This window comes from Colias croceus, chromosome 5 (assembly GCF_905220415.1).
Source record: "Colias croceus chromosome 5, ilColCroc2.1".
Taxonomy (NCBI): domain Eukaryota; kingdom Metazoa; phylum Arthropoda; class Insecta; order Lepidoptera; family Pieridae; genus Colias; species Colias croceus.
Genome location: NC_059541.1, coordinates 10,862,782 through 11,146,607, shown reverse-complemented (window position 1 = coordinate 11,146,607; position 283,826 = coordinate 10,862,782). Strand labels below are relative to the sequence as shown.

At 32.1% G+C, this 283,826-nt stretch overlaps 7 protein-coding genes across 10 annotated transcripts; 2 read left to right on the top strand and 5 right to left on the bottom strand.

Annotated features, from left to right (window-relative positions):
- Positions 1-9,254: 9,254 nt before the first annotated feature.
- Positions 9,255-50,018, bottom strand: LOC123691717 (glycine receptor subunit alpha-1). Of its 3 annotated transcripts, none has more exons than XM_045636246.1 (12): positions 49,894-50,018; positions 36,036-36,135; positions 23,793-23,869; positions 23,001-23,100; positions 21,854-22,008; positions 20,688-20,720; positions 17,586-17,741; positions 11,873-12,013; positions 11,351-11,580; positions 10,873-11,013; positions 10,374-10,553; positions 9,255-9,686 (listed from the first exon to the last, which is right to left on the bottom strand). In XM_045636246.1, the coding sequence occupies exons 2-12, from the start codon at positions 36,077-36,079 to the stop codon at positions 9,534-9,536; spliced, it is 1,410 nt and encodes a 469-aa protein (XP_045492202.1). In that variant the 5' UTR covers positions 36,080-36,135; positions 49,894-50,018; the 3' UTR covers positions 9,255-9,533. The 3 variants fall into 3 exon arrangements, with proteins under 3 accessions (XP_045492202.1, XP_045492204.1, XP_045492205.1); XM_045636248.1 differs by lacking the exon at positions 49,894-50,018 and adding an exon at positions 36,460-36,613; XM_045636249.1 differs by lacking the exon at positions 20,688-20,720.
- Positions 45,797-46,492, bottom strand: LOC123691934. Its single transcript, XM_045636529.1, has one exon. The coding sequence runs from the start codon at positions 46,490-46,492 to the stop codon at positions 45,797-45,799; it is 696 nt and encodes a 231-aa protein (XP_045492485.1).
- A 12,565-nt stretch (positions 50,019-62,583) lies between the features above and the next one.
- On the top strand, positions 62,584-73,339 carry LOC123691728 (MORN repeat-containing protein 4 homolog). The gene is made up of 4 exons (XM_045636267.1): positions 62,584-62,634; positions 63,920-64,115; positions 67,807-67,916; positions 72,712-73,339. Exons 1-4 carry the CDS (start codon positions 62,625-62,627, stop codon positions 72,864-72,866), a joined length of 471 nt encoding a protein of 156 aa, XP_045492223.1. The 5' UTR covers positions 62,584-62,624; the 3' UTR covers positions 72,867-73,339.
- Positions 73,340-73,944: 605 nt separating this feature from the next.
- Positions 73,945-92,201, bottom strand: LOC123691950 (elongation of very long chain fatty acids protein 4-like). Of its 2 annotated transcripts, XM_045636546.1 has the most exons (7): positions 92,103-92,201; positions 84,184-84,280; positions 81,345-81,613; positions 79,252-79,423; positions 77,761-77,888; positions 75,619-75,768; positions 73,945-74,213 (listed from the first exon to the last, which is right to left on the bottom strand). In XM_045636546.1, the coding sequence occupies exons 2-7, from the start codon at positions 84,260-84,262 to the stop codon at positions 74,130-74,132; spliced, it is 882 nt and encodes a 293-aa protein (XP_045492502.1). In that variant the 5' UTR covers positions 84,263-84,280; positions 92,103-92,201; the 3' UTR covers positions 73,945-74,129. The 2 variants fall into 2 exon arrangements, with proteins under 2 accessions (XP_045492502.1, XP_045492500.1); XM_045636544.1 differs by lacking the exon at positions 92,103-92,201 and having other exon boundaries at positions 84,184-84,316.
- Positions 92,202-109,140: 16,939 nt separating this feature from the next.
- Positions 109,141-131,432, bottom strand: LOC123691760 (proton-coupled amino acid transporter-like protein CG1139). The gene is made up of 10 exons (XM_045636307.1): positions 131,325-131,432; positions 119,535-119,597; positions 114,921-115,037; positions 113,922-114,072; positions 113,505-113,626; positions 112,536-112,620; positions 111,978-112,222; positions 111,247-111,459; positions 110,218-110,387; positions 109,141-109,823 (listed from the first exon to the last, which is right to left on the bottom strand). Exons 2-10 carry the CDS (start codon positions 119,576-119,578, stop codon positions 109,528-109,530), a joined length of 1,443 nt encoding a protein of 480 aa, XP_045492263.1. The 5' UTR covers positions 119,579-119,597; positions 131,325-131,432; the 3' UTR covers positions 109,141-109,527.
- Positions 131,433-140,391: 8,959 nt separating this feature from the next.
- On the bottom strand, positions 140,392-141,995 carry LOC123691759 (raffinose invertase-like). The gene has a single exon (XM_045636306.1). The coding sequence runs from the start codon at positions 141,967-141,969 to the stop codon at positions 140,503-140,505; it is 1,467 nt and encodes a 488-aa protein (XP_045492262.1). The 5' UTR covers positions 141,970-141,995; the 3' UTR covers positions 140,392-140,502.
- Positions 141,996-149,336: 7,341 nt separating this feature from the next.
- Positions 149,337-273,425, top strand: LOC123691758 (cholecystokinin receptor-like). Its single transcript, XM_045636305.1, has 12 exons — positions 149,337-149,351; positions 173,338-173,589; positions 185,339-185,453; positions 198,059-198,259; positions 218,235-218,417; positions 226,130-226,242; positions 234,129-234,248; positions 236,290-236,361; positions 254,380-254,552; positions 254,974-255,077; positions 268,180-268,293; positions 273,302-273,425. The coding sequence occupies exons 2-11, from the start codon at positions 173,344-173,346 to the stop codon at positions 268,212-268,214; spliced, it is 1,362 nt and encodes a 453-aa protein (XP_045492261.1). The 5' UTR covers positions 149,337-149,351; positions 173,338-173,343; the 3' UTR covers positions 268,215-268,293; positions 273,302-273,425.
- The last annotated feature ends 10,401 nt before the right edge of the window (positions 273,426-283,826 follow it).

The following is a 283,826-nucleotide window of genomic DNA, read 5'->3' as shown; positions in this document are numbered from 1 at the left end:
ATTTAATTAAAATTAATTTTGCTAGTCACCTTGACTTTGTAATGACCTTTTAATAGATATATCAAATTTCATATTTTCTTTTTATTTACAATCAATTACTTGAAATTGATCAATCGTAACAATATGTTATAAGTATATGAATAGCGGGAGCGCACTTTTCAAAGAAAGACGTCCTTTGAAAATTTGAAAAGCAACTTGCTTCACTTTTTTACTTTTAGGAAGATTAATAAATAAATAATGTAATATAATAAATAATGTATATTATTAATTTTGGCAGACAATTTGGTGTCTTCAAGAGACGAAAATCACTTCCTTAATATATGTTATTTGGCAATTACGCCTTAATCATTTCAATTACCATAATCCTATTACCTCCTATTACGAAATTTGATTAAGTTAATGTGACGTAAGGGAATTCAAGAATTACGTACCTATTAATAAAATTACATTTAATTATAATCATTATTAATATTATATTGATTAAAAAAAGCTTTGCAATTAAGTTAGTATGTTAACGTATTGAATAATAATAAATAATCTGATATCTTATATATCTCTGATATATTAATTAACCCAATTAATTTGTTCTATATAAATAGACAAAAGAAGCGAGAAATGGTAGAGACACAAAATCCGGTGTGAAGACTAAGGGTGCTTTTCCATAAATAATGTGCGAGAATGTGTAGCGAGGAATGTGTTTTTAAATAACCAATAGTATCGCTTCAAACGCTTCACGCTGAAACAGATTCCTCGCATATTATTGGTGGAACACCATAATGCTCCAAGTATTTTTCCTTATTCCTGTCATTAATGAGACCATCACCACGTGATGGTGTATCGGCTCGTTTATCAAGTCACTAGCTGTCCCGCGCGGATTCACCTGCCATCTGCCGCTCCTTTTGGTCTTAGCGTAATAATGATAATATATAGCCTATACTACTCGTGGATAATGTAGCTTTCGAATGGTGAAAGAATATTTAAAATCGGTCTAGTAGTTTATGAGCCTATTCATTACAATCAAACAAACAAAGTTTTCCTCTTTATAATATTAGTGTAGATATTGAAAATTCGATATTAACTCCTTGGGCATCCCCAAATCAATCCATTTAAAGCTTTATTCTTTTGGTTGTCAGTGTTATTACTCATAAAGAATTTAAAGAACAATATATTTTCCCGCTTACTCAAATTCGCGTGAGGTTTAGTTTAATGCAGACCTTTCCTCAGCACTCAGCAGGTATTCCCCTTGAAGGTGATTGTACCATTCAATCGACTTGTGCTGACGCATCGAAGACCTGCTATGCACGGTTCTACGACATAATTTTGATAATAATTTATGTTATTTAAATGAAGTTTAATCTACTTCAGCCTTTTTTAAAATATTAATTATTTTAATATTAATTACCTAAAGGACCCTCTACACAGTAAGAGTAGAGGCAAACACGATAGTGTAGAGGGCCTAAATTGCAATTATTATCGGTCGTCATTGTAGATGTATTTTCATAATCGCCGGAATGGTGGCAAACATTGACGATCATAATAATATTATGTTGGGCCAATGCTGACCATTGTGATAGGGCCCATAATTATTTTATGAAGAGCAATGATGTATGTTTGCTTATTAACTGTTGTTGGGAGGATCGTAGTAGGGAGGATGGCTGCGGGGAGGATGGGAGTGGGGAGGATGGGAGTGGAGAGGATGGGAGTGGGGAGGATGGGAGTGGGGATTGTCTGTGCCAAATTTCATTAAAATCAGTTGAGAGGTTTAAACGGGAAAGCGTAACAGACAGACAGGCAGAGTAACTTTCGCATTTATAATATTATTACTAGTAGGGATGATAAATATGTAATTATAAAATATATAATAAAACATGTGCAATTCAAGTTTTTTAATGTCTTTTTGCCAATAAAACTTTTTTAAAACACTAAAATTTACATTACCCTTTACATGGTAAGCCTTTTTCTCAATAAATAAATACCCTCCCCAAAATTAAAGTCGTAACTTAAAACTTTTCAATTTCAATACAAGATACACTGTACACGAAAATAGCGATACCTACAAAGAAGTCTAGTATAAATATTTTACAAGCACATAGAGTAATGTTGTTAAATTGTCTCGCAATAGTAGATTCGCTTTCAACAATCACAAATAGACAACAACGTAAATAAAGCAGTAAAATTGTGGTTTACCTTCAGTGCATACAGACCGTTTACATCACGATATTACGACATTTGCATTTTGTGCAGTCGTGTCGTAACGGTCTTTGAGATCAATGTAAACAGTAATTAGATAATGTATCATAAAATCCTTTATGTACAAATTGTGCTTTTAGAGCTAGATTTATTCGAACGAAGTAATCTCTGAGTCAAATGATATCTAATATAGATAATGTATTTAATTTTTAATTTGATGATTTTTTTAATATACCACTGTGAAAGTTTTCGAAATAGTCATTTTTTCATAATATGCCCTTTGGTTGCGCGGACAAAATAAATCATGTCAATTATGATCACTTTACTGAGAAGCTTTTCATTCATTAATATCTCAATATTATTTTAATATCGTATCAATATCGTTTAAAGTGAATACGATGAAAATGTCAATACAGCTACAGAACAAATAAAAGTGAAAACGATTCGTATAGAAGTGCGACATGGACTTTCTTTTCACAATGCGAACTAATAAATATGTAATATTGTGTATAAACTTAATACTTATTCTTTTTACATAAGAATTTTAATAATATTACGAATCTCAATTTTGTTTTGACGTGTTAACGGTGTAAACTCTGAATAGGTACATTACTGGAAACTAAAAACTTGAAGTTGCTAATAATTTCTTTTTATTTATTTTTTTAAGACTGCTATTTAAACATACGTATTATTTAGCGTTTAACACAATTTATATCACTACATCCATGTCCCTATGTATGCTGAATCTTGAAAACTACGCAACGGATTTTGATGCGCTTTTTTTAGTAGATAGAGGAGGAGGAATTTAAAATATTATTTATTAGGTATTACTAGTTAATAAATAAATAAAAATCATTTTGTAGACATTGCCTTGAACTCTTAAACTTTTCGTATAGTGGGTGTATTTAACCATCGAGCATACTCATCAAAAAAGCTAAAACCTGATTTTGATAACAAAGACAATCACATATTTACATGCTTGATGTTGCATATCTTCGAAGGTTACACCTTGACATACATATTACTATACCCGGCGCGGCCTAAGATGATCCCTATGACAGTTCGTTTTAGTGATTGCTCGTATGAAGGATCGTGTCGATACTTTACTATTTTATAGGCAAAGGCGTGGTTTGCATTCAGCCACGTCGGTAAACATGTTTTTACAAATATTATAAAATGAATTTTTAACGTCTATTAAGTATCTAAACGAAACGGTAAGTAAAACGAAAGTTTTCCAAAACATAAAAATGCACCTCGTAATTTTTAACCCGTTTAACACAGTGTATATTATTTTATCATGAAAATGGAATCCCCCATTTAATTTTTCTAAAAAACTTATATTATCATAGGTTAGTAAATTAACGCGAACGGTAATTAATTAATTAATTATGCTGCGATCTTCTGTTCCATTCAATAGTGAATGAATTATAGCTTAAGCATGGAAAAAATGTGAACTCGTTTCAATTATCGAAATTTGTTTATCGATACTTCCGCACTAGTCGATAAATGCCAACAATGTAAGTTTTGAAGGACGTAAACGTAAAGTCAGATTGATATAATTTCTCGTAAATGTTAAGAATTGTTATAATTCCAACGGAATATCACTGTAATGGCATAAAGCTACGTAAAAATTAATAAATGCCATTTTTAGACGCCTCCAATACGTTTCTAATTTAATGGTGACGCCATTACAAGTTTGTCTCTTGAGAATAACTGTCAGTGTCATAGGGATCATCTTAGGCCGCGCCGGGTATAATACTACTCATTTTGCGTTAAAAACGGACCAACCCACACGCCTTAATTTGTACTACGATACTATATTAGATAAAAAATACTACAGCTTATTGTTTAAACTATAGTTATGTAAATTAACTCCATCCTCCTATCCTTCTAATATTATAAATGCGAAAGTTTGTGAGGATGTGTGTGTGTGTGTTTGTTACTCTTTCACGCAAATACTACAGAACCGATTACAATGAAATTAAGCACACATATAGAGGGTAACTTGGATTAACACATAGGATAGGTTTTATCTCGGAAATCCCACGGGCACGGGAACTATGCGGGTTTTCCTTTGAAAGCGCGGGCGAAGCCGCGGGCGGAAATGTAGTAGTTTAAGTATTGTTTTCAGTTGCATTGGTACATCTATAGTTTCACCAAATAATTTACTTTTATAAATGACTGTCTTAGTTTATTTCCTAATATTTTTAACCTATATCTAGTTTCTATAAAATATATTGTCTATAGTCTGTACTATATGTACCTACTACACTAGGATCTGGGTATTTCCTGTATACCTTTTTTTTTTTTATAGTGGGGAAATCTTCCAAAGATACCCACGGCCCCCGGGGAAGGAGCCGTGGGTTATGTCGGATTCTTACCGACTAAAACCCCACTGTGTTCCGTCGAGCCGCTTTAATGATGGGGCCGCGGGTATTGATTAGAATTCTTCCGCGACCCCCTCGGCGGCAGCCCATCTCCAGGCCAGGCGCAAGCTAAGAACAAGAAAAGTTGGTTTGCCTGCTCTTCCCTCCCGTTGGCGGCATGAGCGAAACACGACTCAAGCCGCCTCACCGCACCGGACGATGGATTACATTCCCCGTTCCACCGCCCGGCGCCCTTCGTCAAGGAGGCACGTTGCGACCGTGTGAAGCGGCCGCAACACGGCGACGACGCCCAATAAGACGTCTGCGCCGGATCGGGTCCGCGTGAGGATCCCTCTCACGCACCCGCTCTGCCTCCTCTTTCTGCGAGATCACGTTCTCCGAGAATGCGATCACCGCACGCCAGGATCTGTCGCCATCCACCATTGCACGAACAACGGTGGGTAGAGAGAGATCCGGCCCGATTATCGCGACTAAGCGAGCACGGGGCTCGGCCCACGCGGGGCACACGGCAAGAGTGTGATCTGCCGTGTCCTCCGGGCAGGCACACCAGTGGCAGACCATGCTGGGCTCCCTCCTCGCGACTTTACACAGGTACCGCCCGAAGCAGCCGTGCCCGGACAGTATCTGCGTAAGGCGGAAGGTACGGAATTTCTCAGAAGAAGCGCGATGTTTCATATTATTATACTGAACTTGTGACAGCTAGTCTAGTATTAAAAAAAATATACTAAAAATAAATATTTTGAATCAAGACACATTTCAACAATAACAGTGTGTAGTGTCACAAAACTTCGTTATAAAAAATTCTCCTAGACAATAATGATTTTATTTATCATAAACTGAAATCAATTTTGAAGTGCTTATTGACTTTATATTAAGTATTTCGGTTATATTCTCAGATAATATAAACAACGACAGCAGCCAAATATAGAAATGTATAAAAAGCTGGTTCATCAAATAAGGCTTGAAATCGGCTTATGAGGACTTATTGCAAAATTGGAAGGTTAACATTGTATTTACAGATGTTCAAGACAGATTTTGACCTAAATATTTTTAGAGACAATCATCTTACAATAAGATACCTAGTGAATTTTAAAATAAAATGCGTAGTTTTGTAAAACAATTTAATAACACGTATTGTCAAAAGCACCGCAGTCTAGAACAACTATCACATTTTTTTCTGGTGAAGACACAAGGGATAAAAGCCCTAATCTACATTTTGTAAGCATAACCTAAAAGAAGATACACATAATAATAGTCACTCAATAAAGAACCATAAATAATCGATACATAAAACAAATAAAGTTGTACTTAGTTTAATGATAATTTAAGATTTTTAATATGATAGTTTATTTTCTTAGCATAAGGAATAAAATGTACCACTGGAAGATACTTGCTCCCACGACACAGGGAATCCTAGTGTGGGAGCAAGGGTTTTTAATTTCTATGCATCTTATATTTTGGAAATAAAGTTTATTGTTTATTGTTATTGTTTAAGATTTGGAACTTGTGATGCTCGTGCCGAGGATTTGAGGAGGATTTGCCGAGGAATTGTTTAAAATGGAAAGCACGAGTACTGTATTTAAAATAATAGAACGGGATCACCTGAAGTATATTGGATGGATATCGTTGTACGAATAATTGAAACAGGATTGGATTTTATCATGTTTGAGTAACAGTTTATCTATAGATTCGAAAATTGAAGAGAGATAAGAGAAAAAGATTTACAAATTACTATGCCTATACCTTAGGCCTATACATACATAGGCCCCGGCTTCGCCCGTGGTATCTACATGTTTAAACTATCCTATCTCTCAAGTTGGATCGAAAGGTGTGCGAATTTTATTATAATCGGTTAAGTGGTTTCGGAGTCCATTGAGGAAAAACATTGTGACACGAGATTTATATACATTAGATTAAATCTATATAATATATAAAAATGAAACCCGTTTTCCTTAGTCACGGCATCACGCGTGAAAGGGTGGGACCGATTTCGATAATTCTTTTTTTATAATATTCCTTAGGGTCCTGGGTTCGATTCCCGGTGGAGACGAAGAAAAAATGTCTGGGTCTGGCAGAACACGGAAGGCTAATCTACTACTTGTCCCTAAAGAAAAATCGATCAGTGAAACAGCAATATAAATTGCTATTTTCATAAAGTAGGCGTTTAAATTTTACGTAAATAATAAACAGAAGCCAGAGTCTATTTTTGTAGGAGATGAACTCAAATCTCAAACCTACATATTAAATGTTTTTCTCGTTAATACAACGTGTAAGCTTTAATTAATTTATTAAATTAATATAATAACAAATATTATGCCTAATATTTTAAAGCCGAAAAGTTTGTCTGTTTGCTACGCGCTAACTCAGGAACTGACCTGGTGTGATTTGAAAAATCTTCAAGTGTTTGAGATAACTGTAGCTCATTCATCGAGGAAGACTACTTATATAGTATTATCATCACGCATCAAGACATCGTTAACACCAAAAGGAGCGGAGCAATGCAAGTAAAACCACAGGGCACAGCTATTATAAAATAAAACAAAATATAACAACATTTTGTATAACTTTATTTAACTTCAGGATCTTATCTAATAAAATTAAAATGTACTTACTGCATAATTATTATGATTGATTTAAAAAAACTCGAGGACTTGCACTATGCATAATAAATCTAAGTTTTTTAGTTATTGTAATTAATTTATAGAATCATTATAACACAGAAAAAGTTAACAAACATGGATTAACATTTTTTTAATCTCTTTGGCTTTCAATTTAATTTTCTATGCACAGTACAAGTCCTTAATTTTAACTCTCATCACTATAAATTATTTCTGTAATAACAATAATAATTTCTTTACTTGTGCTTCAAAAAACTAATATTATAATTAAAATGGACATTTTCGAAATACAGTGATAAGCATAATATATTAATTTATATTATAATAATAAATATATAAATTTTATAAATAACACAGCACCAGTTACGCATTCACTATTACTCCTTCATTAACCCGCCAATTTTAATCAAATTATCCTTTTTACAATTTATCTTTAATTTTCATTAAAAAATCCTAAGTAAATTAAAAAAAGAGCGTATGTGCCGAGCAAACGTATCCGAAGTGAAACAGAAGCAACATTCACATATACTAAAATCGTCACCTTACTCCATGACGTGACGGTATCGCCATTACGCGACCATGAATTTTTACTCTCAACGCGCCTGAAGAAGTTTCACTTCAACAAGGTACTATCTTTTAGGGCATTTTTTTGCGTAGTTCATAGAAATATACAAGTGGTATATTTAAAACATATTTTGATTAGCTTTATAGTCTTCGCAATTTCACCAAACCACATCACTCTGTTTATCTTATCATTGCCTTCTTTTCTAAATGGCACCACATTTTCAATTATCTATTAAATTTTCCTTGCGAAAAGCTAACGCAAATACATTATAATCCGACTGCTAAAAGCGGCACTTAATTCTAAAGCTTATTTCCAATTGTATAACTTCTGCAATTGGCGGGTTAATTCTATAAATACACTAATCACGATATAAATTAAATTATCACAATGATTTAAAGCTGAGTGATACGTTGATGTTCTATTTAGGACCGATTTTACAATCCCTGGTTAAAACTTACCCGTCCAATAAAGAATTACACGATAATGTTAAAATGTCAACTGTCAATTGCATGCAATAAGAATACATTTTAAAACGGTAGTTTAATATTCGACAAATAAGTTTTAACCGAGGTTTGAAAAATCAGCCCTTAAATTTATAAGCACTTAACTTTAGCTTTAATTATACTCAAATGTTTGAAAGGAATAACTTTGAATTTCTAGCGGTACGTATTTCGTGAACATTATTTTCTGAAAGTTTCAAATGTAGGATTGAATTTAATACGTGTTTGTAGATTTTGATTTATTAATTGCATTCCGATGCTATTTCGTTATGGAAACATTTTATGTTGGATTTCGTATACTTACAAATTAAGCTTTAGCAAATATTACAAAAAACCAAAATGTTTGTTTTTGAAAACTTTCGTTAAAATAAGAAGCATTTTTAATCGTTCCATTATTTTCATATAATCACGCATATACTAAAGCTATTAATGTTACATAATACATACAATTTTAATAAATATAATATATCTTGACTATGTAATGCGTAATTATTTTACTTACAGTAACAGTACTTACAGTAATTATAAGTGCATTATATGTGAATATTTATCACAGATTTTTTTGAAAAATGTGCGGGTGTAGAACTAATACTATTAAATTAATAATCAAAACAATAAATATTTAAAAAAAATGTAACAGCATGTCCATAATACCTACTTACTTATAGGTAATTATGAGAAAAAAACAACATGACTTTCCAAATCTAAATTCAATAATTAAAAGTATAACAGCTAATTGTGTACTATTTAGATAAAAAATGTTTTTATATTAAACAATTTCAAATTATTCAATTAATGGTCATTATGTCGTCCTCATAATATGAGCAAAACTCATAATAAATAAAACGTATATTATAAAATCTGTAAAATCAACAAAATAATGTAAATATTGAATGTAATCTCTGTTAAAATGAATCTACTTTTTTGTTTTTTACTTGTGCTCACGTCCCCAGCGAAGTATTCCTTTGTAAGAAATAAAATCTAAATGATTCTTAATTCTAGTTTATCCATTCAATTTGGACGAATTTTGATTTTAATCAATTTTTATTAATATAAGTTAAAATTAAAGTCGTCTATTCATTTTCTTAAATCTGTAATAAAACATTCGAGTAACAAATTATCATCAAATTCATATTACATACTATCTATCATTTGGAATGTCCACAGCATTAATTTATTTATTTTGTGAAATACGCCTAAGTCTACCATTCTATAAAAATGTTGACAAATGGCAATATAAATTCAATCAAAGCCAGATTTGAACTTTATAAATTCAGTACGAAGAGCTTTTAGTTTTCAGTAGAAGTACTGGCCAGTACATGGTGACGAACAGAAGAAATAAGGCGGGAAACACCACTCGTGACAGCTTGTCTATTTCGCGCCATAGCACCCTTTCTTGACCAGTGTCTGCATCTAACCAAGCGACCTGAGAAAAAAGATATCATTTTAATCTAAGTATATTCTATACTAATATTATAAAGATGAAGATTTTGTTTGTTTTTTTAAACGCGCTAATCTCATGAACTACTGGTCTGATTTGAAAAATTCTTTCGGTGTTAGATAGCCCATGTATCGAAGAAGGCTATAGGCTATCATCACGCTAAGACCAACAGGAGCGGAGCAATGCGGATGAAACCGCGGAGCACAGCTAGTATATTATATAACAAAGAACCACGACATAAAGTCGAGTGATAATGCCTCATACTCTAAAGTCTAACACTTGATGTACTCATATACCTTTTTGGTCATTTTAAATAACAGTTAATCATATCCAGAAATTGTCTGAAAATATACAATGGACCGTCTACTCGTATTTTATACAGTGCCCAAGGCTCGCGTTGATAGGTACATGGTTAGAATTATTTGCCAATCCAATGGAAGTTTAATTTTATTTTCATGTATATGTTTCATGCATATGTTTCATAGAAAGATTTAGTCAAACATACTTAAAAGTCTTAACAAGTTTACTAGAAACATTACTTATAATTTATAAATAATGATCCTCAAAGTTTTTAACATATTCAATTGCCAATCTATCATCTATTTATATCTTATATTCCGTATACAACCAATACGAAATCAATGAAAATAATAATATTTTCAGTTCACATACTTGTAATATACTCTGCCGTCGTTCCACTCCAACTAGATGAGTGGGCGCAGCGGGCGAGTGGACGGTGGGGGTTGCGCCTTGCGGAGAGGCGGGGGACGTCAAGTCAACCTTTCGACACCTAACGCCTGAACCCTCCCAAGCTGCTACGGTTCCACATGAACCTTTCTCACCGTTGATGCGCTGGAATTTTGTGATATTATTGATGTAGTATGGGGAATATCAGTGCATCACAATTATATTATTATGTTTGTTTACAGAGTTTTATATGTGTAGCTAAATTATTTCGTTATTAACCTAATTATTCTGAAATTACCGGCTATTTAGCTAATTCCTATTAATATTGTCCCTTGTTGTTTAATTTATTTTTTATTAGCTTCTAATACTACGTTGAAACATTTTTATTCCATCTATAACATAGACAACCTAATAAATTTAATAAAACAACTTTTATTTGAAATTTGCATGCATTTGAAATGGTCTAAAATTTAAATGGTCTTACCACAGGTATGATTCTGGGCATGTTTTCTTGTGCTTTTGATTTATTCATCTGGTACTGCTTATCTAGAACTTTGACCACCACAAACTCTCCGAGCGCGGAGAATACGAACATCATACACCCAGCCATCCAGAGGTCAAGTGCCTGTAAAATGTTGCAATTAAAAACTCTTTGGTCTTGTATTCAAGTCCTAATTTCCTGTAAATTTATAACATTCAGAAAAATGCTTTTTGAAAAATGGAATCTGGAATTATTCTAATTCTTTATCTTTTTTTATGTAACAGTGGGTAACGCAGGTTAGCGATTACCTCCGTTGACGGACATTAGCATAGGTGTTTCTTCAAAGTCGTTAAAAGCTTTTGAAGTAGTTTTATAACACGAAAAAAGGTCTAGAAGAGTGAATAGGATATGGGCCTACTTTACATAGCTTTACGAATACATTTACAAACTAATAAGTAATAACATACGAAATAAAAAGTACCTTAACATACGCGACTGGTGGTATATCCGCTCTCAACCCCGTGAACATGGTGACGAGCGTCAACATACAAGTAACCAGCAAGGTCACTCGACCTGGCACAGCATCTAGATCCAGCCAAAAGCTGAACCAAGAGAGCATGACGACAAGAGACGAAGGCGCGAAGGTCTGGATGAGATGGTGACCGATTTGCCGCTCGAACCTGAAGTACACTACTAGTCTTGAGAAATTTCCTGAAAATGTTATGTCGTTAATATATTATGATGCTTTCTTTCGGATTTATTTTCTCACACCTTTACCTTTTCATCAAGTTTTGAGAAATAAAACAACAAATTTACATCTACTTCACGAAATCGATGCTGTAAACATACAGAACCAATTTGTTTACAGAAGACAAAAGTTAGAAAAGTATTTCAAAAAGTGCTATGAAATCGAATTCTTCTAATGTCTGAAATAAGGTTTTTATAGAATCATCTCATCACTAAGACACTATTACTTTCTACGGAAGTTACTTCAAATTCCTACCCTCTTTATCAATCATCAATCCATTAGTCTCTTCAAGCCTCAGCGGTTCCCCGATGTGGTACTGCAGCAGTTTGAGTTCCGGGTTAATAGTGACCCCTGCTTCGCTCCATTTGAATCGCACCTTTTGATTGCTATATGAAACTGTAGAAAAAGTAATTTGATAAAAAAAAAATCGTTCTGGAATTTACTTACAGATACAACTAAATAATTAATACCATAAAATATTTGCACTGCGATGCAGATTAATACATTTGCATATCCCTTTCAACGAGAAAAGTTTATTTTAAAATGAAAACAAAGATGAGGATGAGGATGAGGATGAGGATGAAAATTAAAATGAAAAAAATATTTATTCTAGCAAATACACAATAACAATAAAAAATTATCAATATAAGAATGTTCTGTAGTTTATTACACACTAGCTGCCGCCCGAACTGGGAAGACGTTTCTTACCAAATTAATATTAGACCCGTAATATGTGACCGTGTGTTCGCGGTTCTGCAGAAAACCGTCTACGGTGGTTTTTTTCTACGTATTTTCCCAGGATAAAAAGTATCCTATTTTATGCCCAGCATAATAAGGTATAATTATACCAAGTTTCATCGAAATCGAACCGTCAGTTTTCCCGTGATGCCTTCACATACAGACAGACAGACAGACAAAATTTTTTTAAATCACATATTTGGGTTTGGTATCGATCCAGTAACACCCCCTGCTATTTATTTTTTCAATATTTTCAATGTACCTACAGAATTGACCCTTCTACAGATTTATTATATGTATAGATTATAGATATTATTTAGTTTTCATTTCAGTTTAACAATGCAATTTGATAGCAACAGTCTTAAAAAATTTTGGAAAATCCAAAAGTGCACGCCTCATAATCTCATCCTTTACAATAAAATTGATTATTTATAAAGGTGTATATAATATAAGTATGTAGATACACTTGTTCTCATGTGCCAATGCTCTTGTACTGTCTCAAAACAGTTGGAAAAGTAAAGAAAGCGGTACCGTAATAATTGAGGTATTTTTCTTGTGGCCCCACCTAGATGTGAAACTGCGCAGGTTTAAGGGACTGACTACCAACTTATTTTTTTTAAACCTTGGCTTATAGTATAAAGAATCGAGTTTATAATGGTGAATTTTGAGTACACTATAAATATATAAAAAAAGTCGATATTTTTTTTGTTTATTTAATAACAATTAAACCACATCGAATTCAAAGAAGGTTAACAAAACAAATATGTTGGATTATGTTGCTAGAGGAAGATCTTCGTCACTAACCATTCCAACAACGTCAAAAAACTGTTAAATGACATCGGCAACCGGAAACAAAAACAAATAAACGAAACTTCTTTAAATATCAAAACAACCAAACAATACACCCCAAGACGGCTGGTCACCGCGGGGAAAAGCGACCACTACCCTCCAATCAATTCCACATCCGCGCCAATCGTTTCAGGACGTAGTAAACGAAATTCGAAACAAATTTTTCATATAGCAACATTTAATACGCTATCATTGAGGTTAGATGAGAGTTTACAAGAATTAATTTTAGCCATCCAACATATTAGGTGGGACATAATAGGCCTTAGTGAAGTACGACGAATGGGTGAGGCTATTGAAGAACACAGCGAATTTCTTTTGTACTACAAAGGAGAAACACCTGGAAGACACGGAGTAGGCTTTTTAATAAAAAAAGAACTTAAAAGTTTTATCAAGGAATTTGTTGGCGTTTCGGAAAGAATTGCGATATTAAACATAAGACTTCCGCCAAAGAAAGAAATTTGGTCTATTATTCAGATTTATTCCCCGACTGAGCAATCGTCTAATTCTGAAATTGACTCCTTCTACTTATCTCTAAACAATACCATCAATGAATACACATACAAAAATTGCATAGTCATGGGAGATTTCAATGCTCAAGTTGGAGTTTCAAGAACAGGAGAAGACATCATCCTAGGTCCTCACAGCAAAGGTAAAAGATCAAGAAACGGGCAAAAGTTATTGGAGTTTGCTTTTGAAAATAACCTGAAAATACTGAATAGTCTATACAAGAAAAGAATATCAAAGAGATGGACGTGGGTATCGCCGGATGGACGTTATAAGAACGAAATCGATTATATTCTTTCAAACAAAACGAAATCCTTCGAAGACTGTAGTACTATCGCAAATCTTAATTTCAATAGCAACCACAGAATGATACGGGCACGTCTAAATACATCGTCAGGTTCAGACAACAGTCGCCCTTTTAAAGTCAAAACTCGAACGCCAATTAACGCAACATCAACGGCTACGATTAGTGATAAACTAAATTCTTTGAAAGGAGCGCTTACTCAAGACCTAACTACTCAACAAAAATATGATATGCTCTATGAAATATTAATGACAAAATCTGGATACAGAAAAAAAATTAAAACGAAATCGACTATATCTGAAAAAACTTACGAACTTTTGGAAAAACGGTTAAATCTAATAAAAATACCTAATAAATCTAGAAGCATAAGAATGGAAATAGGTAAATTAAGTAAAGACATCAGAACACAAATGAAAAAAGATCGTAAGAGTTATAGACTAAAAATCTTTGAGAAACATATTGTCAAGACAGGGGGAATAAAAAAAGCTGTTAAGTTTATGACAGATAAAACAAACTGGATACCAAAGATGAAAGACCGAACGGACACGACGAAGACCAAAAGATACGATATATTAAACATCGCTACCAAATTCTACGAAGACCTGTATTCCAAAAAAATTAAAACCGACGAAACTGACTTACAGAGCAACGAAACTGTTCCACCAATATTAAAAGGAGAAATAATCAAAGCCATAGAAACACAAAAAATTGACACAGCTCCCGGACCAGACTCTATCAGTAATGCACTATTAATGGAGTGTAAAAGCGTTCTTGCACCAATACTGCAATATATCTTTAATGACATACTAGACACAGAAACCATACCAACCCAGTGGACAAACTCGTCAATAACCCTTCTCCACAAAAAGGGAGATAAGAATGAAATCAACAACTATAGGCCCATTAGCCTGATGTCTAATATAAATAAAGTATTCGCAAAGATCATCCTCCGTCGAATAACCAGGAATCTAGACGAGAATCAGCCAAGAGAACAGGCTGGATTCAGGGCAGGATATTCGACGCTGGACCACATACACGCAGTGAGACAGATCTTTGAAAAGAATAAAGAATACAATATACCGTTCTACTGTTGTTTTATTGATTTCAACAAGGCATTTGACTCAATCGACCATGAATGCATCTGGCGAAGTTTAAAAAATCAAGGAGTTCAGTTAAAATACATCAGAATCCTAAAAAATATTTACACAATTAGTACAGCGAAAATAAAATTAGAAAAACTCGGAAAAGAAATAAAAATAAACAGAGGCGTACGACAGGGAGATCCTATTTCCCCTAAATTATTTACCACGGTCTTAGAAGAGATCTTTCGAAAACTCGATTGGGATCAATATGACTTAAATATACATGGACAACACCTAAACAACCTGCGCTTCGCCGATGATATTGTTATATTCGCGGAATCAAGTACTCATCTCCAAAGCATGCTAGAGGACCTAGAGAGGGAAAGTCGTAAAGTCGGCCTCACAATGAATATAACAAAAACTAAAATTATAAATTATAAATAATATTTTCGGCCTTCGAAAATACGATCACGTTTCTATTTACAGAAAAAAGCTCAAGTGGCTCCCCATCCGTTTTCGCCGGAATCTCCATTTGTTGCAATTACTGTTCCGTATCCTTTTTGATCCTTCTGCTCCTATTTATCTTAAAAACAATTTTTCCTTCCTGCACAATGAAAACTATTCTCTTCGCTCGGCTGATAGACTCACCTTGAGTGTTCCTGTTCGACGTACTCACTTCCTCGCTAAATCGTTTGTTGCCACTGCTGTCAATCTTTGGAATTCTTTACCACTGCCTATTAGACAAGCTAAAAATATATCTTCATTTAAAAACCTTTTGCGACGACATTTTCTCACCTGCTTTCAACTCGGCACATTAACTATGTATTTTCATATTATTATCTATACACAGATATGTATATGTATGTATTTATAGTATTTTATACTTGTTTTATGTAGTATGTGTGTATTTAATTATATGTATCATGTATATAAATTATAGTTATTTATGTATATGCGTAAATTGTATATAATATTATTATTAAAAATATAATTGTGTATATTCGAGTGTAGTATATTTATTTATATGTATCAATAATTATATAATATCTACCTGTATATCTATTTTAATTATTATTATTTATTTATTTATCTTGTTCTTTTTGTTCCTTGACTTTTTTCTTCTTCCTACCATCGAAATTTCAGTAGCTTGTTACCTTTTGCCCAGGTTGCCTGGAAGAGATCACTTCTAAGTGATAAGGCCGCCTAATAAACTGTACTGTTCTTTGTTTTGTATAAATTAGTAATAAGTTTCCCATGTTTGGTGTATAGTTTTATTAAAGAGTAATAAATAAATAAAATAAAAATAAAATCATGACGAACGCTACGGAATCTCCTATTATATTAAACAGTAAACCCATTGAATATGTAAAAGAGTACACTCATTTAGGCCAACAGATATCCATAAATAATGTTATGTCGAAAGAAATAGATACGAGAATTGGTCTTGCTTGGAAAAGTTATTGGAGACTGAAAGAAATAATGAAAAATGAGGAAACAAATGTATACATTAAGAAGAAGCTTTTTAACACATGTGTATTACCAGTTCTTACTTATGGTTGCCAAACATGGTCACTTACCAAAGCGCAAACCTCAAAAATAAGGACATGCCAGACGTCTATGGAAAGGAGCATGTTAAATATTAGGAAAAAAGACAGAGTAAGAAATAAAACAATCAGAAAGCGTACGAAAGTAGAAGATGTAATATGTAAAACACGGAAGCTTAAATGGGAATGGACTGGCCATATATTAAGAGGATGTGAAAAATGGAATAGAACATTGATTTTTTGGTATCCCAAAAATGGAAAAAGGAAACGGGGGAGACAGATTAGAAGGTGGGAAGACGAAATCGTAGCAACAGCGGGAAAAACATGGACGAGGACAGCACTGAACAGAAAAGAGTGGAAGGGAATGGAGGAGGCCTTTGCCAAATTAGGGCAAACAGACCAATCTGCCGATGTCGACTCATCAGAGTCTTTAAGTTTTTAAATGCACATATTGTTTACTATTGTTGTGTCTGATTAAGGCTAATAAATAAATAAATAAATAAAAACCACATCGAATCAGACCCTGAAAAATGAAAGGTATATTCCTGAAAGACTCGATTAGTAAAGTATTTCGGTCGCTATCGTGTTAACAAGAAAATCCTCCGCACATACAGACACACGGACGTCCAAGACAGAACTTTTTTAAACTGTTTTTTAACTAGTTTAAATAACAAAAATGACATCAAAAATATCATGAATGTTAAAAATAGTGTTTTTTCTTAATATGTGTGTGTATGTATTATCTTACAAGTGCAATGTATGATACATAAAGACATTTTAAGTTTGAAAAATCAGATGTTTTGCGCGAAGTGACAGTAGTACCCACCTCAACGCTTCGCTTATGAGGCGTGCAATAACTATTATTACTGATTATTAGCTTAAACTCTTTTAAGATTATTATTAACATACAAGTAAATCTGGATAAAACGTTAAACAAAGGTACTCACAGCTTTCTATATAAATAGGACATGACTGTATGTCCATGGGGTAGAGTTGAAATTCCATCTGGCAAGCGATGATAGCGTGCATTCGAGCTGCGTATCGCACCGTTTGGTTCCTGTAGAGAGTCACTGATGAAAACTTGTGGGTCAGCTCTGCAATCTCTGAAAGGATAAGACGGAAATTCAGAATTAATATCGATAATTATTAGTTGTGTACGCTGGTATATAAATATTAATATTGTTTAAAACATACTCTAAATTACCCACACAGAGATAACTTCTTATTACCTTTGTACGTAATTTTTTTAATTGAAATTGGAATCATCGTCAATAATTTTGAACATGTTACTGTTCACAAAATTAATTGGCATAGGGAATCAGGTAAATATAAAAAATGTAAATGTAACAATAAATTAGAAAAAGCTTTCGATACAAAGCTTAGAAATTAAAGTTTCTAGATGGTGCACTTATTAATAGAAAAACAATGAAGATATTGTGTGTGTACATATTCGATTGTGATTAATATGTGTATAACAGTCATTTCAGTTCTTTTAAAGAGAAAAATTGCGAAAAACTATAAGAAAATACTATATATAGCAATCCCATATAATAAATCAGTTTCCGCAAGATCTTAAGAACTTCAACGTAACTTCATCGGGAAAGTCCAACTCAGCGAACGTAAAACGAATCGTATTATAAAATTTAAAAAGTAAATAGTATCTGAATGTGAAAATAGCTTTTCTTTATATTTTAATTTCAAGTGAAATAAATTAACAATTCCTGGATGCAGATTGAAAAAGTAATTGTTCTTTTTATAATAAAATTATGCAATAAATTTTCCAACAATGTTGATTAATTATGTTTGTATAATAACATTTACACGATGTTTTTCAATTATTTTATTGAAACTTCTGCAAAGCAATCAAATCATTGATAATAACTGAAGCGAGTAATAGGTTAAACCAATCGTAGAGCATTTAACAGAAGCTTTTAATCGGATATCGATAATATTATGACAATGTAAGCGAATTTCAAAGTGGTACTTCGTGTGATATTATTATCTCTTTCTATACATAATATTATAAAGGTGAAGAGTTTGTTTGTTTGTTTGAACGGGCTAATCTCGGGAACTACTGGTCCGATTTGAAAAATTATTTTTGTGTTAGATAGCACATATATCGAGGAAGGCTATGGGCTATATTTTATCATCACGCTAAGACCAACAGGAGCGGAGCCACAGCCACATGGCACAGCTAGTCAATTATATAGGTACATTGCGTGTTTATACGTAAAATTCATACAAAAACTAGCATAGTTTTACAAGGTCACCGTTGTTTCTTAGGCGACAAGAAATATGCGCAAAATATCTTATTCTAATATTATTTTGTTGTAGACAAATTTAATAATTCGTCATTTTATAAGCCTCTCATTCGGTGTCCAAAGCTTTCTATTAAATATGTATCTATAGAATAGATTGAGCCTATTTGGTTTTCATGTTCCTACATAAACCCAATTTAATTAAATTGCTGAATTATCTTGAGTTTTCATTATAATTATATTCTAAAGCTATTGAGTTGCGTAATAGTGAAATTACTTTAATAGCCTTTGCAGATAATATCTAGAATAATATTGATGGAAAGATTGGATTTTTTGTTAACTGAGAAAATAGCGATTTTAATAATAATTCACTTACAATGAAATCTTTTACTTAACTTACTATATTTAGCTTTTACTTTTTTATGTCGACTCGTAAGGACTTAATTATTTAATATCAAGCCGGGTAAATTCAGGACAAGCGGCATATAATAATTTATATTAACCAAAATCTAAAAATATTATGAGTGTTAGTGTTAGAGTGATACTACGAAATTATCGTCATATTATATTCATACTCTGTGTCCTAACAGACTTTTATCTAGATTAGAAAAAGCAGAAAAAATAAAGCGTAGGCAGAAAAATGGCCGCGTTAGCTAGTGCTATATATTTGTTATTTGTAGTCTTTCTGTATTAACAAAAGAAATCAGCAAAATTATCTAATAAATTTTGTATGTTATTAGACTGAAATTCTTGGTATCTTTCGCAAAATGACGGATTGTATGATATTCCTGCCACACATTAATCCATTATCTTTGAATCTATTCACGCGGAAGTGACTGTAAAAGACAGTAAATTTAAATTAATTGTTATAATATATTATCATGTATGAACATCTGGAAGTGATTTAGTATTTTGAAGCGTGAAAATTAATTATGTCTAAGACACAACTGAATGAGACAAACGTCTCATGTACACTAGTTACCTAGTTCTTATGAATACATTAATCATTTTATCTATATTTCAATTAGCTGTATATAAAATTGGCGTGTAATAGCTGCTTGTAACCAAACTCCTCCGAAACGGCTTGACTGGTTTTTATCAAACTTTGGTGCTATTATCCTACTTATATTATAAATGCGAAAGTGTGATGTGTGTGTGTGTGTGTGTGTGTGTGTGTGTGTGTGTGTGTGTGTGTGTGTGAGAGTGTGTTGGTTACTCTTTCACGCATTTCGCTTTCGTTTTCACCATTTATAACTTGTGGATACAACCTTATTCATGACACAAGATTAACGACTATCAAAGATCATGCATGTTGCACTCTTTATATTACAAATTAATATGTTTGTCTTGTTCTGTTAGTGTACGTAATATTCTCTCGCTATTTTATTAGTAATCTACTAGTACTATATATAATATTATAAGGCTGAAGAGTTTGTTTGTTTGTTTGAAAGCGCTAATCTCAGCATCTACTAGTCCGATTTGAAAAATTATTGCGGTGTTAGATAGCCCATTTATCGAGGAAGGCTATAATTGCTATGACCGACAGAAACAGAGCCACGCGGGTGAAATCGCGGGGCGCAGCTAGTATTATATAGACTTTATAATAAATACGAAAGTGTGTAGCCATCTTTTAATCCGTGAAAACTTGTAGCAGTGAAATAAACACACAACATAAAAATAGATACATAGAAAAATAAATTAAAGTAAAATGAAAAAACCAATGCCCCCTAGACAGTCCCTAGTTAAAAAGCTGAAAGTGCTGGTGTTAGGTGCAAAGAAGAAAATGCATACCAGCTGACTGATGACAAAAGTGACAGTCCCCTCCTAGAATTAAAACTTTAATTAGTTTTTTTTATATATTACAACGTTGTACTGAGGAGCTGTTATATTATAATAAGAGCTCTATAGAGAATATTTGTTATATTTTGATTTCGATGATAAAAAAAGTATTTTTTTTATTTGATTAGCGAATTAATTAAGAAATTTAAATTGCAGATTTAAAGCTTGTATTGATTGACATAGAAAAAATCAAGCTCTACATAGCAGTAGGTACCTAAGTATTATTTTTTTAGACCACTATCAACACTTAAAATTATTATCGTCTCCATGGTCGCCTTATAAAATATAAGGATTATATAAAATAGTGAATTTAACCCGTTTTTTTAATATATTGCAAGTTCTTGTTTATCGACATAATCACTAAATATTAGTATATCATGAAGAAATAGTAAAGAGAAGAGTTAGGGAATACATGATTGTATAAAAGTGAGAGAAAAAAATAAAAACATAATATTTGAAAAGCTAGGTTATTAAAGGTAGGTACTCTTCGTGCTGGTTTTTATCAGATGATTCACCCACTTTCGTATTTATTCAGATTTTTGCAGAGAAATATTATAGCCAATACCTATTGTTAAATAAAGGGCGTAGGTAGATATAAATTTATCCACTTGTTAAAGATATATAACATACTAGCTTACCGCCCGCGGCTTCGCCCGTTTTCTCTTGAGATTTAAACTATCCTATCTCTCAAGTTGGATCGAACTGCACATGGTGTGCGAATTTTATTATAATCGGTTAAGTGGTTTAGGAGTCCATTGAGGACAAATATTGTGACACGTGATTTATATATATTAAGATTAATAAAATAATTTTGAATTGTTGACTAGTTACTCTTTATTAAAATTTCCTAGCATCATAGAAAATGGTACATAAACCTTTTGATCTTAATGAAATAATTGCGTTCCTTCTATATAAAAAAATATGCTATTACAATATAAATTACATTTTATGTGACTGAAATTAGAAGAATCTACTTCAAATTAGTTAATGTTTTCCCTGTTTATAAAACACATTAATTTTGAGAACGGACCTGCAAAAATCATATTCTATGATTAATGACCTTTCCATTTTAAAAAGGTCTATCCCCATTACGAAAGAAATTGTAAAATTTAAATTACCTGTCACTTTGGAGTTAAGGAAGTAAGGGTCTGGGTGCCACAGATTGTCGAAGAACTCGGGCGGTAACGTCACGTGGTCGTCACCCTCCTCGAAGATGTCATCAGGGAGCTGCAGTCTGCTCTCTAACCAAGTCTGTCTGATAAACATGTCCACTCTGAAATCATTGTTTAAGAAAATTTACGATAAGTTTTATAGCATTCAAATGCTTTATTAATGAGAAGTTTGAGTGAGTGATTCGAAGCCGCGTCTTTCGCCTAGCCGAAAATTTACGTTTTCGGGTGGGATTGTTTAAGATAATATTTTTATTAGAAGGAGTTAGGTATTGATATATTTGAGACATATATGTATTTGTAATGTTTGTTTATGAAAAATATAACCTGAGCTTTACAAAAATCTGTTGTATTAACAATGTTTGCGGCCAATAAATTCTGAAAGTTATTAAGCGAGCTAATTAAATTTTGTTTATTGTTTGTAATATGATCTGGGTATCAATTTGTTCTAATTCTAATTAGTTGACTATAGGTAAGTTTAAATGGATATTTAAAACAATCTTTCGAGGTTAGCTTAATAAATTTTCTTTTTTGAAAGTGAAATATGTTTATACAATAAATTCAAAATTGTATTACAATAAAAATACAAAATCTAAGGGTTTTTCATGCAGACTGTACAGTGTACACTGTACATGGCTATGCAACTCAGACCAACAATTACATCAACATCTCCTAGGCTACTTTTTGTTAGACTTGGAAAATATCTGCAAATAATTCTTATGAATCCTGATAGATTAGGGTTATGGCTTGCCAACAAAGTGATGCATTAGCTCGTTAACCGTACACTCTAGCGTGTATTTAATTAGATTCTGTAAACTTACAAAATACCTTAAAACTGCTTTCTTTTCTTTCTTTAAGTGTAGCTTCGTAAAATTCGTGTAACTGTTAAATTAAATAAATCGGTCGGTAGGTATAATTATATATAACATTTTACCTATATTTAACGAAAAGTGCTGTTATTTAAAGTTCGTAAGAAAAAGCTTTCGCAAATCTTGTGTTGAAATGTGTTGTAAAATAATGTCATGAAAAAGTCTGACATTACATCGATTTTGCGACGAATTCTTGATCTTTTTAAGTTAAATAATGCTCCATTTACCTAAAATCCATATCTTCCACATTAATGGAATTAACATCAACCACATATATACTGAACTCCACCGTCACTGGTGTGCCTTTTCGAGATGGAGGCCTCATTTCTGTAAAAAAATACACAAATACATTAAATAAATAAATATTTCAGGACATTATTCACACACGGCATGATCTGATCTAATACTAAGCTTTTCCTTGTGTTGTGGAAATCAAATGGCTGACAAACATACAACACAACAACACGCAAACACCCATGGTCATCACACAAATATTTTCCCTGGGTGGGAATTGAACCCATGCTTTTAAGGCAGGGTAGCTACTAACTTAGCCAACCGGTCAGTCACTTTAATCTTTATTAATTCCCAGAAAATACATAATAATTTAAAATCAATTCACTGTAAATTATAATAAAAATTCAAAGAAATATAAAAAACCTAATCTTTAATAAATCAATGTCATGATGTTCTGGGAAACAGGAATTTTCATGTTTATTTTGAAAAAAATCTCTATAATGTTATTTTTTGTAATTAAAGCATTCATTGTTGTGTTATTTTCATGCTCTTTTATGATAAAGGGATAGGATTTTCAATATTGAAGTAGTTGCGTTAGAATATTTTTTGCACATCGAAACGTAAATATATATTATTATTCTGGTTAGGTACAGTAGCGAGTCGTAGAGAGAGTAATTACAAGCCTTGCTTTAAATAATAACACTTAAAAGTTTTCGTAGCTTAATAAAGAGTTACTCATAAATAGATAAAATACTATTGGGTAAAGGAATTAATCAGAAAATTACCTTTAACATAAGTCTCTGGTAACACCACTCGTGGTTTCAGTGTATGGTTCCTTTTGGATGCCACGTCATTGCACAGCCTGAAAATAAGAATTGACAAATATTTTTTTTATGTAATAAACGTATTAAACTATATTTGGGATGTTATTCCTGTGCATTAAATTTAAAATCTCTTAAATTTCTAAAGAATAACAATCCAGAAAATCCAGAAAAAATATTTTCAAGTGACTTTTGCACTTTTTTAAGAAACTTTTAAAATAGGAGGAAGAAATGTTGTTTTAATTCGAGTTTGAAGTTTCCCTATAGATCAGTAAATTCCAAAATTCATGTGAAAAATATGACTGTTCTATACTTTATCAGTAAAATGGCTAAATCCAACCTTTTTGTTATAATAACAAGATTAAGACTCTGAATGAGAATGAATTTTTGTTGAATGAATTCCTTAAATTCGACCTATAATTAGATTTAGTACCGAAATTTCGCCAAATTACATTTCTGGCGTCAAATAAAAGCTTCCGAGAATTTTATGGTAAACGTTAATAGTCTCAAAGATACATGAATTGAATATTTATCAAAATATACTTTCATTTTGGAACTTATAGATATTTTATAGGTACCTAGCGTTGCAATTGCTATGGGCGGCGGTGAACACCTTACATCAAGTGTACCACCCGCTTCTTTGCCGGTTGTAATAATAAAAAAAATGTAGTAATTAAATAAGGAAATGTACTGAACACAATATAATATTGCTTTCATTTCAGTTTGTTTTTCCTAAATAACAGTTCAGAAAGAAGGAAAGTAGGTATAGTAGGTATGTCGGATCCATATACAAAATATTATATTCCAATATATTCCCTAAAGAATCGCATAATATTGTGTTTCTGGAATTTTGTATGTGGGTTACGATTTTCTTTCTTTTGTGTCTTCATCATTTCAAGTAAATTTTGCAGCTGTGTATAATTGATCAGATATTTATTAGATTTTAGGTCGCTCGCTATAAAGTGATCGAAACGTCGGGTTATATAATATAACAATATAATATAACGGGTTTCAAACCCGTTAAAAAGTATTAAAGTTGATAGGTAATCGCGTAAAATCGTACACAGGAAGATATTGTCCTATTGTTCATCGGTTCGGATTTCAAAACAAATGACTTAGTTCCGAAATTTTGCCAAAAAACTTGATCCAAAGGGGTAAAACAAAGGAAAATATTTCCATGATTATAAAATTATAGTCCATAAATAGTAACAAGGTAATGTGAATAGTCGCGAATAGGTAGTTAAAGTATTCTATGACGTCAATTAAAATGGTATTTTTGCGTGCGCTTATTTGCGGCGACCATAATATTGTTAATGTGGGATTCCAATTGATTGAGCTATTTAATTATTATTATTTTTCTTTTGACAATAAAAACAATACTTCTGATTCACCATACAAGAGGCATGTATGATAGGTAGAATATGACTATATTAGGTGTACGTATAATATTATTTCCTACACACATATTAATTCATCACGCGACGTCCAGAGGCCTTGCTCATCAAGTATTTGAGGGAAGCCCTCCCTCCAGTCGTATAGAAATCCATAAGTAATTGTAAAATATGTAAATAATTGCAAATCTCGTAATTATCTCGTCTCGTTATGTATACCTATAGATCACAATTAAATAGTTTTTTCAGTGCGGTTATGTAAACATGATTTGAAATATAAGTAAGTAATATAGAGTTCATTCTATGATTGCTAAATCTCAAATGGATTGGGATTTGGGATAGGTCACTAACGAATCACAACCGCAGAATATGACGTTATTCACTAACGTTTAACTTTGGTAACTGCTAACAATCGTTGATTTTGAGTTTCCATAGTAACGCTTCAAAGTTCAACTGATTACTTCATCCCACCTACGCTGATTGTGAAATCGGCCATTGGTTGCAAATGATTTTCCTAATAAAATATTATGACTTAAATAATATTCTTATTACATTAACAAATGGTCACAGTACATTGAACCATGATAGCGTGTAGACAATTTACTAGATCAGACTGTCTGTTTGTCATTGTATACTTTAAAATGTTCTTTGAATTAATGTGCTGATGAACTTTGTCACGGAATATTGTTTTAATAAACTCTATGTGTCTGTTTAATGTACATAGATTAAATTTATTTGCGGCCAATCTCGATTGAGACTAGCACAACTTCGTGTGTGTGAAGTCCCATGTTCCCTAGTAAGGGGAAGATGCATTACACATCTGTTTCACTGATCGATTTTCTTTAGGGACAAGTAGGTGATCAGCCTTCTGTGTCCTAACAGACCGAGACATTTTTTTTCTTCGTCTCCACCGGAAATCGAACCCAGGACCCCTCGGTTCTACGCTCACGCTTCAACCACTGTACCAAGGTCACTGCCCAACTTCGTAACGGATGGATTTTTTCGTATGTGTATGCTCACAAACACAAACAAATTCTTTTACTTCATTACCATTTACCACCTATGTATTTCACTTAAGTTTCACTGATTGATATATTAATAAGTAATTAAACTTTTGAGCCATGTCAAGTCACCCTTTTTATTAATTTTCAACGGGGATCGCATGCAATTACTTACCTATATTATTATGGTAAAATTCTGGACGAACGTGAACAATAAAATTCCAAGTAGGTTTTCAATTACTTTTGTATACGTTTAACACTATTAATACTTTTCGGCCTAGCCATTGTATCATACTAATTATTTTAATGGAATATGAATAACCCTCGTGCCCAACAAAAACAAATAATTTTTAAAATCGCGCTTAAATGACACCCTACATAAATTTCTTTATTTGTATTTCGGCGGAATACCATTGCATATAAACAAATAAGCAGGCCAAGGCAACTCTATCGATTGTATTGTACACGCCACGTCTATTTTTAGATTAGGATAAATTATTTACTGTCCTTCCATACATTTTTCTATGAATGAAAACCAAAGTAATAATTCGTTGTAAGGTATATAATTATAGATATACTGAGGCGATAAAAAATGCTCTGTCTAGACACCCTTAGCACATAGAAATATAAAAAAATTCTTACGACGAAGTAATTAAAAATAAAACCTTATTTGTAAAATTTCGGAGGAGTTTTGTTACATTACATACACTGTGATACGGGATTTTCATTTTAAGTCAAAAAATTAACTTATCAGCTTTGAAGATTAGCATTAACGACGTATTATTATTTCTTTCAGAAACTTGAATTACAAAAACACGTAACGACGAGGAAAAGCGACGGAAAATATATTTTCTTAGTTTTGTTTAACTCTGAATATACGAAAAATATTATGCCAAATAAAAACTACCGAAGCAAAATATGTTATGTTTTGTTGGATTTCGATTATAGAGAAGATAATTATAATATGTTTAAGTTAAATAATGGATAGTTCAGTATAATATTTTATTTACATATTAATCAAACAAACACGACGATAATATGCTGCTTTTATTTACTATGAAAGTCTTTAAAAGTTTATTCATCTAAGAAAGTTATAGAAAATCTTTGTTTGCTCTACAATCGAAAGGCTTAATAGAAATAGGTAATGCAATTTCAAAAATTAATAGTGATGATGACGAACTACGAAAAGGAAGTTATAAGTTATAAGATGACAAACTAAATATTATTTACTGAAAGCAATAGAGCCCAAATAAAACATTGCTATCAAATTATTACTAAACAGGACCTCATCATACCCTTCAAAACCTTAAATCGTGCTAGAAAGGAATTCTACTTTTTTGTCTCTGTATTTCTTTCAATAACAACTGCATTGACACTTGCATCGTGCATTGCACCAATAAATGCCTGTGGAGTGGACTACCGTTCGAGACGTTATCAATGCTATCGCGGTGATTCATTACATTGCTGCTGTAGTGTGTGACCTTAACCTTAGGCTTCGTACTGGTGATGTAATAGAACTTCGAAGTGTAAATTTGTTACATGTCTCGCTGTTTGTTTAAGTGCTTTGATGATGTGATGAATGATTTATGATTTTTACAACAGGTTATCTTGGTGCTATTGCTATTGCTTATTGTTTTTGTTTTATGTATTTTTGCAGAGGACTTGAGCAATTTTCGGCACGGATTGGGCCAGCTCACAGCGGTAATATACAACTCCCCCACAGAAGATGTCAAATCCTTACCAATATTAAAAATGCGCAAGTAAAAAAAGTTTAAGAGCCACGAAAGGAAATTACCACGACATGGAATTGCTACGAAAGAACGAAATATTTACTGGAAAAACCCCAATTTTGTATTTCTTTTCTTTCCTTCTACTAAGAGAGCAAAGCCGCAGGCGGCCTGTTAAAGCACATGAAATCGACTGTGTTTCGGTGATTGATGCGAAGACCTCCTTATCATCACCCTTCCTCCTTCCTTAGTCCTTTTTATATGGACCCCTCATCAATCCTTTCCTTTTCCTTTTAATCTGGCAATCGATTTACCCGCTCTCATATAAAACAAGGCTTTTTAACGGATATTACAAGCTCGAGCAGTCTGTTTTTACTGTAGTATTACAAACACCAGGATAATAAACACAAATTAATTATATACCTAATAATTCGAGTACAGTGAAACAATTATATTGATTATGTATCATATGAATTCAACAATTGTTTGACTGTACAAACATTTTTCTTTTTGTGATTGCGTACTAAGACCCCTGTAGAACCTCCATCCTGTTGCAAATGACCCGAAATTTTGTGTCAGTAACTCCTGGCCTAATACTTTCAAAAAAGTAATTTCAGAAGAATAGATACATTTTCAGTCGTTTCTTGTATCTTGTATTCTTGTATATTAATATTCTTCGAGTGAACCAAAGCTAAATTCCTATTAAAATTATAATTTAAATTCCTTTTAATCGTTATTCTAGTATATTGGATCTCATCAAAAGCGTTTAAGGTAATACGTTGTTAATAACATGCTGAAAGCTATTTCTCTCCAAGGACCGTCATTAAGATGGCGGTGAGATACCACTGTCCACTTATTTACCTTACACTTGATAGAAGATATTACCTACGGGGCGAAATGTGTTTATCGTTTAATTCAAGGTTGTGGTGAAGTTTAGTGTAATTTAGTATTAAAATATGATACAGGAGAAAAAGTAAGGAATTCTTAGAGAAATACTTTTACGTATTGACATGTCGGACTTTGATGAGCACAAATTTATTGTTTACTACCGGTCCGCCCCGGCTTTGCCCGTGGTACATATTTCGCAATAAAAGTTAGCCTATGTTCTTTCTCAGGGTCTAAAGATTGCCTGTGCCAAATTTCATCACAATCGGTTGAGAGGTTTAAGCGAGAAAGCGTAACAGACAGACAGACAGAGTTACTTTCGCATTTGTAATATTAGTAGGGATGTAGTGTAGACTCCTTAGGTTACTTCAATGTTTATACTATGTACCATATCCCTGAAAACGATGTTTGTACAAAGTTTATGTATGCAATATTTAATACGCCAGGTATAAAATATTAAACCGTTAGTATTATAAAAATATTGCCTTTATTCATTTAATTTATTTTCTTACATACAAATATATCATTTTATATGCTAAACAAGAAAAACTAAATTTATATTTAAAAAAACCACAAGAAAGTACATGGCCCCTAAATTAATAGATATGTGATGAAGGTAGATTAAATTTTTTGAAATATTTTTGCTTGCAATATTTAAAACTTGGTATAATAAAATGCTTCTATTCTCATTTTTAAAATGTCACCACCGTCGTTGCTCTTTAGTTCTGTTGAACTTGTAAAAAACAGTGAAAAATCCTCTGCAAGCGTGATTTATAATCAGGCTAACGAATCGTATGAACCATACTTGGCTCTGTTCATATTTCTCAAACAACGTAATAATTTCAGGGTTGTCATGTACATTTGCACTTTTTTGTAAGTATTTTTTATTATGGAACAGATACAAATTTTCTTATACTTTTCACATTTGAAGAAATTGTATTATTTACATACTTAGCATCTCTACATACCTACTCTATTATTGTTATATTGTATTTTTTAGTGTTTGATTTTACGCGAGTATTTAGAAATTAAAGATTTTTAACGGATTTTGAATAAATCGCGTTTAAAATCCGTTAAAAATCTTAAATTTCTAAATACTCTATCTTACACATACATCTTTATATAGAGCCACAATAGAGCATTGTAGTTATTTTTCGTATACATGATTTGTTGGTCTTTGAATGTTTTATTCCAAACATCGACAATTTTTGGTCAAAAAGTACAGAAAACGGTGAAAACAAACATAACACAATTACTAAAGTAAGCAAGTTTCTTCCAATAATTACTAGGAATATGAGCAGCTGTTTCATTATACATGACCTCACGCAATCAAGGTCTACACGAATACTAATAATAAATATATTACTTTCTCCTAAGGCTTAGAAATTACATGTTTAAGACATTAATTTTCATGAATTCTGTCTTATGAAATTTTATATACATTGATATTTGATCTGGTACGTTCTTAGCTTTTCGTTTTCTTATTCGTAAATATTGTTTATTTTCAATAATAATTATCCATATACCAGTTTTCAGAATCAACGTAATTACTTGATGTTTTACACCGTCTTTAGTAACCACTATTACAATAATTTAAAACTATCTCTGTCCTAAGATTTAAATCACCACTAGCTAGCCACTTGTTTTATATTAAAAAAATTATATATCTCGACATCTAAATTCAATCTATTATTTCTTTTGATACTACGTGAACGTTGACAATAAAAGATACTCAATTCCAATCCATTCTTAACGTAAATTAAAAGAAAAATCTAGTTTCAGGCTGATTAATAGATTCCTGTTAAAATTGCAAGAAAATATTTATCACTACATAGTATAAAACAAAGTCGCTTTCTCTGTCCCTATGGCCCTTTGTATGCTTAAATTTTTAAAACTACGCAACGGATTTCCATGCGTTTTTTTAATAGATATAGTGATTCAAGAGGAAGGTTTTACTATATAATTTATTAGGTTTTAGGCAAAGCGGACGAAGCCGCGGGCGGTAAGCTGGTTTCATTATAAATACTCATTCCGCTTGCAGGTAAGGTAAGTTAATGTTTATGGGTAATACTGTTTTGAATTGATAGGGCATTGAACCTTAATAGAATAGAATGGTTATTCCAGAAACGTCTATTAACATTTACCCGAAACTTTGGATATCTAAATCGGCCCTATGATGGTATCTCAGCACCATAGTGTTGATAAACCTATACTAAAACCTGAAGTAACGTTATGTATATAAGTTAAATTACTTCTTATCTATCCCTTGCTTTCAACAATATATAAAGGAATTAGCATTTAGCGCAATCTATTTAGATAAAGTACGGTTTTTGAACCAGACTGAAATATGCGTTATCTTAACCGAAAATGTAATATGAAAAAGCCAGTTTTAGAGTGAAAATTCAATATAAAATTTGAAAGGCTTTTATATCAAAAATAAAGAATTTATGTATCAGACTAGAGTGGTTATGATACTATATAAATTCTTTTAGATATTTTTCGCTAAAATTTTTCTTTAAATGTTATTTATGTGTGGTTTTAGATTTACACAAAGTGCAAAAATGGTTTGGTGTATTAGTTTAAAATTTATTAGCTAGAAATTCGATGGGCTTGGTTCAACTTTAACTTATTTTAAAATTGTATTCCTAATATAATTTTATTCAGCAAATAATAAAAATTGGAAGGTTTCTTAATGTTATATTGACATCGAAGTGACCAAACAGTTTTCAAGAAAGCGCCTCTATGATATTTAACATCTTTTGTATATTAACGCAAAAAATACATTGATAATAATACTTATATTGATTTTCAACCAACGTCAAGGTCTTGAACCTTAATTATGAATGATTGTGATCTATCATCCCTTGAATCAATAAAACGATCAGACAGACACACATACATAATTAATTATATCCATAGTATATTTTGATACGAAGTTTTTGATCAAAACACAGATTAATATCTCTTTATATCTCTAAGTAATCGTCGTTAGTGCTTCAAGATCCGATAATACCAGTGACTTATAAGATTACTTCATTAGCAGAATCGTTTACAATAAACTTTGAACTCCATTTATTAGAGCAATGACTGTAATAAAATTCAAATTGAATTGCTGAGACGATTCCTTGGATTTTGCAAATAATTGCTTGTTGTTGTGGTTGAGAAGAAGAGAGATAAAGCCAGGGGTTAAAACCCAATCTCCAACTGAAAATCACACATTCACACATCCATACCAAACATTCTATAATGGGTACGTTTTCCTCTTTTTTATATCATGTCCAAAAAAATGATTTCTTTTTTCCACTTTATCGTTGTTATAATTACTTAATGTAAAACTACTCTGTCACATTAATTGTCTTATTTTTTTGTATTCCTTTTGGCGTATTGCTTTGTTAAAGTTAATTATATATATTAGTACACCCTATCCCGAAAAAAGGCGATCGCTCGGATCCGTCCAACTATCGACCCATAGCCATCACTTCCTTGCTCTCCAAGATAATGGAAACCATTATCAATCGCCAGGTGCTAAAATATCTGGAAGAGCGCCAGCTGATTAGTGACCGACAGTACGGTTTCCGTCGTGGCCGGTCAGCTGGCGATCTTCTTGTTTATTTGACTCATCGCTGGGCGTCAGCGATTGAGAGCAAGGGGGAAGGCTTAGCTGTCAGCTTGGACATAGCGAAAGCTTTCGATCGGGTATGGCACAAAGCGCTTCTTGCGAAGCTTCCTTCCTATGGGCTTCCTGAGAAATTTTGCCAGTGGGTCGCCAGTTTTCTCACAGAGCGTAGCATGAGTGTCGTAGTCGACGGTTCATGCTCTGATCCTAAGCCTGTGAATGCTGGTGTCCCACAAGGCTGCGTTCTGTCTCCCACTCTGTTTCTTCTGCATATCAATGATATGCTGCTAGACGGTAGCATTCATTGCTATGCAGACGACAGTACTGGTGATGCAATATACACCGGCCACAGCAATATTTCTCAGGACCGCGTCATTGAGTGCCGGAACAACCTCGTGTCTTCAATAGAAACCTCCTTAGAAGAGGTGTCTAACTGGGGCCGACGTAACTTAGTCCAATTCAACCCCAAGAAGACACAGGTCTGCGCGTTCACCGCAAAAAAGCTTCCCTTTGTCGTAACTCCTCGTTTTCAGGGCATTCCTCTCTCTGCCACAGCTAGCATCGGTATTCTTGGTCTCGAAATCTCGAGTAGCGTACAGTTCTCCTGTCATCTGGAAGGAAAAGCCAAATTGGCTTCACAGAAACTTGGTGTCCTCTGTCGAGCGGGGCAGTATTTCACGTCGCACCACCGCCTTATGCTTTATAAGGCGCAAGTTAGGCCGCACATGGAATACTGCTCCCACATCTGGGCCGGGGCACCCCAACAACACCTCCTTCCATTTGACCGTATTCAAAGGAGAGCAGTACGACTCGTTAACGAGCCAAGTCTTACCGATCGGCTTGATACTTTGGCGCTGCGAAGAGACGTCGCTTCACTGTGTGTTTTCTATCGCATCTACAATGGGGAGTGCTCTGAGGAGCTGTTTGGAACAATACCTGCCGCTGAGTTCCATCATCGTACCGCACGCCACAAACTAAAATATCACCCACACCACCTTGACTCCTGGCGATCGACGACTGCGCGCTTCAAAAGAAGCTTCTTTCCGCGCACAACGAGTTTATGGAACGAACTTCCTCATGCGGTGTTTCCAAACGGTTACGACTTAGGGACCTTCAAGAAAAGAGCGTACTCCTACCTTAAAGGCCGGCAACGCACTAATAATGTCCCTGGCATTGCTGGTGCCTATGGGCGACGCAGTGCACTTAACATCGGGTGACGCGTCTGCTCTGTTGCCTCCTCTTGTATAAAAAAAAAAAAAAAAAAATATATATTGTAATACAAATAGCTGTAAGGATATTATGTAAAAATAAAATAATAATAAAAAAATTGGTTGAAAAATATTGGTCGATATTTCAGCCTGGCTCTTTCTCTATTTTCACAAAACCACGTGGCTCCACTCCTATTGGTCTTAGCATGATGATATACCTATAGCCTTCCTCGATAAATGGGTTATCCAATACCGAATGAATCTTTCAAATCGGACCAGTAGATCTTGAGATTAGCGCGTTCAAACAAACAAACTCTTCAGCTTTATAATATTAAGTATAGATTTTAGGGATGTATATTTTATTCTTATACATATTCTGATGTAAGACTTGCGAGGTCTCGCAGACGGTCTAAGTACTACGTGGAATATTTTTTAGTGTCTATCTTTACGCTTAATAAATTGCTGAGGAATTTTATTTACCAAAACCCATTCAGATAACTTCATATAAAATTCACTGGTATAAAAGCTAAATATAAAATGTTCTTTGGCATATTATGATAATATATATTATGTAGTTAGATGTAAGTAACAAGTATGTAAAATTATATTGTATATGGACATGACTTTAAAAGAGCAACTATGGAGTTTCTTGCGGGTTCTTCTCCATAGATACTGCTTTCCGAATCGGTGGTAAATTTAAAAATTATTTGGAAAATCCAAAAGTGCATGACTCATAATGCTCATTTAATTATGAAATATAAAAATATATATATATATATATATAGATATACAGTCTTGTAGTTTTCGTTTTTTATTAATTGCAATTAAACGACACTGAATTAATTAATCATTCGCATTCAGTGACCTACAATCGTCGATTAGAATATTAAAAAAAAAAATTTAACTCAAATGATGCATTTTTTCACAAGTTATAGTGTTTTCAGGTTTCACACATGACGGACAGGAAAATTTTTTGACCTATTTCGGTGTTTTTTTCCAATTCTATTGAAGTAAATCAATTTTTAAAAAGTATGGGATTAATCTCCATTGAATTATCTCGACAATAGTATGCAAAATATCTTGATTTCGTGAACTAACAAGGCTATAATAATAAGAATAGCTGCAAAAATGAGGCAAAAAAAATTTTTCGATCACTCTCTGATGCTTCGCATCGTTGTGCAATACAATGACGATTCAAAAGTGCTTCTGGAAGAAGTCTAATTGAATAAATAAATGTTTGAGTTTGTTTGTTTGAAAGTTTGGATTATTGTGTGTACTAGAATATTAATCCAGAATAGAATATGTTTACGTGGGCTCTTTTAATATATTATGCTGACTTATAAGTGCTTATAAGTAGTACGGCTTTATGTGTTTTAATTAATTATTTTCATTAATTATTTTGCGTATATAATTTAGATTAATTAATCTTATTTATACAGTCTCTCGTTTATTGATCTCGATTGCTAAAAATGATATTATTTTCTTTAAATTGTTATATTAAATGATATTTTACGGCAGCTTTTCTGATACTGTCTTGATTTATTTATTTATTTATTTATTTATTTATTTATTAGGGTACATCGACAGATCACGCATACATCATTCCTTAATAATAAATACAAAGTAAGAATATTCTAATGCTTGACCCTATTATAGATGTACACAGCATTACAAGAAAAACTAAAGATAAATGTAGTCAATGAGGATGTTTTATACAACTAAAGTAAGTATATTAATTCAATATTGCTTAATTCTAAAACTTGATAATTAACCCAAAGGGTTCAGAAATAAGCATACTTCTCAAGTTTTATTAAACAACTACAAGATATATTCTACCTCTTTACCTCTACCTTTTACCTCTTTTGTATTCCTAACCACGAACAAATAAAATAACTTTTGAAACTGAAACTTGTGAACTTTCACAAGTGTTTGTAATTAATTGTCTATTATTAGCACCTTATCAGGAATTCAATTTAAAATATAATTTATTCTTTTCGTCATTTCTATGTTTACGACATAAAATATATGTGAGACTAGATTTCCGCCCGCGGCTTCGCCCGCGTTTGCAAAGGAAAACCCGCATAGTTCCCGTTTCCGTGGGATTTCCGGGATAAAAACTATCATATGTGTTAATCCAAGTTACCCTCTATATGTGTGCTAAATTTCATTGTAATCGGTTTAGTAGTTTTTACGTGAAAGAGTAACAAACATCCATACATCCATACAAACTTTCGCATTTATAATATTATAGTAGGATAATTTAATGAATAAACCGTTCAAGTTAATGTTTTATGAGTTTTTCAGTTTATTGTGAAAAAACCGATTTAGAGAAAACCATTTACTTATTCTTTTATCACTAGCCAGTTAAAATAAACTCACCATATTAAAAAGAATAATGTAGTCTTCCAAATGCATTTAAACATCTTCTGTGGGGAATGCGGCGGGCTCGGTTGCGGACATTACAATGCCGCTCAGATATCTGAAAGAAAAATTAACTTTAAAACACTAAAAATAGAACTTAGTTTTCTTTGTAAGAGATGCAAAAATTTTGGTAACAAAATTAAGATATTATGAGAGATTATTTCTTCATGATGTATCTTATATTATTCCAAGGATTTAAATTTTGCCGTCTAATATTCGGGCATATTATTGAGAATCCATTTAAGATTAATTTTACAAAACGTATTATAATCATTTATTATGAAAGCTTATTAAATTAAATTCTTCAAAGTACATTACTTTTTGGTAATAAGGTTACAATTCTATAATTAGTTTAAATTACGGCCAATATAATCAATTTTACCTGACTAGTCACGACTCACGTATTGATTAAATATTTGTAATTTTAAATAAAAAAAATATTCAAAGGTTATTAGCTGAACTAAATACTTGTATCTTATAATAGCGTTTATAACTAAAGTTTTCATTTAAACTATAAAATTTGTATAATTAGCAATAAGTAGAAACTTCGAAATGTAACAAACTTGCGAACTTCACTCGGCTAAAATAATGACACAGCGTGACTTGATTATTGTCTTTAAACAATTTACGTAACTGGAACAAATAAGTTAGGTACCTAACTGGTACACTCGACTGATTTAATATGAATGAAATCGATAGCAGTACCACTTATTTGCGGCTTTTCCAAGGCGCTATTTCTTGGTATAACTATGGTGAGAATTATAAAGTGGTGGTTTTAATTTTCCTTTGTTATAACATTGGCTTTTAACTCTAAAGATTAGATACACCTGGGGGGCTATCATGATGTCTTAAAGCTTGTTTCGAGGGGTTATGACGCTAGACGACCAGTATAATAAATCTTTTTCCACCGAAAGTATACGTCGGGAATACTTTATTATTGCATTAGTATTTGTAATCCCTACTAATAATATTGTAAATGCGAAAGTAACTTTGTCTGTCTGTTACGTTTTGGCACAGACAATCTTTAGACCCTGAGAAAGAACATAGGCTACTTTATTTGCGAAATATGTAGCACAGGCGGAGCCGGGGTGGACCGCTAGTAATAACTAAAATTTCCTAACGGTTTCATGACATTATGCTAAACTTTATTCCAATATCAAACTTGATTCATTTTCACTTCTATAGTTACTAATAAATTATAGTCATGCTTTGTCCTAGAAATCAGCCATGCAATATTACCATGGGTTAGGTTTCCTAAGAAGTATCCCAAGGTCTATTTTGAAGTTTAATCGGGTCACGAATCAAGGTTCTTACTAATTAATTCTCTCAAAGAGCGTTTTGAACAAAGGGTTACCGTTTTAAAACAAAACTTCTTTGTCACCAAGTTTTTTTGTAGTACTAAAAAGCAATTAATTAAGCTAATTTTATTTTCAGCATTCCTTGGAGGAAACCAGATTAGCAAGGCCTCTTTGTTGTATTATTGGAATTACGTAATCAAGATCAAAATAATCTGGTTTTAACTCTGTGGTTTATACCTACTTGGGTGGATTGAGATTGAATGATCGCAACATTGCTTAAAAGAAGAGAGGAATCACCGTGTATATATTGATGTCAATAAATCATAATATATATCCATAAATTTGCTATTTTCCAGCGAGTTAACAATACAGTATATAATATTAGTACAGTATAAACAAACATTATGAAAATGTTATGAACACATAATATTTAGAATAATCCTGCAAAAAATGCGTTTTGAATTTTTCACAGAGGTTTTTCTTTTGTATAATATTGAAAACTTCTGCTCAATTTTAGCTTTTCTTTATATGACAATACTACTAATAGGTATTTCGAATAGTAACAGGTTTCCATTGGCTGACTTTTGTACTCTCAAAATAACTTTATGAGTTATTTGAAACCTAGACATTTGAATGCTCGAAGCTATAAATCAATTAAGCTTGTTGGATTATGCATTCAAAGTATAAAGTGATGCCAGTTGTATAATGTATATGGCTGAATGTGGATCCTTACATAAAATATTATATCTAAATGTGAATGTAACTTCGTCTGTCCGTCTAAGTGTATCTTCACGCTGACCACTGAACCGATTTGAATGAAATTTGGTAGAGATACGAGAGAGATATTAAATGATACCTAAAATCATTGAGTTACTATGTACTACGTTTTTTTGTAACACGAGTTAGAGTCAATCGTTTTTTTTTTGTTACATTGATTGTTTTTTTTTACAAATTGTATGACTCACTAGCCGCCCCGCGCCGCCGCGCTTGTCGCACAAATTTTGTTCGTGGTGTCCTCTCTATAATAATACCTCAATGCCTAAAATACGATAGCTATTTCTGGAAATGACACGGGATAATTTTTAATTACATAACAATAAGACCGTTTACCTACCTCTAAAGAATTATGATAAAAAACGCCTGGGTTGCAAATTTTATACGTTCTAACTTCTTACTACAATCCTTACTTTTCACTCTTTCATTTGATATACGATATAATGCTCCTTTTTAAGATGAATGGATTAAGTCCACAATGTCCTCTTATCGTAAGGGCCAGCCGGCAACGTGGGTAATGCGAGCAAAAGTTGACAATTGCTTATTTTATGTCCTTTTCTGGCTTTGCGGTAAATCTACACTCTACAGACTTGACCCCTTAATTACGGTTTTAAAGTAAAAAGGTTACAGGTAGGTAGTTAAAAAAAAATAGATATTTATTAGTTTACCTTGTAAATGTTAGATATATTTTTAAGGAAGGCTTAAAGTTATAAAAAAAACAAATTGCTGCCCGTGTTCTACTATAATTAGAGGATCATGTTTAGCTTTAATTATTTTTTCCTTGAGTTTGAGCTTTATTATCAAATTATTTTATAAAAGCGTGTAAATATTACATATATAGAATTACTTTCCAATTTATGATATTAGTATTTTCTATATAATTAGATGCAACTTACGAAACAACGTAGTCACTTAAAAAATTCCTCAATACGTCATTCGTAAGCGTATATGTGCAATACGTACCATTGTGCAATATTTACTGAAATGTTCAAAGCAATAAAATACAAAATAAAAGCTTTTGGCTTTGGTTGGTTCCAATTTATTTTTCCCACAACATATAAAATTGGCGGCTTTATCTTAGTACCGATTTCCTTTGAGCAACCCATATAGAAAAATATATTTATATTATGAAAAATCAAATCAAATACATATAATTCTTAAAACACTACCTAATGTATTAGCAAGTACCATATTCCTTCATTGGTAAATAGATGACGACAAGACAATGCGACATGACTTCCTACTTAGCACATGATATTAACAACGATAGGCACGTCATAGGTGGTCTAGGTGATAAATTGAATTAATCATACTTGAAGTGCTATGAGATCTATATTAATATTAAATTTTTGATCCTCGCGTATTAAAATTTACTTGGCAAAGTGATTGACTCTTGAGCTAGAGAGAGACTTATTTCTCGAGAATTCTTCATTTTCTGAATAACACTAAAGATGATTCAGGATATTTTTTTTTATGTCAGAGCAAGCAAAGGAGCAGGTGGGCCACCTGATGTTAAGTGGTCACCACCGCCTATAAACACTGTAACACTAGGAGTGTTACAGGTGCTTTGCCGGCCTTTTATGGACAAATAAGTTCTTTTCTTGAAGGCCCCGATGTCGTAGTTGGTAAATCAAGAGATTACTTTAAGAGGTAAGGAGGAATAGAGTCTTCTTCTTTATATCTATACTAATATCACAAAACATCAGATTTGTTTGAATAATGAACTAATCTCAGGAAACTAACAGATATAAATAGATACCTAGTAATCATTTTCGAATATTTATAACAAATACTTACATTTGAAAAATAAATTTTTTGATACTCTATTTATGGAGATAAGCGGTTCATGAAAAATGTTGCAAAAATATTTTTTTTTTTTTTTTTTTTTTTACGTGGCAGTTTTTTAAATATAAACGAAGGTGTCACCGATTAATTAAAATGGCAGATATATTTATTTTACACAACCTTAAAGTATTTATGAGTAAAGTATAACTCCATAATTATTTACCGTATGTTCCGTTATTAAATTTGAAAGAACAAAAATAATACTTCCTTGAAACTTGATAGGTTCTTTTATGTTGAAACATAATATTAACGTGTGTAAATTTATCTCGATTATAAACGCGTAAGAATCAAAATTATAGAGTATTACCTCAAATAATTTCTTAAGCACTTTTATCACGGTTAACACTCAGAACAATCGATAGAACTGAACTATATCCTTCAACTGCCGATAGTAAATATTATGATACAATATATTATAATATTAGTACTAGCTCTTATTATATTTCTAGGATTCCGCATTGAATTTATGTTTTTTCAATAACTATTTTTTTAGATATTGAATATTTTAATGACAATTTAACATTTTGGAACACCAAAACTACCAAAAGTCTATAATGATGTAATGATGATACTAATCTGTAATTATATTATTTTAAGCTATTACAGCTCATGCATCCACCTTAGTTCATAATAATGTTTCTTTGACGTCACAATCCCTCCAATCCAACACAAATAACAAGCTACACCAAAAGTTTACACTAATCGATACAGTATTTTCCACACATATTCTAACCAAGCGGAAACCTCGCTAACTTTTCATATAATATTAACACTGGATGAACTTGGTAAAGCCGCGAGCAATACGGGAACGGTTGAAAACCAGTGTAGAATGAACCAGGCTTAATAAAAGGGCTGGTGCACACTAGCATGGAAGCGATTTAGAAAATACTCGATTTTTAGGACTATGCAAAATGGAGCAGCGACGAAGCGACTCACTTGATAGTACCTAGTGATGGTCGCCGCCCATGATGATTCACAGTATTAGGGACTATGCGAACGTAATGCCGGCTTTAAAGAAACCAAATTATGCGGTATTATAATATAAAACTCGCTGCCCCTCTTGCTCTATTACCTCTTTAACGTATTTTATTTTCATAAGAACAATCATTTTACATACTTTTTATATTTTGTGAGGTTCTAAAAACTAGCCTCATCAAATTATGTGGTTCAATAGATCATTAGTTGTTTGCTTTGTGAAAATAATTATATTATTCAAATTAAAAAAGTTATATTTTGGAATAAACATTGCTCTCTAAGGGAAAATAAAACAATTGAGTTTTCAGTCAACCTCAGAACTTAATACATCTTTGTAAATAAATTTCTGGACTGTCTGCAGAACTTGGCACACATTTAGATCTCATTTCTTTTTTTGGCAGATTAAGTCAACGATTGAACTCGGCTCCAATTTTTACATTTATGTATTTGGCGGGATATTGTTTTACTTTATTAATATGTTGTGTTGTTTTATCATTAGTATGATCCTTGGGCGGAGTGGCGTGACTTACGTGTACTTTTTTACCTAATAATATGTCATTTGATTAGTTAATAGCCTTCTTATCTCTTCATAGCATTGGTCGCATCGCGTGTCAGTGTGTTCTGACCTTTAGCCTGTAATTTACGTTCATACGGGAACCAGATTGGCATCTCATCCAGTTATATGGTGTTTATGTTCCGAAATTATGTTATTTTAGCCGAAACTTTATGTAAGCCTCTTGGCTAAAATGACGTGAGGAGATTGTATGAAAACTCTTCAGATGTTGAAGATTTAAAGCTTGATGAGAAATTTTGTGATAATTTATTTAGTTGCATGAAATGGGATTACGAAAAGCGATAAAGGTAAAAAAATAGTATACTATATGTATTTATAGTTAGTAGACGTTGAATGTTTGTCCTAATCAATTAATCATGTATCTACTCTTTATAGTTAAATCTAATATCAGAGATAAGGAAATGTCACTACCAGAAATGTTTAAACGAACTAACTATACGTCTACTAAAATATTTGAATAATAACTATATCTCGTATATTAATATACTAATATATTAATATACGAGAAACTTTTATTAAGATTTATAAGGAACCAATCTTAATATCGATATTAAAATATTATGTAAATATTTTCCGTAAAGAAATCATTTCTCGTAACAACACGTGATTTAGTTAACATTTCCCTCTGTTTCTTGGGAATATAAATAATAAATTATGTTTATTTGTTTTACACTTCATTCTTAGTATTGATTTTGTTACATTTCCTCTGCTATACTTCTATAGTTTTAAAAAGGAAATTTTGAACAAATTGATATAATTCGATGTTCTTTAGTAATAAATTGTTCGTTGAATGAATTTTCGGCATGTTTATTGTCGGTTTTTTGAACGTTGTGCTTGTGCTCATATTCTCATCTGTTATGAGAATACACAACTGAAATATGTCATTTTACTTGCAATTCCACGAATACTAGTAAGTATACAGATTATCTGCGTAGTTGGCTAGATAGAGTTAGAATTATTATTGTATGAATTGCAATGGTTTTTCAAAAAATAGCAGGAATCGAAGGAACTATTTATTTAAAATAATATTGATATTAGATACCAGTGGTTCAATTAGCGTGAAGTATTCCCCAAAGTTTTCAACGCGTCGGATCGTGTAACGTAACGTGCAGGGGTCGAAACCTTTGGTTGGTGGTTTTTTATTTATTTTTATTTTTTATCTAGTTTTTAGTAAAGAGTTTCTTATCCATTTGATCTATTAATGTCTTTCAAATAACCAATTCAAAAGGTACTCACAGACAATATATTAGGAAGCATAAATTCATAACAAAAAAAAAACAGATACAGAAATTGTTTCAAAAACTGTATTTTTTTTTTTATTCAGCCTTAAAAGCTGGACAAGAGACAGTCTTCTATAGTTTTATTATGTACATACATGTAAGTAGTAGTAGAAAAGCATCAATGAAAAACGTTTTTATTTAATATTTATAGAAGAAGTTCTAACAACTTGCAATATTTTATTTTTATTTTATTTTATTTTTTATTTTTCTTTATTAGGGATAATAAACAGCAGAACAGTGGTTAATTGTACAATAAAACTTAGTCTAAATACAGGTATAACTGTCCAACCAACAACATTATCCACAGTTTGGATACATACATTTTTATACGTGCAACAAATGCGAATAAGAAAAAATAAATATAAATGTGCACTTAGCCATGGCAATAAAAATAAAATAAATCAAAAATTAGAGATAAAGGTAGAGAGACGCAAAATAAGATACCTAGGTTATTGCATGTTTAGGAGCAGATCAACTAAACTTCTTCGAAACTTAAATTTTGAATTCGAAAAGATGTCAAGGTCAGAGAAATTTTTATTAAAATTGTCAACAACATGACGTAAAGGGGAGCGCAAGCCAGCATTCGAACGACATGCCTCAGTAGCGAATAGATGATAAGTGCGTAGCTTTCGCCGGTATGCAGTTCGTGGCACGGTGTAAAATAATTTAGTCACAAGATACTGATTGCAATATGAAAATTATACGTGGAAGTTATAAAGCTAAGGTTCGCAACCACAACAAAATAAATGTTGAACTCCTATACCGGCTTATTTAAAGTTATTAATTTAATTGTTTTTGCTTTTTAATCTAATTTCGTAATGTGATTCATAAGGGAATATTGGTGATTAATGATTTTTATTATTATTGTTATGAAGGACAATATTTCCTAGCATATTGTCCTGTACACTTTTTTGAAAATCTTGGGCATGACGAAAAATAATAATACGTAAAACATCTGTAAACTTTCTCCTGATGTTTATTATTTCGATGCTATATGCGATATATTATAAGTACCTAGGATTATGTGCCTAAATAAATAATTATAATTGTTATTTCTTTGGACGTTAAAATATTTTGAGACGAACGTAGACATGCCACGACTAAAGGTGTTGTTTGTCTTGACAATTTAGAAGATTTAATCCGTAAATATAGAAAATCTTTTAAACTCTTATTTAGAGCGGTTCGTAATATCCATAACTATTGACTTCTTACTTTACTATTTAGCGATGCCTTTCCCTTTATCTTTCCTTTTAAGTGGATAAAGGAAATTCCCATACACATACATAGAAATTATTAACCGGAAAGAGTTGTGTAAAACATTTTAAGTGGACGATCTACAACGGTAATACCTCATAACATCTTCCTGACATTTCGTCTCAATTGGCCATAGCCATTTATAATGGTTAACCTTCACGCGATAGGAACAACGTCTTTAATCGACTCACAAAAGATCTCGAGATGTGCAGTTTTTAACCGACTGCCACGAGAATCAATTTGTGGATTTAAGTGTATGAAACAAATGTGATAGGCAATTTAGATCCCCAAAAATGTACATATAGCAGTTAAAAAATTTATATGATTGGTTATGTTACCAATGAGCATATAAAATATATTGCTTTTGGTTTTTTAAAATCTCGGAAATGTATATCAAAATGATCGAGAAATGCTAATATATATTTTATTTAAAAGTGAAAATAGAGCTATTTGTAGCCGGAAATTTCATAAACAACTTTCTGAGATCAAAATTTGTTTGCGGTTGAATTCCTAAAAATGAGATTCGTAAATTTTTAAACTTTGTACATTTCAATTTCGACACCGGTTAATTCCTGGTTGTAATGAAGTGTTTATTTTATATAAATAAAAATTCTAATCCATTATGTTTCAAACTTATCAAATCTCGTAACAAGCACACATTATATATTTTAATGGATGAAAAATTGTATACAATCTCATCATATTTGTCACGTTTAGATATTATTCATTCTTTGTTTTATAAACGATCGTTAATATCAAATATTTCATTTCATTAATGAACTTTCTGCACAAACTATTAAATAATTGGCACAAAGAATTGTAAAGCAAATGAATTTAGAGCCAATCCTACTAATATTATAAATGCGAAAGTTTGTAAAGATGGATGGTTGTTTGTTACTCTTTCACGTAAATACTACTGAACCGATTACAATTATTTTTGGTATGTAGGTAGCTGAAGACCTAGGCTACTTATTATCCCGGAAATCCCACAAGAACGGGATCTATGCGGGTTATTCTTTCAAATCGCGGATGGAAATCTAGTAAGTGCTATACCTAGTCTGGTCATAAGTTCTGTCACATATGTTTTACTAGCTTTCCGCCCGCGGCTTCGCCCGCGTTTTCAAAGAAAAACCTGTTCCCGTAGGATTTCCGGGATAAAACCTATCCTATGTCCTTTCTCGGGTATCAAAATATCTCTATACCAAATTTCATGCAAATTGGTTCAGTAGTTAAGGCGTGATTGAGTAACAGACAGACAGACAGACAGAGTTACTTTCGCATTTATAATATTAGTATGGATTAAACAAACAAAAAGTTACTTTTGTATATTTATTGTTTTATATGTGGCAATAAAGCTTACATATAATTTAATAATTTCGTATAAAAATTATTCAAAATGGCATCCATGTTTTGCGAGAGCAACTATGGAGTTTCTTGCCGATTCTTCTCCATAGATACTGCTTTCCGAATCGGTGGTAAATGTTAAAAATACTTATGTAATGACGATTCGAAAGTGCTACTAAATAGTAGTCTAATTGAATAAATGAATGTTTGAGTTTGAGTTTGATACAAGCTTTCAACCTCCGCGGCCAGTCGTCTAACGCAGCACGCACCGTGTCCATGTTTATTTCAGCAGCTACTTTAATAATGGATGCTTTGAGTAACTCCAAATTTGGGTGGGATTTAGCGCAGGTTCTCTCCTCTAAATATTACCAGATTTTATAACCCAGGATTCAGGTCCGGGTTAGAAGATGACCAATCTTCATGACGAATGATGTCAATCTGATGGGCGGCCAGCCAACTTTGGATACTCTTGGCTTTGTGGGCAGGTGCTGAGTCCTGCTGGAATACCCAGTGCTGATTTTTTAACATGTTCCGAGAAGGAGGTTTGGCGAGGTTTGTCAGGAGCATATTTTGATAAACATTGACACTTGTTTTCACAGCCTTTTCACAGAAAAACACCTCTGTTAGGCTAAAATAAGACACTTCCAGGAAAACCATTACTGATAAGGGGTGATGGCCGCGTTGGACTCGAGATACACGTTGACAAGCTTCTTCACTACTGTGGGTATACACTTTGATATTCTGTTTGTTGCAGCACTCCTCCACGGTAAAAAATTTTTCATCTGAAAACAGGATATCACGATGCATTTTTCTCGCGTATCGTTTAAGTAAAGCGCGACATTTATCCAGTCTTAATTTCTTTAAGCGTGTGTTAAGAAGATGCGATGTTTTTCTACAATAAGCCCGTAGTCCTAGGTCCTCGTTCAACACCTTTTTAACTGTGGTACTGCTAAGGCCCATCTGCAGTGCTAACTGTTTTCGATTTCGGACCGGATTTTTCCTTATTCGCACCTGTACTGCATTTATCACTGCTGTCGTCCAAATCGTACGACAAAGACCACTTCCATTCATATCTTCTACTCTTGAATCTTACTTAAATCGTTTTATAGTGCAATAAAAAAATCTCTGTGTTATTTGTAAATTTTAAAGGAAACTGAAAATTTCTCTCGGCGCGTAATCGCTACGATGCAGAGCAAGAACAACGACTCTGTCTTCTTTTTGCGTCCACTACATTGTAACAAATACGTTACCTTTTCTAATTAGTCCATTGAAATGTTACATTTTTTTGGCCTAACCTTGCATTTTTTAGAGGACGCAATTTTATTTTTTGGATGTGTAGGGGGGTTCAATGTGAAGCTAAAACCAAGTTTGTGGGGTCGCCACCAAGAGTACTGAAAAATAGTACTTATTTCGGAGCGCTTTAAAACCTTGGCTATTGACTTTATGAAAAAATGTTGTATGTAAAAGTTGTTCCTCGAAAAAAAATCTACAAAAATGGTCTGATATCATTTCTTCGTAAAATGATAAAAAAAAAAGTTTTATTGAAAAATATAAATATCTCTATTATCTGAACATTTTCGCTTATAACTTTTTCATTTATAGTTCTACGACAAAAAGTTACTGGACCAAAATTGTAGAGAATTTAATTTGCAACAAATAATGTTAACAAATTTTTTTTATCAGATAAACATTTTAAGAGATATATCGTATAAACCATATCTTCCGCTATTTTCAAGATGGCGGCCGTGGGACAAGGGTGGCGACCCCACAAACTTGGTGATAGCTTCACACTAACCCCCTCTACACATCAAAAAAATAAAATTGCGTCCTCTAAGAAATGCAACCCCAATTGTAACTTTTCAATGAACTAAATAAAATGTGTCGTTTTTTAACGCGTAAAATAATCAAAAATCGAACGTGAAAAAGAAATTTGCGGTAAATATTAAAAATTTGAAAATCTAACATAATGACAGAACTTATGACCAGACTAGTTATATTATTATAGTTGGTATGACGTTTTTGTGCAAAATAATATTATAATATCTAAAAGATATAAAATATAATCAAAACAATTTGCTCTAATGGTCCTTTCTTCTTTATTTCAATAAGCCCTTCATTAGATGTTTTACAGTAACCTTAACTTTTTGTCCATAAAATATTAAATTAAAATGACGTCACATGCATGACTGTTGTTGTTTAATTAGCATATAATACTAGTGTAATTAATTTGTAACACGCAGATACTTCTAATGAAGGTTTCAGTAATGTATTTCGTTCCGTATTTTCTTTGTATAACAAAATGTGATGATGAAGGAATTGCTTGGTATCCCGAATAGTGAGTTAAAATCCAGTGCTAATAGGAAGTATATTTCGTTAAAAATATTGTGTTTTTAAGCTATAGCATAGCTTCAATCGCGGGGCTTGAGCGCGGGGACCGAATCGAGAAATTCCGTAACGAAAAAACCTCACGCTCCGAACTCCGACGGGCTCGGAGGTGTGGCTTGAAGGCATGCTATGTAATAGCTTTACCGCGGCAGTCCCCGAGTGCCACACGTCTTTTTTTTAATATTGGAATAATAAGAATAATTATTACGGTAGCTACTATGGTAAAAACATCAACTTTGTTTATTGATTCGAATCAGTTCCTTAAATTTCAGTTAGAATTCACGAAGTTGTTTACTTATTATAAAATTAAAGTAAACAGAGTTATTGCCAAACACGCGAAATAAAATATTGAGAGCAATGTTCTTTTTTAACAATAACTATAAATTAGTTACGTCTTCAATAGAAATTGAAACTAATAAATGTTGATGGATTTTCTTTGTTTAAATAATTATATTATTAAAACTCAATAAATATTATGTGATGAATACAACTTTTTCCAGCTTTATCAATATTATTAATGTAATAATTGTATGTTTGGTAAAACAGCGTTTTTCAAACTTTTCATTACTTTCATTTTGATTTACTTCTATACAATTACACATAATATATAAAAAATGTAATAAAATTAATGGTAAGGAAAAGCTTTGTTTAGTTTTAGCCCTAATTTTATGAAATCCTTTGATATCTACACTAATATTATAAAGAAAGGTTAGATTGTTTGTTGGTTGGAATTACATAAGCTCCGTAACTACTGATTGAAAAAAATCCATTAGAATCCTACATTATCCCTGATGAACATAGGTTATATTTTATGGTGTTTTATCCCGGGTCAATCAGGACTACATAGTATAAAACAAAAGTCACTGTCTCTGTCCCTATATCCCTATGTATGTTTTAATCTTTAAAACTACGCAAAAGATTTTGATGAGGTTTTATTTAAAAGATAAAGTGATTCTGAAGGAAGATTTTTGTACATAATTTATTAGGTTTTAGGGCGACGCAAGGGGCGAAAAGCTAGTACGAAATAAAAACTTGAATAACTTGTAATTGTGCTTGCTGAATAATTATTGTTCACATATAGTATGCATAGGATTCACTCAGCGAATGCATGATCAATAATTATTCATTAGTTTCTATTGCGACTGAGGAGTGAGGGTTATGAAGGGGTCTTAATCTTTCCGCATTCATCGTAATAACATGCATCTCGTCTCCACGTGGGAACTTGGCATGGACCATTCTAGAGCATCTCTTACTTGTTGAATTTAGGGAAAGCTATCATCAATATACGTTAAAATTGTTTTTGGAAAATGTTAAATTTAAGAGCATGTGTGCATACGTTTCAGAAGTGAAACATCTTTGGTAAGATTCAAAGAAACTAAAATCGTCGCCTTACTCCATGAGTGGTGGTATTGCCACGACGAGACCTTGAAATGTTTCTCTCAACGACGGAACCGATGTTAGTTAATTTTAGCGCTGAAATTCATTTGTCATGACACAGAAGAAAGGTTACTTTTTGTCACGAAAACAAAGATTGAAGAGGGTAAAATAAGGTGTGGATTTTAATCTAGGAAACTCGATAAGTTTTGTCTGTAATAGCGTTTAGTCGACGCATGCGATGCTGCGGGTATTGTGAAAAATATAGGTAAGTATTATTACATTTGGTTTGTTGTTAAGATTAAAGCTATATCGCTAAATAGCTGTTGTTGCAGTGGAACTACTAATTTCTTTTTTTTTGTATAAACGGCCATTAAGCCAATAATAACTCCGGAAGCTATTCAAACTGGGCTGGTTGGTATTGATTTGATTTATTTTTGGAAAAAGCATTAACGAAAAAAGAAGATGCTGATTGGATCGCGGTATATTACAAAATAACTTAAATAATAATAACGTTAATCCAATGAAATAACTTTTTTATTAAAACGTATTTCTATTAAAAAAAAAAAGATTTTACGTAAACCACAGTTCACATTTATTTACACCACTACATAACTACAGGCAACTATTCGTGCGGACATACATTGTTTATTAACTTTGTATCACAAACATATTATACAACAATATTATAAATTTCTTTTCAAAAACCTTACCATTCGACCATGTTTACAAAATCCAAAACACAGCACATCCACTTTATTATTATTATTATATAATTTTATAAGCGGCGGCTAGGGGCGATGAATGCGGGCCCCGCGTTTTAACTGAGCCACTGCAAATGGCTTGCGTGTTTGGTCGTAGACATCTAGCAAGAGGTGGTAAACCTTTTTGGTGGTAATGTTCCAAAGAAAAAAAAAAGTTTTTTTTGTAATGTCACAGTGATGTGGGTTCCGCGTTTAAACTGAGCCACTGCAAATGGCTTGCATGTTTGTTCGTAGACATCTAGCAAGCGGTGGTAAACCTTTTTGGTGGTAATGTGTCAAAAAAGCAAGAATTTTTATTTTTAAATATCACAGTAGATGTAACAAAGATGTTAATAAAATTGTGATTGTTTATTACGAAGTGTTGGTAGTTGAAAATAGTATTCTTAAACACCTGAAAAAGTATTAGAAAGTTATTAAGTTTAAAGGTACCAATTGTTTATAGTCTTTCTATTCGTATTATATTAGGTATACGATAATATTGGCATAGCGATTGCATAAAAAGAAGAAATTAATAACACTATTCAACTCTTTCCATTATAGAGACCGATTTTATATTATGCATGTATTCGTTATCTTAACAAATATTGTACCTAAAAGTATTTACGAAGTAAAATTTTCATTTCATCTGAATTTCAATTAATACAAATAGAGCGGAAAATTTATAGAAATATTCAAGAAAGTTCAGCAAATCAGTATTTAGATGGAGGATGCTTAAGTGTGTTGAAGTGTTACTCTCTTACCAATAATTGAATACCTATCGTTTAGATGAAACTAACATTCCTACGAAATTTAACTCTTAAAAAAAAACTTTACTTAGTAATTTTTTAATCTAAACTTTAATTTAAAGCTATCTGTTTTGAGATAGGTATAGACTTCTGCAACAATGATAAATAGGAAAGAACACGGTTTTTAACCTTTTTTTGGTTAATGGAAAAATAAATGAGGTTTTTTAAATTAGCTATGCTCTGTGATTTCACAGTGACAACAACTACATCAATTCTGTAGGGTTTATTTTTTAACAAGTCCATGCATAGTTTTGACCATGGCGCCAATACTTTCATTACAAATAGTATTTTCTAGTGTTTGATTTTACGCAAGTATTATACATTAAGAAATTAAAGATTTCAACGAATTTTAAACGCGATTTATTCATAATATTATTTTTCCGACGTTTCGCGCACTTTGCAGCGAGCGTGGTCTCTCCAAATTTAAATTTCCCGCCAAAATGTTAAACAGCCCTATAATAAGCCTCGCCGCGAATATGTCATTTGAATGTAGTATTGCAGTACCGTTCGGACGGCATTGACCACGCTTGGCCGTGAAAAGGTACCATTATATAACTGGCTGTACATTGTTTTATAACAAAAAAAAAAATATTAAAAATACAAAAAAAAAACACACTTTAAGTATAGGTAGGTGACCATGCAATATCTACAAATTATTATATCTGAATCAGTATTTGAAGTATTTAGTGTGGGAAAGGCATTAAAAAAGGAGTTAATAACATAAAATTTTAAAGTACTTTTGTTGTTTGGAATATATAATAATACTGGGTGTCTCGATTTTCCGAGATTTGCACCTAATTTGGCCTAAAATGACAGCTCTACAAAGATATTAATAAAAATGCAATGATAATTTTGCCAATAACTGGTAAATAATTAAATAAAACATAATAACACTCCATGAATTGAGATGAAAATAAAAATTTCCTTTCATTTTAATTTGCCTTCAGATTTAGTAGTTAATTTTTCTCACTTTAAGCACTCAATTAGCACCTTGATTGGATTTATTCCGCCAACCTGACGTTTTAAATTTAGCATTATAAACTATAAAGTAATATTTTAACGTACTTTTCAAAGTATTGCAGCAGAAATTTAAATTGTTGAATTTTAGTACCTATCATGGGTTAAAATCTAAAACGTCTATGTTCTTTATTCATCAATGAATGTAATTTATTGTTGCTTTAAATAATACAATATTTCTATAATATTATACTCCTACCTAAGAACTTAACGATCATATAAGCATATCATTAAAACGATACATAGTGTGAGGTCTTAAGTCCCCTAATGAGGTAAGAGACAAGTCTATTTTCATAATCGATTTTCTTTACAGCTAGTTATGACTAGAAGCAATTCCAAAACGTCTCCTTAATACAAGCCTCCGTAATACAAGCACTTAATATGTATCAAATTCATTAGTGTAACAAACTTATACATCATTAAAATTATTATTGGAAACATAGCCCACGCATAAATATTTTAAATATTCAACCTAGCATTCCCTGAATTCAACAAGGTTCAATTACCCCACAAATATAATAGAATATTGAATCAAAACTGTATTACAATTAAACTAATACAAGAAAACCAATCAACGGTAATTACTCAGAAAAGGGTCATATTTACAAATGTTCATAATCTTTTGTTCAGTTTGAAGCAGAAATTTTAACCGTCAATCAATTATACTTACCGTGGTTTCAAGGTCACGGGTAAATAGAGCTAAGCCAGAATAGACGCGGCGTGAAAAGATATTTCATTGCTGATAAAGTCACATTGACGATGACAAATTATATAATGATGCATTCGTTTCGTATTTGTGTATTAATGGGTTTTAGATTTTTAAATTAACAATGTTGGTATCTGAAGAAAAAAGCATTAATTCACTATAATATAGACCCTTTATTTATCAAAATTAAAATTATATATTCCTTTATTCGTAAAATAAATACAGAAGAGGCGTGTAACAATTTATTCACCTAAAGGAGAAGGATAAATCTGCGTTTCACTAAACTTGCTCTTGTATCTTTTAGAAAATTTGCGACTAACAGATAGCGCTCGTGTCCATATACATAATTATTAAAATAAGAAATAATTGTAATTAGGTACATTTCAGTTACCATTACTTCAGAAACATTTATTTTTTATTAATCCATTCTTATATTTACTCTCCTGTTGCAATTCCCACTCCACAGTAAAAGTTACAATCCAAAAGTATTGAAGTAAATGAATAGAATAAGAAAAATAGAATGGTGCAATATACGCATGAGGACATAAACAATTAAAATAATTATACAAAAACAAAAAAAAACATTTCATAGAAAAAACGAATAAAAATACCTTTTCGTTTTTTCATTAGTTTATAAAGTAGGGCAAACATAAATTCTGCACATTTACGAAGATAAACAATTAATTAACTTTACAATACATGGGACTTTAATTAATTTAAAAACGAATTTAAAACCCTCATTAAGTTCCGTTTGATAAATAAAATCTTGTTTTTGTAAACTGTAGGTATCTCATTAATTCGGGCCTCAGGACTTCATTTACATGAAAAAATATATTTATCCAAATGCTTTAAATTTTCAATGCTACTTGTTCGTTTAGAAAATATTTGGAAACATGGTCATAAAATGAAAACCATTTTTGTAAAATTTATTGGCATTAGAAATATTATGTCTTGTTAACTACAATATTGAAAATACTACATTTTGAAAAAAAGTGTACCTACTCAAAAATAATATCAATGATATTATCCAACATTCTGGCACTAGTACTATTGAAAACTTTAATATTTACATGTCCAACTACCTTTTTTAAACTTTTGACTATGCGGGCGAAACCGCGGGCGGAAAGCATACTATACGTATATAATTATTATTTTATACCGTTAAATACTATCAGAATGAATCTATGAGCACTGAGCAGCCAGCAGTAAAGACTTAGTATAAATTGAGAATAAAAGCTCAGATGTGCATTCAAAGCATATTTTCATTAACCGCCATCATTTGATAAGTGAAAACTGCGTATTTGAGCGTCAATTGCCTAACTTTAAACTTTAATTCCAGTAATTCCTATTTTAAATTGTTATTTTTATAAAAGTATAGATCACGTGTGTAAAAAGTGTTGAGTACAATTTTATAATCATGTGGAAAATACGTTTATCTAATACACAAGCCCAAGGTTTCTAGGGAAAGCCTCTGCCCAAAAAACAGAAGACGGTAGCAGGTAAACTAAATTCAGTGGAATTTATATTTAGGTAGAACACAGCTTTCCTTGCACCGTTTATATACATAGAGAAAATACAACTTTTTAATGGCGCTAAAGACTATAAAAGACTAAATTTTTATTCACATTTGGCATGTCTCCACATTTCAAGCCCCATGACTGCGGCGTGACCTTGGATCGATAGCGTGGCATGCTATCTTGACGGTTACCAACCTTGTTTATATAACATTTAATTTCATTGGCCCCTCAATCCCTTGTCTACGCTAGTATTAGATAGGGAGGCGAAGAGGGGAATTTTCTGCAATACTCGAGCGTGGCAGTTTAAGATATGAGAAATACCTTAGACCTAATAGAACAAACTTTTTCACTATTTAGCTCTATATGTAGTGACGCGCGCCTAGGATAGACGATCAGATTAGTAAAAAAAAATCGATAGTCTGAAATACTCGAGCGCGTCAGATTAAGATATTGGGGGTTGATTTTAGTGTTTTAAGACTAAATTTAACTAATCTGACCATAAGTCCTTGACGCCGCCGAGTTATAGGGTAGCGAACTTGTAAAAAAAAAAACGTTAATCCGGCATTCTCGAGCGCGATTGTTTTTATTTTTATTTTGAAGAATATAATCTAAAACTTACTAAAAATACAAAATCTGCCGGTTTCCGCATGACCGGAAGTCTGGAGGAGCCATTTCGTCTTCCGGAAAACGCGTTGCAGCATATATGTCGCGAACTTTACTTTTCCCAAAAAATAAACAAAAAAGGTAATTTTATTTTACAAAAAAAGGGCTCTTTTCATTTTTTTCCAAATTTAAACCTTTTTTTACTTGAAGCATCATAAAAACTCAAACTCCCGGTTTTTTGAGTATATCTCGAAAACTGAGGGTGTTAAGAAAAATTGATATGAAATAACGGTGATAAAAAAAAAGAAACCCACAAACCGTTTTCGGTCAGATAAAGAGAACCCACCAACATTTTTGTCAGATTAAGAAAATATGCTTTCAGGATACCGAGATAAACCTCCCCTATGAAAATCTGACGCGCTCGAGTATTTCAAAAGGACTTTTTTTTTCTGCATTTTCAAAAATTCATCGTAACTTATCGTCATGCTGTAATCGTCAGTTTTTTTAAGGGGAGCTTCCTTGGGGCCTACTTAACACCCCTTCCGAAAATCTGACGCGCTCGAGTAAATTTTTTTTTGTGCATTTTTGACGAATTTATATGCCTAGCCCCACCACGCAAACCGGCAGATTAGTATACCATTGTTATCAGAGGCACTTGGGGCATACGTAGTATGAATATCTGACGCGCTCGAGAATGCCCAAGTAACTGTTTTTTTTTACATTTTTGAAAATCCGTACACGCCAAACCCACCGCTAAAATGGTTTTTACCATAGAAGCTTTTCTTTTCGAAATTATTTTCTCTTTCGATTTTGATAAGTCTCGACGACGCCGTTGAATTACGCCATTTAGCTACCTCGCCTCCCTATCTATATGGAATTGCGGCAAATTATTGATTCAAAATATTTAATATGTGGTATAACTGTGTATACTTATGTTTATTTTCAAAATAAATTTTCCAGCAAACAAACAGCCAGAATATAATATTTATTGTATGTAACGCTAAGTAGCCTTGTGTGCCGGTTTCACGGGCGTGGACGAACCCGCGGGCATAATCACTTGATTACGCCCGCGGGTTCGTTCGTAATTCGTGAGCTATGGAAATAAGTATTTCCGTTATAAATTATATTATTTTATTATTACGTACAATCCGTATATTACTATAAAGTTTCATCTAAATACGTCGAGTACCTACTTCTATCCTAAAAGAGTGAAAAACAAACATTATTTCCTCACAAACTTTCGCATTTAAAATATGAAATAAGTATTTCCGTTATAAATTATATTTTATTATTACGTACAATCCGTACTTATCTTACTATAAAGTTTCATCTAAATTCGTCTAGTACTTCTATCCTAAAAGAGTGAAATCAAACATTATTTCCTCACAAACTTTCGCATTTAAAATATGAAATAGGACATATTTTTTTTTATGTATTATGAATAAAAAATATGTCTTATTTCATATTTTAACAAAATTATAGTATTCTCTAAAAACAGTTGTAAAGAAACAGTTTGTTTACAAATCTTTGTCCCACAATGCATCGTCCTTGCACTAGACGGGAAGTGTTAGATTGCTCTGCTACGTCTTGATACTTGAATAGATTGCAAGTATCGTGCACTTATAGTCGTTGTATGGCATTAGTTCTTAGTTGGAGACTGTACTGTAATACTGTGACTGTATAGTAAATGAACGTTTATTGTGATATGAGAATTTAATGAATTCTGTTTATGTGAGCCGGTTGTATTAACAGCTAGAGTGATTGTTGGCTAGTTTTAACATAAGGATAGATTTACATTTTTTACCTTAAAGTCACATTGAGTAGTTAAATACTACTTTAATTACACTTCAAAAATATTTTTCCAGCGTATCATTATTTCGGCATTTTCAAATTCAAATTCAAATGAAAGTTAATACGATTATTTTAATTTGTGTTGTAAGTCTGTGTTAATTAGGAATGAACATTAGTTTTTCAAGCTTAAAAATAAATGAACCATTTCCCCGAGAAAATAGTTCAGATGAACTATTTTTATTGACTCTAAATGAAAAATGTCCACCGTTACTAAGTCTTTTGTTGAGAGCTTAAATTTTTTGCAGCGAAGATTAATTAAACAACTTCTACAGTCGTTAATCCATACTAATATCATAAATGCGAAAGTAACTCTGTCTGTCTGTCTATTACTCAATCACGCCTAAACTACTGAACCAATTTTCATGAAATTTGGTATGGAGATATTTTGATACCCGAGAAAGGACATAGGCTACCTTTTATTGCGAAATATGTACCACGGGCGAAGCCGGGGCGGACCTCTAGTATAATATATACGAAATACAATTGTGCAATGTTTATTTTCAAGTAGTGTTTTATAATAAAATAGTAAATTACTCGATAACTAGTGGAAAATATTAAACAAGATTTAAGTTTATAACTTTTCGCCCGCGGTTTAGCTCGCGTTTTTCAAAGAAAAATAGGTTCTCATCAAAGAATCATTTATTCTCATTTAAAGACTTAAAGCTAATTACATGAGAATAACATAACAAAGTAAATAAATAATAAAACAGTCGACCGGGCACAGCTATTCCAAAGGTAAGTTGTTTTATTCCAGAAGTGATTGGTCATTAATTATGTGATCAGCTAGGCGCTTTTTAAATGCATACATCGATTTAGCTGTTTTTATATCACTGGTGAGTTTATTAAAAAATTGGGCACCTTCAAATGTAATGCATTTTTGTCCATAGCCAGTCCTGACCTTCGGTATGTATAGATCCCTTGTATAAAATCCGCACAGTTCCCGTCCCTATGGGATTTCTGTGATAAAAAGAAGCCTATGTCTTATCCTCAGCCTAATTCTTGGTCTTCAGCTACCAACATACTTAATTTCACTGTAATTGGTTCAGTAGTATTTGCGTGAAAGAGTTACAAACATCTCCCGTCCATCCTCACAAACTTTCGCATTTATAATATTAGTAGGAAGGATTAGTAAGTAGGATTTCAGTTAGAAATACCTAATTTATCGTAGTTGCAATTGATTTTAGGAAAGAGGAAAGGCAAGGCAAGGTTTTAACCGGCTGCACAAGAATCCAGAAATCCTCCATTCTGGTAATATATTATGTATGTTATATCATCACAGATTATAATTTGGCTCGCTTTGTGAGGTAATTTGCTTGATGGATTTAGCCTTGAAATGTGTCGTTAGATTCATCTTAATTGTAACAGCTGCACTAGTTTTCAAAATTATAAAATACAAATACTCAGTTCGTTCTATTACTTAAACAAAAATATGGAATTGATAAGTCTATTGTCCAAGACCTAATAATCAACAAACAGTAGACGCGCGTTACACCGGCCCCTGGCCTATCCGTCGCCCCCTGTAATCCAACATGTTTTTTAATTATAACATGAATTATTTTAAAATTAGTTTTGTGTAAGTTACTAATACCCCTCCGAAACGGCTGACCCGATTCTCATGAAATTTTGTGTGCAAATTGGTAGAATCGGCAAACATCTATTTTTCATATTCGTGATAAAAGTAAGGCAGAACAACGTTTGCCGGGACAACTAGTATAATATGGATATCTATTTGTAAATCCATACTATAATATTATAAATGCGAAAGTAACTCTGTCTGTCTGTCTGTTACTCAATCACGCCTAAATTTGGTATGGAGATATTTTGATACCCGAGATTTTTATCCCGGGAAAATGACGCAATCCCGGAAATCCCACGGAAACGGGAACTATGCGGATTTTTCTTTGACTGCGCGGGCGAAGCCTAGTGGAAACCTAGTAAATAATAAAGAAGGAAAATTATTAAGCTATAATGAATGAAGATACTAAAGAAGATGCAGTTCTATCAAGATACAATACATACAGGAGCTAGCTAGAGCGTAGCGTCAGGAAAAACGTTCGAGCTAATGAGGATGTGTCGTCGAACTTTTATTGCCTACAATTACAAAGATTAATCGATTGGCGTGCGTCACTTGATATTGGGAGATGGACATTATAATATTTTCTATAATAAATAGTACCTATAACATATATTTATAATACTAGTTTACCGCCCGCGGCTTCGCCCGCTTTGTCTAAAACCTAATAAATTATTTACTAAAACCTTCCTCTTGAATCACTCTCTCTATTAAAAAAAACCGCATCAAAATCCGTTTTTTTTAAATAGATATAGTGATTCAAGAGGAAGGTTTTAATTTATAACTTATTAGGTATTAGATAAAGCGGGCGAAGCCGCGGACGGAAAGCTAGTTAGGGAATAAAGCGAATCAGAGAATCTAAAGAGACTTTGTTATTGTTTGTCACGCAAATATCCTAAACTAAAATACTCGTTCTAGTATAGCTTTTTACCCAAATTCTACGAATCAAAGCCAGGAGCAGTAGATGGTAATCCAATAATTACCTAGATATCAAAGCACATTATACTATACAATAATACAATATACATGCGAGTAAATACTCTAATTACTATGTATATTCACTGCATATTAGCGTGATATTAGTCCAAACACGATATTGAATATATCGTATTGCACTCGATTCGATTCAGTTGAATGTGAATTAGATTATGGGTTTATGGATTTCGATTATATAAATAATGATAAATATTTCAGGACAAATTTTCACAAACGGCACGATCTGATCCCATACTAAGCTTTCGCGTGTGTTTTGGAAACCAGATGGCTGACAAACTTACTTATATAATTTTAAATAAATTCTTTTATATAAATAAATTCTTATATAGATAATTAACACCCAGACACAGAGCAAACATTTATCACACAAATATTTGCCCCTGCTGGGAATCGAACCCACGACTTCTAGCTTCGAAGGCACTACCAACTAAGCCGATCGGTCAGTCAAATAATTAAATAGTTTGGAAAATCCAAAAGTGCACGCCTCATAATCTCATCCTTTACAATAAAATTGATTATTTATAAAGAGTACACTATAAATATAAAAAAGAAATAAAATAAAACAGTTGGAAAAGTAAAGAAAGCGGTACCGTAATAATTGAGCTATTTTTCTTGTGGCCCCACCTAGATGTGAAACTGCGCAGGTTTAAGGGACTGACTACCAACTTATTTTTTTAAACCTTGGCTTATAGGCTTATAGTATAAAGAATCGAGTTTATAATGGTGAATTTTGAGTACACTATAAATATAAAAAAAATAAAATAAAATAAAGAATATTATATATAGATATACTAAGGAGAACAGTCGATATTTTTTTTTTGTTTATTTAATAACAATTAAACCACATCGAATCAGACCCTGAAAAATGAAAGGGTTCTATTCCTGAGCATACTCAAGCGTAAGAGAAAAAAAAAGACTCGATTAGTAAAGTATTTCGGTCGCTATCGTGTTAACAAGAAAATCCTCCGCACATACAGACACACGGACGTCCAAGACAGAACTTTTTTAAACTGTTTTTTAACTAGTTTAAATAACAAAAATGACATCAAAAATATAATGAATGTTAAAAATAGTGTTTTTTCTTAATATGTGTGTATGTATTATCTTACAAGTGCAATGTATGATACCTAGAGACATTTTAAGTTTGAAAAATCAGATGTTTTGCGCGAAGTGAAAGTAGTACCCACCTCAACGCTTCGCTTATGAGGCGTGCAATATATTCCCTATCAGATGACAATTAAATAAATATACCTACAGTAATAACATCATTACACCTACTTTCCTTACCTAAATTAAATATAGCTGTTATCCGTGGCTTCGACTGGTAAATGCAAATTTCCAAGAGCATAATGCTTTCAGTTGTCATAGTTCAGGATACATCGCCCATTTTTGCAAGTGACTACTATCAAGCTAATTTTCCGTTTGTAGCTTTATTTTGATGAGACGCCCAATAATTTCGTGCACGAAAGTCTCGATTGTGGTAGCTAACAGAGATAACAAGGATAACAATAAAATCTTGAAATTGAATAAAATTTTTTGTTCAATCTCAAGATAATTACCTAAATTATTCGAAAAAATATTTGTCCTACAAAATCTATGGTTGGTTCAAAGAGTCCCCCTTTCCAAAGTGATAACGAGGTCATCATAAATGATTACTAACAAGCTAATTTTTTTGTTTTCACTTAGTTAATGTTTATATAATTCAACAGACATATTGTCCTACAAATTGCGTAATAAATATTTGAGAACCATCAAATCAAAAAATTTTATCCTTGTTATCTCTGTTAGCTACCACAATCGAGAGTTTCGTACACGAAATTATTCGGTGTCTCATCAAAATAAAGCTACAAACGGAAAATCAGCTTGATAGTAGTCACTTGCAAAAATGGGCGATGTATCCTGAACTATCACTATGCTAAAGATAATAATTTATTATGTTCAAAAACAGGAACATAATATTCGTCGTCGTTTATAATCTTATTATTTTTTATAACTACTTTTTATGTTCTACCACAATATACAAAAATTCATTCAATCAATCTACCACAATATTTTTGGAATAGGTCTGAAGTCTATTTCTTAAAATAATTCTTTTATGTACCAATATATTTCTATTACCTACTTGCATATGCAATTATGTACTGTATATTATTTATATGCCACTTTAGACTGGAATTAGTTGAGTAATGCTATATTATTAAACAATACCGGCGCAAGATTCTCCCCAGGGCATTTGAAGGAGAGTTTGGTCTTCAAGATTAATCTAGAGCTATTAGTTCAAGGTGCGGTCTGGCCTAGAATTTCTGAAATAGTTTTAATTAAACACAACTTGGTAAACAAAAGTACTGTTTCCTTGGAAATTGATTGCGTGCACTCAACCATTTCATTAAGATTGCATAATATAAATGTGTGTGTGAAGTCCCGTGTCCCGAAATGGGGCATAATGCATACATCTGTTTCACTGATCGATTTTCTTTAGGGACAAGTAGGTCAGATAAGTATTGTTAAGGTTAGTAAGATCAGTTTTCTGTGTCTTACCATACAGACATATTTTTTATATAAGCGTACAATATCGTTCTTTTGATAAACATAATACAATATGCAACTAGAAATATTTGTCGTCATTAAGTTGTATAACTATTGGGAAATAAAAGCATAGCAATTTTTACGCAGAAGAGTTGTAATAATTCTGCGACAAAAATTGTATAATTTTTTCTTCTTCTGTAGTCGATAGTAAATTATATTACTATCTGCTTTAATTTTAATCCATCCTAATAGTTTCCAATAATTTCGATAGCACTATGCTATCGAGACAAAATACGTAGAATTTCACACAAAGCAGACTAGCGTGGAAACGCTTTTCCTACGAATAAAGAAATTAAAATTTAATGCCCTTCCATGAAATCTTGTTCAATTACTCAATAATCTATGTATTATAGTTTATACTCTCAGAAAGTTAGATAGTCTCGAGAGATGAATCGGATTTGATTAATAGGTACTTCGACCATCGGAACATCTTGAAGGTGAAAGGAACTGTTTTATGAAGGACTAGTTACCCGTTTTATCTACTCTCAAAAAGAGCTTGTGTGCCGTGCACACGTGACAGAAGTGAAACTTCCTTGACAAGATTCAAAGATACCAAAATCGTCGCCTCGTGACGGTATTGCCATGACGTGACTTTGAAATTTTACTCTCAACGTGCTTAAAGAAGTTTCACTTTTCTGTTCATGCGTATAGCAGCGGTATTTATTGTTCGTAGTGTGTCGTTATGTTAGCCTAGAACCTTCCTCAATAAATGGACTATCCAATTCATTCATAATTTTTAATCCGAACTAATAGGACAAGAGAATAAGCTCTTTCTAACAAACAATGTATCAAATTCTATACCGCACATTTTTATTTTCAATGTGTACCACATTTCACCCAAATTTTACACCGATCAATGTGTCACCTTCATAAATCGCAAAACAAAGAAATTAGAGAAGCCCTTAACGTTTGACAATGCTATATAATTCACTAAATACAGACATTATCACGTGTAAGCAGATCACGCGAAGTCTAAATTAGATTAAGCATTGACCAAGGAATCCCTTCAGTTTGCTAGTGGCCTATGTTGAGTGAACATACCAACGATGATTGATGGTAAGGCTTCTGATACTTCCTTGTTATATTGTTAGGTATATTTAGAATGCGTTTAAAATAAGTCACAATTTTAATTACTAATTGGATTATCGATAACATGTGTAAAATATGAGGTAGTTATATTTTTGTGATTCTATTCCATAGGTCCTATTTTACTGAAAATTTCAAAGACAAAATATTATGTCCTAATAATTCTCAATTCGCTGTTACCATAATAACTGATTATGAAGGAATTCCCAAAATTTTAACCGCACTAAAACCTTGGAACGCCGTTCGGAAATGGGCTCTAATGAAAATATTACCAGTTATTATCAGCCTTCAGTCAAATTAATGGAAGTTTATTGATGTCACTTGTCTTTAATCCCAAAGGGAAGAATCCGTGAACCCTTTGTAATTTTATTTCACTGTGTCAGAATTTAAAATTTGTTCAAAAAAAAAAAAAATATCTCAATCCTTATTAAAAGACATTGAACTTCAGATTAACCAATATTATACTTAGTTTACATTTATTTATTTTTTATATTTTAATGGTTTTTAAAATTCAAAAACCTTTAAAATAACTCTTAGAAACAAGAGGTGTTATACTGATGCTCTTGAATATAATATAGCCTTATTAAGATAATGTACAGTATGAAGAAAGGCCAAACTAAACGTTAGACTAAGGTTGTTTGAAATATGAACCATAATATCTAATTAGTACTGTGCTAGTTTGAATTTACGGTAACAGTATAAATTTAGTATTTAATATAACTTACGAACATCTTCTATTAGTAAATGGTCCGTTTACACTACAAGTACGGAAGTAGTATTTTTCAGGAGCCTGTGTCTTCTTTTTATATAAGTCTACATAAAGATTTAATAGTAACAGTGCATTCTCATTAAAGAGATAAGGACGAAGATATAATTTTTGTGATTGACATACGCGTGAATTAAAAATGCTATGTAAACATTAAAACCTGAAAATATGATAGTTTGTCAATAGAGGATTAGTAGAGTTGTTAATAATTACAAGTAAACTAAAATACATTACAATTAGGTTTTCCCATACTTTATTTCTTTTAATTATATTTAAAACTAGCGGTCCGCCCGGCTTCGCCCGTGGATGTACCACGTTTTTTACGTTTTCTCTCCATAAGAACCATCCTCGTACTTCAAGAAATGTAATAAAAAAAGAATTAACGAAATCGGTTCAGTTGTTCTCGAGTTATGCGCTTACCAACACATTTTGCGATTCATTTTTATATTATAGATGACGTTGCATTAAATATATTTTCCATACTTCCAGCATCAGAACCCGGCGCAGCGAAGACCGGCGCGTACAAATACGAAGATGGTACAAAATATGTGGGTGACTGGAACTCTAAGGGCCAGAAGCATGGAATGGGCCACCTCATCCTGCCTGATGGGACGAGGTATGACGGGTCGTTGATGAGCGGCCTCTGCTCTGGACTCGGAGTTATGACGTTCCCTGATGGTGCCAAGTAAGTTATTTTTTAGACCGAAAATCGTTGAGAAACATAGGCATATTTTGTTTTATTTTTAATGCACGTCTTTAATCATCATTGTCTTTTTAAATATCCTATGTTATATTGTTTCCATATAAAAAAATACTATACCTACTCACCAAATCAGTTTTAAAAATACACCCTCTGTATGTATTGTTACAAATAATATGTTTTATCAAATAATAGAATCTTGACAAAAATATTATTTGTCTACTAACCGAGATGACGTGAAGAATACAATGCAGCGAGAAAGTTATCTTTTAAATTGTACGACTGTACACTACATACAAGAGAACTTTCCCGGCTCTACCCAGAGCTAGGATAGTAGAAATAAAAGATTACGTCAACGAAGAAAAATGCTTTTAGCTTTTTCTATTGATGTGAGTTATCAAATACTATTTCCTTGTGTTTGATTTTATTATACATTTAGAAATAAGACTTATAAACGGATTTTAAACGCGATTTATTCATTGTTTTAATTAACCAAACGTTTCGAACATTTTACTGCGAAATATCTATCAGTGAAGTTGTTCAGTTAAATCATTCAAGACATAAGAAATATGGTAGTGAGAGTTGATTGTTATTAAAAAATAATTTACAACATCCTACTGTAATAATATTAAATGCGAAAGTTTGTGAGGATGTGTGTGTTTGTTTGTTACTCTTTCACGCAAATTCTACCGAACCGATTACAGTGAAATTTAGCACACATATACAGGGTAGCTTCGATTAACACATAGGATAGATTTATACCGGAAATCTCACGGGAACGGGAACTATGCAGGTTCTCCTTTGAAAACGCGGGCGAAGCCGCGGACGGAAATCTAGTATTACATAATCTCACAATTACTGTGTAGTCTAGACATAGACTAGTTTTCTCTGAATAATGTTATGTTATTCATGCAAGGCTCTTCAGATGGGACGAAGATACGACTGACCTGATTAAATAGCTTTTGGCCTAGACAGTGTCCAAACTACATAACTTGTTTGTGGATATTTGTTTTTATACTAAATTCTAGACCTGATAAATATAAATGTCTATTTTGTTTTGTATTTCGTTTTCATTATGAAATAATATACGTAAATTGGACGTGAGACCTTTTCTTTCGCAACTTTATACAGAGGTAGGTAGGTAGTTGTAGAAATTGTGAATAGAATAGAAATAAGAAGTTCTTATTTGAACCTTTTTATCCTTTATTTTATCCTTTTCAAAGAGACAATTTGTACGCTGTTATGTTATGTTAACCTGATTAAGATGCTCTAACATAGTCTTTTTAGCATAAACACTTATGTAAAATAGTAGGTTAGATTATTGCATCACTAAAACAAGAGGGGTGAGTTTACATTAAGCACCAAATAAAATTCGATTCTTTAATCTTGCATCTTTAAAGCTTAAAATTATCTGTAATTATAGAGCAAGCAAGATTAACAGATTTTAAATAATTAGAAACATGGCCATTATACACTTTGGAACATTAATTACAAAATACCTGGAATAATTAAATCAGATATTTAGCTTTAGACTCTTAGCGACAATTTACAGCAAATTGCTACCTATGGGATAAGCGTGGAAAATTTTAGAACATAAATTTATTTAATATAATAAGTGTAAATTATGCATTAGGATATCCATAATTACGTAATTATTTCAAATATAGATTAAGAATAAGCGATTAATATTATTATAATTGTTTAATTATGGAAGATTTGTTTTAAAATATTTATCATAAAATATTTTTTTAACTTGTTGTTTTTTAACCAATTTCAGATGAAGCAATCAATCATAATTAATTGTATGCTAAAAAATATTTTTTTTAATTAATTATGAATCTGGTTTTTGGTTGGAGCTTGCAGTACCTAATAACACACATATTAGGTACTGCAAGCTATCGTATCTATCGTATGTATTGTATGCAGTTTGTGGTGTGCGTTAGCGAAGTTATAGCTTTTTCCGTAGTCAGTATAATATTATAGCAGCTATAAATTCATGATATATAATATATTTTAATAAGCATATTAAAATGGCTGTTCATAATATTTGCAAGGTGTTTAATAAAGTATCAGCAAAGCACATTAAAGGGTAATAAATTATATTCGGGTCGTCAAGCACGGCCGACTTTTGATTTGAGTAAACGTCGCAATAATTCACGGCTCATTGGTGATTTTTACGTTAAAATGCCACCTTGATAATCTTTTAGTAGTATAGTTGATAGTATTTCCGTTTTATTTTTTATGTAAATACTGCTTGGATAGAAGCATCTATACTATAAAACAATTAATCGTTTGTTAGTTTATTTATTTGCTGGAACGCGCTAATCTAAGGAACTACGGGTCCAACTTGAAAAATTAATTCAGCGTTAGATAGTCCATTTATCGAGGAAAACTATAAGCTATATAACATTACACTAAGACCAACAGGAGCGGAGCAATGTGTAAAGCCGTGGGGCACAACTAGTGTTTTATTCTATTTATCTATAAAAAAAATGTTTAATGTCAAATAACATAAGCCTCCATGTAACTATGAAGTACTTATTAATATTATTTTTTAACAGAAATGTGGTTATTGCCTATCTTTACATTTGAATTGTTTTTATAGTTATAGTTATATATATTTATTCTTTATTGCACACAATTTTTAATTTTACAATACCAGAAGAATAATTTTTATCAGAAGCAATTGGCGGCTTTATTTATACAAAAATATAATATAATGTTAGGTGTAAATTTAGGATAAAGCATGGCAAAAATATTTCATTTGTAACGAGTTTTTAAATCTTTCCATTGCTTTTAAAGTACTTAGCGCTAAAAATACATTATTCAGTCGTTTCCCTGTTTCACATTGATAAATAACTTCCAGACGGTTGAATTTCGAAGAAAAACTCCAATATCACACAGCATTTTATGAAATTCACTCCAACTTATCTGTAGCAATATTGGCGGGAAGTATGAGTAATATTATGCTTAAATATAAATATTTTTCTCACTCAATTTAGCTTAGCAAAATTGTGTTTCCAATTTTGTGCTAATAAATTTGATCAGGCGCAGATAATTTATGTTGAATATTGCTACCTACAGGCTTTATTTATTATGGCAATACGATTTATTTTCTTCGAAAGTTTAATTCAATATAATCAGAATTAAAATACATAGTTAGTTGCAAAGGCATCCCTGTAAACATTTTCATAAAAACATAAAATAACACCTAAAGATTGATTATAAAGTGAGGAACACTTATATACTGCATTTTCTGAAAACCATTTGTCTCCATTAATGAAAGTTTACATCATGTCACGTCATTTAACTTTAGGCTTCATGTTAATGCTAAGTAGAGATGACTCGTTAACATAGATGAATTTAAGTCTTATTTATTCTATACCTACTCGTTTTCTAAATCATTGAGCTTTTGCATTCAATTAATAATAACTCATACTCAAACATAAATCACGTTTAAAATATATTTATAACTCTTTGATATCTCAAAAGTATGATCATAGTAAGTATTACATGAATTGCAGTATAAACAAGACGAATAAATAGCATTAATTGTATACTTACATAATATTATTATATGCAAATAATACTTCGAGAAACTATATCAATAGATCTCGTGCTCAGTACAAATAGCACTTTATTCCAAGGTTCAAATAAATGCAAGGATCTTTTCTAGGTATGAAGGAGAATTCATGCAAGGCTGGTTCCACGGCCACGGAGTGTTCTGGAGAGCTGATGGTATGAAGTTCGAGGGGGAATTTCGTGGTGGACGTGTATGGGGACTTGGTAATTATGATTTTAATTTAATAGAGAAATGATTGTATTTTAGAGGTGTTGATTAATTATAAGCCAAAGACAATATTTATTTATTTAGGAAAGTCAACTATTATGTGTGTTATTGTGTGTTATGTTTGTAAATAAATGTGTGTCTATGTCTATGTCTATGTTATAAACAGACAAACACAAATTAACATAGGCTAACACCAATTGCCTATAAAACGTTCCTTTCCTTCCTTTGGTAACAAAATAAAAATTCAGTCAAAGGAAATCAAACAGCTGCAGTTTTTATAAAAAAGAGCTTATGAATTCCACGCTTATACGTAAATTATGTTATGACTTCATGCATGAATATTATATCCAAAGATATTGTGACTACTTTACTTCAAATCTTCAACTTATGAAAGTATCACCAAATCTATACTAATATTATAAAGTTGAAGAGTTTGTTTGTTTGATTTTAAAAAATCTTTCGGTGTTAGATAGCCCATTCGTCGCGGAAGACTATATGTTATATAATATATCATCACGCTAAGATCAACAGTAGCGGAGCCAGGTGGGTGAAACCACGGAGCGCAACTAGTAAAAAATATACCCTATACCTAAAAATAAATAAGAAGAGATTTGGCATCATTTGCGACGATCGTAATGCGTATACCTAACCATTAACTTAAATATAATATGTGATCAACTTAACGTTCATGCTTTTAAGCTACCAAATAACAATAACTCAAAATACATGTACTGGATAATATTACCGGGATATCTAACCCTGGAATTCCAGTGGGCTTGTAAATTTTTATCTCGAGTGAAACTACAATATTGTTTAAAATGTTGAGAACTCCAATAGTGACTAGTTTGGTAAGGAATTCTAGGTCAATATTAAATATGCATAAAATGTATGTAGGTAAGTTCGGTTTTGACGCCAAAACAGATGTAAACAATTTGATCAACTTTTTTGTAGATATAGATTTTGGCGAAGTTTAAAAATAAATACTCGATTTATTTCGGGATAAGACATTTTAAATTGATGATGTTTTATATATATACAGAAAAAGTAGTACCTACATAGTAGATATTTATAACATTTTATATGTAAAAATATATTACAACTAAAGAGTACATTGTTTGAATTTCTAAATAACAGCCACATTAAAAAACTCTTTAAGCTTTTTTAACCTGAAACTTGAAGAAGATTAATTAATTTTATAACATTCCGCACGACCCGTAAAAACTGAAAACGAAAACAAAATTAGAAACAACGTATGAAGTATGCGGCTTTGAATAGAAGTGAAATAAAACTTCCTGGAACCCGCGGCTTTACTCGCGGGCTATCCTAGAAGAGAGTATCCTTTTTAGTATTCCAGTCTACCCATCTTTTATCAAATGTCATAGGCGAAGGATTTTAGATCTTTGTCACAAAAGAGGGAAAAATTCATCTTTACTTATAATCAAGTGTATTTTATCAGTCGGATAGGATTATAATATAGTAATAAACTAAAACTCTACATATTATTACAACTTTGATATAATATTATTACCTATTTAATATCTACGAGTTAGCTACTGATAGTTTCTATTCCAAAATACATACAGTAAAAGCTCCTTATTCGCGCTTCCTTCATTCGCGGTTTCACTATTCGCGGATGAAAAAAATGCGACATAATTCCTATATTCGCGGCATTTATTCATTATTCGCGGATCGAATCGCTGCATCGGTACATACATACATATATACATATGTATTTACCTAAATAAAAACATTCGTTATCCTTAGTAAACGCCTGCGTCTACGAATACGAACAACTAACAACTACGAATTTATAATGTCGACTAAAAAAAAAACAAGTAAAAAGTGCCAAGCCATTGCCTAATTAAATGGTAATTAATAAATATGTATAAAAAACTTCAATTAAACTGATTTCTTTGTTTTTACTTATTTATTTCGTCGCCTAGGAACGTATCCCCTATAACCCCATACAAATCACCATTCTTTATTCACGGTTTCTCTATTCGCGGCATATTTACGGAACCTATTACCCGCGAATAAAGAACTTTTACTGTATTTAACTATTTCCAACATCCGAATTGATATAACTTTCCCTTGCAACTTTGAGTGGGTTCATTCAACGAAACTAGAGGTTTATGTAAATACTAGCTTTCCGCTCGCAGCTTTGCTTGCGTAGTAAAAGAAAAACCCGCAAAAAACATATCATCCACGGTATCTTTCGTGAGATTTCCGGGATAAAACCTCTAATGTTAAATCTTATCAGATCATCACTATCATTGTACATTGTACAAAGTTTCATCTAAATTTTTTCAGTGCTTTAGGCGTGAAGAAAAGACAGACAGACGGCCAAAGTTACATTCGCATTTATAATGTTAGTTTAGTTCGCTTTTAAACTATCTCTACCTCTAATACTAAGTCTAACATCAACTATAATTCGGTTCGTAATTAGAGTTAATACGACGAATAACTACTTCATTGATGAAGTATGTCGAGAATAAAATATTATATCTACAATAAATAACTTAGCAACTGGTATCGAGAAATATCAAATTTTACAAACAATAATTATGCGAAATAAAAATTTCTTTAAGAAACGTGAACCGGGACAATCCCACTTTCTTGAAAAACATTTCCGTAAAAATTAAATCTTAAGAGAGACGAATAATTAGTTAAATTATTGAACCGCCTAACAAAAAGAGAAAAAGAGATTTACTTATTTTCTAATTAGTTCAGAAACTATTTGACCGATTTTAAAAATGACCTATTACATAGCGTTTTATATTATGTTTAATAAGTTACAAATGGCATATTTTTTATTATAAGAGCCTTGTTTCGTTGATATTTAGGTTGTATCTCAAGGCCCAAGGGAAGTATGAGCCGTAATAGTTTGCTTATACATAATATAAGAAAAAAGATTCAAGTTTTGTGTATTTGCATATGTTAATAATAGAAAAAACTCAACATCTTAACCGAATTTTAAAGTTTCACCAGAAGAAAGTTCTTCTTGAGTGTCATGTACATTTCATCGTTTTTTCTTTGTTCATCACTGGGCCGTGGCAAGAAACTAGTGAAATAATAAACAATAGATTTTAAAGTTTATCAAAATGAAGATATTTTTTTGAGATAAATACCTACTTTTATAGTAAATTACTTAAGGCGTGTGTTAATTTTATTTGTCCCATTATATAATTTTACTACCTGCTCCGCGCGGTTTCACCCCCGTGGCTCCGCTCCTGTTGGTCGTAGCGTGATAATATATAGCCTATAGCCTTCCTCGATAAATGAGCTATCTAACACCGAAAGAATTTTTCAAATCGGACCAGTAGTTTCCGAAATTAGCGCGTTCAAACAAACAAACAAACTATTCAACTTTATAATATTAGTATAGATGAGGTATTTCGTAATTTGTCAAATTCAATATTTCCTCCTAATTTCAGACCAGTATTTCGTGTATTTTTATTGGTCTTAAGTTCTATAAAGTTTTTCGAAAAGCTAAGTTTAGACAAGGAATATACATATCAAATAGATTTAGTTCAAACACAAATTTGTCTAGTGAATCTTGTATTGACATAAAATAGACACCAGAATCAATCTAGACTATTGATATTTAGGTTATCAATAGACTTGTTGTTAGTATAGGGCTTCTCAGGTCACTGAAGGTTTAATGGGATTACACGTAGTAATAACATTCACCCTGTATAACCTTGATAGAATATTCTTTGAGTAAATAGTATTGGTTTCTATCAATTTCTGTGAAAACACAAAAAGGTGAAAACATATAATACTAGCTGTTCCCCGCAGTTTCACCCGCATTGCTCCGCTCCTGTTGGTCTTAGCGTGATTATAATTTATAGCATTTCTCGATAAATGGGCTATCTAACACCGAAAGAATTTTTCAAATCGGACTAGTAGTTCCTGAGATTAGCGCAGAGACAAACGCGCAAACAAACAAACTCTTCAGCTTTATAATATTATTAGTATAGGTTAGTATATTTTCATACCGCGAATTTCGTGTTATGGCTCTACTAAAAACACTCTAGACGCGTTGTGGCAATAAAGAAAGACCATGATGCATTCTGAACATTAATTTATTTCCAACTAGCTTTCCGCCCGCGGCTTCGCATGCGTAGACAAATAAAATCTCGCATAGTTCCCATTCTCGTAGTATTTCCGGGATAAAACCTATGCTATGTCCTATTTCAGGTCTCCAGCTGTCTGTCTCTGTACCAAATTTCATCGAAATCGGTCAGTGATTGAGGCGTGAAAAATATACAGACAGACCATAGAGATAATAATATGTACTACGTAGTACATATTATCTCTATGAGACAGACAGAGTTATTTTCTCGTTTATAATTTAAATAATTAAGTTGTGATAACATGATAGAAATAATGATGTTACCATGGTTACATCTCCTGTAGTTAGTACTCATTAAATAAAATGAGTTAATATGACATGATTATAGCTTCTTAAACAAACATAATTGATCTACACTTACTATGGGCAATAATTACGTTGAAATCGAGTTGCGTATTGAAATAATTGGTTTATGGACTTTCTAACAACAGCATTATGCAATAATAAACTTAATAAAACAAAAAAGTGCGCTCTAATTTTTTTGTGTTAGTGCTTAGGTTCTCCGAAAGAAAGATAACAAATATGCCTATGATCGTATATTGAACTAGACATTATACAATAGTTCAACAAGTACATTTACTTGGCAAATGCGAATGATGAGATGTGAAATCTTCGGCATAACTAATTGTTTTAATTATTAGTTATATTTTTTCTAGGTCTCGTCACATTCTGCGACGGCAGCAATGGTTTCCCAAGAAACGAGGGCTTCTTCCAGGACTGCAAGATGATCAGACGCAAGCGATGTCCAGAAGTTGTACAGCGGGCGCAAAAAGTTGCTTACATGGCCCGAGCCCAGTGCCAGCAAGTTTAATACCTTATGTTATTGGAGTAGAGCTTATTTTTAAAAAACACTCTATTATTTCTAAGATCTGAACTTGTATTAGATGATCATGCGCATGCAGCGTTGTACAGTTGGCGCAAATAGTTACTTCTATTGCCTGAGCCCAGTGCCAGCAAGTTGAATACCATAAGTTATTGGAATGGAGATTATTTTTAAATGTCACTGTGTTATTTCTAAGATCTAAACTTGTCTGAAAGATGTTCAGGCGCAAGAGATGCCCGAGCTAGTGCCAGCAAGTTTAATACCTTATATTATTGGAATAGAGATTATTTTTATATCACTGTATTATTTCTAAGATCTGAGGTTGTCTTGAGGGCAATGGAGGAAGATAAATACAATTGGATTTTCCTTTAAAAGCAAAACAATGGGTAAATCTTTTACTGAAGAAATGTATGTTCAAGGTTAGCTTATTAGTTATTCAAATCTGTGATTCCAAATGTTATATTTCATATAAAAACATGCAGATCTACCTATTATCTTTATACTAAAATAAAAAAAAAGATTACATAAAAACTGCGCCAATTCTTCAGAGAATAAGTTAAGATAATTAATTGTAATTAAAGTTTAATTAAAAAACGATTAAATGGTTTTTGTCGTAAATATTTGTTACACCCTTTTTATAATATCTATAAGACGCACGTGGAAATTAAACCCGCATGCTCCGGCACAATAGAAATTACTTTTTTTACGGACAAAGAAGTTGTAAATAGCATGCTTATTTCTTATTTTACTTTCAGCGAATTTATATTTTAAACTTAACTACCTGACCCGGAAAACTTTGTTCTGCCTTACTCTTAATATTTATTCGTATTGTAATTTGTATGAAAAATAGATGTCGGTCGATCCTCAGACCAATCCGATAAGCACACAAAATTTCATCAAAATCGGTCCTGCCATTTCGAAAGAGCTTGGTAACAAATACCGCAACATGGCACACTTTTGTACCAGATATAGATATGTCCTTACATCATTCACAGTCCACTTTGAAATTTACAATAGGGTATTTTTATTTGAAGCTCACTGTAATATTTAATAGTAATTTCTAAAACTAATATGTGTAATAATTTCTCAATACATAACCTAAATGAAAAGCAGCAATTCACACACTAATATAATAAAACCAATATTAAACTCAACAACTATTTATTACATACATTACAATGGTATGAGAGAGCTCTTACAACTACATTATCGACTATTTGAATAAATTACGTATATAAATATAATTAAACGTTAGTTATTCTTTAATTTCCTTGCTGCGATTGTTTCTTCGTCGTCGAGGCACTGTCCGTATCTGACTTCCATGCATTTGCTTCCCTGGAAAAGAGAGAGGATAAAGTTTATTTATTTTGAACCACACAGAGAAATTATTAGTATAACAGATAAGAATTTTTTTTCAATCACAGACTATCCTATCCTATCCTACTCCTACTAATATTAAATGCGAAAGTTTGTGAGTGTGCGTGTGTTTGTTACTCTTTCCCGCAAATACTACTGAACCGATTACAATGAAATGTAGCACACATAGAGAGGGTAACTTGGATTAACACAAAGGATATGTTTTATCCCGGATATCCCACGGGGACGGGAACTATGCGGATTTTCCTTTGAAAATGCGGGTGAAGCCGGAAATCTAGTAGATAATAATATAGATCCTACCTAATGTTACCACATTTTTTTAATCTACTAAATATATAATAGGCTTATGCGGATTTAAAGTATACGTCTTTGTGTTAATAGTGTATGCCTATTTACCCAATAGTTGGTAAAAAACGTCCGATATGCTAACAATTGATGAATTAATTTACACAATCTTCAAATAGATAAAAAGAGAAATTACATATTTCAAATCTTTTAAAACGCTGTTTTAAACTGCATGCAACTAATAATTATAAGATTTTTCTTTGGACAATATGAGATTCAATAAATTATTTATTTAACCCAACTTGACACTCACAACATTGCGTTATCTATTACTTTTAAGCCACTGCCCAAAAAGCACATACATTCCTAACGCACCCGCCTAAAAACCGTCATTTTAAAACAGTTTTCAAAACGATTTGAAAGTACCAAAGCTATCTAACACGTACCATTTAACAATCAAACGCTTACATAAAACTTGCGTAAGAGTGAAAGTGAAGCGTTGCATCATAGTTTCACACTGTTCATCTGTAGAGATTTCTTCTGACATTCATTTTCAATACTTTTTTTTCGGTTATTTATTCGGCATACTTTTAAAGGTTAAGTGGGTAAGTTTTTGTTTTTGGTGACCGCTTTTACTTGGTTGTGAAATTATTTTATGTTTACTTAAGTTATCGCTTGTTTAGTACTTGGATAAGTAACTAAATAAAGAATGTCTCAACAAAATTTTGTCAATTGATTACTGTGAGGTGACGATGAATTAAACGTAATTTTTGTATTGATTGTTTTTTAGATTGATCTAATCTTTAAATTTTAATAGGCGGGTGGCTTTATTATGTGATAGGCATTATTAATATTATTTATTATTATAAATATTGTTGTAGAACGAAACAATTATTTTGACGATGAACAACGGCTAGTGAACTTAGTTAAGTAAAAATGTATTAAAGACACAATGCGGAGAATTTAAAAACTACGTACTTAAATATAAATGATATTATTTCTAAAACAATTGCAAATGCAATCTACTTTTTACATACACTATATTTCAACACACGATTTTATAGTATAACTAACATACCTTAGCCATATACGCCTTCATGTAGAAGTTTCCAAAGAGTACAATGAAAGAGATCATGTAGATGATGAGGACGTAGTGCATCCAGAGGGGGAACTCGCAGCCGGTCCTGATGCCGTTTATGCCCAGGATCAGGGCACAGGTGAACTGGATCTGAAAGGTAACAAAGAATAAGAGTCGATGGCGAAATCTTTAGTGACTGCTTAGTACGTTTAGTCGGTAAAGCAATGCTTTAGACTTCGTAGAGTTTGGTTGATTTAAGATTTTAAACATTATTTTTAAAAAAATATTTTACCACCTTCAAATTATTAGGACTTGACCAAATTTAAAAATCACCACCAGCAGGGTGGAGGTTTTGTAATATAAAGGCTTTGTAATACTTATAAAAGTTTTCTCAAATGAAAGCCAGTCTGAAGTTAAATAAATATACAGTCGAATGGAAAACCTTCTCCTTTTTGCGGTTAAAAAAAGTATTTTTATCCTATATCTAAATCTACCTAAGCATTGTTGATACTGCACATGCCCATGTACATGAAATATTGCTTATATTTCATGTGCATTGGCACAAGTGCATTCCGTATTCCATAACTCATAAACCAATGGAACACTTCCATTAAAACCTGAGAGCTAGATACCATACTAAATGAAGACAGCTTAATGTTCTCAGCGAAGTATATAGGACATAGGTGTAATTCAAAAATCCTCTAAAGTCTTCTGATTTCACGTCAGTCCCCATTGAATTGTTTAAAATATCTAATAACATTTTTTTTTACGTTTTTAATTTGAGGCATGTATGGGGACATATTCGTCTATACAGGGTGTAATCGTTAAGTGTGCAAGGCGATTATTCCGTAACTATTACAGATATCAAGAAGCTTTAAACTGATATCGAAAGTACTTTAATGTCATTTTATTCATTAGGTTATGTACTTTTGATATCAGTAAATTTTTTTTTTGATATCTGTAACTCTTACAGAATAATCGCCTGCGAACACTTAACAATTACACCCGGTATAGTTACATGGATTTATTCTAAATTAACTCTTATTATTGTTTCTATTAGATCTTCAAAATAATAAATAAATTAAGCGTAGTGCCACTACTACAGCAGGCTATCCTAGGGGAAGTAATAAAAATATGTAATATGTTTATGATAATATAATGCATAAGTATAAGTTCCATTATCCGTAAAAGTACAGTCTTTTATGCACTCAGGAATTATTTAATATCAAGAGAGCTTTACTGACTCTCAAAGGAGATTTTCTGGAGATTTTATTATTGAGAATTTATGGTAATATGACTCGTAACTAATGTAAGTGAGAATAAATATTTTTTGATAAAAATGCATGACTTGAAAAAGAAACATTATAAGCATCTGTTATAAAATATCGTCTAAAATTACTTTTTCTCATATCAAAACTCATCAAAATCGATTCATTAGTTAAGACGTTAGGTATCAGTACAATGAAACAAACAAAACTTTCATAGAAGCTGTAACTTCACAATAAAAGTATGGATTTATCGCAGGAACAGTCCAAACCTACCAAACGTTAAAAATGCATGCCTTTATAATCAGAATTGCATACAAAATGAATCGGAAAGCTTCTCTTTCCCCTTTGCGATATTTTACTAATTGGAATCGATTCAACTGTACATTCTGGCTGACTTAATTACCATTGTCCGTTACTGCTAATTTTATTCTGTTACTTGAGGAGTTTATAATGCAACAATTAAAATGAATCTCATGAATTATTATGTATACCTACATACATTAAACATAAGAACATCATATTTTAACCAACTAAAGCATTCAAATCAATTGCGTATTCTCTATTTGTTATTTAGATAAATAAATATTTTCATAAGTCACAATTATAATATATTTACTATTCATATATATCATTATTGTAGATTTAAAATGAAAGAGATCTTATTTGGTAATTTTAAACTTATTATTTTATCCTTTTAGGTATCCTTTTATCTCGCCCCTATAGGTAAGTTTAATAATAAAACCTAACTAAGGGGCTCTAATGCGGCTCTAGAAAGAGTCGTACATCCGTATACAAACACTATAGGTAATATAATTAATAATGACAATTCCATTGATATTTTGTTATAAGTACTTAAAAAAATAAATATACTCACCAATTGTAAGATAGTCAAGTACTTCTTCCACCACAAGTACTGGCTGACTGTCGGGCCGAAGACGGATAGTCCGTAGTAAGTATACATGAGAACGTGGATACCGCTGTTTACCATCGCTGGTAGGAATGCTGTAATAAATAAATTTTTAAGTAAAATAGTCATGTTTCTAGAACGAAAAATATATTTTTGTTTTGAGTCTTTTAAAAATGTAATTTAAGTTAAGTTAAATTTGGATATTCACTCGACTTCATGAGACTAAGTTTATTAAAGTATATTACTTTAAAAACATATCTGTTTAAACAACTATGACACCGTAAATACAAAAATTAAGTTATGTATCGCAACCTAGCAACGTTTGTCGTAATTATTTATACGTACCTAGTATTCATTATTATGAAAGAAATTATTTAAAAGCCATCAGAACAAGAAAGCGAATATTATTGATGAATTTCTATCTTTATTTGTATTTCACGATATTTTTTAATCAATCTTGCATATAAAAAAATGGAATAAACATTATTTGATATATCCAATAAAAGCACACGAGAATGTGCATGACATTGCAAAGCTAAACAGAATAACCCAGCACTTTGTTGATCAAAAGCCAAGACGCGGAGGTAAATACTAAATGGGTATACGTCTCAGATCAAACATTATAAAGGCTACAAGGATTATATGTTAGTGAATTTACTTAGCGTTTGTACCACGGCGACATACGTATATATAAGGTTTCCCGCGTCCCCGGTGGGGTATGGGCCAGATGCATTTCACGTTTGTTACACTGATCGATTTTCTTTAGATTCGTAAGTTTAGAAGAATTCTGTGAGAGACATCTTGAATTTTTAGATATTATATTCGGTTAGAAACAAGGAGGTCAAAAATAATAAAACAATTCCAATGCCATAAGTTTTTGGTGCAACCGAAAAAAATTGCCTTAGATTGAAAAAAATTGCCTTTGATTCTGATATAAACTTTTGCTTATAAGCTTAAAAGCTTCTGTTGAATAGAATGGTCACAGAAAATAAAGCCCACGTACTCGTAAAGAATATCATTCAATGCTATGAGTGTAATATGCAACTGTGATGCAACTGTCACTGACAAAGCGAATTTCAAGCGGATTTCATAGCAACGACGATAAAGTGGTCGCAGAAAAAATTGTAAAAACCAGAAAGGGAATTTAATAATTGTATAATTAATGTTATTATTAGAAATTATGATTAATTTTTTTGTATGTTATGTAATACGTAAACTTTTTTAGCTTTACATAAAAAGCAATTAAAAGCATTGTGAGAATCTAATTGAAATGAAGGTATACGTGTAACGTGTGTATAATATTATGTATAGTGTGTACGCATGCGTAAAAAACGATGAAATAAACATTTTTAATTAATATAAATTATTTTATATGTCAATAGTCCTTAATGAATTAAAATGAATACAATTACTTATGAAGGTTAAATAAATCATTTTTTTTTTTCATAGTATACTTACTTGATCCACTAGGCACCCATTTGATTCCGATCCACCAGAAGGAAAACATAGTGGAGTGATGATATACGTGCAAGAAGGTCAGCTGCTCATCTTTCTTCCGTAGAATAAAGAAGAATGTGTCGCAGAATTCTAGAAGCTTCGAGAAGTAATACCACCACACTGCGTCCGCTATCTGTAAAGAGATTGGAGCTATAGTATTTTGCTTCTAGGTATATTTTTTGTTAGTAAAATATATTTTTTTAACGAGGAGGATTTCAGTTTGATACATTGTAATACAGTGTTTGAAGTTAAACTTTTCCGAAGCGGCTAGAGCGATTCCTATGAAATTTTGTGTCAGTTTTGTAACATATTCCTAAGTGATAAGAGTCAAGCAAAACAACGTTTGCCGGGAGAGCTCGTTTTAATAATATATGAATTTAAATATATATCTATACTGAAATATAATATTTAGACAGAGACATACCTAGACAAACATTTATTCTCATATATTATAATATTTAATTTCATTAATGATTTGTTATATGATTAGACGCCAAGATTTCAAGTAATACTTAGTTTATAATGCATACGTAATTAACTTTGTCTACATCAATAGATGATTTTTTTTATCTAGTATGTAGTAGGAAATTTATAAGAAACGAATTAAAAATACAATCTCAATAATTAAGAAGTTTAAGTAATTACGTACCTTGACGTATAAATGGAAAAGTTTAATTAAACAAAATGGTTAACAAGCTAACAATGTCTTAACAATAGTTTAACAAAACTAAATTAAGTTAATAATTAAAAGTTTCACGTCTAGTAAATGCAATTAGGGTATTCTTTATACGGTTGCTATGTTATTAGTTCTTAACTCAATTAATGTATTGTAATTAGTTTATTATAATTATTATCTAGTCTGTAACTTTTTTTAGTTAATTGTTATACGCTAGCTCGAGTAACTTGTTTCGTAATTTGAGCTGTTTTTCGGACTAATTTCGTTCTTGTACCAAAATAAAAGTAGTTTATATCTCAGCTCAGTGAAAGTAACTTCAAAAACAAATCAGCCGTTCCAGAGTTCAGTTTTACCGGACAGACTAATTTTAACAACAAGCATATATTATATTACTTCTTGTGTTTCATACCTACACGTATGAAACAATATTTGGATATTACATAAACACACTGAAAATTTATTTGTTTCTGTGTTGTTTTATGTAAACGAAACTTTGATGTTAGTTGCCTAGGCAGCCTTAAACATTCCTTAGCTCTTCATTGCTTCAGATTTTAGGTTAACATATTGCCTAACATTTTCCAAATTGATTATTAAGTTTCCCAAATCTATAATACTCACGTAAAATGAAATACAAGAAAATACTCAAATTATTACTTACAATAAACGAAAAACGACAAAAAATAGAAGCAAAATTGGCTACTTGTATTTTGGAAATTAAAATATTAGATCGGTTTTTCATACAACATTGTCATATTATAACACGACCAAAGTCTGTAGTCAGAGTTCAGACTCTCGCGTAATAATACCAGTGTAGGAAATGAGATTCAACTATGGATTCAACACTGCATTGGTAGCATGCTCACAATTTGCAGTTCCATTCATGATAATGTTTCTGAACTATATTTATGGATCCGCTAGAATTGTCGTGTACATAAATTAGAGAGTTTCAGTAAGATTTCGATATAGTGATTGAAAAAATAACGTAATATTATGTAAAACATTACGGTGAATTTACATCAAACGAGCGAATGCTCATTTTAACCCCACTATAACAAATTATTAGTGCGTTCGAAAAGACTCTATGCAACAACATTTGCTCTAGCTTGCTCTATGTTCGTTTTATGGAAATGCTCCGTTACATGATTGCAGTTTGTATTTACTGTACAACTGTATATGATTATATTTGTATCGATTTTATCACAATTATTAATGTTGGAAGTGACCTGAATTATTTAATTGGGGTCCAAATACAACGTATAACAAAAATCGGAATACTGTTGATCTATGCACTGTCCTATTGTAAATGGCTAGTTTCTCAACTGCTCCAGTAGATTTTACACGTTTATTAAAATCTCAAAATATAAACCAGCAAACTTACTTGCAACTCATCCGGGTCATACTTCTGCCTACACGGTTCGCATATGTAGCTATACCGCAACCGAAACGACGCCGTTAACAACCGTACAGCTATATACGCGTTCAGTGCAGCCATTGCCAAGTTATACGGCACTAACAGCCAGGTTAGTTTGAACGGCCGTCTGTTCTTCATGAGCTTAGGCCCGATCCACACTATGAAGAGGTAGAGGAGGGTGTACACGAATGTGGGGAGCGGCGAGTCGACTAGAGGCCAGCCTTCTGTACGTTTGTCTGGAACAAGGAATTTATTAATTTTTATTTTTTTATGAGTTTCCAAACAGCTTATACAACAATATAACAAACAAATTATTCAAGTACAATTAATAACGTTCTATGTATAAACCTATTCAATGGATACACAAATATTTAGTGTTTTGCACGTTATTATAAACAGATAAAGACAAAAAAAAATAATAACATTAAATTATAAATTGCACGATTAGAATAAAGGTAGGAGTGAAAACGTGCTATATAATTTAAATTTAGGACAATATAATTTGATGATTTAAAAAGAAATCTTGTAATATTTTTTTTTTCAAAATGCTTTTGTTATTATCCGAATAATATTATAAATACCAAAGTTTGTTAAGGCGGATGGATGGTTGGATGGATGGACAAAAATGGAAAAATATGCATTTCACCCGAATAAAAAATAGACTCTATATTTAAAAAAACTAATATATTTCACTGTCAAATTTCATTATCATTCAATAAACTAATTTTACGTAAAACAGCCCTTGATAATAATCTCGATAAATAATCGCATTTATGTAGTAGGATTAAAAAAAAGCTCTTAAACTAAGTAAATTGTAATTTAGCACTAAATAAAAGCGTGTTAAAGTGATAATATGCACTAATGAATGGATACAAGCATTTTCTTATATAAAGTTTATCTAACTACAAATGTTAAATGAAAACTTTCGTTTTTTAAACTGGCTTTTTATAGGATAAGTGCGAAGGAATACATTAGACTACACGTTATTATCAATAACTAGCGGTCCGCCCCGGCTTCGCCCGTGGTACATGTTTACGTTTTCTCTACATAAGAACCATCCTCGTACTTCAAGGAATATAATAAAAAAAGAATTATCGAAATCGGTTCAGCCGTTCTCGAGTTATGGAATTACAACGAAAAGTGGCATTGATTTTTATATATTAGAGAAGATGAATAAAAATGCAGTTATTTAAATTAAATGAATCTAAATAGTAATAGTAATAGATGCAGGTATTATGCGATCATTTATTTAAATTACACAAATTATACTTTATTTATAATGAAATTTAAGAAAAAGCTCGTTAGCTCTGTTTATATACTTAGTTTGCTAGAGTGAATTTAGAAAGAAATTCTAGCAGCAATCCATACATTCATTTAAGTTTCAGCAATTCTTATTGTGGAAAACTAAACACCCTATTTGTGAAAGAAACTTCACTATTTCCTTACGAGATCCATCACGATAAAAAACTACAAATATTAGGTTACAATGAAATTGATTACTTATAATAACTAATTATGTAGGTACATACCTATTACGACTATTACGTAATATAAATTAATAGAAGCTTCCATAATTTGTTCTGTAATTGAATTTAGAACTTATTTTGAATCTGTACATATAAGTTTAATCTATATCGAACTTACTAGTTCAACAATTTCAGTATGTTTATTTGCAAATAAATAAGTGCAGGTAACTAATTGTGCATCGAGTTATATTTATCGCCACACGTGTTCACGTGGATTCTGCTACGTAATCTATAAAAGTTTAATATTATTGGATAACTTCTAATGTCCCATACGTAATGCTAATGCAAATCGTTTGGTTTGCAATTGGAAGTTGAACGTGGTTTATATGATACGTACGTTTGATAAAGTTTCTCCATAACTAGAAGAGAAGAAAAAAGTTAAAAGAATGAATGATGAATATTTTGGGAACAAAAATGTACCGAAATAGCGCGTTTATTTGAAATTACATAATTTTGAGACATAGAGACATGATTAATAAATGAATGGGAGCCAAACTAAATCCTTCCTACTAATTACCAAAGTTTGTGAGGATAGATGTATGTGTAGGTTTGTATGTTTGTTTCTCTTTAACGCAAATACTACTGGACCGATTACAATGAAATTTAGCACATATATATGTGCTAAATTCTCTATATAGAGGGTAACTTGGATTAACACATAGGATAAAATCACACGGGAACGTTAACTATGCGAGTTTTTCTTTGAAAACGCGGGCGAAGCCGCGGGCAGCTGCACCTATTATACTAACAACCATTTTAACATTTCAAACTTCAACTATTACTGAGTTTTTGTCACTCAGTAGAAAATGTAGAACTGTGAAAACTCTTCGTCACAAAAACTTTTTCAAACATTTGCTCTGCCCGTATGCGACGTATTTACGAAATAGCTTCGAGAAATACTTTCCTGAATTCCTTGTTCACTTCGCAATTGTATTACCTACATTCTAAGCCTTTATATTTTTATATATGATACATACAAGACAATATATTATTGAACTTTTATTTCTTTTGTGAACTATTTGACCTAAAGATGAACAACATTCAGGGAGGATATAGGCAGACCTGATTATGAACTTTGTTCATAAAATTATCACTTACCTACAGATTATTGTACTCTATATTTTAGTCAATAGATGTCTAGTTTTTATCTAATTTAACAATTATTTTACATAGATAGAAAATTTTTCAAGGGAAGTTCAAGAGAAAAATAAAATACCTACCTACTTTAAATTTATAAGTCATAACTTTTAACATAATATAAATTTAAAAAGTAATCTTACCTGATAATGATAAAGTCCATAAATAATAGTCGTATGTGTCTTTAAAAACACTCTGCGTTGAATTAACTAACGTCGCCATTTCTAGCTTTTACGATACCTGGAAAATACAAAAATAATTACATGAAATAAGCACATATACATGGGAAAAGGGTAAGAAATAACACGAGATTTCATATAGATTCGTTCATTTATATCTTTATGAAATTTAGTGACAAGTAATTGACAGATGGCTGTCAAACTATTTTTTTGATACATTTTCTATATACATAGGATACAATAATTTTAGACAAAAATACCATCTTCACGGTAAAACGGCTTATAATACTAAATCTTGGAACATTTTTTGTAATTTTAATGCATGATGTTGGTTAACTGATAACTTCATTAATTCATTTAATACCAAATATTATATTATCCAACCATATTAGCCCAATCGTTTGCCGGGACAGCTAGTCTATACTAATATTATAAAGCTGAAGAGTTTGTTTGTGTGAACGCGCTAATCTCACGAACTACTAATAAACCCTTATCTGAAGACAGCCTCTTTTACAACAAATTTAATATTTGAATTTACATTAAAAACTGATTAAAGTGACGCATTAACTTTAACTTTTTTATCGTAACCTTTGAATGATACTTTTACTTTCTTTTGAACGTAAAATTAATACCATACATCTTGTAATCTTATAATGTGTATGTACCTCAGGGTATAGCGTAAGAGCCGCACCTACTTTTATATTTACAGATATATTTATTTCAAAGTGCGTTTAGTTAAAATGTTGATCTTATGTACATATGAAATGTGAATGTAATATTGTACATTTAAATTTTTATGATTAATTTTCAATTTCAAATGACTCTCTATAGGTCTAAAATAATACTATAATTATTGTTTAGCTATTTATGAATATCGCATATAAATTATATTTCATTAGGTACTTATTATTTCATACACACAAAACATATCAACAATAGCATACTCTTAAATGACAGTAATCTTATATTATCTCTTTCAATATACAAAAGGTTTATTCAAAGAGCACCAAAATACAATAAAATTACTGTATAAAAATCACTAAAGGATAAATTATTACTTTTCCTTATACACAATGCAAATAAAAAGTTCCCCAGCTCTTTGACTACGCATCTTACCGGATATGCAAAGGTTACGGTACTTTGTCGGTCAATGGGTTACAACTTATAACTTGAACTTGCATAACCAACTTTCCTTGAATATTTTGACAATCATTACTTGAAATTATGTGAAATGTTTGCTTAACATGAATACCGGTACCTATATTTAAGCATAATTATTGAGACTATCTTGACAATTTTTTAGAAAAGCGATGTGGTGAATGATGTGGTGGTGAGGTGTGAATGATAATGCTGTTTAGATAAGTGCGAAAATTCTTTCCAATCTCAAATATTATCGTCAATACAAATATTATAAGGAACCGTAATTTTGGAAGAAGGTACGTTTAAATTATAATATTATTACATATTATTCATCTAGGATTAGATTAATTATCGCTCTCTAAATTCTTGCGAATTTCAATTGAATATTTATTTATATATTATTAATAAACATAAAAATTCGATATAAATTCTAGTTCTTTGTTGGCTAAAGTGGGTACTATTTTCTACTATATTACTAAATTACTAAATCGGGTTTTCCTTACTGACGCTGTAACTCCAGAACGCACGAACCGATTTCCACGGATTTGCATTCGTTGGAAAGGTCTCTGGCTCAGTGAGGTTTGTAGCAAAGAAAATTCAGGAAACATTTCAACAGAAAAGCGGGAAAACGGGAAAATCATTTTTCACATACAGCGCCTTATATAACATTTTGTTTGGTGTTTAAACTATGAATGTGGTATTTAAACATGTGGCGAAACGGAGTTCGCCAGGTTTGCTAGTACTATATTAATAAATATTACAATATTATGTTAATGTAAATTCTAAACTCGAGCTTACAATTATTAAGTTGAAACATTTTTTGTTAAATAAGACATTTTTTAAACATAACTCATAGCATTTTTATCGTAATTATAAATATTGATTTTTAATTAATCAATTATTTCTGTGGTTATTTCTTACCAATTAAAACAATTTGTCATATAAATTTGTAAGTCGTATTTTACTGTCTTGCACTATGCATTTATATGCATAGTGTGTTTATATACAACTCAGCATTACAAACTAAAATGACATTAAGGGTTCAGTTAAGGGCCTCTTAAATGAGTAGAAAGTGTACCAAATGTAACATAGACCAGAGATTTCTCCTTGTTACAAAGTTCTTGTAAGTGATTGCTTCGTCATCTTAGAAATTGACATTCAGACGATTGCATTTCTCTCTAGCTTTGTGAAGCCCTTTGTTTGCGGAGTAAATATGACATGGTATTCAGGAAATGTAGCAAATGAAAGGATATTTCAAATTACTGTAGATATGGTAGATTGGTAGTGTTAGAAAGGGAGTATGTGAGTAGTGAAATTGTATAGTTTTGAGTCGTTTTTATTTATAATTTATTTATTTCATTTATTTCAGATAAATTTAATATCCATATAGTTGTTAGTAAAATGGCCTTAAAAACTATGTTAGTATTATAATTCTATTTAACATTAAAAAAAACAATCTTATTCCCATTTACAACCTGCTTGAGACATGGATTTTAGTCCAATGTCTCAAGACATTGCTGTCCCATCTGTCCACGAAGACAGCTAGGATGCTGCTGGACGATTGCCGGACACGGCGCATCATGGATGACGCTCGTTTTGTTTTGTGGTAATTATTGTTGTATTTATTAGGTTTACGTCGTAAAATACGGATTGAAGGAACTGTATTTGCTATTTAAATGTTTTTTTGTAATGAATGTTACACAGAATACGACAGAGAACGCTATTGACTTGAAATGTTCATTTTTCAGTTATAAATTTAAGAAATAATTAATAACTACACTTGCCGTTCATTACAATTACATATTATGATTGTAATTAATGTACCTGTTGACCAAGTGAAGTAAATAGTTAACTTTATAAGTAAAAACGAGTTTCTAGCATGGAATTAGAAGTCGTTGTTCTATTACTTAGTAATACAGCTATTGAACACAACAAATCTATTCATGTTTAGAATGTACCTATATTAGATTTAATTATCTCTTACACTAAACTTTCTAGATCGCTCTAGGGTACAATTATTAAATTCTTGTTAGCTTGTAATTATTAGATAGGAGGTTCTTGTTAAGTATAACACGTGTAAGTCCTATTAATATAATAAATACGAAAGTTTGTGAGGATGTGTATGTGTTTGTTTGTTACTCTTGTACGCAAATACTACTGAATCGATTTCAATGAAATTTAGCACACATATAGAAGGTAACTTGGATTAACACATAGGATAGGTTTTATCCGGAATTCCCACGGGAACGGGAACTATGCGGGCTTTTTTTTTTAAAAAGCGGGCGAAGCCGCGGGCGGAAAGCTAGTATTTTATATAATTGTATTTCATAACCCAATTTTCTGAAGAAAGATAAAGGATTCTAGTATTTGAGGCCTATGTCGTGCCGTTGAAAGCTAAGTAATGCTTTGCCTCGTAAGCACTTGACCATCAACGACACCTTAAAATATATTAATAAATTAACCATGAAAAATGTTACTTGTTTTAATCATGAATTTGTAACCATAGTAATTAGGTATATATCGCTACAAATATATTAAAGATTCGAGGACAATAATATTATAATGTATTTCATATTCCTTTAATTCATTTTTCCATTGATTCGACCTAAATAAGATATGAAAAATCCGCCGAAAGTGTATCGTTGACTTTGTAAAATCTGTTTGTTTCGCAAGAGAGTCACGTACAATTTTTTCCAATTAATCCCAAATGTAAATAAGTACAAAAATAATTTTCAAGATTCTAAATAAAAATGTAGAGTTTTTTGTGAGGAATGAGAATGAAGAAAGATAAACATATTAACATAAAATATACCTTATTTCATGTTTTTGCAGAACTACAAGTACCTATATAATTACTAGGTTTCCGACCGCGGCTTCGCCCGCGCAGTCAAAGAAAAACCCGCATAGTTCTCGTTCCCGTGGGATTTTATCCTATGTGTTAATCCAAGTTACCCTCTATAAAAATAGCCTATGTCCTTTCTCGGGTATCAAAATATCTCCATACCCAATTTCATGAAAATTGGTTCAGTAGTTTAGGCGTGATTGAGTAACAGACAGACAGACAGAGTTACTTTCGCATATTTATAATATTAGTATGGATTATCGAATATAATATATTTGTATGTTTCTGTAAAAAATACAAGTAAATTGTATAAAGTACAGAGTAATAATTTAAAGACTTCTTAGTCCGAAATCAAATGAATGAAATGAAAAAAAATTGCCCACTAAATACAGGATTAGAAACTATACAAGTAATAACATGCACAGAGGGCCCGGGCGGTCTTATCGCTGTAAGCGATTTCTGCCAGACAACCCGAAAATTTAGGAGGATTACATTAATATGGTGGTGGTGCATTACAGACTTAAAATTTTATTTGAACTAAATCAAAACATAATAAACAGAAACTATCGTTTTATTCTTGCATTTATCTATACTTCAAGTAGAGGTCCGCGCCACGCCGGCGTGCCGCCGCCGAGAGACCCCGGCGCGCCGCCGCCGCCGCCGGGTCACAGAAAAATTGGCGCCGAGTTCAAATTTTGCGCGCGAATACAGCACGCCTTGTTGTCTACAACACGGCAACGATAATAGACAATGTCTACTATATCGATGCCAGATGTTTTACTCCAAAAGCTAGCCAAAAACACTCCAATAGATTTATTGATGGGGATGACGACGTCGCTCAAGAGTGTTGGAGATATTTGGCTACGGCTAACCCTTAAGATTTAGGAGATGTAAAGGGCAACATTCTTAAGTTCTGGGAACAAAAAAAAATTAGTTTTTCCTGGGCTTGCCGAATTAGCGCGATCGCTTCTATCTATCCCAGCTTCAAGCACGCCAAGTAAAAGGGTTTTTTCTGTAGCTGGGCTAGTCTTAACTGCGAAGAGATCGCGTCTAAATCCTGCAAAAGTTAACAAAATTATTTTTATCCATGATAATTATAAACATGATTTGTTACAAATCAGTAACATTCATTGCTATGCAGACGACAGTAGGGGGGATGCTTTTTATCCCGGCCGTGCAAACACCTCAAAGGAAAGCCTCAATGAGAGTCGAAACAAACTTGTGCCTGAAGTCGAGTCTTCTCTCCAAGAAGTCTCGGATTGGGGCGAACTGAATCGTTCAATCCCCTAAAGACACAGGTTTGCGCGTTCACCGCTAAAAATACCCCATTTGTCGTTGAACCTCGGTTTAAGAGTACTCCCCTTAGTATATCGCCGAAAATCGGAATCCTCGGAGTTGAAATCTCGAGTGACGTTCAATTCCGCAGTCATTTGGAAGCGAAGGCTAAATTAGCCTCGAAAAAACTTGGTGTGCTCAGTAGATCGAGATAGTACTTCAAGCCGGCCCGACTTCAGCTGTACAAGGCTCAGGTGCGACCGCATATGGGGTACTGTTCTCATCTCTGGGCCGGAGCCCCACAGTATCAACTCCTTCCTCTTGACCGCATCCAACGTCGAGCAGCTCGAATTGTCGATGACCGTAGGCTTTCCGATAGGCTCGATCCACTGTCAGTGCGGAGAGACGTTGCGTCTCTCTGTATACTGTACAGAATCTACTATGGGGAGTGCTCTGAGGAATTGTTCCACCTTTTACCAGCCGCACAGTTCCACCACCGGACCTCACGCCGTAAAAACCAGTTCCATCCGCACCATCTGGATGGTTGGCGCTCCACCACTGTCCGCTTCACCCGCAACTTCCTTCCGCGTACGGTGAAACTATGGAACGATTTGCCACCTGCGGTGTTCCCGAACAACTACGACATTGGGGCCTTCAAGAAAAGAGCTTATTTGTCCATAAAAGGCCGGCAAAGCACCTGTAACACTAATAGTGTTACAAGTGTTTATGGACGGTGGTGACCACTTAACATCAGGTGGCCCACCTGCTCCTTTGCTTGCTCTGACATAAAAAAAAAAAACATTGCCAATAAAATTATTGGCAATGTTTATAATTATCATGTTCATCACTAAATAGTTAAGCTACTTGATAAAAATAAAAATAAATTTTTTATTAAACTTAAAGAGAGATTTTTCTACTGCCCGCCCACCCCCTAATAACTTTAAAAATAACTAGCCCACGCCGGCGACGCCGCGCCGCGCCGGGTGCCGCACCCGGCGCGCCGCATCTGGGCTTTTGGACTGCGGCGCGGACCTCTAACTTCAAGTGAAAGTATCGAGAGTTATCTGTAGATAACCGTCGGTGTAAAGTTACTTCCTACTTAATGGTTACGGTCACTAAACTATGCCGTAATAGTAATTGGTTCCGTTGCATTTTTAATTGTTATAATTAAGTCTTAAGCAGGTAAACTGTCGTTGAATGAAAGTAAAAGTCATTATCTAAATAATACATTAAGAAATTTTTATTAAACACTGACTGCTCTTTAGGTATCCTTTGCAAAGGAAAAATAAATCCGATGCTGTGAAAATCGTTAGTTAAAAAATTTAAGATGCTTTTATATATTTATAATACGTAGACAGTCGTGAGAATAGTATCGACACATTCTTTTTTATATTTAGGAAGTTATTTTTGGTGGATTAAGGTAGGCAACCGATATAACCTTTAACTGGTATGAAAAAGTGAAAATCATTATAATTATTATGGTTTATCTGCTCATTTTAAAGTGATTGAATTATAAAAGAAAGTACCTTCTTTCTATTATATTCACTTCTCAACTAAATTTATAGCTACCAAAATTTCCCGGACGGTGATTATCACTATCACTACATAGTATAAAACGAAGTCGCTTTCTCTGCCCTATGTCCCTTTGTTCGTTTAAATCTATAAAAACTACACAACGGATTTTGATGCGGTTTTTTTCAATAGATAGAGTGGGTTTTAGTTTATAATTTATTAGGTTTTAGACAAAGCAGGCGAAGCCGCGGGCGGAAAGCTAGTAAATGGATAATTCTTTAACTAACAACATGATAGCTATTATCATAAATATCTTCTAAATTGCATTTTATCTGTTATTGAACAAGTGATAACTGCGTTAAAAACAACCGACTTCAAACTTGCACTTGCAAAATTTACAAATACCTACAGACAAAAATGCTCATAAAATAAAAACTACTGGGCCTATCCGAATAAAATTTTTATGGGACCAATTCGACACCATCCCGCATCGAACAAAAAAAGAATCACGTAAATCGGTTCAGAAACCTCGGAGATATCGGTGTACATACCTCCTCCTTTTTTTTGAAGTCGGTTAAAAAGTTTCTGGAGCCTGCTATTAAACTTTGATTTTATCTATATTGGACTTGAACTTTGGGGTTGTCTCGTATTGGGAAGTTTAGGGGTTAAGTTTTGTAAATGGGGAAAAGCTATTTAGTCGTTTTCGTTCTTTACAGTTTAAAAGTAGGTATACATATAAATAAAAGCAATAAGCCAATAAATATACCTAGTTATTTGTGTTTAATATTTTAATACAGTCTTTTGATCTTGTATAGTTTCCATACAATATTTATGTAAAAAGGGGAGATTCAAAATAATTAATATCAAGTGATGAGCTTTAATTAACATATTGATTTAATGTATTTTGTAATTCAACGTCTTAAGTTTCATATTTGCATTAAGTATAATTACAAATATTCCTAGTTCAATGTGCAGTTCCTGTACTTTTTACCCTTAGTTACATAAAATATTTTTATAACACAATTTACACCTTTAAATTTTTCCATCCACAAAAATAATTTAACAATTAACCACAAACATAAAATTAAATTTAATAATAATAATAATTACTTACCTAAAATAAATAATAAATAAAGCACAACACACACAAAACACTCGCGATCTATGTCGACCCGCGGTCTCAAGGTATAGCGGTCAACTGCGCAAGCGCACCTTACAAACTAACGTCAAGACGAGCTTTAGGGGAGCCACGGGGTAATGTTATGTAAGCCTTATGTAAGGCTGTAGGTCGAATATAATGTTGTATACATATGTATGAAGTTAGAAGTTCCTAGATGACAATTTATTGGATACTAGCGGTCCGCCCCGGCTTTGCCCGTTGTAGAATGTACATATTTCGCAATAAATGTGAATTTCGCAATGATGTAGCCTATGTTCTTTCTCAGGGTCTAAAAATTGCCTGTGCCAAATTTCATCAAAATCAGTTAAGAGGTTTAAGCGGGAAAACAGGCAGACAGAGTTACTTTCGCATTTATAATATTAGTAGGGATTTTTTTGCATAGAGAGTGATTTAGGAAAGACAGGCTAAACTAGTAAGTATTGTGTTGGTATGAAATGTATGTTTATGCTTATGTTTTACGGTTGCCTGGATTTGCTAGAGGCTTCGATCATAGATATAACGTTAGAGGGTAACTTTATCGGTTTGAAACAAATTGTAAATTTGTTTTTATCACTGTCTAAAGATAATAAAAAAATCTGAAGCCGTGAGCGAAAATCTAGGAACATCACGTAAGGACATGACATAATATTGTGGTAATCTATACTTACTATAATATTATAAAGCTGAAGAGTTTGTTTGTTTGTTTGAACGCGCTAATCTCGGGAATTACTGGTTCGATTTGAATAATTCTTTCGGTGTTAGATAGCTCATTTATCGAGGAAGGCTTATAGGCTATATATCATCACGCTACGACCAATAGGAGAGGAGCCACGGGGGTGAAACCAAGCGGAGCAGCTAGTATAATATACAAAGACCTTAGAAAGGGACAGTATTCAGCGGAAATGTATTTTAATGCATTTAGGTATGGCAATTTATGGTATCTCGAGATGCGCGTTATTCACAAAAGGTTTATTCAGTGTGCACTAGTATTTTATAGTTCATACTATAAAAGCGAACATTTGTGTAGAAATGTAAAGATGTTATTTTCTGTAATACAAAACCGATTTTACCCTGGCATAATGATGTGTGATCATAATTATTTTGTTATAAAGATTCATCATATTATAACACACCATTTCTTAAATCTGCTGAAAATTTTGTTCGAATAACGTAAAAGTGATCTGAATATAAAAGGAATGCTAATGATATGCATCAAACCAAAAATTAGTCATAATTTTATTTTTAGCCTAGTTATAGTTTAAATATTCATATGATCTGTGTTAAGGCTATAAAATTTAAATAATATCAAACTAAAAAAAAAAGTTATTTGCATTTTATTGGTTTAGTAGTTCAAGGTTTGTTTTTATTTTTGAGGGTCGAGAGTTCGATGTCTTTTCTGATTTAATAGATCAAATTATTTGTGAACATTTATAATATTTAGAACAGAAGCGATATAATATTATAATGTTCTAGTATTCTGAACGCTTTCATGTTTTTTCATGTCTGGATAAAATCTTCTAAAGCACCACGTTTATAGTTCACCATTTCAGATACATTATGTAAATAACCCAGTAATTTTGACGAAATTTCAGTAATATTAAGTTATATGCCATACGTTATACTTCAAAATGATCTCCGCGCTATTGTAGAGTATTAATTTGGAGAAAAAAATTGAACTTCGTTCTCAATTTCATCCTTTTTGAATCAAAAATTTAATTTTACTTTGTGTCTATAATATTATGCGAAAATAGTAATGGTGGTAGTAAGATTATGTGTGTTCTAATATATAATATAATATATGTATAATATAAAAAAGAGTGTGTGTACTTATGTACACGCGTTAGAAGTTATACTTCTTTGGCGTATAGAAAAAAATACTAGAATGTACAACTTGAACATAGTTACATACCACCTAGAACTAACTTCATGCTGTTAAATTTAGGTGTCGGTGTGCGCGCGCATCGTAAAAATTCACTCTCATCATTTTTCTCCATCGCGCCAAAAGAAGTATAACTTCAATTAGGTATATAGAATACTAGAGGTCCGCCCCGGCTTCGCCCGTGGTACATATTTCGCAATAAAATGTAGCCTATGTCCTTTCTCGGGTATCAAAATATCTCCATACCAAATTTCATGGAAATTGGTTCAGTAGTTTAGGCGTGATTGAGTAACAGACAGACAGACAGAGTTACTTTCGCATTTATAATATTAGTATGGATTTATAAAAAATAAATTATTTTAAAGATATTCTATATTGCTTAAACGACAGTAATGTATTTTCTTCAAAAAATTATACATCCATTTTCATTATTTAATCTGTGTTGTTAAGTTGACACTTAACGTCAAGTATCTACTTAGACACTTGAAAGTTTACACCATGTTTAAATATTTAAAGATATTTTACAAGCTAGCTTAGATTTTCTAAAGAATAATTTAAATGTTAACCTCAAGTCATCCAATCTTACATTGTTATTCCAAAAAATTATATATTTTTTTAATAATTGTATAAATTTATTATTTTTACACATTAAATATCACAGATTTATCACAGCTATTTAAAAAAAATCCTACTACATTCCTACAATTGTTTTTAGATTTCTAAATATAACAAATTAGACTTTTTATTCGCAAAAAAATACAACTAATCCATACTTATATACTTATTACTTATAATAATATTATAAATGCGAAAGTAACTCTGTCTATCTGCCCGTTACTCAATCACGTACTGAACCAATTTGCATGAAATTTGGTACGGAGATATTATGGTACCCCAGAAAGGACATAGGCTACTTTTTACTCCGGGACATAGGATAGGTTTTATTCCGGAAATTCCACGGGATCGGGAACTATTCGGGTTTTTCTTTGACTGCGCGGGCGAAGCCGCGGGTGGAAAGCTAGTATTCCATAATTTCTTTTATTATATCTTTGCATTCAAATTATCACATTAAATATTTCAATTTACTAAAAAAGGGATAATTACGGAATCCACAAAAAGTACAGCATCCGTAAACCGAACATTCTTCAATTACGTCTCAGATTTTGTAACTACACAATATTTGAAAGATGAAAGCAAGCCTTTCACCAGTGCAAATAATAGATCCAAAAGCTTTAATCGAAAATAGACTTAAAGCTTAAGTGCCAAAGTTGAATATTGCATAACGGGTTAAGTGTTGTGTTTAATTTGTACATTTACTTAGGGACGTTCTAAGAAAGGTCATAATTGCTGAAGTTGTTGTTATTATGTATTTAGGTTCGCGGTTTTTAGGGATAAAGTGTTTTTAATGACTTAATAACATTTTTACGGTTAATTAAGATTAATTTAGATACCTTTTGGTTAAGCAGGAATAATAGAAGTGAGAAAATACTTGCATCAGAGCTTTATAATTGTATGAAATGCTGAATTTGCGTTGACAGGGGCCTTCTATATTATATTCTTAGAAATTATAAGTAAATAATACCGACATTAATAATTTATTTACACTACAACAAGAATATGTTTTGTCAAAAATTAAAAAAACACGAATCAAAGAAAAAAATCAATTTAATAATACATGCGAAATTCATAACCCGCTCTCTCAAAACTCTCTCTATTTGACAGTATTTTTAAAAGTAATATTCGACCGCAAAAGTTGTTCTCAAAGCTCACGTAATAAATCATTTAGCTCCATGAGGATACTAAATAGCGATTTTATTTGCTTAGTGACTATAAAGACGCTTAAAAACCTATTAAGGTACCTATTATCTCATTTAAAAATATTTATCTTTGTAATATTAATTAATTTTTGCAACTATTAATGTCAAGCTTTCTACCCGCGACATCGCGCGCGCAGTCAAAGAAAATTCCGCATAGTTCCCGTTCTCGTGGGATTTCCGGGTTAAAACCTATCCTATGTCCTTTCTCGGGTATCAAAATATCTCTATACCAAATTTCATGCATATTGGTTCAGTAGTTAAGGCGTGATTGAGTAACAGACGGACAGACAGAGTTACTTTCGCATTTATAATATTACTATGGATTATAATTGTTCAAGTTCATTATAATTTATATTTCATGTTATTTGAACAAAACTCTGTGTTACTAATAAGTTTTTTGTACTAATAAATAAATATACAAAATAATATCTTAATATTTAAAAGTATCTTACATACTGTTTATTATATTCTAATTAATTAACAAAGAAATTTACATTTCCCCAATACATAAATTTGCAGATTCTTCAACTTTTATTCGACTTCAATAGGACAGTAAATAGAGGAAGGTCCTTTGTGAGTACAGTTCATTTTTGGATAGGACGAAGGCGTAGGCGTTATTTTGAATGTATTCTTCATCTTCATCTACACACGTGAACACAATATGTTTTCTTATTTCCTTTCGGACAGTGACGTCATAAACTGCTGGTATTGTTTTAAAAACGCTGTCAACATTTGTCTAGCAAATATCCGTGGAACAATATTTGTCACATAAATTTCCTGGAATCAAAGTAGGGTAGAGACAAATGGGTCAATATATTATGTTACACCTAAGATCTAAAATCTGTGTTTTTTTGGGTTTTCTCTCATATTCTTTATGTTATTAAATGCCAAATGAGCGGTCATATATTCTGCAGTTAGATGACATAACTTGAGGAATTACTACGCTTAGCTTATGCTTTATAGTTCGCAGGCAACTTTATTTATCTAGCTTCTCATATTATGTGGTATAAGAAAAGCCACGGACTAAAGCTAGTACTACCTATGTGTACAATTAGTTCTATTACTAACAACCAAGTTCTACTAGATTGTTTTTGTAGATATATACGTAACTAGCTTCCGCCCACGACTTTGTACGTGCATTCCCGTTTTTCCCCGTTCCCGTAAGAATTTCAGGAAATAATTTCTTAGGGGACGCCTACGTTATGACATCTACCTGCATGCCAAATTTCAGCTAGATACGTCCAGTGGTTTGGGCTGTGCGTTGATAGATCACTATATCAGTCACCTTTGAGTTTTATATATATAGATATACGAATTGGATACAAAAATAACCTTACCACCCACAATCCACATACATAAGTAACACAGTTTACAAGACATACACAACGAGTAGGATGTTTAATAATAATTAGCAAGGGGATTGCGAAATTATCCGCAGAGGATACATGGTCAGAGTAAATACAGAAAGATATATGTTCCAACTTCGTTGCCATTTACTCCGTTTTTCCTGTACAAAGCGAGTCAAGTTAAATATTGACTTCCCTACAATTTCTGTTAACTAATGGGACACTATTGGCGACTTGCTTCTAGGCTATATTTGAACCTCAGAACTGTATTCTAAAGGTTAACATTGGAGAATGGATAGGAACTTGACAGTGTTGTTCTTATAAATGAAATTAAGTACAATTTTGAATAAAACATATTGATATTTATTTATTACGCTACATACAGTAATGCAAAGAAAACTAGAAGCAGTAGCAAATATTAAATTATATAACTTTAGAAGAATAAACGCTCAATCTTATTTTGTACATACATACATTTCATTATATTTTAATATACAATTTTATTACACAACTATCGAGTCACCTGAAACATTAAAATGAACAACGTCATACAAATAACAACAACAACAATTATTACATCACAACGGCTCGTATAACGGCATCAAACGTATTTAATGCATTACCTTATCACTAATAGGACATAATTTAGGTCTCAATACGATGACACAAGATCACTTTACACATAAATACCAATAGCTTTCGAGGTAAAATTGTTTTCGAGAAATCTTAATTCGCATTGTTTCTGAAGTCGAAGCTTTCTCTCAACTGGCCTCAATCGCCTGTCCTTTTAATTTGGCAGGCCTATAATTTAGCACAGAATTATTTATAGCATTATTCTGACGATTAATTAAGATTTTTAACACGTTTTTTCTAAATAGCCAATCAGAAATGATGTACAAAGTTCGATGAGGTATTTAACTTGCGCTATCTCGTCGAGGTTCTAATTATTTTTATATCTTGTTATAATAGAGTTTCAAAGTTCTCTTGGAACTAAATATACTTTAATGATAGAAGATTTAAAATTGTTGTATGTAGGTTGTGTAATAATACTAATATTTAGTGAAGTAAAATAGTGAAACAATATTTTTGTCTGATTCAAATAAAAGTGTTGCTCTTGGTTTCCAAAGACAAGATGACTGCGACATTAACACATAACATGTATGTAAGCCTTACTCTTGGATGACTATTGCTTAGGAAATAAGATGATAGGTAACATAGGTAATCATATAATATAGAGACGGACAGAGCGAAGCGATTTTATTAAACTAAGATATATAATATATGACGCGCGGCGCCACGCGCTGCTTTTATATCGGTTTGCCGTTCGTTATTTTTTAAAACTTTGATGACATAAATATATTTTTTTTATTTATTAACCGATTTCTTTAGAATCCATTAATTTGATCCACTTTAAACGGACATATTTAGTTCAGACTTTGTACCTACACTGTACATATCAAGGATCGGTGACAATGCAATGATTTCATGTTTTCATGTTCAAGCGTGTTTTTAGCCTTTCGTCGTTTTGTTTTAACAATATTCGTCTTATATTATGTAATGATAACGGAAGCCTCATTACCTCCATGCGACATAACGCAGACAGTGGGTCACTCAAACGCATTAACTTTTTGTCTCCATTCAATTTTCCAGTGAACTAGCTGGCCAGTCACGCCCTCCACAAAGCGGTCGGATAGTTTCGTAACATTAAATTAGAAATCATACGATAATTCATCTCAAACGTCACTTTTATGCCTTTCACTGTTTAAGTGTTTAGTCAACGCTGCACTTGCGTCCAACTATTATTAATTATGATAGTGACAAAAATACGACACTTTTATTGGTTTTATAAGAGGATATAGTTAATAATATTTATTTATGTGCAGACGTAATCATCTTCATATTATGCTATAGTTTGTTTTTTAAGAAGACGAATTAAAACAGAGTGATCTATTTCATATCGATATAGGTCTACCAGAATCTGATGGCATATTTATAATTAAGAAATAAAAGATTTTCATATGGCAATGTTATTTGACAACTATCAAATTGGTTGTCAAATTATTTGTCTTCTTTGGAATTGATGAATAATTTTTAGGATTTCGTCTAAAAAATCTTCGTAAATGTGGAAAAAGCCGCTGCGGTCACAAGCAAGAGGTGTTGTTTATAATGTGTATGGAAAAACATTCGATGAAGAAGGGTCAAACACATCACAATTTTCAATTTTGAATATTTTATTGGTAAATTGGACTTACCCGTTTTGATACTTAAAATTAAAATTATTATAAGTAGGTAACTATAATATTGTTTGTTGATTACAATATAATTTTATGAAAACTTATTACAAGAGTTTCCAATACGGCTATTTGTCAAGTCCAAGCTGTCCAAGTCAATTTGATATTGTGTGTATCTGTTAATACTTACGAAAATAAACATAGTTTTTATTTATTTTATAAAAAAAATTATTAGCATTATCTAGTTTTGATCTGCATTATCATTACATCCATATTTTTACATGGCATAATGATAATGAATATACAAATATAGGTATGTGTAAATAATAATACTTATGTATTACATAGATAAAAGTAATATGTACATTATACATGTAAGTATGTAGGTGTACATAATATTAAGTGGATATCTCATTATTAAGTACAGTATTGTTCACTTATGTAATGTGACTAATGATGTTGAGGACAAAATAAAAAATAAGCAGTATCAAGATCGTTCAGTCCATTTTCCCTAGGGTTGCACACTCAAAATTTTGATTTCCCTAACTGCCATCAGATTCTGGTTTACCTATAACGACTTTCTTTAATTGATTCTTTACGGTTCAAGACTAGGAATTCGTTGTGCCAATTTTTTTTTTGTTTATTTATTTCAATCAGCTTGATGAAGTAGTAAGTGTCGTTCGTCATAAGTTATAACTCATCTTTATTAAATTTCAGGAAATTGGTTTTAGGCCAAATTTCAATCTTATACTGGACAAAAACCTAGAAGAAAGGTTGCTATTGCGACTAATAATATATATATTTTTAAGAGAGTTTTACACATTCCAAAGAAAGAGACGTTATTGTGGGATATAAATTTTGTTTTTTCTTTAAAAAGCAACATCAATTATTCAAGGAAAACAAAGAAAGTTATATGAATAAATCTTATATGAATAAATACTATGTTTGAATCTTGTATTTATTAATCACAAAGCAGAACAAGGGCCCTAAACCTTTGTTCTAAGCCCTAAATCAATGTTATATCCTATTTCTACAGGTCACGAGTCTATATACTTTTTTTCAGTTTGTTCTAGAACATAAAAGGCTTCGTTAATGTGTTTACAGTTTTTATTATCATTGTATGCCGTTACGTGAGGAGTCAATCAACTTACATAAGGTCTTGAGATGAGTAAATTTTTTAATGGAAGAAAGTTTTGATTTTGGGGTACCGTAGTGCAAGATTTATATTATCGGACTAATAAAGTTTGTATGTTCGTTTATTTGTTTGTTGCTGCATCACGCAAAAATTGCTGAACCTTATTTCTTGCAATTTGGCATACACATAGAGGGTAATTTGCATCTTTATTATTTCATCCCATCGAAACTAAGCGGGTTTTCCTTTGAATACACGGGCGAAACTGCGCGCGAAAAGCTAGTTCTTTATAAATCCATTTTTAATACATATATAATTTATTTATTTATTTATTTATTAGACACACCAATAATGACTCAATTAATACAATTTACAGAAGTACATTAATCATTATTTCCTAAACTGAATTGGCCATAAAGCAGGCGTGTACAACAATTATAAAAAAACAGGTCTTACAATTTTTCAGTTTTAAGTCTAAAAATACATAGTTAATCAAATTTATCATCCATCGAGAAAAAAAATAAGTACATAGTTATAAAAACATAAAATTCATTACACAATTAAAAATTTATCAAGAATACATAAAATGAATACTACAATAATAACATGAATAAAATTTTTGAAATTTTATACATCCATGAAATAAAAAAAAATAAATATGTAAAATTCAATTAAAACATGGCTAAAACACATAAATTATAAAATAAAAACACATAAAAGAAAATATGTCAATTGCATCAAAAATCCATCAAAAATCCAAAAATCCAAAACAGTCACTGAATAACCTTTACTATTTTATTTTTAAAACTATAAAAATTATCGTGAAAGATGTCAATGCCAACGTTATTACTATGTTGTAAGCTATTTCTTTTATTGGTAACACTATTGTACGTTTTCATTATAATAAAAAATTATAATGAAAACGTACAATAGTGTTATTAATAGTACATTATAATAAAAAATATAACGTAAGAAGTGAACAACTCAGATGAAATAATAAAGTTTAAGTGTTTGCGATGTCTTAACATCTCATTAAACAATGAGGGAACTAAGTAGAGAGTAAAGATTTTTCTATAATAAAAAAGAAGAGTTTTCTTTGTTCAAATATGATTCCCGCATAGTTACAAATTGAAAATATATGAATGTTACTTATGTGATTTTTTTACAAAAACAGACATGAAAATATCATTATCTATACTAATATTATAAAGCTGGAGAGTTAGTTTGTTTGTTTGAACGCGCCAATCTCGGGAACCACGGGTCCGATTTGAAAAATTATTTCGGTTTTATATAGCTCATTTATCGAGGAAGGCTTATAGGCTATTACCACAGTATTACAATATATATGGTAATACTGTGCTATTACATTATCACGCTACGGCCAACAGGAGTGAAGCCACGGGAGTGTAACCGTGCGGAGCAGCTAGTTCATTATAAATCATAATCATATTATTTACTATTTAAAACTGCGGAACCTTAAATTTGCATCACAGTATCATCAATGCAAATTACCTGAATGTCAAACACGTTAAAATATCGCAAAAAATCCTCTTTTATATGACTAAAATTTTTTATATAAGATTTTATCTTGCAATGTTATCTTGAAAATATGGTAATGAAACATAATAATAAAGTGTTAATTGCAATCTCCTTAATGCAACATTAATTTGATTAATAGGTAGAGAGATTTAAAGATGTGTATTTTTGTACAGAAATTAATTTTGTATGTTTAAAAATTTGCAAGTAATTTTATTTTTATTACTTTATTATACAATTTCTGAAGATATTTACAAGGTGATATTTTATATGTAAATTTCGTATATTTTTTGGATTTAAAAATTATTTTTGTCTAATTTTGGTACATTGTCACTGAGATTCAAAACAAAATCCCGTATCCCGTTAGGCTTAATGAAATATGGGGCAGAAATATGGGGCAGAGAAGAAATTTGATTAATCTATTAATCAATTTTCTTCACAGACAAATTTAAGCCTTCTACAATCTGTCGAATCCAAGACTTATTTTTGTTATACAATTCCAGGAACTGAAATCAGAACCCTTCAGTTCTATATCAGGTTACAAAGTTATTATTTACGTAAGTTTTACACTTACCCATGAACTACTTCTTGCCAAGAAAGCGGACAGGTAAGATTATCTAAATGTCTTTCATTTGCAGATTGTTTATGAACTTTAGGCTGGTTGCAGAGCTTGACCGACCGTCAGTGCGTACCGTCGGTCCTGACGATACGCATCAACAATTGTATGACTATGACACTAATGCGCATGACAATAGGTACGCGTGCGTACGGTCTAGCTATATGAACGGTTTTATGAATTTCCATACATATGACAAGCGCGACTGACGTACGCACTGATGGTCGGTCAAGCTCTGCAACCAGCCTTAGGTTTATTTTGTATAAATACTAAATAGCATTAAGAGATATAACCATCTAAAAACAACCTTATTAAATTGCGATGAAAAGCTTAAAGTAAGACAAAGAGAAGTTTTAATAGTCTTGAATGGCGAATGAATTAAAATATGGGTTGGATGTAATGTTTTTATCAACTTTCAACTAATTTTAATCCTTAACATTAATTTAATTTATTTAAAAGGAAAATTAAAAATAACAAGGGCGCTTTACATTTTCATATTACTTACTACTTTAGTTTTAAAGAATAAAGAGACTATGTAAGCTGAAGGAAAATAATAAGTCACGGTTGATTCCTGGAAGAAAACATTTGCTTTATCAAGTACAAGTTACAGGCTTATGTATTTCCAGGAAACTACTGAGAATAAATAACAATCTACCTTTGTATTGTACTAATGCGTTGTAAAAACTATATTCTAAATCTATATATATAAAACTCAAAGGTGACTGATATAGTGATCTATCAACGCACAGCCCAAACCACTGGACGTATCGGGCTGAAATTTGGCATGCAGGTAGATGTTAGGACGTAGGCATCCGCTAAGAAAGGATTTCCCGAATTTCTTGCGGGAACGGGAAAAACGGGGATGCACGTACAAAGTCGTGGGCGGAAACTAGTAATTAATAATAATGATACAAAAATGTTATTATTGTGTTAGAGACTATATTATTAATGATAAATCACTCAACATTTAATCTTCTGATGTATAATAACGATTGACTTATAATTGTTAAATAATTATTGACTTATTAATGTATACTTATTTTATAAATGTATTTGACTTAAATTTAAAATAATTTTGGACCTTCAGGATAAAATTATTATTTGTTTAGCTATAGTAGTAATAACCTATTTTTCATTTCATATGCCTAACAGGCAGGATATGGCGGGACTTATGTTTGTCTAAGGGCACTTACGCACTAGCGGTTAACCGCGGAGGCGGCTAACCGCGCGGTTAGCCGCTTTCTCATTTTAATATGCTACCGCTTTTATGATTAGTGCGTACAATTATAAGCGGTTGCATATTTAAAATGGGAAAGCGGCTAACCGCGCGGTTAGCCGCCCCCGCGGTTAACCGCTAGTGCGTAAGGGCACTAAGATCTGAATTGTACCCATGAATAAAAATATTTGAATTTGAATTTGATGTTTCATTGAAATGAACAAGATTCGTTTTATACGATTGGTATTAAAATATTATGAGCCCGTGACAACGTTTGCTATAAAGTATAGGTATGTAATATAGAGTCAAATCTGAATAAATCACATTTAAGAAATTCGTTTGTACAATAGAACAAACTATTTTCACAAAAGTTAAAATAATTATAGGTAGTATTTTTCTGAATCAATTATTTATTTAAATTATTAATAGTTTATTTAGTAGTTTGGATTCAGGACAACTATACATAGTAAATAACGGTACTATTCGTCTACTTTTTAATGTAGGTACATAACATTATTATTATCTGTATCCAAGATGCATCACATAATACCTCCAGATGAGCACATCAATTATTATAACATCAAACGCATACAAAACGCGACATCACCGAAAACCTCAAAAGTGAAACGCAGTCCACATTATAATGTATTGCATAATCTAATATAATTCTGTAACAGAGTTTTCACTTATAATAACTACCGGCATGTATTAGAAAGGTAGCTTTGAGATGGGAGATACCGCGGTATGTTATTAGTTACGGAAAGGAAATGTAATTAGATCTTATTAACGCATGTGGACACTTGAATGAAGTACATTGAGGATGAATATTGTAGTAATATTTGAAGACACTTGAATGAAGTACATTGAGGATGAATATTGTAGTAATATTCATCCTCAATGTACTTCATTCAAGTGTCAATATTGTAGTAACTAGATTTCCGCTCGCGGCTTCGCCCGCGTTTGTTAAGGAAAACCCGCATAGTTCCCGTTCCCGTGGGATTTCCGGGATAAAAACTATCCTATGTGTTAATCCAAGTTACCCTCTATATGTGTGCTAAATTTCATTGTAATCGGTTCAATAGTTTTTACGTGAAAGAGTAACAAACATCCATCCATACATCGTTACAAATACGTTTTCAATTTCTATGCATCTTATATTTTTTGGAAATAAAGTTTATTATTATTGATATTTGTGACCATTTCAAAGATTTTTCCTTAGAAATTGTTTTAGAAATAATTTTCATCGACACGACAATGATGAGTTTTGAATAATATTACGGCGCTATTTTATTTTGAGTCTATTTCTACTAAACTAAAATTGTACATCTTTTAAAACTAATGAATAAAAAGACCAATATAATACCTACATTGATAAGTTTGATTGCCCAACAGGGGCGTAGCTACCGCCGTATCTGCCGTATCAATTATACGGGGCCCCCGCGCCAAGCGGGCCCCCCAACGTGCGCTTTTGTGAGAAATCTTTACCCTTCCTAAGGGCCCCCAAACAAAATTTTTATACGGGGCCCCGCAAAGGCACGCTACGCTTCTGTTGCCCAATAACTTTGTACCTATTTATCATGATAATATTATACCTAAGTCAGAATAAGTACGGAACGAACTCTCGACGTCAGAAGAGGAATTTATAAGTTTGACGACGAAGTCAGCTGTTACTTGCGCTTGTTTGGTATCGTAGTTCTCAAACGGATGGACCGATTTTGAAGCGGTTTTTTCATTTGTTAGCCTTTACTTGGTACTTAGCTGTGTTCGATCCAGCAATATTAAGAACTGAAGTCATGAAAATACCATTAAATTACATAGCGGTATTTCAATTCAACGTGAATAAAAAATTTCCCCACAAAAGAACATTAACCCTTAGCTGGTATCGCCTTTTTTGGCAACACTACCGGTATCGTGGGTCAAATTCTACCCATACCAAACAATCTGTTGTCGAACGTAGATTTTTTATTAGATATTTGTATAAAATATGGTTAGATAAGAAATAAAAAAATATTTTTTTACAAAATAACCTTATTTAATTTTAGAATATAAAAAAAAATATCATGTTTTACACACATTTGTAAATAACCTTATTTTTTGGCACTTTTTGGTTAATGTGAACTTAAAACATAAAAAAATAGAAATGTTAGAAAAACTTTAACTAAAATATATTTATGGCACTTCTCATATCTTTATTATAACAAAAAAAACAAATTGCTTCTGAAATCAGCATAAAATAAAAAAAATGACAACCAAAACCAAAATGACTTCTACCATCAACTATCATCCTCATCTGCTTCACTCTCATCTCTCGTATTTTCGTTTCTCGTATATTTTCTATTATTCTCGTATCTCCTCTTCGTTTTCATCGTCGTCAGAACTTACTCCAAATACACTGTCTTCTAAGCAACTAACATATTAGGGATTGTCTCGATCGCTGATGATTTCGTCGTCACAAAGTTGGTTTACATTTGGTATTCTTTCATTTTTCAATTCCAAATCATCACTTAAGTCGTTCATCAACTCCTCGATTTGTCTGTCGACCAAAAAAGTAAGTAATTACACTCAGTGAAAAAAGTTACTTATTTGGTGTCGTGGGTCGAACGTGACCCAGAAAGCTACTTACCTCCGCTCCTAAGATAGTCACAGTTCTGCACATCCACCCCCCGCTGCAGCTAGCGACGCACTGAGAATACTTAGAAGCGCACAGTCGTTGCATAAATATTTAAAGAATTATAACCGAAAATGTTCGCTTCTGGGTCAAATTTGACCCACGATACCTGCTAAGGGTTAAATTGTTTTAAGTTATTGCATATCTTCTATCGCGGGCCTTGAGCGCGGGGAACGAATCGAGAAATTCCGTTACGAAAAAACCTCACGCTCCCCACTCCGTCGGGCTCGGAGGTGTGGCTTGAAGGCATAGCATGCAATAGCTTTACCGCGGCAGTACCCGAGTGCCACACGTCGCTTTTTTTAAATAATTATATTAAGTACCTAATAGGTACATGGAACATTTTTATAAACAATTCCAAAGCAGAAAACGTAAATAAAAAATCCATCTGTTTAAAATGTTTTAAATTAAAATCTGAAAATGGAAGAAATAAAACACTTTGTTTCAGTAATTTATTTAATTTATTATATTTACAACCATTCTAATATAATAAACATCTTAAATACATAATTACACAACTAAATTGTAATTACTTCTACTTTGTACGATTTATTATTACAACATACAAAAAATGTATTTAAAACTAGTGGTCCGCCCCGGATTCGCCCGTGGTACATATTTCTCAATAAAAGGAATGTTGTTCATTCTCAGGGTCTAAAGACTGTCTGTGCTAAATTTCTTCAAAATCGGTTGAGAGGTTTAAGTGGGAAAGCGTAACAGACAGACAGACAGACTTATAATGTAATGTAGAGATATAAACGTTTAGCGGTTTTAATTATTATATTAATTTGGAGTTCTTTGTTTCAGTCTATAATCTAATTATCTTGATCTTATTTACATGAGAAACTGAAAGAGAATATAAATGGCAAAATTAATTAAATAAAAGGTTTTCCTAGAATCTATATACCTAATAAATTGGTTTTTAGTTTCATCTTCTTAATCTTATCATAATAATATTAATTATTATAAAGAGGAAAAATTTGTTTGTTTGTTTGTATGATTGTAATGAATAGGCTCATAAACTACTGGACCGATTTTAAAAATTCTTTCACCATTCGAAAGCTACATTATTCACAAGTAACATAGGCTAGGTTTTATCCCGGAAATCCCACGGGAACAGGAACTATGCAGGTTTTTCTTTGAAATAGCGGGCGAAGCCGCGGGCGGAAAGCTAGTATTATATAAATTTCGTGTCACAATGTTTGTCCTCAATTGACTCCTAAACCTAGCCGATTATGATAAAATTCGCACACCATGTGCAGTTCGATCCCACTTGAGAGATATGATAGTTTTTATGAAAAAAAAAAACGAAAACAGGTACCACGGGCGAAGCCGTGGCGAACCGCTAGTAGGTATGTAAATTTTAATGTTTTACTAGAAATAAAAAGTATATTTTTCTCAATTATCTATATTCTTTGTCAAATAAATAATAATCTATATATTATATTTCCTTGGTCACGGCATCACGCGTGAACGGGTGGACCGATTTCGATAATTCTTTTTTCATTATACATATTATATTCCTTGTAGTACGAGGATGGTTCTTATGTAGAGAAAATGCAAATATATACCACGGGCGAAGCCGGGGCGGACCGCTAGTGAATTGATAAAAATAAAAATAATATAGACAGTAAGACCTCTATCTTTTACAATTTGTTCGCATGTAGTATACAATATTATATTACTATAGTTTTGGCCGCGGTTTTAGTTGCGTGTTCTATACATAGAAGTACCTAACAATTTTCATGCATACGTCATAGTAGAATGGAATATAGTTTAGGTTATCTGTTGGTCACTTATATGCGGCAAGAATACAAAATTAACACTTATAAAAGTAAAACTTATATATTAAATAACTCGTATACAACTATATTATATAATTCACCTAAAATTTGAAAAAAATATTATACTCTATATTATTTCCTTGACGTCATTTAAATAATATTACATAAAATATAATTAATAATAATGTCAGTTATTCTTATACAAGTCACTGGTTTATATTATACGCGTGTTTCATAACTTTTGTAAAACATTGTCAGTAAATACAAATAAAAGCAAAAATATCATAATATAGATAGTTCAGGATACATCGCCCATTTTTGCAAGTGACTACTATCAAGCTGATTTTCCGTTTGTAGCTTTATTTTGATGAGACACCGAATAATTTCGTGTACGAAACTCTCGATTGTGGTAGCTAACAGAGATAACAAGGATAACATTTTTTGATTTGATGGTTCTCAAATATTTATTACGCAATTTGTAGGACAATATGTCTGTTGAATTATATAAACATTAACTAAGTGAAAACAAAAAAATCAGCTTGTTAGTAATCATTTATGATGACCTCGTTATCGATACACTTTGGAAAGGGGGACTCTTTGAACCAACCATAGATTTTGTAGGACAAATATTTTTTCGAATAATTTAGGTAATTATCTTGAGATTGAACAAAAAAAATCAGTTAAGTAGTAATAAATATTGGAGAACCATCAAATCAAAATTTTTTATCCTTGTTATCTCTGTTAGCTACCACAATCGAGACTTTCGTACACGAAATTATTGGGCGTCTCATCAAAATAAAGCTACAAACGGAAAATTAGCTTGATAGTAGGTAGTCACTTGCAAAAATGGGCGATGTATCCTGAACTAAGAGACTTGCATCTCCAAATAATTGAATGACGCAGGTACAGGTAGTTTATGTTAATGTTAAGCTACAGTTTTTATAAAATTGTGCTAATAATTATTAAGAAAAAGTCATTGTTCTCTAGGTTACTCTAAACTAAAAAGTATTATTATTTCGTTCTATAAAATATTTATAAATACAACATTATTACAATAGTTTAATTAAATATATCTGCTTTACTATTCGAGCTATTAAAGTCGTTATCACATCTAAGAATATCTAGTATCAACATTCGCATTTGTACTTTATAAATTTAATACATCAATGTACTATCGGTACTATTATGATCCTCCAGTTCAATTTCACTATGAGAGAAATCTTCAATCATGCCAAGTATGGACACATAAGCTCCGGATATCAAAGCAATGATAGATATCAAACAGATAATAATGTTCTTGTATAGACGATATTTGAATATTCCAAAGCCCTTTTCCCAGTGGTAAACTGTATCGATGGTGGCCGGGATCAGGAGACCAAGAGTGGAAAAGAAAATGGCGCCGACGAAACTGATCACCAATTCGAGGTTGGGGAACGCTGCGGCGATAGCAACTGGAAGGAAACATTAGTTTTTTCTGTTAAGGTACTGATGTCTAAGCGGATATAAGGTGATATAAAATGCTATTAAAATTTGTTGGACATTATTTGCACTACCTACTGCTTCAAATTGTGAAGAAAAAAGACACCAAACAACCAACCCCAGTTCAATGATTTCTGACATACGATCCATGACAAACGATCTCTATTAAAACCATAATATTATAACAAAGTAAACAACATAAACATTTACATTATCATCGTTAACTTTATGAATATGTGAAAAAAATATGTCACAACATTAGCTCTTTCTATCATACATGTGCATAATATTCTGGAGTTTTAAATTTTACAAATAAATAGACTTAGTGGATATTTAAAGGATCAACAGACGTTTTCGAAAACTTACCCGTGCCAGTAACAATAGTAGTCCTGATACCAACTTGAATAACATTTTCATAGCTGTTCGACTGTCTCCTCTGAAGCAATCTGCCAATAAACTCCATGGGTACGTAGAATTGTAGCGCGTATGAGAAGAATATTACGACTGCCATGATGACTTTAGTGGCTTGTGCGATCCTGTAAAAAACAAAATTATAATAAAGCAGGAATATGAAACGACACCTATACTTCTAGAAGGACGTATTCAACAATATTTTTTTCCATTATAACCGTTACGAAACTAAAATTGTTTTAATTTTCCATAAAGGTATACCAAATAAGTAAAACTCAAACTCAAACTCAAACATTCAAACTCAAACATTCATTTATTCAATTAGACTAATATTTAGTAGCACTTTCGAATCGTCATTACATAAGTATTTTTAACATTTACCATTAAAAGCTTAAACTCTATTAAAATACCAAAGAACAACTAATATACTTTTATTTGCAATTATAATTACTCCCGAAATAATATTATACAAGGATAAAAAATTATGATTCTAGCCTTTAGCTAATAAATTATTATTTTATGAAAATCTTAAAAGGCTCAATTTAACTCAATTTAACCTTCTTAAAATGTTGAAGCAAATATTTTTGTACACAAGATCGTATAAACTTTGCGTAGGAATACTTTATTTATAATTTATATATTATAAATGATAGGTAGTTGTTAAAGGCCCATCTCTAATTATACAGAAAATATCCCTAGCAATACATAAAATAATTAGCTGAATATAACATAATGACCTGTTTCAAGAGGTGTATTACACAGAATACTAATCATAATATAATATGCTCAATGCTCATAATATTGTTGTTGGACTGTTATGTTGGGCATAACAGTTCCCCTAATCGTATTATATTTCACTAGCTGTTTCTCACCTTAATCTAGTTAGATAATCCACTCATTCTTATTGGCTGATAACTCTACTTCGGATAATAAAAAATCTTAACTTCATACATTATAAAGGCCAAATTACTCGATTAAACTTACATGTCACCTTCAGGCAAATTCAGAGTCACGCTGCCCTTAGCCAAATCTCCGAATTGCAGGTATCCAAAGAAGCCGACAATCCCAAAGAGAGTGATGACGATCACCATGGAAACGTTCCACACCCCTGGACAGCCAAGGAACCGCTGTGGATTCTTCATTTCGTTCTCTACTGGCATCACCACTCCGATGCCTTCCATTGCGAATATTACGGTACTGAAAGGTTAATATAACTTTAGTCTTATATTATTATAGGTACTAGGTTTCCGCCCGCGGTTTCGCCCGCGCAGTCTAAGAAAAACCCGCATAGTTCCCGTTCCCGTGGGATTTCCGGGATTGCGTCATTTTCCCGGCATAAAAAGCCTATGTCATATACCAAATGTCACAGCCTATGTCAAAATGTATCAAATTTCATTAAAATTGGTTCAGTAGTTTAGGCGTGATTGATTAACAGACAGACAGACCGAGTTACTTTCGCATTTATAATATTAGTATGGATTAATAATTATGAATAATTGTTATGTGAATAAATAGAGTATCAAACAGGAAAGTGGGTACAAAAAAGTTACTATATTATAGTCCTTGAAAGGGAGGGTGGTGAAAAAAGTAGACCGAATATTATAACGTCTATTAAAATACGAACTTAATGCCGTCACATTGCCTTAATTATAATAAATAATCAATATTACAAAAAAGTACATGTAGATATCTAAGCTCATTCAACTCATAATTACCTCATAAACAAGGGCCACTGATTCACGTTAGCAACCATTTCACGCTCAGAAATCGGTGGTAAGTCAACGAATACATAATACAATGTGATTCCGAATACCACAACTAATAGTGCATTAGCCAATGCAGAAAAAGGCACTAAATACTTCAAATTTCGTATTTGACAGAGCAGTGCCAAGGGAACCAGGGTGAGAACACAGTATGTCTGGATTGAAAGGATATATCCTGGATAATAGTAATCTAATACCTGTAAAAAGACATTGGGAAATGAATATTTAAGGTTTTAAAATATGGCAATTTTTTTAGTTTACAGATTAAATAAGAACCACAGCTGCATTTAATTTTAATAAAATTACAGTATAAATAATAATATCGAAACAAACTACGATAATTTCCCAAAGATTTTTTTTAAACAAAATTACAATATTCAAATGTAGTCCCATTATTATTATCTCCCACTATCCATTTAAACAGTTCGTAGAAAATGTACAGCAGCTCTTAATTACTTTTTAATTATCCACATATTTCACTTCATTAAGTCAACAGTAACGTTCATTTACCTCTTTACAGGAAGATCCGATGAAAACAACGTAGACACACAAAACGCTGAGGTACGTCACGGCCATAGAGTAATCTATCAACGTTCTGAAAACGAGAAAAGTTAGATCATCAAAATTCTGAAGCATCCTTGCGTTCTATGAAACTTTTGATACATGGATTTGTATCGTTGTTTAAATTTTAGTGAGCTTTTAAAAGTAATTTATTCGAAATGGGAAATCATCAATCTGCCTCTTTTGTTTATGTCCATTTTTCTATTAGCACTGCTGATTAAATCGTGTTAAAAACCGTTAATACATGAAAATACTACGGCTGTTTGATCCCACAAGTCAATAAAATTAAAGAATAAACGCAGGTTTCTTATTTATAAAATCAATTTGTTTGTTACGCTCCTTCAAGCGCTCCTTTTAATAATTTTTTTGATAATAGATTTTGCGTGAATATCTAAAACAAGTTATTTTTTTAGGATTTTTCAAAGAAAGCTATTCGAGTAAAGATTATTGGATGATTTGTTTAAGGAGAAAGGCTGAATGTTGAAAGCTTAACATAGCATCGTATCTATTAGAAGGTATTAGATGCTCGATCAACCAAAAATAAACTCAATGTTCTCTGTACACATTTTTGCTATTAAAAAAGGGAAGGCGTTACAAATTCTGGGTAAATCGATGTAAAAGAAAATGAAATTAGGAGAGTAAACGAAATATAAATTGAATTTATATTATATTGTACTACATGGTACCATTCAGATATTATATGAAGGATATAACAAAAATAAATTATTATTAGCTATAGATATAATTAACAGCTATAATACGCTTTATAACATCTACTTGTTCTAGTAGGTACTTACTTAAAATATTATATTCTTATAATTTTCATAAATCAGTATTTATATACAAATTATTGATCAAAGATCCTTTCTCGCTACACTATTAGAGGTATTATTAGTATAAAATAATATCTAAAATTACTTCACAAAATTGCCCCAAGGCCGCAATCTCTTTGGTCCATATTCAAATGAAGCTCCACAAGTCTCTGCAAAACTCATAGAAGGCTTTTTAGCTTCTACGCAGACTTGTTGTGATATTGTTACCTGAAAATTTTACATTATACATATATACAGTCGCTCCCTTCTGTCTGTCTTTCCGAATGTGTGCAACAGTGGTTCAAGTGGAAGTGTATTTGTTTAGTTTAGCACTACGGGATCGAAGCAGCGGGTGAAAAGCTCGTAATATAACATAACAAAAGTTTAATTTATAATTTATATAAAAATCTATCGATAAGTTAAAAATTAATCTGGGTTATGTAATTCCTGATCATCAGAAATATCTTTCAAAATTATTAATTGTAATGATAGATATCTAAATATATATTTATCCTTTACTTACCACCATCTGAACTGTATGAGTGCATACAAAACCGGCGAACACCGTTCCTATGACACCGGCGAGTAATCCAGCGTTCTTGAAGGCAGCTGGCATGGCCAGCACTCCCGTACCGATGCATGCTTTGAGTATGTGAGCGATTGCGCCTACAGTCCTGTAGAATGAGAAATATGCGTTTTTTTTTGAGAAAGAAATAAACATTAGCAAAAAGAGAAATAAAAGCACAACGGCTCCGTTGGCTCGGTCATGTAGAAAGAATGGGTGAGGAACGAGGACTGAAGAGGGCATACTTGGGGCGACCCCTGGGCCGACGGCCGGTTGGACGACCTAAGTATCGCTGGCGCGATCGAGTAGAGGTGGACCTGCGCGTGCTACGAGCCAACAATAATTGGCAAGAGACCGCTCAGGACCGGGGAAGATGGAGAGTTCTCGTCTCAGAGGCCAAGACCCACTTTGGGGTTTCAGCGCCAGAGGAGTAAGTAAGAGTAAGTAAGTAAGTAACAATAGCATTAGCTTTTCAGGATATTAAATATGGTGTTGTTAATAAGGCGGTCCACACAGATCGAGCTGCTTAGCCAGCAATTACTTTGCGTGGCTTCTCTCTCGTGTGGATTCGCCTATAAGAAGACTAATAATTATTATTTATAAATTACTCCTAGTGCAATGTTTCTTTTCAGCGAAGAGCAAGAACTCTCGTACCAAAAAATAAAAAATTGGAGTAATAGTTATAGTGATATGAACGGTCAACGCTCCAAATAATATTTTGTCGTGAATAATTCAGAAATGTAATATGCACGAATATAGGTTAAAATCATACTCTCCCTTTGATTGCGGTACAAAGGAAGTAATTAGCAATTCTATACACCTTTGTAATCCTGTGAATAAGTGACAAGTGACCTGGTTATTGTAAGGGGTAATAATAGGTCACCTAATATTGATGTATCAATAAGCCATTTATAAGTAACTGATACTTTAATATACTCCTGATCTTTTAGTACTTACGTTGTAGGATGTTCCACTTGTCTATGTTCGAAGGGATTGTAGGCTTTCTCGTTGATAACATCCTTAGAAGCAATACTGAGTGACGATTGGAAGCCTGGATTACTCGTTAATTCCGCTCTGAAATAATAATAATGTTTTCGTGTACCAACAATGTAAATATCAGAGACGCCCACGATTTCGCTTGTAAACACTACGGAACGTGACAATGTACCTAAATTCTCTCATATTTTAACACTGATTTTCACTCCTAAAACTGGTTACTATAGCAGAAATTATTCTATAGATTTTTAGCAGAAGTTGCACCAAATCTAGACTAAGTAATCATGAAATTTTTAGTTCGAAATCGTATTGTGTTTATAAGAATGGTTTATAGCAATTTAAACAAGTTCATTTTATTCTAACGCTTTAAACATCCGCTGAGGCAGAAGATTCAATACGACAGATAAGAGATTAATTCTACGTGTTTCTCAAAGCACGGGGATATTTTAAAGCCTGCCTCTTGGATGTTGTGACTAACTGCTATTACAATTGAAAATTTTAAAAAATCCACACACCACGCAGCTTGCATTTTTCCCGGCTAGTCGTGCTGTGGGGATTCGCATAAAATTATATTTTTTTTTGACTCTACGTGAAATTTTTGCTTAAGTCTTCTCTTAGCTTAAGATGGTTAAAACGAATAGGTAATAATATTGCGTTATTGTTTATAAAATATTGGTAAATCGAGCGCAATCAGACCCAGTATTAATAAACATCTCATAGCATTTCAACAGCGTGTTTTTACAATTATTACAAACTGTATACCTAAAATAATGGACAATACAAATTGGCAATTTGTTTGTTGAACCGTGAATTGGAATATTTGTTGATTGACAAAAACATTTTACGGGTGATTGCTTCGTAACCCATGGATGAGCAATGGTTGAAATATGAAGGTCACAGTGCCGTAGGTTATAACAATACAAGGTCATTGTGTTATCAATGATACATTATATTTATTTATCTCATAAAGGCCGATGGAGAATACTTAAATGTTCGTCCTGGCTCTGCTTGTTACGGGATAAAAATGAATTAAAAAATAGCCAATGTGATTCATGAAATATGATGCTCGTGAAAATTCGTATTTGGAAATCAGTTAACTAAAGAGAGCTGTTTTTTTTTTGTTTTTAAAATTAGTATGCTACAAACATAATATTATAGTTATACCAAAAACTCAATTATTAGATTAGAGGATAGTAGGTATACTTGTATAGTCACAAGAATAGTCTAATTTGCTGCGAAACACTCAACACTAACACTATTATTTCCACGGCAACTTTATATGAAATTATCACACCAAAATTACCTCAAAGGAAGCCTTGGAGAAGGATACAGTATTCTCGTCACGAAAACAAAACTTCAAAAGGATGGAACAAGGGTTGCATATTTGTATGAACGCTTGGTAATAACTTGGAGAACAGGAAGGAAACAAATGTTAAAATTATATAGGTACAACTACATATTAATTGGTTAACATATTAATTTATTTTAAAGTATTGTTATATCTTTATTTGCAAAATAAAAATTATCTAAGTAATTAACAATAAGGGACAAGTGTCTAATGAATGTGTTAGTGAATTTTAATATTTCAATTTCCCTTTTTTTATTACTCGAAATGTAAATATTAGGCATTTCCCTGATAACAGAGTGAGCAATTCGTTTACCATTTTTACCGCTCGCAGTGTTCAATTTACTGTGAATTAAATGATCACTTTCGACAGATTAACGGAGGTATATAGGTACAAAGCGGTTTTTAAACAGACATCTCCTCCAGGCAAACTTAAGAAAAAATCTACGTAGCGCATAAAGTATATACAATAAAAGAGTAGGAAGAGATAATCAAATGCATTTAGTCCAATGTTCGTATTAGTATAAATGACGTAGCATTCGCCTTTGATAAGCTAATTATTGACCAATGCATTTATAATTGAGATTGCTTTTCGACGACACACACGTGATGCCATATACACGTTTCTTTATTATAAAAGACTCATAACATACACACATACCTACATCATCTTTAGTTAGTCCGCTATCACAATAGAATTACACAGCGTATACATTGCATAGCATTGTTTGATATTATCAAGAATTAGTAACGCAATTTCAAACCGCTGAGATTACTGCCTGTTTGTTTGTAAAAATCTTCATTCTTCTATTGTAACTTTGATTTATTTACTATACTATATGTATTACTATTTAATGCCCGATTCCTCGCTTGCGTTTTTTGATATAACGAGATATTACGGAAAGAGAATCATAATTACTTCCCTAGTTAAGATGTTATAGTATCGAGAAAAAACTACATAATATAATGGACTCATTTCATCAGCATAAAATAATGGCTCCAGTGTTTAGGAACCAACTTATGAATGACTAGCTGCGGTTTCACCCGCGTGGCTCCGCTTCTGTTGATCTTAGCCTGACGATATATTATAGCCTATAGCCTTCCTCGAAAAATGGGCTATCCAACACTGAAATAATTTTTCAAATCGAACCAGTAGTTTCTTAGATTAGCGCCATCAAACAAATAAACTCTCGGCTTTATAATATTAGTATAGATATGCCTGTAAATTCCATTCAAAGATACAAGTGCTCTAATACTTCCCCGATTATATTGAATTATATTTTTGTATACTTTTATTATATGATTCACTTACGCACGAATCTTATCATTTTCAAATTTCACCGTCATTCGCAATTTTCACGGCTTATTCAGTAAACATATCACTACCATAATATTATCACAAATAAATTGATTGTATGACGATTTTCCTCGAATTTTAGAGGAAAGTATCATTTCCTTGTCGCGTGATGAGGAAATTAGGTATCTCATGGACTTCCTTGAGGATAATAATATATACCTTTGGACATAGGGAAGTAAATTGCCTATAAATATTAAATTGTATTAATTTTTGTTAGATATAGAATTTCACTAGTATGAGTTATCGTTAAGTGTCTATATTATCTGTGATATTATATATACAAACAATATACAAACTAGAGGTCTAAGTATAGCAGGATTGAATTGGCAGTTGAAATAAAGTATTTTGAATTTTCTAAAGCCAATATTACTGTGAATACCAATTTGACTTAGGGCCGATTTTTCAATGCTTGGATAAAACTTATCCATCCAATAAAGTATTACACGATAGTATTAAAATGTCACGTAAACTGTCAAATACGGGCAATTAGAATACATTTTTAAAATGATAGTTTTATACATTATTCGACGAATAAGTTTTATCCAAGCATTGAAAAATCGGCTCTAAGATAGCCTACTAAAATCTATAAGAACATAATCTAATATAGATAAACAGATAGTAAATCATATTAGTTATAACAAGTTTTATCTGATATTGAAATGTTACTTTTTCATTCTATAAAATAGGGAAACAGTTTTCCTATGGAACTATGGAATAAATGTTGTTAATTCAAGTAGAATTGAGATATTTAACAAAGATTCTGTAATCTATTATACTAATATAATTATAAAGCTGAAGAGTTTGTTTGTTTGTTTGACCGCGCTAATCTCAGTAACTACTGGTCCGATTTGAAAAATTCTTTCGGTGTTAGATAGCTCATTAAACGAAGAAGGCTATAAGGCTATAATATATCATCACGCTACGACCAACAGGAGTGGAGCCACGGGGGTGAAACCGCGCAGAGCAGCTAGTATTAAATAAACAATGATCATATTTTAAAAATTATGTCTTAAATATTTATTTCGGACTATTTGCGAAATAAATGAAGCTATAAATAAACTTCAACAATTAATAATATTTTCCAAGTTAACCACTACCGACTATATCGTTTTGATTAAAAAATTCGAATTTACAAGCATTTTAGAAATCCATTCAACATTGTAAAGTTACGTTGGAATGCTATAAAAATGCAAAAATGCAAAAATGTCTCATATTGTAAGATAGAGCATGTAGTTAAGTATGTCTCAAGAAAATTAATTGTAAATTTTGCCAAGGCATGTCGTAATATATTTCCATGTACCTACATTTTAAATAAAGTGTACAAATACATCGACTTTTCAGAGTTTGTGTACAAACTTGTGTTCAAGTGCGAATTTTTAGAAGCCACATACTTATTATCATATTTAAACTATTACTACCCAAAACACGTCAATAAGCGTGTCCACACAGAGCGAGCAGCCTCGCGAGGCAATTGCTGGGCGAAGCAACGCGGTCAGTGAAGACGTTTTCTCTACCAATTAAAGCGGAATTAAGACGCGATTTCCTCGACCGAGCTGCTTCGCGAGGCTTCTTGCTCTGTGTGAACCCGCATTTTGACGTATTCAAAATATAATATGACTTCTACAAACGCGCACTTTACGACAAGTTTGTACAACAGACTTTCAAGAGTCGGTTTTCACTTAGGACGTTTTAAAGAATATCCCTAATTTTTGGGATCGTTGTAGAGCATTTTTATTATTTTTTTGTGACATTGGTTCAGTTGGGCACAACAAAGCCACATTTTATTTTATTTTACAAAGTTATTTATCACCGCGATTGTGAAGATTTCTTTTAGAAAAACTGCCGACCCAGAAGTTATATATAAATCACTTACGTGGAGTTAAAATTGTCGATGGCGGGCTTTTCTTTTTGCGACATCGTGGCAGTTCAATGAAATCTGAAATTATACAAAGACGTGTATAAATTTGCGTGTATAACAATCTATATAGAAACTATAATCTATGGATGATAGATGTTAAATCAAATTTTGCTTAAAATAAAATCCGATTATTTTAAGCAAAATTTGTTTATTACATCAAATATTACACAATTATTTTACAATATCCTCAAATGATTACCACAAGTGATAACTGCGTTAAAAACAACCGGCTTCAAACTTGCACTTGCAAAAATGCCCATAACATAAAAACTACTGGGCATATCTGAATAAAATTTTTATGGGACCAATTCGACACCATCCCGCATCGAACAAAAAAAGAATCACGTAAATCGCATCAGAAACCTCGGAGTAATTGGTGTACATACATAAAAAAAAACATACCGGCCGAATTGATAACCTCCTCCTTTTTTTGAAGTCGGTTAAAAAGAAAGACAAATTTCTGTATAAAAAATATTTGCACTATTTGAACGTGTACTCAATGCGAACTATGTGATTAGGATAATGTATTATAATGTATTATTCTAGTGACCTACAATTTGGCATTTGACTAACATGTTAAATATATTTTCTTATATTGGGCGGAAAATATCTGAAATATATTATGCTACAGTTAGTGCCAAGTTAGTTTGCGAATAAACTTTATTGAATACAGAGATTTCGGAAGTTTGGGGACATAATATATTACTTATTCGCTACTAAGAACTAGCTTACTGCCCGCGGCTTTGTCTAAAACCTAATAAATTATATATTAAAACCTTCCTCTTGAATCACTCTATCTAATAAAAAAAAAACCGCATCAAAATCCGTTGCGTAGCTTTAAAGATTTAAGTATACATAGGGACAGAGAAAACGTCTTTGTTTTATACTATGTAGTGATTTGTAATAATCAGAACAGTCAGAACAGGCTAGCTTTCTAATAATAAAAAAAGTATCATCAAAGTTGGTCCAATCGAAAGTTCTGACATACACAAAAAAATAGAGTCGACTTGAGAAAATACCTCCATTTTCAATTTGATTAAATAACAATTCACTGGTGATAGTGACATTTTTGCTAAAACGCGGTATTACGAAATTAAATGGCACATGAACTGTATATTGCATATAATAATATCTATCAGGAGTTAGTTTTTTTTTAATCTTAGGGTTTGATCAGACATGATCATGCCACCCTCATTGGCAGTACAAAAAAACAACTATCTACGCTTAACACCTTTTTTTTTTTTTTTTTTTCAAGTGGGGAAATCTTGCCTAAGATACCCACGGCTCCCGGGGAAGGAGCCGTGGGTTATGTCGGATTCCTACCGACTAAAACCCCACCGTGTACCAACGCGCTGCTTTAGACGGGATGCGGGTACACATTCGCAATCTTCCGCATGTCCCGCCCAGCAGTTGCCCGTTTCCAGGCCCTCCGCCACTTGCCCGTTTCCAGGCCCTCCACCAAATGCCCACCCCGGGGCGGCGCAAGCTGTACACGAGCTCACGCCACCCGCTCGCTGATGATGGATTATTCCCCGTTCCATCATCGGCGTTCCCCAAACCCTCGACCCCAGCATCGACCGGCCGAAGGGCGCGCGCCGAAAGGCCCTCTGAAACGTGATTTACGCGTCGAAGGACCCTCCGGCGCACTTTTATAGAGGTTTCCCTCGCAGCCCCCACCTCATCTACGCTTAACACCTAAATTAACAATTTTATAAATAAATCTAGCTTCCTTAAGTGAAGTCCCATATCCCCGTAGTGGGGTAAGGGGCAGATGCATTATGCATACATCTGTTTCACTGATCGATTTTTCTTTAGGGACAAGTAGGTGATCAGCCTTCTGTGTCCTACCAGACCAAGACATTTTTTTTTCTTCGTCTCCACCGGGAATCGAACCCAGGACCCCTCGGTTCTAAGCTCACACGTCAACCACTGTACCAAGGAGGCGGTCAAGCTTAGTTTCCTTAAGGAGTTGGTTAAATGGCTGTATTCGTCTAACACGTGGTATTTCGAAAATGATAATATAGATAAATATGATATGGTACTTGAACTGTATATTGCATACTCTATCAGAAGTTATCAGAATTTGTATCTAAAAACTGGTAGCTCTCTTGCCAAATATAACTTATCTTATTATTTTAAGTGTAACCTTCAGTTACTTAAATCGTTTTACGTGACCATTATTGAATTTATTTTTTATATTATAAAATAGTCAATTGGTCACGTATTTTAATAATTACTGATGTATTGAAATGATGATATTTTACCACATGAGACGACTCACCAAAATCTCGCTAAAAAGGTTAATTTTATAATTAAACTAGCTTACCGCCCGCGGCTTCGCACGCTTTGTCTAAAATTTAATAAATTATATACTAAAACCTTCCTCTTTAATCACTCTATCTATTAAAAAAAACCGCATCAAAATCCGTTGCGTAAGATTTATGCATACAAAGTGATATAGGGATATAGGGACATTGTTTTATACTATGTAGTGATGATATCAAAGTGTGCTTAAACACAAGTGTAATAATAAACTGCAATAAAATGGAGTATGGAGATGCGTTTCAAAGATCGATTTTCTTTTCAGGCGAATGCCGTCTGTGCTCTCCCAGCCTCTAAGTATATCTTCTTACCAAGAACTCTAGGAATACAGAGTTCGTAAGAAGACCCTAGGTTATAATTTGAGTTATCTACTACACTGAGTACTCATAGTCAAATATTTTTAAAATTGCGCCTTATTTTACAAATAATATTGACTGATATGAATGCAGTTTTTACCTGGAAACCAATTTGTAATATTGAATTATAATAATCTGTTCTATCACTTGGATGATAATTGGTTTGACCTTATGTAGACTTTAATATTTTAAATATTGATTTTAAAAGTTTGAAATGGATGTAAATATGTATTTGAGGTATTACTGAAACTTCGGATCTGTTTTGAAAAACTCGTTGTTTGTATTCATAATAACGAACTAGTACTTTACACTTTACATAGATTATAGAATAAATATTTTTGTAAAGCAAATAAATAATATTGACAAAATAAATATGGAAGGAACCGCTATCAAGGAAAACATTGTCAATCTGTCGAGTGTCCAAGGAATGTTGGAAATTACTATCAGCTGATGAAAAATTTCCACTCTACTATGTGTTTTTTTTATTTTATTACATAATAAGTTAATCATAACTAAAATTAACTTCTTTATTATATATACAAAAATTAAAGGCTCTAATCCCAAAAAGAAATCTATATTCGTAAGATACACTGACAATCGTTCTAATATTATTAGCTCTTAATTTCATAGGGTAGGTTTCAATAATTGCAAAAAAAGGTTTAAAATCATTCTAATATACCTACATAATTAGTATATTCAACGATAGGAAACCTTTATTATGAATATATAAGTTAATTTAATCAGAGAAAATACTAATATAAATAAACACTTTTATCTTTAAGTTAAAACAGAGAATCTATTGATTGCGTATTGAGAGTATTTACTAAATATCGAATTCCATAAATTAAGTATTTTACCTACAAGTGTGATAACAACAATTACCTGTAGAAATAGCTAAAAGATCTAAGGCTAAAAGTAACACAATGTACCATTTTCCAGCATTTAAATGTAATTATAATAGTCCACGAGGAAGATAACGTGGTGATTAACTCATAGTTTGTGATAATTTTGTATATTTAAATGTTTCAGATATTGTTGAAACTTAGCATTTAAAAATGCAAGTAAAAATAAGAAAATACATATTTTAGATAATATACCACTATAGAATGCATAAATTATGTACTATCGTGTTATAATATTATATTTCTTATGTATCTACGCAATGACGCGTTTGTCGATACATATAAAGTTAGCAAAATATTATGATATACCTAGTTCTCTTAACTTGTAGGTATTGCTTGTATATTACAATAAACTACGGCTCCTTATATAGTAACAAAATGTTTTTCAGAATCCTGTGTATTATATTTACTACTAGATTTCCGCCCGCGGCTTCGCCCGCGTTTGCAAGGAAAACCCGCATAGTTCCCGTTCCCGTGGGATTTCCGGGATTGCGTCATTTTCCCGGCATAAAAAGCAGCCTATGTCAAAATGTATCAAACTTCATTAGAATTGGTTCAGTAGTTTAGGCGTGATTGAGTAACTGACAGACAGACCGAGTTACTTTCGCATTTATAATATTAGTATGGATTAATTATGAATAATTGTTATGTGAATATTATCCTATGTTTTAATCCAAGTTACCCTCTATATGTGTGCTAAATTTCATTGTAATCGGTTCAGTAGTTTTTACGTGAAAGAGTAACAAACATCCATACATCCATACAAACTTTAGCCTTTTTAATATAAATATTTACTATGAGTACATTTAAATATCATTAGCATCCAGATAAAAACATCTCGAATTTCAATCATAAATAATTTTGGAGCTTTATACCAAACTTTATAAAACTAGAGATCAAAATCATGAAAACGCAAAGACATCTATGTATATATTATTTAAAAATGAAACCCGTTTTCCTTGGTCACGGCATCACGCGTGAACGGGTGGACCGATTTCGATAATTCTTTTTTATTATATTCCTGGAAGTACGAGGATGGTTCTTATGTAGAGAAAACGTAAATATGTACCACGGGCGAAGCCGGGTCGGACCGCTAGTTCTATAATAACTTATCGTAGCTGGTTGATGAGTTTCAACAATTAATTAAGAGTTAAAATACAATTAATCTTCCAAAATAATTCTAGGAATGAGTAGTAAATGTGTGTAAATTCGCAAAAGCTTTTGTTTGAGTATGACAAATAATATAAATGGCGTGTGTGGATAATGACTGGTTAAGAAATGGTTTCGCACCAGCTTGTATTTAAGCTCGTAGATCGTAATGCTTGAATTTAGTCATTAGATCTAGTTAAATCTACGTAATCTAGATAAAAGCCATTTTGATTGTACTTAACGCATATACAAAGTTACTTGTAAAACACCAGCAACCTCGTAGGACAAGATAGCTAAAATCATAAGTAACAACATTTGTAATACGACTTTTGATAATTTGTTAGATTTTATTTTCATACAAAAATAAATATTCATTTAATTTTCCGTTTGAATATTATAAACTCTACGCGAATCCCAAAAATTACGTAAACAAGAAGCGAACGAGAGGAGGAAGAAGCGTGCGCGGGCGTCGCTTCGTCCTTTCGATAATGATTAGAACATAGACACAAATGTTAGGAGAGTACAATAAAAGCTTTAAAAATAATTTATTGCGTTATGCCAATTATAGTCGTAGAACAAATGTTGTTACTTATGATGTTAGCTATCTTGTTCTGCGAGGTTGCTGGTGTTTTACAAATAACCCTATAAGTAGATTACGAATTTTGAAATAATACGATGTAGGCAGTTGAAATATCTGATTTAAAATTCTCAATAACCTTTAACTACATTATCGAAAGTATAATATTTATTTATTTATTTATTTAACGCTTTATTAGTTATACAAACAGAAACCTTAGAATTACTTACAGCTAAAAACAGAGTACAACTAACTTGGCGGCCTTATCACTAAGTAGTGATCTCTACCAGGCAACCACGGTAAAAGGTAAAATAATATTATGTAAACGCATGTAAATATTAACAAATATTTAATCAAATTTTTTATGTATGGTAATATTATGTTTGTAGCCAACAAACAACGCTTTGATATTTCTTAACAAGATTCAGAGGAACTTTCTATGGGGAGATACGGACGTCAACAAGTATTTTACATAGTATTTGATAGGGAATAAGGACTCAATCAAAATAACATAATATCTTGATTATTCTTGTATATATACATTTTCAAAATTACATTATCTTTCCTTTGTTCGGAGCCATAAGTATATGTAGATACATAATATTTTGAAAAAAAACACTAAACTACACGCTCAATTAAAACAACCCAAAAATTGCTTAATTTAGAAAAATGACAATGAACTTCCTTGTAAAAATGTATCTCTTATTATTGTAATGTGCCTGAGATATTCTTTTGTTTTCATATTTAACCACCGTAATTATCATACTTTTAACAATAATTTAACAATAACACTCAAAAATATTATTATATTTCATAATTTTTGCCGCTGGTTGTAACTTGTATGCTAACAAGTTACAACCGTACTTTGACTTTTTTCGTAAAAAAGTTGCTAATAAATAATTAACTCTTATATTATATGTACATATTATTATATCCTCGTTTATGTAAACGTTTGCGCTTACAATCGAAGAAGGTTACATTTTATAAAAAACTAGCTTTCCGCCCGCGGCTTCGCCCGCGTTTTCAAAGAAAAACCCACATAGTTCCCGTTCCGTTAGGGATTTCTGGGATAAAACCTATCCTATCTCTCAAGTTGGATCGAACTGCACATGGTGTGCGAATTTTATTATAATCGGTTAAGTGGTTTAGGAGTCCATTGAGGAATAACATTGTGACACGAGATTTATATATATTAAGTTAATACACGCTCTAGTGATATGATTCTAGATTGAAGTCTCCTGTCTGAGCTGATAATGATGTATCGGCGATAGAGCATTAGATAATACTATAAAAAAAAGTATTTTTTAGTCAATATTTATAAAGTATAGAAAAAATTTTTCCTTAGGTAACTCAAATAATTAATTTCTCCTAGTATGTACTAAACAAATAATAAAAAATCTTAAAAGTTTTAAACAATAATTATATTGAAATTACGTAACATATTATTCGATTATTATAAATGCTTATTCATTTACAATCAAGACAAGATAAATTAACGATTAATTAAAATCACACTTAATAAATACAATTATATCTCTATGAGAAGTGTGGTTTTAATTGAGTTAGTGAGTTATTAGTTTAGTAGTTATTTAAGTAGTATTAGTTATTCAATCAATAGATTGGTTTGTTCATGCATCTTTAAAACACAAAATACTAGCTGCTTATCCGGATTCGCCCGGGATAAAAAGAGCCTTTGCAACTCAGGATTTATTTTAATGGTTTCGCCTGGTAAGAGAATTTTCCAAAATGGGTATCTATTCCTGAATAAACGCATTCAAAGTTCAAACCAACCTTTTACCATTAATTGAAGTGAAACTTTTTTATCGGGGTTGGAAAAAAATTTAGTGTAACATTTTTTCGTTACGCGCCATCCTTTTCTTATCCCTACCACGCGTGAAACGTGACGTATTTCTGTAAAGTTGCATAATATTATAGTAAATTATTTTTTGAAAAATAAGGTCATAAAGATGTTTCACTTCTTTAACGTGTGTACTAGTGTACACTAGTACACACTCACATTTTTTTATTTATATAATTACGTAGATTACTACGTTTGATGAAATTTTTATATACAGTTATTTAAATCTGTCAATTATAAAAAAAATACGATATTATATTACGATAGTACTGAATAATTAGACCTACATCAATTATGAGCATTTTAAATACCTGAAATAGATATTCAAGTATGCTAAACATAAATCAATGTAGTTCACTAATTAGATAACTACAAGTTGAATTGTTACAAGGTCCACTCACACCTGAGGTCAAGATATTCGAGACAACATTTTAAGTGTGTCATAATTAGCGACAATGAACATTAATGTGATTTTAATTGGTTATTTTCCTTTAGTTCAAATAATATTGGACAGTGGCTTTGAATTTAACAAATTATGTAAAACCTTCCTAAAAAACTACACTACTTATTAGAAGCCGCATCAAATCCTTTTCGTTTTTTAGTTCTTAGAATGAATAGGGACAAAGTATATACAGACAGAGCTAAGTGACTTTGTTTTATATATAAGTATTACCTACTAGCCGCTCCGCGCGGTCTAAGAAAAAAAAAAATAATACGAAATTAGTTATATCATTCTGCCTCAATTCGCGGTATAAAAATAAAAGTTCAGGTGTTGAAAGATGCGAGTCGCTGGATGCAATAGCATTTTTTACTGTAAATTTTATAATGACTAATAACTTTGTTTTACAAAAGCCTTATATTATTAAATACTAGCTTTCCGCCCGCGGCTTCGCCCGCATTTTGAAAGAAAAACCCGCATAGTTCCAATTCCCGTGGGATTTCCGGGATGAAACCTATCCTATGTGTTAATCCAAGTTACCCTCTATATGTGTGCTAAGTTTCATTGTAATCGGTTCAGTAGTATTTGCGTGAAAGAGTAACAAACACACACACATCCTCACAAACTTTCGCATTTATAATACATATTAGTAGGATGACAACTAAAAGTAGAGCCCTCTGTTGTATCACATCGCTTACGTAATAGGGATTAAGTTATAATGTTCCTTCCGCAATCCGCATATCATATCTTTTCAACCGACTTCAAAAAAAGGAGGAGGTTATCAATTCGGCCGGTATGTTTTTTTTTATGTATGTACACCAAGTACTCCGAGGTTTCTGAACCGATTTACGTGATTCTTTTTTTGTTCGATGCGGGATGGTGTCGAATTGGTCCCATAAAAATTTTATTCGGATAGGCCCAGTAGTTTTTATTTTATGGGCATTTTTGCAAGTGCAAGTTTGAAGTCGCTTGTTTTTAACGCAGTTATCACTTGTTAGTCAAAGTAAATCCCATTGTTGTTTCAAATAAATAACTTCTTTGACTAAAACATACGTACAAAATTATTATAGTCATAACAATAATAATTTTATGTTTATTGTTTGTCTTCACTTGGGCAGAATTTTTAAGCATTTGAATTATTATAAAATATAAAGTTTCCATAAGATTCATTCATGATCTTAATTATATTAAGGCGATTGTCTCTGTAGCAGAGATAATTGATAAATAATTATTTTATAAGGAAATATTTGCAATATAAATATTTATAGGTACGTATCTGTTAATTACAATGTAAAAAAGTGTTGATTATGATAAAACTGTCCAACATATTTTAACGCCTGTGGTGTTAATTAATTTTCCTTTATTACATTAACATTGAAAAATTAATAAGAAAATAGTCTTATATTTTTTTTTGTAATTTACCTCACTTTAAACTATATTTAATTTTGATCCAAGGTATTCTGTAGTGAGTAGTGACTCGGAAGCGATCGCAGTTTGCCTTTCAATGTATTTTCTTTATTCTCTTGTCATTTTTCTGAAGTAAGACGGTGATAAAATCTATGAATGTATGAGGTTTGTGAAATTTTTATAAATTCTGTGTACGAGCTGTGACCTATATTAGTCTACACACTTAAAGACAGTCAAAGGCTATAAGAAATAATTATTAAGGGTTAACCTATAGGTACAATACAACGTAAACATTATAGGTAATTTTTATAGTACAAATATTTTTTTTTATTTCAATGAACAAATAATTAATAATAATTATTGAACGAAAGTCATTATCTTAAATCAACTCGAATTTTATTCATTATACATCTCGACAAAGTTGTTCACTTCTTTAGGACGCAATAACGTTTTTCATTTAGACAATAATATTATCACGAATTTAATTACCATTTATTTCTGAAATACAATTTATTCTAAAATCTATATCTATGAAAGCAATTTATCGTTATTGCTCGTCAATTTTTCCAGAATCTGTGTAACATTTGTATAGGCATATAATATTATGTAAGAATGTATTGATATCAGTTAATCAGCTTCTGAAGATAGTTGAGAGATGATAGTTAAGATAATATAAGAAATTCGTTTTATCGATTTGTGATATTGTATTTATTGAGATTTGCGTGTTTCATTTAACTCTTTAAATTAAATTATTTTTTTTATATAAAAGTGAAAGAAACAGCAACATAGACAACAACAGCAACATGAAAAACTAATCTGTATACTGTTTGTAACATAATATCTATATACGTATCATACAAAAATTTGTTTTTCATGTCTCTATAATATTAATGTTTCGTAAATTTTAGAAGATCAATGAAGGTTATTTAAAGTTTTTAGATATTCTAAGAAATAATGATACTACACTGATTTATAAATATGCTGTGTGTTATTGTTATGATTCTCTGAAAAGTTTTGATAAATAAAATTACATAACTTAAAATAAACTTCATTTAAATCAGGTCATTTAGAATTTTTTAATTTGGAAAATAATTCGAAGTAATTGAGTTTATTAATAGACTCCATCCTAAGTAACCATAGTTATTAAGATCGATCATGTTTCATTGGTGCAATCCTTATTTTTTATCTGAAAAAGTAAGTGCTTCATTTTAATTTTTAACTGAGGTTTCCTACACGTCGGAAGGTTCACAATCCTCAGCATATTATTATGTTATTTTTTTGTAATTGAACTTAGACTTTTCTCTTAGGGTGTATGTGTATGTGTCTATACACACATACACTAACTTGAAAGGAGTAAGTTTACTCGCACACTGACCTACATCAATATCAGTGAAATATAGGAAAGTGGAATCTTCGGCAGAATTGAATTCTAAATAAATAACTTTGATTTATTAGAAAGTTATATCATCTGCCTGAACTTTGTTCTGAGGATTTCAAAATATTTATTATTAAGTGCCAAAGCAATCGGTAACCTTTCTTGTTAAGTTGTATTCGACTTGGAGTCACATTCCTTGAATTTAGAAATATGAAAGCGTTCTGAAAAGGGATTTCCGAGAAATGATAACTCGCTTTATCGAATAAATTCTGATGATTTCATGGAGACAGCGATATAGATAAGGCTTTGTTTTTTGGCAGTTTCCGAACTTATTGTTTCATTTCTTTTAAATAGTAGATTAGAAGAATCAATTCTTTGAAATTGATATAAACTCATTGTACTTGGAGGACTAGTTTTATTAATATTTTGATAGATTTGATGTTATTCATTCAAATGTTCCTAAATTAATTAATTTCAAAATTAAATGAGCAATTTATAGTATTTCAAAGTTTAATATACCCAAACAATATTATATTCGTCTTTGCTGAGTAGGTACTTATGTATACAGTAAGTCCGGGTAATTGTGAACAGGGGTGATTGGAATCAACTAGTAAGTTTTTTTTTTTCAAATAGATGAATTTCGAAACGTTTGAAAAACCGAAATGGGATCAATTTATTTATTTATTTATTTATTTATTAAATTTATTTATTTAATTAATTTATTTATTTAATTTATTTATTTATAACATTTATTTCAAGTAACAGACAATAAATTGTACAGACCCATAGAATAAATACCTTACAGACTTAACACACATATAATATTTTACTAAATAAAATGAAATCAAATAAAATGAAATATTATTTACAAAATTTGTTAAATAAAAGTTATTTAGAATAGGTGTTAAAAATGTAAGTGGAGTTGTTTCCAATGACCCCTGTTCACAATTACCCAGATAGACCATAATATATTGTGATCTTAAGGGCTGATAGCATTTCCCGTTCACCTAGACTTTTGAAAGGCACAAGGCAAGTTTATAGGTATGTACCTATATAACTGCCTAATAATTTTTTTCTTTTAAATTGAATTGAACTATGTAAAATTTATTTATTTTCATATGATTTCTTATTTGTTGCTATCGCATATTTTGAATGCATCTTTTAAATATATAAAGAATAAAATGCCAACGAATTATTTTTTTTGTTAAATAATACAAAATAACACAAATATGCATGATTGTTTTAAAGGTTTGAGTTTGAATTCTAATTAATTAAAATTAACGACTACTTTATTATTAAATTACTAGCTACCGAGTACCGAAACACACAATTATTATATTTTTAAATAATTAGAACTTACCGTTAAATAAAGTCACGTAAATAATCACGATTTCATGAACATCATAAAAAATCACTCTCAGTGTGACAACAACGACATTTGCGAACCGACTGGCTAAGAACGTGCGCCGGAGTTTGTCGAATGACCGTTCATTGCGTAATATCAATTTCAACCTTAACTCAAAGCGATAAAATTGATATTGCATTATACAGCTCGTCAAGGCTTTATGCACCCTTCATGAGATAGATTTGATGTAATCTATATATTTTCAAGATCGGTTGTTATGTGGATTTCACAAAATATTTGATCAAAATCAAAATTACCAAAAACATGAACATCTCGTGGATAAAGTCTTAAACCTCTTCTCTACCAAGAGAACAATAATATGTGCTGATGGTAATCATTAATAAGCAATAAATTTTATTTCAATTTGTTGTATTGAAATTTTATTCACGTAACTGTCCCTTCTCTGCTCTTAATAATACATTTATGTACAACTATAGCTGCGCTCCGCGGTTTCACCCGCGTTGTTCCGCTTGAGTTTGTCTTAGCGTGATGATAATATTTAATATAGATGAGCCTTCCTCGATAAATGGGCTATCCAATTCCGAAAGAACGTTTCAAATCGGACTAGTAGTTCTTGAGATTAGCGCGTTCAAACAAACAAACAAACTCTACAGATTTATAATATTTCATAAGTATCAGGTGTAGAACAACATAGAGTCTAGAGATATACATATTATGTATAAAAATAAAGTACGAGAGACTCATCCAATGACGTTTTGAAAGAGAAGATAGCAGAGACGACAATAGAGAAGATATTATATCTGTCTCTGACACACTTAACTATTAAATCGTCCCGCTTTTCTCCTTTTCCCATAATGCATTGTCAGTATAAGTATGTAGAGAGAGTAAACATTTGTTACTTTAGTGTTAGTCTAGTCATTTCCGCTATAAATCAACAAAATTTCATTTTTAATGTTGCGAATAGATGAGTTTAAGAAATTCAGAATTAACATAATGCAAATTAATTATTATTAGAAGAAAATTAAGATTAGATTAGTAATTGCTGTAAATCTATACTAAAGCTAGGTAGCGAAATGTTTACACTAAAATAAACTGACATTTAATTTTGCAAATCGCATCGACATAATGATAAATTCAGTGGTTACTACTTTCCTTTACAAGAAAGTTGGCTACCCCTTCTTAATATAACATCTTAATGAAGGTATGATATTTTATTATTTAATGTTTAAATAGATTCAAAGCACTGTTAACACGTTAATTTCTAAAAACCCTATCATACAAAATTGAAACTAAACCCTACATAATCTATACTAATAAGCTAATACTATAAAGCTTAAGATTGTTTGTTTGTTTAGTTGAACGCGCTAATCTCAGGAACTTAAATAATAATAGAGCTCTATCCCAACCTACCATTCCATCGAACACGCCCTTTCCATAGCCCAGAATTTTTATTCCCACATTTTGCAATAGACCTAAATCGGCCGTGGGCTGTATCTCTATGGTGCAGTCATGGGCAGGCTGCGGCTGGTGTCCCACAACACATTAAAATTCTCTAAAGGGGCCTCTGCATGTTGGGCCTGTGTCCTCACGTGTAAGCCTTCCAAAGGACCGGGTATCTTCCTTATAGCGGTACCCGTGTATTATGGAGAGAGCTCTATAATTTATAGGTTTATTATTATATAAGTATTTTAAGCCAAGACGAAAATGTAGCCATTCGAATGTGTGCAACGTCTCTTTGATTATTAATGCGTTTCGAATCAGTCCAAATGTAAACGCGTAAAACAGAATGAAAAAACGCATAATTTTTATAAAACATTTTAAAAAGAAATCTCATAAGTCATAATATAATATATTGTAATACCATTAAATAATCATTTAAATTAATCAATTTAAACCACTGAAAAAGGCGATGCTGTTAAATAATAACGGTAATATGATCGAGAGAAACATCTTAGATACAAAATAATCTACGGAAAGTTCTTGTCATCAGTATCTAATATATATTGAAATCTAAATGTTTTTAACTCATTTCCCAATATATTTGTTTATCGCCTTATCGAATCTTGCTAAACAATTTCTACTTGACATTGTCGTAGAACTAATCTGATAATGAAGCAAGAGGTAAGATGAAAAATAAAGAAAATAAGCGCGGTTTAGCAATTTAAAGAGACTTCGATTTAATATTTTTTTGGTTTTATTTAAGTTACTAGTTTGTTGTAAGTTTGTATCGAGGTTAAATATTGAAGCAAATTTTCTATTTACCGATAAATTGATATTTCTCAATTTATTTTTAAAAATTTATTACGGCCATTTTACTCATTAGGTTAAGTACTTTCGATTTCAGTTTGAAGTTTTTTGATATCTGTAATAGTTATGGAAAAAACCTGTATATATGGCTCAAAAAACAATAGATACAAGGGCCAGGAATCTAACTCTGTTGGATTAAATTTATTTGCAACGACTATTATTTTAAATTCCCACTATAAAACTATTTTGAACAGGAAAGTCTTGAAGGAAATATACAGTGAAATTTTCATTATTTGGATAATATTTCACTACATAAAGAGTCTTTAAATTCAACTCAGGTCTTACGTGCGAGCAATGTAAAGCTGTATCATAATAAATATGTTACAAATCCTTCTTTAGCCGTTTATTCAAATAATAAAGCAGAACCATTTATTACAAAATACTTTCTTAATAATATTAAGAAAGTTTTATTACATACATTTTGTTAGCTTAGCAATTTTACTGGGAATCAATTATTACTTACTACCCTCCCGCCGCGCCGCATCGCTTCGCCCGCGTTTTCTAAGAAAAAACTGCATAGTTCACGTTTCCGTAGGATTTTTGGGATAAAACCTATCCTACGGGTTAATTTAAGTTACCCTCTATATGCGTGCCGTCGGAGTGGGGAGCGTGAGGTTTTTTAGTCACCGAATTTCTGGATTCAGTCCCCGCGCTCAAGGACCGCGATAGAAGCTATGAAATAGCTTAAAAACATATCTATAACAACATACAGGAAAATGCACAACGCATTTTGGAAATCGGAGATATAATACATAGCTGTTGTGTGGTATCGATTTTTGTCATGGCTGTCATGAGCATGTACATGAGCCAAAACGCTCTGACCTACGAAATCTCTTAATATATAATAAATCTCGTGTCACAATGTTTGTCTTCAATGGACTCCTAAACCACATAACCGATTATAATAAAATTCGCACACCATGTGCAGTTCGATCCAACTTGAGAGATAGGATAGTTTAAATTTCAAATAGTTTTAGAGAAAGCGGGCGAAGCCGCGGGCGGTAAGCTAGTATTTACATAAAAATTCGTCAAAATCTGTAGCATAGCTGGAAGGAATTTAGTAGTACTGTGACTACACTTTTTCATAGCTCAAATACCAGAACTTAATATGTTGGTATGAAGACGTGGGTATATTGCTGTAAATGATCTAAGAGCTCTATCTACTAAAACTCTAATATAAAAACATTTTTATTACCGCTCTATAACAAATAGCTAAGTGAATTATAACACAGGTATATAAAATGTACATTACATTAAGCTTTTTATGTTATATGTGACCTATTTAATCTTCAATTATTAAAGTCATGGGCTCAACGAGAACGTGAAAAAATAAATTTAATTTTAAATTTTTGTCCTTAGCATTCTCTAGAACATATTGAGCTAAAAATGTAAAGTGACCAAAGTATTATATAATACCAAGCAGACGACGACGCGCGCTAAAGCTAGTTTTAACGAACTTTGTTTCGAAACCATGATAGTGAGCGTGCTAATAAATATCTGATTTAATAATGTATTTAGCAAATTAATTTTTTAAATCTGTTTATTTTATATCCTTAAAATCCTGACCTAATTAACATATAAATACATATAGTTATTTTAAATATTATGTAAATAATCATGTAAAGTTGAAATTAAAACAGACTACTCACACATTGAAAAATAAACCTAAGTAATACATTGATTACTTAGGTTTATTTTTCAATGTATTCAGTAAAATATAAATGTTTCAAACCTACTAATGAGTAGGTTTGGAAAACATTTATATTTTACTGAAGAATATAAACAACTGCAGTGATGTACTGCTATAAAACGTTTTCTTTTAGAATAATTTATTGAGCTCCATTTAAACGATTCTTCCGATATCTCGTATATTAAAAGATTATCGAGTAATTCCATAAGCAAAATTAATGAAATGTTTTTAATAAAGTCTTATTTATAAGAATAATACACTTTTGTAGTTTTTATTTTTACCTACATAATATATAGTATATTGTTGCTTTATTAAATTAATAAAAAAGCGTACCTATATGCGTATCAGAAGTGAAACTTCTTTGGCAAGATTCAAAGATATCAAAATTGTCGCCTTACTGCATGACGTGACTGTATTACCCTGACGTGACTTTGAAATTTTACTCTAAACGCGCCTAAAGAAGTTTCACTTCAATTATCACTACATAGTATAAAACAAAGTCGCTTTCGCTGTCCCTATGTCCTTTTGTATGCTTAAATCTTTAAAACTACCTACCTGACGGATTTTGATGCGGTATTTTTAATAGATATAGTGATTCAAGAGGAAGGTTTTAGTATATTATGATTTATTAGGTTTTAGACAAAGCGGGCGGGCGAAGCCGCGGGCGGAAAGCTAGGTGATTTTTATATAGTATTCCGCATGAAATGTTCATAACATGTACACTGTACAGGTATGTTAATCCTCTCCATTACAAATATTTTCGATTATTAATATCAAGTTTATGTTCAATTACTATCATTACAATGACAAACATAATAATATTACCCTTCTATAAATAGAGTCCTTGACTTAGCAAGGAAAAGGTCCTTGAGGTATTTCAGGTTAAACTCACACTTTGATAAGATCTAACCTTTCCATGATCACGAAATAGTGACACAGCAGTCTGTAGTGTATCGGATATTAAAATCTCCGCTAAGTGTTTCAGTAACACTTGAGATAATTATACTGTGTGAAGATAAATCTAAAAAATAGCTACTTTTGCACAGTTGTTTAGGATTATTTTTATATAATATTTTAGAATAATAAAATGTATCTTTATTATATTTTAAATTTACTTTATTTTATTATAAAGAATTGAAAAAAATCGATCACGAGGCGGGACTCGAACCCGAAATCCGCACCCTTTTGCGCCAAACCGAGGCGGATGCCTGACCAACTCAGCCACTCGTGACCCGCCAAAGCCTTATCTATTATTTCAGTTCTATGTGTCTTAACTCATATGGGACACACCGCGCGCCATCTATTGAGATGATTAACAACCACCTCAACCAATATGAAACACGTTTTATTGGATACAATATTGTAACTATGAAACACGACCTTTTTTATTGAATAAATATTTTTGGTTTAATTGCATTCAAATGCTTTTCTAATGAAGGTGATCGAATTTTTTCTATTCCTTAAAAATTTATAATTAATTTATATTTATAAAGCATTTGAATGCCATTAAACAAAAAATATCAAATTCAATATCCTTACTATAGTTTTACATTTTCTGCTTCGACGAAATTTGTTCAGTATAAAATTATACTTTTATACATAATTAAGAATTGAGATAATTGTTTACAAAACCTGCTCGAGGCCAAGGAAACAATTTCTCAAAGTTTTATGATTAAATCACGTTTTACTCATTACAATTTTGTTAATGTTAAAAAATAAAACAAGATAATATACATAATTCATGGAAACTTTCATTATTAACACTTTTTCATTTTACGAGGCAAAAGCCTTTTATAACTTTTTTAATAAAAGTGGAAAAGGTATATATACCGCTGGCACATTTTCCAAAAATGATAAAACAGGTTGTTTGTTATTGCTAGTTCAGAAAAATCATAAATGAAATAATTGAATGTACTAACTATTCCAACATTTTAGATCGTAGGTCGTTTATTTTTGCTTGTCCTGAAAAATTATAAAATATATAATAGGTAATTAATTATAGTTATTCCAACATTTTAGTTAAATTTATGAACAAATTCATTAATATAGTATAAAGTATATATTGTAAGAATATCGTATAAAAAACATCTATTGAAATAATTGTGGCGTGTCTAATCTCGGATATGGCAAGATCCGAAGGCAGATAGCTGTTGTTAGATGGATTAACTTTGGATAGGTACTTTCATATTACAAATTAGCTAAGAGCGTCTCTTTTTGACGAATCCATTTTGCATATTCGTTGATTTACGAAGGTTATCAGTAAGCATAATTTTAACATTTCTGATTCAGACAAAATACATTTAACTGTAAGTATGCTTATTAAAATAGTATCTAATAGCATGGTAATTATTAATAATTATTATTTATTCTAACAGTGAATTTTTATCTTTTTTAACTTTTAAAGCCTATTTTTTGTTATATCTGAGTATTTAAACATCTAAGTAAGACGTTATAAAAAAGAAATACTGTGCAAATAGAGCTATAAAATATTTTAGAGCGCCTGTCCATTTTTATTGGCAATCTTCTAGCGTTCCGTAATTGCTTTTTATCTTTCGATACAGCAACTTTACTGAAATAACACTTTTAATTTAATGTGTTCTATAGAGTATGTAATAAAGTATGTGACTTATTGAACTAGTGTAGAAGAAATACTTTCTATGCATTATGAAGTATGAAAAAAGTAATATTAGGTATTGTTAGTTGTTACATATTTTAAAGACTTGGATAAATGCAGGTAGGTGGGTTGAAGTAAGTATAATGATTTAATATAAAAATATATTATATTTCCATTCATAGTTCCCTTCAAATAAATCACCGGATTACTCATATAAATACTAGGAAGCTGTTAGTTGAATATTTTTAAATCAGTAGGTACCTATAGTTATTGCTCATTGTTTTCCTCCTCGTTGTGAGGATATTTTTTTTCTATTTGCAATTAGTGTCAAATCGATGTTATCTTATATTATTGCTGTCCTTAAAATGTGTGTTTGTAGAATATACTTACGATTTAATAAATTGACAATTCATGTTCATTCATTCATTAATAAAGAAAATAATATTCAAATCACAAATTACTACTTCACTAGTCAAGTCAAATTATAAATGAACGTCGGAAGATTTTATCCATAAGGTAAATCGGTATTGTGCGAAAAACCCTTGAAACACCCCCTTTTCCTGACAGGAATATAAAATTTCAAGACTCTACGTAAGTAATATAAGCACATTTATAATATTACAAGGCACTAGAATCTAGATGCTTGCCTGAATTTTCCCGGGTTGACCGAATATTATATACAGATTGAATGATTATAATTATTATAACTATAGGATTTTATCATCTTGAGATAAAAAAGTTAAACTATGTAAAATTATTACTCCATATTTTGAATATTACATTACCACCGATTACAATCTCTTTGACCTTTATAAGTCGACCGCTGAGACGACGTCCAGACGTCGTATGGGTGGGATTAATCTATAATTATCAAACAAAGGTAACTTTATAACAACCTTTACAAGCAAGCTCAGTTTTAGATATAAATAGAGTTGAGAAAAACCAAAATAATGGGTTTGACGTTTTATTTGGGAGAAAAAACAGAATCTTTATTTATAGTGCGTACGTTTATCCATTTGATTAGGTACATGCAATTTTTTAATATTAATTTAGACCACTACAATGCAGATCACGAGTGGTGGTAGAGTCAAGTTCTTTTATATATTATCTAATGGCATACTTATTTGGAAAACAACGCTACTTTTATAAAATAAAAAATATGGTTAAGCACGAGTTAGATTAATGATAGTAAGGGTTCCGTGCTAAAGAGCAAAAAAAAAATAGTCACCTTTTCGATTTATGATCGTGTGAACCGTTGCTTTACCTCGGTTTCTTATTTTAGGCGTAACAGAGATATACGATTATAATTATCAGCGCTGAAAATTTCAAATGTTTAAATATCACGGTTCATGAGATACAGACAGACACTGTCCAGCAATACAGTCTCGTTTTATCCTTTCGGTATGGATCCCTTATAAAGTACTAGATTTCCGCCCGCGGCTTCGCCCGCGTTTGCAAAGGAAAACCCGCATAGTTCCCGTTCCCGTGGGATTTCCGGGATAAAAACTATCCTATGTGTTAATCCAAGTTACCCTCTATATGTGTGCTAAATTTCATTGTAATCGGTTCAGTAGTTTTTACGTGAAAGAGTAACAAACATCCATACATCCATACATCCATACATCCATACATCCATACATCCATACTTACAAACTTTCGCCTTTATTTGTACGGTGATTTGGTGGTGATCGTGTTACTAAGGGAAACTATCTAACGATGTAACTACGTAACCCATGTATTATTTTTCCTCAGTGTTTTTAAAACACATTGTGTTAAATAATTTTAGTTTGAACTGCTGAGAATTTACTAGTTATTATAGATTTAATAAGCTTAATATTTATTTATCTGGTTCAACCATTATGGTCATTAATTCATTGATTATCATAAGATATTGCATAGTGCAAAATATATTTTTAGTACCTATATCAACGACTCCATTTTTCCAGTTCCAACCAGTTATATCAGGAACCAAGCACTGAGTTGGTATGTGAAGAAGATAGCCTTCTAGCAAGCGACCTTTATCTTTATATAACAATTAAGCTTTTTAATGCAATGCATTATATTATAAAAGTACAGATCAAGAATATTTTATGTCTTTGTAGATTTAGCATATTATAATATTTCAAATTCTATGATTATATTCTTATTTTTTTAAAATCATAGAATTAATGTACTACCTACAATTTTTATATTTTTAAGCTATTGCATAGCTTCTATCGAGGGCCTTGAGCGCGGGGACCGAATCGAGAAATTCCGTAACGAAAAAACCTCACGCTCCCCACTCCGACGGGTGGAGGTGTGGCTTGAAGGCATACCATGCAATAGCTTTACCGCGGCAGTCCCCGAATGCCACACGTCTTTTTTCCGATCAGTTTACTTAAATTAGTTATACCTAATAACCTACATATTTTCATAGTCAATGGGATATGTGTAGTAAATAAAAATAACGATAAAATTTCAATATTTATTATGGCATGAAGAAAACTATTTATCTATCACTGTACGATGATACATAATAATATAATAATGATAAGTAAAGATCTTTGGTTTCTTAAAGTGGATTAGTTAGGAACATCATCCGTTGGAACATCTTCGGGTTTTATATCAACTGTGCGTTTCATGCTACTAACTCTCATATTGTCAGCTTCGCTTCTCCTTCCCAAACGTACGCTAACTGGCCCTGTGGGGAAGAATCTGCTTGAAAAGACAACCTCACCCTCACCACAGAATAGTTCAATAGAACTGCCGTCGATGTAGATCTTCCAAATCAATTTGCCTTTAGGTTTCCAGTTAGTACGACGCACTCCATCATTACCGCCTCGGTCAAGTGTGATAAGACCCCTTGCCTGGTTGTAACTTATTTTCACCACATTTGAGTTTGATTCTATCAGTAATTCTAGGTCCCGCATTCTAGTCGTTTCAATTATTATCTCACCAGTATTATCATCTAAAGCAATCACTTTGTCACCTCGTGTTTTACCAGAGTGAATCGTACGGCCTCTTGCTTCTGATATGTATTTGACAGGTTTCTGAAGAATCCTTCCGTCTTTTGTAAGTCGGATTACTCTCGGGATGGTCATGTGTCCAGTAAAACCTTCATTCATTTCTGGGTAGTTTTGATCCCACATATCCATCCAGCAAACAACTACTCTGTTTCCATCCTCATCCAAAGTGGTTTGTGTAGCGTACAAATCATGACCATGGTCAAATTCCTTGAATGAATAAATTGGAGTAAAAACGTTAGTATCATAGTCAAATTTTCCAATTACGTAACCTGTTTGGTACAAATTTCTATATTTATCTCCTTCAGGTTTTATGCCTTGCGGTGAGAACAGTAAAACATGATAGCCGTCTAGTTCAAAGAAATCAGGACATTCAAACATGTATCCTAGTTTACCATCCGATTCCAACAGTACAGATGCCATTTCCCAGTTTATTTTGTCAGTTGATACCCAGAGGAGAGCTCGTCCAAGTTTTTCATTATTGCTGCCTATGAATGAATTGCCTAATACCATGTAATATTTATCACCATGTTTCCATACTTTAGGATCTCGGAGGTCTGGTTGATATTCACTACCATTAATTACAGGATTCATTTCAAATTTCGTTACAGTGACTCCATCCGTACTTGTTGCCAGTGCCTGGTATTGATTATGATCTGGTGTTTCACCTTTATGATTAACATTTCCTGTATAGTACAGGTTCATTGTATTGTCGTCCACAATACAACTTCCAGAAAATACTCCTCCTACGTCGTACCATTGATCGGGGTACATTGCGATCGGGAGATGTTGCCAATGAAACAGGTCTACACTTTTGGCGTGTCCCCAGTGGGCTATTCCAGGTTCGTAGCTGCTTTCAGGGTTATACTGGTAGAAGAGATGATATTCGCCATTGAAGAAGCAAAAGCCATTAGGGTCGTTCATCCAACCCTTTGGTGGAGCGAGATGGTACCTTGGGTAGAAGTTGCTCGATGCATTGATTCTGGAACAAAGAAAAATGAATGCTATGAATAATTGAGCTATCATTTTGTCGCTTCGCAGTAGCGACCTGTTGATAGAGAATAATTTATTTCCTCTCATTGTCAAGGTTTATATAGCTCGTCTGTCGTGTCATTTAGGAACACAATTTACCGTGTCGCATATTACGTGGATTGTATTAAGTCGAATAGATTTGAAACGGTTGATGGTTTTAAATGTAATGATGGCTTACTTAAGCCATCTGTCCAGATGTCGATAAATATTTTTCTAGGTGAATATTGTAATACGATAATATGTTAATAACAATAATATCTACAAGTCACGAAGATAGTGAATGCTTGATTGAAATGAATTGATGCGAAAAGAAACCAAATTATTAGGGTATAAACGATAAAATGTAATAAAAATTTAAAACGAAATTTTTTTTTACTTTTTATCGTATTCCCGAAGAATTTGGCTTTCAAAAAAAGTTAAAATATTGCTGAAACCAATATCTTTTGACTAAGCAACTTACTCCAAAATGACCTATACTTTAACCCTTTTAAAACTACATTTATAACAATATTTCATACAAGCTGTGCTTCGCGGTTTTACCCGCATGGGTCCGATCCTGTTGGTCTTAGTGTGATGATATATGGCCTATACCCTTCCTCTATAAATGGGCTATCTAAAACCGAAATAATTTTTCAAATCGGACCAGTAGTTCCTGAGATTAGCGCGTTCAAACAAACAAACAAACTCTTCAGCTTTATAATATTAATATAGATTAATAATGTTCCACCCGATAATTGTTATAGAAAGAACGGTTGTCTAAGTAATTGTGATGTTAATTTAATACATTTTCTACATTGAGATAATATTAATATGGAGCAGACACCACGAACAAAATCTGTGCGCCAAGCGCGGCGACGCGGGGCGCGCGAATGACGGCTAGACAGTCATAGATTATGCGATGTCACTGACTCACCGCTATAGAGGCGACACTTTGTTTCATTCTGTGTATTTTATTGGGTGCCACTCCTTACATGCACGTTGACTTGAAATTTTCTTTGTACTTACTTAATATTTATTTTAGGTATAAACTGACTTTACTACGCGGGGCTAACAATATCTGGCATATAATATAGGATGATGTAAATAGTGACGTCATATGGAATAATTTAATTTTTTTCGTGTTTTAGGTTCAGTCAGGGCTATGGGAAGTTTTATTCCTTACAAATTGAGCCTTTTTTAGAAAAAAAATAATTTTACCTTTCTTCACGGCCCAGACATGGAAACCTTGAATAGAAAAAATATTAATTACTTATCTCTGAACTAGCGGTCGGCCCCGGCTTCGCCCGTGGCACATATTTCGCAATAAAAAGTAGCCTATGTTCTTTCTCAGGGTCTTAAGATTGTCTGTGCCAAACATCAAAATCGGTCCAGTAGTTTATGAGCCTATTAATTACAATCAAACAAACAAACAAAGTTTTCCTCTTTATAATATTAGTGCAGATAAATAAATATTAATTCAATTATACGTTCAAGTCAGTAGCTTAAACAATATCAATTAAAAACTTGATTAAAATCAATTAACAAAAAAAAATTGGTGATTGAGTAATTGATTTTCATATTTCATGATTTTACCTTTTTTCAATTAACAACCAGTCTATGCTTTTCTAAATATGTAAAATTATTATTTTATACTATAAAAATATACGCCAGCAAATATTACTAACAACACTTATTACATGCCCAATGTCATATCTTAAATCTTTAATCTATGACAAAATGTCGCCCGCCAAAAATTTTGCTCTAACTAAGTTTTAAAAATTATTATCTAGTTACTTACTGATGAAAAGTTATTCCTTTGCACTTTTCCGTATTCTTTGTATTATTTGTGCAATATATCGTAACACACACGTAGGCATATTTGATGCGTTTCACTTTAAAACAAATAAAAAATGAGCGTGACGTTCGCGCCAATGAGCGAGCAAGCGACTGAGTGCAGTTACGCCACATGACGTATGTTGAGTGGAACATAAGTGATGTAGGCGGTATCGTCTCCATATTAATATTATCTCAATGATTTTCTATTCATTACACAACAATGATTTATACTCTATTTAAACAAGCAACTAATAATGAATATAAGTGTTCCTTTATTGATTTATCAGGTACTAGCTTTCCACCCGCGGCATCGCCCGCGCAGTCAAAGAAAAACCCGCATAGTTCCCGTTCCCGTGGGATTTGCGGGATAAAACCTATCCTATGTCCTTTCTCGGGTATCAAAATATCTCTATACCAAATTTTTAGCAAATTGGTTCAGTAGTTAAGGCGTGATTGAGTAACAGACAGACAGAAAGACAGAGTTACTTTCGCATTTATAATATTAAAGTATGGATTGTTCAATAACATAAGTTCGTAAGTAATTTTCTATATTATGTATATTTAGAAGAGAAGTTATGATAGGGCATAAAATAGGCCCTTAACATAATAATATTTACTAGTATTCCTTTCATATCTGAAAAATATGAATATACATAATATCAGCTATGACATAAAGTAGGTAACTATAAAATATAATACTTAATACAATAACACAAAACTAAACAACACATTCAATTAAATTATTGAAACTATCTTATACAAATTAAAAGATTTTTATTCTAAATTGAATAATTCATAGTAAAGCAATTTATTTATATTTTTTAAAAAATATATCCTTCAGTTCCTTCTGATATCAAAAACATTGATAACATTAGCAAAATATTATGAATCTATGTTACGCCGATAATTTTGATGCGCCATACATAAATTACATTAATCGCGAAAAGAAAAAAAACATTGTTCCCCAAGCACAGAAAAACAAACAAACAATGGGATATTGGAAATTTATGAAATACATATATCGTCTAACATAAATGACAGAGCCCTTTGATCCTGTATCAAAATATATCTCGAAAGACGAGGGTCTCTATAAAATTCTTAGTGTGGTAAAATGATATGGTGACATTTCTAACGGCTTAATATGACACTTGAATCAATAATATAGTTTATAACTAAGGTTTATAAGTACATAGGTACCATGCAAGTAAATATGAATTTTGGACAAGCTCTACTTCTCTTCGTATTCTCGTTTTACTAAAATAAAAATTAAAAATAAAATAAAGTTATCACTATAAAACTTTCAATCAATTTAATTTAGTATAAGGTATTTAAAAACTTATATTTTTTGCGTTACATTCCTATTTTTTTAAGATATTCCCTGTTCCCTATGTAAAAATATAAAAAAAATTCAATAAAAAAAACATTCAACGGTTCAAAGGATGTGACAGACGGATGGAAAGAGAAAACTTAGTATAACATCTTTATCTTTTGTTCCTGTTTACGGAAATCCACAGAAAATGATTAATTTCATAATCAGATTGTTTGTACATAACTTTTCGAGAAATGTATTCTAAAAGCGTTGTATTTATAGGAATAGTCCCAATTCCTGGAGGATGGAACAATATTTTTCTGTACAAAAATCAAAATATTATGTTATTTTTAATATATTAATAAGTGACGTTAAAAATTGTTTACATTTTTTTTTATTTTGCACGCTCTACGTGCAAGTTGCAGGCTGTGTAAAATACACATAATATAAGGGACCTACTACATTCAAGCAAACTATGTTAAATCATTAGCTTTTTAACCATAAGACAAAAGCCGTGGGCAAAAACGAATCAAACACTAAAAATATAAACTGAATTTCCCCAACATTCCTTACGTTGGCTTTTAGTACACTTACTGTAAAAGTTTATAACACTACAAAAGTGACGTAACTTTTTTTTACGACGGTCGTAATCGAAAAGATTACATAGGTTTCATTGGATGCTTTACGTCATTAAGTTAGCTATTAATCTGAGTATTGGTTCATAATGTTTGGATATTAATGGCGTTTTTATTAATGTGTACATACGTGTGAATATTAGTATTTAAAGTTAGTATTTTAATATTTATGTCTAGACTTCAGGACTAAACGAACATGTATAATTGATAATGTTATGTTAATAACAATTGATAAAAAAAGTTTATATACAGGATTGATTGATGATCTAGCATTACTTTATTTTCATCGTCAATTATTGTTTCATTATCCATTAAAACAGGCAAGGCATTTAGTTTTGTTAATTTTCAAGGCATGGTAGTGATCGCTTAGCATAAGGCAAAACTAGCAGCTCGGTTGCTAACTCTAGTATTTAGGTTTTCGCTATAGATAAACTTTGAAACAATTATTTTAATACGTCAATTATTTGCTGCATTTCAAAGGAAATTTTTTATATAAAATATAAAAAAAAAACAGTGAGAATAAATAAAAAATCATAATCATTCATATTATCCCAACAATCTTTAAAGATCAATAGTCTACAGTACAATAATTACGATCAATAGTCTACAGTACAGTATGATATCGATTTTGTTAATAACTAAAGTAATTGTATTGTATCGATTAAGTATTGTATTGTATCGATTAAGTATCTATTGTATGATTAAGTATTGTATCGATTCATCAAAAGTATTGCGTAGTTTGGTAAAACTCTTCTGATTCATGGATTAAAAAAGCTATACAGGAAATTCTTTTCCATTAACATTTTTTGTAGTAAGAACTTGTGATATTCGTGACAGGATTAACTCAGTAATATGAAACTGTTATTTTAATTTATGTAATAATATCTATGTATAATCTTATAGAGAAAATAAAACTATCGTGATCCCCTTTATAGAAAAATATAGCTTTAAATCTAACAATATTATCTACCTAAATAAAAATAGTAGAAATAGGTAATTATTTTTTCATAATAAATTGCACTGCAAAAGCACATCACGGACTAATCAAGCGATGTCGTTTATAATAAAAATAAATAAGATCTGTTAACTTAAAATAATGTACAACAGAGATCTTCATTACATTATCTTTTGAATAACTTATGTATGTCACCGTAAAATTGTAAACACAAAACTCGTGGGATAGCTCGATAGCTTAAAATCTGGTGGTTTTTACAATGTCACGGTGGCATATATCTCATTTCGCACTTTCATTTGCTTTCATTACCTTATTGACATAGCTCCAGTGACCTTTAAACCCTTTTAGAGTTAATGTTTTAGATTAGTAATTTCACATGGACAACTCTTTGACAAACTAAAAGAGAATTTGAATCCAAATGGGTCATACACGTGTAAATCTTAAAAAATTGAGCCAGAAACACACAGGTGCCAAGAATAAGTTAGTTCAGAATATGTGTGTCTCATCCAAATAATATGTTTAAGGTTATAGATACGTTGTGTTCAGAATGGCAATAAGAGAGTCAGGTAATTGCCCGACTCCTGTTATTTGTTTTAAGCGTGAGAGTGAAAGAGAAGATTAAGCGGGGCTTATTAATGGCCTTTGTCGTTTTAAAATAAAATATTTTTTATTTATAATCTATAATATAATATTATTATTATTCTATTGATACGTCATTGGTATCGCCCATAGTATCGCCCCTTTTTTTAAATCTCAGGGAATAAACATTTAACTAACACTATTTTTATGTCTCTAATAAAGTTTTCCTCATAAAACCATTCTATTCTATTTCAGTCAAAATTGATTTACATTTAAGAAGATTAACTCAGAATGTAAATCTGATGGCATATTTTCAAATAAAGTGCTCTTATTAAAGTATCATCAAAATAAATAACCTTCTCTTATTTACTTTTAACATCAAATTTTAAATTTTAAGAGATTTGTTTTAAAAGGCTCAGAACCTCATTTATTCAAAATCACTGAACGATACTATTTGTTTTAGAAATTACTTTGATTAATCTATAACTTACCTTACATATATTCCATATACTATAGAATTTTATTTAATGTGCTACATGGTGAGTCCTGTTTAATTCATAAGTAGATAGAGATATAAAGGAATTGCATCGAACCGTTAATTAAAAAAAAAAACAACACTGCTATCAGAAAACAATAGAATGTTCGGCGGCATGTTCTTTAACTAACTATGAAATGGAAGAATGTGTATGTGATTGACTAAAACCGTGCCAAACTGTGATCGACTCTCAGGGTTGTGGCTCAGATAAAATTAGCACTCGTTTTAGAAACATCCTATATTACCTTACTGAATAAAATTTTAACATATTTAATTATAATATTTACACAACTATTACAATGTAATCAATTACATATTACGAAAAATGTTATCTGTATGTGTGTCTTTTTGTTCATGTAGATGTTCGAAACGACTGGATTCATTTTGAAAGGATGTGTCTATCACTAGCAAATAGCTTCTGGTTTTATGATTAATGAGAAGTGTTATTTAGTATGTTTAATGTATTTAATTAGGTGTTAATTTTTTCAGAAAATTCGTTTCTAATTTGAAAGATAATGTGATATAATATTTACAATTTTGTAACTCTTATGTGATGTGGGCTTAGTGTGGGAAGCATAACAATAGTTGAAAATTAGGAAAAAAACCAAGTCCTACGTAAACAACATTTATGTAACCCAATCCATTATGTTGGGCAGGAAAGTATAAATAATTATTTCTAATGCGTTATATGGTTCATATTTTACCTTATTTTTCCTTTCATTTCAATGTTTTATTTATAGCTCTGTATAAAGTAAACATAGGAAAAAAACGGGAAAGGCGTAGCCTCATTACTTTGATTGTAATGCATTTAATATTATATTATATACACTAGCTTACCGCCCGCGGCTTCGCCCGCTTTCTCTAAAACGATTTGAGATTTAAACTATCCTATCTCTCAAGTTGGATTGAACTGCACATGGTGTGCGAATTTTATAATAATCGGTTAAGTGGTTTAGGAGTCCATTGAGGACAAACATTGTGACACGAGATTTATATATATTAATTGTTGAAGTGAAACTTCTTCAAGCACGTTGGCATGGTAATACCATCTCGTCATGGAGTAAAGCGACGATTTTGGTATCTTTAAATCTTGCCAAAGAAGTTTCACTTCTGACACGTGTGCTCGGCAACAAGCTCTTTTTTTGTTTATAATTTGGTGAATTGAAGATAAAAACCATGTACTAATTAATGTGCTGGAACAGGAGATGAAAGGTTTAACTCGTGGCCCTATGCGGTTTAAACTTTATGCTAAATCATAAAAAGACTTTCCATATACCTTATTATAGTAGCCATCCAGTATAAATCTAAATACACAAATACTTGAAAATAACGTAACTTCAGTTCCGGGACATGCGCAGTAGCCAAAGCAGGTTTATCAGGACGAAGCCAGTCGTACCAAAGCGAGCGACGATTACTGACTGAGCTTTAAGCTCGGAAGTTTTCGTAGCGAAGTTTCGGCGCGTTGTGAAGTGATTTTTGTGAAATTAATTATGGATTTAACTGTGTGATTATGTATGTGTGTTAAGTGCTTGTGAGTTAGTTGAAAAGGTGAGCTTTTTATAGTTTAAAAATAAAACAAATTTAAAAAATTTAAACAATAAGTTTTATAGATAAACTTATTATTTGTTTTAAAATTAAATTCCTAGGAATAATAATTTGACAATTTAAAGTTGAAATACTATTTTTTTTACCGTTAAAGACGAAGTAGGATAATTATTGTGACATTGATAAAAGTTTTAATGTCACTTAGTAATGTGGCAATTGTGTGAAATAAATAAATTTGTGATTATATTTTCTTTCCAGAAGAAAAAATATCATAGCATTGTATACTATTTTTTGGGAGCTTATGCAAATGGATATTAAAAATACGGAAGTGAACTTCCTTTTCTCTAGATAAAATAAACAATAGGTTTAATCTTTCACTTTCAGGAATAAATTTAATTCGAACTAGCTTTCCACCCGCAGCTTCGCCCGCGCAGTTAAAGAAAAACCCGTATAGTTCCCGTTCCCCTGGGATTTCCGGGATAAAACCTATCCTATTTCCCGGGGTAAAAAGTAGCCTATGTCCTTTCTCGGGTATCAAAATATCTTTATACCAAATTTCATGCAAATTGGTTCAGTAGTTAAGGCGTGATTGAGTAACAGACAGACAGACAGAGTTACTTTCGCATTTATAATATCCTATGGATCTAGATTGTATTTTCTGGGAAAAACGGAAGCCGAAAGATTGTTCCACTCTGGCACTACTGGTACCATCTGGTACGCATAAGAAATGAAGAAGCAAAGCGCTTAGTGCGTTATGTGGCTGTGCCCGCGACTTCGTCCGCGTGGAATAGCGACTGCATAGTAGTTACTACTTTACATACAATTATGTAGTAAACACGTACTACCATAAACAATTCATAGAATTGTTAATAGAATTTATTACTAATCTAAGCTAAAAAACTTACGTACTTTCCGGAAATCTGGGGCATTTTCCGGGGATATCCGGAAAATGCCTGTAAAATATCTGGGAAATCCCCCGGAAAATGTGTGAAAATGTCCGGGAAATACCCAGAAAATATCCGGAAAATATCCGGAAAATGCGTGAAAATGTTCGGGAAAAGCGTGGAAAATGCCTGAAAAATCTCCGGAAAATGCCAGGGAAATATCTGGAAAATATCCGGAAAAAGCGTGGAAAATGCCTGGAAAATCCCCGGAAAATGCCTGAGAGATGCCCAGAAAATGCCCGGAAAATATTCAAAAAATGCGTGGGTCCGCCTAAAGCAAAGGGGGCGCAGGACTTAGAAAATTTTTGATGGAGTTGGTGTCATTATAACACCTATTTCTTATTGTTTTATCGTAAAGATTACGCTAATTTATGCATGTTTTATAGAAAAAACTTTTTCTCTAAAATCAAAAATGGCCGAGATATTCGCCCTCAAAGATTGATTTTGCGCGTCGACGGAGCCCCGCTTCGCGGTGAAAATGTCCGGAAAAGGCGTGGAAAATGCCAGGAAAATTCCCGGAAAATGTCAGGGAAATGTCTGGAAAATGACTGGGAAATGCCTGAGAAATATATGGAAAATATCCGGAAAATGCGTAAAAATGTCCGGGAAAAGCGTGGAAAGTGCCTGGAAAATCTCCGGCAAATGTCTGGGAAATGTCTGGAAAATATCCGGAAAAAATCCGGAAAAAGCGTGGAAAATGCCTGGAAAATGCCTGGAAAATCTTCGGAAAATGCGTGAAAATATCCGGAAAATGCGTGAAATGGTCCGGAAAAGGCGTGGAAAATGCCTGGAAAATCCCCGGAAAATGCGTGAGGAATTGCCCGGAAAATGCCCGGAAAATATCCGAAAAATGCGTGAAAATGTCCGGAAAAAGCGTGGAAAATGCCACTTCAAATTTGCGAAGTAATTAAAGCAGACAACCAAAAAAAGAAAAAGAAAGCTAAAATCTTTCATATTAAATGTATATGGGATATTCATATTTCATATGTACTTAATGTAAGGGTTTGAAGATATTTTTTTTGATATTTCTCGATTTATTTAAAAAAAATGATTACGGCCATTATTAGGTTAAGTACTTTCGATATCAGTTTAAAGTTTTTTGTTATCTGTAATACTTACAAAAAAAAATCGCCTGTGCACACTGAACGATTACACCTAGTACATGAATGCCTTAGCAAATGTTCGCCGTGATTATTTAAATGATCATAATTTTTTTATTAATGAACCAATTGACATGAATTAAACACTAAATGACAAAAAAAATTAACTACAGTTTTGGGTTCGGGATCAATTTAATAATTACACCTGCTTATATTTTTTTACATATTTTCATTGTATAAAATCGTAACATAACTTCCTTTATGTATTGTTCTATTAACACATGGATAATAATATCTTCCCAAGGTACTAAATTTTAATAAAAAAGTTGTTTTTGTTATTTATATCTAAAAAAGAGTAGTTATATTAGACAGAAATAAACATAAAATTTTTATAAGTTATGGAAGCTGAATGTAATGCAAATGGGCAAATATAAAAGTAAAATTAGGTATTTAAAATAAATAAATGAAACAACTACCAATTACAGAAAAACTTCTTTTTCGGTTGAAAATTGCTGGATCATGAGTATAATTCTTTATCTCTTACCTTGGGCAGTCTGGAAGAGATCGCTAGTAAGCGATAAGACCGCCTTATGTACATACCGTGTTAATCCATTTGGTATGATTGTAAATATTTTACGTATATTAAATTGATAAATAATATGTACTCTGATCCCAGTACTATCTGTACCGCGAAAGCCATAACGATAATAAAACAACAGTAAAGCACGAATAAAAATCATACTTGTACAGTAGTTGTGAGTGCAATATTTACGTTTCAAAATAACATTTTTTTTGGTACTAAAACGTAGGTAGATTCTCACGCACGCACGCTGATACGTGGTTGGCTGCCCCTTTTCTCATTCCCGAAAAATATCCTCTAAAATTACCCAAGATTCTTCTAATGATTGTACCATACGTTGGAAATTAACTTTAGTCAACAATTGACCACGCGCCAGGATACTTATTTCTACTACATCCTCACGCAAATCGTTAATTTTTTATGAACATTGAATCTGTAAATAAAAAAAATGAAAAGATTACTTTACCTTATTTTATTAAAAAGCTACTAACAAATAAAATTATATCAAGAACTTAAGTGACCTTCTTTGGGCGTATAATATAGTCTTGTAAAAGTTATACATAAAAATAAAATTTCATCATTTTCTTATTTTGTCGTAACTTCAATTCTAATTAAAAACATGAGTCTAACTATATAATTAATTATGTATAAAGAATAAATATAAAAGCCACAACTTACCTTTTGTGGGAACGCAAGAAGGATTTTATAAAATGTCACAATTAACTGTTAATGGTGTCTTGTTTGACATCAAATAATAAACATCTACCCTCACTTGTAAAATTTTATTTAGTATATTCACATAAAATATAAGCACCTGAAGTGGACTCTGGGAAGACATGGGTTAAAAAGTTAAATAAATAAGTACAATTAAAAACCCCACCAACATCATATTATTTAATTCTTAATTATAAATTTGCAAGAAGCGTTAAATATGTAAATTGATTTGATTTTAATGAAGTCTCATAGATGGCGCTGTTTCATATTTGTCTTTATACTACTAAGATTCATTAAACTGTTTCTCTGCCAAAATTACGTAAATGACGTAGTTTTTATAGTGTAAAGCTAGATAATAGCGTGGCTTACCCAAAAACAACATTTAAACATGAGTCTTTAGATTGTACGCTGTGTAATACACGGAATACGTTAGAAAAATAAAGGTTCACAGCTCCTCCCCCGGAGGTGATAGCATGATAATGTGTATATAAAAGCCAGTATATAAAAGTTAGTAATATTCATGCAAAATTTGAAGTCAATCTATGCGGTACTTTTCGAGATTAGCTCGGACAAACATACAGACAAACAGACAAACAGACAAACCGACAAACAGACAAACAGACAAAAATTCTAAAAAATATGTTTTTGGCTTCTATATCGATTATAGATCATGGATTATGTATTCTTTTAAAAAAATATTCAATGTACAGTTTTGACTTTCCTACGATTTTATTATATGTATAGATACTGTGAGTTATAAAATGATTAAATATTAAAAATTCAACTTTTTATTTTGCGATAGTTGATTTATATTCCAGTTAAAACAATACATGGACGTTATTTGGAATTAAAAAAATGTAAATATTGCTTGGAATCAAAACATTTTATATTTTATTGTTTCAAAAATACATTCGATTATTGGAATTAATCCTTTTTGTTTTTAATTCGCTACACGAGACAATTAAAATAGTTTTCAAAATACTCTTTAAAATATATTATAAATAAAATGATTTGCCCTAGAAATCTATTTTAAGTCTCGGCACAAAGAAAATCAGATTGAAAATTGCCAATAAGATTGAAGAATGCCTTTAGGCTCTGCTTCAATTTCCTTAACTTTTACTTGCATTGTGAACGAGAATCTCTTCTTTATCATATAGGCTTCTAAGAGAGTCAGTTTTTAACCGACTTCAAAAAAAAGGAGGAGGTTATCGATTCGGCCGGTATGTTTTTTTTGTTTTTTATGAATGTACACCGATTACTCCGAGGTTTCTGAACCGATTTACGTGATTCTTTTTTTGTTCGATGCGGGATGGTGTCGAATTGGTCCTATAAAAATTTTATTCGGATGGGCCCAGTAGTTTTTATTTTATGAGCATTTTTGTATTTGTAAATGTTGCAAGTGCAAGTTTGAAGTCGGTTGTTTTTAACGCAGTTAACTATCACTTGTTCTATTTAATATTATGTAAGCTGTAGGTGTTTAATATTATGTGTGTAACAAAAAGTGTATAGTTTAAAAAAAAACACGTTTATTCTTAACTATTTTTATTTTACTCAGGAAAATAAGTTGAACTTGTAAAATTATTGCATTGACACCGATCCTTGATTAGTGTACAAAGTTTGAATTAACCCGTCTTGTAAAATGGTTCAAAATCGAGTGTATCGCAGTCAATTACATGCATAGATACAAAGCATATAGATTAAGGTAATTAAGGTTCGTTATGGAATCTTTCAACTTCCGCGTGGTTACAGCGCGTATTACAGAGGTAGGTAGTTTTTCTTTACTGATTATCACTGATTTGACCTTCTGCCCTGGTTGCTTGGAAGAGATTACTACTAAGTTATAAGGCCGCCAAATACACTAAATTGCGTCTTGCTTTTATTTTCTAAAACTGTTTAGTTGTATCAAAGAGTAAAATAAATAAATAAATAAATAAAATAAATATTTCCACTTTGTAAAGTTGCTGTTTATTATTTTACAATATGATTTGCGGTTAGAGGAAAAGGTAAATTATCTTACTAAAATTGTAAAGGGAAGTTTGTGAGAGTGAATTATGTAGGTATGTTTGTTCTTCTTTCACAAGGAAACCATTGAATGGATTTTAATAATATTGGGAACTGGGCAGTGATATAGCCTATGTACCAGAAATACACATAAACTACAGCAACTTGCTTTTGCACGCGCGTTCGTCCGTCGTCGTGTATTTAAGTGATTCAAAAGCGATTTTTAAGGAAATCTACTTGAATAAATTAATATAGAGTTTAATTTCGAGTTACTTTAGATCTAGATAATAAGATAATTTATTTCCTAAACTTGAGTTAGATGGCTGGTTCCACATTGTGTGGAGTTTCCAATTTCATACGACATTTTGTCCATACAGCCCTGTCAACATAAGTGTATTTGAAAACTTTATTGGACGTTTTAGATTTTAAGCTTTGAAATTCGATAAACACACATACCTCTACCTCTAAAATGTTTTTTTTAAGCGGAAGAGGATGTAGGTCATATCGGTTAGTATTTAAAAATAACTAGACTTAATCCTTACTCTTTATTTGTTAGTTACGATTTAACTCAAAATCTATTCGATCGTTCAAAAAAATTTTACGATTTTATGAAGCTTTATAAAAAGCTACATATGAATATCGAACTTTTTATCCGGATACATGCCAACCGTTTCGGTTTAAAAGCGAGCGATAATTTAATATTAAACGATATTTTTAGTATTGCAAAGGAAATAGGCCCTCTCATACCTTATGCAATTAAGATTTTGTGTATAAAACATTTAATTTACCACATCAAATAAACGTCACAGTTCAAAATAAACACTATAGTTGACCTTTAATATGGAATTGCTTATTTTTCTGTGTTTCATTATTTAATATGCCTGAGGATGTATGTTCTAGTTCATATTAATTAAGTATACTTAATATTATGTAGATTTAAGATGTTGAATTTTCTATATTAAGACCATTCATTACTTTTATTAAAATATTTTCTATATAATATATTATATTATAAATTACCCTCTATTGAAGTGAAACTTCTTTACGCGCGTTGAGAGTAAAATTTCAAGTTCGCGTCATGACAATACCGTCACGTCATGGAGCATAGCGATTTTGATATCCTTGAATCTTGCCAAGATAATTTCACTTCTGACACGTGTACTCTACACACACGCTCTTTTTTATCATTATACTACATATTATTTGGACTTTTTAGCATTCCTTCTTTGTTTTTCATGAACTTTTTCTTTGTTTACGTTGTCAATCTTTCCGGAACGTAAACAATTCCCACAAATGTTAATAACAATTATTGAAGTAAAACTGTTTATAAAGTTGTGTTTTATATTGTACTAGATTTCCGCCCGCGGCTTCGCCTGCGTTTGCAAAGGAAAACCCGCATAGTTCCCGTTCCCGTGGGATTTCCGGGATAAAAACTATCCTATGTGTTAATCCAAGTTACCCTCTATATGTGTGCTAAATTTCATTGTAATCGGTTCAGTAGTTTTTACGTGAAAGAGTAAGGCCCAGCACACATGGTGAAACGCAACTGCAACGAAACTGCAACTACTAGTTACTTTTGAGTTACATTTGAGTTTATGCCATAGATACCTTTGAGAGACAACACACGTTGAAACCGGTTTGAAACGCGTTGCAGATCAGTTGCACATCAGTTGCTTTGAAACCAGCGTGCAGGAAACTCGTGTCGGATTTGGCGTCTTTTCTGTTCGACAAAATGACTGACGACGAAAATAAAAAAAACATTCAATTCGTATTGGAAGTTGAGAAACATCCTTGCTTGTACTACTGATACGGCAGTTGATATTCTTCTCAATGTAGGGATGTAACCACATACTTCTTCTTTTACGCCTCCTTTTTTGTCGAAGATACAAATACAGAACCAGAACTTCTTCATCACTTGAACTAGACATTTTGGAGACGTCTGTCTGGTCTCAAAATCGGAATGATTGTGACTAATTTCATCATATTTAGGTTGCGGCGTGTGTGGAAAACGTTTGAAACTGGTTTCAAACCTGTAATTTCAAAAGGGTTTCGTTGCAGTTGCGTTTCACCATGTGTGCTGGGCCTAACAAACATCCATACATCCATACAAACTTTCGCATTTATAATATTAGTAGGATAATTAAAATTTTTTGAAAAAAAAAAAGCTTGAATAACATCCACAGCACAGAATACTCGCTTTACTCGAATTGTAACTAGATGGCACTATGTGTAATCTCAGGATATCAGAGCTTTCAAGAAAATAATGTATTTTTCATTTAAAGCCTGATAAAGCCTAAAATTAAATAAATAAATAATGTAAAGTAAAAAAAAAATGTTGTGTGGTTTTATGAAACCACGGTAAAAGTGAAACTTTTTTTCACACTATAGACATTTAACTAAAAATTATCGTATTTGTACGATAATTATCGTACGTATCATGCGTCCCGCGACATGCGCTACACAGACCAAAAAGTTTGAGACGATGTAATAAAAGTTCATTTTAAAAAAATACATTCATTTCATTTCATTTTTTTAAAGCACCTAACATCAAAAGTCTCACTAGTGTTTATATGCAATGATGACCATATATCACCAGGCGGCCAATAAACACTATATTTACTAGACAATTGATTGATTGATAATTTATCAACCAACACCACCAAATTTATTATTTACCCAAGTATTTCTTATTTATTATATGAGCCCAGACGTGGGCGGAAATCTCGCAGGTAATAAAATAATGATTGATGACGTCACAGCTTTTAGCCGACCCTCTGTCGTGTAACATTCGTTTATGTATTTATTTATAAAATAAAAAGTAAGAATATTAACTTAGTATTAGTACTTTTATAAACATTATGGAGGAGGTGGGTAGGACTTATATATAGGTAATTCCTTACTGATACGAATTAGGAATTACATATGGACCTACCTAATGGATACGAATAATATATAGAGTTATCATTTTTATATAATTATTTGATCATATTTTTTCTATTAATACTTAAATAAAAAATTAAAATTTAAAAAGGTACCACACGTTCGATTGGTCATAAAGTCGTTCACTGTTCTGTGTTCACCTCAAACCTCTCTCTGGAAGGCTTTAATTACTTCTTCATCTCTAATACTCTTGAGAAATCGTACTGAATAATTGACAATATTTAATTTCCTCATACGGAAGTATTATGGCTTCATATCCGATTTGTTACGTCACATTCATAATTACTTATACGAGTCTGAAATATACACGTAGCTTCTTTTTATTGCACATACGTTGAAAAGGAAATTTGCTTAGGAATGGTCCTTCGAGACCCAGTTTTATGTGGCATATTGTCGTTGGCAATTCTCGTATTATTTACGCAGATTTATAAGCCAGCCATGTTAAGCAGTCTCCATTTTCTGTAGGCAACTTTTTTCAGTCGTGTTTGTTATGGGAAAATTATGCAACATACATTTGTTGTGTTGCATATTTTGTGTACAAAACAAAGTACCTATTTGTGTACATAACAACACTTATTAAAAACTTTTATCTAACTATGAAGAAATTGATTATATGGAAAATTTATTCTCATGGTACCTAAGCGGCAGTAAGTATCTCCTTAGTATTTTGTCTTTTCTTGCCCAGTTTAAAATTCATTCGAATCAATCAAATCAAATTATTCAGATTTTTATTATTATTACATGGTATGTTCTTAATTATATGAACAGTTCTGTAACTGTGACTCTGATACAACGATGGATTATAAATAAATACTAACTTCTCAACTATTCAATCTTTTCATCAAACTATCAGATAATGTAAAATACTGCACTGAATTTTTTGACACATTTGATAACTACAAATTACAATCCATATTATAAATGCGAAAGTAACTCTGTCTGTCTGTCTGTTACTCAATCACGCCTTAACTATACTGAACCAATTTGCTTGAAATTCGGTACAGAGATATTTGGATACCCAAGAAAGGACCATAGGCTACTCCGGGACATAGGATTTGTTTTATCCCGGAAATCCCACGGGAACGGGAACTATGCGGGTTTTACTTTAACTGCTCGGGCGAAGCCGCGGGTTTAAAGCTTGTATTTATATGAATTTGAAGTGTTTTAATTGAAATTAACAATAATTATTCTCTACCTTTTAAATACGTAAATTAACTTTCCATTGCAAAGAATTTACGTATTTTATAACTAGATGGCGTTACATGAAATATTATTATACGAATATCTAAGCTTTTACATTGTTTGTGCTGTCTTTGAAAATAGATAATTTTAAAGAACACATCTATAAAGGTTAAAAATTATTATCAATATTGCCTACGAAATTGGACATTTTGTTGCTTTACTCTATTTCTTCCCTAAATTAATATTTCGAAAAATAATTAAAATTAAAGTCATGAATTCAAAACCGTTTCAAATTTACATAAATGAATTATTTCTGTGAATAGACCACAGAATATTATTTTAAAGCCATCAAAACATCTTTAAACTTTATCTGAAAGTATAAAAGTTTGAATAAGAGTAATACCAAATTGTGATTCTAATGGAAATCGGGCCTTTTCAAATAACAATGTCACTGCGAAATGGTAATTCTCTTTAAAAACCATTTAACAATAATTTATTTATGAACGTTGTCGTTCATCATTCACAACAACGCCCCAAAGTGTACAAACTTTTATTTAGGACTTAGTAATTTCTGTTCTAGGTTTTATTCTTTAACGATGTTATTGGAATTATTTCTTTTTTAGTAAAAATAAATAAAATTTGTATCACCAATGACATAAGGTCACCATATTATGATCAATCTAAATTCTATATGATTGATTTTTAAGGCAGTTAACTATTAAAATTTTCATTACTAAACTATTTTTATATGGTAACACACGATAGCACACGCTTTCAAGTAAAAAAAATTCAAAATCGGTTCACTTATTCGAAAGTTCTGCCACAGCCAAAAAATACATACGAATAGATTACCTTCTCCTCTTTTTTTGAAATCGGTTGAAAACTCAATCAATTTATTCTTGAAGCTTATTATTATTAATAACATGAACGGTGTTAGAAATTGGAAAAATATCCAATTAGAAATACACTGGTTCGATCTCTTATATTCTTTCCTCTTGGGAAATCTTGTTTGCAATTTTAAAATTATTGTCTCCTGCTATGTCGCCTTTTGAATAACCAATTTGCATTGAGTTTTATTGATCGTACTTTATTTAATATTTTATTTTCTACCAGCTGTGTACCGCGTTTTTACCCGCATTACTCCGCTCCTAAAATCTAATATAATCTAAATGGCCTATCTAACACCGAAAAAATTTTTCAAATCGGACTAGTATTTCCTAAGATTAGCGCCTTTTAACAAACAAACAAACCCTTCAGCTTTATAATTTAAAAAAAGTATAGATTTTTATTGCCTACTGTAAGTACCTTAGGTAAGTACAGGTATTTTAAGTACCTACGCAACACATTTTTGTATGTGATTTCATTATCTGTGTCTTCGTCTTGAAATAGGCGTAAAGTGAAAAGTTTTATTTATTTATTACTATGGTCCTTGTAGTCACGAAGCCAAGCCACATATTTTAACTTAGGTCTAAAGTTGATTAAGTTAGGGCTTGTAGATTTAAGACGTGTAGAGTTAGAGACTTGACTCTACATGATATATAATTTCTAGATGGTGCAAGCGTAGTAGTCGCGTTTTGGAATTTTTTTATATGAATATAGGTATTGTTGGTGGGAACAAGTTATTCGTTAACTGTGATATAAGTTGATGTGTATATTTAAAGGCTGTATTTACTTACACAGATTACCAACTCCCTCTTAAATGATTGCCACTTATCCTGACCCTACTTAAACTTTTGCAACTTAATATACTTTAATGTAATTAATATAATATTATAATAGTGACCCAACGACGATGATTGCGGTTTTTTATAATAGGTAATAATATAATCACTTCTAGATTTGAGACTTTTTACAATCTACGGAACGTTGAAGTTCCGTAACGTTCCGTAACGTCCAAACGTTTCATACATATAGATAGATGTTCGAAAGAAACAGAATAAGCAATGTCACATTATCAACCAAGATTTCCTATCAACATCTCATAAGCTCGGTACTTGATACATCGTAATTCAAGTAAGCTTGTACTTTACTCGTCAAACACTTGAACAAGTCTGAATAATCGGATAAGGGTGCGTTCATAAAATTGCGATATACATACTACAACATGGCGACGAGCGGAGCGTTTAGTGTCATACAAATCATCATCATCATCGGCCCATATACGTTCCCACTGCTGGGACACGGGCCCCTATAAGGATACCGACCATAATCCACCACGCTGGCCAAGTGCGGGTTGGCAGAAGACAGAGAGGTTTCCTCACGATGTTTTCCTTCACCTTTTAGAGCAGTGAACAATTTATTTACTCTTTGCTCGCTTGGTCTCGAACCCTCGACTTATCGATTTGAAGTCTAGTCTAGTCATCATTGAGCCACCACTGCAACTGAGCGATTAATGCCATACAAATGGTGACATTTGAAAATTCGGTACAAAGGTATTCGGTTTGTGAAAATTCGGTACAAATTCACATACTTTTGTGTGAACAAAAGTATGTGAATTTGTACCGAATTTTCCGCTATCTTCGCCGCTTGTTGTACATGTGTCCATGGCTTTACATTTAATCCCATATACATCCAATATTGCGCAAGTGCAAATAAGCTGTGTTAATTTGTGGCGTTTGATCTCCCAATAAGGTTTAAATCATGTAGTGTAGTAGCTTGGTTTTCTCGGATATTTTCCATTAGCACTGTAGGAGTTCTGCTACTGGTTTGACGTGTATAGTGTATACTGTGTTGTTAAGGAAATGTTACTGATTAATAGATAGGTTACTTTTACGTTGTTATATTCACATTTCATATAAAAATACTTAGTATTATTATATTATTTACTTTTACACTAACTTAACAGCATTGAAAAAAGTGATCGAACAATTATTATTTTAAAGTCATTGAGATATGGAGACGACACCGCCTACATCACTTATGTTCCGCTCAACATACGCCATATGGCTTAACTGCACGCTCATTTTTTATTTGTTTTAAAGTGAAACGCATCAAATATGCCTCGGTGTGTGTTACGATATTGCACAAATAATACAAATAATACGGATAAGTGCAAAGGAATAACTTTCATCGGTAAGTACCTAATAAGATAATAATAATTTTTAAAACTTAGAGCAAAAAATGGCGCACAGACTTTGTTCGTGGCGTCTCCTCCATACGTAGTAATATTATCTCAATGTTTAAAGTACATTTTTTTTTCTTGTTTACGTGTTGTAAAATGGCAATCAAAATGAAAGATTTTAAATGAAAAGATAATAGAGTTTTACGTTAAATCAAACTGGGTTTATTCCATTAATGATAAAAATTTATTTGGTGTGAAAATAATTTAAATCGTTTAAGTATAATGAAATTATTTAAAATGACCACTGCTTCGTTGAATACCTTCAATTGTATTAAAAATTGTTTAAATATATTGCGTTCAACAATTTATGTTATTTCATTTTGTACGCTTGGTGGAATGTCGAATTTGTTCCAGTATCGAGATTTTCCATTTTATTTTATTGGAGTCGATTTGTGAGTTTTTTTTTGCGTTTTTAGGACACCAGTTATTAAAATTGAAAATATTTTTAATTAACGTTTTATTCATTGAACTTTTCAAATCGTTGACAGTTCATGCGTTTGAACGCATGAACTGTTGTGTTTTAAATGTACTATTTTTTTGATGACGGATTGATCCGTGACAAAAAAACAGTACATTTAAAAAACTTCAGCTTATGAAAAACAATTGTGATTTTTTTACTAACAATACTAAAAATGTTTGATGGTGTTTGAAGAGTATTCTGAATGCGATGCTCAAACAAATATTGTTATGCTTTTACATTCATCATTGCATGCACTAGATCGGCAGAAATAAGAAGATCTTCAATAAGTTCCTAATTTTCAAATGTCCAACAATACAAGAAAAAAAATACTTACAGCGTAACTTAATTCTGAGTCAAATGGACACACTGAAAATCAACACTAGGGATGTATAAATCAGGTTGCATGGCGAGGTTGCCTTGATTGCTACACTATTTTTATATTCCTTTTATCGCAGTTAGCAATTACAATTGTATTTGGAAGTTTTTCTTTGTTCATTCTTTATTGTTACTACTAGCTTACCGCCCGCGGTTTCGCCCGCTTTCTCTAAAACGATTTGAAATTTAAACTATCCTATCTCTCAAGTTGGATCGAACTACATAATATGGTGTGTGAATTTTATTATAATCGGTTTAGTGGTTTAGGAGTCAAACTCAAACTCAAACTCAAACATTCATTTATTCAATTAGACTACTATTTAGTAGCACTTTCGAATCGTCATTACATAAGTATTTTTAACATTTACCACCGAATCGGAAAGCAGTATCTATGGAGAAGAATCGGCAAGAAACTCCATAGTTGCTCTTTTAAAATCATGTCAATATTACATAATATGTAACTTATATCTAACTTATACATTATACATTATAGTCCATTGATGACACGAGATTATATTATAATTGCTCTAGAAATATAATTTCAGAAGCCGTAATGTGATTCTTTGAACGGTTACTAGAGCAGCAGCTGTGTTTAATTAGACATTCCAGTGAGATTGTTGTACAAATGGATCTCCAATAATATCTTTGTAAATAATATGTACTAGAAGATATTTTACTTACTTAATGTATCAATTCCGTGTTATCTTAACTAGCTCTACTACAATAATATAGAAGGTACTAAAATATATTTAAAAAACGAGGAATAATCGTTCAGGACAATCTTTTTAGTAATACTATCAAATTTTTCAAATTGTTATTTTTGTATGAATTTATAATAGAAAGAGATTTTATAAGTTTGTGAGTGTAATAAATAGTGATTTCTGGAACTATTGAGCCGATTTTGAATATTGCTCTATGCCTAAATCACATAGGCCTATATTATCACTACATAGTATATAAAACAAAGTCGCTTTCTCTGTCCCTATGTCCCTTTGTATGCTTAAATCTTTAAAACTACGCAATAGATTTTGATGCGGTTTTTTTAATAGATAGAGTGATTCAATAGGAAGGTTTTAATATATAATTTATTAGGTTTTAGACTAAGCGGGCGAAGCCGCGGGCGGTAAGCTAGTATACTATATTATAATTTATTTATGGTTTTTAGCCCTCTATAATATATAGAACAACTGGTTTCATTTTGAATTGTTTATTTTGTTGGGGAGGCTTGCGTTTAGGTCACGTCACTGGACATTTATATCACGGCTTCCAGTTAATGGTTTGAAATGAATTCAGGTATTTTTTAGAACTATCCATCACAAAAATGAAGTTTGAGAGCCCAGATTAGATTCATGTAAGGCTATGTAAACATATTTTTACCCGATTACAAAAAACAAATGCGCATGTAATATTATGTACGTTATTTTATTGAGACTATTATAATAATATTATGACATGATCTTTTAAATCTTAGAAAAACAATTTAGGTACCTACAATATATTATTTGTGTACATAAACATGTTATGCGTAAACAATTATTACTTCAAAACAATATCCTAATTAAATTAGGATTCCTATGGTTTTGTTGTTTATGTTTACCTAAATTTTGGGAACTGACAGTTTTATCAGAATTCGTTTATTAATTCAAATATATATTATGAAGTAAACTTTTGTACTATAATATGAATTCTGCTTAAATTTTAAAACTTTTAATTAGACGTAATTTTAATTAAATATTATAGTGAAATGTATGTAATTAACCTAAATTTCGGATTTCATTTGGGTGTAACTTGGGTGTAACCATGGTGTAACCATGGTGTAACCATGGTGTAACCATGGTGTAACAAACAATAATTATTAAACTGTCAAAACTAAGTTTTTTGGCTCATAACTCATTATTTCAACTTTGGGATATACTATGTTGTGCCTAAATCCATTTCCAATCCCAATTAAAATAGGAATAAAGCAACAAACAACATAAACAAATATATAAATTCGTGTTTTAAATCCGTTAAAAAAACAACAATTAGCATTTCACATAATATTATCACCCAAAACAAAATAGTATACCGAAAAGATTTTAAATCACATTACATTTTACTCTATTAATAAAACATACAATTCCATGTATCAATTTAAATTTAAAATGTAAAAAATTAAAATATTTGGACGAATAATCTCACAACTGGTAAAACACAATGTGTGCGATAAATGCAAACGTTACATCTTTTATTGAACAGCCGGCGCGTTTGTGAATATTTATCGAGATAAACTTCAATTGGTCGGTCTTCCAGGGAATAACAAATTTACCGCTGGGTTGCTGATTTTTAAAATTATTTACTGTGATGTTAAGTATACGTTTATTGTGCTTTGGTCGTTCAATTATTGGTTATTGTCTTGTCTGGATTAAGTTCAAATAATGTTCAGAGTAAATCCTACTAATACCTATTAAAAATTTGGCACGCACCAGGTTAACTTGGATTAAAATATAGGATAGTTTGTATCCCAAAAATCCCTCAGGAATGGAACTATGCGGATTTTTCTTTGACTATGCGGGCGAAGCTGCGGGTGAAAGCTAGTAAATAATAATGGATTAATTCTAATTGTTTGTTTGTTAGATTAAACTTGCTCATGCTTTGTAGATTATTAAAACATAATTATTATAAAGAGTAGGTAGTACACAATTAATAGGAAGGTACAATAATTTTAATGAATGAAAACAAACACCATTACTTTTATACTTTTATGCGAAAACAAAACACGAATTAAAAAAGAAATTTCAATTCAAAAGCACCTTGTTATAACTTGTGTGGTCAGTTTTAATTACGAGCAGGTTTGTTTATTTTCCAGTAAACCTGCTTTGTATACAAAACTTCATGCATACTTTACGAATTTTCAAATAGTCAGTTTACATTATGAGAGTATAAGTTTGTGTGAACACCGGTTATTTTTAAAAGACATTTTAAAGGGAAAAAGTTCCGCTAACAACGTTAACAGACACTAAGCATTATTGTACACATAATATTATTGTTTGTAGTATGGAAGAGAATCTACGGAATTAAATATGGAATAAGTTTTGATAGTACATATATTATGTAAATTGTACAATAATTATTATATAGACGCGAAATAATGTTTTAATTTTTTCCGCGTAGTAGGTAAGGAAAATTATTCTATACTAATATTATAAAGCTGAAGAGTTTTTTCGTTTGTTTGTTTGATCGCGCTAATCTGAAGAACTACTGGTCCGATTTGAAAAATTATTTCGGTGTTAGATGACCCATTTATCGAGGAAGGTTATTTTATTATATCATCACGCTAAGACCAACAGAAGCGGAGCACTGTGGGTAAAACCGCGGGGCACAGCTAGTATGTTATGAAGTTGTGGGCAATACATAGTTTCAATACAAATATGAACTCTGTTAATTGTTTGTATATAATCTATAGATTCATCTTATTATCTCCTCTGAAGTTTATACTGAATTTCTAAAGTGTTTTGTTTACATTATTATCAAACCAAGGACTTATATGCTTGTTTAGATATCATATAATTGTCTACTATATGTCTTAATCGATTATTTTGTCGTTATATATTAAGTCGGCTCTTTTGGATAACTATCTAAGTACATTTTAAAAAAATGCTTCTTTATTCATAAGAAAGAGAAAAATTTAAAAAATAAGATCATAATACCGACTCCTAGGTGAGTACTCTTACCCAAATAGGTAGTGAATGCAACATAGTAAGTTTTTAAAATGGTTACTACTAATTAGAATGAAATTGACCTTCAAAGTTTTCCCATAGCATTCTATTAAAACTTATCGCTCATTGATACCTACCCAGCAAACAATAGCTTAATATCCATTGTATTTGGAACAAAGGTCCACCACACAATAGTATGGAGAAGATTGTCCTTTTCATAGATGAGAAAGGAGTTGTTTTCAGTGTTATGGAAATTGTCGTTACACACTCAATACGCACGAAACTATCACGCTTCGCTTTTCTTTCGCTGAGCGATCCTACTAATATTATAAATGCGAAAGTTTGTGAGGATGGATGGATGTTTGTTACTCTTTCACGCGAATACTACTGAACCGATTACGATTAAATTTGGTATATATTTGGTATATATATAACTGCAGAAGACCCAGAATAAGACATTCGCGGGCGAAGCCGCAGGCCGAAATCTAGTCTTTAATATACATACGAAAGGAAATCGAGATTTTCATATAGATAGTTCAAATTATTTGAATGACTTGATCAACGAACGCTTACCAAGAATACCTACCTGTTTTTAAGAGATTTAAAAGTGAAAAAGATTAGTGAATCTGTAAAGGGATCAGATAGAACATAAGAGTGCTTCCAGTGGTAGTGATTGTACTATATTTGATAACCTACTTATGTATAATACTTACTATATTATATGAAACACAGTGTTTTACTTATTCAGTAGCCCATGAATTCATATTATACAAGCTATTAACTATGTCAATAAAGTTTTATTTTTATAATATAGATTTCCATAATAATGATTAAAATCCCAGAATTCCCTATTGTACATAGGAAACCTTTTACATATTGCTTCAACACTGTCAAGTCCCAGCTAACTGTTTATTATTCACACCGCTAAGTTTCCTGAACATTAAACCGCTGAACGGAATTGCATAAATTATGATAAAGGGATAGATAGCCCTAGGAAAAGAGTTTCTTTTTGTCATAAAATATAATCTAATGAAGCTTGAAAAGGGTTAGAAATTTAGGCTGTCGCACTAAAATGTATTAAATATAGTAAAAAAACACGTGCCTGATACTTTCATGAAATACAGTGCGACATAAAAGAGATGAAATTAATTAATTTTGAACTAATTTTTTTTTCATTATCTGGCAACCCTGAATTATCAATGCAGCTGTCAAGTTGAATAAAAATTTGTTGTTTATTTGGTGAAGTTGAGATAAAATTGTTATTTTAAACAAGAAATTTACTCAAAAAAGGAGAAATCATGAAAAAGGTTAAACGAAGCGGTGTCCGTGATGCCATATATAAAGTTTTCATTCGGTGTTTCTCATAATTTCAAGCTGAAAAACGAGAAAAATATTTGGAAAACGTTTACAGACGTACAGCAGATTATACCGGTGAGATTCCATTTATTTTTGCTCAGTACTACGTAAAATAGAATATTCCATTAGTGACGAGTGTTTAATGTACGTATCTATGGCGATTATTACGTTTTTGAAATTTAATTTGAGGTTATTTGTATGTAAACAAAAACTAGTTTTTATAGTGCGACCAGCACAATTTGAGTCAAGAAGTTATATGCAATCCAACCAGCCTTAAATAGTATAGTGATAACTATTTTCATACAGCTATCTATGAATCCTTACTTGCTACTTACCTAGAGTGGACGCAGGAATCCAAAGTGAGTCTTGGCCTCCGACATAAAAAAAATAGTTTTAAGCTACTAAATTAATATGTTAAATGTACTATTTGATTTAATTCATCGTAATTCGTTTGTTATAGTGGTTTCTGAAAGCACAGTACGCAGGATAGTGGAGCAAGGGAGTAAAAATGAAGGAGAATATCTACAAAAAATAAATAAAAATATCTAGTTTTCAAATCACCTTGTTTTTTTTACCTGACGGACCCAGAAGGAGCGTAATGTGTTTGAGGCTTGAGCCTTAGGTTTGAGCTGTATGTATGTATGTTTGTTTGTTCGTATGTTTGATTCTATGTGCGCCTCTGCAGTCTAAATGGCTTGACCGATTTCTATAAACTAATTCCAAATACATTTAAGTAAAATTTGACCTAGGTAGGTCATTTAAAATACTATTGTATTTTTGTCTTAAATTTACACGATGATAAATGAAACAACTTTAAATCGCGGTATTTATTACTTTTTATTTTTTTGATTTTTATTCTATAGTATCAAGATTGCTTGCGTCGCAGTATCAGTGTTGCTATATGAGCGACGGTGGCGCCCTCATTTTTTGTCATCTCTTTTGTGTCGCACTGTAATTGTAATGTCGACGGTCCTTGATAAGCGTTTAAAATTGTAATTAAATGGTTCCGTTAAAAGTGGGTCAAAATCGTGCCTAAAGGAAAGGTTACATGTTACATTACAAACATACAAGTGAAGCTAAGACATTGCTTACTACCAAATTTCAATATTCTGTATTCACGGTAAAGCATTCTGTAATATGTAGGTTTTGATTGCAAATGTCGAAATATTATGTGAAAATATGCATCATAAACGGCTGTATCTTTTGATTGCATTGGTTCATAAATTTGATATTTTGCAGCTTGAGCAGTAGACTTAATTATATTCAGATAATAAATAATAAAGAAATTCATACTTCTGTAATAGAATATTTTAATAATTCTATTATTGGCGCCAGGTGTGACCTTGAAACGAAATCGACTCTCGACAGACGAAAGTAGGTACCACATTAAAACTTCGAGATTGTAATTTTTGGGTGAATAATTTTATATATTATTTATTGCTAAATTACGTTCTTCGCTTCTGAAAATTAAAAATGGTTGCTACTTATCTTTGTTGTGAAAAAAAAATGTTGCATTTTTTGTTACTATTGATGATTTTAATCGTAAATGATTTAATTTACGTAATAACGATGGACACACGTGTAGAATTCCCTAGAAATTTGTCCAATTTCGTTTAGGTAGTTAATAAATTTCTGGATACTGGGTAATAACAGAAATGCGAACAGACAGGCAAAAATGGATTCCTCGAATAGGTACGTTGCAAATTACGTTAGGTTGTTCTGTAATATATTTTATGTAATTATTTTGATGTTCAATACCTAAATTAATATTCATAGCATACCTAGTAGGTACGTAAGTAGTAATTAATGTAATTACATCAGAAATAAAATAACTAATTTAGAAACAGAACTAACTTTGATATTTTTCGGTAAAAGAAATGAGTTTTAATCATATTACTCTGCTAAAATCATTTTAATATCTGACCAGAACTTGGTCAAAGGAACGACTATTCAAAATGTAAGCTGATTAGGCCTTTGGTTATCACTATACTTTTAGCAAAAAATACCTATTAATTTATTTTTAGGTCGGGTAAAGTAGGGATTATCTCATTCTTGTATAAAATTATATCATGTCATAATAATAAACCGTAATTGTTTTAAGCGCTTTAGTGGAGGTCAGTGGACTTGCGTACCAAATGCTTAGTACAATGTATATTAAATTTAAAAATAGCTATATTATAATATTTGTTAACCGACTTCAAAAAAAAGGAGGAGGTTATCAATTCGGCCGGTATATTTTTTTTTATGTATGTACACCGATTACTCCGAGGTTTCTGAACCGATTTACGTGATTCTTTTTTTGTTCGATGCGGGATGGTGTCGAATTGGTCCCATAAAAATTTTATTCGGATAGGCCCAGTAGTTTTTATTTTATGAGCATTTTTGTCTGTAGGTATTTGTAAATTTTGCAAGTGCAAGTTTGAAGTCGGTTGTTTTTAACGCAGTTATCACTTGTTATGTTATTTTTTCACTAGTCCTTCAGAATATAACAAATTGTGATAAGCTGATATTTGTTCCCAAAATACCTTTCTGATCGGAAAATTGGTTATTTTAGGCCGATTGTTAAGTCCCTTTAGATAAATTATTCATTCTTCACATCTTCAGGTGGGTAGATAATATGTGCCTACTCACTGGGAACTAATCAAATGATAAGGAAGGAGCCATTATATTATATAAAAATGCCATCATTATTTTGTCAATATATTGGTATTTTGTATGGAATAGTCTACTTTTATTGAAAATAAAAAGATTTGAACAGGTGTACGTAACCTTTTAGTTTGTGAACTAACTGAAATAAAACACATAATAAATTTAAAACTGCATCAAAACAATTTCTCCACATATTAGAAATAAGCTTTCTTTGCGTAACGGTACAATTACAATAACTTTGGTGCCTGTAGTATGAAAAAGAGTCATGAAATAAAGGAACAAGGGCCAATAAGTTTTGCAAAATCAAATATATTTGATATTACACTTAAATAATAAAAAAAAAATCAAATTATAACGATTTAAAAAAATGATAAGAATAAATAATTCGGTTTACAATCCATACTAATATTATAAATGCGAAAGTAACTCTGTCTGTTACTCAATCACGCCTAAACTACTGAACAAATTTTCATGAAATTTGGTATGGAGATAGTTTGGTACCTGGGAAAGGACATAGGTAGGCTACTTTTAATCCCGGGAAAATGACGCAATCGCGGAAATCCCACGGGAACGGGAACTATGCGGGTTTTTCTTTGACTGCGCGGGCGAAGCCGCGGGCGGAAACCTAGTAATAGATAAAATAAATATTAGTCTTACCTACTACGTACCTAGGTATGTAGTAGGTAAGTTAGGTAGGTAGTAAAAAAAAAGTTCTATGTAGGTATTCGTTTTAACTTTTAAGGTAAACAAGCATTTGATATAGTTATGTATTTATACTGACACTTATACAGTGAAGAAAATATTCTATTTCAGCTTCTAGGTAAACTTTTATTTGTCAAACCAAGACTCTATTTTATTAATTGTCTCCAGAGATCAACGGTTCAACGCTCACACTATAAAAAGGAGTCTACGTGTAAAATGTATTTAACTGCGTAAAAATTTATAAGTAAAATCTTTCAAAGTAAAGTCTTATAATACCTCAGCTGTATTTTTAAGCTATTGCATAGCTTCTATCGCGGGCCTTGAGCGCGGGGACCGAATCGAGAAATTCCGCAACGAAAAACCTCACGCTCCCCACTCCGACAGGCTCGGATGCATGCTATGCAATAGCTTTACCGCGGCAGTCCCCGAGTGCCACACTTCTTTTTTTTTATGTATTAGCGGGCAAACGAGCTGGCGCGTCATCGGATTAATGCGATGATTGGCGCCGCCCATAATCACCCACAAGACCTGTACGGTTGCAGGTGTGTTGCCGGCCTTTTAGGGAAGAGTACGCTCTCTTTTTGAAGTAACCTAAGTCGTATCTGTCCGGAAATGCTGAGCTATATTATGCATCTTTAAAAAGTTGTTGAACACCTTTCAATAATAATCAAAACCCGCTAATGAACAAGTTAAAAGAAAACTTCCGCCTTAACTTACGACTTTCGTTTTAATAAATAAAGGCGCCTTATCCATGAAAAAGGTAATAAATCCTGTGCCTCGCAACGGGATATTTGCGAAGTTCAAACGTTTCGCTTCATAAATTATATATATATTTGATCAAATACGTATGAAATTAAAAGACGTTGAATTTCCTAACAATTTCCTTTTAGCTTTGTCCGGAATTGGGTCGTATCAGGAAATTACCTTCATTTTAAGTATGGTGAAATGTGGGTGAATAAGTAAAACAAATTAATTTTATGGACAGTTATCTAGTACTAAATAATTATCTATAAAGAGTTTGTTTATTTGAACGCGCTAATCTCAGGAACTACTAGTCCGATTCGAAATTTTTTCGTTGTTTGATAGCCCATTTATCGAGGAAGGCTATCGTATTATCACCAGACGTATTATCACGCTAAGACCAACAGGAGCGGGGCAATGCGAGTAAAACCGCGGACCGCTAGGCTATGATGGATGCTTAAGTACATAATTAGTAAGAGCGCTAAAGTTATAGAAATAAACAAAATTAAATGCCTTTAATTTTCAGCAAAATAAATTAGTTATGACCTAAAACAAAATTTAAGTATTCTGGCTAACCTCCGCAAAAACTGGATATTTTTTTGACACGCTTCATACTCATCATCAGCCCATATACGTTCCCACTGCTGGGACACGGGCCTCCTATGAGGGTACAGGCCATAATCCACCACGCTGGCCAAGTGCGTGTTGGCGGATGACACATGTCGTCGAACTTTTTTTAATTCTTCGACATGTCGGTTTCCTCACGATGTTTTCCTTCACCGTTCGAGCAGTGGTGATGTTACAACATGCGCAGATAAATTGAAAAATCAATTTATTTCCTGCGCGCTCGCCTGGTCTCGAACCACGGACTTATCGATTCGAAGTCCGAGGTCTCACCACTGAGCCACCACTGCTCATATTAAATAGATTTTATATTAATGAAACTATGTTAGATATTTTTATTATGCGTATATACCAAGATGATCTCTAACGTGGGCGTAGACACGAGGTTACTGTTAGTTTACTGGAGCACTGGAGTCACGTTTTAAAAGCTTTTAAATTCGTGTCTGACAGATAACGACTAACAAGGGTGTTAGAGATCCTTCTATAACAAGATTCTATTATAACACATGTAGGTATTAGACTATATTTTATTATTATGATGGCTACAAAATATTTAAGCCTTGTAGAGCCTTGAGTATCTTATCAATAATTTATGACGAGTTAATTCATTATAATAATATATTTATACGTTTTTTTACAGAATTCCTTTAAATGGAAAAACTGATCGAAATAATTACATTTTACAAAAAGTCTTTACTACAGAGTAGTTCGTTTGTACTACATAGCGCTGTACCGAAATGTACAAAACATTTTTTTAGACGCAGATCCGATAGTTACCTAACAGACTTTTCGTTTGTTCCAGATCAAAATGGAGCCGAACATAACACTTCTGTTCAACATAAGTTCGCTCCTGATGCGTGACGTCACTTCTAGCGTGTCATCGGTGATTGCAGTGCGAAATAAGAACGTGTCAAACGCGTATGAATGGCGGTTCGTTTTGCCGCCATACTTCTTGATTTTTCTGCTGTCTATATCCGGTAATTGCTTGGTGATAGCAACCCTGACGAGCAATAGACGGATGCGGACTGTGACGAATGTGTATTTGTTGAATTTGGTGAGTACTATTTTATATGGGAGAGAAAATATTATATGGTCGATGTTTTTATTCCATCAAACTACTAGGAAAAGAGACCTATGGTATAAGAATGTGAGAAATAATTTGTATTCGAAAATGTCTTATATTAATAGCTAATACATAGGTAAATAGTGGAAAGGTCTTTTTTTTTTTGTTTAAAATAATATTTTCACCAGCAGAATGCTATATGATTCTTCAATGTTATGTGTTTCAAGTTATGTATTTCATGTACATTTGATAATATTAATCATTTTGTAGTATATAACAATGATAATATTCTGTAAGTATATCTATACTATAAAAATGAATCGCAAAATGTGTTGGTAAGCGAACAACTCGAGAACGGCTGAACCGATTTCGTTAATTATTTTTTTATAATATTCCTTGAAGTACGAGGATGGTTCTTATGGAGAGAAATCGTAAACATGTACCACGGGCGAAGCCGGGTCGAACCGCTAGTTTCAAATAAATACATATAACTAATATTAGTTGATAGTTATTTCACTAATATACGAAAAACGGAAGCATGACTGACATAATTATTATAGTGATAACTGCGTTAAAAACAACCGACTTCAAACTTGCACTTGCAAAATTCACAAATACCTACAGACAAAAATGCTCATAAAATAAAAACTACTGGGCCTATCCGAATAAAATTTTTATGGGACCAATTCGACACCATCCCGCATCGAACAAAAAAAGAATCACGTAAATCGGTTCAGAAACCTCGGAGTAATAAAGTGGCATCAAAATTATGTGACGAAAATGTTACAGCAAATAATTGTGATAACCTCTCGAAGCATAAATATGTGACGTCACCTAGGAGGCAATAATATCTGACACAATTTTATATTTCTGTATTGTAAAATATAATTGATTCCTCACAAAAAGCATAAATATGTGACACTAGCTTTCCGCCCGCGGCTTCGCCTGCGTTTTCACAGAAATACCGCATAGTATCCGTTCCCGTGGGATTTTTGGGATAAAACCTATCCTATTTGTTAACCCAAGTTAATCTTTATATGTCTGCTAAATTTCATTGTAATCGGTTCAGTAGTATTTGCGTGAAAGAGTAACAGACACATCCTCACAAACTTTCGCATTTATAATAATAGATTAGTAGGATAAAATTGGATAGGATTTTAAAAAGGCGAAACGTTTTTTATTGAATTAGTGTTTTGTATTTTGCTGGGGTAAGAATATGAACAAAAGACACATTATATTTTGTAAATATTTTTTATTTAAATGAAATTACGATAATTTATTTAAATGAAATATGTTAACTTGCCATAATTTTCGATACTCAATAAAATAATAGTAATATTATAGGTAAAAGAAAATGAATAACGGAGCAATCGTGTCAAAGGTGTCAAACGCCGCTAACGTCAAATATAACAAAACAATTTCTAAATAATACACGAAGGTTACACTGAACCTTCAAATAAAATAGATCTACCCAAGTGGGTACTGTGGTACGGTGTGGTACGGTGGGTCACTCTTGAGTCATGTTTATAAGCTGTTTTCAAGGGTTATCACGAATCGTCTCGAACGCAGGTTAGATGACTTCCAGCCTCCCGAACAAGCCGGTTTCCGTAAAGGCTTTAGCACCATAGACCACATCCACACGCTGCGGCAAATTATACAGAAAACCGAGGAGTATAATTTGCCACTATGCTTAGCGTTCGTGGACTATGAAAAAGCCTTCGATTCGATCGAGACCTGGGCCGTATTAAGGTCTCTCCAGCGGTGCCGTATTGACTATCGGTACATCGAAGTATTGAGAAGCTTGTACGAACACGCCACAATGTCAGTCCGAGTACAAGATCAGTGCACAAAGGCAATCCCATTGCAGCGCGGTGTTAGACAAGGCGACGTGATCTCGCCCAAACTTTTTACCGCTGCTTTGGAAGATGCCTTCAAACTGTTGGAATGGAAAGGACTTGGCATCAATATTAACGGCGAGTACATATCTCATCTTCGTTTTGCCGATGATATCGTAGTCATGGCAGAATCCCTGGAAGACCTTAATGCAATGCTCGATGACCTCTACAGAGTTTCACAACAAGTGGGCCTTAGCATGAACATGGACAAGACGAAAATCATGTCAAATGTCCATGTTGTGCCCTCTCCAGTCTCTGTTGGAAACTCTACTCTCGAAGTTGTTGACGAATATGTCTACCTAGGACAAACCGTCCAATTAGGCAGGTCCAACTTCGGGAAAGAGGTCAATCGTCGAATCCGACTCGGATGGGCAGCGTTCGGGAAGTTACATAACATCTTTTCATCCAAAATCCCTCAGTGCCTGAAGACAAAAGTCTTCGAGCAATGTGTGTTGCCAGTGATGACATACGGTACAGAAACGTGGTCTCTAACCCAGGGCCTTGTGCACAAGCTCAGCGTCGCTCAACGTGCTATGGAAAGGGCTATGCTCGGAGTTTCCCTACGTGATCGAATCAGAAATGAGGAGATCCGTAGGAGAACCGGTGTCACCGACATAGCTCGCCGGATTAGCACGCTGAAGTGGCAATGGGCTGGGCATATAGCCCGCAGAACCGATGGCCGTTGGGGCAGAAAGGTTCTCGAATGGAGACCACGTACTGGGCGACGAAGCGTGGGACGACCACCCACAAGATGGACAGACGACCTGGTCCGAGTGGCAGGGAGCCGCTGGATGCAGGCCGCCGGTGACCGGTCGTGGTGGAAAACCCTGAGGGAGGCCTTTGTCCAGCAGTGGACGTCCCACGGCTGAAACGACGACCCAAGTGGGTATTCATATAAGTATATGAATACTTTAATTTTGTCATGATATGATATCCTTCTAATATTATAAATGCGAAAGTTCGTATCATGTAAGGATGTTTGTTACTCTTTCACACAAATAAAAGGCAAAACAATGGAATTTGGCACACACATAGAAGGTAACTTGGATTAACGCTTATGAGAGCTTTTATCCTGGAAATCCCACAGGAACGGAAACTATGCGGGTTTTTCTTTGAAAACGCGGGCGAAGCCGCGGGTGTTAAGCTAGTAGGATATAATATCTAGACATACAATATGAAAGAAGAAGAAAAGAATCATGGGCTAGTATGAAAGTGCGCGTACGTAGCGACGCAACTCCCCATAGAGTTTATGGGAGAGACAAAATAGTTGCGGAGACAAAAGTTGCTCTTGCGCGCTAGCTCTATGTAACTTATATTTTACTTTAGTTACGTAGGTATGTTTCATGCATAAATATGTATAGAACAATTGTTTGAATTGTATGCATTTGTACGGATTCATTATTTACAAAACTACACAAATACACTTACAATTGGTTCAATACTTTTATCTTTATTGGCAATTTGGTTTAATGGTAATAAACAGTTGTGTTAGTTTTGGTATTGCTTTAAGTTTTAACGTTCAAATAGTATCAATATGAAATCGGATTCGTAGAAGATATTTGGGATTAATTGAATTAATTTCCAATCTCTTAAAATGTTTAATTTATTACAATGATATGTAACTTGTTTATTGATAACTCTATGATATAATAATATATACTCTATATTATTTAAAAAACTCTATAAAAATAGTTTTAATTCTAACCCTTCATGACATTCGTAAAAAGTTTCTTTTCTTTGATCTGATCTCATCTAAACTGCACTAAGAAATAAATGATAATATTGGGCCTGAACCCCAATCTATTGTAACATATTAATGTATGAATTTAAATAAAGATTTTATTTATTTATTTATTTAATATAATATTATGTTCGTCGAAAGTTACATGACCAAAACTGAATTAATTTTAATAATTTATTACTAAATACATCCGAATCGAACCTCTTTATAAAATTGCAATATTTTTTATAATATAAGTTGACAATAAAATTATGCTAGTACCTTAATATCTTGAAATTGAAGCTTTTAATAAATACACTTAAACTTTACATCTAACATACATAACATAATATAGATCTTTAGAAAACTAAAAGTTGCTCCAACAATCTAAAATTGCAACTTAAAGTTTTAAGTTTAAAACTACTTGTATAGAATTTCTCTTTTAATTATTTAACACAAAGAACATGACACGTACGTTGTAAATGCAACTTTGCACTTGATCAAAGCTTTCTTCCACGTATGAAGATAAATATTATATTATATTAAAGTATACGGTGTTTTATTATATTTACGATTAAGCTCTTGTAAATAAATTTTAGATAAATTGATATTGAATTCAGAAAATGAGAACTGTTTCAGATTTTAAAATTATAATAATTTGGTCATTATTCACATCACAGATTTTAGTGCAATATCAGTTTCAGATTTTAGAGAATTATTCTTCAAATCACAATGGTTCTTTAGTCACTTAACTACCTTATACTGACCCTTTTATTAGAAATTTTTAAACTAATAAAATAATACACGAGTTCAATCTTTTGTAATAATTCTATGAACTAAAATAATGGTTTGAATCTGATACTATTTACTCTTCCGAGTATACAATTCTTATAATTATTTCTGTTTCTATATAACTTTCTCACCTCAATAATATAAGATGCGATATATAAGAAACAGTCTTACATAAATATTGATAGAATCGCCCCACATGCCATATTACAAGGCGTACAAATTGTAGGATAGAAAAAGCCAGTACAAATAGACCGGGAGATACTGACACAAAATTTCGATTCATTTTTAACAGGATGGCGGTTCTACAGGGGTCTTAGTACGCAATGACAAAAAGAAAAACGATGGTGTGAACGCTGGTACCGGCGGCTTAGTCGCGTGGGCGTTAGTCGAACTCGTCGGAAAAATAGCGAAAGTCAAACGATTAGTAGAACCGCCCCTGTAGAACCGCCATCCTGTTACAAATGACTCGAAATTTTGTGTCAGTATCTCCCGGTCTAAAAAACATCACAGATTTCAGACAACTGTCGAGATAAAACCAACATGTATAGAATATCAAATAATTTTCCGTACATATTTCTTTACTCCCAAAAGAGCAATAGAAAAGGGCATTCTCCCTTGTTGAAATACCTTTTGTGATCTGCCAAAATCTGCCAAAATTCTTTTTTATTTCCTTGTGACGATAGGACGTGACCGTAATATTTTAAAAGCAATCAATCTTATACTTCCTCATTCATATAGCTATCTATACTATAATATTTTTAATGCGACTGTCTTTTGCGCTTTAAACGCTAAACTACAGCACCGATTTCGATGAAATTTGACGAACATACAGATTATTTTTTTACGAAGGTTTTTTTCTCAAGGTATTTATTGTCCGCGGAAATAAACGTGAGGCATAAATGTTTAAATAAGTAAGCCTTTTTTTGTGAAAATAAATATATTTTGATTAAATTTTATTATCTAAATATGGTTAGATCAATAGAACAACATATAGACAGATACGTAACCTTAAAATATAGGTAGGTTTTAAGTCACTGTACGTAAAGTCACATCACTAAAAGCAGCAATTAAGGGGAGTCCTTTCAGCGAAGCGGAGTAAAATTGGTTTGCAAGATCAAATTTTTCATGTATTTGCAATTATATGACGCTTCTAGAAAAAATAATCAATACACTTAAAGATATTTCCTAAAAAGTGTGCTAATTTGTTACACAACCACGTGTATTTTGTTCGATCATATAAAATCATAAAAATAGGCTAAAATAAAGATCGAAAACGAATTATTTATTAATGAAAGGAGATTGCCCAAGTGACTATGGCACTTGGTATCGCAATCAAACTTATTGTGTCAAGATGAAATATAGCTCAATTTGAAGCTTGATGTTAGTACTTTTAGAAACGATTAAAGTTTTTATGTAAATAAGCCGCAGTTCGCGACAATAAAAATAAAACAAAAGTTTTATTCAACGCTTCAAAAAAATACTTTATCGAGTTTAAACTAACGATGAACGTTAAGTTTTACATTTATTACATAGGTAATATTTTAATTTACAAGATAAATGTGAAAAGTAAATCGTAATAAACATTATTTCAAAATAAATAACGTCGAACAATGCGTCGAACACATTCATTCAACTATGACATATGACGCAGGACGCTTGCAAGAGAGATAGATATATGTGTCAAAACAAAAACTTTTACTTTTATTTCTATTTATTCGGTATAATTACGACTTAATAGTGATAAATATGATCATTATAAATACAAATAGGAATTAACAATATCACGAACACGTGACACAACTAGTATTTTACCGATTCCATACGTGGTCATACATGTTTCAAAAGAATAACTTTTACTATAATTTCAATTTATCCGGTATAATTAAGACTTAATATTGATACATATGACCATTATAAATACAAATAGGAATTAACAATATCACGAATACGTGGCACAACTAAAATTTTACCGATACCACCCGTGGTCATTCTCCTTTCTGATTTTGGAAATAATTTTTATATAAGGATATGTATTTTGATGTACTGCAGAAAACGTGCTAAATTTTGGTTTTCTACTGAAGCCCTGTAATTATTAAATACATATTATATCTCAGAACTTAACTTTGCCCAGCGTTTTCTTTACAAACCGCGCTGCCCGCTACCCCGCCAGTCCTGATCAGGCGCTTGCTAACGTAGGACCTGTGTCAAATTATCTCCGCTCGATTTTAAGTTTTGAGTAAAGATAAATTATTGAAAATGGGTAACAAAACAAACAAAATTCGGAAGAAAGCAGTGTCAGTATCACAAAAAAGGACAGGAAAAGAGAACTAGTATGTAAATTGAGTAATATGATAAAAACGTGGTTACTTGATGCCACAGAATAAAAATATCAGTTGGTCATAAAGTTTCACCTCGTATGCTTTTATTTCAAAACGATAAAAGCTGCGTTACTGTGAAATAAGAGTTTAGTTTATAATAATTTGTTTTATATATATAATACTAGTGGTCCGCCCCGGCTTCGCCCGTGGTACATATTTCGCAATAAAAGGTAGCCTATGCCTTTTCTCGGGTATCAAAATATCTCTATACCAAATTTCATGCAAATTGGTTCAGTAGTTTAGGCGTGATTGAGTAACAGACAGACAGACAGAGTTACGTTCGCATTTATAATATTAGTATGGATTATTATTACGTAATTGGTGTATTATTTGCATAATTTTGGGGTATAATTATTAATTACAGTTGTTTATTTTAAGGAAAAAAACAATAATGATTATTTGTTAAAAAATAATTGATAATAGTCAAATAATAATGATTATTGACTAATAATAATTATTAATCACTACAGTAAAAGTTCCTTATTGGCGGGGTATATGTTCCATAAAATATATGCCTCGAATACAGAAACCGTGAATACGGAATGGTAATTATTATATGGGATTATAGGTTCTACGTTATACGTTCCTAGGTGACGATTGAGATTTTTTTCGTGTCTCATTTTTTTTAGTTGACATTATAAATTTATAAACTAGGAAGAGTGCAGTAGACGTTACTCGATCACAATTATTTTTGTAACGAATGTGAAAGACGAAACCTATAAAACACGCAAAGCGGCTTTTACTATAAACGGAACTACATTTAAAAATATACTTTATTTATTGAGTTATAAGGTTGCTTCCATTCTGTTTATTTACATTCTCAAAAACATCAATCGCGGCAAAGGCGGCTTGCGACAAAGGCGGCTTGGGTCAAAGGCCTCGGCGATATCATTAATTAACAACATAATATTATGTACTTTAGGCTAACTTGTAATAAGATCTATTTTACTTTCTTATTAGTCCATTTGACAAGGATATTGTGTTAGATACCTATTGGAATAATTTTATTATTATGTATGTACTTATTAAATCCGCGAATAAAAAAATTTTTAGTCGCGAATATAGAAATTGGGTCGCATTTTTTTAATTCCCGAATAGTGAAAACGCGAATAAAGGAAGCGCGAATAAGGAACTTTTACTGTATAATAGATGATAATAGTTAGTTCATAATCATTGTTATTATAGTTCATTGAAAAGTTACATTTGGGGTTGCGTTTTTTAGGAGGACGCATTTTATTTTTTTGATGTGTAGGGGGGGTTAGTGTGAAGCTATCACCAAGTTTGTGGGGTCGCCACCCTTGTCCCACGGCCGCCATCTTAAAAATAGCGCATAATATGGTTTTTATGATATATCTCTTAAACTATTAATCTGATAAAAAAAAATTGTCAACATTATTTGTTGCAAATTAAATTTTCTACAATTTTGGTCCAGTAACTTTTTGTCATAGAACTATAAATAAAAATGTTATGAGTGAAAATGTTCAGAAATTAGCGATATTTATATTTTTCAATAAAACTTTTTTTTTTATAATTTTACGAAGAAATAATATCAGACCATTTTTGTAGATTGTTGTAGTATTGTAGTTATATTGTAATACACGCGCTCTATACTATTCTAATATAATACTCTAAGCTTCTACTGGTAGCAGCAAGTAATATTTATTAGTTACACCAAGTACTTCCATAATTATGTTGTGCTAATTAATAAATTCCTGGTACCTACTTATCTCAGTTTATAAAGTTGTAAATGATTTCTTTATTTACTTTTATATTTACAATCTGACACAAACACTTTTACATTGCTTACATAATAAAAATTGATCACAATTTACTTTTGATATAAGTATTTTACACTGTGGCATAGCGCTAACGTTACGAAAAACAAACGACGCGAGGAGCGCGAGGAGCGCGTGTCACGCGAACGGCCCCGCACACCTCACCTCCAATCTTGCCTCGCGTTGAAATACCTCGCGTTAAAATGTTTTTTGTCATGCAACTCAATCATTAGTATATTTTATAATGTTAAGTAATTTTATTTGACCGTCTAGGTCATAAAGTAATCACATAGGTAATCTAGATGTAGATAAAGCAAATTACTTCAATTTTTTTCATTCATAGAATATGTAAATAATTAAATCAAACCAAATACCTACAGGGTTAGTTTTCAATGACCGGCCAAATTTTCAGAAATGGTTCAGAATCGATAACATTTTAGATCTAATGAAAAAAAACGTTTTTTTTTTAAATAGATTTCATTCCGGTCCGCCACTAAAAATCGAACGTTAACAAAAGCACAATTCAGTTCAACAACCTAGATAGGTAGAAGTTAGCACACACATAAATTTGGCGATGCGCGCACGCACACAAATGCATTGATTCTGGCGGTGTTTACGATTTAGGAAATTTTTAAAACATTTTCAAATGAATGCTATTATTTTTATTTTATTTTATTCGACAATAATGTTTCAAATGTACCTTTGGTTTAATATCTAGATCTTAATTTTAAATTTTGGCTGGTCATTGAAAACTAACCCTGTATAACTCATAATATAGGTTAGGTGCAATTACATTTTAGAAATTTTCAAACTATAAAATTAATCGAATTACAATTAATATTGTCATTATTTTGCCATCTTGAAAGTCAATTTATATAACTTTGTTATTTTAAGTCCAAGTTGTAAAATTCAGCTTAACTTACTTAAAAAAAAATTAAGGTTTTTATTGGACGTTTAATATATACAACGAAAACTGTTTCAATGTATAATAAACTGTCCTTAAAATATAAATTTACAACCAAATTTCTTACCGACTTCTTCACCCATGAAGGTTATCCTTTTCAAAATAATTTAATTTTACTTTTCTATCTTCTAGTAATATGGCTGTACCAGATTGCAAAAGATAATTTTAACCTATGTTCTGTTATAGCTTATGTTTAATTTAATTTTTTTCATAAGTATAACAGATTGTGGAAATATGTTATTGGTATACATAAATGTATTTTCCTTCTTTCTTTTTCCTATTCTACTTTCTGCTTGTACTTTGTAGTAAGTGCGTTTAACGTGCGTTTATCCATTACAACACCAAGACTGAAATCTTTCACTTTTCTTATAATATGGATGTTGATAATTGAAGTTCTTGTAATTGTAAAGATCATGTGCCTGTTCAGGAAAATTGAAAGCAATATTGAGCCCCTACTACATCTGATCGATAGAATATAGTTACAATTTAGGTAAAACGTCTTCAAGCGTAGAGTGAACAGGTACCTTCTAGGGAAGCGCGTTCCATCTAAGACCACATCTCAGCTTAACATCAGGCGAGATTGTGGTCCAGCGCTTCCCTATTCCCAATAATAATAAAAAACGAGCTACTTGCCTCGCCTTCGCCCAATAATATAAAGTGAAAAAACTAAAACCCAACTACGACAATAACCGGCGCTGAAAAAGTATAAAACAAGATTTCAGAATACTGAACTGAACAAAGTTGCTAATGTAGTTGCAAGTAAATGGACACAGTAGACTCTACCAAGATGCCTTCGTTGTAAATTGACAATAATGTCATACAATACTATTCTGAAGTATGCAATATTCCACTATGTAAAGATAAATTTTCATGTTTGGAAAGGCGTAGTCACACGTTGTTGAAGTGCTACGGTAGATAGGTATATTATGTAACGTGTGACTACGCCTTTCCAAACATGAAAATTTATCTTTACATAGTGGAATATTGCATACTTCAGAATAGTATTGTATGACATTATTGTCAATTTACAACGAAGGCATCTTGGTAGAGTCTACTGTGTCCATTTACTTGCAACTACATTAGCAACTTTGTTCAGTTCAGTATTCTGAAATCTTGTTTTATACTTTTTCAGCGCCGGTTATTGTCGTAGTTGGGTTTTAGTTTTTTCACTTTATATTATTTGTACTATTTTGGTGTTAAAGTGTATTTGTGGGGCATAATATTAACAAAAGTTAAACTGATGAACTAATAAAGAAGCTATGGACGAAAAGATGTGAATTATATGCAATCAGCCCATGAATACAGGTAAAGTCACGAGCAAATGCTAGTAATATATATATATATATATTCAAAATGTACAAGGAAAGCGCTTTCAAATGATACCAAACACGGGATATTTATCTTAACTTTATTTTTTTACTCTGTATGTTTTGTCCAATAGAGGACGCCACATTAGATTTTGTGAAACCCCATATAGCCTATAACCAGCGGACAATTAAGACGCTTCTAATGATATGTCATTTGTCAAATTCTGATAAGTAGTTTAGACGTTACGAGGGAACAGATGAACATACATACATACATACATACATAGATACATACATACATACATACATAGCCTGACAAAATCATAACCCTCCTTTTGCTTTGCCGTAGTCGGGTAAAAAAAACCCTACTAATCAAATGCGAAAGTTTTTACGTTTGATTGTTTGTTTTTACTCCTTCACGCCAAAACTGCTGAACCTGAACACATAGGATAATCCCACGGGAAATATGCGTGATTTCCTTTTACTAAAGCTAGTCTAGAAGATTTTTTAAATCGTTAGAGCAGTTTTAATTTTTTTTACATAGTTACTAAATTACTATGTATGATATTGTAATATGATTGTTAATCCTCTAAAGATGTGGGATAAGCCTACTGCTGTTATCCAATTAGCATGCTTATCTCTTTTATATGACCTAATAGTTTCCTTTCTGAAGATTATACATATCTACGCCTTATAATATGGTTACGGCGAAAGTGTTTTTTCTTTCTTTCGCGTAGCAACAGAACAATTTTATGGTATAACGTTTCTATCTGCAGATAAGAGGCTACAGTGACACTAATTTTAAAGCGGTGCAATATCTAATTCCCATAGAAATTTTCTTAACTACGCAAACGAAACCGTGGGCGGTAAGCCAGTTTATTATATAACTAACATTACATTATATTTCAGGCAATATCGGATTTCCTGCTGGGCGTATTTTGCCTGCCTTTCACCTTGGTTGGGCAGATTTATAGAAGATTCTTATTCGGCGCTACACTGTGCAAGTTAATACCTTTTTTGCAAGGTAAGAATTTGTAGACCTCTTCGTAGGAAATATAATACATTGTAGAATAATATAAGAGCTAAAGCGTTTCATACATAATATTATATGTGCTACGAAATTATTCAAACTTACGTTATATATGACTTTGATATTTATATTATTAATTCCATCTAATTACAGTTATTATTCGATTATACAATCCCTAATAATGTTCTCTGACAGAATAGTTAATGTGGAACTGCTTAGCGTTATACAGGTATCCTTTTATCGATGTAATTAAATCACATAATATGTAAAAGGTAACTAACTATTTAACTATTCGAATATACGTAGGTCTAATATTCTGCTCAAGGAAATAATAATATATCCTCTAGAGCCTAACATAACAACAATATTTCATAATCAAATAAGAGAAACCAAGTGGACATTACGCAGATGTACAAAATGTTTCTCTGACATTCCCTTTAATGCAATTAGTCTTCTTTTACTTGTAAAATAGGTAATTATTAGTAAAATTATTTTCAAAAGAATGTCTACTTATAGTACGTCTTGATAGATTACATGGAATTTTCTCGTACATTTTAACGTAAAAGTAACAAATTGCAGAACGAACTGGGGTTGATTGATAAAGGTAAGGTCGCGGTTTCGAATCCCGCCAAACCACATTTTCCTTTCCATTTAAAGATACTTTAAAATAAGGAAAGTCCCATTTCTTAGATATCTATTAACAAAGACAAAAAATTAATTTATTAGCGGTGTCTATAAATGATATTCCTACATATATTAGAATACCGGTAAATTCCTAGTTGACAGGTTCCTAAAAAAATATTTAGCTACAACTTATAAGTAGACCCACATCAGTAATCTTCTTTATGAGTGTATTTGTATAATATAAGAAACTTGCTCCACTTCAGAATAAAGCATTATAACAAACTAGCTTTCCGCCTGCGGCATCGCCCGCGCAGTCAAAGAAAAACCCGCATAGTTCCTGTTCCCGTGGGATTTCCGGGATAAAACCTATCCTATTTCCCGGGGTAAAAAATAGCCTATGTCCTTTCTCGGGTATCAAAATATCTCTATACCAAATTTCATGCAAATTGGTTCAGTAGTTAAGGCGTGATTGAGTAACATACAGACAGACAGACAGACAGGGTTACTTTCGCATTTATAATATTAGTATGGATTTCAAGCTAATTAATGAATGGGAACATAATACAGATACGTGTATAATATCGTAAAGAAACACGCATTGTTTACAAACAACACTTGATACGCGGAGTTTACTACGCGTTGGTTCTAAAGAACAAACAACAAAGTTTGATATTTTCCTCTCGCTTTTCCTTATTAATTCAATTCAAGAAAATGTCGTTCACAATTATAAGCCTTTTTATATATTTTTGAAGAACAAAATATATTGGATTTTTTTGTGCGTACAGATTATATTATGACATTGTGTTACATAACACGATAAAATGTACTGAAAAATTGTTAAGTAAAAAAACACAAAAAAACACCATTCATTCATACCACAGTCGAGGGAAGAAGAAGGAAGGAGGTAATCAAAACTCGTTGTACCAAAACTGTTTTTGCCAGACGCCAATACTCAGCTAACTCAGTTTATATATATAATCATCTTAATAAATTATAAAACATTAATAGATTAACTTGTAGTGATTTAAAAACAAAACAATGAACTGGCTAAAAACACTAAATTATGATGACACAGAAAAACTCCTTGCTACGTCATGCACTGTGTAATTATTGTTTCTATATGAGTCGATACATATCAAACTCCGGTAAGTCCACTCCCCGCCAAAATTGAGATAACAATGGCGCCAATTTTGAATTGTAAAACTAAACCAGTCTGTACTTTTCAAAGTTAGGTAAGTCAATCGTATCTTTATTAAAATAAGGTTTAAAGTTAATTTTTTTTTTCAAACTCCGGTATGTCCATCGACAGTGGTTTATCAAACTCAGGTAAGTCCATTTCGACCAATCACAGCGCAGTATGGCACTAAAATGGCTGCCATTTCTCTCAATTTTGTTGAAGCTAACATGTGTGACCAATGCTTAGAAATCGTTTTAATTGATAAATGATGGAAGAAAACAGTTTTATTATAGAGGTGGTGGTTCTAGACAAAGCAAGGAAAAAAACAATACTAAAAGCTAAAACAGACAAGGCTCAGAAAACAGCTAAAAGATAAATGAAACTGACGCACAGCACACGCACAGTAGTTATTTCCAGCCATGAAGCCCAGGGCCGTACTGAGATTTTTTCAACCGTTTTGATTTATTGACCCCTTTCTTTGCCCAGCAGTGGGATGATAAAGGTTAATAATAATAATAATTTGTATCTTTTAATTTACATATTTTATTTTAATGTCCTATACTTACAACGCGACAAACTATCTACCCATTTCCACCACCTCAGTACGTCCCAAAACTGAGTTCTATCAAATCCCTGTAAGTCCATTAGAGATTTTTCAAATTCCTGTAAGTCCAAGACGATGTTTTTCAAAACCCGGTAAGTTTTGCTGGTATTTATCAAACGCCTGTATGTCCAGATTTAAATCTAATTTTGTGGCATAATCATCAAGTAATACATTTCTTTTTCTTCGTAAAAATAATTCTAATGTATTATATTATATCTGTCATAAATTATAAAGCTCCAAACATATTGTTTTTTTAAGTTATTAAAAATACCTCGATTCCCACATTTCTGTTAGAATGGACTTACCGGAGTTTGATATGTATCGACTCATATTATTTATTTAAATTTAATCATAATCATACGCTACTAAAATATATTAATTGCTATTAAAATCATTCACTCACAAACTCGTGCTCATACATAAACTGACAAATCTAAACACACACACATACACACCCACACACGCACACATGCGCCCACACACACGATACACAAACACATTACACACACACACGAATACACTCCACACTTAACTATTAATATTTTGTTATTTAAACAGTTTATTATTCTGATCTAGATAACCTATTTTAATTTAAGGAAGAGCGGGTCCTCCTGACACAGGTTTTATATTAAACTTACTAGGAGGGCCCTACTACTCCATATTGTATTGTATGAAATGAATAATAAAAAGTTAAAAAAAAAAAAAAATGTTAAGTATAACAACGTTACATTGTTTTATAACATTTTTCAGTACATTTTGACGTGATATCACAATGTTATAACACAATGTTATATAATCTGTACGCACCTTTAGATAGAAATTGTAAAAGTAAAAAACACCGCTTTGTGAATATTAAAAAAGCGAGACGTATAATCTAGAGCTCAAGAGATATAGTCATACAATCAAGATAATATTTAACTAGATGCTGATATCTAAAGTAACATAGGGAGGAACTTTAGATAGTTTCATTGTTTGTTTTGAAAGCAAGTTTGTTTGATCGAAAACTTCGGGGCGGATTTAGTTAATTCTAAATCCAGGAGAAAGGTTCATTATGCCTAAGTGAAGCTTTATCATTTTCAACCCGAATCAACCCGTACCCAATGCCGTGCCTGGTTATTAGATAATTTATGAACTAATTACATTTTAATTATTTACATGAAATATCAAATATACCTTTAATTATGAAATCAGATTTATCTGCTCACAATTCGGTATAGAACTCACCCATTATGTAATTATTCGTGAATAAAGTAATAATATATATATTTTATCAATTGGCTACTTCAATATGTGACGGACGCAATTATTCACTGAGACGAATTATTCACAGAAAACGAGATCGCGTGAAGAATCGTCCATTCTAACTTCTTGGAAGTTTTAATATTGAGAATTAAATTCTAAAGACTAGACTCCACAAAGGACGTATAGCATTTTAAAACTTTAATGTTTTCTATGAGCTTACGACGCTCAACTCGTTATAAATTCTGTTTATCAAGGAACAGTTTTGTACCATTATCTATATACGTTAATGATGCAAAACTAGCGACAAATGAACATTAATGACCTCTAATTAAAACGTATAGTTGTAGAGGATTGCTTGAAATTATCGCCCGGATATTTTAAACGTTTGTGTGGTCTTCACTAATTGTTCTTTGAATATCAAAGGTATCTTTGCATGGGAAATTGTTCTTCTTTATAAATTATTCTTTGTCAGCATTAACTTAATTTTAAAGACTAATATCTCTGTATTCCTTATAATATAAAATATTCTGTTTTGTAACCACATTGTTGATGGGTAGACAAAGTAGGATCATTTGTGTCTTGTGAATAGTGGGGCAACAAAAGTACGATTGCAATGTTATAACCACCCATGTAATAACTACTTAAATTAAAATCAAATTACTATATTTATCTTGAGTTGCTACAGATATGTATTATCAGATCCTATAAAATTATTTTTGAACTTTTTTCTTGTTCAAAAGAGAATTAAATACGTTTACTGAAAATTTTAGAAAAATGTTGAATTGGATTAATCAAATTAGCGTGATTTTCAAAGATAAATAAAAGTTTAAACCCAATTACTCGACAGAAAAGTTGTAATTATCATCATCATCATCATACGTTCCCACTGCTGGGACACGGGCCTCCTATGAGGGTACAGGCCCATAATCCACCACGCTGGCCAAGTGCGTGTTGGCGGATGACACAATATGTCGTCGAACTTTTTAATTCTTCGACATGTCGGTTTCCTTACGATGTTTTCCTTCACCGTTCGAGCAGTGGTGATGTTACAACATGCGCAGATAAATTATTGTAAACGAGAAGATAATGCAATTAAAATTGTTATTAATGTTTTGTAATAAAACGGTTTATAACCTTCAGAGTTATCCATAAATTATTATTAATCCGCGTACAATATTCTTTTATGTTTCATTTCACAATAATTCCTAATGTTTCGTAATCCGACGATTTATTAATGTTTCCTATAAATTATTCTATACCCAACATTATTTTATGTCCCATTCCACAAAATATTCTATAGAATAAATGTTTATAGATCAAGTATTAGAGGACTTGGTATTAATTTACGATACATTCATATTCAGAAAGGCCAATGACTTTGGGGAATAGCTGAGTCAACGTGATTGAAGGAATATTTTTACAATTTCCCTGTAGACTTAGGTCTTATTTGTAGAGTGACCAAATTATAGACGAACTCTCGTTTTGAATTTTAAACATTAGGGTGCATTTCCATCGAAGACGTGCGAGGATGCGTAACAAGGGATGTGTTTTAAAAGAACCAATAGAATCACTTCATTTACCTCGTTTCGCTCAGCACAGCTCTGGTGGAAACGGCTCAGCGGTGCTAAGTTTTGCGCATACAAAACAAGCGAGGGATGTGTGCGAGGTACATACCTCATACAACATTCGAACATTCGTTAGCTCATAATACATGTATTTTCATATTTTGAGCAATAGAAGTCATTTTACAGCTTATCAACGAATACTCGCACCACACATTTTCCTCGTACAGCTTAGGTGGAAGCCCCCACAATTTCATAGTACAGCTAGACATCCACCCACGACACATTTCTCTCGCACATCATTAGTGGCAAATCACCCTTACTGATTCAGTTTAAATTCATCACAAAGGGGAACTAGCGACCTAATTGTAGAGTTGAGTATCTGGTCTCGTTGGAGCGTAGCTTTGGTACCCATTAACAGAATACAGTGTGTTTGATTTAGCAGAGCATTCCTCAGTGCTTTATGTATCACTTGTATACACTTGGGAATTGCTGCATTCCTGTAAATACGTGTTCTTTTAGTGCCGTTAAGTTACAACCAATAAAACACCTACACAATTGCCGAATATTTCTGCATTGAAATTATCTTGCTATATAATATGCGGAATTGCTGCATTCCTGTAGATACGTGTTGTTTTAGTGCCGTTATGTTACAACAAATTGCCGAATATTTCCGCATTGAATTTATCTTGTTACATATGCAAATACTCCTTTTTCGGTTTACCAATAATAGATCTTTATAATATTTGTATAATTTAATATAAACATATAATTTAACATATTTTTGCAAAATAATTTTCAAAAGAATGTCTACTTATAGTAAGTTTACAATTATTTTATTGTCTTTACGTAATAGAAAAATAATAAGCTTTTGTCATCCCAAAATAATGAATTAGGTAATTAATGGAAAAAAAAGTTAACTAAATAAAGTTTAATTGCTTAACCCGGCTTTTTTTCCTAGTAAATGTGATCGTGTATTTTTATATCTTTCATACAAATGATTTAATCTTATTTTAACTTCAACGTTTTAGAATAAATAAGAATTTTATTATTATTTTAGTCTGGTTTTATTATAATTAGTCTCGTCATATTGTTTTTGTTTCATTTACTATTAAATTTGGGATGTTGAGAATTAATAGCTTTTCGTCTTAAACATTTATTTCGAGGTTCACGTTATTTGTATTATCGCAAGAAAGTTTCAAAATATATATTTTAAGCTCATAATATATTGATTTTATTCGTGTATTGTGTCTCTTGTTAATAAGAGTATCAGGTACCTAATTGTATATCTTAGTAGATTTTTTTAATGGTTCTAGAATAGACAGCGAAATAATAAAATAAATAAAACACAAAATTATCTGATAATATTATGTCGAATGAAGAATTAATCAACGTAACAAAAGTGTTGTTAAAATTTTAATTTCAATGAAACCCAAAATGTTTATATTATAATGAATTCACTTTCCACAAAGATAAAACTTGATAGGTACTGTAGGGAAAGAGATCACTTACATGCGGGCAAATTTTTGACGTTGTATTTTATGAAATTTTCCCTGATAACTCTGTAAGCAAAATGCTTTATATTTTGACGGGTTAATTAAGTATAGTTCAGGATACATCGCCCATTTTTGCAAGTGACTACTATCAAGCTAATTTTCCGTTTGTAGCTTTATTTTGATGAGACGTCCAATAATTTCGTGTACGAAAGTCTCGATTGTGGTAGCTAACAGAGATAACAAGGATAAAAAATTTTGATTTGATGGTTCTCAAATATTTATTACTAACTGAATTTTTTTTTGTTCAATCTCAAGATAATTACCTAAATTATTCGAAAAAATATTTGTCCTACAAAATCTATGGTTTGTTCAAAGAGTCCCCCTTTCCAAAGTTTATCGATAACGAGGTCATCATAAATGATTACTAACAAGCTGATTTTTTTGTTTTCACTTAGTTAATGTTTATATAATTCAACAGACATATTGTCCTACAAATTGCGTAATAAATATTTGAGAACCATCAAATCAAAAATTTTTATCCTTGTTATCTCTGTTAGCTACCACAATCGAGAGTTTCGTACACGAAATTATTCGGTGTCTCATCAAAATAAAGCTACAAACGGAAAATCAGCTTGATAGTAGTCACTTGCAAAAATGGGCGATGTATCCTGAACTAGTATTTAATTAGCGTGTTATTAAAGGATGAAGTGCTTGTTGAACGTTAAATACTTTCAACGTATACGCATTTGCTTTTGACGGTATGTGGTTTGTACTTCGTATGGTTACTTTGTGTTACAAAGTTTGTAAAGTAGCTCTTGCATTGTGAATATGTTTTATGAATGAGATATTATTTGCATACTTTTTAGTTTATATTACAGTGTTGTTATATTATTTTACTAGCTTCCGCCCGCGGCTCCGTCCGCGCGGAAAACTTAAGGAAAACTAAGATTTTTTTTCTACATTTTCTCCCGGGACGAAAAGTATCCCATTTTATGCCCAAGATAATAAGGCATAATTATTAATAAGTTTCATCGAAATCGAACCGTTAGTTTTCACGTGATGCCTGAACATACAGACAGACAGATAGACAGACAAAAATTTTTTTAATCACATATTTGGTATCGATCCAGTAACACCTGCTATTTATTTTTTCAATGTTTTCAACGTACAGAATTGACCCTTCTACAGATTTATTATATGTAATCTAATATATAAAAATCAATGCCACTTTTCGTTGTAATTCCATAACTCGAGAACGGCTGAACCGATTTCGATAATTCTTTTTTTATTATATTCCTTGAAGTACGAGGATGGTTCTTATGTAGAGAAAACGTTAATATGTACCACGGGCGAAGCCGGGGCGGACAGCTAGTTTATTATATGTATAGATTTGCTGCTGAATATAAATACAATATGAAACGAAACCATAGTAAAAAAACTTACGAACAACGTTACGTAACACATAATAATAATATAATAGGTACATAATTTGTATTATGTATTAATTTTATAGGTAAAAATACGTCAGTCAGGTTTAAATTAGTTTCGTTAATAAATAGCAGCTGAAGGTTTAATAAGTATTATGTGAAATTCTTATTAATACTATGTGCAAAATATATATTATATAAAATAAATATATTAATATATTGCTTCCGCACCAAGGCAATGCTTGCGAACGTTTCACGTTGATTTCTAGAAATAATTTGGATTGACAATATTTTTCAATTCTTCAAGGCTTCAATTAAAAATTCAATCTTATTAATATAAGGGACGAATTAAAAGCAAAACTTCTGCTTTCAAAATTAAAAAAAAAATTGTCATATTTTTTTCAGAAGACATTCGCTTGGACGTTTTTTATTCATAAATCGAAACAATAAATTTAATATCGTTGTCTGCGCTACCACAATCGTGATATGAAAAATAGCGTGACATCTAGGCATCGAAAATGGATAGAAAATTTAATTTTAAATTTGCCGCACGTGCAAGCGCAACAGTTTGGAACCTCAAATTAAATTCGTCTTTCATCGGTTCTAGTATGAAATATTAATAAGCTATCGGCTATAATCTATTGCAGAGGTCACGTTAAAAATGCAATTTTCCAATAATACCAGTATCGATGTGAATATAATCGATTTGAGACCGAGTCTGAAAACTATCGTTCTAATGAAGTGGCTTTCCTGATCGGCCATGTTTGTCGTCAATAGGTTTATCAATTATCATATTTATTGTTGACATCACCACTGCTCGAACGGTGAAGGAAAACATCGTAAGGAAACCGACGTGTCGACATGTGTCATCCGCCAATCTTCTTGGCCAGCCTGGTCGATTATATAGGAGAAACGTGTCCTAGCAGTTAGAACGTATATCGGTTGATAATGATGATAATGAGGCATGTCTCCACAGAGTGAAGTTAATTGCTGCGCGAGGCAGCTCGATCTGTGTGGACGTGCATCGGTCGAGGGTAGCACATATGTCTTTATCACTAAATTGAATAAAATAGTGTTAATTACAATTAGTATATAAATACTATTTTATTATGTACAATCTGTAGATTATAATATTTTATAATATATATTATGTTCTCTTGCATTTCATAGAAAGTCAGATTGTAACTGAAACAGTACCTACCTATATATTTTTGAAATATTTTTACGAACTGGATAAGTATATAGCACAGGTACTAGTTAAAAATTAAACTATGTTTATTAATTAAACGTGTAAAACCATAATGTACGTAATCTCTCTGTTTTAGATTATAAATATTCTTAGTCAATTATTAACTTTAAACGATTTGCGTTCTCATAATCAATCAATTTATTAATTAGTCTTCATTAATTGAGAATATTGGATGAAAATTAGATTTCATGCGGTTTAAACGGTTTATAAGTTTAACCGCAATTCTGTTGATAACTAAATTTAGGTAAATATGTAATAATCAAACATAGTTTTAAACATAAATTTCATAAAGCAGTTACTGACGACAAATTGAAATATAATTCAAACTTTCAAGCTTGCCACTGAAAACAAGAACGTGCTTATTGCCTTTTGAGTTGCTCGTGAGTCACTATAAGAAGAAATTTATAGCAGCTAAGTATTACAATATTCTTACTCGATCTTAATGTATTATGTATCGGAAAATCGGAAACATTCAGGCATTTACGCGATCCAGATGTGAATCGACATGATTTATATTCGTATTGAGTTTTACCGAATGAATAAAGCAAAGATTCCAAGATTTATTGAAGGTAGGCACAGTTCTATATTATAAGAAAGAAATTTTCCGTATTCGTGATAGATGATTTAAATGATTGACGAAATTTGAACGTTAGGTGTTTATTTGGTATACGTAATTTTACGATTATCTAGTTTTATTTACTTACTATCTTAGGTCGGTTTTTCGGTCTAATTCTCGTTAATAAAATAAAGATTCAAAATAATATGCTATTTAAGGTTAATTCGCAGTTTCTCGTAAACAATATACTCCATGATATAAATCACATATAACCCTCTGGAAATCTATTGACACTACTTAATTACCAAGCAAAATAAATGGTTGATTTTTATCGAAAATCCGTCGATTAATAAGAAACTCAATTAAACTATAGTTTACACTTTCAACAAAGCCTAATTGAATTCCAGACAATGTTAGTCTTGCTAAGTAGATTGGTACTCGATTTCTGATCATCCCTACGCTTAAGATATTACAGATTTTGGCAATCCATACAGAATTGTTTGAAAATTAAGAAACATAATTGATACAAGATGAGGTTAGCCTTGCTTAACAAGCTGTGCCCCTCGGTTTTATCCGAATTGCTCCGCTCATATTGGTCTAAGCGTGATAATATAGTATAGTGATAAATATACTATATATCAGTGTTATCATTTTTCAAATCGGAGCAGTACCTAGTTCTTGAGATAGTCACGTTCAACTAAACAAACGAATTCTTCAGCTTTATAATATTACTAGTTTTCCGCCTGCGGCTTCGCCCGCGTTTTCAAAGAAAAACCCGCATAGTTCCCGTTCCCGTGGAATTTCCGGGATAAAACCTAGCCTATGTTACTCGTGGATAATGTAGCTTTCGAATGGTGAAAGAATTTTTAAAATCGGTCCAGTAGTTTATGAGCCTATTCATTACAATCAAACAAACAAACAAACAAAGTTTTCCTCTTTATAATATTAGTGTAGATATTAGTAACTAGCAGTCCACCCCGGCTTCGCCCGTTATACATATCTCGCAGTAAAAGGTAGCCTATGTTCTTTCTCAGGGTCTAAAGATTGTCTGTGCCAAATTTCATCAAAATCGGTTGAGAGGTTTTGGGAAAGCGTAACAGACAAACAGAGTTACTTTCGCATTTATAATACTAAGTGGGGATATGTAAGATGTAACAATCAGCGTTATAAATCCGCTAAAAGGTATAAAATTTCCATAATATTCGCCAAACACCAAACAAGACGTTGACAATAATGATTGTTAACTGATGGCTTGCTAATTACCAGCTTCTCACAAAATTCGCGGAAGCAACCATTAAGATGATTAATCAAAAATACATTTAATTCATGAATGACTTTCAAATGATTAAAATCTTAAGGACCTTAGCTGTTAATAGAACAAAGCTTCATCTCATTTCCTTAAGTAATTGGGATTTTGAATCAGCCTTGGATTTTTTAAACCCGCTTTGGCATTGTAAATTGAATGTTTTTTGAATGGCTGCAAAGTTTTGAAGCTCTTTCAATGAAAATCGGAATGAATTAAGCTGAAATTTGGTCATTCTAACATGGAATAGCAATTTATGCTACACAAACACTTTTTTCTACATTTTCCTGTATTTTATTTTGTGTGCTTTTTTTATTCAACGAGTAGATATATAAATTACGAGTTATTTACGAATGGAATTTAGGTATATGATACACCTATAATTATTTTATATATTTATATAATACAATGATTATGTTCTTTTTATATTGTAGAATGTCTTAGACACCTTGGTTTATAAATATTATAAAATAAAAATATCACCATTATTAAAGCGTAGACGTTCATCCCGGCTATGTTTGTTCTGACTGGTCAGAACTGACATTCCTGGGAATGCAAATCTTTCTACTTATATCTTTTTGGATAATGCTGCTTCTTCAACTTTTAATTTTGAAAAAAAAAGAAACATAATTGATACAAGATGAGGTTAGCCTTGCTTAACTAGCTGTGCCCTTCGGTTTTATCCGAATTGCTCCGCTCTTATTGGCCTAAGCGTGATAATCAAAATCGTTTAAGTGCTTTCTGAGCTTATTTATAGACAGAAAATATCGAATGTCACCTTGAATATTTCTTATATCTTTTCGTAACATGATCCTGCAAAGAATATTAATTCAAACCCAATTTGATTTATTCTTTCAAGCAACGCCAATATTCCAAATGGTATAGAAATGACACCGATGGAATTGAAACTTGTTTTACATTCGAGAATGTTCGATCCTGTTAATGCTGAGGCTTAAGGGGGATGTGTCCTCGAACATTTTTAATTAAATTCAGTGCACAAAATATTCTAGGACAGCTTGTTTTTCCAGTTATTTGGCTAGTGGTAAAACAGTGTTAATTCATTTTCCAAATCGATATAATTATTGCTGTGTAATAATTCATTAATTATTTTAACCGATATACATTCATCTATTTAACAAACTGACATAAAAATGATTATTATATTTAGTTGTAGAAACCTATAGAATTATAGATATAGCCCTTTTGTTAAGAGTAAATAAATTTTGAATTAGAATTTGAGTTAATTATATTTTTTTATACATAATGTTTATATTTTGCCAGACGTTTTGTAACGAAGCAACAAATAAACTCATACTAATTTTAATCTCACAAAATATTAAAATATTTCTCCTTTTACAGCGGTCTCCGTATCCGTGGACGTATGGACACTAGTCGCCATTTCTCTAGAGAGATACTTCGCGATATGCAGACCACTTGAGTCCAGAAAGTGGCAGACCCAATGTCACGCGTACAAAATGATTGCTACGGTCTGGCTGCTGTCTCTGGCGCTGAATTCACCTATACTGATCGTATCTACGTTGCAGCCTATGAGAGGAAATGGTATGTTTTTTAACTTCTTATTTATCTAAATATCTACTATCTAGCAGTGACGTGGCTACAAGACGTGGTTTTAAAAATAAGCATTTTAATATAATGGCACATAGTGAGTTTATTAGCAAATATAGAGATTAGTGTAGGATAGTACATATGTAGATTTTCAGGAATCTTATAAAAGGTCATATTCAGGTAGGTTACAGAAAATGAAGTTAGATGTAGAAAAACTATTGGCTACATCATATTACTGAAATGCCAATTAGCCATAAAAACTGAAAAAAATAATAAAATAATGTATTGGATAATATTACAATACATTATTGTTGTTACTCCAACAGAGGAAATGGTACCTATATCAATAATTATTATGAGGGCAAAATTCCTAAAAATCTAGTCAGATTATAAGGACATCCAATTTTCTTTTGCTCTGGAATCCAATAACGCTTTTCCGCTGTGTAGCTATAACAACCGTTGACAAGTCGTTTGGAGGCAATTACATACTGCTTTATTTAGTCTGTGGTCGTAAAACCGCCGTGTTTAGTTAAATATGTCAGTAATTCGCATGACACGGTAGCTTGGAAAAGGGCCATTAATTATAGTATAGTAGAGTCATAAAGGTAACAAGCCATTACTTTTTTACTGTATACATGAACTTCATTATTTTACTTGAGCGTGTACAATTTTTATTTGATATTGTGACTAAAAACCTCACGTTTGCGTGACGGAATCTCATAAAGTCGCTACTTCGAATATTGTTCATCTTCATTTATAAGTAAATTTTCCTAATATGAACTGAATTTTATATAATACTAGCTTCCGCCCGCGACTCCGTCCGCGCGGATGTCGGTCTTTGCGTGGATGGTTTATTTCTCCATTTTGAGTAACTCGGACAATGACATCTTATAAATATCTATTGGACCCAAATACGCCTAGGTCTATAATAATACGCAACGTGTGTTCGCGGTACAGAACAACGTCTATGGATAACTGAAAAATTGAGATTAATTTTTTTTCTACGTATTTTTCCAGGATAAAAAGTATCCTATTTTACGCCCAGGATAATAAGGTATAATTATACCAAGTTTCATCGAAATCGAACCGGTAGTTTTCACGTGGTGTCTTCACATACAGACAGACAGACAGACAGACAAACAGACAGACAGACAGACAAAAATTTTTTTAATCACATATTTGGGTTTGATATCGATCCAGTAACACCCCCCGTTTAGTTATTTTTTCAATATTTTCAATGTACAGAATTGACCCTTCTACAGATTTATTATATGTATAGATAAGAGTTGTCTGAATTTTTTAATATTTTGATGATTTGCTTACGTAGATCTACGCAAAATTCAATAAAATATAAACTCGAACAAATCCTTTGAATTCAATGCTCATAGAAAAAAAATCAATTACTGTTGTAAAATTAATCCGAATGCCTTGCAATTCCCGTTCTGTGTACTTTAAACCAACAAGCTTTTTCTCACAATAGGAACTTGAAACTTTAAAACAACAGATGAAATTTTCAATGAGTTTCCTCGAAATAGAGTTTGTGTATGATCGCGTTGAATGAGGGAATGTAATTAGAAAATGTATAGAGATTTTGGAGTATAAAAAGACATGATATTTTGTCGATTTTTATGGAAGTATTAGAGTGGGCAAACGGGCTTGTGGAGTGCCTTTTTTAAGTTTTTTTTTTTGTTTTTTAATTTCTATGAAATCTTGCATAGATACCCACGGCCCCCGGGGAAGGAGCCGAGGGTTATGTCGGATTTTTACCGACTGTGGCTTGTGGAGTGCCTGATCGTAAGCGAGTCCACCGCCCATATTCATCCACATGGGAAAAAAAAAAGATTTATGATTTATTTTTTAAACAACTACTATAACTTATGATCTTCTCTTTGTTAATGGTTCCCTCCAGCAGAGCCATCTAACCACTGTCTTTGTTTCCTAACATTTTTTTTAAACTAACTAACTAACATTTATTTTAGAAAAAGATAAACTGCTTTTTTGTCCACAAAAAAGCAGTTTATCTTTTTCTAAAATAACATCTTTCATCTATGTTTTAGAATATATGACTTAAAATTTTCACTTTAATATCCTCTTGTTGACTAAAGTACGACGACTGATCGATGGGTGTTTCTTAACTCTTTCGTGTAAAACTTAACATATTTATCTTGACTCTGTGACTTGGAATAGTAAGTATGCTAGGTACTTCGATAGATAAAGGAGAAGCCATGGAGAAGCCAACAAAAACTGCACTCTAAATAAATATATTTAGATTCATCGATATATGTTACGTGAGCAATAACCAAATACTGAATGCATCTGGATTAAATTGGCCACAGAAACATAGCACAGTCAGGAACAGACCTAAAATTATAGTATGTACCTATTTAACAAGTTAGGTTTGGCATTTAAATGTTTACATTATAAGGTCAGTAAAACAATGTTAAAACTAAAAATCTCAATAGAAGAGTTTGTTGGTTTCTTTGTTTGAACGCGCTAATTTCAGGAACTACTGGTCCGATTTGAAAAATTATTTCCGTGTTAGATAGCCCATTTATCGAGAAAGGCTTTTATCATCACGCTAAAACAAACAGGAGCGGAGCACTGCGGGTAAAACCGCGTGGCACAGCTAGTAATCATTATTTTCCCCCATTAGTTCTCTAGTCAACTAAACTAAAAAAGCAGTTTATCTTTTCGATCACTCTTGAGTGATAAGGCCGCCTTCTGTGCTGTTTTTCTTTTAGAATAAGTTTTGTTTGTATTGTATGTATTTTGGCAGCACAATAAAGAGTATAAATAAATAAATAAATAAATAAAACCTGTCGTGGAAAAAACTCCATGAAGTTTTGATACAAGATTAATCACGTAACTATCTCAATTTGTTATAACATTGTTTCTTTTTGAGTACTAAGTAAATCTGTGATTAAAAGGCTACGTCCTAGGCAAGATTGATGTAGCCCCGCGAAATATTGTATCATATTTGATAGATTACTTTCATTCTTTGTTATTTGTAGTATAAAAAGTCGCCTTCGAAACTTACATAGAAAACATCTTTTCCTTCGTAAAAGACAATTCATGCGTGTATGGTTTGCGTGATATGAATCGCTTATAGCAGGAAGGGATTGCTATGGTTTTATTGTTTATGCGTGTAATATAGTATTATATGCATGTTCGTGTGTGTGGTTCTTGTGCGAATAAATTTATGGCCACAAAAGATTTGGATAGTAAGGGTGCTTATTCACTCATACCTACCTAATATGCGAGGATGTGTACCGAGGATTGTGTTTGTAAATAACCAATAGTATCGCTTCAAACGCTAAACGCTTCTTCAAACTAAATGAAACGATATGTTTGGTTCTTATAAACACATTTCTTGCTACACATCCTTCCACGTAAGTGGTCGAACAACACCCTAAGTATAAATATTATTTTGATTATATATAAGAAAGGTAATACACAGCAGATGTGGCAATCGCGTTTTTTCTTGAATAAATAGTGTGTTGGCGATTGTGAATACATTTGAATATATTTGTTATCTCATACGCAAACATATTATATCATTTTGGTTTTAATTATGTACTGTTCTATACGTGCATTACATTTTGACGCGATTAATTTTCAAATATTTTAATTTTTTCTCTATCTAAAAAAATGTTTTTACGAGTTCAAAAGACTTTAATTTTGCCACAATATTTTCGATATTAATATTGTTTTAATAATACACAGATACTTTATAATAAAACGAATCATTATCGCCAGCTGTTCCTTAAATAAATGACTGGATAAAAATTGCAGTTCCGTTGCAAATTGCTCGCTTTTTCCTATTTTATTTCTATATTAGATTGCAAGAAGACTCTATACTATATAGTTATATACTATACGTTTGAAACAAAGTAAGGTAATATTAATGCGCTATCTATAGTATAGTTTCTTGTTTCCAATGCTGTTTTTTTTTTCATAAAACTACTAGCTGAAATGAATTCTATTCTGCTAACAGTAATTACTGCTAATCCTAATACCTAGTGTTCAATATTACGAAATAAACCTCCAAACAATCATAGAAACCGATCGAGCCGTTTCGTAGCAGTAGCTACGACTACAAACACTATTTTAATTCATATACTATATTGTTATAAAATTTCTATGCTTTAGGATATTAAAAGTGTATTTTGTAAAAGGAAATTAAGATATATTGTTGATTGCATCCGAATATGTTCAGCCAAGCGTGCGTAATTGATAAGCATCAAAACGTACGAACGTTTATGCTTATCGTATTGCCAGGCATGTGCTTCTGACAAGTCCATTATACAATCATTAATAATGCCTAGTATCCATTTATTTCAGCATATTATGCAGAAATATTCGTACAATTATTAAGAAAAATAAAAACATTTTAATAGTCGTTTTCAAAATACTATTTTAAAGAATTAATTACTCCTTGACTTATTCATAAATTCATTCAATATATTTAAAAATTAACTTTAATTCGAAATTAATAATTATTTATTCAAAAAGATGATACTGTCATTAAAAATAAATCAAAATAGCCATTAACTGTACTCTAAAAGTATTTGAAATGAAATCACGGATTCCCAGTGGTGTCTCATTTTCAATGCATGAAATTAAACTTTTTACTCGTAATGGGATCAGCTTCTATCTTGAATTGCAGTTTTTTATAGCAAAGAAAGATATTAAACAATGCGATATTTTAAAAATATCATCAAAAATGAAATATTTTTCTCTTTATACTATTTATTTAGTTTCAAGTCAGAAATCACCGCAATTGACCGCCTCCTTGGTACAGTGGTTGACGCGTGAGCGTAGAACAGAGGGTCCTGGGTTCGATTACCGGTGGAGACGAAGAAAAAAAAATGTCTCGGTCTGGCAGGACACAGAAGGCTGATCACCTACTTGTCCCTAAAGAAAAATCGATCAGTGAAACAGATGTATGCATAATAAATCTGTCCCTTACCCCACTTGGGGACACGGGACTTCACTATTAAGTCAGAAATCAAAACAAATTCGTACCGAAGGATTGACAATAAGTCTTTGAAAATTTATCAGTGAAAGGAAGAGATTCATAAAATCTATTTTTTGCATACAGTCAAACATCATACAGCGAATATAATTATTATTATATTTGTTTGTAATTTTGTACGTAATTTAAGGCCTCTACTCATCTTCTTTACTTCAATGAAATGGTTACGTTTGCAGTAGAAATAAAACTATCTGTCAATAGAACAATTAGTGATAACTGCGTTAAATACAACCGACTTCAAACTTGCACTTGCAAAAATGCCCATAAAATAAAAATAAATTTTTATGGGACCAATTCGACACCATCCCGCATCGAACAAAAAAAGAATCACGTAAATCGGTTCAGAAACCTCGGATTAATCGGTGTACAATGTACATACATAAAAAAAGACGTGTGGCACTCGGGTACTGCCGCGGTAAAGCTATTGCATGCTATGCCTTCAAGCCACACCTCCGCCCGTCGGAGTGGGGAGCGTCAGGTTTTTCGTTACTTAATTTCTGGATTCGGTCCCCGCGCTCAAGGCCCGCGATAGAAGCTATGCAATAGCTTAAAAAAAACATACCGGCCGAATTGATAACCTCCTCCTTTTTTTGAAGTCGGTTAAATACACTAATTTATACATTGTACAATAAACATAGGTATTAATTCGATTCGATGTAAACGTTGTTTATTCGTTCCACTAACTCACCCTTCCGTTAATTGTTTACAATTCAGTACAACCAATTTGTACCATTATGTTTTCAAATACAAGCTTAATCAACGAATTAAACAATACCTCAGTGGAATATAATGAACTCTCTGAATGAGCGCGGTCTGAATTGTTTCGACGGCTTCAGGCGAGTGGTGTCAACTCGATGGGTATTTAGTAAACTACCGCCCACCCGCGGCATCGCTCGCCCAGTCAAAGAAAAACCCGCATAGTTCCCGTTCCCGTGGGATTTCCGGAATAAAACCTATCCTATGTCCTAAATAAGTATATTTTTGCATTTAAAAATCTCTATTAATACTATTTATCTATCTGTCTGTATGCACTCATGACCAAGCATTACAATGCAAGCAGTACCAAATACCAAAGAACAAAAATGGTTGAAGACCCAGTCAAACATATTTGTCGACGGTTGAAACAGCGGGGCATAGATAATAATTTTTTTACGATTTTTGCTTACAAATGAAAAATCGTAAAATATTCAGCTTCTTAGAAAAGCATACACAGTATAATTAACATTCAGATTCGTTGAAATTGCAGATTGCTGAATTCGACCTTGATTAAATCCCCTTAAACCTTATTTACGCATCATGGCCTGAGATTTAGAGCTAGATACCGTTTAAAAAGACTACCCTCATTTGTGTAGAAATTGCGCTCAAGTCTGTGAAATGCCTTGAAATTGAAGGTATGATACGGTCTAGATTTCAGTGAGAGATATGAAAAATTTTGTACCAAAATAAATTTTCACATAGGTACTACGCATTTGAGATAAAAATACGCATATTCAGAGGGCATGGGCTCTTTTGGTTTTGAGAAATTCGATTATAATACAATGTAATATAAAAACTTATTATTTAATCAGCTACCAAAAAAAAAACGTTTTGTTTTCTTTTATTCATTTGCTTCAAAATTTCTAAAACTTTTAAACGAAAGTTTTGAACTATCCTACTAATATTATAAATGCGAAAGTTTGTATAGATGTATGGATGTTTGTTACTCTTTCACGTAAAAACTACTGAACCAATTACAATTGAATTTAGCACACATATAGAGGGTAACTTGGATTAACACATAGGATAGTTTTTATCCCGGAAATCCCACGGGAACGGGAACTATGCGGGTTTTCCTTTGCAAACGCGGGCGAAACCGCGGGCGGAAATCTAGTACATTATATTTCCTATAATATGTATTGCTAACCGTTGTTCTCTTTGCATATAATCTATACTATTGGTATGAATTATTTTCAAATCCTATATTTTAAAAGTTTTTATATTAGGTATATCATCTTAATATATATATAAATCTCGTGTCACAATGTTTGTCTTCAATGGACTCCTAAACCACTTAACCGATTATAATAAAATTCGCACACCATGTGCAGTTCGATCCAACTTGAGAGATAGGATAGTTTAAACATGTAGGTACCACGGGCGAAGCCGGGGCGGACCACTAGTATATTATATAGAAATGAAACCCGTTTTCCTTGGTCACGACATCACGCGTGAACGGGTGGACCGATTTCGATTATTCTTTTTTTATTATATTCCTTGAAGTGCTAGGATGGTTTATATGTAGAGAAAACGTAAATATGTACCACGGGCGAAGCCGGGACGGACCGCTAGTTTTAATATAAAAAAGTACTTTTACACGTGTATCGATGATAGATTCAAATTATGGACCGCTAAGAATGTCTTGTTATAACAATAAAGGGATGCCTAAAATAACGTATTTCTTTACTTTATCGTTTTCATTAAATATTTATTACTTCGCGTGTTTATCGAAGATTTGGTAATAATAAAATATTTCATTAGGTATATTCACATTCTTATATTTTTTGGAGTTAATAATATTATTCTAACTAGTATTCTGATTCAATAGCCTGTGTTTTGTGTATCTACTATCTAACCTTATTCTAAAACTATTTGTATAATATATATTTTAACTTATTTTTACTTTTTGGTAAAAAAATTTATTTGTAAGTCTAAGCATCCATAACATGTTTTTTTAATTAAAAAATATCAACAATATTTTTTTTAAAACCGTGAACTTGGAAATTATCCTTTTAAGTATTATCCTATAAAAACTTGTATTAAGAGTCCATTTTTATTTATTATACTTATTAATAGAATACAAAAATAAACTTCCACGTGTTACTGAAATGCACGTATACATAAATCATAAAATCTTTTTAAAGTTCGATAATAGAAGGAAAATATGGAGCATTGTGTGGGTGTAGAACTTCATTGTCTTATAGATACTAATATCTTCTTAGATATAGTGCATTAAGATCACGTTATATAATCTTTCGAAAAGTATTTCTGACTTTTGATTGATAAAAATGTATGATGAGTGAAACACACATCCACAATTACAATGAAAATAGGTAATTGAATTATTTCTTTAGCTTTCCGCACGCGGCATCGCCCGCTTGATCTAAAACCTAATCTTCTAATAAGCTTCTAATATATATAAATCTCGTGTCACTATGTTTGTCTTCAATGGACTCCTAAACCACTTAACCGATTATAATAAAATTCGCACACCATGTGCAGTTCGATCCAACTTGAGAGATAAGATAGTTTAAATTTCAAATCGTTTTAGAGAAAGCGGGCGAAGCTGCGGGCGGTAAGCTAGTATAATATATATAAATCTCGTGTCACAATGTTTGTCCTCAATGGACTCCTAAACCACTTAACCGATTATAATAAAATTCGCACACCATGTGCAGTTCGATCCAACTTGACAGATAGGATAGTTTAAACAGGTGTAGGTACCACGGGCGAAGCCGGGGCGGACCACTAGTTATATACTAAAACCTTCCTCTTGAATGACTCTATCTATTAAAAATCCGCATCAAAATCCGTTGCGTACTTTTAAAGGTTTAACCATACAAAGGGACATCGGGACAGAAAAAGCGACTTTGCTTTATACTATGTCACTACATTGCACCATTTTTATTACTATAAAAAAGGTGCAAGATTGCTTTAAGTGGTAATTTTTTGTTGATAATTGCAAGGTCACATTGGAACTATAAAAATCATATAATCATATTCAATAAATCCTGTTTTTCTGTGCCGCGATAACTGTTTTCAATCGAAAATTTCCCACCAATCGTCTTATATTTAGCAGCTCTATCTTTCGCGGTCAGTATAACAATTAAATATTAATATATGTGTTCGAAAATTATAATCGAATGAACATAATTAATCACGTTATAGAATCCACTCATTAGTCATTATTTTCTTAATGACTAGACCTAAATTCAGATATTCTGAATTTTGCTACTAATCATTTCTATATTTAGCATATTTTAGTGAGAATCATTAATGAGTGCGTTAAATGATAGCTTTGAAGAGTAATTTTCTCCGTAAAATAAATCCATGCGAGTTAGTTCACAAATAAACTTTACGGCTCACAGATTTTCACAGACCCTTCTCCTAATTTTCGCATTCGTTTTGTTATATTTTTATAAGAGTTTATAAATAATAGGTATAATATATGATTAAATTATAAATATATAAATATTATATATATTAAATTAAACCATTAAAAGCACACCCCGGACACTCCATACAAAATTATAGTTTTGACAGTCACACTGTAGAGACTGCAAATGTGTGTGTAAACTCTTTATGGTTGGCACATTTGTGACTAGCGTAAAAAAAAATTCGCGTTTTTCTGATAAAATACATCCGTAAACAGCACAATATCTAACCATTTTCTACGAAAAACGATAATCACAAATCCAAAATAATAAAATTGCTTTAAGTTAATTTGATTAATGTTGTCAATCTTCGTTGCGTTTCGTCTAAAGACGTCGTTGGTATCGTCCTTGCGGGGAAATGGGTACCATAACATGTCTGATCGTGCGGGGTGAGGTAAGTGTTTAATTTTGGCGGGAGGCGGAGAGTGTCCGTTCTGTAGCGTTTAGCTACTATTATGTATTCTGTGATTAAAAGTACATACTGTACTATAAAGATTTTTTATTATTTATTGACGTGACAACGTCTTATAATTTAAAATATTGAATGAAAATACCGTGTTAATGGAAAAACTTATACGTTGCCCCTTTGGTAACCAAAGAACGGTCATCTGAAATATTAAGATATGCGCACAAATGCTTCCTTGTTCAGTATCTCTTGATAAATATACGACAGAATTAGTTCGGAGTTACGTAGTTGTTCTGGGGTTCGAAAGTTATGGTCTTACAAAGTTGTTAAAGCAAGTTTTTCCTTTATCTATACATTAACACGCCATAACGCGACTTGTCGTATTAGAATGTTTCCCAAATGGGTTGTGATGGTATATGTTTCTTTGTTTCTATGTTATAATGCCTATGTCGAATGTAGGTATGTTTCATCGTGATATGTGTTGCAGTAAAACTGTTAGATTAGAATGTGAACAGGACTGTAAATTGTTGAAAATTTATGATTCTTTATATATCTACTGCTTGTAACTTAGCGCATTATTTTTCAATATAATTAAAAATTTTACTTTCACATAATATATTAATACTAGCTGTGCTGCGCGGTATCACTCATATGGACAAACCCACAAGAAAAATAATTTGTTTTTATAGCGCATGTGTTAGTCTGATGTATTAACATAATTAAGCATAATATTACGATACGAATATTACCTATAATACTGTAAAGTTTCATCCAATTGCGTCTTGAAAGAGTAACTAAAATTTTTTGCAGCCTACACCCTCATTGTGAAATAGTTCAGACATACATACATCCATCCATGCTCATAAACTTTCGCATATAATAATTATATACCCATATAATGAAACGCAGGTGAGGGAAAAGAGGTCGAAATTTGATCGCCAGTTGATCCTAGTTAATAATAATAGCATCCTAGACACTTTAGGGAATTTATTTATAGCTCGCTTTGGCTAATTAGGTCAGGGTTAGGGATCTGTTGATATATTGTTTGTGAAAGTTGAAGTTACGTAGCAGTAGTGGGTAGGTAGCATAATTAGTATACATATACCTATTTATAGTTAAATGTAATAAAGCACAACTTCCTATTCTAAAAGTTTGTGTAGTACCCTGTGTAGTATAATTTTATGTATACATTATCGGTATACAAAGCGCGAAGGGACTTGTAGTTTTGCAAACACTGATCACGTTAAAAATACTTAAACAACAAAATTACGACAAAAAAATTTTGCTAAATTTTCCCTTAAAATTCATGTTTTTTTCTCGAGCTTTAGCGCAGCCGGCATATACAGGGTGTAATCGTTAAGTGTGCACAGGCGATTTTTCCGTAAGTATTACAGATAACAAAAAACTTTAAACTGATATCGAAAGTACTTAACCTAATGAGTAAAATGGCCGTAATAAATTTTTAAAAATAAATCGAGAAATATCAAAAAAATTATCTTTAAACCCTCCCATACATTAAGTATGAATTAATATGAATATCCCTTATACATTTAATATGAAAGATTTTAGCTTTCTTTTTCTTTTTTTTGGTTTTTTGCTTTAATTACTTCGCAAATTTGAAGTGGCATTTTTACAGGCATTTTCCGGATTGGTCACGGATGAATTCTACACATACCCGTGGCCCTGTCGCTGATGCGGCTTGACGGAACACAGTGGGGTTTTGGTCGGTAGGAATCTGACATAACATGTCATTGTCCGGATATTTTCCGGGAATTTTCCGGGAATTTCCCAGGCATTTTCCGGGTATTTCCCAGACATTTTCCGGATATTTTCCAGGCATTTCCCGGGAATTTTCCGGGCATTTTCCAGACATTTTCCGGATATTTTCCAGGCTTTTCCCTGGCATTTTCCGAGGATATTCCAGGCATTTTCCGAGGATTTTCCAGCCGTTTTCCACACTTTTCCCGGACATTTTCACGCATTTCCCATGCATTTTCCGGATATTTTCCAGGCTTTTCCCTGGCATTTTCCGAGGATTTTCCAGGCATTTTCCGAGGATTTTCCAGGCGTTTTTCACACTTTTCCCGGACATTTTCACGCATTTTCCAGATATTTTTCGGGAATTTTCCGGGCATTTTCCGGATATTTTCCAGGCTTTTCCCTGGCATTTTCCGAGGATTTTCCAGGCATTTTACGAGGATTTTCCAGGCGTTTTCCACACTTTTCCCGGACATTTTCACGCATTTTCCGGATATTTTCCGGGAATTTTCCGGACATTTTCCGGGACTCTTCCAGGCATTTTCCGGGAATTTTCCAGGCATTTAGCGGGAAATTCCCAGGCATTTTCCGAGGATTTTCCAGGCGTTTTCCACACTTTTCACGCGTTTCCCATGCATTTTCCGGATATTTTCCAGGCTTTTCCCTGGCATTTTCCGAGGATTTTCCAGGCATTTCCCGAGGATTTTCCAGGCGTTTTTCACACTTTTCCCGGACATTTTCACGCATTTTCCAGATATTTTTCGGGAATTTTCCGGGCATTTCCTAGGCATTTTCCGGGAAATTCCCAGCCGCATTTTCCGGGAAATTCCCAGGCATTTTCCGGGGATTTTCCAGGTAAGTTCCACTTTTTCCCCGGACATTTTCACGCACGCATTTTCCGGGGACATCCGGAAAATGCCTGGGAAATGCCTGGAAAATTCCCGGAAAATGCCAGGAAAAGTCCCAGAAAATGCCCGGAAAATATCCGGAAAATGCTTGAAAATGTCCGGAAAAAGCGTGGAAAATGCCACTTCAAATTTGCGAAGTAATTAAAGCAGAAAATCAAAAAAAGAAAAAGAAAGCTAAAATCTTTCATATTAAATGTATATGGGATATTCATATTAATTCATACTTAATGTATGGGACCCTCCCATAACAAAAGATAATTTTTTTGATATTTCTCGATTTATTTTTAAAAATTTATTACGGCCATTTTACTCATTAGGTTAAGTACTTTCGATATCAGTTTAAAGTTTTTTGTTAACGGAAAAATCGCCTGTGCACACTTAACGATTACACCCTGTATAACGCTTCGCTCATGTGAGCATTTTGTCTATGAAAACATAATCGTGGCAAAGTTGGGTGGGTTACTTGTTAGGGGTGTACAAAAAGAGTTTTAAGAATTCATCTATTTGAAAAAAAAATGCATCTGGAATTTTTATAAGTATTTTTTACGTATTACGTATCAGCGCACGCAAAACTATAATATATAACCTCCATTGAGCTTAGAATACCGACAGTGGGACATCCTGTATAATATTATCATAACGTTACAGTCAAAGCTCAAAACCTGTCAAAGGCACTTTTGAATGCAAAAATCAGTCAAAAACGTTTATGACCGTTCCTTAGTCCTAATAAATCCTGTTTTAATCATTTCAGAGAGCCCGGAAATAACAGTCTCGCAATTCGCCAAAGTATATGAAATAATGGCTGTACAAATTATTCACAACACATTATTTTGATTAGCTCGATCATAGTTGATCGCAAGCACCCTTGCTCCCACTCTTTGATCAAAGGCCATTCCTTTATAGGGTAAACGGTAATCATGGTACACGGGCACAACATTTTCAATTGTATTTATTATTTCAGTATGTGGGATTTACACGAGTAAGGTATTAATTATTACAGGGAAAATATGACGCATTGAGCTGTTATTGGGTTCTATAAATATTTTTTTTCAAATAGTTTTAATGATAACTTAACATTTACCTATAATGTTTGTATGATCATAAATTGATTTACGAGTATTTTTTACTTCTTTTTATATCTATAATAATATTATAAAGCCGAAGAGTATGTTTGTTTGCTTGCTTTAACGCGCTAATCTCAGGAAACATGGACGGTACAACAACAACGAGTACCTAATTCATTAAAGAGCATTAAAATCAACATTTAAATAATCCTATTTCATCCATCAAATTACTTGTCTGTTTATTCAATTTCACAATGAATGCTAAAAGTACTCCAAAGGGTTTCATTTGAACAAAAAGGTTTTTTGTCGAAATTTACCAAAACACAATGTAACGCCTAACAAAAAGGACCTAACGTTGACTCGAGATTTCAAAATCGTAAAAAAAATGTATAAAGCCACCATTTATATTATAAGACCCTTTTAAATCAAAATGTCCGGAAAATAAACACCTCGTTATAATAATAGAAGTATTTCAAAATACAATACCTACATGAATCTGAAATCTGAAACGATAACAAAATCTACTTACCGAAAAGTCTAAGATTACAATTGAATGAAATTCAATGAAACAAATTCGTACACAAAACCTTTGAATATGAACATTATTTTTTAATCAACTCTTGCAAGAACGCGGCCTTTTTAAGAAAATATAGGTGTTTGAATATAAAAGACTAACGGTCCGCCCCAGCTTCGCCGTGGTACATATTTCGCAATAAAAAGTAGCCTATGTTCTTTCTCAGGGTCTAAAGATTATCTGTGCCAAATTTCATCAAAATCGGTTGAGAGGTTTAAGCGGGAAAGCGTAACAGACAGACAGATAGAGTTACTTTCGCATTTATAATATTACTAGATTTCCGCCCGCGGCTTCGCCCGCGTTTGCAAAGGAAAACCCGCATAGTTACCGTTCCCGTGGGATTTCCGCGATAAAAACTATCCTATGTGTTAATCCTATGTGTTAATCCAAGTTACCCTCTATATGTGTGCTAAATTTCATTGTAATCGGTTCAGTAGTTTTTACGTGAAAGAGTAACAAACATCCATACATCGATACATCCATACTTACAAACTTTCGTCTTTATAATATACATATATTAAGAATATATATTAAGAATATGTTATAATATATAGTAGGGATAATATACAACAATCTACAATTAATATATGTAGCTAAAAATCTCTATAGTATTTACGTGAACGTTATAAGAAATGGTTTTGGTTGTAGTACCTAATGCAATATAGGTAATAATGCCTTAATGTTGGGTCCGAGGTTCAACATTAAGGTAATATTATAACATAAGTCACATTGCTTTTGCTAGAAATAAGAAGAAACTATGTTTGTAACAAACAAATGAGCATTCATTATTATTTTACGGCACATGCTCATTCTAGTTAAAGATACAGATTACACACAATGACCTATTATACTAGTAGACGCAGCATACGCCAACATCATTGCACTAAAAAACAGCGTAATTAATACATACCTACTTACTAACGCATTATCACCAATACAGTTGTTCTCTCTTTCACTCTCACACACGAGACATAATACATGTCTCACTCATGTACTTCGTAATAACAACTGCCGATTAAAATATAAAAAGAACGTCCAGCCACGACGCTGAATGGTGCGTGACTAAGTGAAACTCGGGCACTTACCTGAGTTTTTTCTTGCCAAAATAGAGAGCGGGTAACGTATCTAGCTCTTTTATATATCATAGATTACACAGGGCAGAATAAAACACAGATTCCGTTGGAATTACTATTTATGATTCAAAACTTTTATAAATATTTTTAAAGAAACAAAAAAAGAGCGTGTGTGCAGAGAACACGTGTCAGAAGTGAAACTTCTTTAGCAAAATTAAGATACAAAAATTACCGAATTTTACTCAAAATTCAATTCAAAAAACACATTATAATAAGATAAACCCATGAAATTATTATATTGTTACCTATCCTATATAACGTACAAAGTTTGAATTGTCTATTTAAAGAGGGTCAAAATAAACTCGAAAAATAATTTAAATAATAAAACATAATAATGTAGTTACTTACATTATACTTTTTGTTGTGATAAGAACGCTCGAAAGAGTAAAAAAGAATAGATAAATTGCATAGAAAGTGACTGTCGTGGTCACTTGAAGTATAGGTAATTCTAAAAATACATCTTTTATAAGAAACTAGAGGTCGGCCCCGGCTTCGCCCGTGGTACATATTTCGCAATAAAAGGTAGCCTATGTCCTTTCTCAGGTATTAAAATATCTCCATACCAAATTTCATGCAAATTGGTTCAGTAGTTTAGGCGTGATTGAGTAACAGACAGACAGAGTTACTTTCGCATTTATAATATTAAGTATGGATGTGTTGAAATCTACGTCCTAAGGTACATAATAAGTGTTATATTTAACCATTAACGTATATATCACGGACCCCATAATTACGATTTTAATAAATCTTTTACTGATATAAATGCAAATATTCAAACTTAAGATATAGAGTCACAACGAGATTCAATATCTGTCTACAAAATAGCCATAGAACTAAACGAGATTTGAAAATCGGCATCAGATATTAGGTTAGGTTCATAAATTTTTATGCGGCCCTCATATTTATTTACTATCCGACACTTAAATATTTCTCTTTCCCAATTTCATGGATCAGTGTTCTTTGTGTTACAAGGGTGGAATATGAATGAATTAAATTGACCTATACCTTTGCATAAATATCGGTAAAAATCACTTTCACTACACAGAATAAAACGAAGTCGCTTTCCGCCGTCTAGTCGTGTGTTGCTATGCTTTGATTTTAAAAAATACGCAACAGATTTTGATTGTTTTTTTTAACATACAGAGTGGACCAGTTTATTATTACCTACTATTGCTGAGAGATAGCCTTATCGTATTTTATTTACATTTTATCCAAATTAGCATTTTACAAACCAAAGAGTTTTGAACAAAGTGCTGTGGTTCTATGTTGTAATTACAGAGTTGGCATGTCTGAGGTCTCCATTACAATACACGTTTTATTATTCAACATGTGCACTTGAATGCACACAAACTCATTGTGTACACCTGCATTAGGATTAAGTTTTATAGCTGTAGTAGGTATTAAAGTAAATAAATACATATAGGAACAAATGATACTAAAGTTTATCAGTAGTTGAGAAAATTATATTATCTAGCGTAAAATAACGATTTTTTTTTAAAGTGAAACTTTCATTACATCGTCTCAAACTTTTTGGTCTGTGTAGCGCATGTCGCGTGACGCACAATACGTACGATAATTATCGTACAAATACGATAATTTTTAGCTAAATGTCTATAGTGTGAAAAAAAGTTTCACTTTTACCGTGGTTTCATAAAACCACACAACACTTCTTTATCGAGGTTGGAAAAAATTTAGTGTAACATTTTTTCGTTACGCGTGACATTTTTACGTTACGCGCCATCTTTTTCTTTCCCCTACCACGCGTGATTCGACGTATTTCTGTAAAGTTGCATATAGTAAATTATTTTTTCAAAAATAGAGTCATAAAGAAGTTTCACTTCTTACGTGTGTGTACTAGTACACGCACACATTTTTTATTATTCATATTCATAATAGGTATCTCTGTTAATTTATATTTTGTCTATATCACTTTTTGTTTGGAATTTTAGGCATAAATAGATAGAATCTTCGCAAGACCATTACATGCATTTGGTCAAGTTGCAAACACACATGACGTTATTTTAATGACATCTGTTTGTTTGATTCCATTAATGGGATACAAACATAATAAAATAGTGATATCTTAGTGCGTCACTAATGAAAGCAAACAGCCGTTTTATAGTGTCGTATATTCAGTACATAAAGTCAAGGAAAGATACTTCACTGTAACGTTCCTGAATTATGTAGTTGGTGTCTAACTTGGTTTTTAATCTGATAGCATTTTAAATTAAGCCCTGGCTGTGCGATGCATTTTATATAGATTTAGATTCTCATCTTAAATTTTATGAGCAATGATGAATTAACTAAGTATAATATAATAAAATAAGACTTTAATTAATGATCGAGGTTTATAGATAATGGATGAAGAATGTATAAGTTTGAACCTTACGTTTGAACAAATTTGAACTCTAAGGATTTTAATTTATAAGTTTGTAGTTGCAAATTGCACATTTTAATACCGTTTTAATCAAATTACATAAAAAAATCATTTTGAATAGGTTACAATCAAATGCTAGTTATCTATAGAGTTTTAAAATTATATATAAAGTCAACAAATGAACGGTATCGAATACAAATACTAATGCAAATAACATCAAAGAATCTAGCTCATTTAGTTCGTATTTAGAATCTACGCCGTATCTTCACGAGTATAGTGGGAGGTATATGTATATTTGTGCAAGACGCATTCTATTGAACATGCCTTCTCCACTTTACTTATTGATGCGAGAATAGAGTGGTTTCAGTTACCGATTCTTATTTGAAATAGATTTCCTGAAAACTGGCTGGCTTCTGAAAATATAACATTCAGAAGCCGTGGTTATTTTATTCAATAATGTTTTCAAACAAAAATGACAGGATCGATTTCCAAATTCTTTCAGCAGCAGAAAGCTATGTTTTCGTTGAGTCACATGGTCTTTCTTTTGTTTCGGTTTTATTTTATATTCGCTGAGCAGGAACGGAGTCGGGACGTGCGGCTAGTTTTATACTTTGACTAGCTTACCGCCCGCGGCTTCAACCGCTTTGTCTAAAACCTAAAAAATTATATAGGTATACTAAGACCTTTCTCTTGAATCACTCCTATTTAAAAAAATCCGTTCAATCCGCTGCCTAGTTTTAAAGATTTAAGTATAGGTATACACAGTGGTTAAAGGGACAGAAAAAGCGATTTTGTTTTATCCTACATATGTTGTAATATAATAACTTACCCTTTCAAATTTTATATTTATGTTTATTATTAAAGCCTTCCGGTTGTATCTTTCACGCACTAGTAATGTAGTGCATGAAATAAAACAACCGGAAGGCTTTAATATGTCATTCTCGAAAGAAAATGATATAAAGATAAAATTTAGAAATTGAAATGCATGCACAAAAAGGTATACTCAAAAAGTATGAACAGCTCCAGAGAGTTCCTCATTGCATAGATTATACTTACTTTCCATACCTATGCGTCTTCATCCGTAAAGTCAAAAGAAAATCCTATGAGAATCAGATGTGTCACCTCGTTAAATAGTAGCCGATGTAGTTAACTTTATCCTTTCCCTAGACACAAAAATTATACCTATCTCTGTTTCATTGGTTACGACATAAAGGAAGGCAAACAAAAACACTTTTGAATTTCTAAAATTAGAAGTTTTACAATGATTTCCATTTTGGAATTTGAACTCTGGTTAACTAATAAAACACACAACACACACACAGATGTGTGGAAGTAGTTTTAAACTGATGTAAAATGCATCTGAACTTTGTCTAACGATGAGAACGTGACTTAAGTTCCATTTTTAGTATAAAATACATTTCTTGAATTATCGAAGAAACTAGTATTAGTACTTGAGATATATTATGTCTTAGACTTAGTCCTAGAAATAAGATTTAACGTTAAAATAATTAATCACTATGTTATTTTTTATCAAATCCGAACTATTTTTGTATTTTAAGCTATTGCATAGCTTCTATCGCGGGCCTTGAGCGCGGGGACCGAATCGAGAAATTCCGTAACGAAAAACCTCACGCTCCCCCACTCCAATGAGGTGTGGCTTGAAGGTGTGGAGGAAGGAAGGTGGAATTCCTCCATCGAAAAAGGAGGATGCTCGACCAGTCTACTCGATTAGCCGGCCGTTAAGGCCCCAATGGATGATGTCGGAAAGTTGTATAATTGTATATATAGCTCAGTACCAAAAAAATTTCGCTTGCGCGATTCAGAGCGAGGTGTCGCTACAAAGGCATAGCATGCAATAGCTTTACCGCGGCAGTCCTCGAGTGCCACACGTCTTTTTTTTTTTAATTATAGACGAACGGATTTCTATTGAATTAAAAACGCAAGTTTCTATTTTTTATCAATTTAATGCTAAAGCGTTAAGAAAAAAAACATCTTGTGCAAACGGTAATGTTATTTACCTAAACATAAATAAGAGCTGGGAACGAACTGGCTTCTACTCCTAACAAAAGACAAGATTTCATTATTTTCTAGAACTATTTAATAGGTACTAAACCTAAACTCACGACTAAGTTTGCCACATGTGCTATCCGCATTTAATTTAAATTAATATAATTAATATTATGCAGTGTTGCACCCCACGAGGTGAAACTGCATAGCTATAAGCTAAGGCTGATCTTTTTGTAAGAATTAGCCTTCATTTCTCCTTTATTTTTAGAAATAGGTAAGAACCTAATTCTATAACTCTTTATTTTTTTTAACACAGACGTGTTTCAGCCTAAGGAGAAAATAAATTGTATGTACAAATGCAGCAAATATAATTTTATTCCTTCCTTTCTATGCAATAAATATATTCTGCCTTCTGTACCTTCCTTGTTTAGAGAAGACTTTACAGCGAACAAACATAATTAAGCTAATAATGTTCATAAACTCAACCTTATATTATTATCTATTATCTTTCTTCCAGCATACAAATGCCGTGAAGTCTGGACCAGCCTTGAACTAGAAAGGGCGTTCAACCTGGGTCTCGATGCAGCATTACTTCTCATACCGTTCTTCATCATGTCGTTTGCATATTCGCTGATCGTCACCAAGCTGTGGCGAGGGATGCAACATGAAATACAGCACAGCTTCAATTGGCAGAAACATTGTGAGTTGATTTATAATTTATATTGTAATGAGTTAAGAAAACACACAAACATATTATATACCTACACTCATACATACATACAGATACAAACACAAACACACTCCGTGTATTATCACTACATAGGATAAAACAAAGGCGCTTTTTCTGACCCTATATCCCTGTGTATACTTAAATCTTTAAAACTACGCAAATATATTTACAAAATATCAATAAAAATATTTTCAGAGAAAACATTTTTTGTTAAAAAAAATCTGCCACAAAACAAATAGTCATCAAATAGTCGTCAGTTTTTGGTTGTGGAAATTCTTTGACGCAGTTGAGTAAATATGGCGAATACGATTTCGTTTTTTGTGACGAACTATTTCTATCTCAAATTGGTGGACGATGTTTGAAAGTCTTGCTAATAGTGGACAAATTGTATACAATTTGCTACTATCATTAAAATTGCAAAACCAACAATATAATAAAGACCATAAACCAGTAGAGAGTAAAAATACCATCACGAGAAAAACTTATTCAGTTTACAAATTATTCAGCTATTACATAGCTTCTATCGCGGGCCTTGAGCGCGGGGACCGAATCAAGAAATTCCGTAACGAAAAAACCTCACGCTCCCACTCCGACGGGCGGAGGTGTGGCTTGGAGGTATATAGCATGCAATATAGCTTTACCGCGGCAGTCCCCGAGTGACACACGTCGTTTTTTTTCATATTATACCTACTAGTTACGCATAAACATAATATTATCTAGTTACAAACTCCAGTCTCCAATATTCACATAGGCGTGAATAATAGTCATATTAACGGCTTGATAACGTGTGCTCGATGTTTCTAAGTTCCCATAAGATTTACTTCATGGAAATGATACAATATGTAATGGCATGTGTATTGAAACAATATTAAGTTACATAAACATGTGCACATACATAATATAGGACAACGAGTAGATACATGTTAATGTACATGCATTCATGTACTGTGGTTATAACTTGTTATAACCATCTGTTGTTTGTTAATTTAAGTAGAAAACTATTATTTTAATATTAATTTTTAATAACAAGGCTTGTTTTGATTTGAGAATTAACACAATATATTGTTTATAAAAAAAATCAAAGTTCATAAGCTAAGCTTACATGAATAAAATGTTTGTATGAATGAAAAAAAGGCTTTGAGTTCGTTACAAATACATTTTAAAGTAGATTTCCGCCCGCGGCTTCGCCCGCGTTTGCAAAGGAAAACCCGCATAGTTCCCGTTCCCGTGTGATTTCCGGGATAAAAACCCTCTATGTGTGTGCTAAATTTCATTGTAATCGGTTCAGTAGTTTTTACGTGAAAGAGTAACAAACATCCATACATCCATACATCCATACAAACTTTCGCCTTTATAATATATATTAGATGAGTCGATGGATAAACAGTAAAAGAAGGTCCATATAATAATCGTATTGATTTGTTAATTCGACAGCCTTTTCATCAAAGACCTTGTATCGTTACAATGAAAAATAAAATATTCTATTTCTTTTTACAATATAGCCGCAAATAAACGAAAATACTGCACAACTCAAATAGCAGTAGAAAATTCTCCTGTAGAAAAATATACGAGAGATCCGTTTACATTACTCAGAATAAATGAAACAAAGACTTTTACACAAACATTTTTACTATTATGTTCTCATTACAAAATATATACCCGCAATGGTTTTAGGCTGGTTGCAGAGCTTGACCGACCATCAGTGCGTACGTCGGTCGCGCTTGTCATATGTATGGAAATTCATAAAACCGTTCATAACTAGACCGACCATACGCACGCGTATTGTCATGCGTATGTCATAGTCATACACATTGTTGATGCGTATCGTCAGGACCGACGGTACACTGATGGTCGGTCAAGCTCTACAACCAGTCTAATACGTATGACAATACGCGTGCGTATGGTCGGTCTAGCTATGAACGGTTTTATTAATTTCCATACATATGACAAGCGCGACTGACGTACGCACTGATGGTCGGTCAAGCTCTGCAACCGGCCTTAGAAGCGCTCATTTATTGTTTTAATGAAGATTAATTCTATCCAGCGTTCTCTCACATTTAGCTACGTTTAATCTGTCAACTAGTATTTTCTAGCTTTTGTTTTATCTTCATACGAGGAAAACATTGCAATGCATTTTTGTATATAATAGTGTTTTATTCGTGAGCCGGTCAATGTACTCTGTTGTTCATTCATTTGAATCGAGTTTTAAGCATTTTATGAAACGGTATGATTTATTCACGACGTGACCAAAATAAAACGGTTCGTTTTTTAGAATTTTGTCTTTATTAAGTTGGGCTATTTTGATAAAATTTATTTAATTAATAAATTTAAAGTACCTAAATTCAACTCACGCATAATTCAGACTAACAGATTATAATGACTCCAGCCTCTCGAATAAATTTTGTTTCTTTATATGAGTTAGTAGAATTATTAAGTAGTTTTAACACTATCGTTGTTCTAAAGTATATTTACTAATTATAATATATTTATTGTAGATCTATGCAACGTTGGTACAGTACGTTTCTGATAAGGTAATCGACCGTAAATGAATTATTAAAGACACATGTGATAGATGACGAGGGATTAGGATATGTGGCTTGTTAATTACGGCATTATATTTATATAATAATATTATTATAATCAAATAATTTTACTCAGGGTATCAGGAGAATGACTGAAGGAATTTTCACTATAAACATTTTACTGAATAATTGCCAACGTCGTGTAACTACTAATGAAAACAATTGTTGAATTTATTCTCATTAGACCATCCGAACCAATGGTCCTAATTATATTTTAACAGATTGGTGATTCAAAAATTCTTTTAAAAGAAGCGTACTTGTTCATGATTTACCCTGTTCTATAGAAAATTAATTAGAAATTTAACCTCGTCACTTAGAAAAGAACGTAGTAAGGGAGTGCCATCTATTTTTATAGATTCATGCGTTAAAATGACCACTCACTCTTATTAATCCATTATAGTAATTGACTTGATGCATTCTTTAATAGAATGTTCGAGGTAGTGACAATTTTCCTGATAGCTGTAAAATTAATGTTCTGGCAAATTTTATTTGTTAATATCCAATGCAAAAAGTGAATTGGTGTTGGTGTAGTGTGATAGAATGTTTTAATGAAATAAAAAATTTAATGTTTGGGCTTATTTTTAGGGTTTTAACATTTTCTGGTTGATTATAAAAACAGAAAATCGCAAAGCGCATTGGATTCAAAAGTTGATCTGAAACATTATGCAGTCTTTGTTTACTTATAAATGTTTCAATCAAGACTTGAAAGGATGATTATAGGTTCTTCCAAGATCTAAGGCTGGTTGCAGAGCTTGACCGACCGTCAGTGCGTACCGTCGGTCCTGACGATACGCATCAACAATTGTATATGGCTGACACTAATGCGCATGACAATACGTGCGTATGGTCGGTCTAGCTATGAACGGTTTTATGAATTTCCATACATATGACAAGCGCGACTGACGTACGCACTGATGGTCGGTCAAGCTCTGCAACCAGCCTAATTTGCCACCCAATATATTTATTAATGAACTGAAGCCTACTCAAGCATCTTATTTAACCAAAAAATGTATTAATGTCACACAAAAATCGATCTTAACAATACAGTAATTAAACATCGTTGTTATAAAACAATGATCCTTAATTTTCAATTCATTGAAATGTATTGTAACTATAAAGATGTATACACACAATGAGAAGATTTAAATAGAGATTGGTAAAACCTTAGGAGGTCTTAGTGACAAATTGATTTTCCTTTCTTGGGCTCGAAGCGATTTGAAAAGATTCCGGCAAGCACGTAATATATAACATAAAACCAAATTGCGCAGGTTTTAAACACGTTTTTATGAATTCTTCCTGTATGTTTGTATAAGTATGTAACTGACTACTTTAGACTCAATTATGAAATAGGTACTTTAAATAGACAGATGTAATTCAAACTTCGTTCATTTATCAAGGAGTTTATTTTATTGATGACTGTTTCGCAATTTCTTTTTTATTATTTTTATTTTATATTCTGTTACTAGTTACTTACACGTGCGTTTTAAATTAATATAGTTACAGAGGGCTTTTTGGTTCAAATCAGATTATGGTTTGGCTTTATTAGCGACCGTGGTTGTTAATAGCTGCTACGTTATGATATTTTAGCTACAAATTTCTAATTTCCTGTTTAAATTATGCCCGTTTATATGCAAGCTTATTAGATTTGATTGCCTCATTTATTATTTGTTTCTACGTTAAATGTGTATTGGAATTTAAGTCGAATTTTCGAAAAGAAAGACTTTTTAACCGACTTCAAAAAAAAGGAGGAGGTTATCAATTCGGCCGGTATATTTTTTTTTTTTTTTTTTTTTTTATGTATGTACACCGATTACTCCGAGGTTTCTGAACCGATTTACGTGATTCTTTTTTTGTTCGATGCGGGATGGTGTCGAATTGGTCCCATAAAAATTTTATTCGGCTAGGCCTAGTAGTTTTTATTTTATGAGCATTTTTGTCTGTACTCGATGACTTAATTTCAATGTAGCAAGTAACTTTGATTCACTTCCCGGTAACCGATTGAGCTGAAATTTTGTATACGAATGTAAATTGGATAGCGATGAAACATTATCATGACATGGAGCTGATCTGATGATGGAATCGGAAGGTGGCCATAGGAACTCAGTAATATATTGACTCAACTTTATCGAGTTTGGGCTCGTTTGATTCGTGTTGAAAAATACACTAAAAAGTATTAAATAAAAATAACTGCGTTAAAAACAACCGACTTCAAAAACGGAAAAGTAAGAAATAAAAAAGATTTGATATTATTAATTACTACATATTATTTTTATGTGCTATTTATTAAATAGGTTTGAAGTCGGTGCCAAACACTAAGCACTTAGTATTAAGCCCATGCACCGACATCAAACCTTTTTAGTAAATAGCACATAAAAATAATATGTAGTAATTAATAATATCAAATCTTTTTTATTTCTTACTTTTCCGTTTTTGAAGTCGGTTGTTTTTAACGCAGTTATTTTTATTGCAAAATGCTAATGTTGGAATTTTCTTTAGTTAGAAATCAAAGTAGAAATAATAATATAACAATACATTTTTATTGCAGTATAGTTTATACATTTTAATTTGATATTATTGCAAAATTAACTACTTACTAATAATTTCAATACATATTTTTTTCTATATGTGGAAAACCGTATTAAACATGGAATTTAGAATTATATTTGGCTTATGACAAAAGCATCTCCAATCTCCATTGAATGGGATTCATACAAAGGTTGCACATGCCCATTGCCTTACCACTTCAGGCTTCATCAGAATACATGTAGAGTACGAGTAAATAATTATATTTTCATTATAATGTATATTCAAATCTAATACAAATGTTGTAAAACATTTAACTCGAATAAAATAACGTTTTACCTAATAACACAGATCAGCGCTAAACTTTTGACCCTTTAAAACTCTAAAGGGCTTAATTAAATAACGTCTAACATTAACATTATAAACTACTATTATTTTAATTATCCTTTCTTCTAAGCTTCGAAAACGTAATTTAGACATCGTCTTAAATAACAGCGTCTAGTTTTAATGAAAATGGCCCTAACCCTATTTTGTAGAACATTGCTAAGTACCATAATCCAATATTTTATTTCACCAGTCACGTAAAGGCTTTAACTGACGAAAGAAAGAAATATTTTGTTCTAAGAAAAACACTCGAGACGGGGGTTATTCGGTTCGCAGGGGATTTTCTTGATTTGGGCCTAGTGCAAATTCTTTGAAGTACGGTCGGATTTAATGCAATAAAGAAAAACACAGCTTGCATTCAAGGTCATGTCCCTTGGGGTTCACCGTTCAATCAATGGGGTTATGCTTAGTATCTCATGCTAAGCGATCGAAGTTATATTATTATGGCTGTAGTTGGCTATAACTGCTCACATTACTTCGACATGTTAATTTTAATTTATATTTTATACTATTATGTTTCACAATATTTCATGCATATTTCAAAGATTTTTCTTTTGAAAATTATGCATGGTTAGGGGCAAAAATTGCTATTGGTTCCCCTATTACTTACATCTGCCTCATAACTCATAACATAAGTGTACATAATAAGTTAGTTACGCTAGTTCAAACATTTGGGATGCACATTGCACAGGCGACATTAAGTAATATTTATTAAAGTAATTTTTAATTTATAATAAAAAATAGTAGTCTATACGTCTGCGTCGTTAGACGAATTATTAAAAATTAATAATAGATTGTAATAGAACGTATCATGAATTATTTAGCACAAATAGGCATTAATGTCCGTTGAAGTACAATCAATTAGGTCAATAAATTAGTTTTACCAAAACGCGAAAAACAGGTACAAATCAAATTTATATTTTTATAGGTACCTATAAACATTTAAATAATGTTACGTTACTTTCATTAATTATTTTATACATTATATTCATAACAAACATAAGGCTGATAAAATATATAAGATCTCACATGTGTATAGGGCTCCTTATATATAAGATAACGATGACACACACAAGATTAGATTTGACAGCTGTCAATAATCATGTGCTATGAAACGGTAGCATGATTTATGTCACATGATGATTAATTATAAATTAGCATATTGTAAAACAAGTGATTTTAATGATTTAATTCATAGTAATTAATTGAGCATTATATTTTGTGCTCCAGATATAATTGTCGAGAGTTTATAATTATGAAATTAAAACAATATTCAAAAATATTTTATTTATGATTTATTGATAAATTTAAAACCAAATACTTACTACTACGTATTATAACAGCTATAGGTTCGTGCAATGTGTAACATGCAGTATTTTATGTGGCGTTATACCACATAGAAAAAGATTTATCTGATACAATAATACATTTTGATTTGTGACCATTTTTGGCGGCATAAAAACGATATTACAGGTAGAAGTAATTATTCATACTACGACTGTTTAAACGCAAATACAAAATAAAATACACGTGCTAAATCTTGTTCCATTATTTTTAGAAACACACTCGTATTTAATAATTAAATATTACGAGTGCATTCGCCCACGTAGACGTAATAATTTGACTAATTATTAAAATATATCAATTCAATATTTAAAAGCGAAGATTGCTCAAAAAAATCACGACCAAAATTAAATACCGCCTTTATATCTAAATGTACATACCGACTGATTTAGAAAAGCACATACATATACAGTACTCCAAAAGTGATAATGCGCATAGAAATCTTCGTCACAGTTCGGTAACTGTCATATTCCCGCGGAGAGTCCGAAGACGATAATGTTTATAGAGTGGTTAAATGCATTTTCTTCATGCATAATTTAGTAAAATTTGTTTAGTCAAATGAAATACATTTTGGAAATACGACAATTAGCTAAGATTTGCATGCGCATTATTAATTTTGGAGTACTGTACTTCCAAAAATCATAATTTATTTCTACAATTATTCATCCGTCGATTTATTTTGTTAAAAACTTATAGTTTTAGTGAGGTTTATAACCGAATATATTTATTTAATACTATTATTACTTTCTCTCCGTAGTAAAAACGCTAATATTGAACAACAAACATTTATATCTAGTCACAAAATATTCTAGAACATTCCTATAATATAACATTATCCTTTTGTTTCAGTACACACAGATGGTACTTGCAAGAACAGTCACCTGCTGCCAACGACACCGATTCTGAACGGCAATTCAACCGAATTGTGCTGTAGGAATGGGTGCAATGCTAAGAAATTAAAGGTAAGTGGCTAATTGGATGTAATCTCACCCCCGTCCGATTAGGGCCCTTCTGGCCTCCTCCACTCAAGCGACAGCCCAAGCCGAGGTTCGTGGTCCCCGTCAAGGGGGGACGCCCTTGTGCATGTCGCTACCAGGGTGAACCTTCAGTTCACCCCCACGTCCGCGTTAAAATGTAGAAGCCCTTCTGGCTAACATTGAGAAACACCTTACAAAAAAAAAAAAAGATGTAGTCTTAAAATAGTTTAAAGTGTTACATTTTACTAATTGGTAACTACGGAGTAAACGGATAATAAGAAGTGATGCTGTTGAGAATTTGAGATATAAGGAAACATTCAATTTTATAATAATTAGGAGTCGTGATGGCAGGCATCTTAAGTTCTTTCTTAGATTATACAAATTAGTATTTAGTATCTATCATAATTTAAATTAAAAGCAATTATTTTATGTTCTTTAAGATTTACTTTGTAGTGTATACATCTATCTCATGTGAACCCTTAAAATACCATCTCATTTTTCTAATAAATAATGCCATTCATAACTTTATTTAATAATAACTATCTTGAGAGTTTGAAACTACATAAAACTCACAAAAATTCTTCATTTTCTACAAAAATCCTTATCAAAACTAAAAATTTTAGTCCAAATATTCCGAGAACAAAACTTTTATCTAAGATGCATGTTATTTCTATAAAACTTCTTATAATATTGTACCCTTGATATTGTAATAAATTTCGATGCGCTGGATAACAAAGCCAAAATTTTGATACGAGATCGTAAATTTACTACATTTGGCTCTCATGTATGTTCACTGAATTCTTATCGTATTTTTATAAGTTAATAACAATACATATTGCTATTGTATGAAGTAAAAATGGCATTTTATAATAAATAAAATAATAATATATCGAAATAGATAGCAGTTTTCTTAAGCTGAATATTATATCACCTGTTTTTGTTTGCGGCTACTATATTATCAGAGTTATAAAAAATAAATAGCAGAGGGTGTTACTGGATCGATACAAAACCCAAATATGTGATTAAAAAATTTTTTGTCTGTCTGTCTGTCTGTCTGTCTGTCTGTATGTTCAGGCATCACGTGAAAACTAACGGTTCGATTTCGATGAAACTTTTTATAATTATACCTTATTATCCTGGGCATAAAATAGGATACTTTTTATCCCGGAAAAAATACGTAGAAAAAAATAAATCTTAATTATTCTGCGCGGACGGAGTCGCGGGCGGAAGCTAGTCTATAATATAAAAATGAATCCCAAAATGTGTTGGTAAGCGCATAACCTTAGAACAGCTGAACCGATTTCTTTAATTATTTTTTTATTATATTCCTTAAACTACGAGGATGGTTCTTATGTAGAGAAAACGTGAATATGTACCACGGGCGAAGCCGGGGCGGACCGCTAGTAATTTCCTAAAAGTTCTGATATTGATCTTATCATATTTTGTTTCAAAAGTGTCATCACATAATATTTTGAAAAATATTAACTTTCGTTTAAAAAAAAGCGCATGTATCACATATATAGGTACTAATTATATTTAAATCTAGTGACAATAAATTGCAATAATTTATGCTGGATACAATCCACATTGAGTTTACATTGTATAGTTAGTATTTGTTTAATAATTACGTACCTATTCATTCTAATTAAAAGTTTAAATGTATAATGACGTCATTTAAAATAATACAACATTGAGTCGGTTTATCCGTCTGTTGTTGGAAACTAGTTATTTACCAGTTTCATTAACATTTGTAATAATAAATTAATTCTATTCATTTGAAATTGTTAATTATTTTTGTAAAGTTGCTTTTCAAAACATTTAATAGGAAAATCATTCAAAATTATTTTTCTGTTTATTTTCAAAATTTCTCAAATATTGTTATCGTACGTTATTGTTATTGTTTTATTTATCTATGTAATAAACTCAAAAACCCAAACTCAAACATTTATTTATTCAATTAGACTTCTTCGAGAAGCACTTTTGAAACGTCAATACATATTTTTAACATTTACCATCGATTCGGAAAGCAGTATCTATGGAGAAGAATCGGCAAGAAACTCCATAGTTGCTCTTTTAAAATAATCATTTCAGTATTACAATTTAATTTTACAAAATATGTAAGTAACTGTACGTATATATTATCATAATATGCCAAAGAACTGTCCTGTGGTTTTTACGTGACAATATTTTATTTTAATAAATCTTTTTACAAGTTCCTTTAAACCTTTTTGTGTCACTAGGTATAAACTATAATTAAAGCCATGATAACCCAATTAAACAGTTCAGTGAACCAAAAAACGTTCAAATGTGTCAATTTCCTGGGACCAAAGAAAATGTGTGCGTCATTACCGTTCAAGAGTCGTTATAAAAAACGTAATATTTCTCATTAAGAGTTTATTTTTCAAAGTTATTTGTTAGATAATTACATCTCATATATTATTTCGAATAAAAATAAAACACGTAAGCAGAAAGCTTATCCTAAAGATGCTGAAATCATATCCCTATAACTTTTTCACAAACATTTCAAACTAAGGAATATTTGAACGATAATGACATTAATGTATGAGTTTTAATATAATTTAATTGTAATTTTGTATGTATTTTGTAATTTATTATCTTTTTTTTTGTTTTTTGTTGATTGAATGTATTAATGTGTACCTATATTATTGATAATTTTATTTATTTGTACTTTCAAAAATTTTTGCACGCCATTTACAATGGCAGTATATGTGATATAAATATTGTATATTAACACCTTTGTATGACCATATACGTGCAAATAAACAGATTTGATTTGATTTGATTTGATTTGAAAAACTCAGTGCACTTTACGATAGAGAATTTATTCAATAAATCTTTTTATTTGTTGATCCTTAGAAGTTTGCTCCAGTAATGGGAAAAATACACGTGCAGATTTACCGATTACGTGCTAATAGATAGGATACATCCCCAGGGAAATAAAGTTACATCTACCCTCAATTACAGAGACTTTGAACTTTTCAAGACATTTTAAAGTGAAACTTCGGTTTTGTTCCGTAAGGAACTTGTGGAATTTTATGCCAGTTGTTGTGCTATTGTTTGGATTTGAAATTGTTGTTTATTCGTAGTAACTTTGCTTGGGAAATGAGAATGGAGTCGTAATTGTAGGCAGTGTACGTGTGTTAATAAATTTATGTATTTTGAAATGATTCTTTTGTTGTATAGTATAATGTCGTCTGTAATTATAATAGTGTAATTATAATTATAATAGTAATATAGTGTAATATTACGATTTTAATTTTGTTCCCTTATCGGTCTTTTTAATGTTGTTAAGTAAGTATATTTTCATGATTGAAATATAAACATTCAAATATACCTTTTGGGTCTAATCGGTTAACGTCATACTATATTGAATGTGTAGGGTATTTCAGTTGTCGCGAAAGAATTCCAACCAATACCCGCGGCCCCAACACAGTGGGGCAGTCGGTAAGAATCCGACATAACCCACGGCTCCTTCCCCGGGGGCCGTGGGTATCTTTGGAAGATTTCCCCACTTTAAAAAAGGGTATTTCAGTTCATGAGGGGTTTATGAGGAGATATGGGGTATTTCATAAGTATCTATATCAGTTTGGCTAGTCAATATAAACCTATTAATAGTATGAAGACTTTTATAACTTTCAATAAAATATAATGAGAGCAACGTATGGTACATAAAAATGAATATAAATTATTACTGAAGATTGTGATGAATACCCTCAAGGTAAAATAATTTACGGTTTCACAATAATCACCAACAAGCACTTCCCAAAATTAATAATATTGTGAAACATTAAATTCTTCAGGAAATAATTTGAACAATTAATCAAGTTTAACGAATACGGTGCTCGTCGAAAACAATTAAGGAGTTTGTATAAGAGTTCTATACAATTAATATTTTGAACAGCTACAATAATACGAACAGCGTAAACTTTATGCTGTGCTTTATGGAAATGTGTTGCTTAGACTTTAGAGGTTGGAGTTTTAGGGTATCTTTATTCTTATATATAAAAATGATGACTCGCAAAATGTGTTGGTAAGCGCATAACTCGAGAACGGCTGAACCGATTTCGATAATTCTTTTTTTATTATATTTCTTGAAGTACGAGGATGGATCTTATGTAGAGAAAACGTAAACATGTACCACGGGCGAAGCCGGGGCGGACCGCTAGTTTATATTATTTGTAACTTTACGTAGAGTTTAGTTTCTTTATACATTCGTACATTAAAAATAGATATTCCAATAAACTATCTAATAATATATTATCTATGTATATGAAAAAAAGGCATTTTAATCTTAATATATATAAATCTCGTGTCACAATGTTTGTCCTCAATGGACTCCTAAACCACTTAACCGATTATAATAAAATTCGCACACCATGTGCAGTTCGATCCAACTTGAGAGATAGAATAAGTTTTATCCCGGAAATCCCACGGGAAAGGGAACTATGCGAGGTTTTCTCTGAAAACGCGGGCGAAGCCGCGGGCGTAAAGCTAGTAATATTATAGGTAAGGTTGAGTGGATTGAGTTTTGATTCGATTAGGATAAAAAATTCTAATATATATAAATATTAATACGATAAGCCGTATGAAAACAAGCTAAACTATTTTAAGATCAGTATAGGTAAAATCAAGTTTGAATACTACAAACTTTATAATTACATAATTATTTCTCCCCAAGTTGTCATTAAATGGTTACCTAACTTACCCTCTAAGTTTCCAAACTTAGTTCTTCACTTGGCATAATACTGATTTGTTAGGTCGTTTCAAGTTAATTTTCTGTCAATTAGTGGTGCCCAAATTCAGTCTTGGTCTTGGTCTTGGTCTTGCAGCAAGAGTCTTGCAAGTCTTGCAATTACCTATTAGTCTATTACTATTTATTAAAGTTTACTTTAAATCTTAGAAAAACGTATTAGAATTGGAACATTGTGAGCTTGAATTAACATAGCCGTAGTAAAGATCAAGCAGATTAATAAATAACTGAAGATTTGATAAGAAATTCGAAAAATCAACTGACCTATATTAATAAAACAAAAATAGTACATGTACACTCGAGTCATTTAAAAAACTTTAACAATTTTAAAATTACGGCACACAATCACGTATGTCTTCACAAAGCTACATAATATTACAACCCAGACTGCTCGTGTGAATGTGTGGACCAAGTGCCTTATTATACTTACTTAGGACTAATTGTTGATAATAGATTTAATTGGAACCATCATATAAACTATCTGTGTGATAAACTTAGAGCCATACTCTCAAAATTTTATATTATCAGAAATAAAATACCATACAAAATTCTTCTTTCTATCTATAGATCATTGGCAGAATCAATAATACAGTACGGTATCACAAGTTATGGACGCACATTCAATACTTACATCGATAGAATCACAAATTTACAACTAAGACTAATCAAAAAAATTGTACCTATTAATATTAAAAACAAGTTTAAAGATAAACCTCTCGAACTATTTAGCTATTGTAATGTACTGCCAATAAGACAAATGTTTCAAAAGTTTTTTCTCATAGAACAATTTCATAACATAAACTTTCAAAATCCCATTTCGCATCAGTTTGCTACCAGACAAATAACTAATAATAAATTAATTATTCCTAAAGTACACAATTTTTATGGGAAGCGTACGGCAAATTTCCTATTACCCACTATACTTAATTCTATGCCACAAAAAGTCAAGAAGGATGTTAATATTAAAAACTACAAAATAGTATACAAAAGATTTTTTCACGAATTAATTAAAACAATAAAATAAACATAAAACAACATTGTAATTTGTAATGAACACCCTGTAATAGGTAAGGAACCGGTTTATGTACCTAGTTACTTCTGTGAGCGACTGTGAGCGTTGCCACAAACCTCGTAAGGTTTCGCATCGCAAAATTGTATTTGAAAGAAATGTGAAATTTTGTTTTATATTAATAATAAATAATAATAATAAATAATAATAAAAGACCAAGACCAAGACCAAGACCAGATGTATTGGCGCAAGACCAAGACCAAGACTGGCTAAGTCTCGTCTTGTTCTTGCATTTGGGCAACACTACTGTCAATAATACCTATAGTTATATTAAATGTTCAAATAATTTTAAATTTAGCTTCAGTAGGTAATTTAGTTATTTTCAGTTTAGCTTTAGTAACTTGGTGATATAATTTTGAGTCTACTCCTGTAGGGTAAACGTATAAAAAGTAGTCCTTACTTTGATTTGTTAAATATTTAATAAATGAAGTACCTATGTGACTTATTGAATAATTTCATATCCTTGGTTCAATCTATAATATCTATTGATAAAGGAAGGGCTACTACTATCTTTATAGGTAGTAAAAATTCACAAATTTAAACGTAAACGGAAAAAGGACTATTACTGTTATAATAAATCATATTTAATATATGTTATGAGAATATAATAAACAATTGAATGATATATCCATAAAAAAATAAACAAATAAATGTAACTCAAAATAAACAAACAGTTAAAACAACTATGCGCCACGACGTCTCACAAATCTAGTTGTTTCATATTATAACAGGATCAAAGTTGAAGCACGTGCAACACAATAATTAATGATTCTTGTTAAACCACTTGATATTCAGGAACTAGTTAGAATTCCCTAATTAATGGCATCTGAGCGGAATAAATAACTAGCAGTCTTGGCGGTTAGTTATCTGTGATACTTCCTTGTTAATCTCACGTAATGTTCCAGGTACCATGATGTCTTATCGCAGTATTGTATCGTAGTATTGTATGTAGTGACAGAACTAGACGATCTATATAGCGCTGTTATTTTTTCATACTGGAAATAATATTTATTTTATACACTTTATTGTGCTGCCAATATAACAATAGTAGGTACAATAAAAACTTAGGCTAGGACATACAACACAGAACACATACAGCCTTATTACTAGCAAGTAATCTCTTCCAGGCAAATTGTGTGAGAAATAATAAATAAGTATAGATGATACTAAAAATACATATACTTAGTATTAATTATCATGCAGAAGTTGTTAATATGGGATGAGTAAATAGTATTTAGGAATATATTATAATTAATGCAAAAGTTTGACTATCTATCTGTTGTGCTTTCACCTGAAGACCTTAGATAAAAGTTTTTGTTATTCTTTTTGTCAGCGAGTGAAACCGTGGGATACAGATAGTATGTACTGTTATCATGCAAATATTAAAAAGATGTATAAATATTAAACAACAAACTTCTTATTTATTTGCATATATATGAAAGTTAAATTTAAAGTTCTCTGAACTTCGATGTGAAGTTTGCTATAAAGAGCTTTTATTATATGATTTTTCAAAGTTAATGTAAACTTATTATCTGCGAGTATTTAAGTTCTATGAAGTGGATAGAGAGCAAGTACGGTAAAATTTTCTCGAACATAATTATCTGGGAAGTTTTTCTTATTCCGAGATAAGTACCAACTACTACTTAGTGAGTGCAAACAAGCAACATTTATTGGAGAAAATTTTACATATAAGAACAGTATCGAATGTAATAAAAATTTATTTTAGACTTTGTCTATTTTAAGAAAGAAAGAAGATAAGAATTAGGTACCTAAGTTATCAATGGATTAGAAATGCCAGGAACATAAAATAGCATCTTGTGTTCATAAAATAATTAAAGATTAGGTAGGTAGCGTTAGTCTGTACATTCAAATGACTCCATGGGGAATAATGGGTATCTTCCTTTTATTTTTCAACGTATAAAAAACCTTATTGTCAAAATTGTTGCGTTCATATTTGCGTTTTTTATCTGCCTAATATGCTTGTAATAACTTGTGAATACATAAAATAAATAAATCATATTTTTGTTGAAGGAAAACGAGCAACGCCTGGAAGCAGAGAAGAAGCAAGCGTATTGCATGCATGCAGATTTAGAATTCAGACACGTGGTTCGTTCTACGCACATCGATAAAAGCATAGAAGCGAAACGAAAGGTAATTATTTTTTTTATAAACTGACTGATTTAAACCGTGTTATTTTCTCGTATTTATGTGTTAAGTTTGATAAATGACAAACGCATATGTATGAAACACGGGATAATTATGTGTAGGTACCTACTTTTTTCTTCAGTTTGAAATTATTGTTAATTAGGTACTCCATTTAGGTTAGTCATAATATGGGACCGGATTACAACCATAGTATAATATTATCTATTTAGTTTATTGTATCTACAATAATAGTTTAATAAATTACACATCGAAATCATTATTATATATTTTCACTTGCTCAAAATAGGGAGAAATGGATTGAGGGAAGAGAGGCTTTTGCTCAGCAGTGGGACAGCCATGGCTCATAATAATAATAATAGGGATGTGACGACCCCATCGCCCACGGTTGGAATATCTATTGTCTATGTGACAATAGATATTCCACCCGTGCAGTCAGTCAACCCGCAGGACGCCTTGTGGCGGGGTGTCGGGGAGTAGCGACCCCGCGGGAACCGAGTGCTCCCGGGGGAGGCCCCTGTCTTCATCTCCGGCTTGCCTTCAACGGCCGGTCGGAGTGAAGCCTGACGAGGACAGGACCCCCACCTCTGGCTTGCCTTAACCGGCCGGCCAGAGTGGAGTCGCGAGAGCTTTTAGCTCGAAGGGTGGATGCGAAGCGTAAGTGGCGAGTGGGCACGTGATGCTGGACCCTCAGGGAGCGCGTGATCGTAGTTTAAAGTCCAGGGACGCCTCTCCACCCTTAGCTGCTCACAATATGTTGCCCCCTTGTCGCACTATTGCAGCGACTTATTTCGGGGGCCCATACAGTGAGAGGGCGAGTCACCACCTGCCAACATATTTTTACTTTCTTTTAGTAGAAAGGCAGGTGCCATAGTTTCCCATAGTCCCCAGTACCAGTCCATTTAGCATCCCAATCCATAGCCCAATTATTAAATTTCCATACCCTGCAATAGTCCCACATCGGCCGCGGACTGCCTAGGGCTGTATCTCTATAGTGCAGTCATGGGCAGGCTGCGGCTGGTGTCCCACAACACATTAAAATTCTCGAAAGGGCCTCTGCGTGTTGGATCCGTGTCCCCACGTAAGCCTTCCAAAGATCCGGGTACCGTCCTTCTGGTGGTACCCGAGTATTATGGAAATGAGAAACATAATAATTAGTTTGCTGATATAAATCACACAGGTAAAACAAATTTGCTGATTGTGTATACAGTATTTTATCACTACATAGTATAAAACAAAATCGCTTTCTCTGTCCCTATGTCCCTTTGTGTGCTTAAATCTTTATTCTACGCAACGGATTTTGATGCGGTTTTTTTAATAGATAGAGTGATTCAAGAGTAAGGTTTTAGTACTGTGGTTTTAGTATATAATTTATTAGGTTTTAGACAAAGCCGCGGGCGGTAAACTAGTAAATAATAATTAAATTATAAATTTATCTTATTAATTGATTGATCCATTCATTTATTAAGGCTATAAAAAATATATAAATTGATAATTATACTTTATCACAAGAACATAAAATTATATGTGTTTGAGAAGCACATAGCCTTAGTCTTGTCCTAAGTAAATGTTTGGACACATTCAATATTGAATGTCTATAAAGTTTAAAATGGTTGGATACAGACATTAACATTCATTTAACGTTGTAAAAACATATTATTTATTTAAGACCGTAAATGATAAGGATCTAAAATTTATTTTGAATATTTTAAGCCCTTTTCAACCGTATTATATATTATATGCAGATTTTATTTATTTAACTGATAGACACTTTATGAATGTATGGAATTAAATGTGATACATATATTTTATCAACGCAAATACATATTTTTGTGTAAAAACCCGTAACTTTCGAAACTTTTTATTTTCGGTCAAATCATTTTTAAACTAAAACTAGTTTCCATAATTTCTGAAAACACTATTTTCTAAGGTATTTTTAAGCAAAATCAACACTGTAAACTGTAATCTTATTTTTCCAATATTAATAAATAATATTGTAGAGAAATTCTAAATAATTCATTATTTCTAGGTCATACGGATGCTATTCGTGATCATTCTAGAATTCTTCGTGTGCTGGACACCACTGCATGTTATCAACACGGTGAGAATCTTTTATTCTATAAAAACTTAATTTTTACATACAAAAAATAAGCCAAGAAGTGGCAGCTGACATCTTTAGAAAAACGGACATCTATATAATTATACTATATATTTTGATCAAAGCTTTTAAGCTATTGCATAGGTTCTATCGCGGACCTTGAGCGCGAAGCAGAAATTGCGTAACGAAAAACCTCACGCTCGCCACTCCGACAAGCAGGGAGGTGTGGCTTGAAGGCATGTCAAGGCGGCAGTCCCCGAGTGCCACGCCACACGTATTTTTTTATTTATTCTTTTTGTACCAGAGTTTGAGAATCTATGTCTTTTAACTTTTTACAAAACATAATTTTTCAAAAGGGTTTTTTCCGTTACCATTGGCTACCTAAAAATGTTGATCCAATTTAGATTTTATGTGAGAAATTTTTATTCGCCAAACTTTATAATTGTAAAAAAAGAAAGTTTTAATATGCAATAATATATTTATCGCTGTTTAGAAATGTTCCTAAAAAATGCTCAAACAGGACATTTATCTATTTGTTATTAGGTAAGGTATTCAATTCGATAAAGATGAATGGACAGAAAAAATCTTAGGTTCCTTAAGAGGAGGCTCCCTAAAATAATTTCTGGCACTGAAAGACCGGTTAGAGCGCTACGGTGCTAGACGCTAACACAGCCGTAATAAAGTTGAATATCGCGTGCGCTCTTTGATCGCGTTCGAGATCGAAATTAAATCTCGTAAGTCTCAATACTTGTTTCGTTTATAATTAAAGTAATAATTGATCTAGAGAAAAAATATGTTGGGATTGGATAGTAAATTATATTTTCTTACTGTTAACATTTATTTTAAACATAAACTCCGAGTAAATTTAAAAAAATGTAATAATCTTTAAAAAAGTCATAATTTTCGAATAAAAAATGAATTGAGCGAAAATGTTACAATTACGTAACTGTCTTGTACATGGAAAGAAAATGACCCATTTAATCATATACTAGAGTTCCATTTTGATTGTATGTGTGACTGTTTCAAACTGTCACTACTGAATTCAACTGGGAAGGTTCACAAGACAAATTTCCTATCCTGGATGGCCCGAGCCACAATTTTGATTTTATATTATACTAGCGGTCCGTCCCGGCTTTGCCCGTGGTACATGTTTACGTTTTCTCTCCACAAGAACCATATTCATACTTCAAGGAATATTATAAAAATATAATTAACGAAATTTTTTTACAGTGTACATTTTCTATACCGGCTATGTCTTGTGTGGAAGGCGTCGGTCGCCTCTAGCACAGGTTTATACCTAGTTGAGGCGATCGTCGAGTTCAAATTGTATTGTGTTATGTATTGCTTAGTACTAAATAAACGATTTTTTTAAACGAAACGAAATCCGTTCAGCCGTTCTCGAGTTACGCTTACCAACATACTTTGCGATTCATTTTTTTAAGATCATTTGAGTAAAAAAAGTATTCCACTATCACTATCCACAGGAAAACAACATATATAAATAACAATAACTCTTCAATATATAATATAATTTTCAGAGACAATTATATCACAAAGTTAATGTACGGTCTATTTATCAATTAGATTCTGTATCTATCGCAAACGGTATAAATAGACATAGGATGTGGGTTGAACGGTTTGTGTGACATGGATAAAGGTTTTAAAGGCTAATTATACCTTGTTTTGATTATACTAAATACTGACTAGGTTGTTTGATATTCATACTCTTTTAACTATAACTATGGGAAATCAAGCTATGCTGTAAATACTTTATGAAAAAAATTGGTTGTCTGTAAAGTCGGTTTACTGACGCTAGTTGAACGTGACAACGGAGCTCTCGCTTGCACTTCAAGCCTTACATGGAACGCCTCAGAACGAGGTAACGCCGCATGAGTCATGTGTTTTCGTGCGTGCAGGCGGCTCTATCGAATTATAAGACGTTGTCACGTCAAAAAATGATTCACTCATTGGTGGATTTTAAAATAAGTTAATTTTCGCATATAAAACGAATTATTAAACACTTGACCGTAATTTGAAGCTTACTTATTGGAGAAGGTACCTAGCTTTTTCCGCCTATTTTCCCTCTCTTTCTCGTTGTATATATGCTATCTCTCTCGCACACGGCACACCTCTCACCAGGTGGCGCGGCCGGCGCACGATAATGTGCAGGCGCTAGATCTTCTTCATTGGCGTCTAGCTTCCGCCGCGAGAAGGTTGTCTACAAGACTACAACCTTGGTGCTATTAAGTATCAAGTATTGCATATTGCAAGTGCTAAAAGTGTGAAAAAGTGTATCCCGTCGGATCGGTACAGTGAGTTATTTTTACATCTATTGTAATGACATTTTACTTAAAAATGAGCAAAAATCTTTTAAATCGACGGTATATCCGTTGGACTTTATTTAAAATGCTGAGGTCTTTTAGTGAATCCTTCAGCAATAGTTTATTTTTCAATATGCTTTAAATACTTAATAGCATGTTAGATATTTAAAATTAACGATACAACCGTTACATTTTACGTGAAATAGTAACTTTTCTTTTGAAATATTTTATAAGTAATGCAATATATACTAATGAATATTTGAATTTCTAATACTGTGAGTAAAGCAGATTTTAACGGATTTACCGTTCGGCTTTACTCGTATCGTTAATATTACTTTTGTGATTATTTGATATTGACTAAATATATCAAATACCCTCTCTTTTATATAGATATTTTTATTTTATTTCATTTTTAATGTGTTTTTATTACAAGGTTACAAGTGAATATTAATAGTATGTATGGATAAATCCAAGGCTAATCCTATGAGCCAACTCAAAGCTTAACAGGCATGCAATCCATTGCTACGACTTTATTACATTGTCGTTATCACTAGGAACGGTTCGGAGTACTTATAGTTTATAACTAAAAATTATCGAACGAGATGAGTCAGCTCAAAGAACAAATTATATAGGTATTACCTATAACAGGAACAAATTGATGTTAGCGTAATTGCACGAATCACAACGTGTCCGAACATGTCGAGATATGTTATAAATCGTCCGGGAGTTAGCCGCTCATCTGAATAATGATGGAATACGCACAATGCACATGTTCAGTAGGTACCATGAACGTACCACACATTCAAAAGTATCCGTAGTCTATACGTGTCCTTTTATGAGTATTAATCTGATCCGTATATAAGCGAAAATAGACATAGGTATTACACACAGCAATTTTGGTTTGAAAATTACTTTTATTTATATTACGTTTCCTATGTTTCAAATGATGCAACTTTTTGGTTAAAACGAGTAAGTGCCAAAATTTTACATTTAAATTTTCTAGTTTGGAAAGAGACGTTATCGTATAGTTATCGAGATACCTTAATTAGAAATTAAATTTAGAGACATTTCAAAGGATTTACTATTCACATATTCTAACGTTTTAGAATAATATTATAAACTTGTACACCTTGACAAAAAGTAAAAAATTGCGGGTGAGCGGAGATTATTTTGTGCAATAAAACCGTCCTACGATGGTATGGCCACGTATGGCTGCGTTCGTAAGGAATGTTAACGGATATAAAGCAACTGAATGTGACATCGATTGTATGAACTAAATTAAATATGAATCGAAGTTCATTTTAAAATTTTGTGTAAATGATTTGAATTTTGACTTTATTAAATAGTTAAAGCCTTCTTTTTATATACATATACATAACAATTAATTACCATTGTCAAATCAATTCTTATTTCATCCTGGACAGCTGTTGCTAGCATTGGAAAATAAGTTAAAGTACCTTGTTACTATATTATTATTTTAAATGATTATTAACTTCTAATTTTATATTAGCACCTTAAATCTTGCTCGAAGCAGATTACATAAATGTGGCCGCTAGGTTTAACCGCTACTCCTCGCAGGTTAGGTTCGTTAGCCAGGTTAAACCCACCCTCGCAGGGTGACTATTAAGTATTTTTGGGAAGGCCCTACTTATTTCAAATTACAAACATCCCTCGCGCAGCTGTCGCTCGCAGGGAAATAGGTGCAAATATATCAGCCCTCGCGGGGCTTTGATTACAACCGCCCTCAAGGAGAAATGGTGGAAATATATATCAGCCCTCGCGGGGCTTTGATTACGACCGTCCCTCACGGGGAAATGGTGCAAATATATATCGGCCCTCGCGGGGCTTTGATTGCGGTTGGTGCAAATATACAAAGGATTGATCATTAAAATGATCATAGATATTTGCTTTCGTCAACGAGGACCCACGAAAATGTTAGAGATGACAGTAACGGATCTTCACTCTTCTAAGGTAGGTAGAAAAAGGTTTTGAAATCTAATTCACAGTGGGCCATCTATACAATATAAGTATAGTAATATAACCTAATAAATACAATAAAATAGGTAAGAGACGTTAAATAATGGACGCATGAAATGAATACTTTGTATCCTAAAAGGTTAGCTTACGCTTATTTAATCAGGAAACCACCATTGGTTTATCAATTATGGAAATTGCGACTTGAACAAATTGTATTTACCAATGCAGAGCCTCACAATGCAGAGAATCACAACAAAGGGAGGCGAGTCGGATCAAATATCATCTCGCAGATGATTTGTGGCGGTGGTTTCCAGGATTGTCACCAAGCCTTGTGTCAATGGTATATTTGTTATCGTAATTCCATGGCACTAGCCGACCAATTTTCACATAAAATCACCTGAAGAGATTTTTTTTAATCGCAAAGCGATTGAATGTAACAAATTACGATTGGTTATGTATAGTTGACCTCTCATAGGCCTACTTTAGTTGCCCGATCTTGTAGGCAATTTATTCGACTCGTTTATCAACCCGTTTGGCCTCATTATGGCACCCATGAGTTTTTCTTCAGGGCTCAAACAATAAATCGCTGAGGGATTAGGATAATCATTTGCTTAGACAAGTTTCTTGTCATCCCACCAGGATTATTATATTATATAATAAACTTATATGCAACTATTAACGTAAAACGTTTAAGGACTCAACGAGTGCTGTGAATTCTGACTATTGAGTTACTTAGGATAGAGGATAATTAATAACGGAAGGTCAATCCTTCCAAACAAAAGCCTCGTATTATTAGATATTACTTGGAACCCCTACCCTTCACGAGAAAGCTCTGCCAGATGACTTCACATTTCTTTGATTTGAAGGGGGGGGGGGGGGCAATAAATGCAATGCAATACAGACTATACGGCTTTTGAAACATTATAAATATACCAGATAAGCGAACTAAACCTTTCTGGTTTAGTTCTTGCTATATCGATATCCGTGCCTGCTTCTCGTGGTTGCGGTTGAATTAAGTTTATCAATGGTCATAAATGCAATTCTATACAGATGATATACTGCATTTTAAACATGACAAAGTCTAGTAAGCCAACTAAACTTTGCTAGTTTAGTTCTTACTATATCACTGTCCGTGGCTGCCTCTCGTGGTGGTTACAGATGACTAAAGTAACGTCCTGTCTTCGCATCCACAACCAACTGTCCTTTCATAATCTTAAAACAGATTCATTCGACATAGATCCCCACGAGTTCAGTTCTTCATTTTTGCACTCGAAAAACTGTGGACAACCCACGAGCAGTGCCTCCATTGGTAGCAGTTACAATCAAGGGGTAACTAAGGTAAGCTAGCCATATTAGGGATGTTGGAACAACCGACCATATTCAGGGCAACTTTCTTTGTCCAGTTTAACGTTTAGGCAGTCGTAGCATTCCTACGGAACAAAAATGAGATCAGATCTGCACCCTTAATGCAGTTAATCGAAAGGAGATACCTTCAGACGACGATAGTATTCAGAACGCACCATATTCCTGAACATAATAATGCATATTAATCTGTTGCCATTGTCCTGCAGCAGAATTCCTTAGCGATAATTTGTTCTCGTTAGAGCGAGCGAGGGTTGTAACGATAATATGAGAAATCCTAGTCAGTTCGAGGCCTGAACGACGTGTAAGAGTACTGCTATTTCAGTAGTAGTAGCACCGAGAAGGGCGAAGGTATTCTGGAAAGCAGAACTGAAGGCCCGGTCAGCAGCACCATTCACCTAATAGACAGTGTTTAGTGCTGCACCACTAGAATCTGACTCTGAAGGTATACAGAAATGTATACATTTTCCAAATATCAAATGTTATAGTCGGAAGAAAAATCCTATTTGCCTCCGTCTACCCAAAAGACATACGGAGTAGCTAGTGGAAGTTGGTTGAATTAGAATAAGTATAATTAAAAACCTTTGTTACTTACTGGATAAATTTGGCTCATTTCCTATCTGACGTTCATATAGCTGTTGATGGCCTAGATGTTATGCACAAACACTTTCATTATAAATAAGTCACGTTATGTAGTCCCGAGACTTTTGGTATATAAGTTCTGATGTAAACCATAACTATACCTTAAAATTAATTTGATTAAAACTTAACGTACTTAGCTGTAGTAATTGCAGGTTTGGGACACAGATAAGCTCTTATCATTTTAGTCTCTAACTTCTTGAGTTCATTATATGTTTCCAGTACAGAGTTTAAAACCTATCAGTTTTAAATAAATAATTCATGCATTGCACTGAAAGTACCAGCCATGTTTATATTATGATCGGTGGCGTTGGCTCTAAACATTAATAGACACCGCACGCTTTGGTTGGATGTTACATATTATCTGTATTATAATTTAAACCGCTTACCTGGTTTATTTTATTACCTTATCCAAGGGATGACCTTTTAATTTATTTGACCCTAAAAGTAAAGACCAAGGTCTCTACTTGTCCGCTAGTAGCAGGTTGGGTTAGAACTGTGTGAGTTGAGACAGCTGGTAAATCTATGTTATGAGGATTCAATGGTGCTTCTACAGAAGTCTAATTGAATAAATAAAGGTTTGAGTTTGAGGTATTCTTGCCTCGTCGGTGATGAGCTGTTGCTTAATTTTGTAAGTAACATCTAAATGCGTAATTAAAAGTCGTTACTTGCTCTTTCGCAGATTTACGCTAAAGATAGTGGAAATTGTAGTAACTTTAACTTTTCAAGCCCAAAAGGTTAACTAAGGTACGCTTGAACCAATCTCATAAGTTCTAATACTTTTAATCATTATGATTTACTTTTTGGTTCTTATTTGATTAACTTTTTATTGTTAATATAAATAATATAAAAATTTAAAAATTTGTGTGATTTATTGGTATACTATCTGCACACCTTACTCTTTCAAATAAAGAAATAAGTAATTACTTATGTACCTATTCAAATTCACATTGGCGTCCATATATTGTACACCAGGTGGGTAACAAACAGGTCTCAATAAGTAAGCTTCAAATTACGGTCAAGTGTTTAATAGCTGTGTTTTACCTGAAATAAAACACATATTAAATACTTACCTATATTTGAAGCTTACACTTAACGTCCACCTGTTGAGTATTTCGACTCAATGAAGAAGATCTAGCGCCTGCACATTATCGTGCGCCGGCCGCGCCACCTGGTGAGAGGTGTGCCGTGTGCGAGAGAGATAGCATATATACAACGAGAAAGAGAGGGAAAATAGGCGGAAAAAGCTAGGTACCTTCTCCAATAAGTAAGCTTCAAATATAGGTAAGTATTTAATATGTGTTTTATTTCAGGTAAAACACAGCTAATAATAATAATAAAATAAAACCTTTATTTGTCTCTCTCACAAGGGTTAAAAATGACAATTAATGAAAAATACACCTAATATATTAATTAATGTTAGAGAAGAACAGCTATTCAACAAGTTTTGAATTCATGTTGGAAATGGAATTTGTCATTCAATTTTGTTAAACTCTTGATCTAAAAGACACCTTTCCGGTTTCGTTTTATTGTATTTTATTTGGTTCAAATTCTTTTATATTTACAGTTTACTGAAAAAATTTACTTTAATTCAAATGCTTCAAGAGTATAAAGCTAAAATAATGCTAATAAGTAATAAGATATCAGTTTTTCCCATGTAAAGAAAAAATAAAAACCTTCATATTTCTTGTTAGCCTTATTTAATGATAATAAGATAGTAATCCTGACTGATTACTTTTTATTCTGTTGACCTATAGCATAAAGCTAGGATTAGGACTAGTTTAGCATTCATATAAGTATTTTATTTTGGGTTCATATTTTTTTGTGAGAAATGAGTAGATATTTTGTAGATTTATTCTTAAAGGCTTTCTCGTGATGTATGAAAATTGGAAGCTTTTATTTGTAGTGTTATCCGTAGCTTTCACTTTTAATCGATTTTTCTTATATTACCTACGTAAAATATAAATAATAATATGTAAAAGTATTAATATTCCTTTATTTATTATTTTCCAATGAGTCCACGTAATCCAAACTAAATCAAGATAAAAAATATCCTCACAGTAGCAAAGCTTTTTCAGAATTGGCTAGACTTACATGACAGTTTATTTCAAAAAAAACTAGGTTACGAAAAACGAAAGGCACCCCGCTGTTTTAGCAATGTCACTTAAAAATAACGATGTATTTTGTACATGGCAAGTACAAGGAGTAGAATTAGAAGAATCATAACCAGCTGTTTATTTTTTCTTCTATGGTTTTTATTAGCCGACTTCAAAAAAAGGAGGAGGTTATCAATTCGGCCGGTATGTTTTTTTTATGTATGTACACCGATTACTCCGAGGTTTCTGAACCGATTTACGTGATTCTTTTTTTGTTCGATGCGGGATGGTGTAGAATTGGTCCCATAAAAATTTTATTCGGATAGGCCCAGTATTTTTTATTTTATGAGCATTTTTGTCTGTATTTGTAAATGAAAACAAGTTGAAGTCGGTTGTTTTTAACGCAGTTATCACTTGTTTTAAGTGTCACAATTACTTTTAAAAATATAAAAATACTTTAAGAAACAATTGTTTGTTCACAAATTAGTTTCCCCAAGATTTTTTTAATGAGGCAATATTTTATCCTTTGCAGTCAACTTATAATAAAGTTTGCAATATATTAACATCACATCGTTAGAGATCGCACAGACTGTGATATTTATTCCTTTTTGCTTCCTATCCTCATTAAAAACAAGGAATTTGTTATTATGTAACGTTTTTTATCAAGATGCGGCCTTCTTTGAGTTTTATAATAATTAAAAATATGTATAAAAATATAAAAATATTGTTAATAATTATAAACAAACAAACAAACTCTCCTGCAGTTTCACTTGTATAATTTACATTGGAATACATCCTCGGAATCTTTAAGACTAGTCTTTATAGAAATATATATAGAAATAATATAGAAATAATCTTCTCCCTTGGACCGCTGCACTAAGCAGACGTATTAAGTTTGAACCGTATTTGTTTTATTAAGCAGTATTTTAAATATTAATTATTTTTAATAAAGGTTAAATATTAGGATCGCATAAATAGTGAAGAGTGCATTGTCAAGCTGAATCATTCGAACACGGCTGTGTGGTACGGGTGAGTACGCACACATTTACACAAGACGCAAGACACATCGCTTGTGATTTATGCTCGCCTGGTACTCAGTGGCCGTTGACGACTAGTTATAATCAACGCATACCAACGCAAAAAAGACGTCGTACGTTCAGTTTGATTAGTGAACGAACTCCTATACAATTCTACTTGCCGGATACTACGGATTGATTTATTTGTTTTCGTTTTAATTTTTTTTTATGATCAAATTTCGCTCCGACTGACTGGCTGCTTGGATATATAAAAAGCACGTAAAAAGCACATAAAAAGCAAAGGATGCCTTTGAGTCATAGCCCTCCAAAAACTTCGACAACTTCTCTTTCTGCGCAGACTCTCACACACTGTAAGTCTGACTCCAATTTAAGTACGACTACTTGTAAGCTGTCGGCACCAATGATATTAAGAGATCAGACGGCCAGTGATCCAAATATTACTATGCGAAAACGCAAAAGAGATACGGAGGATGAGATCTCTCGGTCAGAAATAATTGAAATGTTTTCTATTTTAAAAAACGAGCAGGAGCAAAAATTTACGGCTCTCATGAAAGAAATTAAATCTGGAATCAACAGCCATACGGAGCAAAATAAAGAAATATCCGCTTCAATTGAATTTCTATCGGTAAAGTATGATGAGCTGATTTCTAAAATTGGAGTTCTAGAACAGGAGAAAGCCTCAGATCGAAAATATATACAGGCTTTGGAAGGTCGTCTGGAACAACTGGAGCGTCATATCCGTAGTTCAAGTATCGAAATTCGTAACGTGCCCAAAAAAGCCGTAGAATCGAAAGCAGATCTGATTGGCATTATATATAAAATGGGCAGTTCACTGAATGTGCCGGTACAAGAGACTGATATTCGTGATATATATCGCATAAATACAAATAATAAAAAGGATGTAAACCAACCTATTGTTGCAGAGTTCTCGAGCGTCCCACTCAGGGATAGGATAATAAGTTCCGTCAAAACATACAACAAGAAATATGCATCTAGTAAATACAGTACTTCGAATTTAAAAATGGAAGGACCCGTTAAGCCTATTTTTGTGTCGGAAAGTTTGACTTTTAAAACTAAGAAAGTATTTTACATGGCTAGAGAATATGCAAAAAATTATGGATATAGATACTGTTGGACGTCTCGAGGAAAGATATACCTACGGAGAGCTGAAGGTACACCTCTCATAAAGATTAATAATGAGGATGATATAGAGAACCTTAAGTCTAAGTGACTAGTTTTAAGTTTTTCTTATATTTTTAGAAGTTGTTTCATGTTAGTATATAATTATCAAAATGTTAAACCTTTATTTAAATTTAAATTTGTTATCAGAAAGCGCATTAAATATTTCAACATTACCTATCATTACATTACATCTACACACAACACACACACGATGATAGATCCTTTGCGACAAAATAAAAAAATTCAGATATTAATATTTATTAATAATAATATTTGTTATACCACCTGTATAATCATGTTATATTTGTCGGGTTACAAAAACTGCTTACGCTTACGACGACTTATAATATTCCTGTTGTTTTTATTCATTTTAAAAATAATCTTGCACTATATTAATATATACCTAAATAATGGATAATAATTATATCACAACAGAAGTAGATAATTCAAATAATATAGAATGCTTTTTGGTTAGTGATACAAATGATTGTCAATCTCTTCTGAAATCTGATAAAAGTGATAAGGCTTCTTTTTTTGTTTTGACTGTTAACATCAGAAGCATTAACTGTAATTTTGATTTATTTCTGGCTTTTATTTCTACCCTAGAACTTACTATAGACATTTTTGTTTTAACAGAATGTTGGACTAGTGTTGTAAATCCACCTCCTAATTTGGATAATTATCAAGTTTTTTGGACGAGAAACAGTTTAAATCAAAATGACGGGGTGGTAGTATACGTTCGTCAAGACATCAAAGCCTCGGCTTACGAACCCTTATTTTCGGAGGGGAACTGTTTAGTTGTTAATATTGTACCTGACTATACTATAATATGTTCTTATCGACCTCCGTCATTTAGAAATACATCAAAGTTTCTGGAATCGCTTGATAGAACTTTAAAAACTATCTCTTCTAAAAACGTTATATTTACAGGCGACATTAATATTGATACATTGTCTAGTAATTTGGCTACAGTAACACAAACGTATCTGAATCTGTTAGCCATGCATGGCCTAAATCAAGGAATTAATGTACCAACAAGATTGACATCGTGTCTCGATCACTTCATGATCAAATGCCAAAATGTTTGGAAAACATTTGTTTTTGAACAAATGGTCACCGACCATTCACCTATTCTGCTATGTATTACTGGAGTAAATCTTAAAAGATGCTTTGCGGAAAACAAAACGTATCATAAAACAACTATAGATTTTATGGGTATGGAAAAATCATTATCAGAGGAAACATGGCAGGAGTTATATGTAATTAGTGATGCAAATGTTGTTGCTGATTTGATGATTCAAAAACTCTCGTCCTTTATGAATCAAAATACGCAAACAAAAATAGTAAACAGGAAGCTTCAACCTTTGAAACCTTGGATTACTATAGGTGTAGTTAGGTCGATAAGGAAGAGAAACAAACTACACATGAAGGTCAAAAAGGCACCAGATAATATAAATCTTAGAAATAGGTACACTAAATATAGAAATGTCTGCAATAGTATCATAAAATCACTTAAAAGGGAATATTATAAGGATCAACTTCTCAAAAGTAAAGGAAATATAAAAAAAACATGGCAAGTAATTAAAGATGTCTGCAATTTGTCAAAACGAAAGGATCCTTCTAGAGAACTTCTACAAACAGATAACAACCCAATTGGGTCATTGAATAATGTAAACGCTTATTTTACCTCTGTTGGTAGCACGCTGGCGAATCTTACTCTGCAAAAATTAAACACGACACAATATGAACTTTCTGCACACTGTAAAAAATCTAATTCACCACTCAATTCCATGTCGTTTCTCCCCACTGACCCAGTTGAAGTGAGAAATGTTATTCTAAGCCTAAAACCTCATAGCGCACCCGGCTGGGATAATATTCCCGCTAATATACTTATAAAATTTGTAAATTTTCTTGCCGAACCCTTTTGTTTTTTGTGCAATTTGAGTCTGGAAACTGGAGTGTTTCCATCAGCCTTTAAAAAAGCTATTGTAAGCCCAATTTTTAAAAATGGAGATAAAACCAATCCATCAAATTATAGACCCATTTCTTTAATTTCAACGCTATCTAAAATCCTAGAGAAACTTGTGAAAAAAAGACTAATGAGGTTTTTGGAGAGCAACAATGTTCTCAGTGTCAACCAGTTTGGCTTTAGAGAAAGAACTTCAACTGAAGATGCAGTCTTGTCGCTGAGTTCAAAAATTGTTCAATATCTAGACAATGGGTATAAGTGTTTAGGTGTATTTCTCGATCTGCAAAAGGCGTTCGACACAGTATCCATTCCCATCCTTCTGAAAAAGCTGGAGAATGTAGGCATAAGGGGAATCACGCTTGATTGGTTTTCTGACTACCTATTGGGGAGAAGGCAGTCAGTAAAAGTAGAGGGCCATAAAAGTGACTATCTAGATTGCTCATATGGCGTCCCGCAAGGTAGTACTTTGGGACCTATCCTTTTTCTTGTTTATATCAACGAACTATGTGATATCACCTTACCTGGATTAGATCTTCTTATGTTTGCCGATGATACTGTTTTACTAGTTCATGAAAAGTCTTGGAGAACTGTGGCAGAGCTTGCTGAAAAGTGTCTTTCTGTTGTGACCTGTTGGCTCGAAAATAGTCTACTGTCAATAAATACTAGTAAAACTAAATACATGTGCTACAGTATGACATCTAAAGGTGCCCCAAGTCAAGACATGATTATTAAAATACATACCTTTCCATGTAATCGTAGTAATTATGTGGCCCCCTGCAACTGTTCTACACTCTCACGGGTTAATACAATTAAATACCTCGGTGTTGAGATAGATGATAAATTGAATTGGACTTCGCATATTTCAAAACTAACTTCCAGAATACGTCAGCTAATTTATATTTTTAATAATTTACAATCTGTGGCAGAACAAAAATTGGTGATATCTACTTATAAATCTTTGTGCGAATGTATTATAAGATATTGCATTTGTGCTTGGGGTAATGCATCCAAATCCCTCCTAATAGCAGCAGAGCGTGCACAGAGAGCATTACTTAAAGTTTGTCTAAAACTTCCATGTAGTCACCCAACAACCGATGTATATAAAAAAGCCAATGTACTTAGTATAAGAAAACTGTTCATTTTTGAAATCTTACGTCGCTACCATAAAAATGATGTTCCATACTTACCCAAAAGTAACAAACGTGTCGATCGGTGTCCGTTTCCTATAACAAAATCAAAATTCGCACAGAAACACTACAAAGTAGTTGCACCTCTACTGTACAATAAAGTTAATAAGGAAATTAAAGTTAAACAATTGAATAATCATAAAATAAAAAGATGTATACTTACGTGGCTAGAGAAGTTTGATTACGACGAAATTGAAACCGTGCTAAGGGATCTATAATTTAAAACGTGCTATAAGAAAGGATAAAAAAAAAATATTAAATATATAGATATACTACACATTTTTTTTCTTTTTCACATATCCACACATAAAAGCACAACTTACACGAAAACACACACACACACACACACACACACACACACACACACACACACACACACACACATACACACACACACACACACACGCTCACACATATACACACACAAGCATTTAAGCGCTTTCCACTTACCTTTATTTGTTATTTTTAAAATTTTCTTTTGTATAACGTAGGTAACTATACTGTTTCGAAATTAATGGGAGAAGCCACTGGCTCCTGAGACACAGTATTTAACTAATTCAGGAGCCTATGGATTCATATATAAGCTGTACCTATTTTTTTATGACAATAAAGTTATTTATTTATTTATTTATTTAGAATTTCCTTGGAAAAATTATATGGGACGCGAGCGACATCTATAATATAATTTTATGTGTATACGAATTTAATTAATAAAACACTATTTAAGTATTAAATCTAATTCAGATTCTAACTTCTTTCAAATTAATTCATTCATAAATGTTACTTATTTGAAAAGATCTTATAATATTAATGTTATATTTCGTGGATTTCCTTCAAACGGTTATGAAAAGCTTTCAGCATGTGTTAACATTCACATAGCCATGAATTAAATTCGAACATAATAAATGCATGCTTTTGTAATAAATTAAATGTCAGTTGAGTGGCATGAAAAGGCTTTGGGCTTTTATAAATATATTATGTGTAACAATGATTCGTTTCAATTAATGAATTTGGGACCCACTGGTCCACATTAGATATTAGCTAAGCGTGTGTCTACAGAGCGAGCAGCCTCGCGAAGCAGATTGGTAAAGTATGATTCACGGACTCACGGTACTCCATGCCGTGGACGGGCCGTTATGGAGCCCGGAAAAAGATGAAACAATATCCGTCGACATTTCAACGACGTACAAACATAAATCAATCCATGCGAAAAGTATATTACCTATAGTGTTAGATCGAGCCCCGGACGAGGTATGGCCCGGTCACTGCACGGTGTAGCGATCATGCTTAGAGCGGTTTCAGACTAGCGTTTTATACGCGCGTATGAGCTCGTTTTTGGAAGCGCATGAAGGCGCGTATAGGCGCGCCTTTTGTCACACTCTCGACTCGTACTAGCGTTGACGCCCTTCTAAGCTCGTATAAGTGCGTAATAGTAATGTTTCTTCGTCAGAATCCATGTTGATACTGACACGACACCACCGGTGCGAGTGAATACGTCGAAATATGCCCGTTTACGCGAGTATGGTTTTTAGAAGTGCGTAATGTAGCGCGCGTTTAAGCGCGTATGCTGAAACGACCGTATACGGGCAAAAAAATACGCTAGTCTGAAACCGCTCTAATTGTGGACGGGGCTCGGCTGATAAAATGACGTCACGTAACAATTGACTGAGCTGCTTCGGGCAGTAATTGCTTCGCGAGGCTGCTCGCTCTGTGGATACCCTATTAGAAATACTACACTCTGTTTCCTTTTTTGGAAGTCGGTTGAACTCAAACTCAAACAAACTCAAACTCAAACATTTATTTATTCAATTAGACTTCTTTTAGAAGCACTTTTGAAACGTCATTACATATTTTAACATTTACCACCGATTCGGAAAGCAGTATCTACGGAGAAGAATCGGCAAGAAACTCCATAGTTGCTCTTTTTAATCATGTCAGTTTTACAATTTAATTTTACAAAATACATTATATGTGTTATATGTACATTATAATCATAATATGCCAAAGAACTGTCCTGTGGTTTTTACGCGACAACCCTCCATGGGTTTTTATCGTCCATATATTCCTTAATACTGTAATAGGCTCTCTGAATAAGTACATTTTTTATATAAGTTTTAAATTTAGAACTACTGAACTCTTTAATATTATGAGGAATTCTGTTGTAAAAGCGTATACCTTGAGAATTTGCGTTGAGAATTATGAAGTCAGAAAACATATTTTGCCTTCAAGCAACGATGCTTATTATTATTTGACATATAGAATTTGACTCAGCCTCTATGAGAACAAAGGTCAAATCCCACAAACAGTATACAAATATATTTTTCAGAAACTTCAATAATGTCACACAACAGACGAATCAGTCACAAACGCTGTTTCAGACGGAATATTCCTCTGTTTGAACAGCAGTCCTAGGTGATAGCAAAGCTCTATAAAATTATCATGAAATTTTCAAAGGTCAAACCACAAAATGTAGTCAGTATTGGATTCCCAATTTTGGGGACGATTGCATTACCCATCGATACGAAGTCTTTTCGATTTATGAGTATAGACTCTTTATTTAAATAGGATTTGAGGAAACCTCGTACGTTGCGTTTTTAAAAGTAACTTTGAAAGATCTGCACTATTCAACAAAGACCACTTGACCAATTTTGCAACTGACGGGTAAATATATTAGACAACAACTCATAGTTACACAACTTTCGAATACTAAGCAAGAAGCCTGTAATATGTTACAAGCCCCAAATAGAAGCCAAAAGTTAACAAGTTCTGGTCAAGTCATATCGTTAAAAGTTGCTCTGACGAACTTCTACGTCTATACATCATAGGCGAGACTACAAGTATCTTTTGGCCACAATTCAGCCGAAAAGCTGATAACTACATGTAGATAATACGTAATCAATTGGAGAGTACGCACAGAATTGATGATTTGACTAGTTCAGAAGTTGTAGTTTCAACAGGTCGGATTATATTATTAGGAATAATTAACCGTGATTAAATTGTTGAGTTAATAAAGTATAATTAGTTAGTAAATGTTAGTAGTAATTAGTTCTGAGGCATAGTTAGAAAAGCTTTTTAATTTAAATTAAGATCGACAATAAGGGCTTTTTTATTTTTATTTTACTTAGCGTGATTGTTAGAGATATATTGGATATATTGAATATAGATAGATTAAGTTATTAATACCTTTTATAATGTTTGTTTGGTTTACATAATTCATACTTAGTATTATAAATGCGAAAGTAACTATGTCTGTCTGTCTGTTACTCAATCACGCCTTAGCTATTGAACCAATTTGCATGAAATTTGGTATAGAGATATTTTGATAGCAAGTATAACATAATTGTGTTAATTTAAAAAAAATCTTTCCTAAAAAATTCTACTTACATCTCTGAAAAAACTTTGTACCCAACGTTTTAATATGTTAAGCCAACTGAGTCACATTAAAAACTGTCTCAGTATTTGAATTTTTGATCTCTATTTTACTCTTTAAAGTTGTATTCCAGGCCAACACAAATTATCTATATATAAAATCATAAACATTTCCAAATCAATTTAATTTTCTGTTAAAATCTGAACTATACTATAAAGCTAAATATTTTTTTTTTTTTGTTTGAACGAGCGCATTTCTGAAACTACGGCTCGAAAATTCTTAAAGATTCTTCCGTTATGTTTATCGTTAGATAGACAATTTATCGAGGATAGTTATAAGCCGCCATGCCATATATTATCAATAGGAGCAGAGCAGTGTTGGTAAAATTTTTGGACACAGAAGATAGTAATAATATAAAATTGTTATATAAACACGTATTGAAAGTAACTATTAACTTCTATTACTATCAGTATCATTACAGATACAATAAAAATATATTTTCAGCTTTTGTTGCCATACAAAACAAACCGTTTTGCTTATATTGGAAAATATCTGGTCTACATAGTATTCCAATACCATTTTATTAAAAAATAACTGACCTCGTATTTTGTATCCTTTATTGAATAAAGAGTTAGCAATCTTTGTCTTTATAGAAGCTACATGATAGAAATCAGAAGTTTTAAAATGTTTCATATTTTCCCGATTCCAGACATTCACATTCACCGGAAATCACCTCAAAATGAATTTATTCAACAAAATTAAATTCAAACTAAACATCAACAATACTGCTACATAAAACTCAAAATAAGTGATAAATTTTTAAAATAATAAATCTTATTTTCAGATCTAACTATACGATCTCAATTAAGTCTTATTTCCAGATCTATCTCTTCTACCCCGACGAGCTATACAAGTACGTCGGATCCAAGGGCATTGTCTCCTTACAACTTCTGGCCTACTGCTCCTCCTGTTGCAATCCCATCACCTACTGCTTCATGAACCGCAAGTTCCGACAGGCCTTCATCAGCCTCTTCAAGACTTGTAAGCTGCTCAGGTAACTTTGCAGCAGTGATTTATTTTGTGATTAATATTTTTATTATTGGTCAATCAATATTTACAAGGTTCTCTTTGAACTTATAAATGTTAATACTTGTAACAATAGGAACGATGGGGGTTACAAAATTTCGTGTTCTTATGATTATAATCGTCATATTTACATATTCATTTAGTAAAAAGGCTTACATTCTCAGATTGCTTTTAAAACTAAACCCAAATATGTATTCGTATCCATAAAATCATGTGTATATATTTATGCTTCCGAATTATAACTGTATCTGGAAAGTCAGTTTCTTCTTTGCCATTAGGTATAACCAAACCAGTATAGAAATTTTCGCAGACAAAATACTATATTATAACAACAAACTTTTGCACGTAATCTAAATAACGATAACGATCTAATTACGATAGTTTTCCAGGTGGTGTTTCCCTGAGAAGTCCGAGGGCAAGCAGGCGACTCCGCCGCCTTCCAGCCAAGACGTTACTGCTTGTATTATAAGGGGCAGCCACACTGGACGCACTGGTAAGAAATTCGTTTTTAAATTCGTTAAAATATGTAACCGTAACCTGTGAATAAAATATTCGTGCAATATTATAAAACACAAGAAAATAGACCAACTTCATATTTTGTAATTGGAGGCAAAGTTAATTAAGTACCTATACAATAATATTCGTAACTAAAAAGTTAGATCGTAACCAAAATTACCAAACCGAAATCCATGCTAATATTATAAATGCGAAAGTAACTCTGTATGTCTGTCTGTTACTCAATCACGCCTAAACTACTGAACCAATTTGCATGAAATTTGGTATGGAGATATTTTGATACCCGAGAAAGGACATAGGCTACCTTTTATTGCGAAATATGTACCACGATTGAAGCCGGGGCGGACCACTAGTTAATAATAATCTTAAAGTTGAAATAAGATCCTCATTTTGTATGAGCCAAGTATTTAAAGTAGTTAATCCGTTTTGGGCATTTTAATATTTCAAACATCAGTAAGTATACAATTTATAAGAGAAATAAAAGAAATCTACACGTGAATCGCAGCTTTGTGATTTGAAGTATCAATATTGATAACTTTTTCAGAATCTTACTATTTAAGTAATGTACATGTTATATTATATCAAAATTTTGAATTTAAGATTCCAAATATGCTGGAAGGTTTCCAATCTATAATCTAATAATAAATATTATAAAGGCGAAAGTTTGTAAGTATGGATGTATGGATGTATGGATGTTTGTTACTCTTTCACGTAAAAACTACTGAACCGATTACAGTGAAATTTAGCACACATATAGAGGGTAACTTGGATTAACACATAGGATAGTTTTTATCCCGGAAATCCCACGGGAGCGGGAACTATGCGGGTTTTCCTTTGCAAACGCGGGCGAAGCCGCGGGCGGAAATCTAGTATATTATATTAACCGAAATATAGAGCATGTAGCTTACACTACAATATAAACTGTATACTACATCTAGATTATTTCATTACTTTAGATTTTAAATATGAATTAATATTATTTGTTGAAGAGAATCAAATGGCACCAAGTCCATTATAATATGCCACCGGACCTATTCAATATTCATGTTAATATTGTCCATATAGTATCACCGTTTGATACAAGATGTATTACTGTTAATCCATCAAATGTATGTGTAGATAGATTGCCTATTTCAGGCTCGATCTTCTTGAATAAATCAGTCTTGAATATCTATTGATATGTATCAACTCTAGTATAATCAAACATCAGTTATGATTAAGAAATGCATTGCCTTAAAATAGGTATCATTATAACCTGTAGGCATTGTAAGGAATCCAAGTTATGAAGAACAAAATTACTCTACGAAGAAACTGTGGAAGTAATTTATATTCTTTTCTGTATTTTGATGATTGTTAAGTTTTGCTCAATTAATAAAAGTTAAAATTTAACAGAAATTTGTTATTGTAAAAATATGTTATGACGTTTCAAAAGTGCTTCTAGAAGAAGTATAATTGAGTAAATAAATGTTTTAAGTGCAGAAATGTAGGAACTACTCATCGCTTTGTCTTTGTTCCGAATAATCATTGATACTGTAGTACCAAACAGTTGATTTGTGGCTAGATGGTAAACATCAATATCCTGATACTACTGTGATTCAGTTCCAGTGACTATTTGTTATGGAAAATCATTATCAAGAGTCTGAATCAATATTGAATATTAATTTCTTAAAAAAACAAGACAGTTACAAAGCTTAGAACAAGAAAAATGTTTTAATTTCTTGTTTTCTAAGAAATTTTAAAATAGAGTATTCGTAACATTGAAGACAAGTTGCTTGACATAATTCGGCACCATGTTGATTTTATTAAAGTCTTTTTGATGATTTTTTTACATTTTTTAGATTTAGCGGTCAACTCAAGTTTCAGGTTAGGTAACTAAAGGGTCAGCTGAAAATTATGGCAATTATTGAAGTTAATTCAAAGGATGTTTTGGCAAAATGGCTTCATATTTATGATCCACCCGCTTTCACATAGGAGCAAAAAGTCGACTCAAGCCGGAACTATTTTAGCCTTGTGGTTTCGGATTGTTACTTATTAAAACGCAAAATGTGAAGAGGAATTATGTTTAAATAAATCCTTCCGGGATTCACAATGTTTATACGCATGTAAATATTTATTTACAAAAGGTAAACCGTTTCGTAAATAAAAAAATTATCACTTCAAATCAGCTGAAGATGTTTTTAAATAAAAATATGATAGCGCATATCCATATACAGATTACATGAAAAGCGTGCATACTTTGAAAATTGATAGGTATACCTATTTGTTTTTTTTTTCCGTATAAGAACATAATATTAATCCCGTAGCAGTATTTTAGTGGGCTTATGTTTCGTCACATATTAATGAAAGTTTATGTTGCGTAGAATTTACTTATCTCTGTTGAAAATAACAGAAGTTATTAGTTAGTTATAAGTAGGTACTTATATTCGTTTTAACGTTTTATTTGAAAAGTATATAAAACATAACTTGGAACATTATTAAAATTTAAAGAAACTCGTAGATATGATTTAGTGAAATAAAAAATAAGCTTTTATAAATGCATTTTATAAAATATAAGCATATACAAAATGAATGAAGACAAAATGATATCTTTGATGCTTAATATAATTAATATGATGATTAAAAATGCTTTCAAAGGATTAATGCTGTGTTCATTATAATTTATCAATAATGAATTTTGTCGAAAGCTTTTGTACATAAATTCAATTTATAAAAAGCCAGTTTTAAAAATAACATAAAAAATAATGTTGTAATTTGTCAATTTTATAATATTATTGACACTCTACTGCACTAATGCAATTACCAATTCCCTATTAAGTACATTTATTAAAACAAATGAAATCGAAGAACGCTTTAGTTCATTGATAAAATTATTTACTTAGAATAATTTCATGAATCTACATAGGTATTATAACAAAGTCCTAAATATAGTTAGTTAAACTAAACATAAATTCAGCTTAATAATTTTCTCAGTTTACAAGCAAGAGTGGAAAATCTCCTACGCGTACGTAACAAAAAATTGTATCGTATTTATAGGTCTATAAATATCTATTGTTTGTTGATTTAAAAGTGTTTTGTACGTAGTGTTCACTTTTTTTTTTTTTTTTTTTTACCTAAAATAATGAACCTAAGGTATCATTATTGAAAATTACGATCTAGCCTTTTACTATAGGCTAATGAGTAATATAAATCTAACTTAATTTGCTAGGTATAGTATGTCTAAGAATGTGTCCATTAACACTTTTCTTAATGTCTCTATTTAAGGCGAAGACACTTTGTTCATGTGTTCTTTATGAATAGCAATCACTATATTACACTGACACTTCACTAAACTAACTCAAAAGGTTTTGTCCTTTTCAGTCTTCTCACTATGTCCGTGTTGTCAAGGAGCTGGATAGCCTCGACGTTCACATGATGGTGAAGTCTGCGTTCGTGAGCTTCGGCGTTCTTTTTAATTATGTCCGTGACGAGATCTACTTTAAGGTCCCGATGTAGGTCGTCATTTCTAATGTACCAAGGAGCATTCACGATCTCTCTCAGTACTTTATTTTGGAATCGTTGTATGATAGTGATATTGCTTTGTTTGGTACAGCCCCAAAGCTGACTACCATAAGTCCACAAAGGCATAAGGACTTGTTTATACAAGAGTAACTTGTTTTGCTTTGAGAGTGAAGAATGCTTGCCAATTAGCCAGTACATAGCTTTATAGCGAAGCTCTAGCTCCTCGCGTTTCTTTTTGACATGAGCCTTCCAGCGAAGCTTTGCGTCTAGAGTCATACCCAGATATTTAGCTATATTTTGATAAGGTATTACATGATTATTTATGTATACCGGATGATAATTTGGCTTTTTGTTTGTGAAGTCTATGTGAATAGATTTAGACTCATTGAGTTTTACTCTCCATTTTTTCGTCCAGTCAAAGATCGTATTAACAGCTGACTGAACTTTTTCTACTGCTTCTTCTTGAGTGTCACCTGTAGCCATTATAGCTGTGTCATCCGCAAATGTTGCAATGGTGTTGTTTTCTAACTCAGGAATATCGCAAGTGTACAACAAGTACAAAATAGGACCCAGGACACTTCCTTGCGGTACTCCCGCTTTTATAGGCTTAAGCTCTGAATATGCATCATCTTGCCTTACTCTAAACATACGTTGTGATAAGTAAGACTCTAAGATGTCAGCAAACTGTTTTGGGAGCATATTTCTTAGTTTGTATATAAGCCCTTCGTGCCATACTTTATCAAATGCTTGCGCCACATCCAAAAATACCGTGGAGCAAACTTTTCTTTCTTCTAGAGCCTTTTCAATTATATTGGTTATCCTATGTACTTGGTCTATTGTAGAATGGCGTTCTCTGAATCCAAATTGGTACTCAAGAATTAAGTTTCTTTCCTCGATTATGGGTTTTAACCGTTTCAAGAATAGTTTTTCAAATAATTTTGACATGATCGGCAGCAGAGAGATCGGCCGGTATGAAGTAGTCTCATGTGGCGGTTTACCAGATTTTGGTATCATTATTACTTCGGCTATTTTCCACACATCAGGCACACACTTAAGCCTAAAGGTAGCATTAATGATTGTAGTTAGTTTGACAATAGCCTTCCGCGGAAGGTTTCTAAGGATTTCTCCAGTAATGAGATCATAGCCAGGTGTTTTCTTTCGGCTAAGTCGTTTAATTTCACTGGATACTTCTCTTGGAGTGACTAGTCTTATTTCTAGCTCATCATTTACTGTTTCTTCTACTAAAGCGAAGTGTTCATTCTCTTCATTGGGTTTGAAAATTTGCTCCAGATGTTGTGCAAATATTGCTGCTTTTTGCTCGTTGCTGATTGCCCACTTCCCATTCACATCTTTGATTGGTGGGATATGCGTTATTGGTTTTTTTGAACTTTTTGTGGTTTTCCAAAGGGAGTAGTCTGTTGTACGATCACTAGTTAGCTGACTAAGGAAGATATCCATTGATTCATCTTGAAACTTTTGAATTGTTCTTTTCAGTCTTTTAGTAAGATTATTAAGGACTGTTTTATCATGTGGAAATCTCGTATGATGCCATATCTGTCTTTGTTGTCTTTTTTTGGCTATAAGATTTGTTATTTCTGGCGGATAATTATTGGATCTTTTGCTTTTTCTAACAGGAGGTGTATTATTCCAAGCGCTTTTCTGTATATCAACAATAAATTTTCTGATTTCATGCTCCAGATCTTCTTGGCATTTTAAAGGAATATGTAATTCTATCACAGATTCCAAGTCCTTTTTGAAGCTTTCCCAATTAGTATATTTATTTACTAAAGTAGGATGGCTTTCCCTCATTATTATGCTCTCACTTATAGTTAGTATGATAGGCGAGTGGTCTGAGCTCATGTCATAACCTTCCTCAATGTGAAGAAAATTTTGTGATATATTTTTATAAATAAAAAAGTCAATTAAGTCTGGTTTTTTCTGTCGGTCGGTTGGCCAATAGGTTGGTTTACCCGTCGATAAAGTTTTACACTGTGTATCTCTAATAGCACATAGTAACTCTCTTCCTTTGGTTGTGGTCAGTCTTGAACCCCAGTATACATTTTTAGCATTAAAATCACCTCCTAATATAAATCTGTTTCCAAGATCGTGTAGAAGGCTTTTGTAATGATCTGCTTTCAAGGAATACCTTGGTGGACAGTATATGGATGAAATGGTTATAGGACAATGCTTAGTTTTTACACTGACCGCCACTGCTTGTATTTCTTCTTTTTCGTATTTATTTACTTGATAATGGTAGATGTTCTCCTTTATAATGACAGCACTTCCTCCTCTTGATGTATTATGGGGATGTAGCGCGTGATAAACTTTGTAGCCTTTGATTTCTACGTGGGATTCTTTGTTGAAATGTGTCTCTGAGATGAGACATACATCAATGTTTTCTATGTCTAGGACTGCTGTTAGTTCATTCTGATGTTTTAGCAGTCCATTTGCATTCCATGCCATAATTTTTAATGTGTTCGACATTTTTATTGTTTATATTTGGAAGCTCCTTTATTGCTTTCCTCAAGTTTTTTAAGCCTCTCATCAAACGAGGTTAAAAGCTTTAAGATAGTATCGTAGTGTTCACTGAAATTGTTTCTTTTTCATTGTCCTGGTGTTGTTCAACAGAGTGATTTTTATTTCCACGACATTCTTTAGAAACAGATTATTATATGATGCTTTATTTATTTTTTCTACACTAATATTATAAAGAGGAAAACTTTGTTAGTTTTTTTCTTTGTTTGATTGTAATGCTCATAAACTATTAGACCGATTTTAAAAGTTATTTCACCATTCGAAAGCTACATTATCCATGAGTAACATAGAATAGATTTTATCCCGAAAATTCCACGGGAACGGGATGCTATGCGAGTTTTTCTTTGAAACCGCGGGCGGAGCCGCCGGCGGAAAGCTAGTAGGTATATTATAAATGCGAAAGTGTGGTAGTTTATTCAGGTGACAATGAAGCGGTGTTATGATTATGATGAAGTTGATCTGGAGATAGTTAGGAGACTAAAGAGTGTCTGGCTACGTTTGTGCGGTGAAAAAATTTCATTTCGATCGGAAAGGTACAAGTCCGAGACGGACCGCAGACCGCAAACTGCAACAGCAAACTGCAAGCGACACCACTTGTTTCTATGAACATCTATGAAATTGATTCCAAGCGCGGCAACACTGCTGCCTGCAGACGCAACGCGCAGCGTGCGGCCGCGGCGCACAGCGACCGCAGACTGCAGTATGCAAATGCCACCTGCGCGGAAGTGACAAACTATCTTTGTCTTTTTTGTTTATATCATTTAGACACGGTTCTGTGCATTGTGCAGCCACGGCATGCAGCCGCAGTTGGAATAGCGACCGCAGGCAGCATTGCGGTAACCGCAGCCGGTAGCCACAGTGTCGCCTGCGGTTGCAGTCTGCGGCCCGTCTCGGAATTGTACCTGAATTCCCTGTGACTACACGATTAAAGCTAGTATTGTATAAATGCGAATAAAGAATAGGTAACTTCAGATATGACGGTCTCAAGAAGGCTTCAGACACTTGAGCAGGGTATATACTATATACGCATTTATATTTAAAGTATTATTATACAAGCATGAGCGCATTTGTATTGTTGAGAGAAGTGGAAGTATGACGACTGTACAGTACCTAGTTATATTATTTGTTCAATCCTCATAGACGATTTCTATAGTCCTTTGATTTTATCAGATTCGACGTTATCCAACATGGATATAAAAATGTTAATGTCTATTCTTTGAGGTCATAATGGTTATATCAAATTATAGGTCTACAAAGTAAGTACCAAAAAAATTATTCCTATATACAGGCCACTGGTGATGTTGAATATCTAAAGAAGATGCAATCTATCCAACATCTTGACTACATTTACGTTGAACATACTGAAAAACATTCTATTAAACATTCTACATTCCACAAGAAAGAACTAACCACGAGTCAGTATCACTGCACCTCAAATGCTTGACTTCTACACCTCTTTATACCTCTATTTATATGTTTTGTGTTCTACACTCTCCACGACCTTTATTTAATTCCACGAACATTTAAGTGCATTCAATACAAACCTCGAAGCATTTAAAGCTTCACTGTCTAAAGTGCCACTCGAAATAGCTTTGCTGCCCACGCCAATTAATAACCACTTCTACTTGGACATAGACTTAGATATAGACAATTCAGCACAATACAAATTTACTATTTAATTATTGTAGGTTTAAGACTTTTAAGGTATCTCTTGTTATATCACAAGTGACTGCGTTAAAAACAACCGACTTCAAACTTATTTTCATTTACAAATACAGACAAAAATGCTCATAAAATAAAAACTACTGGGCCTATCCGAATAAAATTTTTATGGGACCAATTCGACACCATCCCGCATCGAACAAAAAAAGAATCACGTAAATCGGTTCAGAAACCTCGGAGTAATCGGTGTACATACATAAAAAAAAACATACCGGCCGAATTGATAACCTCCTCCTTTTTTTTGAAGTCGGTTAAAAATATTCATAAATCATAAATGTCGTTAATTAACATCAAACTATGGTATAGTGTCAAATATACCATCACTTCTTATTCTTCGATTAAAAAGCAGCTTATGTATGTTAAAGCGCGGTTGTATTACGTAATTAAATACTGATATAATATTTCTTAGACATCTTTACTCGACCAAAGTCAAGACAAGAATGACTCGCAACTGCAGTCGACCGTTATTTATCGATCAAAACAACTATTCGAGTGGTGTGACTGTGTGAGTCAGCGCAGGTGTTATTTGTGTTGTTTTGATCGTTATTTTAAATACGACATGAAATATTATTAATACTTGATAATTAAATGATTGTTAATACTTTTATGCAATTGATTATTATTAAAATAATTAATTAAGTTAAGCAATTGATTTTACTTTTAAAACATATTTTTATCGTTAAATTAAACGCGCTAACATGTATGTTCTATCTTGAATATAAACTTATATAGATAGCACTAGAAATGCACTAAAAGTTAACTGGAGTATTAAAACTAGGCATTTAGTGATAATACTGAAAGAATAGATGAAATTTCAACCACTTCCTTTTAATCTGAAGAAAAAATCGAGACACGCTGCAGCGAATCACACGAAATACAAGCAAAGGCCTACTCAGCATTAGATTTACAACAACAAATAAAAAAACATACTATTTAAATTGCATTTTAACTAGCTGCGTTCCGCGGTTTCAACCGCGTGGCTCTGCTCCTGTTGGTCTTCGCGTGATCATATTATATAGCCTATATATATATAGCCTTCCTTGATGAATGGGCTATCTAACACCGTAAGAATTTTTCAAATCGGACCAGTTCCTGAAATTAGTGCGTTCAAACAAACAAACAAACTCTCCAGCTTTATAATATTAAAGTATAGATTATTATTTCGATTATATTTTAATTAAGGTCTATTTCATAAGCTATATAGACGAGAAGTCCGAAAAAATAAAATTAATACCATCAGGATTTCATTACAAAGTCCATACCTTTATTAAGCCAAAGTGTAGTTTACAGGCTCTGACGCAGATTTACTGTATCAATACGTTTAGCCATAAATCTCTCTGAAGTATAGTTGCGATGAATTAAACAGATTCTGATTGATTCGTTTTCAATAGACAAGGGAATTGGAATTCATACTGTATTCTCTGTATGTGTATACTCTCATATTTGTCTAGTTTGCTTGTTTGCTTGTAGATTTAGTTCGAGTGTGGAAGTTCTATTAATATCAATGTGACGTTCGCTTGCTTGTTTGACGATCAACTTGATGGATTTTGATAAAATACTAATTGTAATTTTGTCTTGTAAAGATACTACATAGATATTGAAATATTTCACCTGGAAAAATCCACGTTTTTGCTAATGGGCATAGAATTTATTTTTGCTTGTCATGTTCAATCAAGTCAGTTAGTTTTGTGGAAAATATATAGTTTACTAGCTTTCCACCCGCGGCTTCGCCCGCGTTTTCAAAGAAAAACCCGTTCCCGTAGGATTTCCGGGATAAAACCTATCCTATGTCCTTTCTCGGGTATCAAAATAACTCTATACCAAATTTCATGCAAATTGGTTCAGTAGTTAAGGCGTGATTGAGTAACAGACAGACAGACAGAGTTACTTTCGCATTAGCATATTAGTATGGATTGTGGAGTCAGGATAAACTTTAATTTCCTCTCTAATGAACTCATAGAACAGGATAAGATACTTTATCACCGTATACGCGGCATACAAGGGTAGAATATACAAATATATGTACTGATATATTATAATGATTCATAACTATTAGATACAATAGCCAGTTATTAGTCAGGTCCCCATAGAGCGAGCAGCCTCGCGAAGCATTTGCTGCGCAAAGCAGCTCTATCAATGTGGACATGGCAAGACCAAGGGTCATTTTTCCTCTGCCGAGGCACGTCCAAACGGAACGAGCTGATTCGCGCAGCACTGGATTCGCAAGGCTGCTTGCTCTGTATGGACCCGGCTAATTCAACTAACAGAACTCACATTTTGTTTTTGTTAATTTTATTATGTTCTATTATAAATCTTAAAAAAGATTTTCCTAGTCAATCCATTCTTTAGATGTTTCGTAGCCGTTATATTAATCCTATGAGCTTGTGAAAATATCTTTAGTATTTTCATAATAGACTAAACTCGAATAAAAACTAAAAAGGCATCCAATTTGCTTTGCTTTCGCTACATGCACTCATATTACATGTTTTAAAGAATAAAACATTGTAAAAATATTTGTGTACTCAATTTTCTTTCTGAACTAGCCTCTTGGTCCAGCTTTGCTTGGATAGAAACAAATCAGACACACTCATAAACAATGAACCTTTCTGTTGTTGAAAAAATTGTTGAAATTGGTTTTTAACCGACTTAAAAAGGAGGAGGTTGTCAATTCGGCCGGTATTTATTTTTTTATGTATGTACACCGATTATGTTAGTTATAAAGTTATATAGTTTTTGGTTAAAATCGATACCATAAACCACAAAACTTTATTTTTATATAATAAATTTTTTAAATATCTCAAAAATAGCCTTGCCTCAAATTCTATTTCCCTATATGTATTATGTATCTTTCATATCCAGACGGGCAGTCAATATCGATTAATTCCTTTTAAAGAGTTACAAATAGCCTTAAGACTGTTAAATTTATACTCATATATTTCCAGTTCTATTCGAATACTGTCTAAAGAAAATAGGGACATAAATCTTCACCGATTTCCTTAAGTCAACAGCATTTAGGAAACTAGTTTTCGTACTGAAATTTGGGAATGTCTTTGGAATAGCAACATGCATATATCCTTGGAATGTAATTCTGTTCGTTGCATTTACGGATACAGAATATAAATTTCTTATGTAATTTAAGATTAAATTGAGTTTCTCAAATGTCTACGTTTTCGTCTTTTTTAATAAGTTTTTCTTCTGTTAAATAACTATTGGGCACAGCGATTTCGTGTTATACTATTTTTTTTTGTTACTTATCAGTTTACAAAAAGAAAGTATTCAAGTAGGTATGTTTATAAAAAATTCACCGATGAAAGTTTTCTCAAAAGTTGTCCAACACTTTTAATGATTACATGAATTACATGAAACAGTTTGAAAGTTTTTTTTTTTTATTATTTAATAGAGATTTATAAATCAAACTGTCAAACATCAACTAATTTCTCATACGTTATTTGGTTTATAATTTACTAGCTTATCGCCCGCGGCTTGGCCCACTTTGTCTAAAACCTAATAAATTATATACTAAAACCTTTCTCTTGAATCGTCTATATCTATTTAAAAAACCGCATCAAAATCGGTTGCGTAGTTTTTAAAGATTTAAGCATACAGAGTGACATAGGGACAGAGAAAGCGACTTTGTTTTATACTATGTAGTGATACAATGGCTTCGAATTACATTACATTGTGTACGAGGATTGAGAGCACTAGTATCTAATAATTGCAAACCAAATGGGATTACAAATTACAATTCCATCTATTCTAATATATAAAAATCAATGCCACTTTTCGTTGTAATTCCATAACTCGAGAACGGCTGAACCGATTTCGATAATTCTTTTTTTATTATATTCCTTGAAGTACGAGGATGGTTCTTATGTAGAGAAAACGTTAATATGTACCACGGGCGAAGCCGCGGCGGACCGCTAGTACTAGATATAATTTACTGCTGTACTAATACATTTCCTAAGAAATAGCTCTTCATACTAGCTTACATGATACAGGTTTTATTAAAAGCCTGCATTATTATTAACATTTTATAAATATAAGTACCAAATGTCACCATTTGGTAAACATGACAAAATTTAAATGGAACCAACTGGAAGATCGGTTCACCAAGTCGTAAGTTCTAAAGTAACAAACGCAAAAAAAATACAGTGAAAATGAGAATATCCTTATTTGAAGTCGTTTGAAAATGCATCAAAATAATTCAAGAAGGTGTGCAATTTATAATTCAGTGACAATGCAAATTTAAGCGCATTTCTAGCAAGGAAGACATACTTAATAATATTAATTAATATTGTCTCAGAACAGCATTATAATCTGAAGAGTAGACTTTATAATATTATATTGTAGTTTATTACTTTAGGTACATGAATTTTAATTCATTTCATTTCGTAAGATGTTTTTTAATGTTAATTTTATTGGAATTTGATATTGAAATAAAAACTACGTATATCGACGTTTTAATTATGCGACAAAAATATGTTTATAGAATATATTTGTTACACTAACAATAACTCTAACATGTACACACAAATGACACAAATAAAGTTTCTCAGAAATCAATAAATAGTTGCGTTTATTCATCAATTTTGTAAAAATAAAAACTGAGAATAAACGAGTTATTGGTATATACTTTAACTACTTTGTAAAACGCTTGCTGGAATATATTTAAAATGTTCTTGAAGAAATTAATAGATGGAGTTTTAAATCCGATTAAAATATTTGCCATCAAAGGAAACTTATTACATTTCCTTGGAAAATTTGAAGTTGATTTGGTGAAAATATTTTTTAAATTGCATGTTTGTGACTTTAACATCCAAAGATACTGCTTGGTTAGCAAAAGGTCTACTTACGTATCTTCATTTTGAACGGAGTTATTTCAACGTCATGTTTTAAGGGTTAATAATTTTTCTGTCCGCGTCTGAGTCTGCTTTGTCTCAAACTTAACAAGTGAAATACCAAAACCACATAAAAATCAGTTGTGTAGTTTTAAAGATACACAGGGAGATAAAGACAGTGGCAGCGACTTTGTTTATTTATCTTTGTAATAAATGTTATGTGAAAGGTACTTAATTGAAAAATGTCCGGATTTATATAAAACTAGACGCACTTAGCACTTTATACAGGTTGCATATTTTAGGACACTTTACCAAACAAGCTAATTTTTAAAAACTTTTTTCGCATAGTCGTAATCTAGTAGGTAATTTATTTAGGTTGCATATTTAAGAATACTTTGAAGCCCGACAAGCTCGCATCAATTTGACCTTTTTCGATAAACCTGGTAGGTAGTTATTTCAGTTATTAAATAAACAATATTTTTCCAGAGTTGGATGGGCTAGAAGGTGAGGATTGTGTTTAGCAGCGGCTCACAAAACACCACGGTGGGAAGCGCACACCCCGCCCTGCCAGCTGTCGTTGTCGCGCGGCCCGTTACACAGGTAATATTTGTTTTTATTTATTACACTTAATTAAATTAAAATAAGAGTTTTTTCTCTACGTTCACCGTATTATTTAAGAAAATCCACTCTTACTCTCCACTCATACCAAATTTCAAATTTATCTTCCCTGTTTCCAAAATTAAAAATGACGAAGTTTATAACAAATTTGTTTATATTTATGTGTATCCGAATGATTTTTTTTAATTTTAATTACTGAATTTTTACAGTTGACGAAGTTTTTTATTAACTTGCGACCCCTATTTCATCCCCTTACAAATGGAATATCCAAAAATCATCTACGTAAGAAACCTTTATACTAAATTTCACCTTTCTACGCACAGTAGTTTCAGCCAAGAAGCTTATATGTTTCAGCTGTGCGTTGTCCGTCAATCAGTCTATCTGTCAGGAACGGAAGAGTTTTATACTACAAAATTAATTAATAGTTCAAGACGTAAATAATACGACAATGCCACCCGAAACTTGATAAATAAATTCATCTATTTTGGGATATTTACTCGACTATCAAGATTTTGTCTTTAATCGTTTATATTAAAAGCTTTTCGAGTCAAAGTTTATTCTATATTTAGTGCTAAAGACAAAAGTTTGGTAATAAGGCAGAAAGGTTATTTCAACTTCTTCAAGAATAAGTATATTGAAAAAATTATTTTCATGTTTGTTCAAGCGAATAGAAAAAATTGAATTTTATTTCAAATCTTAGTTACATAAACTTATTCATTTATTTTTAACAAAAATACAATTAAAATTTCGGATGTAACTTTAGATGGATTATTGATTTTCAATAGAACTTAAGTATTTCTCGATTTAGCAACCACGTTATATTTTTACACAAGCTACTTTGTATCCTTTGCACCAAAATAACGTGGTGTTTGAAATTAATTATTTAGTAAAATATATTAATTATTAATATTTATTTATACAAATTCGGGCAAATCTATCAATATCAGTATTTTTGATGCACAAAAATGTACGTAAGCTCATACAAAAATTTCCCGAGGAATTACTCTATTTCAGTTCGCTCTGAATATTCCTCGAAGCTCAATTTAATAACAGTACATTTGTAAATCTAACTACATAGTATGACTTTCATAATATGCCAGAGCTGGTGATCGAATATTCAAGCTGTTCATTTTAAGGACTCTCTCATTCGACCGCACGCTTTGCGATGATACGTTTGACAAATATGTATTGTTATACGAAAACAACGATTATATGCATCATCACGATACGTTGAATACACTCTAAAACAGATACAAGAACCGCTTTACCATTTATCGTAATGTAATAAGGAGAAAGTGTGTGTGTTTGTCTCTATTTTTCAAATCGCACCGGAGTATTTTACGATATGATTTTTGTGTCTGGAGATAGTAAGGAGACTAGAGGCTACTCTATATCGCGGTGAAATATCTTATTTCCACGGGAATATCCCTTAACTACACCAACAAAAACGTAGAGAAATAATTACTTCTTACGTGTAATCACAAATCCAAGAGAAAGTCAAAATAACACACTTTGTGAAATATTTTTATATTATGTAGCGATGACGTGAAAACTGAAACGGGAAAATACATATTTTGTTATCGATATTAAACTGGTATCGATATTTTTTGTCCCTCATTATTACGTCTACGTTTACTTTGTTCCCTTTTTTCAAGAGTACTGAAGGTACTTTATCTCATAATATTATGAAAGAATATTCTTCTTCGAATCTTATATTGTGTATTAAAAACACATTGTTTTTTTTTTCATATTTGTGTATAACTCAGGTAGACACCTACCTACTAACCTACCGATAGAATTTAGAACTTGGATCGTTAAAATTGTAACGGGATGGTATAATTATACGTTTTGGCACTGTCGTGGCGATTTCAAAAGTCCAATTTTCAAAGGATATTTTAAAAAAATCATTTCGAATACTACAAAATAACCTTTAAATAATTTAATGTACTATGTGTATCAAATTAATTAGTATTCTCACTGTTATTTTGTTTATCTACGGACTACGGGTCCTTAATCCCGCATTACAAGGTCCTAATTTACATTATGTGAAACCGTACTTATACTTTCGGTCCTGAAATGCGAGCCCTTTTTCTTCTTTTATTCAAAGGGCAGATTTGTCGGTCCAGAGATTGTAACCGACGTACATCTGTTTTTAATTAAATGTTTTGAGTAGTCTGTTCTTCAAACTTTGCTATATAAAAACGACAGCTTTCAATACCTACTTCTTCATAATATGAATTTCGTAATGTGCATAATATGTTCAAGGTTTTCACGGAAATTGGGTATTGGATAAATGCCTATTTTTAGCGTTATTCTTAAATTATTCATATTTGAGAAAAATATCTTCCCCGAACATATTTTTCCGAACCAGGAAAAAAGAGCCGTCGGAAATAGCGAAGTTTCCTATAATCACAATGGCCATAATATTTTTGGATGAATGGGCTGATGTTCAGTCGAATGAATGCCTCGATATGAATATGTCATCAGATACGTAATCTATTTCTTATTTATAGGAAAATCGGTTTAGTTACACCACCGAAGAATAGTGTAGGCGGAACGAAAAGGAATAAATTAAATGATTTTTAGTGTTTGCAAATATAAAGTCTACCTGTGTTACTGGCAGCTAAAGTTTATATTTATACTAGATTTCCGCCCGCGGCTTCGCCCGCGTTTTCAAAGGAAAACCCGCATAGTTTCCATTCCCGTGGGATTTCCGAGATAAAACCTATGTGTTAATCCAAGTTACCCTCTATATGTGTGCTAAATTTCATTGTAATCGGTTCAGTAGTATTTGCGTGAAAGAGTAACAAACACACTCACACACATCCTCACAACTTTCGCGTTTAGAATATTAGGAGGAAGGCTTATTAATACCTTTCTTTTTAAATGTGTACGCAACTGTTTACAAATCAAAATTATGGAGGTACTTTTAACTTAGGTACTAGATAATGTTGTTAAGGTTCAAATAAGAAAACTTCAATACCAACATCTTATTAGTGAACATAGAATAAAAAGAATATAAACCAAATCCCCGTTTTTCTATAAAAACATCGGACTACAATTATAATATGGTATAGATCTCAAACTAACAAGAGAAATACATAATATTGTAACATCTGTAATAGTTATTACAAGAAACGCCTAAAATAATAGTCAAGATAGTATTATTCGAATAAGAACCCTCTTTTCATAAGAGTTCTTTGTTATAGATATCTCTCATCAAATATGTTCGATGACTTAGTTACAATTTATTAGTATTCAATAATATGGTATTATTAGACGAAATGACGTCTTATTCTTATGTAAGGATAAACAATTAATAGTCTATTGTTATATAATCAAGATTAAAATGTTTTATTTGTATCTTGAAATCAACGTTTGAATAGACATAAATTCTGATTGATGTTGAATGTTCCTTCAAATTCGAAGATACAATTTTCCCTTTTCATAGAGGTAATAAATTTTTGTTATATCTACTTATTTTATTTCTATATTATTTACCATATAGTATTTTGTAGTTTTTGATTTTACGCGAGTATTATATCTACACGTGACCACGCTCGCTGTAAAGTGTTCGAAACGTCGGGAAAATAATATAATGAATAAATCGCGTTTAAAATCCGTTACAAAGTCTTTAATTTCTAAATACTTCCCATATTTTATTTTTAAAAGCTATGCATTTGTATTGATATTAAACATACCAAAAATCGAAGTTAATACCCAAAAAAGTTCTATAAGTAATATTAGATATTAACTGTACAAATATAGGTCTTCGTTGGAACGGATTTGCATGTATCAGTGAACACAATGCTAACATGAAAAACATGTTACGCATTTTATTTGTTGTTTTTTTTTTAATATTTTGGGAATGATTTGATGTTTTGTGTCGTTGTAATAGAAATATAAGAATAAATCAACCAATTTTGTTCTTTTAAAAGCATGCTATTTAGTTATATTGGTTTTATTTTCTAATTAAATCACAGCTGAGCTGAGGCTGTTGAATAAACACATAGGTAGAGTAGTTTATTCAATTATTTTATTTATTTATTCATTTATATACTCTTTATTGCACACACAAAGTTTGACAAAATCAGGATATTATACTAAGCAATTGGCGGCTTTATTGTTTAGCAGCAATTTCTTCCAAGCAATCAAAAAAAGAAAAGCAGAAAGTTAATACAATTACAAAATTAGGTAGATAGTGTACACAGAAACAAAAAAGAAATATGTTTAGTTATTATTCATATTTATTGCAATATTGAAACAGCTTTTTCATATCGTTAAGAAAGTAATTTATAGAATAAAACTTGAAACTTCTAAAACCAACTTTAATACCGAAATAAACAACAAAATTAGGTAAATTAGGCCAAAGCCTGCTAAATTAGGTCGCATTCATTGAGAATTTATATAAAGACTTACGATCATGAGGTTCATTGTTATTTCCCCTGCCTTTGAAGTGAAAAATAACATTCTATTACACGGGTCGAATCTACCATTCGGGATTTGTATACCTTAAGTCCAGAGACAGGTTCCCACCTAATTTTCCCGTGGGAATTTGAAGGATATCTTTTGTAAATAGGTCAACCGTTTCTGTAGAATTTACCAGATAGTCCAAATTCTTGCTATAATTAGTCGCAATAATTAAACTTTCTTTATAAATAATTGAACGTGGGTGCCGACGTTTGACGACGTTAAAAATTGAATAACATCTACTTTTACGGTCGATGTCATTAGTTTTCACCCGCATTGCTCCGCTCCTGTTGGTCTTAGGGTGATGATATATAGCCTATAACCTTCCTCGATAAATGGGCTATCTAACACTGAAGGATTTTTTCATATCGGATCAGAAGTTCCTGAGATTAGCGCGTTCAAACAAACAAACAAACTATTCATCTTTATAATATTATAGTATAGATTAAAGATTAAACTAATTAAAGTATAGAAATTTGAATGTTGTTATTCCAAATACTTAATGACCTTTTGTCAACAGGTAATAGAAACAGGAAAGGAAGGGAGTCAATTCCTTTATCGCATTACCTGGCCCCGCACGGCGCAGTCAAAGGGGCCAACGCCTGCACAGCCGCTTTATGAATAGAAGAGTCAGTGAAAGATACAAGTAATAAGAAAAAGATAGATGGACTTACTGTAACTGTACTGTAAAAGAAACAACACTTACTGTAACTGTACTGTAAAAGAAACAACAAGAACAACGACACTATATTAACTAAACAGTGAAAATGTGTTCAGTGAAATGACAGTGAAAAATATTAAAAGTTTTTATAGTGGAACGAGCTTGATAATTAATAATGTATATAATTTATGAAACTACAGTTTATAAGAGCCAAGCTTCGTATTTACTATAAGGGACCTTACAATAATTAAGGTAACAAATGTTTTTGACGAGAACATTGAACTGTATTGTGAATTAATTATAAGTTGTATCTAATTGTACATGTATTTATTACAAATGTAATAGGTTAGTGGATACATAGTTTTATAAGACAAGCAAATAAATTTAAGAAGTCAACATTATTCAGTACTAATTAACTTTGGCCTAATCTTTAATAAATAAGCTCAAATATAAAACCTAATATCTTATTTATATGTTAACATAACTTCATATTATGATCACTCTAATGAAACAAACTATTTTTAGTTACAAATATTATGTTTTATATCTATATGGTTTTATCTGAATTCATACAGTAAATAAAATCTACCAACATAGGTGTCGTTAACGTTAAAGTATTACTCCCACAATGTTCACGAGCAAAATAAATACTTATTTAAAACTTTTCACCATTCAGAAATCTTTCTAAAAGGTCTTATACCCAGTTACAAAGTAAATATGTAGTTCTATTACAAGTCGTAAAACAGTAGGGTTATTTTATTACGTGAAATTACTTCTGACCTTCTGACCTTAAATATTCGAGGGAATCAATCAAATTCTTCATGGGATCGTGGTATGTATGTATCCTAATACCTTGGGACATTTCCGGGCTTCTGTGGACTTTGAACCGCAATATATGACTTGAATATTAATTGAACAGTGCATTTGACTTCGCAATTTATTTGTTTCTGTTGATTTTTATTCTTCTTTCTGGGGCAGTTTTTTTTTGTGAGAAATTGTTGCCTTATTTAATGTTTGTTGATTATTTTCGTAAATATTATCTAACAATTATTTTTGAACATTGGTTTCAATTTTATAAATATCTGATTTTTATTATACAATAATTTCAAAATTGCAACAATAACAATGTCCTAGTTTTTATTATAATGTGATTCCCAGAATAGTATATTGGTAGATAAATGCCTATTATTAATTCTGCGTATTCGAGTTATAAACTCGTATATAAATTGGTTGTAATCACAGTTGTAATTTATAATCAAACTAGTGGTCCGCCCCGGCTTTGCCTTGGTACCTACATACATATTTACGTTTTCTCTACATAAGAACCATCCTCGTACTTCAAGGAATATAATAAAAAAGACCCATGATGCCGTTACCAAGGAAAACGGGTTTCATTTTTATACAAATAGATTACAAGCAATTTGCATTTCAGCAAAGTTTGATATTTAATAAATATACAATTCCGATAATAATATTATGTTCTACGATAATTTCCTCTAAGTACTCATTAGTCTAATTCTTTACTCCATATTTCACGTGAAAATTAAGTCTGATAAAAACTCGAGCACTATTTTCCTCAAGCTTCAGATATTAATATAATATATTCATGCCTGATTAACCTAAAGAAAATAACGAGCATCTAAGTTAACGTTCAGTATATAATCTCGTTATTCGGTACTATAAAATAAATTCACTAGTTGTTTGTGTTGTACTTTAAAAATAAAGTTTATAAATTTATGTCAAAAGAACGGGTAAGTTTTCTTAATTTACAAATTTTACACCTAACTTGCTTTAGTTTTTATTCAGAAACTCCTCCCATCCATAAAATACAACACAAATAAATCAAATAAATGAAAAATGCAGAAGATGGTTAAGCAATTTGTTTTCTATCGAGCTTAAGGCAAATAAAGAAGCCGCTAAGGCTGGTTGCAGAGCTTGACCGACCGTCAGTGCGTACCGTCGGTCCTGACGATTCGCATCAACATTATTGTATGACTGTGATACTAATGCGCATGACAATTAAATACGCGTGCGTATGGTCGGTCTAGCTATGAACGCGTTTATGAATTTCCATACATATGACAACCGCGACTGACGTACGCACTGATGGTCGGTCTAGCTGAAACCAGCCTAAAACAACGTAATGAAAGAATTGCTAATTAATTATTTCGAAATTGTGCGGAACTTTTGAATCGTTTCGAAATTCCTTTAATTCAAAGGTTGAATGAATAAAGTTCAGTTTGTTTTTTTCCGCTTCTCAGGCTTCCCTTTTTTCACCACATTTTCGACAATAATGGCATTATTACTTACATTTTGTATAGACATGCCGTGTTCTTTTTTTTCTTGCCTATTTTTATAGAAATAAGTTGATTAATCATGTCTTAATAGAACTTGCAGAAAAATCAAATGAATCAATCTTGATATCATTAAGGACTAACTGATCAATCACTCGTCGCAGACCTCAACATCTTTTAAAATTATTTGCGTCTACTTCTAACAATTAGCCATTATCTTGCCATTATATTCTTTATAGACGGTGGTATGTTCCGAAACACTATTTTGCACTTTCGCATAATTTATGTTTCCAAATAAGGAAATGGAGCTATTTTTAACCGACTTCAAAAAAGGAGGAGGTTATCAATTCGGCCGGTATTTTTTTTTTTTTTTTTATGTATGTACACCGATTACTCCGAGGTTTCTGAACCGATTTACGTGATTCTTTTTTTGTTCGATGCGGGATGGTGTCGAATTGGTCCCATAAAATTTTTTTTCGGATAGGCCCAGTAGTTTTTATTTTATGAGCATTTTTGTCTGTAGGTATTTGTAAATTTTGAAAGTGCAAGTTTGAAGTCGGTTGTTTTTAACGCAGTTATCACTTGTATAAGCTTGTAACGAATACAAATGTTACACATGTTTATTGTTTATCTCTATTCGTGTTTGTTTCTTTTACAATTGGTCCTTTCGGGCCAATTAAAGTGATGTTAATAGCTGCAGAATAGCGTAAGCAAATGTGACCGAGATTTTTAGGCGTGAATTAAGAAGATAGCTTTCAGCTCTGAACTGCTGTAAGTGCTTATTACCTAAACAATAATATATATTTTTTACACTTGGCGCAATGATTTAGAGTATATTAATTCTACATATAAATACATATTCATACCATAGAAATAACATTATTTCTATGGTTTGCTATCTAATAAACGAAGTATCATGTGGAACTCACGATCGATTTGTAGTCAAATAGCTGATAAATCTCTCGGTTTGAAAAGTCATCAAATAGCCAAAATAATAAATAGCCAACAAAGAACTATTGAAACCTTGACTATAGGCTATAGCCTACACCGACTTCGATAAAATTTTATTGACTATTATTGAAAGTTTCAATTGCTACCAAATTGCTACTCATATAAAAGACTTTGTCCGCTGTCATGTCAAATGTTTCGACCAAGACGATAATATCTGTCATTTTTCGTTGTCAATGACAAGGGTGTTTTTGGTTATCCTACGTCTGCAACCGACGAGAAACTGTACGATTAGATATAAGAAATATAACACGTTAATCTTTTCAACATCTTTTTAAACTTACAGTAATATTTTATGTTGCAAACACCGTGGTAAAGTGATACAAAATAGCTGCGTTTTACTATTATTTTGTTGTTAAATTAGTTACAAGTTTGATATAATATTAATTAATAACGCTTATAAGCTGTACTAACTTTTCCTTTACATGTAATAATATATACGCGATTGTCTTATATTTCGGAGAGACTTTTATCGTAAGAAATTTGGTGTCCTACATTCAATACTATTTTATACATTGGTACAATTAAATGTTCTTATTTTACATACGAAATGCATTATGACTCTAAGGGCTGATTTGTCAATCCTTGGTTAAAACTTATTCATTGAATATCGTATTAAACTACCATATCATAAATGTATCATAATTGACAGTTTACGGGTGACATTTTAAAATTTTCGTGTAATACTCTATTGGACGGATAAATTTTAAAGAAGGATTGAAAAATCGGCCCTAAGTGTAATAATATGTACCTGCCTGTCTCACTTACTTATACTTTTGTACATAGTAAGTAAAAATGTATAATTATGTGTAGTGTATCGTTTAAAAAGTTTCATTAATGCTTCGACATCTCATGCCTTTGATATTTCATTCCCTGATATTGATAGTCTAATATTTTGTATAGTTATAAATACTGTATCTATTTAATAGACAAAATACTCGTTAAAATAAAATTTGTAAACTATGTGCATATTATTAACTCATTTTTAATAGTTTTATACTATTCCTATACAATCTACATGTTCTTAAAACTTTCGCATTTATTTGTATTGTATTGTACATAGGTATTATGTTACAAATGTTTTTGTATCGCTAGAGTGTAAATATAATGAAAAAAAAATGTATAAAAATGCTTGAATTATAAAATATAATGTTATACGTCCAATTGTAAAATATAATAATTGTATATTCATTTTCTATGTCAACTTAATATTTCATGGATGTTTTATTTCATAATTAATTTAATTTAAAAGAAAATAATTTATTTTAATATTATCGTGATCAACGCTATTGTGATTTTAAGATATTATTACTAAGCCTAGAAATTAAATTTTATGTACTAAGTGTTTATTATTTATCTTTATAGAGAAGAGAAATTCTTGTAATATTGATATTTAATTATGTTGAACTATGTTTGTAAAATATACTTTGTAATTGTGATATTATTAAAATTTATGTAACCAAATGACAAATAATTAATGTTATTGTGATTATTTCTTGTTTCTTTTTTCCCGTCTTATACTATATTTTATCTACACCGTAAAAAGGAGACGATCATGATAATTTTATCAGCCAAAAATTTAAGGTCTTTTTCGATAACCACAATTGGAGTAATATGTGGGTAATATATAATGGTATATAGTTGGTATATAGTGGTAAGTAGTTTTTCAGTTTTATAGAATTTTGTAAATCAGCTGTCCTCAAGTCAAACTTTCGTGATAAGAACATTTGTAGAGTTGGGATAATTGTAGTTTCATTATTGATAATGATAGCCTACGATAATTATCATTTTTACTAACAGATAAACAATTATGAGGAAGCTGGGAAACCGAGACTTAGTAAGTATTTGAAATTTGCACTGATCATTATATCACTATGCAATAACCAACATATTTTGACAATGCTATTTAGGAAATTTAAAGTGGGTTTAGAAACCAATTTATATACTTAACTAACTTATTTATAAGAAAAGCAGAGAAGAAACTTTTATGCTTAAGTTAAATGAAGCAAGTATTGGATAAGAGGCCTATTGCCCAATTAGGTACCAGAATAAACTTCGAAAGATTTGATAAGCTCTTAATATTCCAATCAGGCAACACGATAAAATCTGCTTACAAACGAAATCGGTTTACAGTTTCTTACATTTTAAAGTTAAGCATTAAAATGTGGAGGAAATTGTCTTGTTTGGAAACTTTCTGACTATGGGGCGCTGCTACAAACCTTTAAAATCTGTATTAATATAGTGCATGGTTTGTTTAGAATAGGCCCATAGCACACGGCGTATTACAAACGCAACTAGCAGTTTCTAAATTTCTATTGCGCTGAAGTTAAACCACATCGAATCAGACCCTGAAAAATGAAAGGGTTCTATTCCTGAGCATACTCAAGCGTAAGAGAAAAAAAAAGACTCGATTAGTAAAGTATTTCGGTCGCTATCGTGTTAACAAGAAAATCCTCCGCACATACAGACACACGGACGTCCAAGACAGAACTTTTTTAAACTGTTTTTTAACTAGTTTAAATAACAAAAATGACATCAAAAATATCATGAATAGACATTTTATGTTTGAAAAATCAGATGTTTTGCGCGAAGTGACAGTAGTACCCACCTCAACGCTTCGCTTATGAGGCGTGCAATACGCTGTGTGATATGATATGGGCCTAACGGCTAACCTTAAAAATATCGTAAACTCTCGTATTATTCAGTAATAATTACTCTATGTATTTTCACAGTTAATAATATCAAAGTAATCTTAAATCATGTTGTGTTTTATAAAGTTACTGAATAATGAGAAATGTTCAAAATTAGCTATAAACAATGTCGCTAATAATAATAAATTTACGAATTTTATAAATTAGAAGGGTAGAATTTTTTGTGAGTCACAAGTAAGACATAAAGATGAGAGACAAGGCTCCAACTGCGAGCATTTTATCTTCCTTTTATTTAATTACACTATAAAGTCTCTCATTTTGAATGCTTCAGCGAATCTTAAAGTGAGAGATATTCGCAGCGAACGGGGTTAATACTATTAAAGAAAAAAAATATATATTAGTGCTTTAAAGTGAATTTGAAATGGCCAAATGAGGTAGTTAATTTGGCACCTATATTACTATGCTCCAGGGGCGTGACTTTTTTTACAAAATTTTAACTTTAAACTATAATTAGGTCAGCAGTACAGGTTTCATAGGGCTAAACTTCGTATTTATAAAATTAATTGATTTGGCGATAGAATATTTTTAATAGGACATTACTTCAAACTTCGACTCTCTTTTCAGAGAGTTCACTCATTTTTAATCAAACAAACTTCAAAGATTTATTTTTAAATAATAAATAGACAAACTGTTGTAATTTTGTTACTCTAAACTTCAATAATGCCTAGCCTGATTTGTCTAATTTGGTCCCGAAATATTGTTGGAAGTTTGAACGTAGGTACATTAAAACTCTTTGGAACATAAATAATTATAAGTTACAAATTAAATGTTCAACAAATATAATATGCAGATAATAATTCAACAGATCATAAAAATATTGAATGAAAAAAATCGTAACAATATTGCGTCATATATGTTAAATTTAAGATGGCTTTAATTTAAATTTACGTTTTGGAAGCTACGCAATATGATTATACGGTTTATGGCTTCATGTGTTACAGGAGGACGTTACGTTAAAAGTTAATCATTTTTACACCAGTTGAAAATACGGGTTTATTTATAGAATAATCTCATTCGTTTATACCTACGATCGCATTAGTTATACCTATATTTATTACTAACTTTTCTTTGTTGTGAAAATTATAACTTCGTGTACGAAATTAACTGTATGTGTATCTTAAATAGTAGATACCTAATAAAGGACATATCTGAGAAGAACACATACATATGACGTGAAAACAAAATCTGAATTCAGGGAAAAAATAGGAAATAAGTATTGAAACAGGATAGAGCAATCTGTAAGTTAGAGCTTATATGAGATAGAGCTCACAGAAGATATTTTGAAATAAAATGAACTGATTTTTTTCATGTTTTTATCTGAATCTAGACGATCAGAAAATTAATGTAAAATAAAAAAATCGATTCTGAGTTGAATTTATTTAAATAAAAAATAAATTCTGAATTGAAAATAAAAAATAAATTCTGAATTGAAGCTTAAATTAACCTTGCAACGATAACAAATGGAAAATGATATTAATTGTATAATTTAAAAGTACCCAAACGGCATAATTATACACAAATGGAATGGACGAATTATTATTTTATGGAATAGGATTATGACAGATTCCTTGTATTACAAGTCAACTACACATCTACTTCATAAATGGTTAGCACTAAAAGTACGCGAATTGAAATCTTTCCATGCAGGCAAAGTAATCGCCAATCAAATCAATATTGATCGCGAAATTCACCTGCTAAAACAATTTTTTTACTTTACAAAAAAATATTAAGGAACACGTAAATAAATATCGTTTTTATTACAAAGATAATTTTGGATACAAAATTTAGAGCACAATTTTCCAAGAGCAGATATTTTATTTTGGTAAATCTTTAGGGACTTTTTCGTAAAATCAATGTTCAATAGGAAATGTTTATTCTCTCTTTCCTTCTTTTTAGATATTATGAGACAGCAGTATCTTTCTAAAATTTTTTAATTACTCACGCTTAAATGGTTGCGTAAAGTATTTCTGAAAAAAATTTCTGCTTTTTAACGGTTCATTAATAAAAGCAACGTCAAGATTTCATCATCATTACATAGTATAAAACAAAGTCGCCTTTTCTGTCTCTATGTCCCTTTGTATGCTTAAATCTTTAAAACAACGCAACGTATTTTGATGCGGTTTTTTAATAGATAGAGCGATTCAAGAGAAAGGTAATATAATCAAGGTAAAGGTATATATAGGTTTTAGTAGGTATATATTTTATTAGGTTTAAGACAAAGCGGGCGAAGCCGCGGGCGGTAAGCTAGTTGAGTAATAAGTCAAAAATATTATGAACCATTTTGAATTAATGAACCTTTGTGCTTTCTTTTGTTGAATAAACTTTCTTTTGTTAATAAGAACTTAAATGAATGAACTACAGAACGAAAATGTTTCATTGTAATTCAGGCTTTAATACAATTTTGTTATTAATTTATTTACTAAATATTGTTCTGACAGTAAATTACAATTATTATTAATTATTATACATTTCCCTACACATTTCTAATAATAATTAAATACGAAATAACTTCAATTCTTAATAGTGTAATTAATGTATAGTAAAATGGTCTTTAATCAAATAAAATACTAGTGAGAGATTAAATGAAAAAACTGTTTGGAATTTTGCGCTAGCTTAAGTGAACACTAAAATACTAAATGTAGGTTCTTCCACTTTCGTTCAGCCGGATAAAGATCGCAATAATCTTGACTGAGCGTTTAAAATTTGTGCAACTCTGAATTATTTCACACAAATAAGATATTAATGTATTTTATATCGCTGTCCTTTTTTTAAATTTTGTAACTTCATGTTTTATTTATTAGAAGTCCTTTGAGTGTTTATGAAAATATGCGTATGATATTGAGTTTTATGGCATTCAAAATATAGGTACTTTAATAAATCCATACTTAATATTATAAAAGCGAAAGTAACTCTGTCTGTCTGTCTGTCTGTTACTCAATCACGCCTAAACTACTGAACCAATTTTCATGAAATTTGGTATGGAGATATTTTGATACCCGAGAAAGGACATACTTAGGCTATTTTTTATCCCGGGAAAATGACGCAATATCGGAAATCCCACGGCAGCGGGAACTATGCGGGTTTTTCTTTGGCTGCGTGGGCGAAGCCGCGAGCGGACACTAGTGAGATATATTTAAAGAAATATGGAAAAAATCGATCACGAGGCTGGATTGAACCTGTGTCTTTCTCTCCGACCAGAGAAAAGAAGCAGGTTCGCACAGAATATTATAAATCAAATAAACCTTGCTTTTTAAAGGGTCCTTATTTATTTTTATTAACAAGTGAAAGTTTCTTACAATTACAATAAATTAAATACAGCTTAGCTAATAGCTACTTAACGGAAGACACAAATCTTCCAAAAGGACACGTAAAAGAATAAGGAGCTTTAAATATTGATATTTATTTATTTATATCCTCTTATCTTTTTTCCGGAGTAGGTACCTATGTGTATAAGGCAAAAAACCGGCGAAGTGTGAGTACACCATCAACCTATTTTTTATTATATTGTAACATTAATTTAACTTTATTTGTGAAATTTGGAAAAGCTCTGCGTTCACCAAAAATAAATCTAATTCCTTTGCGAGTGTCGAAATTTGCGAAAATTTGCAGCATAATCTACTGTATCTGATAATTGCGTTGGTTATAAGTTTTATTTTGTTGCAGCGTCAAGGAACCGTAGACTTGAGTATGAATATTCAATTCATGCGTTCTTGAGAAAAAGGGTGTTGACAAACAGATATACAGACAATAAAGTGATCCTATAAGGGTTCCGTTTATTCCTTTTGAGGTACGAAACCCTAAGAATAAACAGAGATCTATATGATGATAATAATATAATCGTTGCTATTCGTCTATTCAATTTTCGTAACAATTGCGAGCAATTAATCGTGTTCAACGCTTAATCGTTCGAATAATATTAAGCTCTGCATATAATTTATTCAGTGATTATTTTTTCGTTTAATATTATTTTCATATCAACATTACCTAGATCTATAATTATTTTATTTATTCTGAGTTATTTGTGAATTTCTTATTTAATTTTATGTGAGTATAAATCAACGAGGTCAAGTGAAAAGTTTTTTATGGTTTTTATTTTTTATTTATTCTTTTAAAGGGATATTAAACTCGTTTTATTAACCTGGCCTTTCAATACAGCGTTTGTTTGTTTATAAAACAAATTAAGATAGGCTTGTAAAGATAATAAGATAAAAAATAAACATACTCGTACATTCGTGTAAATTTCGTGTCGTTGCTTTGATGATAAAAATTAATTATTTATTAATCGAATAGGAGTGTAAGTGTGGAAAACATTCCCATCGTATCATCGTATGCCGGTAGTTATAATATTGCAATTCTGTTATATTTATTATA

Bases quoted from the DNA above. Each gene is read 5' to 3' on its own strand.
- LOC123691717 (XM_045636246.1), bottom strand. From the start codon at position 36,079: ATGTTTAAATGCATTTGGAAGACTACATTATTCTTTTTAATATG. The intron at 23,870-36,035 runs GTGAGTTTATTT...TCTTATTTTCAG, and splicing joins ACATTATTCTTTTTAATATG to GCTGTGCAATGACGTGGCAT. The intron at 11,014-11,350 runs GTACTTTTTATT...AACATTTTACAG, and splicing joins CACCAGTCGCGTATGTTAAG to GCACTTGACCTCTGGATGGC.
- LOC123691934 (XM_045636529.1), bottom strand. From the start codon at position 46,492: ATGAATGGAAGTGGTCTTTGTCGTACGATTTGGACGACAGCAGTGATA.
- LOC123691728 (XM_045636267.1), top strand. The intron at 64,116-67,806 runs GTAAGTTATTTT...GATCTTTTCTAG, and splicing joins ACGTTCCCTGATGGTGCCAA to GTATGAAGGAGAATTCATGC. The intron at 67,917-72,711 runs GTAATTATGATT...TATTTTTTCTAG, and splicing joins TGGACGTGTATGGGGACTTG to GTCTCGTCACATTCTGCGAC.
- LOC123691950 (XM_045636546.1), bottom strand. From the start codon at position 84,262: ATGGCGACGTTAGTTAATTCAACGCAGAGTGTTTTTAAAGACACATAC. The intron at 79,424-81,344 runs GTAAGTTTGCTG...ATCTCTTTACAG, and splicing joins ATGACCCGGATGAGTTGCAA to ATAGCGGACGCAGTGTGGTG. The intron at 74,214-75,618 runs GTATGTTAGTTA...TCTCTTTTCCAG, and splicing joins TGAAGGCGTATATGGCTAAG to GGAAGCAAATGCATGGAAGT.
- LOC123691760 (XM_045636307.1), bottom strand. From the start codon at position 119,578: ATGTCGCAAAAAGAAAAGCCCGCCATCGACAATTTTAACTCCAC. The intron at 111,460-111,977 runs GTAATTATGAGT...TTAACCTTTCAG, and splicing joins CAGTGGCCCTTGTTTATGAG to TACCGTAATATTCGCAATGG. The intron at 109,824-110,217 runs GTAAGTTTTCGA...GTTTCCTTCCAG, and splicing joins TACTATTGTTACTGGCACGG to TTGCTATCGCCGCAGCGTTC.
- LOC123691759 (XM_045636306.1), bottom strand. From the start codon at position 141,969: ATGATAGCTCAATTATTCATAGCATTCATTTTTCTTTGTTCCAGAATC.
- LOC123691758 (XM_045636305.1), top strand. From the start codon at position 173,344: ATGGAGCCGAACATAACACTTCTGTTCAACATAAGTTCGCTCCTGATG. The intron at 198,260-218,234 runs GTATGTTTTTTA...TCTTTCTTCCAG, and splicing joins GCAGCCTATGAGAGGAAATG to CATACAAATGCCGTGAAGTC. The intron at 254,553-254,973 runs GTAACTTTGCAG...ATAGTTTTCCAG, and splicing joins AAGACTTGTAAGCTGCTCAG to GTGGTGTTTCCCTGAGAAGT.